Source organism: Notamacropus eugenii, chromosome 3 (assembly GCF_028372415.1).
Source record: "Notamacropus eugenii isolate mMacEug1 chromosome 3, mMacEug1.pri_v2, whole genome shotgun sequence".
NCBI lineage: Eukaryota > Metazoa > Chordata > Mammalia > Diprotodontia > Macropodidae > Notamacropus > Notamacropus eugenii.
The window spans coordinates 225345021-225588813 of NC_092874.1; the positions used below are offsets into that span (position 1 = coordinate 225345021).

The 243793-nt window shown below is 40.9% G+C and overlaps 9 protein-coding genes, 1 long non-coding RNA gene and 2 pseudogenes across 11 annotated transcripts in view; 3 read left to right on the forward strand and 9 right to left on the reverse strand.

The window, feature by feature from the left end:
- LOC140534106 (keratin, type II cytoskeletal 2 epidermal-like) overlaps nucleotides 1–2474 on the reverse strand; it is a 12300-nt gene extending 9826 nt beyond the window's left edge. The window contains exons 1-2 of the mRNA XM_072654749.1: nucleotides 1788–2474; nucleotides 302–516 (exon numbers count right to left, since the gene is read on the reverse strand). Coding sequence (XP_072510850.1) covers nucleotides 302–516; nucleotides 1788–2474 — 902 coding nt within the window. The remainder of the gene's footprint in view (nucleotides 1–301; nucleotides 517–1787) is intronic.
- A 29635-nt stretch (nucleotides 2475–32109) lies between these two features.
- On the reverse strand, nucleotides 32110–40600 carry LOC140534107 (keratin, type II cytoskeletal 1-like). Its single transcript, XM_072654750.1, has 9 exons — nucleotides 39908–40600; nucleotides 37301–37515; nucleotides 36292–36352; nucleotides 35720–35815; nucleotides 35412–35576; nucleotides 35176–35301; nucleotides 34099–34319; nucleotides 33293–33327; nucleotides 32110–33183 (listed from the first exon to the last, which is right to left on the reverse strand). Exons 1-9 carry the CDS (start codon nucleotides 40538–40540, stop codon nucleotides 32804–32806), a joined length of 1932 nt encoding a protein of 643 aa, XP_072510851.1. The 5' UTR covers nucleotides 40541–40600; the 3' UTR covers nucleotides 32110–32803.
- A 4035-nt stretch (nucleotides 40601–44635) lies between these two features.
- On the forward strand, nucleotides 44636–54502 carry LOC140534109 (aldehyde dehydrogenase 1A1-like; annotated as a pseudogene).
- Nucleotides 54503–59331: 4829 nt separating this feature from the next.
- Nucleotides 59332–67769, reverse strand: LOC140534108 (keratin, type II cytoskeletal 1-like). The gene is made up of 9 exons (XM_072654752.1): nucleotides 67110–67769; nucleotides 64517–64731; nucleotides 63509–63569; nucleotides 62937–63032; nucleotides 62629–62793; nucleotides 62393–62518; nucleotides 61316–61536; nucleotides 60510–60544; nucleotides 59332–60400 (listed from the first exon to the last, which is right to left on the reverse strand). The coding sequence occupies exons 1-9, from the start codon at nucleotides 67752–67754 to the stop codon at nucleotides 60015–60017; spliced, it is 1950 nt and encodes a 649-aa protein (XP_072510853.1). The 5' UTR covers nucleotides 67755–67769; the 3' UTR covers nucleotides 59332–60014.
- Nucleotides 67770–71851: 4082 nt separating this feature from the next.
- Nucleotides 71852–81712, forward strand: LOC140534111 (aldehyde dehydrogenase 1A1-like; annotated as a pseudogene).
- A 4833-nt stretch (nucleotides 81713–86545) lies between these two features.
- On the reverse strand, nucleotides 86546–95025 carry LOC140534110 (keratin, type II cytoskeletal 1-like). The gene is made up of 9 exons (XM_072654753.1): nucleotides 94338–95025; nucleotides 91722–91936; nucleotides 90718–90778; nucleotides 90146–90241; nucleotides 89838–90002; nucleotides 89602–89727; nucleotides 88524–88744; nucleotides 87718–87752; nucleotides 86546–87608 (listed from the first exon to the last, which is right to left on the reverse strand). Exons 1-9 carry the CDS (start codon nucleotides 94968–94970, stop codon nucleotides 87229–87231), a joined length of 1932 nt encoding a protein of 643 aa, XP_072510854.1. The 5' UTR covers nucleotides 94971–95025; the 3' UTR covers nucleotides 86546–87228.
- Nucleotides 95026–107964: 12939 nt separating this feature from the next.
- LOC140534112 (keratin, type II cytoskeletal 1b-like) lies at nucleotides 107965–121978 on the reverse strand. Of its 2 annotated transcripts, none has more exons than XM_072654754.1 (9): nucleotides 121379–121978; nucleotides 117684–117898; nucleotides 116199–116259; nucleotides 115272–115367; nucleotides 113780–113944; nucleotides 112909–113034; nucleotides 110830–111050; nucleotides 109987–110021; nucleotides 107965–109732 (listed from the first exon to the last, which is right to left on the reverse strand). In XM_072654754.1, exons 1-9 carry the CDS (start codon nucleotides 121895–121897, stop codon nucleotides 109428–109430), a joined length of 1743 nt encoding a protein of 580 aa, XP_072510855.1. In that variant the 5' UTR covers nucleotides 121898–121978; the 3' UTR covers nucleotides 107965–109427. The 2 variants fall into 2 exon arrangements, with proteins under 2 accessions (XP_072510855.1, XP_072510856.1); XM_072654755.1 differs by lacking the exon at nucleotides 121379–121978 and adding an exon at nucleotides 120274–120347.
- A 17809-nt stretch (nucleotides 121979–139787) lies between these two features.
- LOC140531973 (keratin, type II cytoskeletal 3-like) lies at nucleotides 139788–153517 on the reverse strand. The gene is made up of 9 exons (XM_072650573.1): nucleotides 152933–153517; nucleotides 149546–149766; nucleotides 148114–148174; nucleotides 146216–146311; nucleotides 145623–145787; nucleotides 143623–143748; nucleotides 142471–142691; nucleotides 141644–141678; nucleotides 139788–140485 (listed from the first exon to the last, which is right to left on the reverse strand). The coding sequence occupies exons 1-9, from the start codon at nucleotides 153515–153517 to the stop codon at nucleotides 140184–140186; spliced, it is 1812 nt and encodes a 603-aa protein (XP_072506674.1). The 3' UTR covers nucleotides 139788–140183.
- Nucleotides 153518–169145: 15628 nt separating this feature from the next.
- Nucleotides 169146–176958, reverse strand: LOC140534113 (keratin, type II cytoskeletal 4-like). The gene is made up of 9 exons (XM_072654756.1): nucleotides 176355–176958; nucleotides 175956–176176; nucleotides 174331–174391; nucleotides 173814–173909; nucleotides 173024–173188; nucleotides 171738–171863; nucleotides 170967–171187; nucleotides 170430–170464; nucleotides 169146–169794 (listed from the first exon to the last, which is right to left on the reverse strand). Exons 1-9 carry the CDS (start codon nucleotides 176877–176879, stop codon nucleotides 169529–169531), a joined length of 1716 nt encoding a protein of 571 aa, XP_072510857.1. The 5' UTR covers nucleotides 176880–176958; the 3' UTR covers nucleotides 169146–169528.
- Nucleotides 176959–201647: 24689 nt separating this feature from the next.
- LOC140534114 (keratin, type II cytoskeletal 3-like) lies at nucleotides 201648–216969 on the reverse strand. The gene is made up of 9 exons (XM_072654758.1): nucleotides 211755–216969; nucleotides 210443–210663; nucleotides 209332–209392; nucleotides 207637–207732; nucleotides 206776–206940; nucleotides 206529–206654; nucleotides 204941–205161; nucleotides 203689–203723; nucleotides 201648–202725 (listed from the first exon to the last, which is right to left on the reverse strand). Exons 1-9 carry the CDS (start codon nucleotides 212331–212333, stop codon nucleotides 202355–202357), a joined length of 1875 nt encoding a protein of 624 aa, XP_072510859.1. The 5' UTR covers nucleotides 212334–216969; the 3' UTR covers nucleotides 201648–202354.
- Nucleotides 216970–229649: 12680 nt separating this feature from the next.
- Nucleotides 229650–237272, reverse strand: LOC140534115 (keratin, type II cytoskeletal 2 oral-like). The gene is made up of 9 exons (XM_072654759.1): nucleotides 236586–237272; nucleotides 234927–235147; nucleotides 234533–234593; nucleotides 233974–234069; nucleotides 232873–233037; nucleotides 231961–232086; nucleotides 231475–231695; nucleotides 231149–231183; nucleotides 229650–230188 (listed from the first exon to the last, which is right to left on the reverse strand). Exons 1-9 carry the CDS (start codon nucleotides 237186–237188, stop codon nucleotides 229884–229886), a joined length of 1833 nt encoding a protein of 610 aa, XP_072510860.1. The 5' UTR covers nucleotides 237189–237272; the 3' UTR covers nucleotides 229650–229883.
- LOC140534116 (uncharacterized) lies at nucleotides 230827–232513 on the forward strand. The gene is made up of 2 exons (XR_011977164.1): nucleotides 230827–231327; nucleotides 232045–232513. It is a non-coding gene; the product is annotated as an uncharacterized lncRNA (long non-coding RNA).
- Nucleotides 237273–243793: the final 6521 nt, after the last annotated feature.

Genomic DNA, 243793 nt, shown 5'->3' on the forward strand with positions numbered 1-243793 from the left:
AAGCAGAGTTTTAATTGAAATTGATACCTCAGCTAGTAATGACTTTCCTTAAAAATACAGAAATAAGATTAATAACTATATAAGATAACTACTGGAAATAGCATTATTAATAATAACTAAATACAACTTCCAAAATCTGTTCTTTTTAGAAGTATTAGCAAAGGAATAGTTTGCAGAAATTCATAGATACTCCCCCTCCCTGAAACTCATTTGGGGAAGAATGCTTTCCTGGAGAATTTATTCTGTTTGCTTATTAATATTCATTACCTATTGGTGTTTCCCCACACATGCACACACTTACTTCTTCCTAAAATCCTCAACAAGATCCTGCATGTTGTTCAGTTCTGAATCTTGCTTTGTTTTCTCTGTTACGAGAGTGTCTACGTTCTGCTTCAAGCTGCTGATGTACATCTCAAATAAGGGTTCTAAGTTCGGTGAGCGGGTACTGACATCAATCTGTTGGAGCATCTCCCATTTGGTCGTCAACACCTGGTTCTGCTGCTCCAGGAAACGTACCTGCAATTCCCAAGAATTAACTTCCATCATCCATGCAAGTCATGAGCTCATCTTCCCCTTCACTAGGATTCAGACACCAGGAATTATTGCTCCAGAGAAAGGGATAAGCCCAGTCACAACTAGGAGAGATGCCCATTCTGCCAGCCAAAGAATATACTAGTTTCTTCCTTGGACACTCCACCGCGTTTTCCCCAAAACTCCAACTCTCTTCTTTCCCAGTGCATCACCCTGGCCATCCCCACCCTGAGAGATTCTCCCCTCTATTTCACCAAGCAGCCTCCAACACACCAGAATGGTCCCTCCCTAACCCTAGTAGAATTCCTGGCAAAGCCGAGAAAAACCAAAAGCCAGAATTTACTGGCATTACACCAAAGAGTGCTTAGTACGAGAGCACTGGAGGGCAGGGTTTCTCAAAGATCTTAAGAGCCTTATAAAACTCAACGTCTTAGTTACACCTGCTATGCAATGAGAGGAAACCCTATAAAATTCCAAGGTGACATCAGTAAAAAAAAAAAAAAAAGATGTTATGGGTCACCAGGCATGAAATCTGCTCTTGAAGGCACAGTTTTCTTTTACCAAAAAGCAGTTATTTCAAGCTAAAGTTGTCAGTTTCTTAGAGGGCTTACTCCCCAAAGAGGAGAGATGCACTCACAGAAGAACAGAAGACAGAGGGACCATTGTTTCCATTGAAATGTAGCTCTAGCTTGGCATAAAAGATCCAACAGATAACTTACAACCTCAGAGACGGATGAGGGTTTGGCGGGGTTTTGCTTGTTTTCTAACAAATTTAAACACCAATGTTCATTCACCTAGACTGAAATGTGAAAGCCAGTCATAAAGTCTTTCAAGACCTGGCTTAAATTCCACCATCTGTTAGAATCCTTTCTTGAACCCCCTAATGCTAGTACCTTCCCTCTACTTATCTCTAGTTTATCGTATATACATCTTCTACCTACACAGGGGATTGTACATAGGTTGTCTCCCTTCATTAGACTGTGAGCTCCTTGAGAAAGGGGCTGTCTTCAGTCTTTGTGTCCCACAGGGCTTAGTACAGGGCCGAGCACAAAGTAAGTGCTTATTAAGTGCTTGGCTGGCTGAGTTAGGATTAGCCCACTTCTTTATCTCCCTTTGTATCATGCAGAGTATCCAGTGGCAATTCATTCCATTGGCAACCCGCAGACGAAATTAACCAGCAGTGGTTCCTTCTTGCTAATCACTAACTGGAAGCAGTACATACTGGGCCAAGAGGATCCCAGGGTCTCCAGACTCACCTTGTCGATGAAGGTAGCAAATTTGTTATTGAGTTTCTTGATCTGTTCCCTTTCCTCTGATTTGACATTCTGGAACTCTGGATCAATTTTCACATTAAGAGGCTCCAAGAGGCTTTGATTGACAGTAACTTCATGGATGCCACCGCCAGGGTATCCTCCAGGACCAAAACCACCGGGTCCACCAGGGCCACCAAAACCACCACCTGGCCCAAAGCGTCCTCCTCCTCCAAATCCTCCTCCTCCAAAACCGCCGCCACCGCCAAAGCCGCCTCCGCCAAAACCGCCTCCGCCAAAGCCGCCTCCGCCAAAGCCGCCTCCGCCAAAGCCGCCTCCGCCAAAGCCGCTGCCTCCGCCAAAGCCACCACCTCGGCCATAGGAGCCACTGCCCCTTCCGGCCACACTGATGGAGATGCTCCTGCTCCCTCCGAGGCCGATAAGACTCCGGCTGGTAGCACCTCCACCACCTCCACCATGGCGCATCAAGCAGGAGGAACTGCTGGCAGATCTTCGGCTCCCGCTGACCACTGCAGAGCCTGCACTGAAGCCTCGGCCCCCTGCTCTTGAGGAGGACCCACTGAAACCCCGGCTTCCCCCTTTTGAGGAAGCCACACTGAAACCCCAGCTTCCTCCTCCTCCACCACCACCGCCTCCTCCTCCACGAGACCTACAAGAGAACTGGCGACTCATGATGACCAGCCAAACAAGGAAAGAAAATTCAGATGTGTGAGGAGAGTTAAGACTGAAGACTCAACTCCACTGAAGGCTAATCTTCAGGGTCCCCTTATATATCTGAGGAGGAGGCGTCTGTACTCTTGGGTGTCGCTATGCTTATGCATGGGTTTGGTCTGCCTGGAAGCTATGTGTGGTGAGTGATTACTGGGCTAATAGCCATTAAGAATCAACTAATCAGCTCGATCCCAAAACTTGCTTCGATTGCAAACTTCTGTTTATCTGGGCATCTGTGACACATTTTGATTTTTGTAAAATCATCAGAAAAGGGAAATCATGGACTTCCCCCTACCTGGACTGGGTTTCACATATTGGAGAGAGAATTTTCTGCAGAATCCGGCCCTCAATTCTGGGTCTTTCTCATCACAAACTGGCTATCAGTCAGAATGGGGCAGGCTGGCTGCCTAAGTTTGAATAACAGAAAAAGTGGTGGAAAATTTGGGAGTCTAGGTGGATCCCCCTCCCAAAACCTGGCAACTTCATCTAATCTACTCCCACAGCTTCAACTATCATTTCTAGGTGAATCAGTATCAAATCAACATCTCCAGCCCTAATCCCTCCCCAGCTCCAGCCCCATCCATATCTTTAATTCCCCCTCCCTGGTTAGATATCCTTGGGTGCCGCTTAGATGTCTCAAAAGCTGCAAAACTGAGCTCATTTCTCCAAAATGTGCAGAACTGAATTTATCATCTCCACAGTCTGCTCTTCTTTCTGATTACCTTGATTTTGAGGATATTTATTATTATTGACATCAACTATTTCTCAGCTGTATAGGCTCAAAACATTGAAATCATCTTTGGTTTATCCTTTCCTTCAAGCCTGTCCCCATCCCTTCATATACACACACAGCCAATCAATAGCTAAGTCCCTGTGATTCTATGTGTGAAATATCTTTCATATCCATGCCTTCTTTACCATTCCCATTCCCATCCCCCTACTTCAGGCCTTTATTACTTCTTGCCAGGACTATTACAATAACATCTTAACTGGTCTCTCAATCTCTAGTTCCTCCCAGCTCCAGTCCATAATATGCACCCAAATTAGAGTAATCTTGATTACCTAACTCTAATTATGTCACACCCCTACTCAAAAATACTCAAAGATTTCTCATTGCATCCCAAGCAAAGTCTATAGACAGCTTGGCATCCAAGACCCTCTACAATCTGAGTATGATCTACCTTTCTTTCTCACAACGCTCCTATTTATGCAGTTATGATCCTGCCAGATTGTACTGTTTCCCAAATTTACCCTACTTTTTTTTTTACCTCTTTGACTTTGCTCACACCACTTCTTGTATCTAGAACAGGCCATCCTCTAGCTGCCCCCAATATCTGCATATTGAAATTCTACCTGTCCTTCAATGCCTCCCCTAACTCCCTCTGCCTAAAATAGTCTTTTGAACTTCTATGGAATTTTGATTCTACCACTCTGTGTACTTTTCATATTCTAATTTTATATCTTCGGGTTTTTTATGTCTTAGTTATTTGCATGGATGTATCATTTCTCCCAATTAGATTATAAGCCTCATTATAACAGAGAATATTTCTTATTTATCTTCTTGTTTCCTTCCTGGGATAATTAATGTATTGAACATAGCAGGTACTCAGAAAATGTTGCTTGTATTGAATTATTGAATTAGTCTAAGTTAAACTGTTCTTGTTCTCAGAGACTTCTGACTTTTTCCTTCCTTGGGATGAAAGTTAAGTATTTTGGTTTATAAGTCCTTCCCTGCTAAGTTTCTGCTGCTGGCTACAAGATTCTTGAGGGAATAAGAATCAAAAGAACTGATAGTAGTGTCAAAAAAGAAATAAAGTTCATAAGCACAATGATGACCTATTGGCTCTTGGCACTGAAAGTAGACCCAGCCTGGAAGCTTTTACATTGTCCGCAGGCTGCATGTATTACCCTGGCCCAGGGAATATGCCTAGTACTTGATCCCAAAGTGGAGGAAATATTCTATAGGGCAAATCCCACCTGGTTGACATCTCTTCTTTGCATGTAGTCCTTTGCCAAGAGACCTTGTTTAAGTCACAAGAGTATACTCCCCTTTACCCTCTCTCCCCCCACCCCCAACAAAGGAGGACAAGTTTCTCATCTTCAGTAAAGTTGATAGCTACATAGAATAGACTAGTGGTGCTGTCCACTGAAAACCTAAGATCCTTGACTACCTGTTAAGACATCTTACTTATCACTAATTACCCTGATAATTTGAAAGCAATTCCAGTGTAGATTATCAGGGACCATCTTGAATCCTGGTTCCTCGTTCTCTCCATTAGCCTGAATCCACTTAATCAAAAGACATTAACATGGTAGAGGATGTGACAACTTCATCTCCTTGTGCAGCAACACAACTCTTTCAGGTTCCTGGGCAGGAACTACTTACTCAATGACTCACTCTAGGGAGATTTTTTTAAAAAACATCTTACTCAGCATCTAAACCCAGTCCCTGACCCAGTTCTAAATCATAACTTCATGCTTCCCCTGCTTTTTTTCGTAGAAAGCTGAAAAGTAAATTATTTTGAAAATAAATTTAATCAAAAAACTATACAATTTAATACAGTATCAACACTATTAGAGGAGTTTATCCTCTGAACACAAAGTCCTGAAGATCCCTGAAACTTGTAAGTACTACAGAAGTCTTCAATATATCACATGTTTTTAAGGTAGTAAATGAAGGAATTCATCTTCAAGTCCTCAGAGAGTAACATACATCTCACCAAAGTTGCATTCTCTGGCATCAGAAAGATATGTACACCTTCTATGTGTTAGACACATATATTCAGCAAAGGTCAACAAAGTCATAAAAATGGGTATGTAACAGAAAGGGATTGAACTTTAGAAGAAGGGACTTGCATATAATGCAAATGTTTATGGCACAGGGAGTCAGTCTCCAAGGAGATAAATTAAGGCAATCTTTGGATTAAAACATTCTGTAAGAAACTTTTTGTGGTCCCCCTTAAATTCAGTGCCTTCCCTCTGGTGATTATCTCCATTAATCTTCTATATATCTTGTGCATACATAGTTGTTGGCAGGGTTATCTTTGCCTTCCCCCATTAGAATGTGAGCTCCTTGAGGGGACCATTTTTGCCTTTCTTTATATCTCCAACATTTATCAAAGTGCCTGTCACATAGTGGGTGCTTTATAAGGGCTTTTTGACCTAACTTAAAATGTACTTTAACATTCAGAGGATTTATCACCTTCACCACATCTATGACTTTGGCCGAGTCAGATCCCTTCTCTGAATCTCACATTCCTCACAGATAGAGAAAATCAGAGGGGAGCGTGCCCTGAAGTCCATTGACTGTAGCACATTCATAGGTACCTGTCATAGGCAAGCTTTGGTCACTAGCTGGGGTGAAAAAATGTGATGCAGTGACATTCCTGATCTAACCTTGTTGGGAATCATGATAGTTCATTCAAACAGCTTCAGGCCATAGAAGACAAAGCTGCCTACAGCTCTGACATCTTTATTGTTTGGTTTATTTCATAGGACTTCCTAGACATTAGAGCAAGACTCAATCTTTGAAATAATCTCATAGGATTCAGAGCTAGAAGAAATCTCGGAGGCCAACATTCAAAAATTACACATGAAGACACTGAGGCTCAGAAAGGAAGACAATTTTCCTGGGCTCACACAGAGCTAAGAAACTAAGTGGTAAGAGTGTTAGACCTGGAGTCAGGAAGATCCAAGTTCAAATCCAGTCCCAGACATTTATGGGCTGTGTGATCCTCTGCCTGCCTCAGTTTCCTCATCTGTAAAATGGGTATAATAATAACACCTACTTCACAGAGCTTTTGTGAGGATCAAATGAGCTAAGTAAGGATCTGGCATCTCAAAGTTATACTGCCAAAACTCTGGCAGGATCTACCAGACCTGAAACTCTAGAAATGCTTAGAATCTGGCACAGCAATGGACTGCAAGTCTTTCGTTCACAACTGCCCTGGCTCAGTTTGAAATAACAGCAGTAGCAACTGCTTTGCAAAGAATGATCCTAACTTTGAATCCAACTCTGTTGTCAAGAGAAAAAAGCTTCCTGGATATCTTTCTTAAAGAACTTGGAATCTCAGATCAGCACCCTGACCCAATCTTTCTAAAGTCTAAGAAAACTAGCAGAACACCTGTGAATTAAATGTCTTCTTGGGTCTCAGAGCAAGAAATTTGGTCATATATAGATGATGCAATGGATAAAATGCTGGTTCTGGAGATAGGGAGGCTCATCTTCCTGAGTTCAAATCTGGCCTCAGACACTTAACTAGCTGTGTGACCCTGGACAACTCATTTAACCCTGTTTGCCTCAGTCTTCTCATCTGTAAAATGACCTTTAGAAGGAAATAGCAAACCACTCCAATCTCTGCTAAAAAAAAAATCCCACATAGAGTCACAAAGGGTTGGACATGACTGAAAAATTATTGAACAACAAAAACATTAACAGCTGTCACTTACAGAATGCTTAAAAGTTGGCAAAGCATTTTGCATACTTTTTCTGACAATGATCCCTGTACATTGTTATTGTATCCATCTTAGATATGAGAAAACTAAGACTTGGAGCTGAAGATGTAGGGGACTTGACTCTTGTCACTCAGCTAGCTAGAATCTGAGGCATGTTTGAAATCAGATCCCCCTGACTCTGAATCTTGAACTCTATACTCCATACAACATTCCCTTTCTCATTGATGTGGTTTTTTTAATAATACACTGGGCATTTTGCCCATTGGAATGCCATAAACAGTGGCAGAAAGAATTCAGGATTTGGAGTCATAAATAGGACTTTTTTCATAGTTTTTTCCCTTCATTCTGGTTTTCCATCAGTCAGGTTACATCAGTCAAGACCACTTCTCCAGGTTTCCAGTTCCTTCTATGAAATGAGGACTTTGACTGCTTAAGGTCCTTCCCAGCTCTGAAAATCTATTACTTGGGGCACAATTTTTACTACTCTAAACATTTATAGAGAGCTAGCATTATTACATCTTGGTTTTAATGCCATATATCTCGTAAAAATTGTTACAGGAAAATACACCCATGCTAACCAAGAAGGCTTCATAGTGAATAGTAGATATGACCTGTCTTTGGTTTACACTTATTGAAGGCATGTTTGTCACATTTCTTCTAACAACTTGAAGGTTCTCCATGGACAGGGACCACATGTACCCCAAATATCACACTGAAAGTGCCCAGCAATACTCCCTGGATGACTGATAGATTGACTAACAAAATCTTGGATTCTTCAAAGCCCTATCCTTGGGCCTCCTTCTTTTCAACCAAATGTAAGTAGATCAAATTTGGTTCTGAATGATTCCCATGAAGGCCAGCTCTGGATTTACTGGGAGCAGATTCAGTTTATGGATTATCTAAATTTCCTGTTCTGCTTTTCCTTCCTGCTTCCAGCATTTAACACAGTAGAGGGCATATAGTAGATACTTAACAAATATTTATTAACTGATAGCTGCTCCTTGTTTTGGAATTTTTTTTCATTCATTCCATACACCTCCACAAAATGGGCAGTGAAAAATCAATTCTCGTATGTCATTTTTTGCTGTCAGCCCTCTTAAAAGTTAGGGAAGTTTGTTTTTCCAGGAGATATAAATATCTGTGACTTTTCATAACTCATGATTCCCCTCTTCCTCAATCCCATATATTCCAGAGACAATATTCAATATTGCCTTTAGAGTTCAGCCAGCTTACCCTTGAATTTGCCTGCACTCCTTTCAATTGTATGACTGAAGGATACAAAGTTAAATAGAACTGGTACATATCTAGCTAATTTAGATCATAGAATCCTAGATTTAAAGGCTAAAAGACACCTCAGGGGCCAACTAGCTCAATCCTCTCATTTTACAGATGAGAAAACTGAGGCCTAGGGATGTTAATGGTCTTGTCCAAGATCATACAGCTAGCAACAGAGGCAGGATTCTAATCCAGGACCTGTGGCTCCAGATCCAGGTCTTTTTACGCTCTATCAAATATATCTATTTCTCAGAAAGGCTTCGAACCCAATGCTTGGGGTGACATTTCCCCCACTTGGCCCATTTCCCTCTCAACCCCCTTGCCTAAGCCTCTAAGATATTCTTCCAGAAAGGCCCTAAGTCCTACAACACTTTCCCAGATGGAATGCAGGTAAACAATAGCTTTCCTTGGCCGCACCCTCTCTGGGAGGGGAATTCCATAGTAGTTTCTTTGCTCCATCTCCTCAAATTGCATTTACTGGTGACCTAGATATAAAGTAGATACCTCCTTCACGTGGCATTAGCATGTTTTCACCCTCTTCTTTGAGTACTTTAACACACCTACCTGTGTCTCTGCATCTACTTCAGAGAGAAACCCAGCAGAAAATCAGCACTGCACCTGGGTGATTGTATTTATACATGCTTAGCACAGTGTCTTCCACTCTACCTACTCCCAGGAAATCCAGGGCTGGCCTTTATGGGAATCATTCAGAACCAAGTTACTTCAGACTCAGAAGACTTTTTGGAGTTCATACTGTTGAGTTTCTTATATCTGAATGTTGTGTTTTGTCTACCTAGAACCAAGTGGGACAACAGCCAGGCTTAAAGTCAGGACACCTAGGTTTGCACTCCAGCTCCAGTACTCACTAGTTAGGTAAGAACTGAGGCAAGTCATTTTTCTAAGTCTCCATTTTTTCATCTGCTGATCATGAAGAAAACCTGCTTTACAAGACTGTTGTTGAAATGCTTGGTAAATCTGAAAAGCACTGTAGAAATGCAAGCTATATTGATGATGACCATTATAGTCAAGGTTTGTGTTCTAGATGGATACACTCTTCCTCTCAGCTCCCCCATTCATAGGAAACTTCCCATGGAGGCAGCTTGATCTGAAGCAGAACTCCCTCAGACTTACTTGAGCAAGTGATAATATAGAAAAAACATCAACTAATGTCAACTTAATCTACAAGAGGACAAACTTTTGGATCCTAGCAGAGTTTCATACCTAAGGGGAAATTTAAAAGAATTCCATGAAGGGAGAAAAGAACTTTTAATCACCAGGATGTGATAATTTGCCCTTTAGCCATATGTTTGCCCAAGTTTGAGTCTACTTTCTCCAGGGACCCCTTGTGTCCAAGAAGAGAGCACACTCTAACAACTGTCCTTGTTTTATAAACACCCTTTTTAAAAGTCAATTTACTATGTCTGATAATCAATTGGGAACACACAAGTCGGGGTTTGTGAGCAACATTATTACAAATCCAACCTAGCTCTTCAGGGTAGTAACCTAGACCTAGGATACTGAGGAAGAAAGTAGTTAACTGCTCCCTGGGGACCTGACCCATCATCAAGAGTGGGCATTGGAAGAGTAAGCTCATAGGGGATACTATTTTTTCTATTACAGACACATATAACCTTACCAAAGTGCATCAGCAAAAAACTGATAGGTCAAGTTCCTTTTAATGCTTACATTTGATAGTAATTTTATTGCATGTCAGTTCTCTTGTTTTGAAATTAAATTGCCCTTCATACCCATGACTGTCTTCTAGATGATTATAATCCTCACTGAATACAATCTTTCTCAGTCCCATAAACTCATCATTGTCATACTCTTCATTCTTATCCAGAGTCAAAGCTGAGAAAGGTTTATTATAAAATATACTAACTACCCTCCTGTCTGTTTGGGATAAAATGGTTTGGCTTTTATGTAACCATGTTTGATGGGTTATTTTATAATGTAACCCAAAGGAGCATTAATTTATTTTGTCCAGTCAAGGGGTTCTGAAGGTATGATAAGTTGGGTCTTTGATATAAGTGAGGTAGCATGGTTTTAGTGAATAGAACTTAACTCAGTCAGGAAGACCTGAATAAAAATCCTTTTTCAGATACTTCCTAGCTGTGTGACCCTGGGCAAGTCATTTAAGCTTCAGTTTTCTCATTTGTAAAATGATGGTTGGACTCAATGACCTTAAAGGGTCCCTTCCAGCTCTAAATCTATGATCTGTGATTTATAATTAGATGTCAATTTCCCTAATGTAGTTGTTTGTACTGTCTGCTTAGAACCTTTTGATTTCCCTCTTCCTGTACCATCATCATATAAGTTTCCTCAATATTCATCCTGATTAGGGGATAGCAGGTGGGATCAAATATATCTTTTAAAGGGATCTCTGAACCACATGTTGATGCATAACCAGGTTGTCCATGTCTGAGTCCTTCCAAAGTAGCATGAGTCTTGAGGGTGGACTAGTAGAATTGTGATTAAAAGTCTTACTTGTCTCTTGGTCAGAAAGTTATGCTGCAATATCTGACTCTCTATATATCTGCTTACAATCAACCATAGGTTAAAGGAATAATGATATATTTCCTCATCTCTAAGGTGAAAATTAAATAACAAGTGGAGCAGAGTTGGCATACTTGAAGTAGCCCAACATAATCTGCTTTTGATATTTTTGGTAGTCCAGTGAATATGACCATCATTTTTCAGCATAAATATCAAATCTTTCTGACAGACCCAGCTATCTGGCCAGTGAGGGGTGGCTTTCAATAGTGCATTATATAGCCACTTGTGGAACAGTCATATATCAGTTATGGATCCTGCAGCTAGGTAACAGTGTATACAGTGCTGGGATTGGAGTCAGAAAGACCTGAGTTCAAAACCAGCCTACTTGTGTCACTAGCTAGTTATGTGACCCTGGTTAAGTCATTGAACCACTGGTTGCCTTATTTTCCTCAACTGTAAAATGGGGATAATAATAGCACCTACCTCCCAGAATTGTTTCAAAGATCAAATGAGAGCATATTTATAAAGTGATTTGCAAACCTTTAAGTGATATATAAATGCTAGCTGTTGTTGTTAAAAGCTTGATGATCAATTATTTGAAGGAATAAATGAATACAAATAAATGAATGAAATGTGATTTCAAAACTTGCTGTGCATAGAAAATAGGATTTTAGCCATGGTAGAGACCTCAGATCAATGCATTATTGACTTAATAAATACTGCTATCAATACGTCATCAGCTAAAACTATGGGAAATAGGTCATGACCTGGATAATGGAAATTAACAGTTAATCTAAAAACTTCATTTATATCATCTAATTTTATTCTTTCCCTCTAGTTGTGAGATTAGATAATCTAGGAACTTATGGGCTCCTGGATAACTGAGAGTTGGCTAACATTCCATAATTGGGTGACTTCTGTTTTCCCCACCCCAGACCACGTGCAGAGCTCCTCAGTTCCTCTGATAGTACATGGTGATTTGCACATGCCAGCACAGTAGCACCCAGACGCCTGCCAACACCACCTAGCCTGGGAGCTGGATCTGATCTCTGTGGTAAGCAAGCCTATCCATCATCAGGCACATGGAAGGGAAAAGTAATTCAACCAATAATGAGGCCCTCCCCCAGGAAGGAGCCAGAGGAGTTTCTATCATCTCAAGCACACCCTGGCAATTAACACAGTATGAATGAGAATACTCAAGTACTAAGTGAAGAAACTGATGACTGACTTTCTCACCAATTACTTTCTATTTCCTGGTTTCCATGACATATTCATTACCTTCACTAACTTGGCAGCTGTTCAACCAGCTTCAGGAGGGCCAGGACCAGGAAATAATCCATGATGACAAGAGAAGAAACTGAAGGTGATAATGATGATAATAATAATGGCTTATATATCTATATATTGTAGGTGCTATATATTATAGATACTATAGTATCTATAGTGCTTAAAAACTTACAAAACATTTCCCTCACAATAACCCTTGTTCTCCTCATTTAATAGATGAGGACACTGTGACTTGGCCAGTAAGCTAGGACTCCATTGAGTTCTTTTGATTACAAATCCAAAGTTCTTTCTAATACAAAATATGCTATATATCATGGATGTGAGACATCCAGAATGGATATTGAAGAGAGTTTGACACTTTTAATAAATCTATCTGCCTAACATTTATTTCTTATCTTTATTATTAAATATTAACAAATATTTCTATAGGCAAAGAAGAACAGGAGAGAATTATGTCAAACTCTATAATGTCCCCTCTAAGAATATCTATTCCCCACAATTTACATAGATTATATCCCCCAAAAGGCAACTAGGTTCAAGGTACTTAATGGGTACAAACTCCTAAAATAAAACTCAAAGCATTCATCAGTACCCATGTCTTTAATAGTCAGCCAATAGATGCACTTAGTTCTAAGAAAAGTCATTTACTGTGATAGCAAAAGAACAAAAGTGCCAAAATCTTTCTCTCATGCAACTGGTGCTCACTCTCCAGCAGGGCTTATCACAAGGGAGTGAGGACCCTGGTCACAATTCCAGGGCAAAGAAGTATGCTAGAACTTTCAGCTGCAGGGGACTAGGGGCCCTTTCTGAGTAACAACCAGAGCCTAGACCATGAGAATATCTATTCCTGGATTGGAGGCACCAAAAGCTTGCAGACCATACACACACACACACACACACACACACACACACACACACACACACACACACACACGCACGAGTTAGCAGCATGAAAAATTCGAAAGCTTGGGTAAGTGATCAGAACCCAACTTTACCATAAAGTTCAAAATCAAGAAATAGGCTGAAAAAAATGCGCAAACAACTAAAATATAATTTGACCACAAAAAGTTATGGTGGCAGGAAAGACCAAGACACAAACTCAAAAGAAGACAATAATCTGAAAAAAATTACAAAGGTTCAAAGGGAAAATTGCTAATTAAACCTAAGACCAACAAGAATTTCTGGAAAAGATAAAGAAGAGACAAGAGTGGTAGAAGAATTGGGGAAAGAAATGAAAATAATGCAATAAAAATATGAAAAGAGAATTAACAGCTTGTTGGAAGAGGCAAAAAAAAATACTAAGGAAAAAAACAGAATTGGCCAAATGAACAAGTAGGTACAAAAATTCACTGAAGAGTGCCTAAAAGAAGCAAGAATAAGCTTATTCAATAGAGGAGAAAACGGAGGAGGTGAGGGGGGGAAAGTGAAGCTTAATCTCTTCACATTTGGTTAAAGGAGGAAATAATATGCTCACTCAGTTTGGTATGAAAATCTATATTACACTACAGGAAAGTAGGGGAGAAGGGGACAAGTAGGGGAAGGGCGATAATAGAAGGGAAGGCAAATGGGAGAAGGGAGTAATTAGAAGTAAACACTTATGGAGAGGAACAAGGCCAAAAGACAGAATAGAATAAATGGGGATCAGGATAGGACAGAGGGAAATATAGTTAGTCTTACACAACATGACTATTATGGAAGCCTTTTGTATAACTACACATGTATAGCCTATATTGAATTGCTTGCCTTCTCAGTGAGGATGGGTGGGGAGGGAGGAAGGGAGAGAAGTTTTAGGAATGAATGTTGAGAAACATTTTTACATACCACTGGGAAATAAGAAATACAGATAATGGGGTATAGAAATCTATTTTGCCCTACAAGAAAAGAGAGAAGATGGGGATAAGGGAAGGGAGAGGTGTGACAGCAGGGAAGGCATATTGAGGAAAGGGGTACTTAGAATGCAAGGCATTATGAAGTGGGGGAGAGGAGAGATGGGGAGAAAATTTGGAACCCAAAATTTTGTGGAAATGAATGTTGAAAATTAAAAATAAATAAACATTTTAAAAAATAAAAAAAGATTCACTAAAAAAATAACTCCTTTAAAAGCAGAATTTTCCAAAGGGGCGGGGGGGGAGAGGTACAAAAGTTCACTGAAGAAGATAATTCCTTCAAAATGAGAATTGGGCAAGTGAAACTAATGATTCCATGAGATATCAAGAAACAATAAAAGCAAAGTCAAAAATGAAATATAGAAGAAAATGTGGAATATCTCATTGGAAAAGTACCTGTAAAAATAGATTGAGGAGAGATAATTTAAGAATTTTTGGGCTACCTGAAAGCCTGGATCCAAAAACGAGCCTAGACATCATCTTTCAAGAAATTATCAAAAAAAACTGCCCTAGTAGTTTATAGATCCAGAGAGTAAAATATAAATTGAAATAATCCATGAATTGCCTCCTGAGATATTCCAAAATGAAAACTTCCAAGAATATTATAGCCAATTTCCAGAGCTTCCAGGTCCAAGAGAAAATAATATTGCAAGAAGCCAGAAAGAAGTTATTCAAATATTGTGAAACCACAGTCAGGATCAAACAAGATTTTACAGCTTCCACATTAAAGTAGCAGATGGCTTGGAATATGATATTTTAGAAGGCAAAGAAACCATGATTACAACCTAGAACAACCAGTCCAGCAAAACTGAGTATAATCTTTTGTAGAGGGATGGATATTTGTTGAAATAGAGGATTTTTAAGCATTCTTCATGAAAAAAACTCCAGAACTCAATAGAAAATTTGACATTCAAACACAAGACTCAAAGGAAGCATGAAAAGGTAAACATAAAAGAGTAATTACAAGATACTCAATAAAATTAAACTGTTTACATTCCTATGTGGGAAGGTTATACATGTAGCTCCCAAGAACTTTATCATAATTAAGGCAACTAAAAGGAGTTTACATAGACAAGAGGCATGCACAGAAGTTGATTATGCTGGAATGATCACCAAAAAAATGAAATTATGAGAAAGGGGGATAGCCTGGGAAAAGGTGAAGGGAGATGTAGAATGGGGAAATTTTTCTTACATAAAAGAGATGTACAAGGAAGAGCTTTTAGAGTGGATGGGGTAAATGGAGGAGAGGGAGTGTCAAGCAATACTTGAACCTCACTCCCATTTAAATTGAGTCAAAGAGGGTAGAATATATATGCACACTCAGTTGTGTACAGAAATCTATCTTACTCAATGGGGAAATAATAGAGAAAGAAAATAAGAGAAAGGGCAGGGGATGATAAAAAAAAAGGAGGGTAGAATAAAGGAGGCAGTGATTAAAAGCAAAACAAACTTTTGAGGAGGGAACTTGATAAATAGAAAAACAAAGAAGAAACAGAAGAAAATGGGTTGAAGGGAAATACACAGTTTGTAATCATAGCAGTGAATGTGAATGGGATGAACTCACCCACAAAACAGAAACAACTGCAGAATAGATTAGAAACTAGAATCCAATAATTAGCTGTTTACAAGAAATACACTTGAAACAGAAAGACACATGGAGAGTTAGAATTAGGGGCTATAGCAGAATCTATTATGCTTAAGCTGAAGTAAGAAAGGCAGGAGTAACAATCATGATCTCACATACAACAAAAGTAAAAACTGACCTAATTAAAAGAGATGATCAGGGAAACTGCATTGTGCTAAAAGGTACTATAGACAATGAAGTAATGTCAGAAAATTTTGCAGCAAGTTTCTTTGATAAAGCCATCATTTTTTAAATTTATACTTAGGATAGGACTGAGTCAAATTTATAAAAATAAGATTCTTTGCCCAATTGAAAAATGGTCAAAGGATATGAACACGTAGTTTTCAAAAGAAGAGAACAAAGCTATTTACAGTCATATAAAAATGTTTTAAATCACAATTTATTGCATAAATGCAAATTAGAAACAACTCTGAGATACTATCTTATACCTATGAGAAATTACAAATGCTGGAGGGTGTGAGGGAAAAACAGGCATACTAATGAACTGATGGAGTAGTGAACTGATCCAACCATTCTACAGAACAGTTTGGAACTATGCCCAAAGGGCTATAAAATTGTGCATACCTTTGACCCAGCAATATCACTACTAGGTCTAAATCCCAGAGGAAAAGGACTTACATGTTCAAAAATATTTATGGCAGCTCTTTTTAGGGTGGCAAACAACTGGAAAGCAAGGGGATGCTCATCAATAGGGGAATGACTGAACAAGTTGTGGTTGGTTGTGATTGAGTACTGTTGTGCTGTGAGAAACGACAAGGGGAGTGGTTTCAGAAAAACATGACAGTGAGATCTATATGAACTGATGTAAAGTGAAGTGGAAAGAGCTGGGAGTTCATTGTACAGAGTAACAGTAAAGTTCCAGTGATGACCAACTATGATCATCAATGGTGATCAACTGTGACCATTTATCAATTGAGCAAACAGTCTTATTTTTATAAATTTGACACAGTCCTATCCTGAGTATAAATTTAAGAAATGTTGGCTTTATCAAAGAAATCTACTACAAAATTTTCTGATATTACTTCATTGTCTATAGTACCTTTTAGAGTAATGTAGTCTCCCTGTAGATTCCCTGATCAATACAATGACCCAAGACAATACCAATGATGAAAAATTGCTATCCACCTCCAGAGAGAGAACTCTGAGGGCAAATTGAAGTACTATTTTCTCACTTTATCTTTCTTGATTTTTTAAAAAATATGGCTGATGTGGAAATATTTCTTATTATTTAATATGTATGATTGATAACATATCACTTGCCTTCTCAGTAGATGGGGAAAGGAATGTGAGGGAGGGAGAGAATTTGGAACTCAACCTTGAAAAAGAAACCAATGTTAAAAAAATAAATAGTAAATTTTTAAAGCAAAATCAATTCAGCCTTTATGGTCAGCATCACCAATAGTTGAAAATTGTTATGCACTCCCCTTTCTCTGTTACTACCTTTCCCTAATTACTTTAACGTATTTCTACAATAGTTAGGTGGCACAGTGAAGAGAATGACAAGCCTGAAGACAGATAGGCTTGGATTCAAATCTGGTCTCAGACATTTACTGGCTGTGTGACTTACTCCTGTTTGCCTCAGTTTCCTCATCTATAAAATAAGCTAGAGAAGGAAATGGCAAGCCACTCTAAAATCTTTGTCAAGAAAACCCCAAATGGGGTCACAGGGAGTTGGACATAACTAAAACGATTTAAGTAACACCAACATTTCTACAGCAAACTTTGTGTATGTGTTCAACCCTCTTTTGTTCAGTTCAGATAACATCATGAGATGTTCATTCCTCCCATCCCATCTCTATGTTTATACTCTTCTTCTAGCATACCCCCAATAATGAGAAAGAAGAATGATTCAACAAAGGAGATTGAGAAAGAATGTCTACTCAGATAGGAGCACAGTGAGAGATCAATGTCATGAAAACCAAGAAAGGAGAGATGGTACAGGCAAAGAAAACAGCCGCATATCAAATGCTACAGAAAGGTCAGGAAGGGTGAAGCTAAGAAAAGGCTATTGAATTTGCAAACTAAGAGACTGGCAGTTTTGGACAAACCAATTTAAGTTGTTTGACGGGGTTAGAAGCCAGATTGCCAGGGGCAGTAGAGAAGTGAATGAGAGGAGAGGAAATAAAGGCCCTTTTTATAAGCAACACAGTCACAATTTGCACTGCAGTCTCTGATGATAAATCTATATATTCTTTTCCTTCTTATTCACCAACTATAAGTTCCATGAAGACAGAGATTTTATCTTATCTAAACTTGATGCTTCCTTTAGCACTTAGCTGAGTATTCTATACATAGTAGGAGCTTAATACACATTTGTTGAATGTTGATTGAATATCTGAACCTTCCTACCATTTATTAGCCTATGAAGAAGGTAAGTAAATATGTGATAAGTATGTGTGAGTCCCTGTAACAGGGGTTCCCAAGCTGAGGTATGCATATTACTGGAAATACAAGAAATTTTTCAATGAGTATGGGGAATATTTAGTAAACAAAACACTGTTAAAATATCCCAAACATAATGATGTTTTAGAAAAAGAAAGCTGTAGATTAGAGAAACTTACTTTAGAATACTGAAAAATGTTACATAGTGAATAAAGTTTTCTTTATGAAAAATGAATCAATTTTATTTTTCTGTATATATGCATGGTAAACTCTAGAATTTTTTCATGCTGCATAAAGCTACAGGAAGGTTTACTGAAAGCCAAGGGATACAAGGAGATAATAAAATGTTGAGAACCCCTACCTTAGCTGAAAGCTTTTTGAGAGCTATTTTCTAATTGATAGTGAGCGAGTAATATTACCTTATGGAGATGGGTGATATATAGTTACTCATAGTTAATGAGTTTAGTATATGTAATGAATGTAGAGGAAGATCCCTACCAGTAGAGGGCATGCTCCACTAGGTAGGAAAGATTAAAGTTTATTGACAAACTGGAAAATGGATGGAGTCGCCAGAAAAAGGGTGGGACTACTAGCACCTTGGAGACTGAACCCAAGGTCATAAATTGATGGACACAGTCTCTTTTTTTTCAGAAATGGGTTAACAAACACAGCAGGAAAAACTAAGAAGCATCTCATCCTCCGTAGCATATATAAAAATGCCAGGCATAATACCAGCCCAGGGCATCCACTTGCATTTTCATCCTTACCCTTACCCCAAAGTATCTGGTGCCATCAAACTCTGTCCTCAACATATTGTTCCTATTGCTAGCATCTGCTACAATCCAGTCACTTCAAGACAAATAAGCAACTTGGGACACTTGCTTTGTCCCTACTCTTCATGGTCTCTACATGTTTATTATGCCCCAACTTGTTATAGCCTTCCCTTGAGGAGTTAATGCCCATTCCTTCTAGTTCCATTCCAATTTCTGTTTCTGTCTTTACCAATGAGGCAATTACAGGATTGCAAAAAATATTTTGTAAACTTTAGAGGGCCAGTTGCTTTTCTGTTGTCATTGTGCAGTAGAACATCTGCTCCAGATAAGAATGACATCTATAAGAGATGTCATGACTCAGGAGACAAGACAATGAAAGGGACAGTGCCTCTAGGACTCAAGATTGTGAGATTGGTATTTGCCTCATAACAGGGTCTCTTCTGAATAAGCCTTGTCTTATACTACCATTTAGTAAGTGACCATACTGCAGCAAGAGTTCATCTAAGTCTCCAGGGGCCCAGAATAAAGAACTGCATGTATAAGCAACTAGTGGTGTTAGGCAGGCTGAGCTGTCAGTCATCCATTGAACCGGAATTCTGAGACTATATGTAAAACTCACTTCCCTTGCCAAAGGGTTTGACTTTCTTTCAGCCAGTTCTCCTTCAAAGATGGAGCTCCTTTCTAAAATCTCTGTGCCTGACTCCACAAAAATAACCCAATCATTAGTTTTGTCTTCAGTGAGAGCAATAGAATCCCCAGTTTGGCCAGTTGTCCTCTTTCTCCTTCCAATTCCCAAATCATTTTCTCTTTCTCCTACTTATTCACTGCCCTCCCACTTAAATATTCTGCTCAACCCTCCCCTCCCAGCCAGTTTGTGTAACAAAATACAACTATATTCATAAAACCCCAAGCCTTTTAATAAACTTCTTTCTCAGAGTTTTGTCCTCCCTCATTTTTCATTCTCACCGCTATCATCCAAACAAGAAAAACTGGCACTAATTCAAAGGGCTCTATGAATTTGGTACATTCTCACACACTGAGATAACTCTTAACATGAAATGATTTAGACAAATAATAATTTTTGCTTCTGGGAGCTGACAAAGGAGTAAGCAGGAAATTGCCTGAACTCTGCCATACCCACCTCCAAACAGTCACAAAATAGTGCCCCCAAATGAACTCTGAAACAGAAGAATCAACAAAAAGAAAGAATGAAGCAATTTTCTAGCCCCAGACAATTTGGAAGGTAAGCAGAAATGTCTGTCTCACCCAGGTAAAAGAGGAGTGCAACCCAGAGCAGAGAGCAGGCCAGCAAAGCAGAACAGGTCCTGCCTCAGCAAGCCAGCAGGAAGCCCTGGGCCCTAATATAGTCAATAACTTAGGATTCTCCCCCACCCCGTGCGCAACCCCCCACCATGGCCTCTTTGTAGCAGTAGGCAAGTGACTAGCCCCACTTCCACACAGCCTAACCCAGAATCATTCCTATCACTACCCCCACACCTACCCCATCCCTGCAGGGCCCACTGAGGGGGGAGTGGGGGAGGGCTTCAACATAACACCAGGTGAGCTACCAGACATCTGGAGCATCCTGCAACACCAGCTACCCAACACCCACCTCTACCTCAGAGTAGCACCAAGTGAGGCACCAGACCCTGCAGCCCCAGCACAGCATGATAGACCTCTCCTATAAAGTGGAAGAGGATAGCAGAGTGGATTAAAGACTAGAATCTTGCAACAGTTGTTTAAAAGAAACACACTTGAAGGAGAGAGAGACAGACAGAGAGAGAGAGAGAGAGAGAGAGAGAGAGAGAGAGAATAAAGGAAAGGAGTTGGAACAGAATCTATTATGCTTCAACTGAAGTTCACAAAAGCAGGGGTAGCAATCATGATCTCAGATAAAGCAAAAGTAAAACTAGGTCTACTTAAAACAGATCTAATAAGGAAGGAAACCACATCTTGTTAAAAGGGACCTTAGACTTTGAAGCAATATCAATATTAAACATATATCTACCAAGTAGTATAGCAACCAAAATCTTAAAGGAGAACTTCAGTGAGTTACAGGAGGAAATAGACAGCAAAACTACACTTTCCCCTTTCAGAAGTAGATAAATCTAAACAGAAAATAAACAAGAAAAGTTAAGGAGGTGAATAGAATTTTAGACAGATATCTAGAGTAAATTGAATAGGGATAGAAAAGAAGATACCTTTTTCTCAGTGGTTCTTGGTACCTACAAAAAAATTGACTATATGTATTAGGGCATAAAATCCTCAAAATCAAATGTAGAAAGTGAGAAATATTAAATGCATCTTTTTCAGATCATAGTGCATTGAAAATTATATTCAATAAATGGTAGTGGAAAAATGGATTAAAAATTAATTGGAAATTGCATAATCTAATCCTAAAGAATAAGTGGGTCAAAGAACAAATCATAGAAATAATCAATAATTTTATTAAAGAGAATGACAATGAGACAATATTCCAAAATTTGTGACATGCAGTCAAAGCAGTACTTAAGGGAAAATTTAGTTCTCTAAATTCTTACATCAGTAAAATAGAGAAAGAGCAGATCAATGACTTGGGCAACTGAAAAAACTAGAAAAAAATTAAACATTCTCAATTAAGAACCAAATTGGACATCCTAAAAACCAAAGATGAGTGCAATAAAATTGAAGATCAGGACTGAGCAGGCTTCAGGGACAGAATCCCCAGTGTCAGTGCAGATTCCTCAATCCACAGGTGCCAAAGGTCAGTGAGAGGGTTTTTTCAGCTGGTCGAGAAGGGAGCAAAGTGTCCCCATAGCTCCAGCCTCAGGCAGCAGCAGCAGAGGCCAGCAGTGGGGGTTGGGGGGAGCTCACAAGGCATGCAGCAGCCCACATCCATTGTTGAAGTCCTCATTGTAAAGCTCCTGGGGGAACTGAGCATCTGATCCATACCTCAGTCCTGTGTGGGGGCCCTGCCTCCACCTAAAATCCTGGGGAGATTGAGCAGCTGATCTGAATCTCAGTCTCAAGTACTGGCTTGGCCAAACTGGAGGTGAGGTGGTTGTAGAGAGGAAACTCTACTACTCACAGATTCTGGCACAAAAGTTTCCAGTTGTTCCCAGATTAATGTACAAGCTTGATTGTACCACCTTGGAGGAACTGAGATCATACAGATCCCCACAGTATACCCTACTCTTGACAAAGGACCCAAAAGTCAAGTAATTGGTTAGGAAAATGCCCAGAGAAGGAAAAATAAGACTATAGAAGGTTACTTTCCTGGTGAACAGATATCTTCTTCCATGCTTCCAGATGAGGAAGAACAATGCTTACAATCAGGGAAAGACATAAAAGTCAAGGCTTCTGTATTCCAAACATCCAAAATTAATATTCAGAGGTCTCAGACAAAGGAAGAGCAGAAAAAGGATTTTGAAAATCAAGTAAGACAGGTGGAGGAAAAATTATGAAGAGAGATGAGAGAGATGCAAGAAAATCATGAAAAGCGAGTCAACAACTTGCTAAACAAGACCCCAAAAAATGGTGAATAAAATAACACCTTTAAAAATAGGTTAACTCAATTGGCAAAGAAGGTTCAAAAAGCCAATGAGGAGAAGAATGCTTTAAAAAGCAGAATTAGCCAAATGGAAAAGGAGGTTCAAAAGCTCACTGAAGAAAATAGTTCTTTAAAAATTAGAATGGAACAGATGAAGGCTAATGACTTTATGAGAAACCAAGAAATCACAAAACAAAACCAAAAGAATGAAAAAATGGAAGATCATATAAAATATCTCATTGAAAAAACAACTGACCTGGAAAATAGATCCAGGAGAGACAATTTAAAAATTATGGGACTACCTGAAAGTCATGATCAAAAAAAGAGCCTAGACATCATCTTTCATGAAATTATCAAGGAAAACTGCCCTGATATTCTAGAACCAGAGGGCAAAATAAATATTGAAAGAATCCACAGATCCCCTCCTGAAAGAGAATCAAAAAGAGAAACTCCTAAGAACATTGTAGCCAATTCCAGAGTTACCAGATCAAGAAGAAAATATTTCAAGCAGTTAGAAAGAAACAATTTGAATATTGTGGAAATATAATCAGGATAACACAAGATCTAACAGCTTCTACAAGGAACCAAAAGGTCATGGAATATGATATTCCAGAAGTCAAAGGAGCTAGGATTAAAACCAAGAATCACCTACCTAGCAAAACTGAGTATAATACTTCGGGGGAAAAAATGGTCATTCAATGAAATAGAGGACTTTCAAGCATTCTTGATGAAAAGAATAGAGTTGAAAAGAAAATTTGACTTTCAAACACAAGAATAAAGAGAAGCATGAAAAGGTAAACAGGAAAGAGAAATCATGAAGGTCTCTTGAAACTTTTTTCAGTATCTTGGTAGTTGGTGGGATTATGCACACGCAAACACACATACACATACATATATAGAAAGAGAGACAGACAGAGAGCACAGGGTAAGTTGAATAGGAAGGGATCATAGCTAAAAAAATAAAACTAAGGGGTGAGAGAGGAATATATTGGGAGGAGAAAGGAAGAAGTGGAGTGAGGCAAATTATCTCTCATAAAAGAGACAAGAAAAAGACTTTTCCATGCAGGGGAAAGGGGGGAGGTGAAAGGGAAAACATGAAGCTTACTCTCATCACTTTGGCTCAAGAAAGGAATAAAATGCACACTCATTTTTGTATGAAAATCTACCTTACAATGCAGGAAAGTGGGGGAGAAGGGGATAAAGGGGGGATGATGGAAGGGAGGGCAATGGGAGGAGGGAACAATTAGAAGTCAACAGTCTTGGGGAGGGACAAGGTCAAAAGAGAGAATATAAGAAATGGGAGGCAGGATAGGATAGAGGGAAACATATTCAGTCTTAGACAGCATGACTATTATGGAAGTCATTTGCAAAACTACATATGTATAGCCTATATTGAATTGCTTGCTTTCTCAGTGGCAATGGACGAAGAGGGAGGGAGGAAGAGAAGTTGGAACTCAAAGTTTTAGGAACAAATGTTGAGTATTGTTCTTGCATACAAGTAGGAATTAAGAAATACAGGTAATGGAGTATAGAAATTTATCTTGCCCTACAGGACAAAAGAGAAGATGGGGATAGGGGAAGGGAGGGATGTCAGAAGGGAGGGCAGATTGGTGGTAGGGGTAATTAGAATGCACACCGTTTTGGGGTGAGGAAGGGGAGAGATGGGAAGAAAGTTTGGGACTCAAAATTTTGTGGAAATGAATATTGAAAACTTAAAATAAATTTTAAAAAAATAAATACTAACTAAAAAAGAAAAGAAAACTACTAAATGAATAAATAAAATTAGGAGCTGATTTTATGAAAAACCAGGAAAATAGATTAACCATGGGTAAGTAAGATTTTTTTAAAAGGAAAGAAAATCAATTGATTCGCCACCAATTAAGAGGAAATTAAACAATCATTGGGAAATAGTTTGCTCAATTATATACCAATAAATCTGACAATCTAAGTGAAAATGATAAATATCTACAAAAATATAAGCTACCCACATTAACAGAAGAAGACATAGAATGCTTAAAAAACTGCATCTTAGAAAAAGAAACTGAATAAACCATCAATTAACTCCCCAAGAAAAAAATCCCCAGGAACAGATAGGTTCCCAAATGAATTCTACCAAACATTTAAAGAACAATTAATTCCAATTCTATATAAACTATCTGAGAAAATAGATGAAAAAAGAATCCTACCGAATTCCTTTTATGACATAAATATGGTGCTGATACCTAAAACAGGAAGAGCTAAAACAGAGAAAGAAAACTATAAACCAATTTCCTTAGTGAATATTGATGCAAAAAATTCTAGCAAGAAGATTCCAGCAATATATCACAAGGACCATGACCTTGGTGGTGACCAGGTCATGACCAGGTGAGATTTATATCAAGTATTCACAGCTCATTCGATAGTAGGAAAACTATCAGCATAATTAACTATATCAAAAACAAAAAAAAAAGAACATATGATTGTCTCAATCCAGAACAGTTTTGACAAAATGCAGTACTCATTTCTATTAAAAATACTAGACAGCATAGGAATAAATGGGACTTTCCTTCCAATGATATGTAGTATCTCTCTTAAACCATTACCAAGCATTATCTGTAATGGGAATAACTAGAGCCTTACCAGTAAGATTAGAAGTGAAACAAGATATGCATTGTAACCGCTATTATTCAGTATTGCAGCAATAAGAGCAGAAAATGAAATTGAAGGAATTAGAAGAGGCAATGAGAAAACAAAACTATCACTCTTAGCAGATGGTGTGATAGTATACATAGAGAATCCTAAAGAATCAACTAAAAAAGTAACTGAAATAAGTAACAACTTTAGCAAAGTTTCAGGGTATAAAATAAGCCCACATAAATTATCATATGTTACCAACAAAATCCAGCAGCAAGAGACAGAAAGAGCAATTACATTTAAAATGTCAAATACTTGAGAGTCTACCTGCCCAGACAAATTCAGGAACTACATGACCACAATTACAAAACACTTTTCACACAAATAAACTCAAATCTTAAAAATTGAAAAAATATCAATTGCTCAGGGGTAGGCTGAGACAATATAATAAAAATGACAACTCTACCAAAATTAATTTACTTCTTCAGTTCCATTCCAATCAAACTATCAAAAAAACTATTTTGCATGGCTAAAAAAAATAATAATAAAATTCATCTGGAGGAATAAAAGGTCAAGAATATCATGGGAATTAATGAAAAAAATGCAAAGAAAGCTGGCCTGGCCATACCGCATCTCAAACTGTATTATAAAGTGGTGATCATCAAAACCATCTGGTACTGAATAAGAAATAAAGTGGTAGATGAGTGGAATAGATTAGGTACACAAAAAGCAGTAAAAATTGACTGTGGTAACATAGTATTTGATAAACCCAAAGACACCAGCTACTGGAATAACAGCTGAATATTTGACAAAAAACTATTGGGAAAACTAGAAAACAGTATGGTAGAAACAAAATATAGGCCAACATCTTACACTGCATACCAAGAAAGGTCAAAATGGGTATATTATTTAGAAATGTAGTGTGATATCATAAGCAAATTAAGAGAGTAAGGAATGGTTTATCTGTCAGATCTATGGAGAAAGGAAGAATTTTTGACCAAACAAGAGGAGAAAGCATTATGGGAATTAAAAGGGATAATTTTTATTATATTAAATTTAAAAGGTTTTACACAAACAAAACAAATGCAACCAAGATTTAAAAGAAAATAGAAAGCTGGGAAACAATTTTTACAGCAAGCGTCTCTGATAAAGGCCTCTTTTCTCAAATATATAGAGAACTGAGTCAAATTTATAAGAATACAAGTCATTCCTCAATTGATAAATGGTCAAAGGATATGAACAACAGTTTTCACAAGAAGAAATCAAAACTATCTCTCTAGTCATATGACTATATGTCTAAATCTATGTTTATATGTCTAATATCAAAATGTAGACTATAGTCTAAATCACTATTGATCAGAGAAACACAAATTAAAATGACTCTGAGGTATCACCTCTTATCTATCAAAGTGGCTAATATGACAGAAAAGGAAAATGATAAATGTTGGAAAGGATATGGGAAAAGTAGGACATTAAGGCACAGTTGGTAGAGTTGTGAACTGATCCAATCATTCTGAAGAGCAACTTGCAACCCAAAAGGCAATGAAATTGTACATACCCTTTCATTCAGCAATACCACCTGTAGGTCTGTATCCCAAAGAGATCATAAAAAAGGAAAAAGGACTTATATGTACAAAAATACTTCTAGCAGCTCTTGTGTGATGACAAAGAATTGGAAATTGAGGGATTGTCCATCAGTTGGGGAATGACTGAACAAGTTGTGGTATGTAAATGTAATGGAATACTATTGTGCTATAAGAAATACTGAGCAGGTGGATTTCAGAAAAACCTGGAAAGACTTGCATGAACTGATGCAAAATAAAGTGAGCAGAATCAGAACATTGTTCACAGTAAAAGTAGTATTGTTTCATGATCCATTATGAAAACCTTAGCTCTTCTCAGCAATACAACGATCCAAGACAATTCCAAAGAACTCATGACGGAAAATTCTATCCACTCCCAGAGAAAGAAGTGATGTAGTCTGAATGAAGATCAAAGTATACTATTATCACTTTATTTTTTCATGGTTTTTTTGTTTCAGTTTCTTCTTTCACAACATGACTAATAGGGAAATATGTTCTACATGGTTGCAGACACATATATACATATCAATTTGTTGATCATTTTCTTCTTGTGACCTTCTTGTGTTTGTCCTTCATTTTTGAAGAAGACCATGACATCAAGATGATGACATGACTTGCAGTTGACTTTGATTTGAGTGAGGAAGGGCTGTGCAAGGTCACCAGCCTCATTTTCTCCTCCAGAGCCATCTGAGTCCAGTGGCCTGATAACCATTTTAGAGAGGGAAGAGTAGAGAGAGAAAAAAATTGGAAATCAAAAAAATTAATGTTAAAAATTATCTTTACATGTTATTGGAAAAAATAAAATAGTATTTTTTTGAAATAGCCATTTTAAAATTTGCTGCAGTCTGCTGCTCCAAAGTGTCAACAGCAAGTTGGCTGGCTTCCCTTACATCCAATTCTCCATTACCTCCATTAGGTAAAAGGAAGGGACTATTAAAAACAATTAACAGGTAAGAGCATCTCCACCTACTGGAAAGCACTTCTGGGCTGGTTGTAGGAATTCCTTGGCTCCTTATGGCTCATGAACCTCAATGGATAATGATGGAAAAGTTCAGTACACAAATGACAGCTAGAATGCATCCCTGATTCCAATCTCCACCTATTCACCAGCACATAGTCTTTAGTTCTTCATGCTTTCTTCTGAATATTTTCTTGCTTACCTTATTTCTCTTACCTATAAACTCCTTTCAAGGTCAGAGTCACAAAAACATTTTTAATGCCTTATCCTCAGGTAAAATTTGAAACTTGTCAGAGTTTAAAGAATACAAGAGGAACTTCTGGTTAAGATAACTAAATAAGACAGAGGTATTGTGGGAAGACAAAGCAGGAAACTACCTGGATCTCCCTAATTCCCCCATAAATAACTTGAAATAATGCCTCAAAGTAAATTTTAGAGTGTGAGAAATAGTTTAAAATTGTGGTAAAGCAGTTGTCCAACCTAAGTCAATTTGGGAAGACTTTAGGAAAGATCTGACCTCCCAGGGTGTCTGGGCTGATTGAAGTACAGATACCTCTGAGTCAACAGCTGTGTGAACTGCAGCATTAGCTTTGTGAGCTTTCACCCCACTAATGATGAGGGGAAATGGGAAGGGGCATGCTCTCCTGGTGCAAGATGCAGGGCCCAGACTTGCTGACTGGCTTCAATCCAAGGCTGTGATTTTGGGTGAGGAAAAGTGAGCACACACTGGTGAGTGTGGTCACAAGGGGGCAAGTCACTCCTGGCTATGGTCATTCACAGGAGAGCATGGTTTTGATTCCACAACTGAGGTGCGAGCTGATGCTGCATGAGGGACTACAGAGAGCAAGAGGATTTGTGAAGGCAGTGGTGGTAGGGGCCCTGATTAAGACCTCAGGGACAGAAAGGAGTAACTGAAGTCACTTATAGACCAAGGCATGAGCCTGAGGAGAAGTTACCACACATGGCCTTAGGTTATAGAACCAAGATGCCAAATGCTTCCAGGTAGAGCTCAGAAAAGAACAGCACAAAAAAAAAACCTGAAGCCTTAGACATTATCTGTGATAGACCGGGAGAAGAGGCTGACTCTAACATAAAGCTAACAGCCAAGAAATACCAGCCATTTCAAATGAGTAAAAAACAGAGAAAGAACCTGACCAGAGACAGCTACTATGGGGTTAGAGAAGATCTGGGTTCAAACTCAAAAAAAGACAAAGCAGCTCCTTGTAAAGCTTTAAAGAAAAATGCAAAATAGTCATAAACTCAAAAAGATTCCTTGGAAGAGCTTTAAAAAAACTTTAAAAATCAAATAAGTGAGTTTTAGGGAAATTTGGTAAAAGAATAGAATAAAGAAAGAAAGGTAGGAAAATTATGAAAAGAAAGTCAACAACTAAAAAAAAAGATCAAAAAACCTACCAAAGTAAATATCTCCTTAAAAATTAGAATTAGGGAAAAGGAAGCTAATGATTTCATAAGACATCAAGAAATAATAAAACAAAATCAAAAGAATGAAAAAAGAAGAGAATGTGAAACATCTCATTAGAAAAATCAACTAACCTAAAAAAACAGATCAAGGAGAGGCAATATGAGAATTTCTGGACTATTTGAAGGTTATGATTTTAAAAAGAATCTAAATACTATACTTGAAAACATTATTAAGAAAAATAGCACTGAAGTTCTAAAACTAAAAGGAAAAATAGAAATTTTTTAAAATCCACACATCACCAGCTGAAAGAGATGCTAAAAAAAAAAGTCACAGGAACATCATAGCTAAAATTGTTTTCTTTTGCAAAACAATTGGGGGTAAGTGACTTGCCCAGGGTCACACAGCTAGTGTGGCTGGATTTGAACTCAGGGCCTCCTAACTCTAGGACTGATAATCTATCTACTATAGCACCTAGCTGTCCCTGGAGCTAAGTTTCAAACTCCTAGGTCAAGGAAAAAATATTACAAGCAACTAAGAGGAAAGAATTTAAATATCATGGAGCTACAATCAGGAAAACATAAGATTTAGCAGTTTCTACATTAAAAGAGTGAAGGCATGGAATATAATATTTCAAAAGCAAAAGAAATGGGTTTTTAACCAAGAATTACCCACTCAGCAAAGCTGAGTGTAATGCTGCAAGGAAAAACAATAAATGTTAAATTAATTAAAGACCATTCAGATATTCTTGAGAAAAAGACCAGAACTTTATATAAAATATGATTTTCAAGAATCAGGAGAAACATAAGAAGGTAAACATGAAAGATTAATAATAAGGCATTTAATAAAATTACACTGTTTACTTGTGATAAGGGGAAATGATATTTTAACTCTTGAGAATCTTATCATTACATGCATTTGTGAATATCCAAGAGTCATCGATGATGTGGGACTGAAGCTCAGGAAAAAGATGAGAGAGAGAGAGGAGAGAGGAATGGAGAGATTAGGGTGTCATAGAGATGATAGAAGTCATGGGAGCTGATGAGGTCACCAAGTGAGGAATTGTAAAGAGAAAGAAAAAGAGATGAGGACAGAGCCTGTTAGTACACATATCAATTCTGGTTGAACATGGAAGATGAGCTAGCAAAGGAGACTGAGAAGGAGAAATCAGACAGATAGAAGAGAATCAAAAGAAAACGCCATTTGAGAAAAAAAAAAAACAGAAAAGAGACTTGATCAAAGAGATGTTTAACTGTCTAATCCAACACAAAGACCAAGAAGAATGAGGATTGAAAAAGAATATTCTATTGGACAATTTCAACATAACTTGGAAGAAAACCTTCCTTCATAACTTTTAGTTGAGTGTAAAGTTCCTTACATATCTCTGTGATGTTAGGCAAGTCAGTCAGGCAGCTAACACTTACTTGACTTCTATGTCATGCTAGACATTGTGATAAGTATTAGGGATACAGAGACAAAAGACAGTTTCTGTCCTCAGGAAGCTCACAATTTAATGAGGAGAGGGGGACAACATGCAATAAATTGTGGAAAAAACAGGATAAATAGGAAATAATCGACAGAGGGAAGGCCCTTGAATTAAGATGGATAGAAAGAGGCTTTTTCTAGAAGGTGAGATTTTTAGCTTAAATTTGAAGGAAGCCATGGAGGCCAGGAAGCAGACATGGCAAATGAGAATATTCCAGGCACTGGGGGAAAACCAATAATAATGGCCAGAGTGGACAAATGGAGTGTTGTATATGAGAAGCAGTCAGGAGGCCAGTGTCACTGGATGGAAGAGTATTTGTATGAGGGTATGAGGACACTGGAAAGGTAGAATGTGGATAAGTTCTGAAAGGCTTTGAATGCTAAGCACTTTGTATTTACTCCTAGAAGCAATAAAAAGTCACTGGAGTTTCTTGGCATATGGTCAGATTTGAGTTCTAGAGAGGATCAATTTGACAGCTGAGTGAGAAATGAACTGGAGTGGGGAGACATTTGAGTTATTTGAGGCAGGGACACCAACCAGCAGATGAGTGCAATAATCCAGTTGTGAGATGACAAGGGCCTTCATCAGAATGGTTATAGTGTCAGAGGAGACATGAATGAGAGTTATCATGAAGGTGGTTGGTTGGCTGTTGTCCATCCTTCTTGAAGAGGACCAAAGTGACATCACTATGTTAAAGTCAAGTTACAGTGTGTCCGACTGTGGTTGATCAGAATGATAAAAGCTCAGAATGCTCTACCACAACTTGGGCATGAATAGTCTATGCAAACATTGGGGTGAGTTCTCTAAATTTGCATATCTTGGGTTCCTTTGTCTCTACTTCAATTCTACTTTGTTAATAGAGCAAAGCACCTTCTTTGATGAAGGTGCACCATGCTGGGTGGTCATGTGCCAGTGTCTCCCATATCACACAGTCAATTCCACAGAGAGACCTAGAGAGTACTAGAGTACCAATGAGTACTTCTTCTGGCGAGTATAAAGGTAAAAATGAAAGGACTTGACCACTGATTGGAAGGGGTAGAGGGAGAAAGTGAGGAACTGAAAATATCCCCTAGGTTGTGAGTCTTGATGACTGGAATAATGGAGATACCCTTCACCATAATAGGGAAGTGAAGTAGAGGGGAATGGTTCAGGAGAAAAGATTATGATCAGTTTTGGACATGTTGAGTTAAAGGGCTCTAGAGGTCATTCAAATGAAGATAGATAAAAGGCACTGGAGAATTACTCTTTGTCCATCTACTGTCCTAATCCAATGAATAAAGGTCATGCACTAGACTATGTCTGTGATCTTTTCCAGTTCCAAATAAAAATAAGAGCTCACATTTATGTAGTACTGAAAGGTTTGCAAAAAACTTTACAAATATTATTTCAAGTGATCCTCACAACAGTCCTGGGAGCTAACTGCTATTATTATTATCCCCAATTTACATTGAGAAATTAAAGTAGAGAGGTTACTTGATTTACCCAGGGTCACAGAGCTAGTAAGTATTTGAGGTCAGATTGGAACTATAGCTTTCCTGACTCCAAGTCCAATACTCGACCCACTCTCTCACCCCACAACATTGACCCTCTGAAGCCTTATATATTACAACTTAATTTATACTGCATTCATTTGCCTGTGTTTGTTGCTATTTTATAAACTTTCCTATCATTTTCATATTAGGGTGTCCTAACTTTTAGGTGTTATCATAAGCTCTACTCCTACCGGGGCATTCACAACACAATTTACCAGTGGGTCTTAGGAGGGAGAGAGAGATGAATGTGCTACACAAAACACTCAAGAGACAAACTTGCAGAATTTTTAATGCAATTTATTGCAGACAACACAAGAAAATGGAGCTTAAGACCTAGAGGAAAGTTATCCAACCAGTTCACACTTAGAAAAAAAAAAAAAGAAAGAAAAACCAACACAGAATTTGTTACTACAGTATGGAAACTTACTACTAACAACTGGTAGATTTAAATTACACCCCTTCTACTTGGCTTGGGAAAAAATTTTGAACGGCAGAGTGGGCATTGATGGCGGATGGATTTTTCAGGCTACAACTTTACGATTGACCAAGGAAAGTGTCCTTTCATACCCAAGTTTGCTTCACTATTTGAGACACAGGAAGAGAGCAAGCCATATGATGACTTCAGGGACAAAGAATAGATAACAGAGGGAAAGGTGGAGAAGAGCATGACTTTAAAAGGCCAGGATCATCAGTGACCCTCCCAATGTAAGCACAGAGAGAAGAACTGATGGAAGCCATGAAATTAGGGTGATCATTGGCTGGATAACACAAAAAGCTCTAGGAACCAAGGTAAGAAAAAGAAATTAGAGGATTTTAGGAAAAGAAGATTAACTTCTACAGCCCATCATTTTTTATTTTCCTCAAGCAAACAGAATATTTTACTTCAAGGTTAGGCTGACAATGAACACAAGACAAAGAGATATTTGGTAGATCTAAAAAGGGATGGCTAGCAAGATAGGGAGCTCCAACTTTAGTTGGTGACTGTAGAATGACTGGTAGAAGTAAACTTCACACTAGAGCTGCCGCTGGAGCCCTTCACACTACTAGAGCCACCACCAGAGCTGCTGCCTCCTCCTCCTCCTCCTCCTGCTCCTCCTCCAGAGCTGGAGCCCCAGCCTCCTGAGGAACCATAGCTGCCTCCTCCAGAGCTGGAACCCCGGCCTCCTGAGGAACCATAGCCACCTCCGCCAGAGCCATAGCTGCCTCCTCCACCACGGGAGCCATGTCTCCCTCCTCCAGAGCTGGATCCATAGCCGCCACCTCCACCTCCTCCTCCAGAGCCATAGCTACCACCACCTCCGAACCTTCCTCCTCCTCCACCAGACACAGACACGTGGCTGGTGCTCACAGCTGTGGAAGAAATCTCTGCTGTTACACTGCGAAACACTCATCACTGTACAAAGTCCACCCCATCCAAAGAAATCTTCCCAGAGCCCAAAGAGTGATGCTTGATACTTACACACACTCACACTTGGAACACATTCTCCAGATACCCTAAAAGGAACAAGAAAAGATGGTTCCTATGACTCAGCTCAACCACCTCATGCTCCATCTCATACTTGACACCATTGACCTTTCCTCTATGCTGCTCCCTTCCTCATCACTGAACCCAAATCTGTCCCTCCTGCCCTTTCAAACCATGGATCAATTCCCAGAAATCATTATAACAGCTCCAATTTCCAGTAGCCCTTGGCACCAAAACTCTTCTTTCAACAAGTCTGTGAGATAGTTCAATAATGCTTTAAGACCACTGGATATGTGGCATACTACAAAGATGGGAGCTGAGAGGGATGAGGTGGGAGTCAAAGAACCCCACTTCCAGTACAATTTCTATCATTTACTCCCTTCATGACCTTATCATTCACTTGACCACCCTGAACCTCAATTTCCTTATCTATGAAATGATGGGATTGGATTTAATGACCTCTAAAGTCTCTTTCATCTCAGAACTGATGGTTCAGTAACCTGGGTGCACATATTTGCTCTGCAGCTCACTAACTGTGGGAGCTTGAGAAGACAATTAATGCCCTTGGCCCCAGGGACCTCATCTACAAAACAAGAAGGTTAGTCTCCAGGAACCCTAAGTTCACTTTCCAACCCTGAATTGCTCTAAGGAAGGAGATAGAAGGACCATAGTCCTTCCATAGGGAGTGCTAGGCTAAGAAACGATCCCTCTTCATTCAGTCTCAGGGAGCTGGTCACACCCAGAAGTGCCCCTGCCTTCCCTTGAGTGTGGTCCAACACTCTTCAGTCCTTATCCCTCACCTGCTCTCCTCTCCCTCCAGCAGCTTCCTATAGGTGGCAATCTCAGCATCCAAGGTCAGTTTGACATTATACAGCTCCTGGTAGTCACGCATTAGTCGGGTCATGTCCTCCTTGGCCTTCTGCAGGGCATCCTCCAGGTCTTCTAGTTTCTCCCTGGCATCTTTCAGGGCATTCTCCCCACGTTGTTCTGCATCAGCAATAGCTTGCTGCAGCCGGGAAATCTACAGGAGGACACAGGAAAACATGCATATGCATCAGGTCCTCTGCCTCCCACTCACTAACCTCAACAGCCACTACAACAAGCCCCTCCTTGGAAGCCTGAAGGCAAATTAGTATTTGAACCCCAACAGACTAAATCAGTTCCCTCTCATGATACAATAGCTGTAACAGAAACGAGTCGTAACGATCACTACACTTTATGCAACATTTTAAAGTTGGCAAAGACCTCAGATGATCCCTGCAACACCCTTGCAAGATGGCTGCTATTATTATCCCCATTGCACAAATGAGGAAAAAGAGGCTGAGGAAGAGAAAAGTGACTTGCCCAAGGTCACAGAGCTAGTAATCATTGAAAGTAGAGTTTAAACACAAGTCTAGTCCCTCTATCCATTGACTAGTTGAGTTGAAAATAACAACAATCCAGGCTAAGGTCCTTTCCCCCATCCTCCAGCCTACAGAGAGCACCTAGGATCTTCAAGTATGTAATAGAACCCTTACACTCACCTCATACAACCTCAGAAATACACCTGTAACACCTTCCCACTATATCCCCAACAGGTAGCCCTATGGCCTCTGCTCAAGCACTGCCAGTCACTGACTCACAAGAGAGTCAACTCATCTGTCAACTGTCCATCTTGGGCACTGGCCTTCAAATCCTCATCACAAGATTCTCTCAAGGAAACCCTAGTCACGACTGAAACTAGGGCCCAGGTGGGGATTCTCACAAGTCCAGAATCTCAAAATTGCCAGGGAACTTTCAAGTCATCTACACCACACTGGACTCATTTTCAGAATACAGAAAGCCTCACCCAATAACCCCATGCTAGACCAAAGGAGGAGGGGGAAAGAAACCAGTACCTGCTTCTTCACTGATTCAATTTCAGATTTGAGTCTCTGAATCATTCGATTCATCTCAGAAATCTCGCTTTTTGTGTTTCTCAGTTGATCTCCATGTCTCCCAGCAGTGATCTGGAGTTCTTCATACTGAAGAGGGCAGAGCAAAGAGATGACCCATGAGCGCCTCCTGACACACGGTGCACAAACGTACAAAGTTCAAGCCAGAGACCTGCTAGAGAGACTCTCTACCTACTCACCCTGGTCTGGTACATGGCCTCAGCCTCAGCCTTGCTCTTCTGGGCAACCTGTTCATAGTGTCCCTGGATCTCACTGATGATGCTACTCAGGTCCAGGCTCCTGTTGTTGTCCATGGAGAGGATGACGTTGGTGTCGCTGATGTGAGTCTGCATCTGGGACAGCTCCTACAAGACACAACACTGCTGTGAATTGGGTGCTTTCCAGAGACAAAGGATGAACTGGCACCAGTGTACATGGCATTTTCCCAAACTTTGTGTGATGCAGAGTGAACATGCAGATGCATGTGGATGATCATGAACCAACTTACTGTGTCATACAGGACCTTGAAGAAGTTGATGTCACCCATTACCAAATCCACCTTGTTCTCAAGGTCAACCTTGTTCATGTATGCATTGTCCACATCCTGTAGAGTGAGAGTAACAAGTCAAGGAGTGATTATTTATTCAGAGGAAGATGACTCCTCCCTTCTCCCACATCTGTGGTTGTATTGGAACAGCCTCTGGCCTGAAAGGACTCTGCACTTTTCCAAGATTAAAGGGATGAAGGGGGTGAGGAGCTTGACCCCTGAGCTACCCTTCTCTTTCCTTCAGTAAAACCCTGCCCTCCATTAGGTGTCTTGGGAAGTTCCCTCCCTTGCAAAGGGGATGTTTTCTGGCTCTGTTTACCATACTGCAGACACAAATACTGGGAAGGCAATTTATGATGGGGAGCAGAGAGTTATGTAAGTGGCATACTCCGAGAAGAAATACTAAGATTTCTCTTCAGCTATAACCTGAACTCATAGGTGGATTCTCTTGGCTTCTTTGGGAACTAATACAGTAAACCAGTATGTATTTTTCTGCATAAAAATTTGAGCTGCTTCCTATCCACTTGACTCACTTTCTTGATGGTCACAAATTCATTCTCTGCATCTGTACGTTTGTTGATTTCATCTTCATATCTATTACAGGGAAAAAGAGGAGAAGGGATGGTGAGGTTTGGGGAAAGATGAGCCCTAGAGTTCAACACTCCAGACTGAAGGTAATGTTAGAATACCATTGGCTCCCTCAGTTCTCTGTACATCATATCACACCAGGAATGTCCTCTTATCTATCTCTCAGCTTGTGGCCAACACAGCAGTTTGACTTGGTCTGAGATATACTTCTACAAGAATGTGAGTATTCTTAAAAAGACAGATTTCCTTCTGAAAAGGAAGAGAAGAAGGAGGAAAGCAAGTAAAAAAAAGGAAAGGGAGGAAGGAAGGGAAAAAGGGAGGGAGGGAGGGAAAAAGAGAGAGAGTGAGAAAACTAGAAGGGAAGAAGTAAACAAGCTCTTATTAAGAATCTTCTTTGTTCCAGGAGGGGCAACTAGGTGGCATAGAGGATAGCATGTGATGCCTACAGACAGGAATACCTGTCTTCAAATCTAACCTCAGATGCTTACTAGTACTACACCCTGGGCAACTCATTTAATCCTATTCTCCTCAGTTTCCTCATGATCTGGAGAAGGAAATGGCAAACCACTCCAATATATTTGTCAAGTCAATCTGAAAAAGGGTCACAAATAATAGAGATTACTGAAACAGCTGAATGATACCATCAACATGTCCCAGGTATTTTGCTAAGTGCCTTATAAATATCATTTGATTCTCAAAACAACCATGGGAGGTAGATACTATTAGTGTCCCCATCTTATGGAAAAGATAATTGAGGCTAAATTCTCCCTCTCAGTCCAGTGGACTGTCCAATTGACCACCTGGCTGCTTCTGAGGAGGGCAAAAATATCATTCAGTTGGACTCTTTTCTTCCCTGATGCTCTCTTGAGACTCTGCTGGTTACTCTCTGGGAAGCACTGACAGGGATAATGCTTGGCTTGTTCAGGTCAGAGGGCAGACAGGAAGGAGTCGTACTTTCTCTTGAAGTCTTCCACTGTGTCTTGCATATTTTTCAATTCTGACTCCATCCGTGAACGGTCACTCTTCAGCGTATCCAGCTTCTGCCTAAGATCAGACACATATGCCTCAAAGAGGGGCTCTAGGCTCTGGGTCCGAGTTGAAGTGTCCACCTGCTGCAGCAGCTCCCATTTGGTCTGCAACACCTGGTTCTGCTGCTCCAGGAACCGCACCTGCAAACAACAAATCCCCCAAAGCCTTGAGCCAAGGGATGGGGCCAGGGAACTGCTGGTCCCCAAGTCAAATCACAGAGGAAGACCCAACAACAAGACACGGAACCATAATTCTTCCCTCATTCTCAAACCATGGCAAGCAAAGGAAGAGCAACACGAATTGGTGTAAGAGCCTATATAACTTGCAGCTGAAATCTTCCTTTACAGGTTCACCACTGGAGTGGGAGCTCCTTGAGATCAAAGACTGTCTTCCATTTCGATCTGTATCCCCAGCCTTCTGCACGTAGCAAGTGCCAAATAAATGCTTTATCCTTTCCTTCCTTCCCTCATTCATTCATTCATAATCATAATCAGCCCCAACTCCACAGTTCCATTCAGAGAAGCTACATGTTTCCTCACACTTAATTCCAATTAACTTTAATTAATACTTAATTTAATTAACTTAGGTTACAATTTAAGTTAGAAATCCACAAGAATCACTAGCCCATCCCCCCCAAAAAAACCTAAACAATAAAGAAAGTATGAAATCATTTTGGTTCAACTGGAACAACAGTTTCCATTCCTATGGCACTTTAAAGTGAAGCAAAATCCTAGCAGTTTTTAAAATCAACAACTATTCAACTGTGGATGTCAATAAACCTCTCTGAGTCCGAATTTCCTCATCTATAAAGTGGAAATAGTAATATTGCAGTTCTCTCCTTCCAGGAGTGACTCAAGTGAGATGGTAAAACACTAGGAAAAAATTTTAAAGAAGTTTCCTAATACCAGCTCTCATTGCTATTCCATATTGTGATTTGTGTGTTCATCCTTCAGTGCAGAAGAAGACCATGCCATCTGAGAAATAATGACAGGACTTGCACTTGACTTTGTTTTGAGTGAGGGAGGGCTGTGTAGCTCACCATGCTCACTTCTCATCTAGAGCCATCTGAATCCAATGACCAGATATTCATCAGGATGACTGGAGATGACCCAGGATGAGGCAATTGGGGTTAAATGACTTTGCCAAGGTCACAGAGCTAGTGAGTGTCAAGTGTCTGAGGTGATATAGGTTTTACCTGAAGGAGTATGAAACTAAGTTTCCTTTTCCTGAGGACAACCTCAAGGTTTAATAGTAGAAAACACCAGACCATGTGCTGAAGGAAACTTAGCTAGGACACTTGGAATCAGCAATGGATAATTGGGAACTCACTGTATGGATGATCACGCTAAAAGTCAAGGAAGCTATCTGGCTATTTCAGTGGTTGACAAACTGGAAGAAACCTGTAACTCCACCCTAATGGAGTCCCTCAACTCCTCAGGGGGTAGCTTAGAAAGTTCACAGGTCATTGACAGCATTATTTCCATACAGGCTGTTATTGACAAAAAAGGACTTCAACCTCCTTCTTAGCAAAATTGAGAATAAGAAGAAGAATGAGAATATAATGAAAATTTAAAAATAGAAGACTTTGAGATTTGCAAAACACATCACAAAAGTTATCTCATTTGACCTGTGCAATAACACTGAAAGGCATGTACTGTTATTAGCTCCAAATTACAGATGTGGAAACTTAGGCAGACAGGGTAAGTGGCTTGCCCAAGATCATATAGCTAGGGAGTATTGGAGGCAGGATTTCAACTCAGGTTTTCCTGAATCCAGAACCCAGGATCTGGGCTGGCCTCAAGAGCATTCTACTGGAGGACCTTCTCAAAGTTCTCCTTTGTGTCTTTCAAAAGATTTAACCTGCCCCTTTCCCATTGCTTTGAAGACTTCCATAAGTCTCCACCTCCAACCTCTTTTTGAATAAAATGATAATTATAATAAACTCTCTCAAAGGTTTGCACTGTACTGTCCTCATAACACAGCCCTCCCTATAACCAAAATACTGCAAGTGTTTTTATTTACATTTCACAGATGAAGAATATGAGGCTTGGACAGGTTAACCATGGTCATCCATCTGGTAAGTGCTAGAGCAGGCACCAAAAGCCAGGTCTCACAGACTCACATCCCCTACGCAAACACAGTCCTCTGTCCTCCTAAGAGGAAAGTCACAAAATGGTTTGAGAACTCTATGGAGAACCATTTGGAGTTCAGTCCAAAATGAATGGCCTTCCATTAATAGCAGTGCCTCTTCACCCAAAGCTATTTTGAGGGACCCAAGACTAGAGAGGCTCTCCTCTGCCTCTGTTCATGTAGGCACTAGCATCATTCAGAAGCAACCATCCTCCAAGCAAGATATCTTGGCCCACAGATACCCTTTGGGTCATCCAAGCACGAGATCCTCAAACTGGAGATTGAAATTCCCATTGTTTAACTCCAGTCTCTTACCTCACCACTTTACCTCATCTATTTCAAATAGCCCACATGTACCCACCACCACCAGCAGCAGCAGCAGCAAGAAGCACAAACACTCACTTTGTCAATGAAGGTGGCAAATTTGTTGTTGAGGTCCTTGATCTGTTCCCTCTCTCGAGTCTTCACTTTTTGGATCTCAGGGTCAACCTCCACATTGAGTGGCTGCAGGAGACCTTGGTTGATGGTCACCTCATGGATGCCTCCAGGGGGATAGGCAGGACCAAAGTTTCCTCCTCCAAAACCACCCCCTATATTTCCAAAGCCACCACCTAAGCCACCACCACCAAAGCCACCACCACCAAAGCCACCACCGCCAAAGCCACCACCACCGCCAAAGCCACCACCGCCAAAACTGCGGCCACCATAGCTGCCACCACCAAATCCACCACCACCATAGCCGCCACCACCAAAACCACCTCTTCCATAACTGCCACCAGCAACACTCTGAGAGAGGCTCTTAGAGCCACCTAAGTTAACCAGACTTCGGCTGCCAAAACCACCACCACCACCAGCTCTACAGCTTCCACCTGAAAATCTACCCCCTCCTCCTCCACTCCTGCGAATGGTGGAGCTGCTGCTGGTCACCCTGCGACTGTAGCCCACCCCAGCAGAGCCTGAGCTGAAGCCACCACCACTGCCACCACCACCACCACCACTCCAATAGCCAGATCTCGAACTGAATTGTCTACTCATGTTGACTCAAGAAGGGGACAGACAGCAGAAGACAGGAACAAGGAGTTAAGCACTCCTTCACTTGGAGCAGAGTGACGGGCTCCTTATTTATACATTGCAGGAACTGGGTTTGGTCCCATGGAACCAGTGGAGATTTGGAGCAATCTGAAGGGTTTGGTTTGCCTTGCAGCCATACAAGATTTTTACGAGCCCCAACAATGCAATAAACACTACACACCTACCTCCCAGGATGGGCCCTGGAAATTGCTGCTCCTGCAAAATCTATTCAAGTGGTAATTAGTTTACCAAAGACATCTCTTCTCATCATGCTAGGGAAGCAAGACCCCAAAGCTGCTTCCTGCTACCTCTGCTTGGGCTTTCATCAACTTGCCTTGAAGTCATGCAAATTCCATTTCAGAGCTTTGCCTTTCACTCCATAGGAAGGCTGGCCTCCTACAGCTCCATGCACCTGCCCTTCTACTGCAGAGGGACATTCTCTCACATTGGCCTTCCTCACTCCCAGCTCTCTTCAGGGTCCTAGCTCTCCAGCTCAAGCACCCTTCCTTCACTGCCACAGCTTTTCAAGCCCCAACCCCTTTCAGGAGGATCATTCTACTCAAAACAGGCAAGTGGTCACACTTTGGGAGTGCTTTCTTGACAAAAACCCTGTGACACACTACTCCCATTTCCCATTCAAGGACACTTTCAGGATGGGAGCTCACAAAGGGCCAGTCCTACTTCCCCTGGCCATACTGCCAGCTAAGAAGGGTCAGTGCCAGGAGGCAAACTCAAAGCTCCTCATTCCTCTTCTCCACCATCCCAGGATGCCTCCCAGATTGATCACAAGATATGGCAAACAGCTAGCTGACATAAGGAATGCAATGCTGGACTTGGAATCCAGAAGACCGGACTTCCAATCCAGCCTCATCTCCTTATTAGCTGGGGAAACCTCATCCAACATATTTTGTCCTCACTTTCCTCATCTCTAAAACAAGAATAAGAAGAGGCACCTCCTTCCCCAGCTTAGTGTGAGGACCTCATGAGATAACATCTAGACAGTACTTTGCAAACCTCCAAGCGTGATAGAAACACAAGTTACTTTTATGTGACAGTTTCCTTTATTCTCCCCCACCTTGGGAATAGAATAGCTAGAGCTCCTGTCTCCATGATGGTCGTCTCAGCTTCACACTAATCTCCCTTCTCCAAGGACACTCTTATTCTTGGTCCATCTAGGACATAAATAGGCTCATGACCAGTAGGATTTTGTTTCCTGCTTTTCTTTCTGTGATCTCTCTTCATTTATCCATGTCAGCATGCCTTTGGGCCTAAGCTCCAAGATGGTACAGAATGTCTTGGTGGGCTTTACAGAGGAGAATGTTATCCACAAAAAGACCTTCCCCCACATCCACAAGACTTGAACTTCACATTCCTCCCCTCCCCCCCAAGTTCAAGTACCACTTCCTAGACATAGATCCTGGGTCACTTTCCTTCTCTATGCAATGGCGACAGAAATTCTTTTGCTCCCTACCCCATGAGGCTGGTAAGAGGATCAAATGAATTTGGGCACTTGTCAGCTATTGGTAGCTCTCCAGAGTGCTAGCTAGCACAGCCCATTATCCCCACCCATCCCAGCCCCGGGAGATGCCTGCTTTCTGATGTTGAGAGCTTGTCTATAAGAGTAGGCTACTGCATGGATGCTTGTCTCATTGAAGCCAGAAGACAGAGCAGTCATGAAAATAAGGATCAGTGCACATGCCCCAAGCCTGAGCAGAGTCACTGGGGCAGGCCTAAGAAAAACCAAGCACCTTTTCTCTGGGTACAAGCAAGTCCTGCTTCTGACACATCCTGGCTATCATCAAGGCTCTAAGCAACGCCCTGAGACGAGAATGTGCAGAGAAGGTGCCAACCGGCATTGGCAGATTAAGGTTCTTTACCTGGGAACTCCCTTTACCAATAAAATTGCAAGCCTAAGCCATATTCCCTCTCTCTGTAACAAAATCCTTTTCTGATCGATTTCTCTTGGACTTCATCAGGAAGGAGCTCTGAGTTTCCTACTGGAAACACTTTTACCATGGAAGACATGGAAGGGTACAGACAATTCAATGTGAAAGTAAATTTAAATCCAGAAAAAAGAAGTCATATAAACTTTACGGAAGGGAGAGCTGATTAAGCATTGCCATTTTTTAAAATAAGAAGCACCAGACCATGTTCCTAGTATTTGTAGAAAGCACTAAGCCGTGGTGAAACAATTTTTCCTTTATAAAGTCACGTTTACCAACTTAATGTACATGAGGGAGAAGCTTATGGTTGCTTGGTTTACATTTTTGTAATTATTATTCTTTCTCATATATTTTTTAAAATTGTGGAAATAGTTAACTTAAATTCTTTCCCTCAAGAACTGTCTATTCATATCTTTTTATCATTTTGCCTTGAGAGGTGGATCTTATTCATAGAAATGTAAATCAATTCCTTACATATTTTAAAAATAATACCTTCTTCAATGAAAATTGCTGCAAAGATTTCCACCCCCAGTTATCTTCTTTCTTTCTAATTGTTGCTTTATTTTATTCACTTGTGCAAACTTTTTTTCAATTTTACGTAAACAAAATTGTCTGTTTCATCTTCTAAGACCTGCTCTATCCTTTCTTTGATCAAAACCCTTCCTATATTCATAGATTTTTTTGCTTTGTCCCTTCATTTGTTTGTGATCTGTATCACCTTTTCTATATATAACATGCTTCCATTTAAACCTTAGGTTGGTATGTGGTATGAGGTGTTGATATACAACTAGTTACCTCCAGATCACTTCCAGTTTTCCCAGATTTTGTCATATCATAAGTTTTTACCCCAGTAATTGAGGTCTAATTCTACAAACAGTTAATAAATTTTGCATTTTAACTCAGCAATACCACTATACCCAAAGAGATCAAAGAAAGAAGAAAAGAGGTGTGTGCACAAATATGCATGTGCATATATGTATGAGTATGTATACATACATTTACTGTTCTTGTGTGCTCGTCCTTCATTTTCAAAGAAGATCATGACATCAGAGAAATGATGACATGATTTGCACTGGACTTTGTTTTGAGTGGGAGACAGCTGTGCACCAGCCTCACTTTCTCCTCCTGAGCCATCTGGGTCCAGTGACTAGTTATTCATCAGGGTGACTGGAGATGACCCAGGGTGCAGTGGCGGACTTTGGCCTCTTCAGGTATTCACTTCTAAGTGGTAGGTAGGTAGTGGGAGGTAATGCCCATTGAGTGAATAGGTCTCTTTAAGAAGTAATCAGGGAATGGCCCTTTTAATGAGCAAAAGAAAACAACTAATTGAAACTGGAAGGGAAAGAGAAACAGTTACTATTGATAATCACTCTAAATCAGCCATTAAGTGAAACTTGGGCTTGCAAAATGAAAAGCATTTTCATTAGGCATCTGTTTCTCCTATGGTCACAGTAGGCGATCTGGCTCAAAAGTTCTTGAAATCCTTGACATTTTTAATCCTCAGATCTTATTAGTGATCTTACACTGAGCTATGCAGCTTTCTAGGACTTAGTTTCCTTCTGAATCACATAAAGGGTTTGAAATCTAAGGCCTCTGAAGGACTTGTCACTTTTTGTCCTTGGACACTTGCGGATGCCCCTATGATGCTCATTCGGCTCTCTAAACCTCAGTTTCAGGCAGAGTTCATGGAGGCACTTCTATTGTAAATGCCCTTAAGGTCCTCTTTGCTCTAGGCCTAGGAACCTGTAGGTGATCACATTCAGGTCCCTCAAGCTCCCCTGTCCTCATTTCCCCCTCCCTCCCCACTATAGTCACCACAGGGAGTCTGGCTCTAAAACCATTGAATGCCTTAATATTTCTCATCCTAGGAGCTTGAGAGTGATATACATTTACACGTATTTGCAGATGTCATATTCATGGTATCTCTTTTGTGGTAAAGAATTAGAAATGAGGAAGATGTTCATTAAGATGAATGGCTGAATGTACTATGGTATAAGAATGTAAAAGATGATGTAAAGAAATATTGGGCTCTTACAAACAACAAAGGGGAGTCAGTACAATATTGCAGAGCCTGTCAGCTACTTGACTTCCCTTTGTCTCTAGGTCCAGCCCAGAAATGTCGTCTAAGAAACAGACCTCAGTGAATCCAGCAGACAGGACCATACCTACCCCACTCACCAACTGCAAAATTCAATACACTAAGATATTTATAAACAATGAATGGCATGATTCAGTGAGTGGCAAGAAATTCCCAGTCATTAACCCTGCAACTAAAGAAAAAATTTGCGATGTAGAAGGAGATAAGGCAGATGTGGACAAGGCAATGAAGGCAGCAAGGGAGGCTTTTCACCTCGGGTCCCCATGGAGGACAATGGATGCTTCAGAGAGAGGTCGGCTCCTGAACGAACTGGCTGATTTAACTGAAAGACATCGTCTGCTCTTGGCAACAATAGAATCAGTGAAGCCTGGAAAAGTCTTCCCCACAGCCTATAGGATGGATTTAGTCTCCTCTGTGAATGCTTTCCACTATTATGCAAGCTGGACTGATAAGGTGCAGGCTCATACAATCCCAAATGATGCAAAGTTTTTCTCATATACAAGACATGAACCTATTGGTGTTTGTGGACAAATCATTCCTTGGAATTTCCCTTTCATTACGTTTATGTGGAAAATTGCACCTGCCCTTTGCTGGGGAAACACCGCAATTGTCAAGCCAGGAGAACAGACTCCACTAACTGACTTTATGTAGCATCGCTAACTAAAGAGGCAGGATTTCCACCAGGAGTAGTGAATATTGTGCCTGGTTATGCACACATGGCAGGAGCAGCCATTTCTTCTCACATGGATGTAGATAAAGTAGCCTTCACAGGGTCCACAGAGGTTGGGTTGCTATTTAAGGAGGCTGCTGGGAAGAACAACCTAAAGAGGGTTTCACTGGAGCTGGGAGGAAAGAGGCCTTGCTTTGTATTTGCTGATGCTGACATGGATAATGCTGTGGAATCCGCACACATTGGGCTGTTTTTCCACCAAGGCCAGTGCTGCCCTGCTGCATCGAGGCTTTTTGTGGAAGAGTCCATTTACAATGAGTTTGTTCGGACAGGTGTAGAGCATGCCCAGAAATACACACTGGGGAATCCTCTGATCCCAGGAGTACAGCAAGGCCCTCAGATTGATAAAGAGTAGTACACCAAAATATTTCACCTCATTGAGAGTAGGAAGAAGAAAGGAGCCAAATTGGAATGGGGAGGAGGACCATTGGGAGACAAAGGTTACTTCATTCAGCCCACAGTCTTCTCCAACGCTACTGGTGAGATGCGCATCACGAAAGAGGAGATTTTCAGACCAGTCCAACAAATCATTGTGTGGGATGGCTCAGGTCCCTACATAAATCAATTACTCAGAGGCCTCTCAAAGTGATGACAGAAAAGAGATTTATTCAATTCTCGAGAAGTGGGGCTCACCTGTAGGAGTAGGAAAGTCAAAGACAAAGAAAAGGACAGTGATTTATATAGACCCTAACGCAAGTCCCTCCTCCACCCACTGACCATTATCCTCATTAGCTGAGAATATGGTCTTACATTCTAGACACGAAATCTAACCAATCCCTTTTGAAATGAAGACATCGAGGAATTATGTAAGTTTTGTCCAATCATTGAGACCCTAATACACTACACAGTTTTATATCTTTATATGGAACTATTCTATTCTAAAACTATTGTAACCTTGAGCCTTTAGGCCTTACCTCACCCCTGGGAGAAAAATTACAATCTGAGGAGTCTTCACTATGTCTATCCCACTCAATCCCTCCTCTTATTTTATCAGCCTGAAGACTTCTCACGGATGTTTCAACCAAAGTTCTGTAACATAATCTCACACTGTCTATTAATCTCCTCATCCCAATCAGGATCATTCATGTTTCTTGTCTCCACAGGTGCCCAACCTTCCTTCTTTAATATCATCAGTCGAATGGCTCCTTCAGTCCTTTCTTCTACTCTAGCAAGTTTTAGTAAAGAATTTCTAACTATTTTAGTAATTAGTGAAATCAAACAAGGTAAACAAATAGGAAGTAATACAATGCCACTAATTGCTATAAGGCCAAACCACAGTAACCTCTTCCACCAGCTCCCCTCAAACCAGGACCACCAGGATGTATTGAAAGGGGAGCCCCAAGTTTGTATGGGAACATGAGCAACTTTCCTGATATTCTTGGTGATCTCTTTCACTATCCTTCCATTATCATCAATTTTTAAGCAACATGTAGATAAATTGAGTTTCCCACAAACTCCTCCTTCTTCTGCAAGTAAATAATCTAAGATTAATCTATGTTGCAGTACTACTTCCTTAGTTTGTGTGGCTTGATCAGCCAATAAGTCCAAAGCCTTTGCTGTTTGATTGGTTATCATTTCAGCCACTGCTTGGAGTCTGATTAGTCTGTTTAATAGATATATAGGGGTTCTATAACCCCAGCTCCCATCTTGAGCCCAAGTTGCAGGCCCATACTCTCTGATTATCCTCTCAGGAGGCCAAGTATCGCCCCACCCATTTGCATTTCCAGTCTGAGTGAGGGAGGTGTCGATGTTCCTCTTTCTTTTTGCTAGATTATCATATAGAGGGACCCCTAGATGCTGTTTCCCTGATTCAGGCAAGAAAAAGAATTTAGGTCTCACCAATCCAATGTAACAAACACCTCTCCAGTTTAGCAGAAGGTAAGTATAGGCTGTCTGTCCACATATCCAATAATGCCCTCTCAAAGCAGGATTTTCCTCTAGAAACAGTCTTACTCTATCATCCACAGCCGGAAAGTACTTCACATCATCCGGGCCTAATGGTCCCCCTTTCATCATCTCTGACTTACCCTTCCATAGTTGTTGTTTCCTCTTCCATATACAATGTTGATAATTCTCCCCAGTTCTACTGATTACACTCCAGAAAGTATCAAACATCATCCTATGTGTTCCATTCTCCCACTTCCATACCCATTCTTTATATTCTGTGTTATTCTTAATACTGTTCCTATATATACAACTCCACAAATAGTCATGGTCATGACCCCCTTCACATGGTTTTCTGGGATCAGAGGGGTTGTAAAACTTCTACCCACAACTTTCGTGATATTCCCCTTTTGCTCTGTCTTCGTATGAAGAGGATGGGAAAAATGAATGGGTACAGGGAATCACCCTACCATCTGAACAGGTAATACCGTTCTGATCCCATCTGTTTGCATACTGGGCACAATCAATACCAGCCAGGGTTTCTGGCCTTTGTGTGAATGTCCATTTACAATTACTTTCTCCCAGCCATGTCTCCTGCAATTCAGGTCCTGTTTGGTTTAAACAATGTTCACCAAGACCCTTGGTGTTTCTCTTGGCTTGTCCAGAATCTTGTTCTCTCATGTACTACAAATCTATTACTTAAAATCCAGACTGGACTCAGCGGTACTGCTACCCATGGCCATTGGCTTAACCGCTGAGGTCCCCCCACAAATCCAACAGTCAGATACCTCAAAGGTGTCCGCAATGGTCTGAATTAGGGCCAGGAAACTATTTTCAAGAGGGGGGTTGATAACTGGGGCCTGGTGTCCCAGAAGTGGGAACAGGATCATGCCTAAAAGGGACATTCCCAGGGTATTACATTTTGGTTGCATTGTTCCCACGGTTTGTCAAGTCCACCCAGTCTTAATAGAAGAGTCCTGTTTAGATATTGTGATTAATGGCCTAGGACAATTGCTGAACAGAGAATCCTATTAAGAACAAACAATAATAATCCTAGTACAGTTCCCCAAATAACAAAACTTATAATGAATATATATATATACCTCATTGGCTATCCCTTTCCAAATTCTGTGTGTTCTCACACACGCTTCAAACGGAGCTTTTAAATACTGACAAAGTGTGTCTCCAAGCATGAAGCTTGAGAGTTTAATAACTAATAGCAATAATTATAAATGAAAGTAAACAACTTTAAAATTTTTAAATGCAATAACCTTCCACAACTTTGTCTACTGGCTTCCCAATCATGCTAATCATTTTCTGAATTGGGATGGGGGAATAGATAGTTCAAGGTTCAATCTTGCCCATATTCCTCCCCTCCTCTTATTTATTCCTGTTTCCACACCTAAATCCAATCAATAAATACCTCTTCACATTCTTTCCCTTATGAATCCTTCCCTTCATCTATCTTCCTTTTTTTTTTTTTATGAATATGGGAAGGAAGCAAAGTTGACTGACACATTAGCAAATTACAAGGGGCAGTCCCCTTGTCATAAGTACAGATACAGAGATTTAAATTAATCAATTATCCATTTGGAGGTTCCATCTCATACAGCAGTCTGGGGAAAAATATCATCTTATGCAATTTTCTGATCTGGATGCTCCTTCAAACAGCCTTCAGCACAGCATCACACCATCTTCTTTTCTTTATCTTCTTGTAGAAATCCAGATGTCCACTCTCCTACAGAACTGAACTTAATACCATCTTAGATTACCACTCCTATCATTCTTACAAAAATCAAAATTGAAACTTTGACAAATTGTCATTTAACAAAAAAAGAAAATTCACATTAAAATGCAGCTTCTACATTTCACAGTAAGTCATTATTCATTCCCTCATTAGGAAGATGAGATTTCACTAAGGAGTCAATACCAGGCTCCAGTACTTATATAAATACAATAAATAATCATTTTTTAAAACAGTGCATATCACATCATAAAACAATTCGAACTTCTGATCATGTGATGCTTCTTTTAAAGCATTTACAGTATAGTCCACAAACCATTTTTCATTTAACATTAACCAACTAAGACAAAATAATAACTGTGCATGCTAGTCTCACAAGCCCTTGACCTAATCATCTCCACACTATTACTAAGAATTAGAGGACCCTAACTTATTGTTGTTGGTCTAAAGTCCTAAACCTGTTAGCTCAATTTTAGACTTAACCTCAGATGTTCCCCTACCAACAATCTATTATTCAACAGATCTGGTATTATTACTTACAAAATTTCTGATTTTAGGAATTTGCCACTAAGAGTAGGGACATTGCAGGGAAACAACATCTCCCTTACTTCATGTCAGTTCCAGGCAGGAGTAGATTGTCAACTGGCATTCAGCCAGCTTAAAGTCTACCCGGTATCAGTGAGGAAATTGAGTCAGGAGAATCCTACCTCAGCTCAGGCTGAACAGCCGCTCTCCCGACCTTCCCATGAGATCACCTTTTCGCAGTTCATACCAGCATCTCACAGGCTTATTTGGCATCATGGATCAGTGGCTCAGACCACCTCTCTTGCTATCCACACCTGGAGTTAGACTCAGAAGAACAGTCAGTTAATAGTCCCAGAAAAATCTTAAAATAGCAAGCTCCAATAATCAGTTTCAGACTTGACTAATTTCACATTGGCCAAGGAACATCTTTGAAGCAGGTCTAAGTAGCCTACATGCCTTTCTATACATGTTCTAGTTCCTGATTGAATAACAATCATGTCATTGCTCTAATAGATTTATATCTGTTTCCCAAACTACTTTATCCCTTTCTAACCCTGCTCAATCTAAAAGAATGAGCTACACATGTGAAGTTCAGACACTAACTTGAATTTTTATGTTTATGTAATGAATTCAAATCAAAACAATCATTTAACTTTCAATGCCAAATATTACCAGAGGCTACCTACCTCTAAGAAAATTAGACTGAAATTCTTTTTCCCAAACTGAAGATGTCTCTGATTTAGTCTCAGTAATTAATTCAGTTAATTGTTTTAATACTAATTGCTTTTACATCATTTTGTAACATGTAAAGATCTCATTCCAAGTCGGGACCTTTGTCCATTACCCCAAAAGAGTTTTAGTCTCATTTGTCTAAAGGCCCTGGAAAACTTGACCTTGAAAACTCCTTGGTTTTTTTTTCCACGTGAACCGGCTCTCCTAAGGTCCACTCTTATCACTATGCCCAAATCTATTCTACTTCCCACTCTTAATTCTATCAGTCCAAATCTCCAGTTTACTGGCCACTCCCATCAAGACCATTCCTGGAGCTCCCAGACCACCTGGGCCCCCCTTTTTTGTACCCTGTAAATAAAATACAATTACAATTAACTTTAAATCCCAGTCTTCTTCTATGTAACAATGATACAATATCTACTTATTCCCATTAGATTTAGAAAGAATGTCCCCAGGGATTTTATTTACTTCTTCGATCTTAAATTTGCCCTAAAGAGCCAATCACTGAAGATCATTTCTTGTACGTTTTCAAATTCTCACCAAAGCAAGTTCTATATACAATCTCCTCAGCCGCTGGGGCTGTACTTGTTACTAGCCTGAGGACTGCTTCTTTTCCCACATATACACACAGTGTACCAGCTTTAGGTTTTAGCATTAGAATTACAAATGGCAAACATAATTTTCATAAGTGATAACAAATTGTTTTAGCTATGAACCCGAACAATAAATTTCAGATGACATCAGTTGCATTTTCATATCCTATTAGAGAAACTAAATTCTTCCCACTTTTGTAACTTACAAATACAAATTGGATAGGTAGGCCTTCCAAAAATCCATACAAAAGATTTTACAAAGTATTTCTTAATACAGCAAATATTTCCTCTCTTATGAACAGTTTGCAATTTATCACAATCCCCTTGAAACTAATTGACAGAAATCACAAGAAAAGACCTAAACCCAAAGCCTTTTCACATTTGCCCATAAACTTTCTTTTACAAAAACAACTTTAGAGTAAATGCTTGATTCGTGGCAAAAACAATTTTAGCTAAAATTTCCTTTTCAACAACAGAAATAAACTTTTAACATAATACATGCTCAGATGAAACAGGCTTGAAAATCACACCTATATATATATATACATGTACATTTTTAAAGCATTCTCATTTTCTTAAGAATGCTACAACAAGGAAACTCATAAAAAAATTCATAACATCTCTTCTTAACCAATTCATTAATTAACTTAACAATGCAATTTCTAATACAATATTTAGATGGATTACCTAAAAATTTAAACTTATTTAAGTTTACTTAAAACTTAAAAGAAGCCATTAACCTATTCAGCTCTTTTTTTATAACCAAATGTAAGTTTCAAATTATCAAATTTCTATCACATCTTTTTAAAACCCCAATCCATATGTAATAAATTACAAAATTTAAAATCGTGTAACAGTTACATTAGATTAATGTTGCATCTAACAAATACCTATCCTTTTGTTACTGGATCTAACATTTTTGGCAGAAATGCTCCTGGGTGTCTCTGCCCTCCTCTTATTTGTGCCAGGATTCCCAAGGCCACCCCTTTCTGGCCCTCCCACCCTGCAAAGAAAAAGAAAAAGAAAAACCTAAACTTACTATCTTTTTACTTTAAATACATTGTCTGGCATCAAATATATTGATCTAATTAAAACTAAATCCAAAATTCTCAGCTCTAAGTTGCTTACTTGAGATTTTTTTACTTTCTAATCTTCTGCTTACTTCCACCAAACTTTAATAAATTCTAACCTATCTGAAACATTAAATTAAGAATGACACATTTCACCTATTCACAATTCTAAATATGACCAGAATGAATTCACTTAACTTTCTGTTATTTCCCATTACACTAAAATTTCTTCTTTTGGGTGAAGCAGGAAATGGTTAAATGGTTGCTAGCATGCCTCTTAGGTCTGAGGGAAAAAGATTTTTTTTTTTCCTTTCTCTCCCTCCTTGTCCCTCCTCCCCTCTGAAACTAGTCTGGAGGGGTTGAAGAAAGGGAGCAACAGGAATTTCAAGGACAGTTCAGCTCAGCCTTTCTGCTCCTGCTGGCTGGCTGGCTAAATTTACAACCTTATCAGATAAAAACAGAGACACACAGACTTTCATTCACACAGAAATACCAACACAGCATATACAGACAAAACATTTAACAGAATAGAATAGTACATATAGGTTTAAATTTTTGGCAAACCCAGTCCTTGGAGGAACCATATTTGGGCCAGATTGTGCCTCCTCCTCCAATGTCTTTTCACCCCATATGAAACAACAATACTTAATCATCTTCTTCTACATTCTTTTTTCTGTAATTTTGGTAATTCATGCCAATTTTGTAATCAGTTTCCCAAGGGACTATTTACTGGTATTTCCTCCTGACTCCACTCTGAAGCTCTATTCTTGGACTGCTTTTGTCCCATTTTGGTCGAGGGTTGTCGCCAACACCTCCGAGTCTGAGACTCAACGAATTGTGCTAGCTCCCTTGCTAGCTCTCCTGCTAGCTCTCCTGCTAGCCTCTTAGGAATTATGCTAGCTCCCTTGCTAGCTCTCCTGCTAGCTCTCCTGCTAGCTTCTTAGGAATTATGCTAGCTCCCTTGCTAGCTCTCCTGCTAGCTTCTTTGGTCGAGGGTTGTCGCCAACACCTCCGAGTCTGAGACTCAACGAATTATGCTAGCTCCCTTGCTAGCTCTCCTGCTAGCTCTCCTGCTAGCTTCTTAGGAATTATGCTAGCTCCCTTGCTAGCTCTCCTGCTAGCTCTCCTGCTAGCCTCTTAGGAATTATGCTAGCTCCCTTGCTAGCTCTCCTGCTAGCTCTTCTGCTAGCTTCTTAGGAATTATGCTAGCTCCCTTGCTAGCTCTCCTGCTAGCTTCTTTGGTCGAGGGTTGTCGCCAACACCTCCGAGTCTGAGACTCAACGAATTATGCTAGCTCCCTTGCTAGCTCTCCTGCTAGCTCTCTTGCCAGCTCTCAGGTGAGGGTCGCCCATCACCAGCAGTCACCCAGCAAATGTTTTTGGGGGGGCCCTTCACCCTGGGGTCCCGCAGTCCACTAATTTGGTTGGGAGTCGTCACCTTCTCCCCGAGTCTGTCTAAGACTCAATGAATTGACCCCCAGGCCCTACCCCGTGCTTACCGCTAGGTCGTATATGCGTACAAGTTGCCTGACTGCAAACTTCAACACCAACTGGTTGGCATTTTTACACACTTCACAGCTTCGGAGTCTTTGGAGTCCCTATCTCTATTCTTTTCTGTCTTCACTGAGTTCCTCTGCTTCGGGTCATTACCTTGCAGAGAGGGAGGCCCAGCAGCCCTTTTCAAGGACGATGGGGAAATCTCTCTACGGGCGCCCAGTCTTTGAACTGAGCTGTCAGCCATCTCTCAGAAAGGTCACAGATCCCAGACGAGCGCCCAAACTGTGTGGGATGGCTCAGGTCCCTACATAAATCAGTTACTCAGAGGCCTCTCAAAGTGATGACAGAAAAAAGATTTATTTGATTCTCGAGAAGCGGGGCTCATCTGTAGGAGGAGGAAAGCCGAAGACAAAGAAAAGGACAGTGATTTATATAGACCCTAACGCAAGTCCCTCCTCCCCCCATTGACCATTATCCTCATTAGCTGAGAATATGGTCTTACATTCTAGACACGAAATCTAACCAATCCCTTTTGAAATGAAGACATCGAGGAATTATGTAAGTTTTGTCCAATCATTGAGACCCTAATACACTACACAGTTTTATATCCTTATATGGAACTATTCAATTCTAAAAATATTGTAACCTTGAGCCTTTAGGCCTTACCTCACACCTGGGAGAAAAATTACAATCTGAGGAGTCTTCACTAAGTCTATCCCACTCATCATGAAGCTTAAGACTATTGATGAAGTAGTCAAGAGGGCCAACAACACTCACTATGGCTTAGCAGCAGGGATTTTTAGGAGAGACCTTGATAAAGTCTTGACAGTCTTTTCTGCCCTTCAACCTGGAACAGTCTGGGTGAATTGCTGTGGTATGGTTTCTCCTCAGACCCCTTTTAGTGCATTCAAGATGTCTGGAAATGGGAGAGAATTGGGAGAGTATGGTCCCCATGAATACACTGAAGTCAGGACTGTCACAATCAAGATTTCTGAGAAGAACTCCTAAGAATGCCACAGGAAATGGGGCTCCATATCTTCGATGACTGAGCATCTCTCATCCTAAATCATGAAAGATATTACAGCTGCCATGTTCTCCTGACATTGATAGCATAAAAACTTAGATCTAGAACATGCAGTACACCTTCTTCATTGTCAAGATGTTTACAAGAGAGTCCAGATCTCTCAAGCATTAGAACAATTTTTGTTGGCAAATGATTCTTGCAGAGTTTAAGTCATTAAAGAACAAATATTTGGGGTTTTTACTTTTTCTTTCTATTAATGGTTAATTGAAATTTACTGCACATGTGAACTTACTGACTAGACATGCTCTGTTCACTGACTCAGAGTCTTCTTTGCCTTTGGAAACAGTGTGTCTGATGAAGCAATAACTGCAAAAACAACAACAACAACAACAAAGGGGACAGTTTCACAGAACCGTAGGAAAATACGTGTGAATTGATGGAGAGTGAAATAGGCAAAACAAGGAAAACGCTCTGGTCTTTCCATCAGGGGTCCTTAAAAAGTCCTTTATTCTATTAAAGGTTTATCCTCCCCATGCCCCAAAACTATTATTTTAAATATTCTTAAATATTGTAATAATTAAACAATATATAACAGTAAATTTTATTGTATTATTTGCATTTATTATTATATTATTGTATTAATTATATTAGACCATTACAAATACTATTAAATAAATGAATGTTAAATGGTGTTTCAGGGCAAATGATTCTTGGTTTTAAGTCTTTAGCTTTTGCCTCTTAAAATATCATATATATGAGAAATGCTATGGAGAAAGAAATGACAAACCTTGGCAAAATTTTATTTAGTGATCGTACCAACGATCAACCCTAAGGACTGATGATGAAGAAAACTACCCATGTCCTGACAGACAGGTGTTGGATAAATAAAGAACAGGATGCACATTTATGAAAATGACCAATGTTGTGATCCATTTTGCTTGGCTTTGCATATTTGTTATCATAGTTTGTTTTTCCTTTTTTCAGTTCGAGTGAATGGTGTCATGAGGAAAAGAAAAGATAAATGCTTGCTATTTTTTTAACTTACAAAACATACACATGCATGTATATGCATATGTATATATATATATACATATACATATATTCCCTACAAGTGTGTGTCTCTTCCTTATGATACTATGTGTATTTGCAGGAGAATTGCCTCAATTGAAGCGAGGAATGTTTTATAACTACTGTCATTACCATTTGCTCTTAAGCTTTCTCTATGAGCTAATCATGCCTGTCAATCAACAAGTATTTATTAGGTATTTCCTGTGCACCAAACACTGTCCTGAGTGCTAGACATACAATGAAGGGAAAAAAGCAAAAATTGACCCTGCCCTCAAGAAACTTATGTTCTAATGAGGAATGCACATAAATAGGCATGTGTACAATACATGTGGAGTAGATGGAAAGGTACTAGCAGCTGGGTGCAGGGTGGGGGGAACACACGAAAGCCACAAAATCCTTCCTGAAGGAAGTAATAAATGAGTTGAGTCAAGGGGTAGAGCGCAGAAGGTTATAGAGATGGGAAATAGAAAATCAGGTGAAAGGAATACTGAGTAGGTGATTTGGGTTGGACTACAGAATGAATGGAGGAGGGTAATGTTTAAGAGGTCTAGAAATAAAGGGAGGTTCATGTTGTGGAGAGCTTTAAATGTAAAACAGACATTTATTTCTATTTGATCCTAGGGGTGAGGGGCAGCCAGTGGAGTTATTAAATAAGGAAGCAGCACAGTCAGACCTCAGTAGGTCTGCTTCATAGCACAGGAAAGAAACAATGAGAGCCAATCTAAGATGGTAGTTTTCTAAGTGGATAGAAGGAGAGGTGGAAGAGAGAAAGTATGGAGGGAGAAATGATAAATTTTGACAAATGATTGGATATATACAGGAAGGAGAGAGTCAGGAGTTGAGGATGATTTGGGATATGAATGTGAGAACCAGGAAGGTGCTGATATCCTCAACAGAAACAAAGTAGTTTGGAACAGGAGCATTTGCAAGGGGGAAAAGATAATGAGTTCTGCCTAATACGTGTTAAGTTCAAAATGACAAGGGGACATCAAGTTGGAAACATCCAATAGTCAGTTGATAATGTGGAACTGGAGCTCAGGAAAGAGAGAGAGAGAGACAGAGAAAGACATAGAGATAAAGGGGGAAAGAGACACAAAGAGAGAGAGAAATCCCAGAGGGAAAAAGACACAGAGAATGAGACAAAGGGAGAGAGAGCAACAGAGAGATCACAAAGAGAGAAAAGAGAGAGACAGGGAAGTGAGGGAATCACAGAGAGTATAGAAACCATGGGAGCTGATTAGATCACCAAGAGAAAAAAGGGAAAGACAGAACCTTGTAGGACATATAACAATTCTTGTGGAGCGTGGAAGATGACCTAGCAAAGGAGACTGAGAAGGGGCAGTCAGACAGATAGAAGGAAAACCAAGACAGAATTTCATTTTTTAAAAAAATTGAGAAGAGACTTGATCTATGAGATGTTTGTCAAATGCAGCACAAAGGTCATGAGCATTGAAAAAAGGTCATTCTATTGGGCATTTTCAAGATCACTGGTAACTTGGAAAAGAGTCTTCCTTCCAAATCTTCAGCTGAGTGTAAGGTTTCTTACACATTACTTCTGTGACCTGAAGCCAGTCAGTCAGGCAGCTAAAGTTTCCACGGGTAAGGAGCCTGTGGCCTCAAGCCACACATAACCTTCTTAGTCTTTGGGTGTGGCCTTTTCACTGAGTCCAAGTTTGACAGGGCAAATCCTTTCATAAAGCAGATTTATTCTGTGAACATCAAAGGACTATGCTTGAGGACTGAAAAGGCCACATGTGACCTCAAAGCCACAGGTTCCCTGCCCCTGTGCTAGATAATGTACTAAGTTCAGAAGATACAAAGACAAAAGAAAGAATCTGTCCCCAGAGAGTTCATAACTTAATAGGGGAAACAACATGCAATAAATTGTAGGAAACGCATATACAAAAATATTTATAGCAGCTCTCTTTGTGGTGACCAAGAACTGGAAATCGAGGGGACGTCCATCAACTGGGGAATGCCTGGTTACATTGTGGTATATGAATGTAATGGAGTACACTGGGCTATAAGAAATGACGATCAGGAGGACTTCAGAGACACCTGGATAGACTTATATGAACTGATGCTGAGTGAAATGAGCAGAACCAGGAGAACATTACACATGGTAATAGCCACAGTGCGCAAAGACTGTTTCTAATAGACTTAGGCCTTCACAGCAATGCAAGGACTAAGCATTCCCAAAGGACTCTTGAGGCGAAATGTCATCCACATCCAGAGAAAGAATTACAGATTCTGAATGCAGGTTAAGGCAGACTATGTTCTCTTTTGTTATGATTTGTTTGGGTTTTTCTCATGGTTTCTCCCATGTTTTAATTTTTCTATGCAACATGACTAATGTGAAAATGTGTTTAATAAGAATGTATGTGTAGAATCCATATAAGATGGGGAAAGAATGGGAGAAAAAATTTAAAACTTGTGGAAGTGATTGTTGAAAACTGAAAACAAATGAATCAATTATTAAAAAAATAAATTGTTTGAAAACAGGATAAATAAAACTTAATCAACAGAGGGAAGCTTTTTACATTGAGAGGGATTGGAAAAGACTTACTATACAAAGTAGGATTTTAGCTGGGATTTGAAGAAACCAGGAAGGCCAGGAACCAGACATGACAAGTGAAAATATTCCAGGCACTGGGGGAAACGAGTGATAATGCCCAGAGTGGGCAAATAGAGTGTTGTGTGAGAGGAACCAGGAGGTCACTGTCACTGGATGGAAGAGTCCTTGGTAGGTAGTAAGGTATGAAAAGATTGGAAAGGTAGGAGGGGGCTAAATTCTTAAGGGCTTTTAACAAGAATTTTCTATTTGCTCCTGGAAGCAATGGGAAGCCACTGAAGGTTCCTCTGATATACATGGTCAGAACTGAGTTCTAGGGATCAATTTGACAGCTGAGTGAGAGACAGGTTGGAGTGGGGAGATACTTAAGGCAGGGAAATCAACCAGAAGATGAGTGCAATAATTCAGTTGTGAGGTGATGAGGGCCTTCATCAGGATGGTTATAGTGTCAGAGATGAGAAAGAGGCATATATGAGAACTATTATGAGGTGGAAAATGAAAGGACTTGACCACAGATTGGAAGAGGTGGGGGGAGAAAGGGAGAAATTGAAGAAGACCCGTAGGGTGAGTCTGAGTGAGTGGAATAATGGTGGTACCCTTGACAGAAAAATGGAAGTGAGGGAGAGTGGAATGTTTAGGGGTAAAGGTGATGATCAGTTCTGGACATGCTGAGTTTAAGGGGTCTAAAGGGGATTCAGTTGGAGAGTCACTGTCCTAATCCAATGAATGAAGGACATGTACTAGACTATGTCCAAGATTTCTTCCAGTGATAAATAAAAATAATGGTTCACATTTCTGTAGCACTGAAAGGTTTGCAAAGTCCTTTACAAATTGTCTTTCATTTGATCCTCACAACACCCATAGGAGCTAACAGCTAGTATTATCCCTGCTTTGCAATTGAGAAAACTAAGGAACTGAGGTTAATTGATTTCTCCAGGGTCATACAGCTAGTAAGAGTTTGAAGCTGGATTAGAACTCAGGCTTTCCTGACCCTCTCACCTCACAAACTTTGATGATCTGAAGCCTGTTTTAACTATCTCCACCCACTTCCATTTACCCAATATCTCTTTATGTATGTCTAACTTGATTTATTCGACATTCATTTGCCTATGTTTGTTGCATTTTATAAACTTTCCTATCATTTTCACATACGTATGTCCTCTCATCTAGGCTTTATCTTAAGCCATACTCCTACCAGGGAGTTTACAACACAGTTTACCAGTGGGTCTTAGGAGAGAGGGATGGCTATGATACACAAAACACTCAAGAGACAAACTTGCAGAATTTTCAATGCAATTTATTGCAGACAACACAAGAAAATGGAGTTTGAGATCTCCAGGAAAGTCAACCAACTAGGATATACCTTATAGCAAAAAGAAGAACCAAGACAGGATTTGTTGTTCTAATGTGGAGACACACTCCCAACAAGTGCTAGATTGAAATGATTCTCATTCTACTTGGCTTGGGGAAAAACTTTCGAAACGTAGAGTTTTGAAGATGGTAGATTTTTCAGGTTACAGCCTTATGATTGATCAAAGGAAGTGTTCTTTCATACCCAAGATTGGTTTCACCATTTGAGACACGGGAAGAGGGCAAAGCAGATCATGAAGGCTGGGATAAAAAACAACAAGCAGAGGGAAAGGTGGGAAAGAACATAGCTCTAGAAGGCCAGGATCATCAGTGACCCTCTCTATGCACTCAAAGACAGAGGGACTGATGGAAGCCATGAGAATGAGGTGCCCACTGTTTGGGTAACAAAAAACACTCTAGGAATCAAGATCACAGAAAGGAATTAGAGGGTTTTAGGGGGGAAAAGATGAACTGCTGGAGTTCATCACTTATTTTCCTCAAGTAAAGTGGGAGCCTTTCACTTTATGATTTGGTTGACAATGAACACAAGACAACGAGATATTTGGTAGATCTAAAAAGGGATGGCTAGCAGGGTAGGGAGTTCCAACTTTAGTTGGTGACTGCAGAATGACTGGTAGAAGTAAACTTCACACTAGAGCTGCCGCTGGAGCCCTTCACACTACCAAAGCCACCACCAGAGCTGCTGCCTCCTCCTCCTCCTCCTCCTGCTCCTCCTCCAGAGCTGGAGCCCCAGCCTCCTGAGGAACCATAGCTGCCTCCTCCAGAGCTGGAACCCCGGCCTCCTGAGGAACCATAGCCACCTCCGCCAGAGCCATAGCTGCCTCCTCCACCACGGGAGCCATGTCTCCCTCCTCCAGAGCTGGATCCATAGCCGCCACCTCCACCTCCACCTCCTCCTCCAGAGCCATAGCTACCACCACCTCCGAACCTTCCTCCTCCTCCACCAGACACAGACACGTGGCTGGTGCTCACAGCTGTGGAAGAAATCTCTGCTGTTACACTGCGAAACACTCATCACTGTACAAAGTCCACCCCATCCAAAGAAATCTTCCCAGAGCCCAAAGAGTGATACTTGATACTTACACACACTCACACTTGGAACACATTCTCCAGATACCCTAAAAGGAACAAGAAAAGATGGTTCCTATGACTCAGCTCAACCACCTCATGCTCCATCCCATACTTGACACCATTGACCTTTCCTCTATGCTGCTCCCTTCCTCATCACTGAACCCAAATCTGTCCCTCCTGCCCTTTCAAACCATGGATCAATTCCCAGAAATCATTATAACAGCTCCAATTTCCAGTAGCCCTTGGCACCAAAACTCTTCTTTCAACAAGTCTGTGAGATAGTTCAATAATGCTTTAAGACCACTGGATATGTGGCATACTACAAAGATGGGAGCTGAGAGGGATGAGGTGGGAGTCAAAGAACCCCACTTCCAGTACAATTTCTATCATTTACTCCCTTCATGACCTTATCATTCACTTGACCACCCTGAACCTCAATTTCCTTATCTATGAAATGATGGGATTGGATTTAATGACCTCTAAAGTCTCTTTCATCTCAGAACTGATGGTTCAGTAACCTGGGTGCACATATTTGCTCTGCAGCTCACTAACTGTGGGAGCTTGAGAAGACAATTAATGCCCTTGGCCCCAGGGACCTCATCTACAAAACAAGAAGGTTAGTCTCCAGGAACCCTAAGTTCACTTTCCAACCCTGAATTGCTCTAAGGAAGGAGATAGAAGGACCATAGTCCTTCCATAGGGAGTGCTAGGCTAAGAAACGATCCCTCTTCATTCAGTCTCAGGGAGCTGGTCACACCCAGAAGTGCCCCTGCCTTCCCTTGAGTGTGGTCCAACACTCTTCAGTCCTTATCCCTCACCTGCTCTCCTCTCCCTCCAGCAGCTTCCTATAGGTGGCAATCTCAGCATCCAAGGTCAGTTTGACATTATACAGCTCCTGGTAGTCACGCATTAGTCGGGTCATGTCCTCCTTGGCCTTCTGCAGGGCATCCTCCAGGTCTTCTAGTTTCTCCCTGGCATCTTTCAGGGCATTCTCCCCACGCTGTTCTGCATCAGCAATAGCTTGCTGCAGCCGGGAAATCTACAGGAGGACACAGGAAAACATGCATATGCATCAGGTCCTCTGCCTCCCACTCACTAACCTCAACAGCCACTACAACAAGCCCCTCCTTGGAAGCCTGAAGGCAAATTAGTATTTGAACCTCAACAGACTAAATCAGTTCTCTCTCATGATACAATAGCTATAACAGAAACGAGTCGTAACGATCACTACACTTTATGCAACATTTTAAAGTTGGCAAAGACCTCAGATGATCCCTGCAACACCCTTGCAAGATGGCTGCTATTATTATCCCCATTGCACAAATGAGGAAAAAGAGGCTGAGGAAGAGAAAAGTGACTTGCCCAAGGTCACAGAGCTAGTAATCATTGAAAGTAGAGTTTAAACACAAGTCTAGTCCCTCTATCCATTGACTAGTTGAGTTGAAAATAACAACAATCCAGGCTAAGGTCCTTTCCCCCATCCTCCAGCCTACAGAGAGCACCTAGGATCTTCAAGTATGTAACAGAACCCTTACACTCACCTCATACAACCTCAGAAATACACCTGTAACACCTTCCCACTATATCCCCAACAGGTAGCCCTATGGCCTCTGCTCAAGCACTGCCAGTCACTGACTCACAAGAGAGTCAACTCATCTGTCAACTGTCCATCTTGGGCACTGGCCTTCAAATCCTCATCACAAGATTCTCTCAAGGAAACCCTAGTCACGACTGAAACTAGGGCCCAGGTGGGGATTCTCACAAGTCCAGAATCTCAAAATTGCCAGGGAACTTTCAAGTCATCTACACCACACTGGACTCATTTTCAGAATACAGAAAGCCTCACCCAATAACCCCATGCTAGACCAAAGGAGGAGGGGGAAAGAAACCAGTACCTGCTTCTTCACTGATTCAATTTCAGATTTGAGTCTCTGAATCATTCGATTCATCTCAGAAATCTCGCTTTTTGTGTTTCTCAGTTGATCTCCATGTCTCCCAGCAGTGATCTGGAGTTCTTCATACTGAAGAGGGCAGAGCAAAGAGATGACCCATGAGCGCCTCCTGACACACGGTGCACAAACGTACAAAGTTCAAGCCAGAGACCTGCTAGAGAGACTCTCTACCTACTCACCCTGGTCTGGTACATGGCCTCAGCCTCAGCCTTGCTCTTCTGGGCAACCTGTTCATAGTGTCCCTGGATCTCACTGATGATGCTACTCAGGTCCAGGCTCCTGTTGTTGTCCATGGAGAGGATGACGTTGGTGTCGCTGATGTGAGTCTGCATCTGGGACAGCTCCTACAAGACACAACACTGCTGTGAATTGGGTGCTTTCCAGAGACAAAGGATGAACTGGCACCAGTGTACATGGCATTTTCCCAAACTTTGTGTGATGCAGAGTGAACATGCAGATGCATGTGGATGATCATGAACCAACTTACTGTGTCATACAGGACCTTGAAGAAGTTGATGTCACCCATTACCAAATCCACCTTGTTCTCAAGGTCAACCTTGTTCATGTATGCATTGTCCACATCCTGTAGAGTGAGAGTAACAAGTCAAGGAGTGATTATTTATTCAGAGGAAGATGACTCCTCCCTTCTCCCACATCTGTGGTTGTATTGGAACAGCCTCTGGCCTGAAAGGACTCTGCACTTTTCCAAGATTAAAGGGATGAAGGGGGTGAGGAGCTTGACCCCTGAGCTACCCTTCTCTTTCCTTCAGTAAAACCCTGCCCTCCATTAGGTGTCTTGGGAAGTTCCCTCCCTTGCAAAGGGGATGTTTTCTGGCTCTGTTTACCATACTGCAGACACAAATACTGGGAAGGCAATTTATGATGGGGAGCAGAGAGTTATGTAAGTGGCATACTCCGAGAAGAAATACTAAGATTTCTCTTCAGCTATAACCTGAACTCATAGGTGGATTGTCTTGGTTTCTTTGGGAACTAATACAGTAAACCAGTATGTATTTTTCTGCATAAAAATTTGAGCTGCTTCCTATCCACTTGACTCACTTTCTTGATGGTCACAAATTCATTCTCTGCATCTGTACGTTTGTTGATTTCATCTTCATATCTATTACAGGGAAAAAGAGGAGAAGGGATGGTGAGGTTTGGGGAAAGATGAGCCCTAGAGTTCAACACTCCAGACTGAAGGTAATGTTAGAATGCCATTGGCTCCCTCAGTTCTCTGTACATCATATCACACCAGGAATGTCCTCTTATCTATCTCTCAGCTTGTGGCCAACACAGCAGTTTGACTTGGTCTGAGATATACTTCTACAAGAATGTGAGTATTCTTAAAAAGATAGATTTGCTTCTGAAAAGGAAGAGAAGAAGGAGGAAAGCAAGTAAAAAAAGGAAAGGGAGGAAGGAAGGGAAAAAGGGAGGGAGGGAGGGAAAAAGAGAGAGAGTGAGAAAACTAGAAGGGAAGAAGTAAACAAGGATTTCTTAAGAATCTTCTTTGTTCCAGGAGGGGCAACTAGGTGGCATAGAGGATAGCATGTGATGCCTACAGACAGGAATACCTGTCTTCAAATCTAACCTCAGATGCTTACTAGTACTACACCCTGGGCAACTCATTTAACCCTATTCTCCTCAGTTTCCTCATCATCTGGAGAAGGAAACGGCAAACCACTCCAATATATTTGTCAAGTCAATCCGAAAAAGGGTCACAAATAATAGAGATTACTGAAACACCTGAATGATACCATCAACATGTCCCAGGTATTTTGCTAAGTGCCTTATAAATATCATTTGATTCCCAAAACAACCATGGGAGGTAGATACTATTAGTGTCCCCATCTTATAGATAAGAAAATTGAGGCTAAATTCTCCTTCTCAGTCCAGTGAACTGTCCAATTGACCACCTAGCTGCTTCTGAGGAGGGCAGAAATATCATTCAATTAGACTTCTCTCTTCCCTGATGCTCTCTTGAGACTCTGCTGGTTACTCTCTGGGAAGCACTGACAGGGATAATGCTTGGCTTCTTCAGGTCAGAGGGCAGACAGGAAGGAGTCGTACTTTCTCTTGAAGTCTTCCACCGTGTCTTGCATATTTTTCAATTCTGACTCCATCCGTGAACGGTCACTCTTCAGCGTATCCAGCTTCTGCCTAAGATCAGACACATATGCCTCAAAGAGGGGCTCCAGGCTCTGGGTCCGAGTTGAAGTGTCCACCTGCTGCAGCAGCTCCCATTTGGTCTGCAACACCTGGTTCTGCTGCTCCAGGAACCGCACCTGCAAACAACAAATCCCCCAAAGCCTTGAGCCAAGGGATGGGGCCAGGGAACTGCTGGTCCCCAAGTCAAATCACAGAGGAAGACCCAGCAACAAGACACGGAACCATAATTCTTCCCTCATTCTCAAACCATGGCAAGCAAAGGAAGAGCAACACGAATTGGTGTAAGAGCCTATATAACTTGCAGCTGAAATCTTCCTTTACAGGTTCACCACTGGAGTGGGAGCTCCTTGAGATCAAAGACTGTCTTCCATTTCGATCTGTATCCCCAGCCTTTTGCACGTAGCAAGTGCCAAATAAATGCTTTATCCTTTCCTTCCTTCCCTCATTCATTCATTCATAATCATAATCAGCCCCAACTCCACAGTTCCATTCAGAGAAGCTACATGTTTCCTCACACTTAATTCCAATTAACTTTAATTAATACTTAATTTAATTAACTTAGGTTACAATTTAAGTTAGAAATCCACAAGGATCACTAGCCCATCCCCCCCAAAAAAACCTAAACAATAAGCAAAGTATGAAATCATTTTGGTTCAACTGGAACAACAGTTTCCATTCCTATGGCACTTTAAAGTGAAGCAAAATCCTAGCAGTTTTTAAAATCAACAACTATTCAACTGTGGATGTCAATAAACCTCTCTGAGTCTGAATTTCCTCATCTATAAAGTGGAAATAGTAATATTGCAGTTCTCTCCTTCCAGGAGTGACTCAAGTGAGATGGTAAAACACTAGGAAAAAATTTTAAAGAAGTTTCCTAATACCAGCTCTCATTGCTATTCCATATTGTGATTTCTGTGTTCATCCTTCAGTGCAGAAGAAGACCATGCCATCTGAGAAATAATGACAGGACATGCACTTGACTTTGTTTTGAGTGAGGGAGGGCTGTGTAGCTCACCATGCTCACTTCTCATCTAGAGCCATCTGAATCCAATGACCAGATATTCATCAGGATGACTGGAGATGACCCAGGATGAGGCAATTGGGGTTAAATGACTTTGCCAAGGTCACAGAGTTAGTGAGTGTCAAGTGTCTGAGGTGATATAGGTTTTACCTGAAGGACTATGAAAATAAGTTTCCTTTTCCTGAGGACAACCTCAAGGTTTAATAGTAGAAAACACCAGACCATGCGCTGAAGGAAACTTAGCTAGGACACTTGGAATCAGCCATGGATAATTGGGAACTCACTGTATTGATGATCACGCTAAAAGTCAAGGAAGCTATCTGGCTATTTCAGTGGTTGACAAACTGGAAGAAACCTGTAACTCCACCCTAATGGAGTCCCTCAACTCCTCAGGGGGTAGCTTAGAAAGTTCACAGGTCATTGACAGCATTATTTCCATACAGGCTGTTATTGACAAAAAAGGACTTCAACCTCCTTCTTAGCAAAATTGAGAATAAGAAGAAGAATGAGAATATAATGAAAATTTAAAAATAGAAGACTTTGAGATTTGCAAAACACATTGCAAAAGTTATCTCATTTGACCTGTGCAATAACACTGAAAGGCATGTACTGTTATTAGCTTCAAATTACAGATGTGGAAACTTAGGCAGACAGGGTAAGTGGCTTGCCCAAGATCATATAGCTAGGGAGTATTGGAGGCAGGATTTCAACTCAGGTTTTCCTGAATCCAGGACCCAGGATCTGGGCTGGCCTCAAGAGCATTCTACTGGAGGACCTTCTCAAAGTTCTCCTTTGTGTCTTTCAAAAGATTTAACCTGCCCCTTTCCCATTGCTTTGAAGACTTCCATAAGTCTCCACCTCCAACCTCTTTTTGAATAAAATGATAATTATAATAAACTCTCTCAAAGGTTTGCACTGTACAGCCCTCCCTATAACCAAAATACTGCAAGTGTTTTTATTTGCATTTCACAGATGAAGAATATGAGGCTTGGACAGGTTAACCATGGTCATCCATCTGGTAAGTGCTAGAGCAGGCACCAAAAGCCAGGTCTCACAGACTCACATCCCCTACGCAAACACAGTCCTCTGTCCTCCTAAGAGGAAAGTCACAAAATGGTTTGAGAACTCTATGGAGAACCATTTGGAGTTCAGTCCAAAATGAATGGCCTTCCATTAATAGCAGTGCCTCTTCACCCAAAGCTATTTCGAGGGACCCAAGACTAGAGAGGCTCTCCTCTGCCTCTGTTCATGTAGGCACTAGCATCATTCAGAAGCAACCATCCTCCAAGCAAGATATCTTGGCCCACAGATACCCTTTGGGTCATCCAAGCACGAGATCCTCAAACTGGAGATTGAAATTCCCATTATTTAACTCCAGTCTCTTACCTCACCACTTTACCTCATCTATTTCAAATAGCCCACATGTACCCACCACCACCAGCAGCAGCAGCAGCAAGAAGCACAAACACTCACTTTGTCAATGAAGGTGGCAAATTTGTTGTTGAGGTCCTTGATCTGTTCCCTCTCTCGAGTCTTCACTTTTTGGATCTCAGGGTCAATCTCCACATTGAGTGGCTGCAGGAGACCTTGGTTGATGGTCACCTCATGGATGCCTCCAGGGGGATAGGCAGGACCAAAGTTTCCTCCTCCAAAACCACCCCCTATATTTCCAAAGCCACCACCTAAGCCACCACCACCAAAGCCACCACCGCCAAAGCCACCACCGCCAAAGCCACCACCACCGCCAAAGCCACCACCGCCAAAACTGCGGCCACCATAGCTGCCACCACCAAATCCACCACCACCATAGCCGCCACCACCAAAACCACCTCTTCCATAACTGCCACCAGCAACACTCTGAGAGAGGCTCTTAGAGCCACCTAAGTTAACCAGACTTCGGCTGCCAAAACCACCACCACCACCACCAGCTCTACAGCTTCCACCTGAAAATCTACCCCCTCCTCCTCCACTCCTGCGAATGGTGGAGCTGCTGCTGGTCACCCTGCGACTGTAGCCCACCCCAGCAGAGCCTGAGCTGAAGCCACCACCACCGCCACCACCACCACCACCACCACCACCACTCCAATAGCCAGATCTCGAACTGAATTGTCTACTCATGTTGACTCAAGAAGGGGACAGACAGCAGAAGACAGGAACAAGGACTTAAGCACTCCTTCACTTGGAGCAGAGTGACGGGCTCCTTATTTATACATTGCAGGAACTGGGTTTGGTCCCATGGAACCAGTGGAGATTTGGAGCAATCTGAAGGGTTTGGTTTGCCTTGCAGCCATACAAGATTTTTACGAGCCCCAACAATGCAATAAACACTACACACCTACCTCCCAGGATGGGCCCTGGAAATTGCTGCTCCTGCAAAATCTATTCAAGTGGTAATTAGTTTACCAAAGACATCTCTTCTCATCATGCTAGGGAAGCAAGACCCCAAAGCTGCTTCCTGCTACCTCTGCTTGGGCTTTCATCAACTTGCCTTGAAGTCATGCAAATTCCATTTCAGAGCTTTGCCTTTCACTCCATAGGAAGGCTGGCCTCCTACAGCTCCATGCACCTGCCCTTCTACTGCAGAGGGACATTCTCTCACATTGGCCTTCCTCACTCCCAGCTCTCTTCAGGGTCCTAGCTCTCCAGCTCAAGCACCCTTCCTTCACTGCCACAGCTTTTCAAGCCCCAACCCCTTTCAGGAGGATCATTCTACTCAAAACAGGCAAGTGGTCACACTTTGGGAGTGCTTTCTTGACAAAAACCCCGTGACACACTACTCCCATTTCCCATTCAAGGACACTTTCAGGATGGGAGCTCACAAAGGGCCAGTCCTACTTCCCCTGGCCATACTGCCAGCTAAGAAGGGTCAGTGCCAGGAGGCAAACTCAAAGCTCCTCATTCCTCTTCTCCACCATCCCAGGATGCCTCCCAGATTGATCACAAGATATGGCAAACAGCTAGCTGACATAAGGAATGCAATGCTGGACTTGGAATCCAGAAGACCGGACTTCCAATCCAGCCTCATCTCCTTATTAGCTGGGGAAACCTCATCCAACATATTTTGTCCTCACTTTCCTCATCTCTAAAACAAGAATAAGAAGAGGCACCTCCTTCCCCAGCTTAGTGTGAGGACCTCATGAGATAACATCTAGACAGTACTTTGCAAACCTCCAAGCGTGATAGAAACACAAGTTACTTTTATGTGACAGTTTCCTTTATTCTCCCCCACCTTGGGAATAGAATAGCTAGAGCTCCTGTCTCCATGATGGTCGTCTCAGCTTCACACTAATCTCCCTTCTCCAAGGACACTCTTATTCTTGGTCCATCTAGGACATAAATAGGCTCATGACCAGTAGGATTTTGTTTCCTGCTTTTCTTTCTGTGATCTCTCTTCATTTATCCATGTCAGCATGCCTTTGGGCCTAAGCTCCAAGATGGTACAGAATGTCTTGGTGGGCTTTACAGAGGAGAATGTTATCCACAAAAAGACCTTCCCCCACATCCACAAGACTTGAACTTCACATTCCTCCCCTCCCCCCCAAGTTCAAGTACCACTTGCTAGACATAGATCCTGGGTCACTTTCCTTTCTCTATGCAATGGCGACAGAAATTCTTTTGCTCCCTACCCCATGAGGCTGGTAAGAGGATCAAATGAATTTGGGCACTTGTCAGCTATTGGTAGCTCTCCAGAGTGCTAGCTAGCACAGCCCATTATCCCCACCCATCCCAGCCCCGGGAGATGCCTGCTTTCTGATGTTGAGAGCTTGTCTATAAGAGTAGGCTACTGCATGGATGCTTGTCTCATTGAAGCCAGAAGACAGAGCAGTCATGAAAATAAGGATCAGTGCACATGCCCCAAGCCTGAGCAGAGTCACTGGGGCAAGCCTAAGAAAAACCAAGCACCTTTTCTCTGGGTACAAGCAAGTCCTGCTTCTGACACATCCTGGCTATCATCAAGGCTCTAAACAACGCCCTGAGACGAGAATGTGCAGAGAAGGTGCCAACCGGCATTGGCAGATTAAGGTTCTTTACCTGGGAACTCCCTTTACCAATAAAATTGCAAGCCTAAGCCATATTCCCTCTCTCTGTAACAAAATCCTTTTCTGATCGATTTCTCTTGGACTTCATCAGGAAGGAGCTCTGAGTTTCCTACTGGAAACACTTTTACCATGGAAGACATGGAAGGGTACAGACAATTCAATGTGAAAGTAAATTTAAATCCAGAAAAAAGAAGTCATATAAACTTTATGGAAGGGAGAGCTGATTAAGCATTGCCATTTTTTAAAATAAGAAGCACCAGACCATGTTCCTAGTATTTGTAGAAAGCACTAAGCCGTGGTGAAACAATTTTTCCTTTATAAAGTCACGTTTACCAACTTAATGTACATGAGGGAGAAGCTTATGGTTGCTTGGTTTACATTTTTGTAATTATTATTCTTTCTCATATTTTTTTTAAAATTGTGGAAATAGTTAACTTAAATTCTTTCCCTCAAGAACTGTCTATTCATATCTTTTTATCATTTTGCCTTGAGAGGTGGATCTTATTCATAGAAATGTAAATCAATTCCTTACATGTTTTAAAAATAATACCTTCTTCAATGAAAATTGCTGCAAAGATTTCCACCCCCAGTTATCTTCTTTCTTTCTAATTGTTGCTTTATTTTATTCACTTGTGCAAACTTTTTTTCAATTTTACGTAAACAAAATTGTCTGTTTCATCTTCTAAGACCTGCTCTATCCTTTCTTTGATCAAAACCCTTCCTATATTCATAGATTTTTTTTCTTTGTCCCTTCATTTGTTTGTGATCTGTATCACCTTTTCTATATATAACATGTTTCCATTTAAACCTTAGGTTGGTATGTGGTATGAGGTTTTGATATACAACTAGTTACCTCCAGATCACTTCCAGTTTTCCCAGATTTTGTCATATCATAAGTTTTTACCCCAGTAATTGAGGTCTAATTCTACAAACAGTTAATAAATTTTGCATTTTGACTCATCAATACCATTATAACCCAAAGAGATCAAAGAAAGAAGAAAAGAGGTGCATGTACAAATATGCATGTGCATATATGTATGTGTATGTATACATACATTTACTGTTGTTGTGTGCTCGTCCTTCATTTTCAAAGAAGATCATGTCATCAGAGAAATGATGACATGATTTGCACTGGACTTTGTTTTGAGTGGGAGACGGCTGTGCACCAGCCTCACTTTCTCCTCCTGAGCCATCTGGGTCCAGTGACCAGTTATTCATCAGGGTGACTGGAGATGACCCAGGGTGCAGTGGCAGACTTTGGCCTCTTCAGGTGTTCACTTCTAAGTGGTAGGTAGGTAGTGGGAGGTAATGCCCATTGAGTGTATAGATCTCTTTAAGAAGTAATCAGGGAATGGCCCTTTTAATGAGCAAAAGAAAACAACTAATTGAAACTGGAAGGGAAAGAGAAACAGTTACTATTGATAATCACTCTAAATCAGCCATTAAGTGAAACTTGGGCTTGCAAAATGAAAAGCATTTTCATTAGGCATCTGTTTCTCCTATGGTCACAGTAGGCGATCTGGCTCAAAAGTTCTTGAAATCCTTGACATTTTTAATCCTCAGATCTTATTAGTGATCTTACACTGAGCTATGCAGCTTTCTAGGACTTAGTTTCCTTCTGAATCACATAAAGGGTTTGAAATCTAAGGCCTCTGAAGGACTTGTCACTTTTTGTCCTTGGACACTTGCGGATGCCCCTATGATGCTCATTCGGCTCTCTAAACCTCAGTTTCAGGCAGAGTTCATGGAGGCACTTCTATTGTAAATGCCCTTAAGGTCCTCTTTGCTCTAGGCCTAGGAACCTGTAGGTGATCACATTCAGGTCCCTCAAGCTCCCCTGTCCTCATTTCCCCCTCCCTCCCCACTATAGTCACCACAGGGAGTCTGGCTCTAAAACCATTGAATGCCTTAATATTTCTCATCCTAGGAGCTTGAGAGTGATATACATTTACACGTATTTGCAGATGTCATATTCATGGTATCTCTTTTGTGGTAAAGAATTAGAAATGAGGAAGATGTTCATTAAGATGAATGGCTGAATGTACTATGGTATAAGAATGTAAAAGATGATGTAAAGAAATATTGGGCTCTTACAAACAACAAAGGGGAGTCAGTACAATATTGCAGAGCCTGTCAGCTACTTGACTTCCCTTTGTCTCTAGGTCCAGCCCAGAAATGTCGTCTAAGAAACAGACCTCAGTGAATCCAGCAGACAGGACCATACCTACCCCACTCACCAACTGCAAAATTCAATACACTAAGATATTTATAAACAATGAATGGCATGATTCAGTGAGTGGCAAGAAATTCCCAGTCATTAACCCTGCAACTAAAGAAAAAATTTGCGATGTAGAAGGAGATAAGGCAGATGTGGACAAGGCAATGAAGGCAGCAAGGGAGGCTTTTCACCTCGGGTCCCCATGGAGGACAATGGATGCTTCAGAGAGAGGTCGGCTCCTGAACGAACTGGCTGATTTAACTGAAAGACATCGTCTGCTCTTGGCAACAATAGAATCAGTGAAGCCTGGAAAAGTCTTCCCCACAGCCTATAGGATGGATTTAGTCTCCTCTGTGAATGCTTTCCACTATTATGCAAGCTGGACTGATAAGGTGCAGGCTCATACAATCCCAAATGATGCAAAGTTTTTCTCATATACAAGACATGAACCTATTGGTGTTTGTGGACAAATCATTCCTTGGAATTTCCCTTTCATTACGTTTATGTGGAAAATTGCACCTGCCCTTTGCTGGGGAAACACCGCAATTGTCAAGCCAGGAGAACAGACTCCACTAACTGACTTTATGTAGCATCGCTAACTAAAGAGGCAGGATTTCCACCAGGAGTAGTGAATATTGTGCCTGGTTATGCACACATGGCAGGAGCAGCCATTTCTTCTCACATGGATGTAGATAAAGTAGCCTTCACAGGGTCCACAGAGGTTGGGTTGCTATTTAAGGAGGCTGCTGGGAAGAACAACCTAAAGAGGGTTTCACTGGAGCTGGGAGGAAAGAGGCCTTGCTTTGTATTTGCTGATGCTGACATGGATAATGCTGTGGAATCCGCACACATTGGGCTGTTTTTCCACCAAGGCCAGTGCTGCCCTGCTGCATCGAGGCTTTTTGTGGAAGAGTCCATTTACAATGAGTTTGTTCGGACAGGTGTAGAGCATGCCCAGAAATACACACTGGGGAATCCTCTGATCCCAGGAGTACAGCAAGGCCCTCAGATTGATAAAGAGTAGTACACCAAAATATTTCACCTCATTGAGAGTAGGAAGAAGAAAGGAGCCAAATTGGAATGGGGAGGAGGACCATTGGGAGACAAAGGTTACTTCATTCAGCCCACAGTCTTCTCCAACGCTACTGGTGAGATGCGCATCACGAAAGAGGAGATTTTCAGACCAGTCCAACAAATCATTGTGTGGGATGGCTCAGGTCCCTACATAAATCAATTACTCAGAGGCCTCTCAAAGTGATGACAGAAAAGAGATTTATTCAATTCTCGAGAAGTGGGGCTCACCTGTAGGAGTAGGAAAGTCAAAGACAAAGAAAAGGACAGTGATTTATATAGACCCTAACGCAAGTCCCTCCTCCACCCACTGACCATTATCCTCATTAGCTGAGAATATGGTCTTACATTCTAGACACGAAATCTAACCAATCCCTTTTGAAATGAAGACATCGAGGAATTATGTAAGTTTTGTCCAATCATTGAGACCCTAATACACTACACAGTTTTATATCTTTATATGGAACTATTCTATTCTAAAACTATTGTAACCTTGAGCCTTTAGGCCTTACCTCACCCCTGGGAGAAAAATTACAATCTGAGGAGTCTTCACTATGTCTATCCCACTCAATCCCTCCTCTTATTTTATCAGCCTGAAGACTTCTCACGGATGTTTCAACCAAAGTTCTGTAACATAATCTCACACTGTCTATTAATCTCCTCATCCCAATCAGGATCATTCATGTTTCTTGTCTCCACAGGTGCCCAACCTTCCTTCTTTAATATCATCAGTCGAATGGCTCCTTCAGTCCTTTCTTCTACTCTAGCAAGTTTTAGTAAAGAATTTCTAACTATTTTAGTAATTAGTGAAATCAAACAAGGTAAACAAATAGGAAGTAATACAATGCCACTAATTGCTATAAGGCCAAACCACAGTAACCTCTTCCACCAGCTCCCCTCAAACCAGGACCACCAGGATGTATTGAAAGGGGAGCCCCAAGTTTGTATGGGAACATGAGCAACTTTCCTGATATTCTTGGTGATCTCTTTCACTATCCTTCCATTATCATCAATTTTTAAGCAACATGTAGATAAATTGAGTTTCCCACAAACTCCTCCTTCTTCTGCAAGTAAATAATCTAAGATTAATCTATGTTGCAGTACTACTTCCTTAGTTTGTGTGGCTTGATCAGCCAATAAGTCCAAAGCCTTTGCTGTTTGATTGGTTATCATTTCAGCCACTGCTTGGAGTCTGATTAGTCTGTTTAATAGATATATAGGGGTTCTATAACCCCAGCTCCCATCTTGAGCCCAAGTTGCAGGCCCATACTCTCTGATTATCCTCTCAGGAGGCCAAGTATCGCCCCACCCATTTGCATTTCCAGTCTGAGTGAGGGAGGTGTCGATGTTCCTCTTTCTTTTTGCTAGATTATCATATAGAGGGACCCCTAGATGCTGTTTCCCTGATTCAGGCAAGAAAAAGAATTTAGGTCTCACCAATCCAATGTAACAAACACCTCTCCAGTTTAGCAGAAGGTAAGTATAGGCTGTCTGTCCACATATCCAATAATGCCCTCTCAAAGCAGGATTTTCCTCTAGAAACAGTCTTACTCTATCATCCACAGCCGGAAAGTACTTCACATCATCCGGGCCTAATGGTCCCCCTTTCATCATCTCTGACTTACCCTTCCATAGTTGTTGTTTCCTCTTCCATATACAATGTTGATAATTCTCCCCAGTTCTACTGATTACACTCCAGAAAGTATCAAACATCATCCTATGTGTTCCATTCTCCCACTTCCATACCCATTCTTTATATTCTGTGTTATTCTTAATACTGTTCCTATATATACAACTCCACAAATAGTCATGGTCATGACCCCCTTCACATGGTTTTCTGGGATCAGAGGGGTTGTAAAACTTCTACCCACAACTTTCGTGATATTCCCCTTTTGCTCTGTCTTCGTATGAAGAGGATGGGAAAAATGAATGGGTACAGGGAATCACCCTACCATCTGAACAGGTAATACCGTTCTGATCCCATCTGTTTGCATACTGGGCACAATCAATACCAGCCAGGGTTTCTGGCCTTTGTGTGAATGTCCATTTACAATTACTTTCTCCCAGCCATGTCTCCTGCAATTCAGGTCCTGTTTGGTTTAAACAATGTTCACCAAGACCCTTGGTGTTTCTCTTGGCTTGTCCAGAATCTTGTTCTCTCATGTACTACAAATCTATTACTTAAAATCCAGACTGGACTCAGCGGTACTGCTACCCATGGCCATTGGCTTAACCGCTGAGGTCCCCCCACAAATCCAACAGTCAGATACCTCAAAGGTGTCCGCAATGGTCTGAATTAGGGCCAGGAAACTATTTTCAAGAGGGGGGTTGATAACTGGGGCCTGGTGTCCCAGAAGTGGGAACAGGATCATGCCTAAAAGGGACATTCCCAGGGTATTACATTTTGGTTGCATTGTTCCCACGGTTTGTCAAGTCCACCCAGTCTTAATAGAAGAGTCCTGTTTAGATATTGTGATTAATGGCCTAGGACAATTGCTGAACAGAGAATCCTATTAAGAACAAACAATAATAATCCTAGTACAGTTCCCCAAATAACAAAACTTATAATGAATATATATATATACCTCATTGGCTATCCCTTTCCAAATTCTGTGTGTTCTCACACACGCTTCAAACGGAGCTTTTAAATACTGACAAAGTGTGTCTCCAAGCATGAAGCTTGAGAGTTTAATAACTAATAGCAATAATTATAAATGAAAGTAAACAACTTTAAAATTTTTAAATGCAATAACCTTCCACAACTTTGTCTACTGGCTTCCCAATCATGCTAATCATTTTCTGAATTGGGATGGGGGAATAGATAGTTCAAGGTTCAATCTTGCCCATATTCCTCCCCTCCTCTTATTTATTCCTGTTTCCACACCTAAATCCAATCAATAAATACCTCTTCACATTCTTTCCCTTATGAATCCTTCCCTTCATCTATCTTCCTTTTTTTTTTTTTATGAATATGGGAAGGAAGCAAAGTTGACTGACACATTAGCAAATTACAAGGGGCAGTCCCCTTGTCATAAGTACAGATACAGAGATTTAAATTAATCAATTATCCATTTGGAGGTTCCATCTCATACAGCAGTCTGGGGAAAAATATCATCTTATGCAATTTTCTGATCTGGATGCTCCTTCAAACAGCCTTCAGCACAGCATCACACCATCTTCTTTTCTTTATCTTCTTGTAGAAATCCAGATGTCCACTCTCCTACAGAACTGAACTTAATACCATCTTAGATTACCACTCCTATCATTCTTACAAAAATCAAAATTGAAACTTTGACAAATTGTCATTTAACAAAAAAAGAAAATTCACATTAAAATGCAGCTTCTACATTTCACAGTAAGTCATTATTCATTCCCTCATTAGGAAGATGAGATTTCACTAAGGAGTCAATACCAGGCTCCAGTACTTATATAAATACAATAAATAATCATTTTTTAAAACAGTGCATATCACATCATAAAACAATTCGAACTTCTGATCATGTGATGCTTCTTTTAAAGCATTTACAGTATAGTCCACAAACCATTTTTCATTTAACATTAACCAACTAAGACAAAATAATAACTGTGCATGCTAGTCTCACAAGCCCTTGACCTAATCATCTCCACACTATTACTAAGAATTAGAGGACCCTAACTTATTGTTGTTGGTCTAAAGTCCTAAACCTGTTAGCTCAATTTTAGACTTAACCTCAGATGTTCCCCTACCAACAATCTATTATTCAACAGATCTGGTATTATTACTTACAAAATTTCTGATTTTAGGAATTTGCCACTAAGAGTAGGGACATTGCAGGGAAACAACATCTCCCTTACTTCATGTCAGTTCCAGGCAGGAGTAGATTGTCAACTGGCATTCAGCCAGCTTAAAGTCTACCCGGTATCAGTGAGGAAATTGAGTCAGGAGAATCCTACCTCAGCTCAGGCTGAACAGCCGCTCTCCCGACCTTCCCATGAGATCACCTTTTCGCAGTTCATACCAGCATCTCACAGGCTTATTTGGCATCATGGATCAGTGGCTCAGACCACCTCTCTTGCTATCCACACCTGGAGTTAGACTCAGAAGAACAGTCAGTTAATAGTCCCAGAAAAATCTTAAAATAGCAAGCTCCAATAATCAGTTTCAGACTTGACTAATTTCACATTGGCCAAGGAACATCTTTGAAGCAGGTCTAAGTAGCCTACATGCCTTTCTATACATGTTCTAGTTCCTGATTGAATAACAATCATGTCATTGCTCTAATAGATTTATATCTGTTTCCCAAACTACTTTATCCCTTTCTAACCCTGCTCAATCTAAAAGAATGAGCTACACATGTGAAGTTCAGACACTAACTTGAATTTTTATGTTTATGTAATGAATTCAAATCAAAACAATCATTTAACTTTCAATGCCAAATATTACCAGAGGCTACCTACCTCTAAGAAAATTAGACTGAAATTCTTTTTCCCAAACTGAAGATGTCTCTGATTTAGTCTCAGTAATTAATTCAGTTAATTGTTTTAATACTAATTGCTTTTACATCATTTTGTAACATGTAAAGATCTCATTCCAAGTCGGGACCTTTGTCCATTACCCCAAAAGAGTTTTAGTCTCATTTGTCTAAAGGCCCTGGAAAACTTGACCTTGAAAACTCCTTGGTTTTTTTTTCCACGTGAACCGGCTCTCCTAAGGTCCACTCTTATCACTATGCCCAAATCTATTCTACTTCCCACTCTTAATTCTATCAGTCCAAATCTCCAGTTTACTGGCCACTCCCATCAAGACCATTCCTGGAGCTCCCAGACCACCTGGGCCCCCCTTTTTTGTACCCTGTAAATAAAATACAATTACAATTAACTTTAAATCCCAGTCTTCTTCTATGTAACAATGATACAATATCTACTTATTCCCATTAGATTTAGAAAGAATGTCCCCAGGGATTTTATTTACTTCTTCGATCTTAAATTTGCCCTAAAGAGCCAATCACTGAAGATCATTTCTTGTACGTTTTCAAATTCTCACCAAAGCAAGTTCTATATACAATCTCCTCAGCCGCTGGGGCTGTACTTGTTACTAGCCTGAGGACTGCTTCTTTTCCCACATATACACACAGTGTACCAGCTTTAGGTTTTAGCATTAGAATTACAAATGGCAAACATAATTTTCATAAGTGATAACAAATTGTTTTAGCTATGAACCCGAACAATAAATTTCAGATGACATCAGTTGCATTTTCATATCCTATTAGAGAAACTAAATTCTTCCCACTTTTGTAACTTACAAATACAAATTGGATAGGTAGGCCTTCCAAAAATCCATACAAAAGATTTTACAAAGTATTTCTTAATACAGCAAATATTTCCTCTCTTATGAACAGTTTGCAATTTATCACAATCCCCTTGAAACTAATTGACAGAAATCACAAGAAAAGACCTAAACCCAAAGCCTTTTCACATTTGCCCATAAACTTTCTTTTACAAAAACAACTTTAGAGTAAATGCTTGATTCGTGGCAAAAACAATTTTAGCTAAAATTTCCTTTTCAACAACAGAAATAAACTTTTAACATAATACATGCTCAGATGAAACAGGCTTGAAAATCACACCTATATATATATATACATGTACATTTTTAAAGCATTCTCATTTTCTTAAGAATGCTACAACAAGGAAACTCATAAAAAAATTCATAACATCTCTTCTTAACCAATTCATTAATTAACTTAACAATGCAATTTCTAATACAATATTTAGATGGATTACCTAAAAATTTAAACTTATTTAAGTTTACTTAAAACTTAAAAGAAGCCATTAACCTATTCAGCTCTTTTTTTATAACCAAATGTAAGTTTCAAATTATCAAATTTCTATCACATCTTTTTAAAACCCCAATCCATATGTAATAAATTACAAAATTTAAAATCGTGTAACAGTTACATTAGATTAATGTTGCATCTAACAAATACCTATCCTTTTGTTACTGGATCTAACATTTTTGGCAGAAATGCTCCTGGGTGTCTCTGCCCTCCTCTTATTTGTGCCAGGATTCCCAAGGCCACCCCTTTCTGGCCCTCCCACCCTGCAAAGAAAAAGAAAAAGAAAAACCTAAACTTACTATCTTTTTACTTTAAATACATTGTCTGGCATCAAATATATTGATCTAATTAAAACTAAATCCAAAATTCTCAGCTCTAAGTTGCTTACTTGAGATTTTTTTACTTTCTAATCTTCTGCTTACTTCCACCAAACTTTAATAAATTCTAACCTATCTGAAACATTAAATTAAGAATGACACATTTCACCTATTCACAATTCTAAATATGACCAGAATGAATTCACTTAACTTTCTGTTATTTCCCATTACACTAAAATTTCTTCTTTTGGGTGAAGCAGGAAATGGTTAAATGGTTGCTAGCATGCCTCTTAGGTCTGAGGGAAAAAGATTTTTTTTTTTCCTTTCTCTCCCTCCTTGTCCCTCCTCCCCTCTGAAACTAGTCTGGAGGGGTTGAAGAAAGGGAGCAACAGGAATTTCAAGGACAGTTCAGCTCAGCCTTTCTGCTCCTGCTGGCTGGCTGGCTAAATTTACAACCTTATCAGATAAAAACAGAGACACACAGACTTTCATTCACACAGAAATACCAACACAGCATATACAGACAAAACATTTAACAGAATAGAATAGTACATATAGGTTTAAATTTTTGGCAAACCCAGTCCTTGGAGGAACCATATTTGGGCCAGATTGTGCCTCCTCCTCCAATGTCTTTTCACCCCATATGAAACAACAATACTTAATCATCTTCTTCTACATTCTTTTTTCTGTAATTTTGGTAATTCATGCCAATTTTGTAATCAGTTTCCCAAGGGACTATTTACTGGTATTTCCTCCTGACTCCACTCTGAAGCTCTATTCTTGGACTGCTTTTGTCCCATTTTGGTCGAGGGTTGTCGCCAACACCTCCGAGTCTGAGACTCAACGAATTGTGCTAGCTCCCTTGCTAGCTCTCCTGCTAGCTCTCCTGCTAGCCTCTTAGGAATTATGCTAGCTCCCTTGCTAGCTCTCCTGCTAGCTCTCCTGCTAGCTTCTTAGGAATTATGCTAGCTCCCTTGCTAGCTCTCCTGCTAGCTTCTTTGGTCGAGGGTTGTCGCCAACACCTCCGAGTCTGAGACTCAACGAATTATGCTAGCTCCCTTGCTAGCTCTCCTGCTAGCTCTCCTGCTAGCTTCTTAGGAATTATGCTAGCTCCCTTGCTAGCTCTCCTGCTAGCTCTCCTGCTAGCCTCTTAGGAATTATGCTAGCTCCCTTGCTAGCTCTCCTGCTAGCTCTTCTGCTAGCTTCTTAGGAATTATGCTAGCTCCCTTGCTAGCTCTCCTGCTAGCTTCTTTGGTCGAGGGTTGTCGCCAACACCTCCGAGTCTGAGACTCAACGAATTATGCTAGCTCCCTTGCTAGCTCTCCTGCTAGCTCTCTTGCCAGCTCTCAGGTGAGGGTCGCCCATCACCAGCAGTCACCCAGCAAATGTTTTTGGGGGGGCCCTTCACCCTGGGGTCCCGCAGTCCACTAATTTGGTTGGGAGTCGTCACCTTCTCCCCGAGTCTGTCTAAGACTCAATGAATTGACCCCCAGGCCCTACCCCGTGCTTACCGCTAGGTCGTATATGCGTACAAGTTGCCTGACTGCAAACTTCAACACCAACTGGTTGGCATTTTTACACACTTCACAGCTTCGGAGTCTTTGGAGTCCCTATCTCTATTCTTTTCTGTCTTCACTGAGTTCCTCTGCTTCGGGTCATTACCTTGCAGAGAGGGAGGCCCAGCAGCCCTTTTCAAGGACGATGGGGAAATCTCTCTACGGGCGCCCAGTCTTTGAACTGAGCTGTCAGCCATCTCTCAGAAAGGTCACAGATCCCAGACGAGCGCCCAAACTGTGTGGGATGGCTCAGGTCCCTACATAAATCAGTTACTCAGAGGCCTCTCAAAGTGATGACAGAAAAAAGATTTATTTGATTCTCGAGAAGCGGGGCTCATCTGTAGGAGGAGGAAAGCCGAAGACAAAGAAAAGGACAGTGATTTATATAGACCCTAACGCAAGTCCCTCCTCCCCCCATTGACCATTATCCTCATTAGCTGAGAATATGGTCTTACATTCTAGACACGAAATCTAACCAATCCCTTTTGAAATGAAGACATCGAGGAATTATGTAAGTTTTGTCCAATCATTGAGACCCTAATACACTACACAGTTTTATATCCTTATATGGAACTATTCAATTCTAAAAATATTGTAACCTTGAGCCTTTAGGCCTTACCTCACACCTGGGAGAAAAATTACAATCTGAGGAGTCTTCACTAAGTCTATCCCACTCATCATGAAGCTTAAGACTATTGATGAAGTAGTCAAGAGGGCCAACAACACTCACTATGGCTTAGCAGCAGGGATTTTTAGGAGAGACCTTGATAAAGTCTTGACAGTCTTTTCTGCCCTTCAACCTGGAACAGTCTGGGTGAATTGCTGTGGTATGGTTTCTCCTCAGACCCCTTTTAGTGCATTCAAGATGTCTGGAAATGGGAGAGAATTGGGAGAGTATGGTCCCCATGAATACACTGAAGTCAGGACTGTCACAATCAAGATTTCTGAGAAGAACTCCTAAGAATGCCACAGGAAATGGGGCTCCATATCTTCGATGACTGAGCATCTCTCATCCTAAATCATGAAAGATATTACAGCTGCCATGTTCTCCTGACATTGATAGCATAAAAACTTAGATCTAGAACATGCAGTACACCTTCTTCATTGTCAAGATGTTTACAAGAGAGTCCAGATCTCTCAAGCATTAGAACAATTTTTGTTGGCAAATGATTCTTGCAGAGTTTAAGTCATTAAAGAACAAATATTTGGGGTTTTTACTTTTTCTTTCTATTAATGGTTAATTGAAATTTACTGCACATGTGAACTTACTGACTAGACATGCTCTGTTCACTGACTCAGAGTCTTCTTTGCCTTTGGAAACAGTGTGTCTGATGAAGCAATAACTGCAAAAACAACAACAACAACAACAAAGGGGACAGTTTCACAGAACCGTAGGAAAATACGTGTGAATTGATGGAGAGTGAAATAGGCAAAACAAGGAAAACGCTCTGGTCTTTCCATCAGGGGTCCTTAAAAAGTCCTTTATTCTATTAAAGGTTTATCCTCCCCATGCCCCAAAACTATTATTTTAAATATTCTTAAATATTGTAATAATTAAACAATATATAACAGTAAATTTTATTGTATTATTTGCATTTATTATTATATTATTGTATTAATTATATTAGACCATTACAAATACTATTAAATAAATGAATGTTAAATGGTGTTTCAGGGCAAATGATTCTTGGTTTTAAGTCTTTAGCTTTTGCCTCTTAAAATATCATATATATGAGAAATGCTATGGAGAAAGAAATGACAAACCTTGGCAAAATTTTATTTAGTGATCGTACCAACGATCAACCCTAAGGACTGATGATGAAGAAAACTACCCATGTCCTGACAGACAGGTGTTGGATAAATAAAGAACAGGATGCACATTTATGAAAATGACCAATGTTGTGATCCATTTTGCTTGGCTTTGCATATTTGTTATCATAGTTTGTTTTTCCTTTTTTCAGTTCGAGTGAATGGTGTCATGAGGAAAAGAAAAGATAAATGCTTGCTATTTTTTTAACTTACAAAACATACACATGCATGTATATGCATATGTATATATATATATACATATACATATATTCCCTACAAGTGTGTGTCTCTTCCTTATGATACTATGTGTATTTGCAGGAGAATTGCCTCAATTGAAGCGAGGAATGTTTTATAACTACTGTCATTACCATTTGCTCTTAAGCTTTCTCTATGAGCTAATCATGCCTGTCAATCAACAAGTATTTATTAGGTATTTCCTGTGCACCAAACACTGTCCTGAGTGCTAGACATACAATGAAGGGAAAAAAGCAAAAATTGACCCTGCCCTCAAGAAACTTATGTTCTAATGAGGAATGCACATAAATAGGCATGTGTACAATACATGTGGAGTAGATGGAAAGGTACTAGCAGCTGGGTGCAGGGTGGGGGGAACACACGAAAGCCACAAAATCCTTCCTGAAGGAAGTAATAAATGAGTTGAGTCAAGGGGTAGAGCGCAGAAGGTTATAGAGATGGGAAATAGAAAATCAGGTGAAAGGAATACTGAGTAGGTGATTTGGGTTGGACTACAGAATGAATGGAGGAGGGTAATGTTTAAGAGGTCTAGAAATAAAGGGAGGTTCATGTTGTGGAGAGCTTTAAATGTAAAACAGACATTTATTTCTATTTGATCCTAGGGGTGAGGGGCAGCCAGTGGAGTTATTAAATAAGGAAGCAGCACAGTCAGACCTCAGTAGGTCTGCTTCATAGCACAGGAAAGAAACAATGAGAGCCAATCTAGGATGGTAGTTTTCTAAGTGGATAGAAGGAGAGGTGGAAGAGAGAAAGTATGGAGGGAGAAATGATAAATTTTGACAAATGATTGGATATATACAGGAAGGAGAGAGTCAGGAGTTGAGGATGATTTGGGATATGAATGTGAGAACCAGGAAGGTGCTGATATCCTCAACAGAAACAAAGTAGTTTGGAACAGGAGCATTTGCAAGGGGGAAAAGATAATGAGTTCTGCCTAATACGTGTTAAGTTCAAAATGACAAGGGGACATCAAGTTGGAAACATCCAATAGTCAGTTGATAATGTGGAACTGGAGCTCAGGAAAGAGAGAGAGAGAGACAGAGAAAGACATAGAGATAAAGGGGGAAAGAGACACAAAGAGAGAGAGAAATCCCAGAGGGAAAAAGACACAGAGAATGAGACAAAGGGAGAGAGAGCAACAGAGAGATCACAAAGAGAGAAAAGAGAGAGACAGGGAAGTGAGGGAATCACAGAGAGTATAGAAACCATGGGAGCTGATTAGATCACCAAGAGAAAAAAGGGAAAGACAGAACCTTGTAGGACATATAACAATTCTTGTGGAGCGTGGAAGATGACCTAGCAAAGGAGACTGAGAAGGGGCAGTCAGACAGATAGAAGGAAAACCAAGACAGAATTTCATTTTTAAAAAAAAATTGAGAAGAGACTTGATCTATGAGATGTTTGACAAATGCAGCACAAAGGTCATGAGCATTGAAAAAAGGTCATTCTATTGGGCATTTTCAAGATCACTGGTAACTTGGAAGAGAGTCTTCCTTCCAAATCTTCAGCTGAGTGTAAGGTTTCTTACACATTACTTCTGTGACCTGAAGCCAGTCAGTCAGGCAGCTAAAGTTTCCACAGGTAAGGAGCCTGTGGCCTCAAGCCACACATAACCTTCTTAGTCTTTGGGTGTGGCCTTTTCACTGAGTCCAAGTTTGACAGGGCAAATCCTTTCATAAAGCAGATTTATTCTGTGAACATCAAAGGACTATGCTTGAGGACTGAAAAGGCCACATGTGACCTCAAAGCCACAGGTTCCCTGCCCCTGTGCTAGATAATGTACTAAGTTCAGAAGATACAAAGACAAAAGAAAGAATCTGTCCCCAGAGAGTTCATAACTTAATAGGGGAAACAACATGCAATAAATTGTAGGAAACGCATATACAAAAATATTTATAGCAGCTCTCTTTGTGGTGACCAAGAACTGGAAATCGAGGGGACGTCCATCAACTGGGGAATGCCTGGTTACATTGTGGTATATGAATGTAATGGAGTACACTGGGCTATAAGAATGATGATCAGGAGGACTTCAGAGACACCTGGATAGACTTATATGAACTGATGCTGAGTGAAATGAGCAGAACCAGGAGAACATTAAACATGGTAATAGCCACAGTGCGCAAAGACTGTTTCTAATAGACTTAGGCCTTCACAGCAATGCAAGGACTAAGCATTCCCAAAGGACTCAAGGCGAAATGTCATCCACATCCAGAGAAAGAATTACAGATTCTGAATGCAGGTTAAGGCAGACTATGTTCTCTTTTGTTATGATTTGTTTGGGTTTTTCTCATGGTTTCTCCCATGTTTTAATTTTTCTATGCAACATGACTAATGTGAAAATGTGTTTAATAAGAATGTATGTGTAGAATCCATATAAGATGGGGAAAGAATGGGAGAAAAAATTTAAAACTTGTGGAAGTGATTGTTGAAAACTGAAAACAAATGAATCAATTATTAAAAAAATAAATTGTTTGAAAACAGGATAAATAAAACTTAATCAACAGAGGGAAGCTTTTTACATTGAGAGGGATTGGAAAAGACTTACTATACAAAGTAGGATTTTAGCTGGGATTTGAAGAAACCAGGAAGGCCAGGAACCAGACATGACAAGTGAAAATATTCCAGGCACTGGGGGAAACGAGTGATAATGCCCAGAGTGGGCAAATAGAGTGTTGTGTGAGAGGAACCAGGAGGTCACTGTCACTGGATGGAAGAGTCCTTGGTAGGTAATAAGGTATGAAAAGATTGGAAAGGTAGGAGGGGGCTAAGTTCTTAAGGGCTTTTAACAAGCACTTTCTATTTCCTACTGGAAGCAATGGGAAGCCACTGAAGTTTCTTCTGATATACATGGTCAGAACAGAGTTCTAGGGATCAATTTGACAGCTGAGTGAGAGACAGGTTGGAGTGGGGAGATACTTAAGGCAGGGAAATCAACCAGAAGATGAGTGCAATAATTCAGTTGTGAGGTGATGAGGGCCTTCATCAGGATGGTTATAGTGTCAGAGATGAGAAAGAGGCATATATGAGAACTATTATGAGGTAGAAAATGAAAGGACTTGACCACAGATTGGAAGAGGTGGGGGGAGAAAGGGAGAAATTGAAGAAGACCCGTAGGGTGAGTCTGAGTGAGTGGAATAATGGTGGTACCCTTGACAGAAAAATGGAAGTGAGGGAGAGTGGAATGTTTAGGGGTAAAGGTGATGATCAGTTCTGGACATGCTGAGTTTAAGGGGTCTAAAGGGGATTCAGTTGGAGAGTCACTGTCCTAATCCAATGAATGAAGGACATGTACTAGACTATGTCCAAGATTTCTTCCAGTGATAAATAAAAATAATGGTTCACATTTCTGTAGCACTGAAAGGTTTGCAAAGTCCTTTACAAATTGTCTTTCATTTGATCCTCACAACACCCATAGGAGCTAACAGCTAGTATTATCCCTGCTTTGCAATTGAGAAAACTAAGGAACTGAGGTTAATTGATTTCTCCAGGGTCATACAGCTAGTAAGAGTTTGAAGCTGGATTAGAACTCAGGCTTTCCTGACCCTCTCACCTCACAAACTTTGATGATCTGAAGCCTGTTTTAACTATCCCCACCCACTTCCATTTACCCAGTATCTCTTTATGTATGTCTAACTTGATTTATTCGACATTCATTTGCCTATGTTTGTTGCATTTTATAAACTTTCCTATCATTTTCACATACGTATGTCCTCTCATCTAGGCTTTATCTTAAGCCATACTCCTACCAGGGAGTTTACAATACAGTTTACCAGTGGGTCTTAGGAGAGAGGGATGGCTATGATACACAAAACACTCAAGAGACAAACTTGCAGAATTTTCAATGCAATTTATTGCAGACAACACAAGAAAATGGAGTTTGAGATCTCCAGGAAAGTCAACCAACTAGGATATACCTTATAGCAAAAAGAAGAACCAAGACAGGATTTGTTGTTCTAATGTGGAGACACACTCCCAACAAGTGCTAGATTGAAATGATTCTCATTCTACTTGGCTTGGGGAAAAACTTTCGAAACGTAGAGTTTTGAAGACGGCAGATTTTTCAGGTTACAGCCTTATGATTGATCAAAGGAAGTGTTCTTTCATACCCAAGATTGGTTTCACCATTTGAGACACGGGAAGAGGGCAAAGCAGATCATGAAGGCTGGGATAAAAAACAACAAGCAGAGGGAAAGGTGGGAAAGAACATAGCTCTAGAAGGCCAGGATCATCAGTGACCCTCTCTATGCACTCAAAGACAGAGGGACTGATGGAAGCCATGGGAATGAGGTGCCCACTGTTTGGGTAACAAAAATCACTCTAGGAATCAAGATCACAGAAAGGAATTAGAGGGTTTTAGGGGGGAAAAGATGAACTGCTAGAGTTCATCACTTATTTTCCTCAAGTAAAGTGGGAGCCTTTCACTTTATGATTTGGTTGACAATGAACACAAGACAAAGAGATATTTGGTAGATCTAAAAAGGGATGGCTAGCAGGGTAGGGAGTTCCAACTTTAGTTGGTGACTGTAGAATAACTGGTAGAGGTAAACTTCACACTAGAGCTGCCGCTGGAGCCCTTCACACTACCAGAGCCACCACCAGAGCTGCTGCCTCCTCCTCCTCCTCCTCCTGCGCCTCCTCCAGAGCTGGAGCCCCAGCCTCCTGAGGAACCATAGCTGCCTCCTCCAGAGCTGGAACCCCGGCCTCCTGAGGAACCATAGCCACCTCCGCCAGAGCCATAGCTGCCTCCTCCACCACGGGAGCCATGTCTCCCTCCTCCAGAGCTGGATCCATAGCCGCCACCTCCACCTCCTCCTCCAGAGCCATAGCTACCACCACCTCCGAACCTTCCTCCTCCTCCACCAGACACAGACACGTGGCTGGTGCTCACAGCTGTGGAAGAAATCTCTGCTGTTACACTGCGAAACACTCATCACTGTACAAAGTCCACCCCATCCAAAGAAATCTTCCCAGAGCCCAAAGAGTGATGCTTGATACTTACACACACTCACACTTGGAACACATTCTCCAGATACCCTAAAAGGAACAAGAAAAGATGGTTCCTATGACTCAGCTCAACCACCTCATGCTCCATCCCATACTTGACACCATTGACCTTTCCTCTATGCTGCTCCCTTCCTCATCACTGAACCCAAATCTGTCCCTCCTGCCCTTTCAAACCATGGATCAATTCCCGGAAATCATTATAACACCTCCAATTTCCAGTAGCCTTTAGCACTAAAACTCTTCTTTCAACAAGTCTGTGAGATAGTTCAATAATGCTTTAAGACCACTGGATATGTGGCATACTACAAAGATGGGAGCTGAGAGGGATGAGGTGGGAGTCAAAGAACCCCACTTCCAATACAATTTCTACCATTTACACCCTTCATGACCTTATCATTCACTTGACCACCCTGAACCTCAGTTTCCTTATCTATGAAATGATGGGATTGGATTCAATGACCTCTAAGGTCTCTTTCATCTCAGAACTGATGGTTCTATAACCTGGGTGCACATACTTGCTCTGCAGCTCACTAACTGTGGGAGCTTGAGAAGATAATTAATGCCCTTGGCCCCAGGGACCTCATCTACAAAACAAGAAGGTTAGACTCCAGGAACCCTAAGTTCACTTTCCAACCCTGAATTGCTCTAAGGAAGGAGATAGAAGGACCATAGTCCTTCCATAGGGAGTGCTAGGCTAAGAAATGATCCCTCTTCATTCAGTCTCAGGGAGCTGGTCACACCCAGAAGTGCCCCTGCTTTCCCTTGAGTGTGGTCCAACACTCTTCAGTCCTTATCCCTCACCTGCTCTCCTCTCCCTCCAGCAGCTTCCTATAGGTGGCAATCTCAGCATCCAAGGTCAGTTTGACATTATACAGCTCCTGGTAGTCACGCATTAGTCGGGTCATGTCCTCCTTGGCCTTCTGCAGGGCATCCTCCAGGTCTGCTAGTTTCTCCCTGGCATCTTTCAGGGCATTCTCCCCACGCTGTTCTGCATCAGCAATAGCTTGCTGCAGCCGGGAAATCTACAGGAGGACACAGGAAAACATGCATATGCATCAGGTCCTCTGCCTCCCACTCACTAACCTCAACAGCCACTACAACAAGCCCCTCCTTGGAAGCCTGAAGGTAAATTAGTATTTGAACCCCAACCAACTAAATCGGTTCCCTCTCATGATACAGTAGCTATAACAGAAACGAGTCGTAACGATCACTACACTTTATGCAACATTTTAAAGTTGGCAAAGACCCTCAGATGATCCCTGCAACACCCTTGCAAGATGGCTGCTATTATTATCCCCATTGCACAAATGAGGAAAAAGAGGCTGAGGAAGAGAAAAGTGATTTGCCCAAGGTCACAGAGCTAGTAATCATTGAAAGTAGAGTTTAAACACAAGTCTAGTCCCTCTATCCATTGACTAGTCGAGTTGAAAATAACAACAATCCAGGCTAAGGTCCTTTCCCCCATCCTCCAGCCTCCAGAGAGCACCTAGGATCTTCAAGTATGTAATAGAACCCTTACACTCACCTCATACAACCTCAGAAATACACCTGTAACACCTTCCCACTATATCCCCAACAGGTAGCCCTATGGCCTCTGCTCAAGCACTGCCAGTCACTGACTCACAAGAGAGTCAACTCATCTGTCAACTGTCCATCTTGGGCACTGGCCTTCAAATCCTCATCACAAGATTCTCTCAAGGAAACCCTAGTCACGACTGAAACTAGGGCCCAGGTGGGGATTCTCACAAGTCCAGAATCTCAAAATTGCCAGGGAACTTTCAAGTCATCTACACCACACTGGACTCATTTTCAGAATACAGAAAGCCTCACCCAATAACCCCATGCTAGACCAAAGGAGGAGGGGGAAAGAAACCAGTACCTGCTTCTTCACTGATTCAATTTCAGATTTGAGTCTCTGAATCATTCGATTCATCTCAGAAATCTCGCTTTTTGTGTTTCTCAGTTGATCTCCATGTCTCCCAGCAGTGATCTGGAGTTCTTCATACTGAAGAGGGCAGAGCAAAGAGATGACCCATGAGCGCCTCCTGACACACGGTGCACAAACGTACAAAGTTCAAGCAAGAGACCTGCTAGAGAGACTCTCTACCTACTCACCCTGGTCTGGTACATGGCCTCAGCCTCAGCCTTGCTCTTCTGGGCAACCTGTTCATAGTGTCCCTGGATCTCACTGATGATGCTACTCAGGTCCAGGCTCCTGTTGTTGTCCATGGAGAGGATGACGTTGGTGTCGCTGATGTGAGTCTGCATCTGGGACAGCTCCTACAAGACACAACACTGCTGTGAATTGGGTGCTTTCCAGAGACAAAGGATGAACTGGCACCAGTGTACATGGCATTTTCCCAAACTTTGTGTGATGCAGAGTGAACATGCAGATGCATGTGGATGATCATGAGCCAACTTACTGTGTCATACAGGACCTTGAAGAAGTTGATGTCACCCATTACCAAATCCACCTTGTTCTCAAGGTCAACCTTGTTCATGTATGCATTGTCCACATCCTGTAGAGTGAGAGTAACAAGTCAAGGAGTGATTATTTATTCAGAGGAAGATGATTCCTCCCTTCTCCCACATCTGTGGTTGTATTGGAACAGCCTCTGGCCTGAAAGGACTCTGCACTTTTCCAAGATTAAAGGGATGAAGGGGGTGAGGAGCTTGACCCCTGAGCTACCCTTCTCTTTTCTTCAGTAAAACCCTGCCCTCCATTAGGTGTCTTGGGAAGTTCCCTCCCTTGCAAAGGGGATGTTTTCTGGCTCTGTTTACCATACTGCAGACACAAATACTGGGAAGGCAATTTATGATGGGGAGCAGAGAGTTACGTAAGTAGCATACTCCGAAAAGAAATACTAACATTTCTCTTCAGCTATAACCTGAACTCATAGGTGGATTCTCTTGGTTTCTTTGGGAACTAATACAGTATACCAGTATGTATTTTTCTGCATAAAAATTTGAGCTGCTTCCTATCCACTTGACTCACTTTCTTGATGGTCACAAATTCGTTCTCTGCATCTGTACGTTTGTTGATTTCATCTTCATATCTATTGGAGGGAAAAAGGGGAGAATGGATGGTGAGGTTTGGGGAAAGATGAGCCCTAGAGTTCAACACTCCAGACTGAAGGTAATGTTAGAATACCATTGGCTCCCTCAGTTCTCTGTACATCATATCACACCAGGAATGTCCTCTTATCTATCTCTCGCCTTGTGGTCAAAACAGCAGTTCAACTTTGTTTAAGATATACTTCTACAAGAATGTGAGTATTCTTAAAAAGATAGATTTGCTTCTGAAAAGGAAGAGAAGAAGGAGGAAAGCAAGTAAAAAGAAAGGAAAGGGAGGAAAGAAGGGAAAGAGGGAGGTAAGGAGGGAAAAAGAGAGAGAGTGAGAAAACTAGGAAGGAAGAAGTAAACACGGATTTATTAAGAATCTTCTTTGATCCAGGAGGGGCAACTAGATGGCATAGAGGATAGCATGTGATGCCTGCGGACAGGAATACCTGTCTTCAAATCTAACCTCAGATACTTACTAGTACTACACCCTGGGCAATTCATTTAACCCTATTCTCCTCAGTTTCCTCATAATCTGGAGAAGGAAATGGCAAACCACTCCAATATCTTTGCCAAGTCAGTCCGAAAAAGGGTCACAAAAAATAGGCATTACTGAAACAGCTGAATGATACCATCAACATGTCCCAGGTATTTTGCTAAGTGCCTTATAAATATCATTTGATTCTCAAAACAACCGTGGGAGGTAGGTATTATTAGTGTCCCCATCTTATAGATAAGAAAATTGAGGCTAAATTCTCCCTCTCAGTCCAGTGGACTGTCCAATTGACCACCTGGCTGCTTCTGAGGAGGGCAGAAATATCATTCAATTAGACTTCTCTCTTCCCTGATGCTCTTTTGAGACCCTGCTGGTTACTCTCTGGGAAGCACTGACAGGGCTTGGCTTGTTCAGGTCAGAGGGCAGACAGGAAGGAGTCGTACTTTCTCTTGAAGTCTTCCACTGTGTCTTGCATATTTTTCAATTCTGACTCCATCCGTGAACGGTCACTCTTCAGTATATCCAGCTTCTGCCTAAGATCAGACACATATGCCTCAAAGAGGGGCTCCAGGCTCTGGGTCCGAGTTGAAGTGTCCACCTGCTGCAGCAGCTCCCATTTGGTCTGCAACACCTGGTTCTGCTGCTCCAAGAACCGCACCTGCAAACAACAAGTCCCCCAAAGCCTTGAGCCAAAGGATGAGGCAGGGGAACTGCTGGTTCCCCAGTTAAATCACAGAGGAAGACCCAACAACAAGACACGGAATCATTGTTCTTCCCTCATTCTCAAACCATGGCAAGCAAAGGAAGAGCAACACGAATTGGATTTAAGAGCCCATCTGACTTGCTGCTGAAATCTTCCTTTACAGGTTCCCCCATTGGAGTGGGAGCTCCTTGAGAGCAAGGTCTGTCTTCCATTTCTATCTGTATCCCCAGCCTTTTGCACGTAGCAAGTGCCAAATAAATGCTTTATCCTTTCCTTCCTTCCCTCATTCACTCATTCATAATCACAATCAGCCCCAGCTCCACAGTTCCATTCAGAGAAGCTACATGTTTCCTCACACTTAATTCCAATTAACTTTAATTAATACTTATTTTAATTAACTTAGGTTACAAATTAAGTTAGAAATCCACAAGAATCACTAGCCCATCCCCCCAAAAAAATCCTAAACAATAAAGAAAGTATGAAATCATTTTGGTTCAACTGGAACAACAGTTTCCATTCCTATGGCACTTTAAAGTGAAGCAAAATCCTAGCAGTTTTTAAAATCACCAGATAGACTTTCAATTCAACTGTGGATGTCAATAAACCTCTCTGAGTCTGAATTTCCTCATCTATATAGTGGAAATAGTAATATCTGCAGTTCTCTCCTTCCAGGAGTGACTCAAGTGAGATGGTTAAACACTAGACAAAAATTTTAAAGAAGTTTCCTAATACCAGCTCTCATTGCTATTCCATATTGTGATTTCTGTGTTCATCCTTCAGTGCAGAAGAAGACCATGCCATCTGAGAAATAATGACAGGACTTGCACTTGACTTTGTTTTGAGTGAGGGAGGGCTATGTAGGTCACCATGCTCACTTCTCATCTAGAGCCATCTGAATCCAATGACCAGATATTCATCAGGATGACTGGAGATGACCCAGGATGAGGCAATTGGGGTAAAGTGACTTGCCCAAGGTTACACAGCTAGTGAGTGTCAAGTGTCTGAGGTGAGATAGGTTTTACCTGAAGGACTATGAAAATAAGTTTCCGTTTCCTGAGGACATCCTCAAGGTTTAATAGAAGAAAACACCAGACCATGTGCTGAAAGAAACTTAGCTAGGACACTTGGAATCAGCCATGGATAATTGGGAACTCACTGTATTGATGATCACGCTAAAAGTCAAGGAAGCTATCTGGCTATTTCAATGGTTGACAAACTGGAAGAAACCTGTAACTCCACCCTAATGGAGTCCCTCACCTCCTCAGGGGGTAGCTTAGAAAGTTCACAGGTCACTGACAGCATTATTGCCATACAGGCTGTTATTGACAAAAAAGAACTTCAACCTCCTTCTTAGCAAAATTGAGAATAAGAAGAAGAATGAGTATATAACGAAAATTTAAAAATAGAAGATTTTGAGATTTGCAAAGCACATTGCAAAAGTTATCTCATTTGACCTGTGCAATAACACTGAAAGGCATGTACTGTTATTAGCTCCAAATTACAGATGTGGAAACTTAGGCAGACAGGGTAAGTGGCTTGCCCAAGATCATATAGCTAGGGAGTATTGGAGGCAGGATTTCAACTCAGGTTTTCCTGAATCCAGAACCCAGGATCTGGGCTGGCCTCAAGAGCATTCTACTGGAGGACCTTCTCAAAGTTCTCCTTTGTGTCTTTCAAAAGATTTAACCTGCCCCTTTCCCATTGCTTTGAAGACTTCCATAAGTCTCCACCTCCAACCTCTTTTTGAATAAAATGATAATTATAATAAACTCTCTCAAAGGTTTGCACTGTACTGTCCTCATAACACAGCCCTCCCTATAACCAAAATACTGCAAGTGTTTTTATTTGCATTTCACAGATGAAGAATATGAGGCTTGGACAGGTTAACCATGGTCATCCATCTGGTAAGTGCTAGAGCAGGCACCAAAAGCCAGGTCTCACAGACTCACATCCCCTACGCAAACACAGTCCTCTGTCCTCCTAAGAGGAAAGTCACAAAATGGTTTGAGAACTCCATGGAGAACCATTTGGAGTTCAGTCCAAAATGAATGGTCTTCCATTAATAGCAGTGCCTCTTCACCCAAAGCTATTTTGAGGGACCCAAGACTAGAGAGGATCTCCTCTGCCTCTGTTCATGTAGGCACTAGCATCATTCAGAAGCAACCATACTCCAAGCAAGATATCTTGGCCCACAGATACCCTTTGGGTCATCCAAGCATGAGATCCTCAAACTGGAGATTGAAATTCCCATTATTTAACTCCAGTCTCTTACCTCACCACTTTACCTCATCTATTTCAAATAGCCCACATGTACCCACCGCCAGCAGCAGTAGCAGCAAGAAGCACAAACACTCACTTTGTCAATGAAGGTGGCAAATTTGTTGTTGAGGTCCTTGATTTGTTCCCTCTCTCGAGTCTTCACTTTTTGGATCTCAGGGTCAATCTCCACATTGAGTGGTTGCAGGAGACCTTGGTTGATGGTCACTTCCTGGATGCCTCCAGGGGGACAGGCAGGACCAAAGTTTCCTCCTCCAAAACCACCCCCTATATTTCCAAAGCCACCACCTAAGCCACCACCACCAAAGCCACCACCACCAAAGCCACCACCGCCAAAGCCACCACCACCGCCAAAGCCACCACCGCCAAAACTGCGGCCACCATAGCTGCCACCACCAAATCCACCACCACCATAGCCGCCACCACCAAAACCACCTCTTCCATAACTGCCACCAGCAACACTCTGACAGAGGCTCTTAGAGCCACCTAAGTTAACCAGACTTCGGCTGCCAAAACCACCACCACCACCAGCTCTACAGCTTCCACCTGAAAATCTACCCCCTCCTCCTCCACTCCTGCGAATGGTGGAGCTGCTGCTGGTCACCCTGCGACTGTAGCCCACCCCAGCAGAGCCTGAGCTGAAGCCACCACCACTGCCACCACCACCACCACCACTCCAATAGCCAGATCTCGAACTGAATTGTCTACTCATGTTGACTCAAGAAGGGGACAGACAGCAGAAGACAGGAACAAGGAGTTAAGCACTCCTTCACTTGGAGCAGAGTGGCGGGCTCCTTATTTATACATTGCAGGAACTGGGTTTGGTCTCATGGAACCAGTGGAGATTTGGAGCAATCTGAAGGGTTTGGTTTGCCTTGCAGCCATGCAAGATCTTTACGAGCCCCAACAATGCAATAAACACTACACACCTACCTCCCAGGATGGGCCCTGGAAATTGCTGCTCCTGCAAAATCCATTCAAGTGGTAATTAGTTTACCAAAGACATCTCTTCTCATCATGCTAGGGAAGCATGACCCCAAAGCTGCTTCCTGCTACCTCTGCTTGGGCTTTCATCAACTTGCCTTGAAGTCATGCAAATTCCATTTCAGAGCTTTGCCTTTCACTCCATAGGAAAGCTGGCCTCCTCCAGCTCCATGCACCTGCCCTTCTACTGCAGAAGGACATTCTCTCACTTTGGCCTTCCTCACTCCCAGCTCTCTTCAGGGTCCTAGCTCTCCAGCTCAAGCACCCTTCCTTCACTGTCACAGCTTTTCAAGCCCCAACCCCTTTCAGGAGGATCATTCTACTCAAAACAGGGAAGTGATCACACTTTGGGAGTGCTTTCTTGACAAAAACCCTGTGACATACTACTCCCATTTCCCATTCAAGGACACTTTCAGGATGGGAGCTCACAAAGGGCCAGTCCTACTTCCCCTGGCCATACTGCCAGCTAAGAAGGGTCAGTGCCAGGAGGCAAACTCAAAGCTCCTCATTCCTCTTCTTCACCATCCCAGGATGCTTCCCAGATTGATCACAAGATATGGCAAACAGCTAGCTGACATAAGGAATGCAATGCTGGACTTGGAATCCAGAAGACCTGACTTCCAATCCAGCCTCATCTCCTTGTTAGCTGGGGGAAACCTCATCCAACATATTTTGTCCTCACTTTCCTCATCTCTAAAACAAGAATAAGAAGAGGCACCTCCTTCCCCAGCTTAGTGTGAGGACCTCATGAGATAACATCTAGACAGTGCTTTGCAAACCTCCAAGCATGATAGAAACACAAGTTTCTTTTATGTGACAGTTTCCTTTCATTCTCCCCCACCTTGGGAATAGAATAGCTAGAGCTCCTGTCTCCATGATGGTCATCTCAGCTTCACACTAAACTCCCTTCTCCAAGGACACTCTTATTCTTGGTCCATCTAGGACATAAATAGGCTCATGACCAGTAGGACTTTGTTTCCTGCTTTTCTTTCTGTGATCTCTCTTCATTTATCCATGTCAGCATGCCTTTGGGCCCAAGCTCCAAGATGGTAGATAATGTCTTGGTGGGCTTTACAGAGGAGAATGTTATCCACAAAAAGACCTTCCCCCACATCCACAAGACTTGAACTTCACATTCCTCCCCTCCCCCCCAAGTTCAAGTACCACTTGCTAGACATAGATCCTGAGTCACTTTCCTTCTCTATGCAATGGCGACAGAAATTCTTTTGCTCCCTACCCCATGAGGCTGGTAAGAGGATCAAATGAATTTGGGCACTTGTCAGCTATTGGTAGCTCTCCAGAGTGCTAGCTAGCACAGCCCATTATCCCCACCCATCCCAGCCCCGGGAGATGCCTGCTTTCTGATGTTGAGAGCTTGTCTATAAGAGTAGGCTACTGCATGGATGCTTGTCTCGTTGAAGCCAGAAGACAGAGCAGTCATGAAAATAAGGATCAGTGCACATGCCCCAAGCCTGAACAGAGTCACTGGGGCCAGACTAAGAAAAACCAAGCACCTTTTCTCTGGGTACAAGCAAGTCCTGCTTCTGACACATCCTGGCTATCATCAAGGCTCTAAACAACGCCCTGAGACGAGAATGTGCAGTGAAGGTGCCAACCTGCATTCGCAGAATAAGGTTCTTTACCTAGGAATTCCCTTTACCAATGAAATTGCAAGCCTAAACCATATATCCCTTCTCTCCCTAACAAAATCCTTTTCTGATAGATTTCCTTTGGACTTCATCAGGAAGGAGCTCTGAGTTTCCTACTGGAAACATTTTTCCCATAGAAGAGATGGAAAGTTACTGATAATTAATTGAGACAGTAAATTGCAAAGATCTAACTCCAGAAAAATATGTCCTATAAACATTATGGGAAGGAGAGCAGCCTAAGCATTGCAATTTTGTAAATAAGAGGTGCCAAATCACATCCCTTTCTGAGCCCCCTTTTTCTACATGTCCCCGCAGAAGGACCGAATCATGGTAGGTTAGACCCCTATCCAAGACACTGGCCCAAGCAACACAGAGCACATATAAAAAGAATCTAAACTAGGTTTTAAGTTCTATTGATTAGTAAGAAGAGAGGAAAGCATGGTAGACTTTCCCGAGCAAAGTTTAGGAGAAGGGAATCTCCAGCTTGAAAAATGATCTGTCCAGCACTTTGAAAGGCAGAGCTCACGTTTCATTTGAACTGTTGGGAAACCAGGTGGTCTTAGCTGGAGTGGCACATTCAAGCCAATCTCTCTGGGGGTAAAGAGGAAGATAGCCTTTAAATTTGGCCCAAAGCTTAATAGGAGACACTTTGTAGTCCAATTTGACCAGCTCAAATTTGATTCTCTAGTGCCCCAGGAAGACTTGGGTTCAAGTCTTGAATCTGAAATAATGACATGTCACCCTGGTCAAGTCACTTCTCTTCTCAGTACTCTGGGCAATTCTCTAAGAGTGTAAGTCACAAAGATGGTGCCATTTTGCATTGTTAGTTTCCTCCTCTCTGATTCCCTATACCAATGAAATTCCAGATCCAGTCTCTATCCCAATAGTGTCCAGTGAAACAAATTCTGTTCCTTCATTGTATTACTTATTAGTGTACATGTTGTCCTCCCATCCCTCCCGAAACCCTGCCATGGAAAGTAAGCCACCTGAGGGCAAGACATATTTCATTTTTGTCTGTGTCCCTAGTGCCTAGCACATAGTAGACAATTAGGAAGTGCTTCCTAAATGATATATCAGGGAATAATTGGAATCAAAACAACCTTCGAGAAAGATAACCTTTGTTTTCTGTGTTCTGGCTTGAATGACAGCAGCAGAGAGCCTGGTAAGATGGCTTTTTGCTTTGGCTTGTTTACACACCTATCAAACATGTCATGGCCACTGATGGATTGAGCTCCCACTTTGTGCAAGACTGATCCCAAGAATGAAGGTAAGGAAGAAGAAACAACACAGAGAATAAAAAATGCACGTAAGGAAGAGAAGGCAAACAAAAAAGGTGGAACTGATCTATCTACCCAACCAACTGCACATGGGATGCATTGGATCATGCTGTCTTGGAGTTAAAAGGGACCTTAGAGATCACAAGAGCATTGTGGTGCAATGGAGAGACTGAACCTAAAGTCACAAAACCATGGCACAATGGGAAAGCGTCTTTTTTATCTTCATGGTAGTCACATAAGCACCTTGCATCTCAATTGCTTTATCTGTAAAATGGGGTGGAAGGTAGACTAGACAGCTTCTGAGATGCCTTCCACTGGACCAGCTTAATAGGCAATAGAGGCACTGAGATCTGAAAAGATCAGAAGCCTGTGCAGCTTCCTATTATCTGACTTCTTAGAAAGCTGGTGCTCTCACCAGGCTGGTATCCAACCGTGACAGGACATATAAGGCAACCAAGACTAAATTCAAATGACTTCAAGTTACCTTGTGAAAGTTACCTGCTGTGTCTCAAAGCAGTCAATTGATTATCAGGGAAGTGAATTTTCTGGAATAATAAGAGATATGGAAGCTAATGGAGGCCACCCTAAGGAGTAAAAATAAGTCCCATTTCTTTGGCATTTTTAATGAGGTATTAAGACAAGTATTACTGTTCCCACTTTATAGAAAAGGAAACTGAGCTTCAGAAAGCAAAAGTGACTCTTTTACATTCCCATGGTCTTTGAAGTTAAAAGACTTAAACCTCAGTTTTCTGATTCAGTTCAAGATTCTTTCTGCTACACCCAGATATAAAGTTGTCACTCCTCTCCTTCCCCACCTCTAGCCACCAAGCTCTATCCTTCCCCTCCTTCCAAAAGCTATTCAAAACTTCCCTTCCCTAGAAAGGTCTCCCCCATCTAGTCTGAGCTGATATTCAGGGTTCTAGCCAGCTGCTCTGGGTTCTGCCCTTGTTTTTGTGTTTTGGTATCATGGCTACACAATCGCATCTGTATCATCCACTCTCTTGGTTATTATGAGTAATTTCAGAGTTTGCCCCTATCTTGTAACACTAGAGACCTGGGAGGATACCCTGCATGTTGCAATCTTTCTTGCTTCACTCTTTCTGTCACAGAACCAAATATCTTTTAGTTCAGCATATTCCCTAATGATATATATCACTGGAGACAATCAGGTCCTTCTAGCACTTTTGAAGGATTACATGTGTTTCACCCTCTGTGAATAAAATCTGAAGAAAAAGAATTGGTTCCCATCAATTCCAGTCCTTTGCTCTGAGCTCTCCCATCCCCATAGGCAACTACTGAAAAGACTGACAAATCTTAAGGCCCATCATGTTGACATCTGGGCATGTCATGGCCACTGATTGATTGAGCTCTCACTTTGTGCAAGGCTGACCCCAGGCATGAAGGTAGGGAGGAAAAAACAACATAGAGAATAGAAAATGCAGATATGGAAGAGGAGGCAGTCAAGAAAGGTGGAAGTGATCTATCTATCCAATCAACCCTGCATGGATGCATTGAATCATTATAGTTCAATGGAAAGACTGCACCTAAAGCCAGAAAACCATGGTACATGGGGGAAAGCATCTTATTATCTTCTGGTGAGTCTCTTAAGCACCCTGCACTTCAATTGCTTCATCTGTAAAATGGGGTGGGAGGTAGACTAGACAGCCTCTGAGGCGCCTTCCACTTCTCTATGATCCTCTGAAGCCAGGTTCATGTCTGGGCTCTGACACTAACTGGGTATCTAAATCTATGAAACTCTCTAAGCCTCAATTTTCTCATCTATCAAATAGGGATGAATATAATTTAATAGTGAAAGCAAAAGATTAGACTAGATTAACCTTCAGGGGCTCTAAATTTGTGATCCTGTGGACTTCCTTGCAGTCATTACCTGGAAAGCCCATCATGAGACAATACTTTGTATTTGTAGAATACTGTCTTAAGTGTTAAGTTGTTATTACTGAGTCCAATTCCCTCACTTTACAGATGAGAAAACTGCCCTAAAACAACATGTCTGAGGTCAGAGTTGGTGGCAGGATAATGGATCAGAATATTAATTTCTGATGGATTGTGTTTCCTATGACATACCATGACTATAGATTTTAGAGAAAATTAAATAAACATATGAATACCACCCAACCAACAAAATTCATTGAGCATCTACCATGTGCCCATTTTGCCAACTATTAGTAGGACACAGACAAACATGTCCTGGAAGAGTGGGCCAAAAGTCTAAATAGGGGTGGATGCTCCTACGCACCCAACACATTCACCCACTTATGAGCATAACTCCATGTGTTATTCATGAGTTAAAGAGAGACCAAATGATGGACTATGATATTTTCCTACACTCCTATCCCTGCTCTCACAATTTACACAAGATGAAATGTGGAATGTAAATTTCATGACTTTATGTTCTCTGGTACATTGATTGCACTTGGTAGATGTTTAATAAATGCTTTTTGACATAGATTGACATCTTATTCCCAACCAGAATTCCATGTTTTCAATGCCTCTTGCATCTATTCCCTAATCTCAGACTCATGAAATCACCACTGTAGTTCATCACCTCTCAGTTGGTCTCCTGCAATACTCTCCTAATTAATTTCTCTTTCCTAGACTCTCCTACCTCCAACTCAACCTCCAGTTGCCAAAATAAGCTCCCTAATGCATTGGCATGACCATGTCATTATGCTACTCAAAAGTCTTCAGTGATTCCATATCGCATCTAGATCAAATGACAACTGCCCTATTTGGCATTGAAAGTCTTTTGCATCATCTCCCACCAATTTGCCTTTTCACAAGTTGTCTCCTATGTCTGGAATGTGCTCCCTGTTTACCTCCACCTCTTAGAATCCTCAGCTTCCTTCAATGCTCAGCTCAAATGACAGACACTCTCTGCTGGAGTCCCTTCTGATGCTCCCCTACCCCTTTCTCAAATTATTTTAGCTTTACTTGTCTGTTTATACATGGTATCTCCCTCTAGCATACAAGCTCTGCAAGGGCAAAGACTTTCTTTTTTGTCTTTGTAACCCCAACACCTAGAACAGCACCATCTAGTCCTACCCCACCCTTGCCTCCATTTTACAGATGAAAAAGCTGAGATCTAAGGAGATTAAAAGCCTTACCCAAAGTCATCAGAAGCAAGATTTAAATCCCGGTCCAAAGACTCCAGAATCAATGCTCTTTCTCCTGTGCAATAACTTTTTTGTCATTCCCAGCGACAGCAGCAGTCATTTGATAAATGTTGATTGAATTGAATTAGATAGAAATGAATTAAACTAAAAATCTTCACTACTTAAGGGATCATTTATATCATCAGTGTCAAAGCTCCCTCTATGCACTAATGCAAACCTCTCCACACTTGAATGAAACATGAGAAGAACCATGGACTTCTAAACCCCTTCTGACTCTGAAGTCTGCGACCAGTCTAGTCTTCCTTATACAGAGCTGTCGTCTCCTTCCATAGAACTTCCACCTGCTGGTCCTGGTTGATCCCTCTAGATTTAAAAGCCACAATGGAGTCAATTATCTTGTGAGGTAGAAGTATCTGTCTATTGGTGGTCACCCTTCTGGAGAAGACAGACCTATAGGGCCCTGAAGAGAAAACCTCTCCTGGATGGTAAAGCATATCAGGACTTACGCTCCACTGACATAGAACCCAGGGTCAGTCACATTGTGATGAGACATCAGAAGAAGACAATGGAGAAAAGCAAAAATAATAATGAGAGCCAGTATTTACACAGACCTTTGAAGTTTATAAAGTGCTTTATGTACAATATCTAATTTAATTCTAACAACTCTGACAGACAGGTACCACAGGTAGAATTCTATACATATGCTAATCACGTATAAGTAAAAAAGAGGTTGAATGAGTGTGTACAGCAAAGGAAAAAAGAATGAGAAAATAACCTGATATTCTGTGTAAGGTTTTGCTATTTAATAATTTAGAGACCTTGGACAAGTCCTTAATCTCTTTAGGCTTCAATTTTCTTATCTATAAAATGAGAGACTTGGACTAGATAATCTCCAAGATTTTTTCTACCACTGAATTAATGGTCTTATGTTTCCCTGTGCACTCAATGGTTTTTTTTATCATGATGTTTTCTTTTTCTCCAGTTGCATCTAAACACAATTTTTAACATTTGGGTTTTTTTTAATTTTTGAGTTCTAAATTCTCTCCCTGCCCTCCTCTCTCCTTGGGAAGGCAAGCAATTTGATGTAGGTTATATATGTCATTCAACGATTGTTAGGTTCCAATGGGAGAACTGTTCTACAATCTAACCTGCACAAGGCTGTGAGGACAATCTCCCACATGACCTTCTGCTGTTCAAAATGAAGTCCAGGATTCCTGCATCATCTCCATAAATCTTATTCCATAATCCTCTCCTCTAAGAAACTTTCCTAAAGTGGCCCCATTCTTTTCTATGTTCTCTTCCTCTCAATCCTGCCCCATACGGATTCTCCCACTCCCACTCCCATTTCCAGAACCCAACAATAATTTTGAAAGTTCTATCTATGACTTAGGTAGCTACCTCTTCAGCCTGACTAGACTTTCATGGCTCCCTGAATAATATAACCCTTTCATTCACCACGTTCCCTTACTCCTCATTTCTCCTGAACAAAAAAACCCTCCATGCAGACTAGACAGTCTCATCTACTACCTACATCTCCTCTCTTTGCCCTTATCCATAATTCCCTCCCTCCTTTCCTTGGTTTTGAATATGCATTGCCTCCTACCTGGGGATGATTCTTCCTGCTTCCCTTGACCAATCTATATTCCTCATTTCCTATGGAGGAGATTTCCTTGGCTTATGGCTGCCCAACTAGTGATTTAGTTCTGTTTTTTATCTTACATCCTTTCTTTATGCAAATGGTTCTAAATGTGTTTGTACTTTGGGATATATCATGTTATTTCTCTCTGTGCATGCTTAATTCATGTTCCCTGACTAGATCATAAACAGCTTGAAGGCAGGGTCTAGAAGTTCTACTTCATACAGTTCCATGGTTTGGAAAGTACTTTATAGTCTGACTCCTTTACTGATGCATGAATCCTCTTTTCCAGCATCTTCAAGAAACTGTCATCTAGTTTGTGCTCCAGCACCACTGGTGATAGGATACACCACCTTATGAGACAATCCACTCCACTGTAGTTCTCAATACCAGAAGGAGCAACCAGGACCAGGAACTGGAAGGTCTAGGGAGGGAAATGACAGCTCAGTATAAGAAAGATTTTTTACCCACTAGATTGATTGTAGACTTATGGATACAAAGAATTTCAGGGTTAGAAGGGGTTTTAGACATCATCTAGTCAAATCCCATCATTTTACTGTACTATATCAAACTCTGTGAACTGGCAAGTCTATGATACTCTGAGCAATTCTGACGGTTAGAAGGTTCTTACTTGTAATAAATCAACATCTGTCTTCCTGTAATTTCCATCGATTGAGCCTTGTCCACATCTCTGAAGTAAGGCAGTATATCTAAATAAAAACATATAAATCATATTTATTTTGTCACTATCATCACCACTATTGCCACCACCACCACCAAGAGCGCCTAACACAGGGCATGCAGTGAGTACTCAATCAATGCTGGCTAACAAATTGATGAAACTGCTGAGATTGGAGAAACTCCCACCTCCCATCCCCAGGGTTTGTCATTCAGCACAGGAGCATTGTTGAATGGGATTCAATAAATCGAAACTTTAGGAGTGGGCATAAGTGGGTGTGGTGATGGTTTGAAGGATATTTTGAGGGAAGAGGCTGAGGAAAGAGATGGGGTGAGAAACATGCACTGGCAGGTCACCTCAACCCAATGGGGCCCAGCCTCAGGGTTGGGAGAAGGTAGCAAACAAGGAACAGAGTGAAATGAAGTTTGGGTGGAGTAGAGGGGAGTCAAACACAATGGCAGGGAGGGTCAGACTGGTGAAGAATGTTGAAAGCTGACAGCTAGAGGAGAAGGAGGAGCTAGGGTTTCCTCTGTAAGAGAAGGGATTATCAGAACAGAGGCTCAGAACTGAGAGAAGCACTCATCAGGAGTGCAGGAAGAAAAGAAGCTCTAAGAGACTAATGAGGAAGATGGAATAGGAGAGAGACAGAACCAGACAGACAGAGAGACACAGAGAAAGAGAAAGAGAATTAAGAATGAAATGTAGAAATGTTGAGCATCTCTTGCCTTAAAAAAAAGTTTACATTGATTTAGGGATTGAGAGAGAACTTGTACTGAGACAAAATATTCACCAATGTGAGATGTCTCAAATTTTGGTGGAGAAATGTGTTTTGCAGAACAGCAGAAGAGAAGTCTTGGAAGTCTTGTGGACCTTCGGCTTAATGCTAACAAAATTTAGATCAAGTCTAGGTTAGAGCTAACAAAGTTAGAATTATCATCAAGTTGGGATTACAGTCTGAATTACTTATCACTGTTAGGATTATTATGGCTATTAGTTAACATTTATGATTGATTGGGGTTAAGGTCCAATTCAACTCAATCAACACTTGCAAGGCACTGCACTAAATGCTGAAGATGCAAAGACAAAACTGAAAAACAGCTCCTGTCCTCAAGGGACTTACATTCTGTGAAGAGATATCTATTTGTAAACAGATACAAATAGGTGAGAGATAATTTGATAAAGAAGAGAACACTAACAAGTAGGGAGATCAGGAAAGGTTTCAAGTAGAAGGTGGCACTGAACCTTGAAGGAAGCTAAAGATTCTAAGAGGCAGAGGTGAAACAATCCAATCTAGGCACAGAGGTAAGAGCTAAGATGCCAACTATGGGAAACAGAAAGCAAGATTATAGATTTAGGGAAGGACCTTAGAGGTCATTAAGTCCCCCATTTTACAGATCAGGAAACTGAGGCTGAAATAGAAGTCAAATGACTTGCTCAGGGTCACACAGATAGTGTCTAAAGCAATATTTGAACTCAGGTCTTCCTGACTCCGAGATAACTGATCTATCCACTGGACCATGCATATGCCTACAGATTGTTAGGGTTACCATCTGAGTCTGGCTTGTTTCCACTTAGGGCTTAACTTAGAGTTCTTTTCTGGGCTGAGGTTAGGATTAAAGTTAAAAACCAGTTGCCACTTATTATTCTGATGCATCTAGTGCTTGATGCTGTCATGAGAGACAGGGAAGGGTGAAGAAACTTCTAAAGAGCAGACTCCCCAATTGAAGGGAAATGTGAGCAATCCCTCGATTATCCATAGATGTTATGGAAGATCTGGAAAGAACTGATTAAGAAGGTAAAATGAATTGGGATGGTTTGACCTTAAACTTTGAAAGCAATGAAATAACTTTTCTATCCATAAGTCTCCACTTAATGGACCATCATTACCCAACTGTTCTCCATCCCCATTTTGAAGTGAATATAAATTAGAAGGAGACCAGATGCAGGGCTGTTGTAAATTGGGACCAAAGAATGAAGGATTGTGGAATGGAAGCCTTGGAGAACTGGGCAGGATCAAACTTGCTTCAGATGCTTTAAGGGAAAGAGGTGCGTGAAGTTTGGGTAATGAATTTGATGGCTTCTTTTTAGCAATCTCTTTCTAGGCTTAAGATCAGGTCAGCAAAACTTGTTTCATTCTGATAGTCCACAGTCCAGCTACCTGAGAACTTAGCCCTGCCACTGACATGAACTTTTCTCCTCAGACCAAGAAGTTGGTCATAGCAGAAAAGCAGTCAGTCTACCAAATCATGGGAGCTGCACTTTCCTTAGCACATCTCTTGGGGACTTGAAGACCATATCCAAGACCAAATGATTACATGTGTTTATGGCATGATGAATTTTTAGAGGTTCTTCTTTCTACTTAGAAATATCCCAGACAAGGAAGTGAACATCTTGTCTAAGGTTGGATGAAACTGGATGCATAACAAATTGACAAAGACTCCTCCCTCTAGAAATCACCTCCAAAGATAGAAATCTCTTTCAGTTGGGGAGCTAATGGAATTAAAAGCAGATTCCCAGAGTGCCCCTCCCCAAGAACAGCTTGACAGGGAGGCGTAGTTGGCAAACTGTGCCCTGGGACTCATGCTGCCTTAGGCACTTCTACCTCCCATATGAATTACGGTCTTGGCCTCCTGGTGCTCTCTCTTGCAGCAATTGTATTGGTTTGTAAGAGATGGAAGATTTCAGGGGGGATTTCCCATCCTAGCCAATTGCTGCAAATTTACCCTGGAGTTTGAAGCTAGAGCCAAAAAGTGCAGAGAGGAATGGATTAAGTAGAGATTAAAAATATTTTTGTTTGTGATATAATGGAAAACATTGAGTATCTCTAGAAGAGTCATTTGATATCCCTCAGTCCATTTCCTTGCTGTAAAATGAATATAATATCCAATGGAGAGAGGCAATGTGGTAGAGTGGGGAAAGTAATGAATTTGAAATCAGCAGTCCCAAGTCCAAATTCCACTTATAATAATCATCACTTGTAGTAACTAATCATTTAATCACTTAGACTCTCAGTACCTTGGTTTCCCCTTCTGTAAAATGAGTCAGTCAGATTGGATACAGTCTCTAAGATCACTTTGAGTTCTCTGTCTATAATTCCACAACCTACTGAACTCACTTCATGAAGGTGTATGGAGGATCAAGTAAGATACTAACTTTGAAATACGAGAAGTGCTAAACTGAGGCAAACTATTTTAATCCCTATTTTGGAGGTATTTGGTTGTTCTTATCTGGATCTTAGTTCTATATCTTGATTGAACTTAGTACAAAGAAAATTCCAGTCTTAACTCTTGTTTTCTACTTGACTTTGAATAAATTCTCTGTTTCCTGATTTTCCCCAATAGAACATAAGATTTCTTTCTCCTCTAGCCCAACCTCACTTGTACTGCAGTTCATTTTCTTCATCCTGCCCATCAGTCCCATTTTCAGTTCCTACTCCCACAGGTTTGCTGCTGAGTCAGATGATACTAAATGGAATTTCTCAGGGAGGCTGGGTAGTTGAAAGTATAGTGAGGTGTGTCTGGGAACAAAATATCTTATCAATATCAATTTTGTTTCTGTTTGGGGTGGATTCGGTACCCAAATCCAATCTACATTTCCCCCCCGGGGAAAAAAAGTAGGTTGCATCTTTCATATGACTGCAAAGAAATACAGTGTGAGCCAACATAATAGCCAAAGTATATAGTATCAAAGGGGTTCTCCCCACCCCCAGCCTCTGCATTCTCGTTTCAATAGCTACTTCTTTAGGAACATGGGTTTAAAAGTCCTTCAGTCGAGGAGTGTGCTGGAGCCAGCTTGAGCCAGCTCTAGGTGATTGTTAAATTTTCAGTGAGAGCACTGAAGTATTTACCAGAACCCACTGTCCCCACCCATACCAGCCTCCTCACTCTTCAACTCACTGACTCTTCAACTCAGACACCATTCTTAACCACCCCCCCAAAAAAACAGTTCCCCATTCATCACCTACATCTCATCCTCAACTACCACTGAACCTTTCTATTAGCCATTCTCTCACGCAGTATGCCTTTTTACCTCTCTCTAGCCATTTCTGTCCTTCCTCTCTCTCCATACTCCATCCTTCAGTCCAGTTCTATCCAGTTCTGTCTTTATATGTGTGTGCATGCCCTAAAACATTCCCCATCTCTGATATCAGGCTAGGAGTTCATCAAAAGTGAGGACTAATTGTCTCCTCCCACCTTTAAATTATAATAGCCAGAGCAGCAGGGCTATGTACACCAAGCGGAAGTATTTCATAAGTGTTATTGTCTCTTCAACAGTAGGTGAAACAACACCTGCAAGTGTTTCAGACCGAAAAGGGCTACTCAGGGAAGAAAAGCCCAGTCAAAAAGATTGACATACAGAACAGTTTATTGGATAAGCACCCAAAATGTCAGCCCTTTGAAGACCAAGCCTTAACAACAAAATGGAGCCAATGACAACACACTACTAGCCATTCTTTTCCCAGGGCAGTCAATGTACCTAGATGCCACGTTATCCCCATCAGTAGCAATGAAGGGAGTTCAAAACTGGAAGTGGGGTACAGAAAGAAGGAAGTGGTATTACATTGCACTAAGTAAGAAAATGAAGGTAAGTTCAAGTCTTGGGAACTAAACCAAATTCCCTGTTTCAAAGCTAGTATGTCCATACCCTCAATCCCGCACAATCCCTTAAGACTGCTTCAAGAATCTCATCAAAGACTCCCAGTGTAGGCACACAAATATCTCTTATCTGGAGAACTCAGAGGCAGGCAGAAGAGGCAAAGGAAAGACAGCTGGAAGATTAGACATGATTTCAAAATACCAGATGCACTGACAGAACTTCTAGTAAGATATCTGGAGATTATGGATGTCTATGGGGATATGACTAGAGAGTACGCAGAAACAGGACACAATCTGTTGATCTTTTTCTTCCCACATCTACCCCTCCTATCAAAAGTCTTCCTTACGGAAGCAAGGTCCTTTACCAATGACTTCTGAGACCCTCCCCCATGGGAATATTATTGCCTACCCCAAGGCAGGCCTCAGGATCAGGATGGCCACTTAGATCATTTTCAACTTCTGGTACGAGCAGGAGATTCTACAATCCCCAGGAGGAATGGGGAGTTAATTAATTACAGTCCAAACACTGTATGTAGCAAACCCTCTGGAAATGACAGATACTTTCTTCCCAGACATTGCCTACCTTACAAATAACTCCCCAGAAGCAAATGTTCATGTCTGTGCACTGACCCACGTTGTTATACAAGCTATGGGCCAAGGAAAAGAAAGGGCCACTAGGCATCCCAACCTCCGGAACTGAGACTTGGTACAATTACAGTCAACTCTCAATTAGCTGCATTGGGGAATTCCATGAAACCTCCTTTTCTCCATCACAAAACTAGGCTCTTGATCTCAATATGGATTGAGATCCCAAATGGAAGGATAGTGAGGTCAGGCATGTATGTGTATCTTTCTTCCTGACTGACTGAGCTAGTTATAAATGAATTTTGGATTATCTCTTGCTTGGGGTCAACCGTATATGTCCCTTTAACTTCTTCTCTCCTCCACCCAAGCCCGCCTCCGTCCAGCAGCTCAATTCTAGGCACCTATGATACCCCACACAAATTGACACGTGTCCATGTGTGTTTGTAACGTGCATGTATGTATGTATATGTAATGTGTCCATAATGTGGCTCCGATATATTTACAAAATTGTTGAGGCTAATCAGAAAGAAGCTAATGAAAAGGGCTAGGAAAAGATTTGAGGGGCGTTTGAGATCAGAAACCGGCAGCTGCAATTCATGACAATCCCTGGTGGCCGGAGCCTTCGTCCCGCTACTCGATGATATGTCTGCTGGAAGAGTTGGTGGAGGTCCGGATGATCTGCAACCTGGAGGAACCCCGCCCACTTTTCCTGTTTCTGCTGCTTTCTCCATAACCTCCATAAGCGCTGCTCCCCCCGTAAACTCCGCCACCACCCCCTCTGGAGCCGCCGCCGCCGCTCCTGCTGCCCCCGTAGCTCCCTCCAGAGCCTTGGGCAGAGCTGCTTCCATAGCCGCCGCTGCCCCCGCCTAAGGTCCCGCCGAAGCTCCCGCCGCCGCCGCCGCCGCCTCCAACCGTGACGCTACTGCTCTGCACGGCTGCAAAGAAAAGGCCAGACCAAAGGGCTTGTGACGCTTCATCGACAGGGACTCCGCTACGGGCGCTGGTGGCCCTCCTCCCACACTCATCAGTCACCAGGAGCATCCTTCAGGGAGGAACACCTCTGTGCAATGCTCAAGTCCTCCCCGCTCGCCGCCACCACCCCGCCCCACACACAGACACACAGACACACAACACACACAACACACACACACACACACACACACACACACACACACACACTGCTACTTACAGATGCTAACAGGGTTCTGAAATTCTCCTGACATCCTGTAAAACAAAAAAAAAAAAAGCCGTCAACAGGACCCACAAAACCTAAAACAAATGTAGCTCACAAATACATGGTGCTTTCAGTTTTATAAAGCACCTGACATACCATCTGATCCCCATGACACCTTGTTAGGTGTCATAACTATCCCTGTTTTGCAGAAGGGGAAACTGAAGTTCAGAATGATTAGGCAACTTGCCCAGGGTCACACAGCTGGTAAATGTCTAAAGCAGCACCAAAGCCCAAGTTTTCCCGGCCCCATGACACAGCTTCTCAAGAAAGAAATAAGGCAAGGAATCAAAGAAACCAGTTGGGTGATGTAAGGGAACTTAGACACCAGTTAGTCCAAACCTCTAATTTTATAAGTGGGAAAAGTGAGGCCCAGGAAGAGGCAACAGCTTGTTCACAGTTAGTGGAAGTGAGAATAGAACCTGTGTCTCCTTACCCAGTCCAGTACCCTTTCCACTGTAAGACATAACCTAAGTTAAACATTAATTGTTCAATGTACAAACCGAGCCCCCCTCTATCCAGGTAAATTTAGGTTCGGGCTACTGTTTTACATTATCCTTAGAGACTAAGACCAAACTGTATTCATCCTAAAGCAGAAGAGGCAGACTTAGACCCAAGGAAGAATTTCCTATCAGAGAACACTGGAGAGTTTGAGAGAGGCTGGCACTGCCTTCTTTCAGGATCATAAGAAAGAGCCTCATCTATCTGAGAAAGCTTGGAGGCAGGGGAGTAGAGAACATGATCTACCAAGAGCACCCAGCTCCCTGAGACAAGTCCCTGGCTGACTCCATCCATGCCCACCTGATCTCCTCTCCCTCCAGTAGCTTCCTATAGGTGGCAATCTCAACATCCAAGGACAGCTTGGTGCTCAGCAACTCCTGGTAATCACGCAGAAGGCGGGCCATCTCTTCCTTGCTCTGATGGAGGGCTTCTTCCACCTCCTGCAGCTTCTGCTGGGCATCTTGGAGGGCTTCATCCCCTTTCTCCTCAGCATCCGAAATGAGTGACTGCACTTGGCCAATCTGTGCCAGCGAAAAAGCCTTGTATCATTCACAGAATCCTAGATTCTTGACACTAAAGGAACTTTGGAGGTCACCAATCCAATCTACTCATTCTATAGAGCAAGAAACTGAGGCCAAATGACATAAACTGACTCACTCAAGATTGTGCAGTGTCTGGGGTCTTCACCAGACTCCAGACTGCTGGAGAAAAGACTTAGAGACTGGATTTAGATTCAGTAAATCTGAGGGGATTTAGATTCAATAAATCTGAGGGCAAGGATAATTTATACAGGTTCCCTTCTCCTAGCTAGTCATTATATTTTTGCACCTACTTCCCTCCCCTGCAGCTCAGCAGATAAAGGGGATGCTTTTGGTACCCAAATGCTTTATCTCCTTACTCCTTCCATATGTGTAAAATGTCTAGTTTGAAGTTCCACCTTTATATGCTCCTAAAAGATGAAACTGTCTGTTCCCATCCCAGAGAGCAAAGTTGAAGGGAGGAGAAAGTGAGTAAAAAGACATAGGTAACACCAAAAGATATAAAGCTCTCTGCTAGAATATTGTAAATCATCTCACAGTAAAGAGGCAAGAAAAAGCTTTTACAATGGAAGGGAAGAAGGGGAATGTGAGAGGGAATAAGTGAACCTTCCTTTCACTGGATTTGGGCTTCATGAGGGAATAACATACACACTCAATTGGGTATGGAAGTTTATCTTACCCTACAGAAACACAGGAAGGAAGGGGACGGGGTCGGGGGAGGGATAATAGAAGGAATGGCAGATTGGGGGAAGGAGTAATTGGAAGAAAACACTTTGGTAGAGGGACAGGTCAAAGGAGAGAATTTAATAAATGGAGGGCAGGAAAGGATAGAAGGAAATATAGTTAGTCTTTTACAACATAACTGTTATAGAGATATTTTGCATGACCACATATGTATAACCTTCATCTAATTACTTGCCTTCTCAAGGAGGATAGGTGAGGTGAGGGGAAGGGAGAGAATGTAGAACTCAAAGTTTTAAAAATGAATGTTACAAGTTGATTTTACATCCAGCTAGGAAATAAGATATACAAGCAATGGGGCATAGAAATCTATCTTACCCTATAGGAAAATAGAAGGGAAGGGGATAAGAGGGGGGAGCAATAGAAGGGAGGACAGATTGAAGGAAAGGGAGATCAGCATACACTATGTCCTGGCATGGGAGTAAGTGGAGAGATGGGAAGAAATTTTGAAATTCAAAATTTTGTGGAAGTGAATGTTGAAAACTGAAAATTAATAAATTTATATAAAAATAAAAGATATAAAGCTCTCTGCTGCCTTTCTAAACCCTTCTCAACTCAGTCAGTAACCCCAGAAGATGACTTTATCTCTTATTTAAAGGTATGTGAACTCCCATTTCATATAAACCTTATATGTTTATACATGAAGGCAAAACCACAACCCCGAATCCACTAGAAATAGGTATATTTTGATGTTCACTCATTGGGATCCTCTGTATACCATCTCCTTCATAGTAAAAACCAAGAATTAATTTCTTCATGTAGTGCCTTTGTGTGTTTAGGCACTCTCCCTTCTGCTTTTCAAGGTCACCACAGCTAATTCCTTTGCTGGTATCACATAGTATATCGCCCTCATCGCTAAAATAGTGCTACCCATCAATCTGAAATAGACTATTGGAAGGAGGAGAGCCATTGAGTCCTATCCTGAAGAGAAAGACTTTTAACTCATCTTGATTCTTGTTTGGGGCCAGGCCCATTGCCCTGGGGTAGACACTCTAGGAAAAGGATAGCAGGAAAATAGGAATATTTCGTTGAAATCTGTTTGGAAGACAAAAGGCAGGAATAGGCCATTTTGTAAACTAAAGCTGGAAATTCATCCTACCTGTTTCTTCACATTTCCAATCTCTGACTGGAGCCTCTGGATAGTCCGATTGAGTTCTGAAATCTCCATCTTAGTGTTCTTCAGGTCATCATCATGTCTGCCAGCTGTAATTTGGAGCTCCTGGTACTATGGGCCAGAGACCACATCACATTCAATGATGGCTCACCTTGTGTACCTTAAGCCTGAGCCTGGAAATCAGAGTCAATCTTCCTAAGGAACAACCACCCAAATGCCCTATCCAAGGTTGCTTTCAACCTAGAGTTGTCCCCCACTCTCCATAGCCCATCAGAATAATCTTACATCCCATGACTCCCGGGTTCAGACTCTGCTGTAGTCAGGCAAACTTGCTTCCTCTCCCCTACCTTCACCAAACCTCTCCCACCTCTGAGTCTTGACACCAGCCATTCCTGTAGTGTGAACCTCCCCTCACATTTTTACTCATGCTCACTACTCACTCCTCCAAGAAACCTTCTCTGACTAACTTAGATGATCCTGGTCAAGCCACTATTCCCCCGTTCTCAGCATTTATGGAACCAATGTACTTAATTTGCATTTTCTTCTTTTTCTGGATCTCTTTGGCTCTTTCTCTGTCCTAGATATATGTCCATCTTCCCCTTTAGACTAGTAGTTTCCCAGGGGTAGTATATAGATTTCTTCTTTCCTCTGAATCTTCTCCAGTGTTTATAGCAGGGGTCTGAAGGTGGAGGACTCTGTATTTGGATTTCTATTATTTTAACCTATTTGACTTCTCTGCTCTTTAGTTCTATTGACCACACCTTAAGCATATATATATGAAGCACTTGAAAGAGCCTGTTCCACTTTGACCCTTGAACAAAGGTACAGATAGACCTTGGGCTGTGAGGCTACTCACCTTGTCCTGGTACCTGGCCTCAGTCTCAGCCTTGCTCCTCCGGAAAATTAGTTCATATTGCTCTTGGACCTCTTGGATGATGCTATCTAAATCCAAACTACGGTTGTTATCCATGGAGAGGATGACATTGGTGTCACTGGTGGTAGTCTGCATCTGGGACAACTCCTAGAAGAGAGAGAGAGACAGACCTGCTCACTGGGTGCTCAGCTTTTGCATCCATCTTCCCTCCATTCCCTCTCCATACTTCTCCAGGAAACTTTCCATAGCTAGATCCCAATCTCCCCAATTCTGCTAACAGCACTACCCTCTAACACCATCCCAACAAGTACATGAAATCTTCTGTAGTATTTCATTTTGCTACCTATCTGTGGTTCTATTTTCTCTGTCTATACCCTAAGTGTGTGTCCCACCCCCCCAAACAGACGGGAAGCTACCAGAGAGCAGGAATCATATAGCCCCTTCTCTTTAATTACCCCCTACCTCAACAACAGAGACAAAGATTTGAATATAGGGACACGTAAAAGTTGGAAGGTATCTCCCCATCACCAACCAAATAAAGAACAAACTCTTGATCTTGGCTTTCAGGGCCCCACGCAATGTCTCCAATCTACTTTTCCAGTTTTATGGTACCTCCCTTCGCCATATTCTGTGTTCTAATCAAACTGTACTGCTCTCCATCTCTTGTTCTCATTTAGCCTTCTTATGTTTCTGTACTTCTGGTCCCACCATTCCCCATCTTTAATCTGTTCAAATTCATCCTTTTCTTCAAGACTTAGGCCAGGGGTTACCTCCTCAATGAAGCTTTCCCTGAACTCTTCCTCAGAGGGAAGAAAGATCTCTCCCTGTTCTCAGAGTTTCTCAGAGTCCTTTGTCTGGAGCCCTCCTTTACTTGCCTCACTCTCTCATGCATCATCGTTAAGTGTGTGCATGTTTTTCTCCCCTATGAACTCTTTGATAAAAGAGAACCATCATATCTCTCTTTGTATAAGATACCTGATCTCTGTGTTTACACTAGTAGGTGTTTAATAAGTATTTCTTGATTTTTATACTTGGTTATAAGGGGTGATTCTCTGATAGGAGAAGGAAGAGTTATACTGAGAAATATTATGTGATATTTGAACTATATGTATGTGCATATATTATATATATATGCTTATATATACACGTATACAGATTTGTTTGTTGAATTGAATTTAAGCTGAAAAAAATCAGTGACTAGCAAACAGGACCGCTCCTAGTTCATCCAAGATTTAAAGCTTTGTTTGGGTCCTTAAAGACTTCTAGAGAAAAGTAAAACTCCCACTCCAATCCCAATATCCATCTTACTAGAAAGTTTTTCCTGAGTTTTTTCTACTATAGAACAAATCCAGTGACACGCCCAAAGAGCAGATGAGGACCTGAGGACTAAGACTCCTTTCTTTCTCAGAATTATGTCACATTCATAATTTTAGATAAAGAGAAGAAGCTGACTTATTATGGATAGAGACCTTACCGCTTCATACAGGAACTTCACAAAGTCAGTTTCTTTAATCAACCTGTCCACGTTAGACTGCAGGTCAACTCTGTTCATATAGGCAGCATCTACATCCTGAAAAAAAAGTAGAGATATTTTGACCTCATAGCCATTTCTCAAATATTGTTGGGTAAACTGTGGATTATTCAGGTCCCTTGTCTTCCTAACTTTCTACCTGCTAGACTTTTACCTGAGAGTAAAGATAAGAACTTCAAGAAGGGAATGGAATCTCAAATCTGTCCGGGTGACTATTTACAAATAGCTCTGACCCAAGGTCTAGCCTTGGGAAGGAAAAAGGCAAAGCACTTACTTGGCTCAACTGCAATGCTAAATTCAGCCTAAATCTCTGTTAGCTGGGCAGTCTCCACTCTTCTTGAATCATGAATAATCAAAAGGATAATTAGTGATTTTAATATAACTCTCTGGAGAAAAGAATTAAGAGATTAAAAACAGTCTCTCTTTTGTATGTCCCACTTTCAGAGTGAACCAAGATTCAACTTTTCTCTTCTAAGGAGTCGACATTATTTGAATGGCAGTGATACTTCAAAGGTCAATTTGTTCATTCCCCCGCCTCCAGGCATCTGGCAGCACTCAGGACCACCGAAATCAGAATCTAAGAGTATCCCAGAACTTCTCTCGGTTACTTATAACGTAGAGTAAGAATGTTTAATTTAGAGTCAGAAGACCTGGCTTCTAAACTACCTGTGGCCTTGAGAAAATCACTACAGTTCTCTGGGCTTCAATTCCCTCATGTACTGGGGGCAGGAATGGGTTCATACCAGATGATGTCAAAGGTCCCTTTTAGCTCAAAAACCTATGACATCATTACTCATACCACAACTCTCACTCTTGGCCCACACTCCAGTCTCTCTCCAAATGGCATCTTAGCCCTCTCTCACCACTCACCTTCTTCAGAATGACAAAATCGTTCTCAGCGTTGGTCCTCTTACTGATTTCTTCCTCATACCTGCAGAGAGAGAGGAGTGAGAAAAATGTAAATGGGCAAACCTTGGATCCTGAGGCGTCCCCTTCAAGGTCAAATAGTCAGATGCATCTTACCCAGACTGAGGCTGCTAGGTGGTATTCTGGGCTAAGCCTAATCCAGCCTCAGTCACTTACTAGCTTAATGACCCCAGGCAAGTCACTCTCATCCTAGAAATCATATTCAAATCAATACTACAATTGAATGTGGAAATTAGGGTTCCACTCACTATCCCTGTGACTCTCTATACCACAGTCCCCATCCCTTGTCATCCCTCATCAATATGATGTCTCCCTGTATTAGAATGTAAGGTCCTTGAGAGCAAGGATTGTATCACTTTTATATTTGTATCCCCAGAGCACAGTATATTGTATACAGTAGGCACTTATTAAATGCTTCTTTTATTCATTCATCCATTTAAGTCTAGTATTCTTTCCACTATGTCATGCTGTTAATCTTTTAAAACTGTCCATCATAGTTGTAGAAAGTGTTGAGTTACTATTATTAATATATAATTGGGTAATTATGAAACGCTCCACTATGCTCTTATTACTACTATGATGTATTTATAGATGCATATCTGATTCCAGGACATTTATTATGATGAGTTTCCTAAGCACACACCATGGAAGGTAGTTGAGATTAACACTGGATCATTATGTCATTTATGGGTATTATTGTACTGTCATGACCATAGCTCTTAAAAGGCTAATAATAATAGCTAACATTTCTAGAGTGTTTTACAATTTGCATAGCTCTTTATCTCATTTGACCTTCACAACAACCCTGAGAGGTAGGTGCCCTTATTATTCTCATTTTACAGATGAGGAAACTGAGACTGAGAGAGGTTAAACTTGCCCCCATGGTCACAACAGCTATTAAGATGCTGAGGTAGGATTTGAATTCAGGTCTTTCTGCCTCCCAAGTCCAATGAGGAAACTCTCTCCACCAATGCACATCAAAAACCCTTCTACCCCCAAGTAAATGGTCTCTGTGTTGTTCTGCCTGAAAAATTCATCTCATTGCAATCAACTTGGCAAAGGGTCTCTCTGATTGGTCCCCTAATAAGACACACAGTTATTCTAATTTGGTAAAAGCTGACAATTTGCAATCTACTTGCATTGATAAAGTGTGGTAACCTCCATGATATGATGGGGTTTCATGGAGGCATAGTAGCATAGATATAGTACTTTGGGTTATGAAGCTTTTTTAATGTGCAATCTCACAATGGTCCTGGAGATAAGTAAGATAGGAAGGATTATGCTCATTCTACAGGTGAGAACTAAGCCTCGGAGAGGAGAGATGACCTACAGAAGGTCACACAGCTAGTATTTCCCCAAATCTAAATTTCCCTCCCCACTATGGCAGGTTTTCCTGACATGTCTCATTCTCCACCTCTCACCACTCACTTGGTCTTGTAGTCTTCTACTAAGTCTTGCATGGTTCTTATCTCTGAGTCTTGACGCATCCGCTCAGCACTCAGGCCATCCAGCTCCCTCCTCAGCTCAGCAATGTAGGACTCCAAGATAGGCTCCAGGTTGTTGCTCTGGGTGGAGGTTTTCACCTGCTGCAGCAGGTCCCATTTTGTCTGCAGTACTTGGTTCTGCTGCTCCAAGAACCGTACCTGAATGCCAAAAGAGCTACTGTAGCCTGGAGTCCTAGACTTTGTCATCAGTCCTACAGCTGAGCCCTTGAAATGCATTCTGGGAGTTGCTTGAGATCAGAGACTGTCTCACTTTTCTATCTGTACCCCTGGGGTTTAGCACATTATTTGATCTATGGTAAACATTCAATAAATGCTTTTTTATTAATTCATTCATTGATTTCCTCTCCTGTAAAAAGAGTATAACTTACTCGACTTGACAGGATTATTGTGAGGAAAGCATTTGAGAAACAGAAATGTGAGGCATTATTCTTGCTACTGGATATGGGAACTGTACATATTATCTGTTCTCACTGACTACCCACCAAGCCCTCGTCTTTCCCCTCGGTTCTGAATTTGGGGCTGTCTCCAGCCCTTGCTAATTCACCTTTAGTCAGACACAGCAGCAAGTGATCACTCCCCTGTCTGAGCAGCGTCCAGAATTTGCCCACCTCTCCACATTTTCCTGGGTTCTTCCCAATCCCCATTTCCCTCCCTTCCAGAATCAGGCCACCTCCTTCCAAAGGAATGGGGCTAGTTGGCAAACCCTTTGTTATTGAATGTGGCAATGGTAGACACCCATCTCAAGCAAAATTCTACAACATTTCTAGGCTCAGAAAGCCTCTGGAAACCCTAGATCTCAAGTCCCTTATGTTTGAAGGGCTAGATCTTTACCGATTATGGCTTAGAGACAGAAAAAAATTCCCAGAGAGAAAAATCTCCCATGATTCCCTTGCTTGTTTATTTCATTGGGAAAAGGGATTAAGCAAGAGGCTTCCAAGGGTGGTGTCCTTATGACTTGTTTTTATGACTTGTTTTTGTGGGAGAGTGTTCACAAAGATATTCTGTGAGAAATTGCAGTTCTCTGCAGCCTATTTTTATCCTGCACTTACTCACAGGAAGATCGTCAAAGTTGATAAGGGAACTTCAGGAACACCTAGTCTAATCCTCCATCTTTCTACAGAGAAGGAAAATGAGGCTACAAAGAGTGAGGATGTCAAACATCACACAACTTGTAAACAGCAGAGATTCTAATAGAGATACATTTAATAGAGGTCTAAGTCCAACCCTCTTACGAGTGAGTGGAGAGATTAGATCTAATCAACAAAAGAGCTGCTGTGCTTCTACAAAGCTGTGGGAAACACGGGATGAGGGATAAGAACAGAGGGATATAAAGAACAGACTAAAATCCTGCCTCCCAGAACCTTCCAGTCTAGTTCAACTTAGGATGTTATCCCCCCACTACTTAGCACACTTTTGAACACAATACTCAATGAACGTTTTGCATAATGGTAAGAAATAATAAGGAATTTTAAAAAATATATTTTGGCCAACATCAAATAGTTGAGGCATGGATTACAAGCATGTTCACAAAGCAAGGCTAACTGGTCTTCTGTCTACAGCTTAATCACCTATGAAAGAAGAAAATGTGGTAACAGAGGATGAGGAGAAAGGGGAGGAGAAGGAGGAAGAAGGGGGAGAAAGGGGAGAAGGAGGAGGAGAAAATGAAGATAAAAAAGGAGGAGAAAGAGGAGAAGAAGGAAGGAGGAGAAAGGGGAGAAGAGGAGGAAGAGGAGGAGGAAGGAGGAGAAATGGGGGAGAGGAGGAGAAGGAGAAAAGGGAGGAAAAGGGAGAAAGGGAGGAGAAGGAGGAAGAAGGGGGAAAAGGGGAGGAGGAGGAGGAGGAGAAAATGAAGATTAAAAAGGAGAAGAAAGAGGAGAAGAAGGAAGAAGGAGAAAGGGGAGAAGAGGAGGAAGAGGAGGAGGAAGGAGGAGAAATGGGGGAGAGGAGAAGGAGAAAGGGGAGGAAAAGGGAGAAAGGGAGGAGAAGGAGGAAAAAGGGGGGAAAAGGGGAGAAGGAGGAGGAGAAGAAGAAAATGAAGATGAAAAAGGAGAAGGAGGAGAAGGGGAAGGAGAAGAAGGAAAAAGAAAGAGGAGAAGAAGAAAATGAAGACAGAAAAGGAGGAGGAGAAAGAGGAGGAGAAGGAGGGAGGAGTAATGGGGAAAGGAGGAAGAGGAGAAAGGAAGAACAAAGGGGGGGAGGAGAAACCAGTAAAAATCAGAAGTAACCAAGAAGGCAACTTCCAACAGACTTCTTCTTTTCATATACTCTTATGTCCTCCCCCAACCCCTTCTGTCCTGTTTCCCGTGTCTGCTCTTCTCTCTTCCAGCCCCTCTTTTAGGATCCTGCACCTAAAATACAGATAGACATGTCCATATTTCCAGGTTCAGGTAATAACTGGATTTGGTTCTCAGTTTGGTTTCTAGCATTCTCATGCTTGTATGGACTTGGAGAAAGTGGCTGAACTTCTCTGAGAAGTGACTGAACCTCTCTAGATTTCTGCTTCATCATTGTACCATAGCCAGGAGGATGAAAAGAGACATCTTCACATTCTGGGAATCCTCCCAAGAGTGGTGCAACAGCCCTGATGTCGAGTCCCAGTTCAGAGTGGAAGGAGAGAAAAAGGAAAGTGGTTGCTAGGTTGCCAAAGCACTTAACAATTTCTCTTCTAGAACCAGGCGCAAAATGGGATTAGAACTGGTAGTCCTAGGAGGAAGGGGAGGGTGCAGAAAAAAAGAATTTTTCTATTTCCTTGTGATTCCACATTGTTGGCCCTCAAAGATCTGAAGGTGGAGACACAAGAAGATTCATAAACTATATGGTAACTGTTACACGCAGCCAGAGGCACTTGCTGGGTCAACTATCTGCTCCATCAGGTCTTCCCAATATTGCAGGAAAGGGGATGTGGGTGGGAATCCAGGTCTTTTTTTTTTTCTGACAAATCATCATAATCTCAAAAGTAGAGGTCTTTAAACTTGGTTGTGTTCTGGACCCTTTCTCAGGATAGTGTTTTGAAGAGGAGGAAAGTGTGGTGGGAAAGTGAGATGACCCCTAAAGTCCCCTTGGATTATGCCCTTTCCTTCCCCAATGGAGGGGGGATGAGCAAAGCTAAAGCTTCTCCAAGAGGAGTGACTGAGGCTTTATAGCATTGAACTGCTTCCCTTCGGGCCACAAAATCTGTTGTAGTGGATTAAGCATTAGACTTGGAGTCTGAAAGATCTGGGTTCAAATAGTGCCTCAGACACTTAACAACTCTTTGACACTGAGCAAACCATTCAACCTCTCCTGGCCTCAGTTTTCCTAATCTATGAAATGAGTGGACTATGACTTCAAAAGTCCTTTCTGGCTCTGAATCTAGGATCCATTGCCAGACTGGAGTTAGATAGTCAGTCAGCCAACACGCATTTATTAAGCGCCTATTATATGCCTTGCACTAGGGATACAAAGGCAAAAGACAATCCCTGCCCTTGAGGAACTCACTATCTAATAGGTGAAGACAGCAAGCTCACCTTGTTCACTTTGTGGGGTGACCTGTGCTGTTGTTTCCCCAATCAGCCAAGCAGGTCCCAGGAATTGGCGCCTCCCTCTATCAGTCCCTGAACTTAGGAGTAAGTCACTCACCTTGTCAATGAAAGAAGCAAATTTGTTGTTGAGAACTTTGATCTGCTCACGCTCCTGACTTTTCACTTTCTGAAACTCAGGGTCCACCTCCACTCCAAGAGGCTGAAGGAGGCTCTGATTAATGGTCACCTCACGAATGCCCCCTGGGGGACAGGCAGGACCAAAACCCCGAAGGCCAAAGCCACCACCCCCAAAACTCCTGCTCCCAAAGCCGTGCCCACCACCACCACCTCCAAAACCTCTGCCTCCTCTGCTCTGCCAAAAACTACTGGCTCCATCCCCCACCACGCTACTGATGCTTCTGCTCCCCCCCAGATTATAGAGGCTTTGACTGCTGTAGCTGCCCCTAAACCGACTATAACCCCCAAAGCCACTACCACCACCTCCGCATGTCCCACCTATGCGGCACACAGTCCCACCAGTCTGGCTCCTGCCACTAATGGCCCCAGAGGATCTAGCACTGTACACATGTCTGCTCCCCAGTCCAAAAGCAGACCTAGAACTGAACTGTTGGCTCATTGTTTCTCAAGCATCCAGAGAGACAGGTAGAAGGAGAAGAGGCCCTGTCAGGAAGGAAGAGGAGGAGATCAGAGCAGGAAGGAGACAGAACTCCTTTGACAAGAAAACTGGCACTGTCCCTTATATATGCAATTGGGCTGGTTCATTCTCCAACCCTTGGGAGGGGAATAATATTTAGTTTACCTGCCAGAAATGAGTCTGGTTCAAAACTAATACCTAGGAGTTGCAAAAACTCCATTGCAGACAAACTTCCCTAACTTGCTCATTTATCTTTCATCTCTCCCTACTTGTTTAGAGGTTCAACTGAAATGATCACCCAGGATCTGGTTGCTGAAAACTCTTCTATCATTTCCCTTAAACATTGTCATTTTTTCCAAACAACTCCCCAAGAGAGGTGTTTGTTTGGAGATGTGCCCTGAAATCTGGGGCAAGTTGTGGGGGTGCCAAGTCATCCTCCAACACTAGTTGAAATGGCTAGAGCTGGGGCTGGTGGCCAGCTTCTGGAACAAGAATCCTCCTGGAGATGTTTGGTAGGTCCCCTCTGCTCTCCTTCCCACCCCGCTCCTATACTATGTATTATTATTACTGCCAAATCCTTAGATTTTTATCCCACAATTTCTTTGACCTTCAATCACCTCATCCCCAAAACAGGGATTAAAACACCATGTCCATTCCCACAGTTATCACAAGGATAAAGTTATCTAATATACATGAATATACTCTGTAACCAGACCCAAGTCTACATGGATCTTGCTTTGTGACCTTTAGGAAAGCTTTTGATTCTCTAAGCTTCTTGTCCCAGCCACCAACCAAATGTGCTTTCCAAGCAGACTGGCAGAATTTAGGCACAGACCAACATCTCACACCATATACCAAGATAAAGTCAAAATGTGTATATGATTAACACATAAAATATGATAACTGAAGCAAGTTAGGGAAGCATGGAAAAGAACACCTGTCAGATCTACAGATAAAGGAAGAGTTATAATCAAATAGAAGGTGGAGAAGATCATAGGACGTAAAATGGATAATTTTGATTACACAAAATTAAAAAAGTTTTGCACAGACAAAACCAATGTGGCCACAATTGGAAGGAAAACAGGAAACTTGGGGTCAGGAGACTTTTAGATCAAATTTCTCTGATAAAGGTCTCATATCTCAAATATGTAGATAATTGAGCCAAATATATAAAAGTAAGAATCATTTCTCAGTTAATAAGTGGTCAAAGAAATGAACGGGTTGTTTTCACAGAAGAAATCAAAAACATAAATAGTCATATTAAAAATGCACTAAATCACTAACTGATTAGAGAAATGCAAATTAAAACAATTCTGAGGTACCATTTCATATCTATCAGATTGGATAATATGATAAAAAAGGAAAATTAAATGCTGGAGGGCATGTGAGAAAATAGGGACACTAATACACTATTGGTGAAATAGTGAACTGGTACAACCATTATGGAGAACAATTTGGAATTATGCCCAAAGGGCTATAAAGACATGCATATCCTTTGATTCAGCAATACCACTACTTACTCTGTATCCCAAAGAGATGGAAGGAAAAGAAAAATGACTCATATGTGCAAAAATATTTATAGCCCCTCATTTTGTATTAGCAAAGAATTGGAAATTGAATGGATGCCCATCAACTTTGAAATGGCTAAATAAGCTGTGATATATGATTGTGGTGGAGTACTATTGTGCTATAAGAAATGATAAAGAGGATGATTTCAGAAAAAAACTGGGAGGACTTAAATGAAGTGATGCAAAGTGAAGTAAAAAGAACCAGAATAATGCCCACAGTAACAATAATATTGTAATGATAATCAACTGTAAAAAGATTCCTCAATACAATGATCCAAGATAATTGCAAAGGACTCGATGAAAAAAGCTGTCCACATTCTGAAAGAGAACTGGTAAATTCTGAGTGCAGAGTGAAACATTTTTTCACTTTCTTTATTTTTATTGCTTTTTTTGCAACATGTCTAATATAGAAATATGTTTTCATGACTTCACATGTTTAAAAAAATCCTCAAAAAAATTAACGAAATGGGTTTTCTAGATTTAATACAAGATTCTAGGATTTGTTGAGCAAAGTTGTGGCCAAAAAACCACATCCAACAAGAGGTGCAGAAAGAGGGAAAAGAACAGACAACAGAAAAGAAGAAATCTTGATGACTAGACACAAGTGGAAAATGGAAGTCATCCTAAGAAAAAGAGAGGTCTGGGCTGATGGGCAATACTATGTTTCCATTTTCCTTCTTAACTCTTTACCTGCTAACTTTCCTCTGTAGTTATTCCTTCAAGGAAAGTGTATCCTTGGGATTCCAGGTGTATAAATCTATTCTTGAGTACTGGACCAGGAAAGATAAGGAAAAATTCAGAGGGAGGAAAAAGGGCATGCCCTACCTACCCAGGTGACCACCCTGGGAGTAGTTAGACAGAACCCTCTCCAGGGATAGGGACAGATAGAGAGACAGAGTTGGGAATGGGGGATAGTCTAGGAAGGCTTCCTGAAAAGGAGAAATTTGGAGCAGTCTATAATTAAAACATGTGCAAAGAGAAGAGAGGTGGGCATTCCCAAGAATGAAAGTATCCCAAGCAAGAAGACGCATGAGGTTTCAGATGCCTTTCTGGTCTCCTGTCCTCATCTTCCAGATGCTTTTTCCTCAGGTCTTGAAAAGGGGCCATGTCTCTTGAGCTCGAGTTTTAAGCTTCCATGGATCACATTAGTCTGGTGTTTGCCCCAGAGGCAGAGGACCACAAGATTGCTCAAGGAAGGGCAAACTAGCTTGAGACAGAAACAGAATAGATCAATGTCCCTATACTGGATCAGAGTGGGACTAGGCCTGCGAGGAGTCTATATACTTTTAGACTGGTGGAGATAGGCAGATCTAGTATTAAAAAAATCATGGATGTTTGAATTTTTAAGTTCAAAACTACCTTAGAGATTATCTGCTCCATCCCCTCTTTCTACAAATGAGAGAACTGAGGCTTGAAGGAAGGGAAATGACTTGCCCAAGGTCACCTAGTTCTAAGTTAGTAGCAGAACCAGAATTAGAATTCAGGCATCCTGACCCTAGATTATTATTCTTTCCTTTCTTTCTTCCTGCTCTCAAAAGTTCAAATTTTATCCATACAACTTACTGTAATCTCCCAATATGAATCATGTGGCCATGGAGACCATGTATAGTTAACTACATAGACTTTCAAACATCTGTATTTTCAACCTGGAGTATATTTTCTCAAGAGTAGAGGCTGTAACTTTTGCTGTCCAATATTGTTTCGGACAATAATTTTGTCCAATATTCCTTCTTCACTGAGCTAATAAATCCCATGAATCTGGGAAACAGTGTCACGATGCCCAATAAACTTTCAGCTATTGACCAATCCATAGTAAATCTTATTTTCAATTTCTTGTAGATATTATCTGCTCTACTAAAATAATTCTAAGTAAGGAGATCTCCACATCATTTGCTCTAACATCCCTCACAATAATATTCCATTTGCATCCCTACAGAAATCGGAAGAGAAGACCCATGAAACAAACACACCCAACTGTCCCTCCTCATCTCTCAGAGAGCTTAGTGAGAGGAGAGTTCTGCTTAGTCTGGTGCTTGGCGTCAGTCTCAGGATTAAAGATGACATTGTCTGAAGTTCAAATTCAGCTTCAGACAGTTACTAGTTGTGTGAGCCACGGCGAGTCACTTAACTTTTATTTGCCTTGGTTTCCTCATCCGTAAAATGAGAATGATAATAGCACCTCCCTCCAAATGGCAACAACCTCAGGATTTTGTGAGGATTAAATGAGATTATATTTGTAAATCTCTTAGCACAGTGTCTGACATATAATAAGAGCTACATATATGTTAACTATTATTATAAATATTATGGAATTTCACTATTTTATATCAATGGTGGAGCATCCATAGGACATTATATGTCAGACCATATGGTTTCAGGGGTGGGGAATCTGTGGCCTCAAGGACACACATGGCCTTCTAGGTCCTTGGGTGTGGCTTTTTAACTGAATTCAAGTTTTACACAACAAATCCTTTTATTACGGGAATTTGTTCCATGAAGCTTGGATTCAGTGAAAGGGCCTCACTTGAAGACCTAGAGAGCCACATGGAACCTGAAGGCTGTGGATTCCCCACCCCTGAAAAAATAAAGCAGGCCTTAAGAGAAGCTTTGGAGATCACACTCATCCAGCAGTGGGGCTCTGGCCCCAAGTACAAGCAATTTGATGAATTGTGATAAAAGAGCAACAGTTACAAACAATGAACCATCTGTTTGGTCTTCACCTGCCCCCTACTTAGTGAGGGGCCCTGTCACCTTAAGATTCCATACAGCACGCTCTCTGCCCATGTCTCCTAGAGTATGGAGGGCTGGAGAAGGAGGAGGGAAGAGGAAGAAATACTAATTTGTGCTGTCATTTACTCATAGAAATTGGAAGAAAGTTGCCAGCATAGCTGTGATTCTACCAATTGGATCTATGGAAAAGGGCACGTAGCCACTCTCCATCCACACAAGGAAATAAACTAGAGTGGTATGCATGTGGGATTTAGATTGGCTCAAAGGAAGAACTTTGTCACAGGCCAATACTGAGATCCCAAAAGAGATTTCTATGTGTTTGTAATAGGAGAGGAGGCAGGAGCTTGTTGCCAAGAAGTAGAAGGGTTAGGGTCCAGGGCTATCCATCTAGGCTGACAATGGAGGAACAGGGATGCAAGACATAAGAATACAGTAACTCAAATTTACACAGGACTTTGCAGTTTTCAAAACACTTCCTCCCCAACAATTTCTCAAGGTTGGCACAGTAGGTATCCTGGCATCACAGAGTTAGTGAGTGCCAAAGGTGGGATGATCTCCCAAGATTCCTTCAGGTCAAAGATGGAAGCAGTTTTGATGACACTGCTTATATAGCTGATCATTGAATCCCACCTGACCAGCTCCTTTATGGACAGAAACACTGGAACATCCCTCTCCCCCACCTCATCTCCACCTCTCACCATGGAAAAGAGAAAAGATAAGTCAGTTAAGGGCTCAAACTCACCCAACCTGTCTCCCAAGTCCTAAAACTGAGATTGCCAAGTGGGTGAGGCCCTAGGCAGCTATCAGTCACCCAGATCACACTTTCAGGTGGCAGGAGGTGGCAGGGTTCAAGATAAGCTGATGATGTGATTAACTAGCATTCCCCCAACACATTTTCCAAGCACACTTCTGCCAGCTGGCTTCCTGAATCAATCTGGGTTGATTGATTGGTCCCTGAACAGGACCAGTTCCATCCAATAACAGTTTACTGAGTACTTGCTATCATTATACTAGGTTCTGAGCATCCAAAGACAGACAAGAAAAGCAGTCCCTGACCTCAAAAAGCTTACATACTACACAGGGATACAAAATGCAAACAGATACTTAAGTACAAAGTTACCTGAGAAGAGAGAAAGATAGCCTTGGGAATTAAAGATTCTCTTAGGAGGTATCACCTAAGCTGTCTTGAAGGAAACCAAGGGATTCTGAGTGATGGAGGAGAGGAGGGAGTGCATTGCTGGCATGGAAGCCATATTGGCATGGAGCTCTAATGGAAACAGCAAGAACATGAGAAGGGGATTGAAAAGAGTGGGCCCCAATGGTGGCAGAGAAAGGAAAACATTCATCAGTTCTACCTTCACAAGAGAGAGGTGCAAATCTATCAAAGGAGGCCTTGGAATTAATAAGGGTATAGTACTTGAGGGAGTGGGGGAAGCATCATCATGGCAGGCAACCAACCTTGGAGACAGATGCTGAGAAGGGACTGGATCAAGAAGTGATAAGGGAAGGGAGGGTGAGGACAGCCCCCCAGAAACAAATCCCCAGACACCTTATCCAGGGTTTCTAGTTTCCTACACAGGTTGCCCCTTCAACACTAGAAGCAGACTCTGAGATCCAGCTCTCAAGTGAGAGAACTAAAGTTTAGAAAAATGAAGTGATGTCCCAAAGTCACACTAATAATCAACAGAGCCTATGGCGAGATCAAGGGTCATCAGTAAGAGGCAGCGAATGGAAGAAAAATAAGAAAAGTGAAAGAAGGGGGAGGTATGATGACAGATAGCTCAGTTTTCAGTGGCATGATATTCTAATTTTGATGTGATAAGAAAAATTGTTTGTGATAGCTCCTTCTTTCCCCTCCCTCTTTGGGGTGGAGAAGGGAAGAAATGTGATTAAGGGAAATGATTAGGTTAAGGTGGGAGAAGTACCAAAAACCTGACCAACCAACAAATTGAATCCTGATTGTCTTGAGAGATCCACAAGTGTACAATGGACCAAGGAGCTCCTTCCAAAGCCCTCAACTGGACAAATCTCAAATCTATGTGGGGACATCCTACAACAGAAGATGCCTTTCTCTTTGGGGGACCAGGAGGGCATATAGATAACTATGGTTAGACCAAGTTAGGCCATGAAAATTATAGATAACTAAAATCAATCAATCAATCAATATTTATTAAGCCTCTACTATGTTCAAGGAACTGTATTAAGTATTAGGGATATTAAAATAGGCAAAAGATAGTCTCTGCCCTCAAGAAGTTTACAATCTAATGGAAGAGACAACATACAAATACATACAATGAGAGTTATATACAAGATAAATAGGAAATAATTAAGAGAGGGAAGGCATTGAATTAAGAGGGGTTGGGAAAGGCTTCCAGAAAAAGATGACATTTTAGTTGGGACATAAAGAGAGCCAGAGAGGGAAGTAGTTGAAGTGGAGGAGGGAGAGCATTCCAGGCATTGTTCAAGGGAACCACGAGAGAAAATCCTTGTAGCTGAGAGATGTAATATCTTGTTCATGGGACAGCCAAGAAGTCAATGTCACTGGATCAAAGAGTACATGGTAGAGAGTTAGGGGAGCCAGGTTAAGAAGGGCTTTGAATGTCAAATAGAGGATTTTGTATTTGTTCCTAGAGGAAATAGGGAGCCACTTAGATGTGATATACCATCCAACTGTGGTGGTCCAGACATGGAATTCTATGGATTCCATCTTCATTAAATGATGTGATTAACTAGTATCCCCCCTACACATTTTCCAGGCACACCACTGTCAGCAAGCTTCCTGAATCAACGTTTAGAAGTATTTCAGAATTTGGGTATTCTTTCTTCCTTGTAAAATAATAGAATATCCCTCTTATAAGAGCCTAGATTTAGAACTAGAAAAGACTATAGTGGTCACCTATTCTAACCTCCTCATTTGAGGGATGAGAAATTGAGACCAATAGGTAAGGTGACTTATCCAAGCTCACACAGGTGAATGGTCCAAGTGGGATTCAAACCCAGACCTGAGGATGCCAAATCTTCCACTGCATCACACTTCCCCACCCGTCAAGTAGGGTTGATAACAGGGGGCAAGGAGTGAAAAGGGAAATGGAATCAAAACTTGGCATTCAGCAGAGGCAAAAGAAAAATAGGGGAAAAAAAGGCAATCAGGACCCAAATCCAAGGGATCTCTGAATCCAGAGAACCAGACAGTCAAGGAATCTAAGAAGGGCCAGGAAACTGGTGCCTAAGGGTGATGATGATGCAGTAATCAGGAGAGCTTAAAAACTAATGAAAGACAAAAGCTCGGGAGCCAAAGGAAGCACTGGTGCTCCCAGGAAATAGAATGAGATCAGTGAAAGGTAATGCCCAGAGCTGGATTGTCTGGGGACTGGGGAAAACAAGGGAGAGAAAGAGAATTGAGAGAAAAGGGAAATAGTGAGGTGGGGGTAGGGAGAAGCAGAATCCAGGGAGAAACGAGAGAGACAGAGAGAGAGAAGGGGGGGGGGGTGGAAAGGCAAGTCTCAAGAAAGGGAGGGAGAAAGGGAAAATTGGAAGCAAAAAAAGAAAGGAAAATCAAAGATTTAAGTTGATGCTCCTATAAAACAGATCAAAGCACTTTAATTACACTTTCCTTGAGGGAATAGAGTTGTAAGTAAGGAGAGTAAGCAAAGTGAAAACCATCTGTGAAAAATGTTCAGTTTGTTAAGCCAATATGGCAACCAAACTGTGCCTATCCTTTGATTCAGCAATAGCACTACTAGGTCTGTATCCCAAAGAGATTATCAAAAGGGGAAAAGGATCCACATATACCAAAATATTTATAGCAGCTCTTTTGTGGTGGCAAAGAACTGGAAAATGAGGGGATGTCCATCAATTGGGGAATGGCTGAAGAAATTGTGGTATATGAACATAATGGAATACTATTTTGCAATAAGAAATGATGAGCAGGCACATTTTAGAAAAACCTGGAAAAACTTACACGAACTGATGCTGAGTGAAGCGAGTAGAACCAGGAGAACATTGTACAGAGTAACAGAAACATTGTTTCTAATAGACTTCGCTCTTCTCAGCAATACAATGTTCCAAGACAATTCCAAAGGACTCACGAAGGAAAATGGTCTCCACATCTAGAGAAAGAACTATGGAATCTGAATGCAGATTGATACATACTATTTCCTCTTTTTTTGTTGTTTTTTGTTTTTTCTTTCTTGTGGTTTTCCCCTTTTGTTCTGATTCTTCTTTCACAATATGACTAATGTGGAAATATATTTAACATGATTGTACATGTATAACCTCAATCAGATTGTTTGCTGTCTTGGGGAGGGGGAAAGAAGAGGAGGAGGAAGGAGGAAAATTTGGAACTCAATGAATGTTGAAAACTATATTTACATGTCATTGGAAAAAATTAAAATACTATTAAGGAAAAAATGTCCAGGAAATAGAATCAAATAATCTGAGGATTAGCCATCCAGTATAACTCATGCCTAATAAACAGATCAGCTCTGTAGTCTACCTAAAATTGGTCTTCCAGCCTTACACCTAAAGATTTCCAAGAAGGAACCCACTACCTCTGGAGGCAGTCCGTTTCACTTGGGAATATCTCTGATTATTCAGAAGCTTTCCCTACCTGGAACCTAAATTTGCTTTTTCAGCTTTCACCTGCTTCGTTCTCCTTCTAGTCACAGAACTACTTTTACTTCTAATCTTCTTGCATATAACAGCCTTTCACATATATGAAACTAACTGTCATGTCTTCACTAAGTCTTTTGCTCTCCACTCTAAATATTCCTCGTACTTTCATTTGGTCTTCATATGACATAAACATGTAGAAAGTTCACCTTTGGGATTGTTGTGCCCGATTCAGAAAAAAGAGGAAAAGCCTTACCCAACTCATGAAAACTACTAAAATGTTTGACAAAGGGCGGTGTCTTCCTCCTTTTGTTGAAGGAAGGTTATACTTTCAGGGATTCAACTCCACAGTGATGGTCAGGAGACTCCCAATCTATCAACTTCCCCTACCCCTAGCACTTCCCACCAGAGTGGTACCCCAGTCCATCTTCTACTCTGCAGTATCCTCAGGAGCTTATGGGACAAACTTATGGGACAAAGCCACAGATTTGCATGCCCAAGCCTGATCTTCTTGCAGAACACACACAAACTATGGCATGTCTGGGCAAGTATGCCCAGCAGGACCCACCACCCTGTTCTCAACAATCCATAGGTGCCCAGCACCCCAAATATTGTCCCCAGCCAACAATAGCAGAGGTAGGCAGTTAGCACTTTGGGGTGGGTAACCCATGATGTTCAGTATTGAGAGAAAGGGGAGGATCCAGAGGAAATATAGACATAGTTTTATCCTGAAGAGTTTACAGTCTAATGGAAGCAAAGGGGTACCCTCTGTCATCTCGGATAAATGACTTTTGCATAACCAAGGGATGGGGCAGGAATAATCATAACATTCTGTCCAAACTTTCAGGCTTCAAGGAGCCCTTACCCTTTCTCCCTACTCCCTACCCTGCTTAACACCTGATGCTAACACATTCATTCTAACCATCCTCTTCACACCATTGTCACTCTTTCAGCCAAGATCTAGAAACCTGTTAGTTAAGATGGAGGGTTAAACTCTTTCTCCCTCCTTATTCAATAAAGCTTTCACTCTGCTTGGAGATCATTAGTAAAGCCCTAGGGAGACCTGAAATGGTGGCCAAGATCCAAGAGTGACTTCATTTATCTCAGTCAGATCAAGTGTCTTTTCTGCAAATATGCCTCAAGTCATTTCTATTCATACAGCAAAATTTAACCCCAGTTCACTGTCACCACTTTGGAAGCCAGTTCAACTGGGAAGGCACGAGACCAAAAGAATATCCAGCAATTGGCTATTTACAGTCAGATTCCCAATAAAGTATTAACCCCCACAGCAAGAGTGTCAACTTTCCTAGAGCTGGAGACACTTCCAAAATCAGGACATGGGAAGCAGAAAATTTAGGAAGGAGGAACCCCAGTATCTGATCTCATTTTCTAAGTTTCTAACTTTTTCTAAGTTATGAGAGAACCTTCCCAAAATAGACTGGGAACATCCGCCTAGGACTATATCACCAGAAAGAGAATTTCCAGGGATTCTGCAGAAGGCAGTGAGTGTCCTCACTCCCATACTACTAGGCAAAAGCTCTTAGAGAGGCAGTGTTGAATATGGAGTCAGGAAAAGTTGGGTTCAAATACCACCTTAGACACTTAGTAGCTCTGTATGATCTTGAGCAAGTCACTCAACCACTCTGTGCCTCAATTTCCTTATCTGTGAGATGAGGGACTGGACTCTAGGGCCTCTAAGGTCCCTTCCCACTCTAGATCAGTGATGCTATGATCTTCTCTGTGAGACCACCCCATACCAGTTGAATATCTCCCCAGACCCAAATCAAATGAAATAATAAATATGAGAATCCTTTGATAAGTAAAATACACTAGGTAAAAATAAAGAATTATTAGTCATACTAACAATAAAGAGAGTCATCCAGTAGGTGATTTAACCTGGGAGTCAGGAACACCTGCGTTCAAGTCCTTTTTGTAATATGTCTTGGCTGTATGGCCCTGGTCAAGTCATTTAACTTCCAAGTTTCCTAGGTAACTCTCTAAGACTATAGGTGCCAACTGCATTGGTAGAAAGAATTTCTTCAAAAGAGTTCCCTACTGATGAAGACACACATGGTTAGCATGATGATGATGAAGATGATGGTGATGATGATGATAAATTACTTCAATTCCTCATTATGCTGTGTAGATAACCTTGGGTTCTCAAAAGGTCAAGATCTGACAAAGGCCTACAAATACCCTAACCTCCCAGATCTTCAATTGGCTCCGCTCCTATGACCTACTACTTCACTCCACCTCAGCCGCACACAGAAATTGTCCCACCCTTGACTAACCTACAAGTGCTCCATTTCCATGATCAAGAGTTCTGAAATTCCTTTATCAGATCACAGTGTCCTATCATTCCATCTATCTGTATGCCTCACTCCTCCCAAATTTATTCTTCATCCTCACCTGCAAAGTCTCCATCCCTCATTATTTTACCATTGTCTTCCACCATCCTCCAAACTTTCTTATTTCTACTGAGGACACTGCCATTATCCTAGTCAATCTGTGCTGTAACCTTCAAGTCATCCTTGACTCTTGCCTTATCCTCACATCCAATATCCAATCAGGTGCAAAATGTTGATTCTACTATCATAACATCTAGCAATTCTTCCCCTTCTCTCTACTCATAGACACCACTTATTACCTCATTACCTCTCACCTGGATTATGGGAACCACTTTCTATTTATCTCCCTACTTCCAGCCTCTCCCAATATATTTTCTACAATGCTGCCAAAATAGTACAGATCTGACTATTGTTCCCCCCCTCAAAAACTTTCCCTAGCTCCCCATTTCCTATAGAATAAAATACAAATTCGTCAGCCTGTCATTTAGACAATCTAAGTGCCTAACCCTTTTCCAGTCTTGCTTCCTATTACTTCCTTTACTAGACTCTACACTGAAGCCAAACGGGACTGCTAACTGGATGGAAATAAGTAAACAATCATTTATTTGTCACCTACTATGTGTCAGACACTGTGCTAAGCACCTTACAAATACTGTTATATCTGTTCCTCACAGCAACCCTGGGAGAAAGGTGCTATTATTTTACATTTTATAGTTGAGGTGATTGGGGCAAACTGAGGCCTGCCTGGAGCCATATAGCTAGTAAGTGACTGAGGCTGGATTTGAACTGATGACTTTCTGACTCCAAGCCCAGAGCTATCTCCACTACTCCAGCTAACATCCCATGTCCCTATATTCAAACAAGCCTGCCCCATACTTGGAGATGGCTCAGGAGGAAAAAGTGAGGCTGGTGACCTTGCACAGCCCTCCCTCACTCAAAACAAAGTCAGGTGCAAGTCGTCATTATTTCTCTGATGTCATGGTCTTCTTCAGAAATGAAAGATGAACACAATAACAACCCATACTTGGCATACACTCCCTTCTCTTCTGTTTCTCTGAATCCTCCAAGTGTCAACTCACATACTAGTTACCCTTGAAGCCTTCCCTGATCTCTTTCCCCTCCGCAGTAGTAAGGGCCTTCTTCCTCAAATTGCCTATTTGTGCACAAGTTATATCATGAGTAGAATGCAAGGGTAAGGACTGTTTTGTCTTTACATTCCTTACACAGGGACTAACCCATAGTAGGTACTTACTAAATTCTTATTGAATTAGATTGAATTGAATCTCAGTTATAAGGTACATCAGAGGTCATCTGCTCTAGTCTCTACCTAAGGAGGAATCCTTTTATTATATCCATGACAAGTGATCATGCAGCTAATCTCTGCATGAATGCTCAGAGTGATGGGGAAGTCACTACTTAGGCACTTAGGTAAGGCATCACCCTCATCGTCATCACCACAATATTTATATAAATGCTTTACATGTTGTCTCATTTAACCATCACAACAACCCTATTACTAGTATTTTTATTGTTATACCCATTTCAAAGATGAGAAAATTGAGCCTGAGAGAGGTTGAATATCAAAATATTTAAAGGAAAAAATTATTATTTTCTGATAAACTTCTAAATGAACCCCAAAGTTGTAATACTGGCTTTAAAAACATTGAATCTGAAACCATATTCTCTTCAGAATACAGCCCATAGTGGCCCCTACCAGCCAACCATTGTCAATATCCAGACAGAAATTTGAGCATTTTTTAGAGTAAACTTTGAGCCACTTATGTCTTTTGTAGAATTATTATTTACTATTGGGGCAGCGTAGGTAAGAAAAAGTTTAATTTTCTGGTTCATAGGACTTTTGCAGACAATGTTGACATTGTTTTCAAAATGGTTGATGTAGAAAGGAATGGAACAGTTCTTGATTTGCTGGTTCAAGGACATAGCCATGAGATGTTAGAAGTCATTTTTCTTTGTCTACATATGAAGGAGGAAGAGGGAAGGAGGGCAAAATGCATTTTCTCTTTTTTATAGAAATAATAATAGCTGATACTTACATAGCATTTTGTACATTATCTCATTTATACAGCACTTTACAGACATCCCATTTTACCCTCATAACAATCTCGGAAGGTAGCATTTTTAATTTGGACCTGTGGTTTCATTGTATGGTAAATGACTCTACCAAGACCCATTGCAACTGAGATGTTGGGGGCTTAAGTATTACACAACCCGAACTGGAATTGAACTCAGGTCTATTTGAGTCCAAGCCCTGTCCTCTATCCAATATGCCACATTGTCACTCATTTTGCACATAATAGGTACCTAATAAATGTTTGCTGATTTGAATTTCTTAAGGAATGGGTCTAGCATCCAAGTTTACTGACAGGAGGGCTAAAATTAAGTTCTGAATGTGAACATAAGCATACACACACACACACACACACACACACACACACACACACACACACATACACACACATACATCTTCCAGATAAGCTAAGTAGCTGGGGACAGAGAAAAATGAGGCTGAAAGCAGGAAACTAAGGCTAACTTTGTAAAACTTTACAAAAATGCCAATGTTTCACCATCCACCAGCTTCAACCCCATGTGTCATATCTTGTATTAACACAAATCAGAAACACTGACAGATTCCATTTCAAGAGGATGTACTGTTCTCCCTCTCCCTGGAATGTCCAATTGAATGTGTGTTGAGAGGATGGAGTTGGGGATGGAGAGGCCAATTTGCAAAACTTTTAGTGACTCTGTCCAACCACTCCTGGTTCTGATCCTGTTTTTGGGTCTGGGTCTCTGTCCCGAGTATGTATCCTGTCTCCTTTGTGAAATCAGGAGTTCAGTACAGATGGGATGTTCAGTTCCTCACCCTGAATCTTCCCCCACACACACTGTTCAGAGCAGGCTCTAAGAAGAAAATGGATGGTGCATAGCAGAACCTAGACTGAAACTTAGATCCTCTGGACAACCATACTTTCATAGGTCAGGTAAGTTTCCAGAATGCCAGTATCCTGACTAGAGTTTGAAAGAGAAGCAGCGAGATGTGATGATGAAGACTTGAGAATTGCTAAGAGATGGTTCCATAGTTCTTGCTTACTAGACTATAAGTATCATGAGAGCAGGGGTTGTTGGGTTGCTTTTTGTTTTTTTCTAAACTTCACATCACCCTCAGCACCTAACACAGTATTTTGAACATAGTAGGTGCTTAATAAATGTTTGTTTAGGGAACTTCATAGGGTTAGAACTGGAAGAACCTTAAAGACCATCTAGTCCAGCTCCTTCATTTTACAGATAAGGAAATTAAGACCCAAAAGGTTTAAATGACCTGTCCAGAGCCACACAGAAAGAAATTGAATTGAAATGAATTTATAACATCTAAAATAAGGGCTATTCACTGCACTATTTGAAATAAAAATTCTCTGTATGAGTTGAAGGAAGTTTCAAATGAAGAGATTTAATCAGTCCTACACCACTCCCTTTTCATTTCCTCCATTTGGCAGCAAATGCCAAACGTGGGGCCATATGGTAACTCAAAGTCTACATTAGATAAGAAGAAAAGAGAAAACTCATGCACAGACTTATACGTATAGAAGTATTAGAGAATATTTTCAACAGTCAGCTGGAGATAGAAGGAGGGATACTGCAGTCATCTGGATCTGCATCCACATTAGGGTTGTGGTATAGTAGCTTCCTAGGTTTCCTTTTTGTCTCATTTTCTGCCATTGGAAGTGTTCCCTTCTTTTGAGGGGTCCCATAAGGGTGATTGGTGGGAACTAGGTGTTGTATCTTACTTGCAACCCTCTATCTGTGCCTTTAAATCTTTGATGGAAGTAATTGACTGAGGGATATAAGAATATGATATGAGTTTGCCCAAGGTTAGTTGACAAAAGAAGTATGGAATGCCTTCTCAGTGACCCCAGTGCTATCTGGACTCAGATGGACACTTATCTGTGAAGTTATACTTAGAGAAACAGGAGGAGAATTCAACAGATTTTAGAGAAAGAAAGCCATGAATGAATACCTTACCAGTGCCAAAAAGAATGACTTCAGCTTGTTTTCAAAACATGAGGATCAAAAGTGCTGATAATTTTCCCCCTTGGGATTTGTCTTGTAAATACTTATTCAGATGGGGGTGGGTGGAGCCAGGGAAAAGAAAATGGAAAGCCTCAATATGCAAATATATCTAAGGGGGGATATAGGTCTCAATTCTTATATAGTCATGTATTTATCTATTTTCTAAGAAACAGTATCTAAGTATCAGTCTTCTCACATTCCCCAAAGAAAGAATAGTTCTTTCAGTAACAAAATTCAAACATCTCCTTAATACACAGAACAAGAAAGGTCATCAGAAACCACAAAGCAGACACCGTGAAATTGAAATGAATCACAGTAGTCACCATTTATAGTACCATCCTCTGAGAGGTCACTGGAGAGGATGGAGATTAGTCTTCAGAAACTGTTGCCTTCCCCCCAGTAAAGGGCGAAGGCTTCTACCAAAGCCAGACAAATTATCAAATGTCTTCTGCATCATAAGAACTGTAGGAGGTCATGCCACCCAAACAGGAGATGATGCCATTTCACTGATATCCAAACCCTACTTTCTCTTTTGGCCCACCGCTTGATTTTCTTCAGCCCTTCTTTGCTAGATTGGACTCCATAAGCTTTGTTGGAATCCACCCAGTGAAAAAGTATTCTTACATTTTGGAACTCAGCCTGGTCAGGTCAGGAGCATTCCAAAGTCAACAAAAAGATCTCTTCCTGATCCCTTGTCCCCTCAATGGTCCTCCCTGTGACTAAGGTGCCCTACAGGTATTGGGGCCTACCCCACCTGCCTTGACCTTCAGCAACTCCCTGTGGGTGGTGACCTCAATACTCAAGGCCACCTTGAAGCTCAGAAGGTCCTTGTCTTTATTTTACCTCTCTGGGTCTCAGCTTTCTCACCTGAAAAAAAAAGGAAAGGACTGAACCAGATGATGTCCAAAAGTTCTGTCCACCTCTAAAATTCTATCATTCCATGGAGATGCCAGGAAGCTTTTTCTAAATGATTCTTCCACATACTCTTGTGTAAGGTTGCTCCCTTCCTTCCACACTTCCTCATTTTCCTCCTCATCCTCCCTCCTCCCCCCCAAAAAATGTCCAGAGTCTTATCCACTTGTGTTCTGTGTCTGGTCTGGAGCCTGGGTCCTATCTTCCCATTAGACTGGGAACTCCCTGAGGGCAGAGACCAAGTCTTCCTCCTCTTCTCTGTGTATCCCACACCTACCGTGACCCTCACCTTTGCCCAGGGCAGGGCACTGAACATGGGAAAGAAATACTCAGTGTGGGTGGTATGTGCCAACTACAATAACAACCCCAGCTTCTGTATCCTTTCAATGTGTTTGAAGCTCTTTCCACACAATACCTTGTGAGGGAAGTTAGGCAGGTTTGTGGTCTAGGTTCAGAGAAGGGAGAAGGGGCAAGAATAAGCATTTATTAAGCACCTGCTACATGCCAGTCACCATGCTAAGGACTCTACAAATATCTCATTTCATCTTCAAATCAACTTTAAAAGGCAGATGCTATTATTATTGTCATTTTACAATTTAGGAAACTGAGGCAAATATAGGTGAAATGACTAGGCCAGGGTCACATGGTTAGAAAGTGTTTCAGGCTGGATTTGAACTCATGTTTTCTTGATGCCAAGCTTGGCTCTCTGTGCACTATGGCACCTTCTAGCTGCCAAAAAAGGAAGGTGACCTACTAAGGGTCACACAACTACTAAGTATCAGAGCCAGAATTCAAACCCATGTCTCTTGATGCCAGGTCCAATACTCTCTAACTTATCTTTCATACTTGAAGAGGACCATTGACATGATGTTTTTCACCACTGGTCCCACTATAGTGGTCAGCACGCTCAGATACAACTTCCTTTCCAGGAGAAAGAGATACTATGATAGAGCAAGAAGACCCAAGGAGATAATTCATAGAATTTATTACTGGAAAGAATTTTTAGAGATCATTGAATTTAGTCTCTTTCCCCATTTTGCAGATAAGGAAGTTTAAATGATTTGCCTTTAATCACACAGGTAGTAAGAAGCAGATACAACACTGGAATTCAGGACTTTGGGCTCGAAATCTCTTCATTGTTAAGTTGTGGAGTACTTTGAAGCCATTTGTGAAGGTGAGGGAGTGGTGAGCCAGAGCCTAAGCTCTAGTACATTACAATGTTGGGGGCAAAGTTGTGTTTGTCCTTTGTTTTTGAAAAGGACCATGATATCAGAGAAATGATGACATGACTTGCAGTTGACTTTGATTTGAGTGAGGGAGGGCTGTACAAGGTCCTTAGTCTCACTTTCTCCTCCAAGGTCATCTGGATCCAGTGACCAGATATTCATCAGGATGACTGGAGATGGTCCAGGATGCAATGGGAGACCTTGGCCCTTTTAGGCTAAGGTTTTTTCAGGTATTCACTGTGGTGGATCAGTCCAATATGAACTCAGAAGGCTCTACAACAAGTCAGACACAATGACCTTGAAAAGTCCCTGTGACGCTACAACCTCCCCTGGCAAAACTACAAAAGAGGAGAAGGAAGCCGGAAGGACATCATGAAAACTAGAACTGAAATGTCTTAAACAATGCAGTTTATTGAAGAGGAATGACAGGGTGTTTCCCCCAGATCAGTATCATTCAAATAGAAAATCAAAGCATCTGGAGAAAGTAGTCTAGGCTGAGACTCTCCCATAGGACACAGGGCTTTCGGAGGCAGGCCCTGGACATTGGCCAAAGGCTTCATATGCTAGGCATAGACCCAACTGATACTTTCCAACACATCGCAAACCCTCTAACTTCCATGGCTATGGTCTCAACAGCTGAAAGATGCCAGAGCAGGGTGCAGAAGCAAGAAGAGGACTGGAAGCTATGTAGGAGTGAGGATAGCATAATGCAAAGTTTGATTAGCCTGGGCTAGAAAAGGGCACAGATGAACAGAATTGGGCTTTTGGTGGTTTACTCATGTGTAACTTAATATTTGTTGTTGGACCTCTGACTCCGGGTAGAGCTCTGTGAGGCTTGGATAGAGCTGCTACCACCCCCACTGAGAGCCCCAGAGCCTCCAGACTGGCCAGAGTATCCACCTCCAACGCTACAACTCCCACCAGAGCTCAAGCCCCCACTGGAACTGCCATAATGGCCCCCACTGCCTATCCGCTTGTTGCCCATCCCCCCACTGCCATAACTGCCCCCACTGGCGCCACTTCGACCACGTCCACCAGCTCCTCCTCCCATAGAAATACCGCTACTGCTGCTGCTGCTGTGGACCATTTCTGGAGAAAAAAATATACACATATATGAGATCAGGAACCTGGCATGACTTTCCACTAAACTCCTCTATCACATCTATACACACACACACACACACACACACACACACACACACACACACACACACACACCAGAGTTATAACTAGAAGTGTTGGTGCCCAGGGCAACCCAGTCCTTAAATCAATTTTAGAATTCATGGTGTAAAAATAATCCAAGGAACTTCAGATAAATTCAATTGAGCGGAAGAGGAATTAGTCATGATACTGTCTTCTACCTGCTGAAGGCATTCATGTATTAAATTTCTGCACTCCCAAAATTTAGGTGCCTTAGGCCAAAGCCCTGATTATCTTGTCCTAGCTATGGATCTCCCCTAAAACAATCCTTCTTGTTTCAAATTCACTGTGTGACCTTGGGAGAGAAATTATATTTCCTTAAGCCTAATCTACAAAATGAGGGATTGAACTAGAGAGTTTCAAGCTCTAATGCTATAGGGGTCCATCAATACCCACATTTCATCTTGTAGGAACTGCACCAATAGATGCCCTGTCAACTTCTATGACAAACAGTTAAGTGTCATGCTAAAGAAGATACCGAAATTTCTAATTAGACATGGGTTGGAGGAGGGGGCTTCCAAATCAGAAATGAAGATTGTATCGTGGAAAGTACACTAGCCTTGGAGACAACAAACCTGAGTTCAAATCCTGCCTTTGCTACTAATTAGGTCAAATGACCTTGAGCAAATAATTGGCATCTCTGGATCTCAGTTTTCTTGTCTGTAAAATGAAGCAGTTGGAATAAATGATCTATAATATCCTGCAGTTCTGCAACCATATGTTTTAGAAAGAATAAATACAGATTCCAGGAAAAGCATTGGAGGGCACTTGTATCCATTGTCTATATAGTGACTGCTGAGCCCTGATCTCTCAGGGAAAAGACTGGGAAGTCATATCAAACCCAGGGAAAGGGAGGAGACCAACCACTCCTGTTGTCATAGCTTATGGATCACTACTGATCCCAAATCTGGCTTGGCTCTCTATAACCCTGACTGTAGCCACTTTGGTCTCTCACTCCTCTCATCCTTCTCAAGTTGTAGTTTAAGAATCAATATCCTAAAATTTTACTTCTCTCACAGCTCCCCAAAGTAACAAACCAGTGCTTACCGATGCTCACAGTGTTTTGGCACTCTCCAGACATCCTGTTAAAGAAAAATCTCCAGCTGCACATTACTGATTCCAAGCTTAGATTTTTCCTTATCCCTCCCTTGGGTTACAATACAATCATCTTTGGTTCGATGAAGACCTTTCCCTATATGTCATCTTCCTTCTGGCTGAATTAGCTAGGGCCTTCCTACAATTCTCCTCTTTCTTAGGAAGAAGGAATTCTACATAGACTAGGAGGACTTTTCTGTATCTCCTTTTCCATAAACATTTTCAGAGCAGGACATTCTACAGCTTCCCTTGGGAATATTGTCTGGTGCTTCTGAGTCCTTAAAAATAGAATGTTCTTCCTGGTCTTCTAGCCTTACTCTTCCCCCTGGAGTTTTGAAGTGTTTAGCCTGAAGAGTAGGGAACAAGAAAATTGCTTTCTGATATCAGAAGGCCTGTGACATGGAAAAGGGATTAAATTTATACTACTTTACTACCCAGAAGAATAAAGATCAGAGAAGGGAAATTACACATAGAGGCTGACATTAAATTAATGACAATTTGAATTGTAAAAAATATGGAAATGGCTGATTCAAGGCACAGTGAGTTCCCCATCTCTAGAGGTCAATAAGAGGAAGTAAGATGGCTTCTTCTCAGAGATGTTGTTTAAGGAGCTCATGACTTGGGTAGGAGGTTGGTCTAGATGATAACCTAAATGCATACCAAGATTCTCTGTCTCCTCTACCCCCAACTCCTTCAAGCTTAAGGACTTAAAAAAAAATCTCCTTCTAGTCCATATCTCTTTGGACCAAACCAGACTCCACTTCTAACTGTGGCCCCACCTGCACTCCTCTCCCTCCAGCAGCTTCCTGTAGGTGGCAATCTCCATGTCCAGGGCTAGTTTGACTGACATGAGCTCCTGATAATCACGAAGTAATCGGGCCAGGTCATCCTTGGCCTGCTGCAGTGCAGCCTTGAGTTCCACCACCTTGGCATTGGCATCCTTGAGAGCCGTCTCCCCACGCTGCTCAGCATCGGCAATGGCTGCTTGAAGGTTGGTATTCTGAGGGGGAAAGGATGGGAATGGCAATGAGGGAGTAAGAAGAGAAGGAGAATAGTGACATTAGCAGCATTTCATTCTTCGGATGTGTACTTCTCATGTCTGGAAAAGTATGACTGGAGAGTGATCAGTTTATGTTTATATGTGACTTTATCATTTACAGAGCACAGTCCTCATAACAGCTCTGTGAAATAAATACGTCTCATTCTTCCTACTTTCCATCTATATTTTATTCCATATATATTCCATATATATTTCCATATAACTAATCAACAATCAGGTCTGTTGATCCTAGGGTACAATATTCTTTCTACCATTGAAAAGCTATCCCTGCCAAGAAGCTTGCCTGAATTAAAGGGAAAAAATGGCTACATCTTCTCAGTCTCCACCCACCTACCTAATCTGGACATGGGGCTTCCATGGCCATCCCCCCCACACCTGTACTTACATCTTGGCTTTGCTGTCTAAATATTTGTGTTATCTTTTATATTTTAGTGATGTTTCCTACATTAGCCTTCTTCGGGCTTCCATAGAGCAAGACCTGAGAGTGGTCACTATCCTGATGAAGCTCCCAGGACAGGATCGCACACAATTGGATAGGTGGAGGGTCACTGATCAATAATCAACCAACAAACATTTATTGAATATTTATGAACCAAGAGCTTCCCACACAGATAACTAGGCCTTTTACTTTCACTTTCAATAACCATGTTTTGTGACTTAAGCTTAAGCCATAATAATAACTTATGATAATAGCTGACACATAAAATTTGCAAAGCTTTTTATATACATTATCTCATTTGGACCTTCCCATTTTACAGATGAGGAAACCAAGACTCAGAGAGGAGAAATAATTTGCTCAGAGTCACAGTGTCAGAGATCAGACTTGAATCCAGGTCTTCCTGACTCCAAGTCTCTCCCTCCATGTACCCACCTGCTTCTTGACATTCTCAATTTCAGCTCGAAGCCTCTGGATCATCCTGTTGAGCTCAGAGATCTCATTCTTGATGTTTTTCAGGTCATCCCCATGCCTGCCAGCTGTGTTTTCCAGCTCTCCCAGCTAATAGTCAAAAAACAAACTCGTAGTCAGAGCACCAGAAGGAACCTTAGATAGTTTGATCAAAGAGGGAAGATGACTTCCCCAAAGTTACATAGCAGACTGAACCCCATGCACCCTTGCTTTCACAACAGTTTATACCATGTCATCACCACTCTTTGATGGACAGCACCACAATCTGGTGGTTCTAGAACCCAGAACCTGACTCAATTTCAAGTTGATGCAACCACCCAAGATGGGGAATTTCTTACTGTTCTGGTGTAACCAACTGAGGAGAATCTGCATGGAGCTCTTTGGGTGAACAAAGAAAGTATAGGTTCACCCCATTTCCTCTAACTGCATAGTAGAGAGGGCATTTTGAATTCTGCATCAAGAGCAGATACTAAAGGAAGTGAGCTTGGAATTCAATAAAGACTTAGGCTGGACCACTTTTTTGTGAAGAACCTCTTTGGCAGCCAGGTAAAATCTATTGCCCCCCACTTTCTCAGAATAATTCTTTTAAGTGTGTAAACACAGAGCATTAAGAAAATCAATTATAATGAAATAGTTTTTAAACACATTTAGAGAAAGAGAAAGAAGGGAGAGAAGAAGAAGAGTGAGAGATGAGTATGCAACTAAAAAAACTAGAAAAAGAACACATTTTAAATCTCCAATTAAACACCAGATTAGAAATGCTGAGAACCAAAGGAGAGATCAATAAAATTGAAATAAAAAACTATTGAACAAATAAATAAAACTAAGAGCTGGTTTTATGAAAAAAACAATAAAGTAGATAAACTTTTAGTTAATTTGATTAAAAAAGAAGAAAACCAAATTATCAGTATCAAAAATGAAAAAGGCGCATTCACCACCAATGAAGGAGAAATTAAAACAATAATTAGGAATCATTTTGCCCAACTGAATGACAATAAGTTTGACAGTCTTAGTGAAATGAGTGAATATTTACAAAAATATAAATTGCCCAGATTAACAGAAGAGAAAATAAAATACTTAAATAGCTCCATTTCAGAAAAAGAAATTGAACAAGCCATCAATGAACTCCCAAGGAAAAAATCTCCAAGGCCAGATGGATTTACTAATTCTATCAAAGCAAATTCTATCAAACATTTAAAGAAAAATTAATTTCAGTACTATGTAGACCATTTGGGGAAAATAAGTGAAAAAGTCCTAACAAATTCTTTTTATGATAAAAATATGGTACTGATACCCAAACCAGGAAGAGTTAGAACAAAGAAAGAAAATTATAGATCAATTTCCCTAATGAATATAGAGGCAAAACTTTTAAATGAAATATTTGCAAAAAATTATAGCAACTTATTATGAGACTAATACACTATGACCAGGTACAATTCATACCAGCCAAGCAGGAGGGGGGGGGGGGGCGGGGAGAGAGAGAAAGATTCATGGACTCCAGGTTAGGATCCCCTGGGTTAGAAAGGTTTCTGTTTTGTATTTAGCAATGATCAGGAAAAGAATTCCATGATAGCTACAGTAGACAACTGAGAGGAATGGTAGAATCTTTCCCTCTAAGGGATTATGAAAAATACCTCTAACTCTCATTAATAAAACTTCAGATTTGCAAATCACTTTCCTTGCCCTATAAAGAAGGTCACACAAGTATTACTCTCCCCATTTTGAAGATGAAGAATCAGCCTCAGAGAGATGGGGCTACCCAGAGTAACGCAACTAGAAAGTGGCCAGTCTGGAGTTCAAACCCAGGTTTTCTGACTTTCAGTTAGAAATAACATATGGGGCTCTACTATATGGTAAGTCTGGATTGTCAGAAGCAGGAGCCTGCTCTCAACAATTCCTTACCCCAGCTCTAGGGTCCTAGGACACAAGAAGTTTCCCCAGACTAATGAACCAGCATCACTTACTTTACTCTGGTACAGGGCCACGGTCTCAGCCTTGCTTCTCTGGGCAATCTCCTCATATTGTGCTTGGACTTCATTGATGATGCTATCCAGGTCTAGGAATCGGTTGTTGTCCATGGACAGGATCACAGAGGTGTCACTGATATCTGACTGCATCTGGGACAACTCCTGCAAACCCACATGGATACATTCACTCCCAGATAGGGTCTATGGGCACTGAAAACCATCAGAGGTGGTGGAAAAGGAGAAGAAGGAGGAAGAGGAAGAGGAGAAGGAAAGTCAGAACCAGGAAATAGAAAGAAGACTCAGGGATGACTGGAAAACATCTGAGTCTAACCAGGGTAGCACTGACTATAGGATGTGGAGTAGATAACGGATTCCAGCAACAGGGACTGCAGCTATATAACAAGACTTTCCTGAAGGTCCCACAAAGAGAGGTTAGAAAAGCTCACTAAGGTTGGTCATTGTTGGCTCAGGAGAACAGATTTGAGCAGGATTCTTGAGATGGAGTCTTTCTAATAGAAGTTTCTAAGCCCTTGTTTAAGAAGCCAGAAGGCAAGTAAGTAACAAGGATAGGAAGTTAGAAGAGAACTTACTGCATCGTACAAGGTCTTTAGGAAGCTGATCTCATCCGTCACGTTGTTCACTTTGGCCTCCAGTTCTACTTTGTTCATGTAAGCAGCATCTACATCCTGTCAAAGAATTCAGTTGGTCTGAATTGTGCTCTGGGTGACTCATCACATAGGGAATGAGAGATCCAGAGAGAAAAGGATTGCAGATCCACTGCCAGAAGGATCCTTGGAGTTCAAATCCAGCCTCAAACACTTACTAGCTTTTTGATTCAGGGCAAGTCACTTAACTTGATTTGCCAAGTTCCCTCATCTGTAAAATAATCTGGAAAAGGAAATGGCAAACTACTCCAAACTCCTATGTCAAGGAAACCCCAAATGGGTTCATGAAGAGTCAGACATAACTAATTGACTAAACAATACAACACTTTAAGCTTCTCAAAGCCCTTTCCATACATCTCATCTGATCTTTACAACAACCCTCAGTCTACAGATGAAGAAACTGAGGTTCAGAGATTACACGATTTGCCCAGGGTTGCACAGCTGTCCTTTATATTAAAATTAGCTCCTCCTGACTCCATATCTAGGACTCTCTGACCACATCATACTGCTTCTCCAAGGAATGGTACTGACCTTTAAAGCAAGTGAGTAATTTGAATTTAAGAACTCATGTCCAGGGAAGTTTTAAGATGAGCTAAAAGCAATTTTAACTCTCCAAAGAAGGATGTACTTCAGACTCTTACAGTTCTTTAAATTGAAAGACCAAGAACCTATTAATAAATAAACCAAGAATATTGACTACTAATACTAATACTGCTACTAAGTGCTCCAATTTCTCCAGCATCCAAGATTTACAAAGAACTTTTTCCTTACAACAATCCAGAAAGAAAGGCAGTGCACTTGTATGTGATATTAATACTTTCCTGTCCATTCTATGCCTGTTTCTTTTATTTTGTCATCCAGCTCAATTCAGTTTAATTCCATCTTTCTAGCTATCCTTGACTTAACCTGTCTGTGTACACTCCACATGAGTAAGCTGAGTTTCAGATTACATGCTCATAGTTATACAACTAGCAAATAGCAGACTTTCTCTATTTGTACATTTTGTTAGCATAACTTAAAATGCAATCATATTTGAAAATTCAATAAGGCCATCTTGGAGGGATGACCCATAGGGGAAGCTTGGTATTTCATTCATTTTTCCTGAGGGATGGAGAGAGAAAAGTAATAGCTTTCCCCTAAATACTGGACACTCTGTCTTATGATAGGGCCTCTTCAGGAGGACTTCTACCTGCCCAGGAGGCAAATATCACCCTGAATCCTGATTCCTCCTGGTTTCCCCAGCTCTCCAGATTCAAAGTGAGAGATGAGTTGATGATAAGGTATAAAGCAGAGCTTCTTAACCTGGAGTCCACAAACCTTTTGTAATATTTGGATAATTATTTTGTAATAGAATTTGTTTCCCTTGTATTCCTATGTTTTTTTTGAAAAAGTGCATGCCTGTAAAAGAATTATTCTGAGGAGTTCATAGAATTCACCTCACTGCCAAGGGGCCTATCACACACACACACACACACACACACACACACACGCAAAAGTTAAGAACCCCTGGTATAGAGGAAATAACCCCAGGGTGACACCTCGAAGACTTGGTTTCTAGTGTCCATAATTACCAACTATGTAACCTTGGGCAAATCATTTCATCTCTAACCATCAGTTACTTCATCGATAGGTTGAGGGAACTGGACTAGCTAGATGAACCCTGCATTCCCTTCCAGCTATAACATTGTAGGAGTCTGATATTTACTAATGCTTCTTCCTGTCTTTCCAGTTGCAAAGTTGGCAACTGGACCTCCCTCCACCTCCCAGCCACACACACCACTGTGAGGTCCCCAGGGAAAGCGAGTGGGAGTGTGGACCCTCACCTTCTTAAGAATCACAAAGTCATTCTCAGCAGCAGTGCGTTTGTTGATCTCCTCTTCATACCTGTGGGGGAAAAAAAGACATTTCATGTCAGAATCTTCCTCATAATGATCAGGAAAACCAGACTGGCCAGTAGCACCCAGTCTCTACTGCAAAGACATGGAGTTTTTCTTTGGGGGAAAAGAAAAACATTCAAATGATGAATTAACTATTGCACACTCTCCTAAAGTCTTCTTCTCCAAAGAAATCTCTCCTGGATCGATCAGGGAAGAAACCTACCTCTCTTGAAGTTAAGATCACTTCCCCATCCTGTACTTCCCTTCATTTTCCCCTCCCAAATTGGGTTTACCCTAATTTGCTTACCCCAGACTCAGTCGTATGTGATGTTAATCTTTTCCTGTCCATTCTATGCCTGTTGTTTTTACTCTGTCATCCAGCTCAATTCAGTTCAGTTCCATCTTTCTGTCTTTGACTTATCTATGTCTATGGTTCTATCTTAGACTATGAGTCCTTGAGGACAGGGACTACATAAGTGTAGTGTCTCTGTCTGTCAACATTATGACAGAAAAATGTTTTGAAAGATTACAGCCTCCTACCAGCTTCAGTGTGAATTACACTGACCAGGGATGTGCTCCCTAGCCACCTATGTGTCCAAGGCCAGAAAGAACCAAGGGAGCATTAAACCAATACAGGTGTCCACTGTTCTGATCATAGACTGCTCAAGAGCTGTAGGGATGGGAGATGAGGGTAAATAAAGAATTTAAGAAAAGAAGTCTTGGGGGAGCAAAACATAGGCAAAGTCTAGGAAAGCTTCCTGGATTAGGAGTTATTTAAAAGATGAGGATAGGAATTATTCAAATGATGAGAAAGAAATTGCTTCCAGGCAGAGGGTGGAGGTGGAGAGAGGAATAGAAGGGAGGCTGATTGGAGAAAACATCAGATGGAAAGTCAGAAGGGACCATTTAGGAACCTAGTCATCTCAATCTAGAGGAGAGAAAGTAGACCCTAAGAGGATGATATCACAGAGCCAGGAATTAGCAAAACAGGGCCTAGCACCCAGGTCTCCCCTGAGTTTCAGTCCAGAACTCCTCCTGCTTTACCATACTATCTTCACTTGAAATTCAGGGGTATGGGGAAACCATTGTGGGGAGGCAGGATGATCACGCTGGGATCCTTCCAGAGAGGTCAAGACACAAAGTGGAGTGCCTAAGCAGACTCAGGCCAAAGCCAGGACTTGAACTCAGATCGCCTGACCTTCAGTCTAGTATCTTTTCCTTCACACAAAGGGCAAATCACTAACTTCTCTGGGTCTCAGTTCCCTCATCTGTAAAATGAAAGGGTTGGATGACATGCCCTCTGATGTCTTTTCCAGATCCAAATCTATGATCCTCCCACCCAGACGCCGGCTAAGCTACAGCTAGAGATGAAACTCACTTCTTCTTGAAGTCCTCAACCAGGTCTTCCATACTGCACAACTCCCCACTCAGCTTGTTTTTTTCATTAACCAGACCATCCAGGTAGGACCTGAGGCTGCTGATGTAGTTCTCATAGAAGGGGTCGAGGTTCTGGGTGTTGGAGTCAGAAGGGGAGCCATGGTCCTGCAGTAGCTGCCACTTGGTCTCCAGCACTTGGTTCTGTTGTTCTAGGAACCGGACCTGTGGACCAAAAAGGAGAGACTATCAGTACCCTCCTGAACTCTTCCAGTGCACTGTTGGCCAAGATCCATCCCCCAGAAAACTCTTTGATTGGTTACTGTAGTCCAAGGAGTCAGAAGACCTAGGTTCCAGTCCTGGCTTGACCAGTTACTATCCATCTAACTTCAGTCATTTAACTACACTGAGTCTCAGTCTCATCAGCAAAATAGGGATAATGACACTTGAACTAATGAACACACCAACTACTGCAGAATCCAATGAGGAAATGAATATAAAAGCACTTAGGAACCATAAAAGTCAACTCAGTGTCTGTTCTTATTACCATGAGAGGTATATATATTATATCATATATCATATTATGTTACATTGTATTATATAGTATTATATCATCATATCATATTATATCATCTCATACTATATTGTATCCAACCTATTATATTATATCATCATATCATATTGTATTATATCATATCATATTATACTATATCATATTACATTATATTAAATTATATTAATTATATTATGTTATATTATACTATATTATATTATAATATACAATATTATGCTGTGCTATGTTGCATTATGCTATACTATGCTATATTATACTATACTATATTATAACATTGTACTAGTGTATTATATATGAAACATATGTATGATATATGAAACATAGCATATTAAGGAAATGGTAAACTACTCCAGCATCTTTGCCAATAAAATCCCAACAAACCCTTATCAGTCTCTTCTACGAAATGTGGATAATGCCTGCTCTTAAAAGCCCCTCCTTCTCCCCATCCCAGGTTCAGATAAATATATGTGAATACATTGAAGAAACATTTGTGGTGTGCTTACTATTGCAAGGTATTCTGCTAAGCAGAATAAGATGCTTCATGTCTTATAGAAGATAAAACACAGTACCTACTAAATATGATTGGAGGGATGCTGAGAAGATCCAACAGCCTCACATCACTTTCCCATTCATATGTAAGGTTCCACCATTAGACAGTGACACCTTTGCCGTAAAGTAACCCTCTCCCTTCAACTGTCTTTTACAACACTAATATCAGGTTGTCTTCCTGGGAAGAGGGGAGTGGGAGGAAACAAGCATTTATTAAGCCCCTACTATGTGCCAAGTACAATGCTAAGCACTTTATAAATATTATCTCATTTGATCCTCACAACAACCCTGGGAGGCAAGTGTGCTATTATTATCCCAATTTTACAGTTCAGGAAACTGAGGCAGACAGAGACTTGCCCAGGGTCACACAGCCAGTAAATATTGTAAGCTGGATTTGAACTTAGGTCTTCCTGGTTTCAGGTCCATCGCTCTATCTATTATCCAGCCTAGCTGTCCATGAATGAGTTTTGTCAGGCAGCTTGAGAAGGGGATAGGAAAGAAAGGCAGGAAAATTTGAATATTAGAGCCAGAAAGCAGTTTAGAGTCCAGCCAACCACCTCATTTTATAGAGGTGGAAACTGACTATCTGGAAATTTGCCCAAGAACCCAGATTTTATTAGTAGCAAATCCAGAATTCTTTCTACTCCTCCTTGAAGTAGAAATTGCCAAATGTGTATGAGGTTAGAGGTTTGGTTTGGGTGTTTTATGGGAAGGAAGAAAAGGAGTAGAAAAAGAGAACAAATTTCTACTTCACAGTTATTCCTGAGGCCAACTCGACTAAAACTGCATGTTCCCGCTAAAGGTTTTTGGATGCCTCTTTTTACTTTATCATCATAATATTAATGGCTCACATTCCTATACATTTTGAAGTTCTATCTCATTATATCCTCATTAAAAAAACTTATAAAGTAGGTAGTACAATATTATTCATGCCCATTTTACATATGACAAACTGAGACTCAGAGATAAAGTATCTTGCAAAAGGTCACAAGGCTAGTCATCTGAGAGCGAGGTTTCAAATAGTGTAATGCTTCCCATCTGTACACATTTAACCTAATAAGACCCTACTTCCTCAGACTGAGGAATAAATGTGTGGACGAAACAGCTTACATTAATTATCAAAATTGTTATCTATTTGATTATTTATCTCAAAACTACAGAAAGAACCACATTTTTATCAGAGTTCCCAAATCATTTCTCTTTGACCTTGGAGATCTTTTTTTCCTCCTCAGATGTGCCAGAATTTGGGTCATTATCAACCCTTCATAACAAATAATGGTATTGACCTGCAAGGACTTGTCTTAGAAAGAGTTCTAGTGGGGGGAAAATTTTGCTTTTTGAGTCAAAAAAAAACCTGGATTTCAGTTCTAGCCCTTACACTTCTTAGCCCTGACACCCTGAATAAGTCACTTAATCTCTGAGCCTCAGTCTTCTCATCTGTAAAAATTAAGTAATATTTTTACGAGGTTTGTGAAGAAAGTGCTTTATAGACAGTAAAACCTTCTAGAAATAAGGGCTATTACTATCTATCCATTTTGCCATTATGGTCCCAGCTCTAACTCTTTTTCTTCCCATAACCCAGGGATAGAGAGCATCACCTCTCTGGCTGAGGCAAGGTTAGTTTTGACAGAGTTGTCCTCACTCTTTCTAAGTTGACTAGCTCATGTTTACCCAAGTATAGCTAGGAAAACTAAAGAAGTTTAGTCTCAAAGACCTTCTTCTCCCCAGCAAACCCTGCTAAGCTGAGCCAATGCTGTGGACAAAGGATGTGAGCAGAGTGGCCATGTTAACATGGAAAACAAAATTTGTCATTGATGAGAACTGATTGATCACTGTGAAATTTCTGGAAGTTGCCACTAAGCTAAGCTAGTTTGCTATCTCAAGATAGCCATAGAATGGTAGATTTAGTACAATTGGATAGGACCTTAGCAATTTTCTAGGTAAATTGCCTCACTTTGCACATGAAATAATCAAGGCACAGCAAAAGTCATAGATCCTTAGATCTAGATCCTTTAGATCCAAATAGATCCAGATCTTTTAGATCAGAAAGGGACCTTCGAGGTCCTCAGGTTCAACAGTTTAATTTTACAGATGAGGAATTGTCAGAAGTGACTGACCTGACCACTACATAGATGGTAGATAACAGAGTCAACGTTTAAACCTGCATCCTGAATCCAAGTCAAGCACACTTTACGTCATAGTACAAAATCTGAGAAGATGCTAGGGTACCAAGTTTCCTCATTGCCTCATTACTTCAAGTTAACTCACCTTGTCAATAAAGGCAGCAAATTTGTTATTGAGGGTCTTGATCTGCTCCTTCTCTTGAGTCTTCACCTGCCCAAACTGGGGGTCAATCTCCACATTGAGGGGCTTTAGGAGACTCTGGTTGACAGTCACTTCATGGATTCCGCCAGGGAAACCACCAGGACCACTGAAGCCACCAAAGCCACCAGGGCCACCAAAGCCACCAATTCCTCCTCCAAAGCCACCAGCTCCTCCCCCAAAGCCACCAGCTCCCCCTCTAGAACCACCAGCTCCAAATCCACTCCCCCCAAAGCCACAACTTCGGCCACCACCAAATCCCCCTGCCTGGTAGCTACCCCCAGCTACACTGTAGGAGATCTTCTTGTTTCCCCCAAGGGAGTAGAGGCTCCTACTGCCAAAACCCAACATGGCACAGGCTGAGGAGCCACCACTGCCACCACGTCCTCCATATCGAGAAGCAGATGTCGACTTGCCAGAGCTGATGCGACTCTTGCTGGAAACCACAGCAGACTGGCCACTGAATCCCTGGCGTTGCCCTCCGTTGGACGTCCTACAAGATTGTTGGCTATAACTGACTTGGCGGCTCATGGTTATAGACTCCAAAAGAAAGATGAACTCAGAGTACTGCGAGGAGGAAGGCTGGAGGATACTCAGAAACCTTCTGAAGCTCAAAGCCCAGGATGGCTCCTTATATGAGGCCAGGGAGTTTGGCTAGCTACTTCTGAGCCAGCGACCTAATTGAAGGAATTAACGGGCTGGGTTTGCCTGGCAGCAACAGAGGGAATCCAAAACTAGCAACACGCCTTGATAATCACTCAAAATTCCCAAATTGCTTTGTGTTACTGGGGTTACTCAATGAAAATAAGCTTGTGTTGGAAAAGGGGCCTTCCTGCAGGGGCTGACACAGCCCCAAATCCCCAGAGTGCCTCACAGTCAGGTTTTGGGGATTTCTAGGTCAGCATTTCTCTGGTCCTCCTAATCCTTCATGGTGACCCTACTTTCCCTTCTCATTCATCACTACACATCCACGTAACGCATTCACTTTGGGAGACCATATATGTAGGACCACGGAACTAGGGGTCAGATAACCTGCATCCTAACTCCACACTCTGCAAATCACCTCTGCTTTCTGAGCCTCAGTTTCTTTATTTGAAAAAAAGACTAGTTTCAGCAATTTACCTTAATTGTTTTCAAAGTACTAAAGGGGTAAGTGGAGGGTGGGAAAGCAGGGGGAAGGGGGAGGTTTTGTGGAGCTACGTCCGAGATATCAAAAAGGATTGATTTTTTTAAAGGGAATTAAATGGACATTGAAGAACGGGATATGATAGATGCTCCCTCTGAGATCCCCATGATATTATCTGCATCTGAACAGAGCAAGTAGGAAGTCCAGTCTCCCAGGAAACTTCCTTTTTGTGGACAGTCCAGTCATTCTCAGAACTTATTTTCTTCCCAATTGAGTTTTTTCCTTGGTGCCTCCAAGGAATTGTTTCTTCTTCCCTTTGCTTTGCATGCATCCCCACCTGCACCTCCATCCCACATCTAAAGATGATTTTCTATTTAGCCCTAAGGACATACCCACATGAAGACACTACCCCCTAAACCCTAAAAAGCCTTTTTACTTCCTTCCAGGATTCATATTCTACCAGGAGACCCCACTTTTTAAAAAATATGACCATAATTATTAAATGCCTGTACCTCATGTCTCACTGCCCTCGTCCCTTCATTCAGCAGGTTCTTCTGGTAAGTCCAGACTAACAAATGCCCCACTACATGTAATACTGGGTTTTCACCTCGTGTGATCCATTTTGATGACACTGTCTCCATAAAGGAAGGAATAAACATTTATATAGTTTCTACAAAGTCCCAGGTACTATGACCATGAGTGTCTCAAACTGAGGGACACCTGGTCCCCTCTCTTTCTTCTCCCGCCACCCCCACCATACTGCCTAGCAGGCTTCTTCACTCCCTTCTTAAACTGATGGTTTACCCCACCCCCTATGAACTTTGGCCTCCCTACTTAAGAATATCCTCCCTTTATCTCTCTGGGCCCACCACTGCCATGGTGGGGGTGACATGGGAGATGGCAAAGGACTGCTTAGCATGGCATGCGCACATCAGAGAAGGTGCTGTGCTCTATGAACAAAACAGAATTGAGACAGCTCAAAGGAAATGTAGGATGCACAAATTTGGAGTAACCATCCCAAATGTTCACATGGACTATTTGTGCCCAACCGGGTAGTAGAGCATTCTGAGTTTGTGTTGATCTGATCAGTCACAGCTGCACACATTAAAACTTGACTCTAGCATAGTGATGTCATTTTGGTCCTCTTTGAGAATGAAGGACAACAACCATCCAACCAACTAGCCGCTACCTGGGCTGCTGAAATCAAATAAAAAATTTCATTCTTTCAGAAGTCTTTCCCCATTTAACCTCGCCGGCCCTGATCATACTTTTCCTCTGTCTGCTCTCAGTTTGTGCGCTCAGCAATAATTCCTACACTGATGACATTTCACAATTTACAATTTTTTTTCACAACAATCCTGAGACAGGCATTTCAGGCATTATTGTCCCCATTTTACATATGAGAAAACTGAGACTTGAGATTAATTGGCTTTTCTAATCCCATAGCTAGTACAAGTGTCTGAGAAGGATATCAGATCAAAATCCTCTGACTCTAAGTCCAGTGTTCATTCCATAATTTGAACTGCCTTGTGGAGAACTAGAAGGCTGCAGTTGTTAATAAGTTTGATTATAAAGAAATATAGTCCTGTCGCTATCAAATACTCAAACTAACTCAAGTAGTACAGAACAGATTTTTAAAGTGCTGCCAACTTCCTTTCCCTCTGCCATGCCCTCCCACCTTCACCCCCAATATACTCAGGCAGTCCTTCAAATAAAGAGGATCCCCAAAATGGCATCCTGCCACTAAGACTGCTTCCACACAGCCCATCAAAAATGACCAGTCCTGGCTCCCATTTCCTCAACACTTCTGTTCAATAGCAATGAACTAATCTGAGAAACTGATCCTTGCTAAGTGTTAATATCTTATATCATTTGGGTGGGTTTTGTTTGGGTGATTTTGTATTTGGAGGGAGGTTGGGACATACTGGTGGTGATAAGGAATTACTAGGAAGCAACTTCCTTTTCCCATGCATATGGATACCTTCTCAGAGTGGCAATCTCCCATTTCACCCCCTTTCAGCAGTTATGTGAATCAAAACTATTTTCATATCATTATGAAATTACTTTATTATTATTATGACTTTACTAGTGTAAATACCAATAGATACACTCACATAAACAGAAGTTCTTTGGTGGGGATTGGCAAGCGATCCTCAGTAAAGGGTCCAGAATGTTTGAAAACCCCTGGTTAGAGAATTCCCTAAAGCACTGGAAGATTCATGATTTCCTTTGGGTTGTGAAACTAGTGTTTGTCAAAGGCAGAGTTTGAGTTCAAGTTTTTCTGACTCTGAGACATGCTCACTATCTACTCTCTCATCATCATCATCATCTTCTTCTTCTTCTTCTATTCAGTAGTGTCTGCCTCTTCATGACCCCATTTAGGGTTTTCTTGGCAAAGATACTGGAGTGGTTCACCATTTCCTTCTCTAGCTCATTTTACAGATGATGAATTTGAGTCAAACTGGCTTAACTGACTTGCCCAGAGTCACTCATCTATTAAGTGTCTGAGATCAGATTTGAACTCAGGAAGAGGAGTCTTCCTGACTCCAGGCCCAACACTCTAGCCCCTGCACCACCTAACTGCCCCAATTCTCTCATGCTACTCCTTGTAAAGAATCTATTCACATATTAGCAGGGATCTTCAGTGCCTTAAGCCGAAGACTGAGCATTGTATAATGGAAAGAGCCCTTGAACTGAATGTCAAGAGACCTGGATTCTTCCAGACCTATCTAGAGCATGCATCATGGGTCTGGTGTGCTGGCAAAAATGGATCATGCTCTATGCAGGTGTATGATAGCACTATATGGTTGCAAATCTGTTTAGTTCCTCTCAACTACCCTGTGAAGTAATGAGAAATGGAACAAAGATTTATTAAGCACCTATGTGCTAGGTGTTGTGCTAAGTACTTTACAAATATTATCTCATTTGATCTTTGTAACAGCCCTGAGACATGGATATGCTATTATCCTCACTTTACAGGAGACTGAGGCAGACAAAGGTTAAGTGACTTGCCCAGGGTCACATGGCTGGTAAGTGTCTAAGGCTGGATTTGAACTCAGGTGTTCCTGACTCCATGCCCAGTGCTCTATCCATTGAGCCACCAGTTGTCTCCATGAGGTAGGTAATGATTCTATGCCCTTAAGCAAGTCATTTCTTTTCTCTAAGCCTCAGTTTCCTCCTCTGTAAAATGAAAGAGCTGTACTAAATGACTCATCATGAAGATCCCTTATGGCTCTCAGATGACAATGAAGAGTCCATTTCAAATCACAGCTGTGAATCTGGGAACTGACACTAAGTGGCTCTGTGACTTTGGACAAGACTCCCTCTCTGGACCTCAGAATTTGTCTTATAAAATAAAGGGGCTAGATAAGATCATCTTCAAAATTCTTCCATTGCTCTAATGACTTAAATTCTAGCAGAGAACCAAATTCAACTGGAGAAATCTGTTTCTCTTGGAAAAATTAAGAATGTGATTGGTTAGAAGCAACTTCTCAATCACCTTGGCAAACCAGAGGAGTATTCCTGGGGGACAGAGGGTGTCAAAGGAAGACAGAGACAGAGTGAGACAGAGAGAGACAGAGACAGGAAGAGAAAGATTGCTTTTTGATGTCTTTTAAAAATCATACCACATTGACCACTGGTCATTCTGACTTTAAGCAAGACCCATCTTTTCACTTCAATATGCAGATTCTGTAGGGTCTCAAGAAGGACTATTCACAGCATGACAGTTATCCAGTGAAATATAGAAACCAACTAATATAATTTTGGCACAATTGATTTATGGCAGATGAATCATAGAGGAGGACACTTCTGTCCATTCCACGAGGATCATCAGGGACCTCGCCCAGCTTGAGTTGGCCAAGAAGGAAGTCTTTATTTTAATCACTAAAAATTAATTTCAAAGAGTTTGGGGTGAAAGTTTGGGACTATAATGAGCGTCCTTCCCAAATCCCTGCTTCTTGCCAAGACTGGCAGCTAATCTCCTCCAGGGGCAGAGAATAAAAACTCTACACTTCCCCCTTTCCCAGTCATTTCTACAAACCATCAAAGACGTAAATGTGAGAAGACAAAGGCAGTGCTGCTGACCTGCTATGCTAATGATCTGGAATAGTTAGAATGGCATCCTGGATTGGACTACTCCAGATGGCAATTGACTGGAGATCTTATGGGATAACCTCCATCTTCTACCCATTTCTAGAGGAAGATGAAGTATTCAATGAAACTTTCATTGAGTCCCAGCTATGTGCAGACTACTGCACTAGGCAACTGGGAGATACAAGATGAATGAATAAGACTTGGCCCTTCTCCAGGTGGAATTTTCTGTCTATGCAGCCATGATCATTTGGCAAAATGGAAATGTGTCCATTGCGACTTGGAGTCACTCTCACTAAAGGCATGAGAGAATAGAATGCTGTCCTTGGCACCAAGGAGAACCAAAGAAGGAAAGGGATATGGTCTCTGCTCCCCAAGAGCTACCATCCTGAGGACACAGATGTCAACTGGGACATAAAGAACCCAAGACAACTGGTATCAGCTAAACAGAGGAAGAGAAAAAGGATGGGGCAATAGAAACAGATTGGAGAGAATGAGAACCAAAAGAGATAGCATTAGTCTAGGAAATTCTTCTGGATGAAAAAAAGTATGGGACAGTGATGGAAAGTCAGGGAAGGGCAAGTGAAGTGTCCAATTCCATAGTCCATAGCAGGAAAAGACAGTGGTCTTTCTGAAGAATCCTGTCCTCCAGCTCCAGGGTAAGGTCAGAGAACCAGACTAGACCTGACAAGGCACCAGGGAGCTAGAGGAAACAAATCAGATCCTGATGTAATAGGATGAGATCTTGAACAGGGATCTTCCCTCTAAAATGAGGATGCTTTGACTGAGTGATATAACCCCACCAAAGCAATCCAGGCACTCAAATGCCCCAGTAATATCCCTGTACTAAAAGTAAAAAGAAAAATCTTAGGTTTATTCTTATCTCCGTACTTACTGGTACCTTGGGCAAGTCACCTAACTCTTCTGGCTCTCAATTTCTCCACCCATAGAAGGAGAACATAATGCCTGTCCTGTGTAACTAAACAGGATTGTTTTGAAACTCAGATGAGAGCATTAAATCTAACAAATATTTATTAGAAGAGTACTTTAAGTGCTGTCAAATGGAGAACGGGAAGGAGTATAACTTGGTATGTTTGAAAACTCTTCGAATAATAAAACTGATTTTAAAGAAGGATTTTAAATGTTCCTATAATATACCAAAATCAAAGGTTCCATAAATGAAACTCATTGTTGGAATTATAGAACCATATGTCCACCCAGTAGAGCAAACGCCAAAGGCTGTTCCATGTGCAGAAAGTGGGAAGGGTTTGTACTGTCATCCATTCTCTCTTCTCAGTTGCAACTCTGACTATAACCCTCTTGTGACTAAAGATATGTGTTTGTAGGACAAGTGGTCGGGGTTAGAGATACAGACTGTAGCCACGGAACAAAGTGAGCTAACCAGCTCACATGGACTTCTGCCCCATGACTTTGCTTCGGTCTCATTCTCATCTAAGCAATTCCCCAACATGAACCAGTCTAGCCCGGCCCCTCACTCTTTCCTATACTGACCTTACTCATTTCTATGCCCCCGATTTTGCTTATGTCATTTCCTTCAGCACCTAAAAGTTCTCTTCTCCCTAGATGAGGAGTTCTTAATCTTTTGGGGGTTCTGAACCCTTTGGTCAATCTGGCAAAGTCTATGAACCCCTTATCAAAATCATGTTTTTAAAATGCACAAAATAAAATACATAGAGTTACAAAGGAAACTAATTATTTTGAAATAGTTATCAAAAAGAAATTTTTAAGTTTACGGATCCCAGGTTAAGAATCCCTGCTTCAGGTGGGAGAGCAGCTGTTCAGCATGGGCTGAGGTGGGGTTCTCCTGACTCAATTTCCCCACTGACACCTGGCAGACTTTAAGCCTGACTGAATGCAAGTGGATAATCTAATCCTGCCTGGAATTGACATGAAGTTGGGGAGATATTGTGTCCCTGCAATGTCCTTACTATTGGTGGCAATTTCCTATAGTCAAAAGGTTTGCAAGCTTAATACCAGATCTATTCAATTATAGATTATGGGTAGGGGAACATCCGAGGTTGTCAAAAATTAAGCTATTAGGCATAGGACTTTAGACCAACAGCATTAAGTTAGGGTCCTTTAATTCTTAGTAATACTGTGGAGACAATTAGGTCAAGAGCTTGTGAAGTTAGCAACATAAATATTATCTGTGTCTCAGTTGGTTAATGTTTAAAAAAAAAATTCTTTTGTGGTAGATACTGCAAATGCTTTAAAAAGATGTATCACCTGACCAAAAGTTTGAATTGCTTTATCTGTTATAAACTGTGTTAAAAATAAATTTAAAAAAAGAATCCCTGCTTCAAAATCATAGATTTTTAGAACTTAAAGGGACCTCAAGAAATCACTTGGTTTATGGCATCATTTTCCCCATTTTATAGATGAAACAATTAGGCTTTTGAGAAGTTAAGGATTTTGTTCTGAATCACATAGCTACTGATAAGTGGCATAAGTATTTCCTTATGCGAGGAAATAGTACAAGCTGTACAATGTATCGCTACGGACTGTAAAAAAGAAACTACTGAAAATGCAGCGGTCTTTAGGGTTGTTCCTGCTTGTTGTGTCGATCGGTGAGGAGGCTGTTACAGTAGTCTAGGAGAAGATGAGAATCTGAACTAGGGTTGTTGCAAACGAAGGAAAGAAATATTTGTTAAGTGTGAGTGATGCTGTTCCTATTTGACAGCTGAGAAAACTGAGGCAGACAGGGATTAAGTGACTTGCTCAGGTTCCAGGCATTGTGACAAAAGTACAAATGTAAAGGAGTTCCCTTAAGAAATTTACCTTCTAATGAGGGAGTCAACACAGACAGGACACTGGTAGCCAGGCAAAGATATTTCAGTTTGGAAAGTGTCTGAACTAGATTTGAACTCAGGTCTTCCTGACTCCTGAACTGGCACTCTATCCGCTAAGCCACCTAGCTGCACTTAATCCCATTTCCTCAACTAGATTTTAAGCCTCCTTTCAGGGAAGAGACTATGTCTTATTCACCCCAGTAAGGAGCCTTGCCTAGAACCTAATTAAGAGATTTTGTGCCTGGATCAATGACACGGCAGGGTCCGTGGTTGGCCCCAACCTAGTTACGGCTCCTGCCTTATGTATAAAAAAATACTCGGTGAATTCCTCCTGAAATAAATTGAGTTGAACAGAGCACACCAGCCCCAGTCACACACATATACATGCAAAAATGAAAGAAAATCTTGCTTTTCTATAAGGATTCAGCTTTCCTTCTTATCTTGGCTACATGTATTTTATTTAGGATTGACATTTTTCAAAGATCATTCATGCATCCTCCTTCATCCCCAGCAGAACTCCCTGACCCTTTTCTCTACCTCCTCCAAACCATCCTTCATACCTTTAACAGCTTCATCTTTCTTATGCTTAGAATTGGCCATCTTCTCTCTACTCTAAACTTGCAGTTTAGTCAATCTGGCAAAGTCTATGAACCCCCTATCAGAATTATGTTTTTAAAATGCGCAAAATAAAATACATAGGGTTGCAAAGAAAACTAATAATTTTGAAATGGTTATCAAAAAAATTTTTTTAGTTTATGGATCCCAGGTTAAGAATCCCTGCTACCTTCCAGGTGAAGTTCAAACTACTTATCCTGGCATTCAAAGCCTTCTCAAATCTGCCATCACTCTATCTTTCCTTCCAGTCTTATCTTATCCTGTTGTTGTTCAGTCACTCAGCCATGCCTGACTCTTCATGACCCCATATGGGGTTTTCTTGGTGAAGATACTGGAGAGGTTTGCCATTTCCTTCTCCAGTGGATTAAGGCAAACAGAACTTAAGTGACTTATCCAAGGTCACACAGCTAGTAAGTGTCTGAGGCCAGATTTGAACCCAGGTCTGCCTGACTCCAGGCTGACCTAGCTGCCTCAATCTTATATTAACCCCCTCCATATAGTCTACACAGAAACCAGAGTATGGTTATGTACATAACTACTCTCCTGTACATAACCCTTTGCTTTGTTCCCTATGTCTGGAATGTCTCTCCTAACTTAAACTGAGTTCTTAACAATCCTTTAGAATCAAACTTGAATCAGCTCTTCCATAAAGCCCTTACCTGTGTGCCTGATCTAGAATGATCTCCCCAACTTTGCAACTCCAGCATATCCCAAAAGTGTTAGTGTGGTTGTAAGCTGCAACAAGACTTTTGGGACACTCCATTCAATGATAAAGAATGGCTGTTACCATTCCCTTGGTTACAATTCTTCTTTACAACATGACTAATGTAAAAATAAGGGTTTTTTTGAAGTATATGTAGAGCCTATATCAGATTGTCTTGGGGAGGGGGGAGAGGAAGGAGAGGAAGAAAATTTAAAACTCAAAGTCTTGTGGAACTAAATGTTGTAAACTAAAAATGAATAAATAAATAAACATGAAAGGCTCTTACTCAACTTAAAGTTTTTCCCTAGGGATGCTGCAAGGTGGAAATAATAATTACAGTTCCCATGACTGGGACCTTGTTTAAAGACATCACACCTTGAAGGGCACCTATAGCACTCCTTATCCTTCAGCAGTGTATAAACAAATGAGCAGAACACCCACTTGGCAGGAATAATTAATTAAGAGAATAACACTCAGGAGCCTCCACTTCCATATCTGTGCACCAAGTCAGTTCCACTCCACTTCTAACTCCTCTTGGTATTAGATAGAATAATTTTTACTATAAAATTTTTCTGTACAATAGAATAATATACATAATAGATGGAATATAACGCAATATATAGTATATGATAATAATATATAAAATAAAAAGGAAAAGCTATATTGCTATAGAAAAATTGCTACTGTTTGTGTTCACTAATTCAGTATTCAACTGAGGAGGGTCTTCCCTGTGCAGATGCAGACTCCAACCTTCTCCTCACCAAACTAGATGACATCAGGAGCTGATGTGATTTTTTTTAATCTTCACCTGGAGGCCAACGCTCTGGTGATGAGCCTTAGCTCTTCCTCAGAACACAGGTGATTCAGCTTATCCCTGGGACCATACACAAAACTTTTCCAATTTTCACTCTGTTGGAAGAACCCTTAAGAATCCAGTCAGTCACCTACGCAGCACAGCAGGTAGCCAAACAGAACATTAGTGGATGATTATTCAGGGACAGACTCTGCAAAGGGCTTCAGAAATGCAAAATTAATAATAGCCTGGCATTTTTAAGTTTACTTGAAATCTGGTCTCTTTAGCCAGAGATGAGAACTTTAGAAGTTTCAGGTGGAAAGAGTGATTGAAAGAGGTATTTTGAGAAGAGGAGCCATAGGTACAGGGAGAGGGGTGTGTCAGGCACAGGGAGAGGTGTGTGTCAGGCTTGGAATGTCTGAGGCAAGAAGGATAGAGCAGAGCCTGTCCCTCATATCTATCTTTGTATCTCCAGAACCCAGCACAGGGTCTCACAGACAGCAGGCTGCTTCATAAATGCTTGTTGAGTAAGTGATCAAAGGAATGAATGAGTCATCGCAATTTTACACACCAAAGGAATGTGAAGAGCGCACCTGGCACTCACTCCTTCCACAAATTCTCAAACCCTGTTCTATGTGCCCAGCACTGTGCTGATAATAGTAATAGCTGGTATCTATTGAAGACCTTACCTTTCTTTCCTTTCATATTCCCAACAACCCCAACAGGAATAAGTGCCATACTCTCTTAACACATGAGCAAAGTGAGACTCAGAGAGACTGTGACTTTTCTAAGATCATACAGCTAATAAGCAGAGAAGCCAAGATTTGAACCTAGGTTCTCTTGACTCCTAATCCAGTGTCATTTCTAGTCTCCTAGTCCAAGTAGACACATAAGTTCCACAGAAGACATGTAAGACCTCAGACTTGCCCTCCAGGAGGTTACAACAGATTTATAGATTAACAGCCTTCCCCTATCTCTTCTACAGAGGAGGAAACTGAGACCTCTTTGAGGTGATGAGAGAGAGAGAGACATGAAGAGTTAAGCAGCAGTGAGATATGGAGCAATTTGGGCCAGAGCAATAGGGAAGACCTGGTCTTCCAAGAGGCATGGATTGAACTTGACTTTGAAGGAAGGGAAAGCTCTAGGTGAGCTGAGATTCAAAGCCGAAGGGCAGTTCTCTCCCTCTCCATTTACAATATTATTGCTGTTCAGCCATTCATTCAGTCTTGTCTTTCTCTTCATGACCCCATAGTCCATACTGTCCAAGGAGTGTTATTAGCAAAGACACTGGAGTGGTTTACCATTTCCTTCTCCAGTAGATTAAAGCAAACAGAGTTTAAGTGACTTGCCCAGGGTCGCACAGGTAGCAAGTATCGGAGATCAGATTTGAACTCAGGTCTTCCTGACTCCAAGTTCAATGCTCTATCCACTGAACCACCTAGCTGTCTGCATTTACAATGTTATCAGTACAAAACTGAGGTATTTTCTTCAGGGCTCCCCTTAGCATCAGACGAGAATAAAGTCAAAAGTTGATTGTCATCCAGCTTAAAAATTGCTTCCCCTAATGGTTCAACAAGTTGTGATATATGGATGTAATGGAATACTATTGTGCTATAAGAAATGATGAGCAAGCAGACTTCAGAAAAACCTAGAAAGACTTATATGAACTGATGCTGAGTGAAATGAGCAGAACACTGTATATAGTAGCAACCAGATTGTGCAATAACTGATTTTGATAGACTTAGCTCTTCTCAGCAATGCAAAGATCTAAGATAATTCCAAAAGACTCATGATGGAAAATGCCATCCCCATCCAGAAAAAACACTTTGGTCTGAATGCGGATGGAAGCACACTATTTACTCTCTTTTACTTCTGTCATTTTCTCTTGTTTCTTCTTTCTTGTGGTTCCTCCTATTGGTTCTAATTCTTCTTTACATCATGACTAATGTGAAAATATGTTTAATATGAATGCATAAGTAGAGCTCATATCAGATTGCACGCCATCTTGGGGAGGGGGGGAAGAAGAGGGAGGGGAAGAAAATTTGAAACAGATTCTTATGGAAGTAAATGTTGAAAACTAAAAATAAATTAATTTTTAAAAAACTGTTTCCCCTTACATTATTACCTTTGATCTTCATATCAACTATGGTTGTAGAGGCATTATCTCCCACTTTTATATAGTAATAGCTACATTTATTTGGTACTTTAAGATTTGAAAAACTCTTAACAAATATTATCTCATTCTGTCCTCACAACAGCCCTGGAAGGCACTTGCTGTTATTATACCTAATACTCAGATGAAGAATCTGAAGTAGACAGAGGATAAGTGACTTGCCCAGAATAATGAGTGATTACTTTCCTAGTTTAGAGCAGCTAGGTGTAAAAGTGGATAGTGGGCCAGGCCTGGAGTCAGAAAGACCCAAGTTCAAATCCAGCCTCAGACACTTACTAGCTGTGTAACCCTGAGCAACTCACTTAACCCTGTTTGCCTCAGTTTCCTCATCTGTAAAATGAACTGGAAAAAGACGTGGCAAGTCACTTCAGTATCTTTGCCAAGAAATCCCAAACGCGGTCACAAACAGTCAGATATGATTGAAAAATGACTCATCAACAATAACAAATTTCTGAGCTTGCTCGGTAGGCAAGTACCTGAGGTCTTCCTGACTGTAGGTCCATTGGTCTATGCACTGCACCAACTACAGGAAGCCGCGGGCCCAACCAAGTTAAGCAATTTGCATAAGATCACACGGCTAGTGAAGCATAACAGCCAAGGCTGACACAGGGGCCTCCTAACTCCAAATTCCGGGCTCCTCCCACCATACTCCAACAGCTAAATAAAGGCCAATGCAAAACTGTGCCATTGCTTGTGTCGGACATAATGACTCATTTCTGTACAAGAGTTAACAAGAACACTCGTAGCCAACAAGCCATCGTAAGCTGGATTTATATCAGGGATGCAAGAAGAGTTTATCATTGGGAAAAGTTAACATAATTAATCATTTTCAAAACAAAAACACTGAAAAACCACATGGCCACATCAAAAGATACGGAAAAAAACCTTTGGCAAAGTACAATACTCTTTCATGCTTTAAAAAAAACCACAAAGCCTAGGCATGATTTAAAAAATTAAGCTATATAGCCAACACCAAAAGCTAGCATTATGTGCAAGCTAAGTAGTTCCATGCAGAAAGTGCCAGGCCTGGAGTCAGGAAGACTTGAGTCCAAATCTCGCTTCTAACACTCACAAGCTGTGTCACCTGGGAAAGTCTCTGAAACTTTTTTATCTTCCATTTCCTCATCTCTAAAAATAGGGATTATTGAGAAGGTCAAATAAAACAATCCGTGTAAAGCACTTTGCAAACCTTAAAGCTTTATATAAAATGTGATTGCTACTGATTGTTGATATTGATTTCGAATATTAATTATTATTACTATTACGCAGTGAAAAAGATTGGAAACTTTTCCATTGAATACAAGAGTAAGCACCAAAGCCTTCTTCCCCTACTATTGTTTGACATAGTTATAAAAATGCTATCATTAAGAAGGAAAAGACAGTAACAATAATAAAGAAATTTAAAGCCTAAGGAGAGTCAAAGAGGACATTCTACCCCTGACTAAAGGAAAACAAGGAAATACAAAGTACATACAGAGTTCCCATCATCCATCAAAAATCAAAATAATTCACTCTGACCCATAGATTATCACTAGCGTTCAGAAAAAAAAAACCTTAGAGATACGAGAAAAATCTTATGGATATAGGTATATTAAATATAGATGATGCTGACATAAATATATGCGTATAGACTCAGATATGAATATAATGAGGTAGATAAGATAAGAAAATAAGGTAAGGTAAGATAAGGTAAGAACTGTAAATATGGAGTGATTCTATGGTACAGTGGATAAAGCCGAAAGTCAAGAAGACCTGAGTTCAAACCAAACACTTACTAGCCATATGACCGTGTGCAAGTTATTGCTGTCTACCTCAGCTTTCTCGACTGTAAAAATAACACCTACCTCACAGGATTCTTATGTGGATCAAATGAGATAATAACCGTAAAGTGCTTTCTTAACACAGTGCTCAGCACATAGTGATCAATATATATGTTAGCTATTAGTATGATACAAATAAAAATTTGGGGTGGGGGAATCTTATAGAAGCCCACTTCCAATACCAGGGGAATTGACAGAGGTCACACAAGTAAAGCGGCCTCAACCCCGCTGACTCTCACCAAGCTTTCCTGAAGCACCCATTTTGCTCATTGAGCCCATAAGATTCCCAGTCCCTGAGATAGGATCACATTTTTATTCCATTACCTGCTTCAGCGTATCTAACTCCAGCCAACAACAAAGAGGGGGAGAATATGTTTCTGTCAAGTGGGGATGATGACCACTCTCCCCCTAAGAGTCTCCTGCTCCCTTCAGATCCCAATACTATCCAACTTACATAGCCTTGCTGTCTATGACCACACGACTGTGTCAGCCAGGGGAAGGATAGGTGGAGAGTTTTATTATTAAATTTTATTTTTAATTTATGGAATAAAACAAGCATTTTCATAGTAGTACCATAAAAGATGATTGCCCATGAAACTGCAAATCTGCTATGCACAACTTGTTATTCCTTTCAAATAGACAACAAAATTCTCATGTAAATTTTTTTCTTCCCTCCCCTTTGCCACCCTAGAGATGACTACCATTAGACACAGATATATAGATATAGATATGAATATGGATATATATTTTACATATATATGTATATATAGATACATTTGCATATATACATGTATACATGTATATAAATATATATGTAAAATTATTCTACACATATTTCCCTTTATCAGTTCTTTTTCTGGATGAAAATAGTGTCTTTTTTCTTAAGTCCTTTATAGTTCATTTTGGTATTTATAATAATCGTATGTGTTTTTAAGTAGAATATGCATTTTTAAATCTTAGCTCTCGACCAGTTGTTAGACAGTATAACCAAGCTCCCCATAGCCCAACAATCTGGGATATCAAAAGGGTTGGAGGAAATAGATCTTGGAGAGAGACAGAGCAAGGAATGAGAAAAGTCACGGAGTCACTCAGCTGGAAAGGATCTCAGAGGTGAATTTTTCGTACCCTTACCTGAATCACAAATCCTAACTACAAGAGCCTGGAACAGATATGGTCTAATGACCCACCCCATGCAGGACTCCCCTCTATAGTCCACTAGATTAACAACTGGCCTCTACCTAGATACCTCCAATACAGGGAATAAATTTACAGTGACATAAATTCTCTTCTTCAGAGATCCAGGATTCTTTTTATGACTTTAGAGAATAACTTTGTCTCCTAAAATCCAGACTATGGCTCTGTGGTTGTACATACAAAATCCTGGAAAGTTTCCATGTCAGAAGACTCTTTTTAATAAAAATTACAATTTACCTATAAACCTTAGTGATCAAAGGCAAAATTCTGTCTCTAATACAAATTACATTACTATATCCAAGTCACTTAACATCTCATTGCCCTAGGAACCTCTCTAAAATATAACTTGTGAGCTATTTTATACCCCCCCAAAAAAACTTGAGATCATCAGTGGAATGTATGGGGTGATGTGGGGTGAACAATAAAAATGGGAGAAAGGGAGGGAGGTAATGAAAGATGTGAGCAAGAAAGAATTGACTGCTTGTGAGCCTAGGGTAGAGAAGGATCAGTCCTCCAGATTTGTGTTAAAGATATCAATTTATCACACTTATTCATTTGGGAAACCCTGTAAAAGACTAATGAATCAATGTAGGGTTGCGATAAGCCTGACACTACAAGTTCACTATCCTGACTCATCATGCCACACTGAGAAGGAAGGATGCTGGTCACAGCCCATTCAGCAAAGTCATGAGGTTTCATTTAATCCAATATAGGCTCGGGTGCCTTCAGCCTCTTCCAACCCCTGTGCATATTGATCTAGTTTCAATATATCACTCTCCTGCTCAGAAAACTACTGAGGATCCCCATTTTCTACAAAATACACAAAACCAAGATGCAGTATATCATGCAGCAGTTTATTGAAGAACAGAAAGATAGGAAAGAGGGAGGGCAAAGGCTCATATTCAGACACAGGACTGTGCTGGGATTGAAAGTGGAGACAGAATCCTAATGGAAGAACCCAACTCATATCACAGAGTTCTCAGATTTGGAGAGGAAACCAGAGGTCATCTAGTTCAATCAATACATGAAATAAAGATCTCTTTGGCAACATCCCTGACAAGTGAACATGCAAATCAAGCTCTCCCCACGTGCCTCAGCCCTCCCCCAAGATGCTGAGATGCATGATGGTTACAAGTCCAAAGAAGACATCTCTCAGACTCTGCTTTTCATCCAGAGGGTAAGGAGGGGAGCAAGGTGCCAAGACAACAACTAAGCCTTAATATTTCATGATGGAACGTTGGCCGCTGGTGGTGGTCTGGACAATCCTGGCTGAACGTGAGCTGCTACTATCTCCAGAAGTCTGACCAATGGTGACTCTCCTGTTTCCAGACTGGGAGCTCTGGCCAGTGATCACAGTCTGGTCTCCACGATTGCTGGAGCCAGAGCCTGAGATACTGCTCCCTCCAGTGACCTGTCCACTTCTGCTGCCTCCTCTGGAATGGCCTCCAGAACTAGTGTTGATACCGATGTTGTTGACCACAGCTGCAGAGAGAACAGATCAGTGGTCACCTATGCCCTGAGCTGACAGGTGGCTAGAGATATAGCCCCATAGTTACCAATGCTAGAGTGCTCAATGGGACAGAGGTGTAGGAAGCAGGAAACAGACCTTTGAAGTCTGAGAAAAGATGCAGGAACCCCAAAACACACATATCTCTTGGACAAAAGCAGAAATCAACTTAGCCAGACATGAATCTAGACATCAGGGTTGGGGGAGGGGAGGGGATGAGAGGAACAACAGTTACAGGGAACTAATTATCAAAAAGTCTTTAAAATGGGAAGTGAGAAACGCACTTTCAAATGTCTCCACACCAAGGATGGAGAATGGCAGGTGAATCTTGAAAGTATAATCTTTCTTGGATTCAGGAAGATCCTGGCTTTGCACCAAATGACACCTTGCCCTGGATGACTTGGGAAGTCAACCAGAAGGCTGTTGAACACCTCAAAGCTCCAAACCTCTCACCCACCCACGCCCCAACTTGGAACTTAGCTGGCTAAAAAAAAAAATTAAGGCATTGAGGGAAGGAAATGGTGATGAACTAACTGAATATGGCAAAGTTATGTGGTCTCAAGGACAATGTTATTTCAGTCAAATAAAAGGAAGGGTGTAAGATACTTACAAATACACACAGTGTTTTGGCACTCCCCAGACATTCTGTTTAGAAAAGGAATGCATATATCAGGAGAACAGAAAACTTAGCTGGGAAAGAATTATATACTGGCCAGACTTGGCTTCTAAAACTTACCAAAGAGAGGCAAAGTGATTTATTAATATATATTTTTATATATAATAATGACACATCATAATATATTATTATATACTATAGATGATATATTCTATATAATGATCCATATTTATGTAAAGAGCCACAGAAATGAAGATAGAAGAACTGGAACCAAATCCCAGTTTCTAGATTTACTAGCTTCATTCACTTAGGCAACTTCTCTGAGACAGTTTTCCCTTGGGTACAATGAGGGCTATAAAACTCATATTTCTACTTCTTAGGGTTGCTGGGAGGAAACACTTTGTAACATACTATATAAACATGAACTATTATTATTGTGATGACAATCCAGGAAGTAGATAAGAGAGATGTCTGATTGATTTCTAGAGCTGAGTTTCAACCCAGCATCCTTTGCTGATATCTCTTTCTTACCTGCATTCCTCGCTTTCCAGGAGTTTCTTGTAGGTGGCAATCTCAATATCCAGGCCCAGTTTGATGTTCATCAGCTCCTGGTACTCCTGGAGCATGCGAGCCAGGTCCTCCTTAGCTTGCTGCAAAGCTTCCCTGAGCTCAGCCAACTTAGCCTGGGCATCCTTGAGGGCAAGTTCCCCACGTTGTTCAGCATCTGCGATGGCCATCTGCAGGTTGGCATTCTTTGGAGAAGGAAAAGGGACTGTGAGGTTCTTACAACAGCCCACTTCTTCCCTTGTCTCTGTCCTCTGGAAGAACCTATCCCCTATGTAGCTGGACAAGACAATCTCCTTCTACCATCATGGGACCAGCCTGGATGGTCTATTTCAGCTATTGACAACTGACCAGACTATATATTTCAGGGACCACATGAAAAGCTATCCTTGTACATCTTTTCAGGGAAAAGAAAAGGTATCCATGGGCCCAGTCCCTAGAAACTCTATCCTATCTTAATAAAGCCATAAGAACATTGTCCCACAGTGAACGCAGGAGAGAAGGGAACAGTAATGACAGAGGACTCGAGCTCCCCTTCAACCCTACACCATACTCTGTTGCTCATTGTCTACCACACGGAATCTCCCCAAGTGCAAGATTCCTCCTTCTGAGAGCTCTGTCCAAGAGCCTGGGAAATCTGTCCAACTTATTGAGTCCAGGCTGTAGCCCCATGATTGTCAGAGAGGAAACCCAATTGAAGCATCTGAATCTCAGACCTGAAAGGAGCTGCTCTCCCACCTGCTTCTTAATGCTTTCTATCTGAGCCTGCAGCCTCTGGATCATCCTGCTGAGCTCAGCAATCTCACTTTTGGTATTCCTCAGGTCATCCCCATGCCTGCCAGCTGTGATCTCCAGCTCCCCAATCTGAAGGGGGAAGAGAGAGAAAAGAAGAGTTAGCTTCAGGTAGTCATAGACAAGAGGAAAGAGAAGCAGAGAAGGAATTGATCAGATTAGGTACAGGGATGTCCACACTGGAAATTTAAAGTAGGAAGGTCACAAATACAGCCACATACTTGCCCCCTTAAGCTCTAAAGTAATGAATCTTGGGAGCCCCAACAGGAGGCATTACCCTTCTCTTGGCAGAGAGAAGAGAGCTTGCCTTCCAATTTCCCAATGAAATTCGCCAGTGGTGGGGAGTTAGGGTTAGATAGTTGGGAACTATTCTGTTCCCTCCAAGTTGATGTTATGAGATCATAAGCTCCTTGAAGAAGGATTCTGTCAATTTTCAGCTTTGTATACAAAGGACATAGTAAGAGCTATATACTTTAAAAAAAAAGGCCCAGGATCCAAACAAGAGAGAGAATGTTTCTGTTGTACTTGGCACTATGTCCAGTCTTGGGTGTTCTATTTAGGAAGGATGTTGACAAGTGGGAGTTCACCCAGAGCAGAGTGAAGAAGAGAAGTATTGATCTCATGCCAAACTCAAAGCTGTGGAAGGAACTGGGAGGACAGGAGAGGTTATCCTTGAAAAGAGATTTAAAGAGGGCATGCCAGCTGTCCCCAAGGATTTTCAAGACTGTTGTGTGAAAGCAGCTTCTTCCACTTGACCCAGTAGAGCAGAACTAGGAGCAGTAGGAAGTTTGGTACAGTAGAAATGGGATGGGATTTGGATTCAGAGGACCTATGTTCAAACCCAACTCTGTTACTTGAGAGCCCGTGTGACTTTAATTTCTCTGGACCTCAGTTTACTCATCTCTAAAAATGGAAGAGTTGGACTCCAGGATCTTCAAGGAGGCTATATGTTACAAAAAGCAAATTTTGGTTCCATATAAGCTGGATACTGTCTTGTTAGGATTTTTGTAGGGTGCATTCTTTTTTAGCATTCTTAAAGGTCAACCCTTAAAGGTCCAGCCTGTCCAACAGTGAGACTGCATGCTGCACTGAAATGTTGAAGATGAGTTATCTGTGTTCTCTGAAAAGAGGAGCAGGAGGAGCAGTCCTCTAAGTGATGGCTGAAGAGGAAATAGGCCCTATAAAAGAGGAGAATTGATGGGGCTCAAACAAGTTTGGGGGGCTTTGCTCACCTTGGACTGGTAGAGGGCCTCAGCATCAGCCTTACTTTTTTGGGCCATCTCCTCAAACACAGCTTTGGCCTCAGCAATGATGCTCTCTGGATTCAGGTTTCGGTTATTATCCATGGAGACAATCACAGAGGTGTCACTTGCTTCTGATAGCACCTTGGCATACTCCTATGCACACAGAGAAAACAGTTGCCTTATCACCCCCAGTTCTCCAGGACAATCTGAACCACTTCCCTAAACCAAGCAGCCAGCAGGGTTACTGACAATCTAAGAACTCAGAGGATTTGATCTGTGCTCAGCCTGGCCTCTGAGTACCTAAAGATGCTTTGACCTGGAATTCTACCTGGGGAGCAAACCCTAAGGGATTGGATTATTGGTGCTGTGGCTGGAGGAGGGGAGAGCTCAGAAGATGGAGAGAGGAGAGACAAAGAATGGGCTAAGGGGGTAATTTTATCTTACCTTTTTAAAGCCCATTAGGGCTTACTCAACACCTTCTCCATAACAATGGGAGGAGAGAAGTTGCCCATAGCTGTGCAATTAGTGTCTAATAAAACTTGAACCCAAGTCTACTGGGCTCCATTATACCTCATTACAAAGGGAAGAAGTTGGGGAAATATGGACAGAGCTTTAACAATTCTTTTCATCCGGGTATCTTCATAAGGGGCTTGTGAGTCCTGGCTCTAGTTGAGAATGAGGGTGGTTGATTATCTAATTTATAGGAGAAAGCATTCCTCCACTACTGTCCCACCCACCCACCCAATAGCAGAGAGGGAAAAAAGGCACAGAGCCTTACAGCTTCATAGACAGCCTTCAGGAAGTTGATCTCATCTGACAGGCTCTCTGCTTTGGCCTCCAGGTCCACTTTTGTCATGTAGGAAGAATCCACATCCTAGGGGAAAGTATTGTAAAACCAAAATATTTAGATATCATATATGTTATTTGACTAGATCTCATACCAAGTCCATGCAGTTGGATTAGTGCATCTACTTTTACCCTGGTTTTGCTGATGAGGAAAGTGAGTCTCCGAGGATATTAAATGATATATTTAAGCTTGCATTAAGTAGTCAAGCTGGGGCTCTAAGGGACATTAGGGATCATAAATTATAGAGCTGGATGGGACTGAAGACACCATCCTGTTCAGCCCTTCATTTTATAGTTGAAGAAACTAAGGTCCAGAGAAATGGAGCTACTCACTTGCCCAAAGTCACACAAATGGTATCTGAGGTATCTTTCCTCAGTCCACCACCACCACCCACCCACCCCAACCCCACAACAAACCCAGACATGCCCAGCTTCATTGCCCAGATTACCTTTTTCAGCACCACAAAATCATTCTCAGCTGTGGTTCGCTTATTAATCTCATCTTCATATCTGCAGGAGACAAGGAAGAGAGTGAAGAAATGAAAGGAGTGAAGAGGAAAGGATCAAGGAAGAGAGGAGAAGAGAGAAAAGAGGAGAGGACAAAGGAGAGGAAAAGACAGAGAGGAGAAAGATCAGGAAAAGAGAAGACAGAACAGGAAAGGTCAAAAGAGGAGACAATGCAAGAGGATATGACAGGACAAGAGAGAAGGAGTTTCAAGGGAGAGGAGAGAAGAGAAGATGCCTAGCTCAGTGAAGCTTTAAATGAGTTATAAGTACACTAGCCTAAGAAGTGGACATTCTAGCATTTGCAAAAATGTGCCAGAGCTAAGTTTTCAGGTCTCTCTTTCAATTCTCTGACATATCAAAAATTATATGGGATTATTATCTGGGTAATTCAGACAGATTCTTTGAATCATCAGGCCCTTAAAAGTTCATTGAATGCAGACCTCTAATGCCTCTTACATCTTTTTTTCCAAACACTTAGGCATAGGCTTGCCCATTCCCTCACACCAGGATTTCCCTTTACACGTTAACCTGTGTCTCTGTCCAGGCTGGCTCTTCTCTCTCTTTTCTTAAGTGCTCCCAACTGCTTCTCCCTCTTGCTTACAAGCTCTGGGAGTGAAAACTTATTTTAATATTCTCCTGAGTCAAACAGAATTAAGAAAGAACTGTGTCCACATCGCTCCTCCCCTACCAACTCCCATTGTACCTGTCTCACCTTCTCCTCATTCCCACTGTCCTCCACCCCAAACACTTCCAGATTAAACCTCTGGTACCAACTCAACTTGCCAAGCTTACACCATTTTACTTACCCAGCTTAATCTATTTTAGAACTTTGCCCAGGTGCCCCAAGGCCAGCCACTATCACTTGCTTGTCTGGGTGTCAGCTATGGATATGTGCTTTTCTCCTCTGTCAGACTGAGAATTCTCTGACTGGAGGATTTCTGTCACATTCCTCTAATTCCATTTCTTCTTGATGTAGCAGCCTCCTTATTTTTATGGATAAGGGACTATTTGGGGGTTTGCTTGAGATTTTTTTGTTGGGGAGGATGAACCAGAGGCCTGTGGTTTCAGATGCAGATCTGTCACTTTTCTTTAACTTACATTCTTAGAGAGTTATCTGGAGGCACTTAATAGTTAATAACCTACACTCATATGTGTCAGAGGTATGGCTTAAGCCCAGGTCTTCTTGACATCAAATATGCCCTTCTATCCATTCACTGTACATTATTGACTCCCAAGGATACCAACGTACATTGTCAGAAGTTCAAAATTATGGCATCCTAGAATTGGAAGGGGCTTCAAAAGTCACTGAGAACAACCACTACCTGAAACAGCATCCCCCACAAATGGTTACCCATACTACTTCTTGAAAATATGCCACTTCATCAGGGGGTAAGGCTTTGAAATTAAAACCTCCTTTTCTTATAACCTGCATCCTACGGGGATCTTGGAAATAAGAATAGAATATGTCCCCCATTTTAGGGTCTCATCTACTATTTGATGTGAGCCATGACCATCTCGTTAATTATAGGGTTAGGTGACTGTTCCTTTGACTGCCTTCATTACTCACTTTTTCTTGTATTCCTCCACCAGGCTCTGCACCATACTCAACTCTCCCTCTAGGTTGCTCCTCTCCCTGAGCAGCCCCTCCAGGTGGGACTGGAGGCAGTTGATGTAGGATTCAAAAAATGGCTGCAAGCTATTGGAACTGGAGCTGGAGCTCTCTGTCTGCTGCTGCAGGAGGCACCACTTGGTCTCTAGAACCTTGTTCTGTTGCTCCAAGAACCGAACCTATAATCCAGTAAGAAAAAAGGAGGTTGGGTAACCTTACCTCAAGTTGCTTCCTCCCAGGGGTTACCAAACCTAAGATATTCATTTTCAAGACAGTCTTGAGCCCAAGTCCAAGAGAAATCTCAGCAGGTTCCATCATCCTCTACCTCCAAACCAATACATAGCTACAAACACTCACCTTGTCAATGAAAGTGGCAAATTTGTTATTGAGGGTTTTAATCTGCTCCTTTTCTTGAGTCTTCACCACCCCAATCTGGGGGTCAAGCTTCACATTGAGGGGCTGTAGGAGACTCTGGTTGATGGTTACTTCTTGAATGCCAAGGGAAAAACCACCCGAACAAACAAGACCACTGGCTCCACCTCTGATACCGCTGAATCCTCCTCCAAAGCCACCAGCTTTACCTCCAAAGCCATAGCACCCTCCTCCAAAACCACTGCCCATTCCTTTTCCACTCTGGCCACCACAGAAGCTGGGCCCGGCCACACTGCAGGAGATCTTCTTGCTTCCTCCCAGGTTGTACATGCTTCTGCTGCCAAAGCCCCCACCTATCATGGCACAGGTAGTGGCCATGCTCATCCCTCCTGATCGGGAGGCTGATTTAGATCTCCTAGAGCTGGTCTGGCTCTGGCCAGAGAAGGTGGCAGAGCATCCACTGAAACCCTTATTTCTCTGGGATGATCGGGTAGACTGATGACTCAGCATTTCCTTAGGACGGAGGAAGACAACAGAGTTGAGAAGGCAAAGGAAGAGTGAGAACCTCTAAGACAGTGGACTGGAAAGGCCCTTTTTATAGGACCCAGAAGAGTCAGGGAATTAATCTGGAGTCTTCCTGGGCTTTGTTCTCCCGACAAAATAGGTCAATGGTTCAAATGTGAAGCGCACCACTGCCCTAATCGCCAACTCCCCAACCAAGTACCTTTCCCCCCCAATTAGTTCTGGTTTGTCTCCACCAAACTTGAAATTTGTAGAATCATTTTAATGGGTAAACTTATTCCTTGCCAGGACCTGGCCCAACCCTAAAGCCTCAAGGCACCAACTCCTTAGGAGGCATATTCAATTAGGTGACTTGTGCCTTACTCCCTTCCTCAGGAACTGGTCCATCTATTCCCATCACTCAGTCCTTGACCTGATAGGGCAGGTTCACAAGAGAACTTGAGGTGCTCTGGGAGGATAAAAAAAGTGGAACCTTCCTTAAGGCTACTCCCCCAGGAAACACCATAATGTTCACATTGCTAGAGCACTTTCCTATTAGCAATACTGTGAGGTATATGATTCAAGTTCTGTGATCACTGCGGTTACAGATGAGAAAACAGCAGCCCAGGGAGGTTAAGAACTTGAGCATGGGCACCCAGCTGGTAAGGAGCAGAGTCAGGACTTGAACCCAGGTCTTCTGGTGCCAAATCTAATAATTCTCACTACGCAACAGGGCAAGTAACTTAGCCAAAATCATATAGTTAACAAATGTCAGACTGAGGATGCAAATCCATATCTTCTGACTCCAAGTGTAGCTGTTATTCCACTCAGCTACATAGTTTCCATGCCATTGCCCTGAAGAAAGAACTAGATAATATGTTCAACTAACCCTCTTTTCCCTTTTCCAAGTGAGGTCAAGAATAGCTATGGAATGATAGATTGTAGTGCTCCAGGCCCTCCCAAGGTGGTCCTTTCAATGGATTCACCATTGGAGTCTGTTCCTTGAGGAAGGAAGGAAGAAAAGAAGGAAGGAAGGAAGGAAGGAAGGAAGGAAGGAAGGAAGGAAGGAAGGAAGGAAGGAAGGAAGGAAGGAAGGAAGGAAGGAAGGAAGGAAGATTGCATTAACTGATTTCTAACGTCCCATTCAATTCTCAGTCTGTTAGTTCAGTCTGATTATTTCTGGGTCTGTTCTTGTTTCTGTCTCAGTCTCTCTGTCATCTGTATGTTTTCTGTCTTCTCCAGTGGGGGCGGGGGGGGTGCTTCTTTTGCTCAGTCCCTATCTGCTCAAGGATAAGATAGGGCTCTCTCCACACTTGAAGGTCAGGAAGGGCTGGAGACAACTGACTAATTGAAATTGCCAAAAACCTCCTAGTTCAGAGTTTCTGTCATGTCCAATGTACCATCTCAGATGGATGAGCAACGCAATCAGCTCTTACTTGTTCATGTTAATTGCAGGGAGCACCTGCATGAGTGATACCAAACAACCAGCCATCCAGAAACCATTTAGATCTGGCTGTGGGCTCTCAGACCCTCACATGGGCATGCCCAAATCCCCTGATGACTTGACTCTTCTGTCCACAGCCTGAAATTCATCAGGGCCATACAAAGGAGGCCATAGCAGATAATAGAGAGCTGATCTCATTATAAATAGAATTTACATTAAAGGTAAGAGAGGGTTTTAGGACTTATGATGTAATTTCCTTCTTTGAAAGTTTGGAGAAAGAGGAGAAATGTCAGGGAATGGTTAGAGTATATCAGCCAAAAAGCATTTCAGTATTTACTATGTGCTGGGCACTATGGTAAGCACTGAGGATACAATGAAAAGTAAACAAGATCCTTAAGTACTGTGCCATTCTCACAGGGGAGAAAATACATAAATAACTAGATACATTAAAAATATACTCTGTGGATAGAAGAGAATGCCAGAAGGAGGGCACTAGCAGCTGGGATGGCGCAGGAAAGGTTTCAGCATTTGAACCAAATCTTAAAGGAAGCCAGAGAAACTGAGGCAGAGGTGAGAAAGGCAAAAACATTCAGTCATGGAGGATAGCCAATGCACAAAATACAGTGTTGGTTTCAAGGAACTCCAAGGACAATAGCATTGGCCAGAAGCCAATAACTGGATCTTAAAATGTGAAAAGGCAAGAAAAGGATTAGAAGTCTGGAAAGGGAGGTAAGGCCAAGTTATGAAGAGTTGTTATGTCAAACAGAAAAGATTATATTTTATTCTAAAGGTAATAATGAGTGACTGAAATTCATTAGGTGAAGAGGTGGCTTGATAGACCCTATATACTAGGAAAAAATCACCTTGGCAGCACCTTGGAGGATGGATTATTGTGGGGAGAGATTTGAGGCATGGAGATTATTTTAATCAACCCAGTATGAGGTAACAAAGGCCTGAAATAAGGTTTGGGCTGTGTGAGTAGAGAGGAGCACATATAAGAGATTTTGCAGTGCATTGGATGTGCAGGATAAATGAGACTGAGGAGTCAAGAAGGACACCAAGGTTGGGAGCCTGGATTACTGGGAGGAAGGTAGTGCTGTGAACAGGGAAATTTGGGAAAGATAGTAAATTCTGTTTTGTACATATTGGGTTTGAGATGGCTATAGGACATTCATTTAAAATGATGATAAGTCAGATGAAAGTGAGAAACAAACCACCTCAGCTCAAACAAAGAGTAAACAAAAATGACCAGAAAATGACCATCTCAATACACAGCGTAGGGCTGTCCTCTCACCTCACCTGGGGTACGATTGATCAATCAATCAAAAATATATATCAAGCATCTACCATGTGCCAGGCTGAGTGCTGGAGATACAAAAAGGTATAAAAGACATTCCCTGCCTTCAAGGAGCTTATAATCTAATAGGGGAGACAAATATATATACGAAGCAAGTTATATACATGTTAAATAGGAAATAGCAGAAAGCTTTGGAATTAGGAGGGGTTAAGGAAGGTTTCCTGTGAATAAGTGTTACAAGAAAAATAGATAGAAATCCTATCCCTGCTCTCAAGGAGTTCATATTATAAGGGGATAGGGGGAGGGAGGGAGCAGTGCAGCACACATATAAATGCAATGAGGGAGGAAGTTGGTGCTGGCAAGCTTGCTCAGCTTACACAGTCTCTCTGCATGCAGGACGCTGGAGAGATGGCTTTCAGGAGAAGTAGGATGATGTAAAAGAAAAGTGATGTGGAAAGATCATAGAACATGAGAAGAGTTGGTTCTGGTTGGCAAACCCTGTGAAAGAGGCATTAGAAAAGCTCCAACTACTTCCTCTTTCATTTGCATCTGGGAGAGCTCAGTGACTGGTCTCCTCCCAGAGAGAGGTGAGAAGTCAGGTTATAAAAGGAAGAGCCTTAGGGACTTGCCCCACTCAGAGGCTACATGGCAGCAAGAAACAGGTCTCAGTCCTTGGCCTCTTCATTTAGCATTTCTCATTCTAGGTGAAAGGAGTGGTGCCTCTGACCTTGGCAGGAAGAACCAGCCACAGGAATCTAGGAGTCGGAATTCAGGTTGGAATTTGCATCAAGCCTAGCATCACCAGTGCCCTGACAAGCACTGGCTTTTGGGAGTCATCTTCAGGACCCCTAGCCCAGCAGTCATGCCACATTTGGATATAAAATTGGTGGAACAGGAACTCTGTAGGATCTTAAACTGTTATGGTCTCTCCCCCAAGAGACCAAAGGGCTGTAAAGGAGAGTATGACCCAGAGGTACTGTGGGGGGAGGGGACTTGCTTAAACATTTCTCCTTGGGATATCTTTGAAATAAATATTCCTTTGTCAAAGCTAACTGATGTTAAATAAAACTGGAGTTTTAGTAAAAGTTCCCTTTAACATCAAGGTAGAGGCAAAGGGAATGGGGTAGGCACACCCAGTAGGGGCTCAGGTTGATGATAGAGGAGAAATGTTTCACAGACCCTCAGGGTACCTTAGAACCCTGCGAGACTGATGGAGTAACTTGGCTCTGGGAGAAAGAGTCAAAACAAAACAAAACATCATGTAAATAACTAGGCACATATGCATAGTTATTTAAAAATTTATAATAATTTATTATAAATAACTGTGCACATATGGGCTTATTACCATTGCTTTTTCTCCTCCTCTTCAAGGGAAATAAGCCTCAAGCATCCCTGGCACATCTTCTAGGTATGCCTAGACTGCCCAGGTATGGCCAGAATGCAAACCTAGAGGGAAATCAGGAACAACCAAATATCTGGGTAATGTCACTTGTGCTAGAGGAAGAACAAAACCGAATGCCACTGTGGTAGGACGTTAGCTTGGCAAAGGATTCTAGAGGCAGGGAGATTTTTATAGGATTTGGTTGGGAAGGACAAGAATATTTTAGGTGGAAAGCAAAGACCTATCTGTGTAAAGACTGAAGTGAGGAAATAACTTTTTTTGTTTCATGGACCCCTTTGGTAGTCTGTGAACCCCCCTCCCCATACCCTTTATTAGAATAATGTTTTTAAATGTATAAAGTAAAATGCACAGGATTATGAAGGAAACCAATTATCTCAAAATGCAGTTATCAAAATACTTTAAAAGCAAGTTCAGACTCCCAGGTTAATAATCCCCCACTTCTAGGAAGGAACCTTTTTGCAGCAAAAATTCCAACCTAACTCTGAACCTTAATCTTCAGAGGCTACAGAAACCGATTTACAGGTGCCTGTTCTACAAGGGGAAAGAGGTATATACTGGTTCCAGACATTATGGGAATGCCAGACTAGCCCACTGTGATACACTGGGAAGGAATGATGCAGGTTATAGCAACCTGAAACCCTGGAACACATTGTGAAGCTCTGTTTGATTCACTTACTCTCAAAGACATACCAAAAAGCCTCTAATCTCTCTACTCCCATCCCATTATATACATCTGAGAACATAATATTACACAGACACTAACTTCAACATGTCATGCTCCTGCTTGGAGAACTCCAGTACTTCCATACTGTATTAAAATCAAACTTTACTAAATTCCTCAATTTGACTTTCAAAGACCTTTCCCCTCCTTCCCCACATTCCTCACCATCTCACCAACTCCCATTCTAATCCATTCATCCTCTGGACTCAGAGAACTCTCAAATCAACTCAAGTTCACATGGGGTAGTAATGAGCAGAATGACTTGACCCTGAGTCAGGAAGACTTAGGCTGAAATTCTTTCTCTAACACATAGCAGCTACTTGACCATGGGCAAGTCATCAAACCTCTCAGTGACACTACAAATCTGTAAGAGTAAGTTGCACACGTAAAAGAGTTTCCACACAAATAAAACCAATGCAGCCAAGATTAGAAGGAAAGAAGAAAGCTGGGGGTGAAGAGGAATTGACAGCAAATGTCTCTTATCTGATAAAGACCTCATTTCTCACATATATAGAGGACTGAGTCAAATTTATAATAATGCAAGTCATTCCTCAATTGCTAAATGATCAAAGGATATGAACTGGCAGTTTTCACAAGAAGAAATCAAAGATATCTATAGTCATATGAAAAATACTGTAACTCACTACTGATTAGAGAAATGAAAATTTTTTTATTTTTTATTTTTTATTTTTATTTTTTAATGTTTAACAATCACTGCCATACAATTGCGATTTTATCCCCCCCCACCTACCCCCCACTACCCCCCTCCCTCCCCACGACTGCATACAATTCTGTATAGATTCTACATATACTTTCCTATTGAGTATATTTTCACTATAGTCATGCTATGTAGTCAGACTAAGATAAATGAAAGAAATTGTATAACAAATCAGAACATGATACACAAACACATACACATACACAAACATGATCTGCTACATTATGTGAGTGACTTCCATATTTCTCTCTCTGAGTGTGGAAGGCATTTTGCCTTGAGATCCACCATTGGGATTTTTTTTTTTCTAAGAAGTTCTTGTGTTATTACAAAAATCTACGTCTACCAGAAAAAATTCTCACACACTGTGGTCGTTGCTGTGCATAAAGTTCTCCTGGTTCTGCTCCTTTCACTCAGCATCAGGTCATATAAGTCCTTCCAGGCCTCTCTGAAGTCTTCTTGTTCATCATTTCTTATGGCACAATAGTACTCCATTACATTCATATACCATAATTTATTCAGCCATTCCCCAATTGATGGACATCCCCTTGACTTCCAGTTTTTGGCAACTACGTAGAGTGCTGCTATAAATATTTTTGTACATGTGGGACCCTTTCCCATTTTTATGATCTCTTGGGGATATAGTCCTAGTAGTGATATTGCTGGATCAAAGGGTATGCACATTTTTGTAGCCCTTTGGGCATAGTTCCAAATTGCTCTCCAGAATGGTTGGATGCGCTCGCAGCTCCACCAACAATGAATTAGTGTTCCAACTCTCCCACATCCTCTCCAGCATTTATCATTTTCTTGTTCTGTCATGTTTGCCAATCTTATAGGTGTGATGTGGTACCTCAGAGTTGTTTTGATTTGCATCTCTCTAACCAATAGTGATTTAGAGCATTTTTTCATATGATTATAGATAGCTTTAATTTCTTCCTCTGAAAATTGCCTGTTCATATCCTTTGACCATTTATCAATTGGGGAATGACTTGTATGATTATACATTTGGGTCAGTTCTCTATATATTCTAGAAATGAGGCCTTTATCCCCGAGCTTAGCTGTAAAAATTCTTTCCCAATTTACTACATCCCTCCGGATTTTGGTTGCATTGGGTTTGGTTGTGCAAAAACTTCTCAGTTTAATGTAATCAAAGTTATCCATTTTGCATTTCATAATGTTTTCTATCTCTCCTTTAGTAAAGAATTCTTCCCTTCTCCATAGATCTGATAAATACACTATTCCTTGCTTCTCCAGTTTATTCATGGTATCAATCTTTATACCTAAATCATGTACCCATTTGGACTTTATTCTTGTGTACGGTGTCAGGTATGGGTCTATGCCTAATTTCCGCCACACTGTTATCCAGTTTTCCCAGCAATTTTTGTCAAACAATGAGTTCTTATCCCAGAAGCTGGGGTCCTTGGGTTTATCAAACAGAAGGTTGCTATATTCCTTGCCTACTGCATCTTGAGTGCCAAGTCTATTCCACTTGTCTACCTCTCTGTTTCTTAGCCAATACCAAGTGGTTTTGATAATTGCTGCTTTATAGTACAGTTTGAGGTCTGGTAGCGCTAGGCCACCTTCCCAAGCATTTCTTTTCATTAGTCCCTTTGATATTCTGGACCTTTTGTTTTTCCAAATGAATTTTGATATTATTTTATCCAGCTCTAGAAAGTAATTGTCTGATAGTTTAATTGGTATGGCACTAAATAAGTATATTAATTTGGGTAGAATTGTCATTTTTATTATATTAGCACGGCCTACCCATGAGCAACTAATGTTTTTCCACTTACTTAAATCTGACTTTATTTGTGCAAAAAGTGTCTTGTAATTGTGTTCATATAATCCCTGGGTTTGTTTTGGCAGGTAGACTCCTAAGTATTTTATACTGTCTACCCTAGCTTTAAATGGGATTTCTCTTTCTATAGAGAAATGAAAATTAAAACAATTCTGAGGTACCACCTCACACCTATCAGATTGGCTAATATGGCAACAAAGGAAAATGATAAATGGTGGAGGGGATGTGGGAAAATTGGGACACCAATGCACTATTGGTGGAATTGTGAACTGATCCAACCATTCTGTAGAGCAATTTGGAACTATGCCCAAAGGGCTATAAAACTGTATATCCTTTGATCTAGCAATAATACCACTACTAGATCTGTATTCAAAAGAGATCTTTTAAAAGAAGGGAATGATCTACTTGTACAAAATGTTTATAGCAACTCTTTTTGTGATGACAAAAAATTGGAAATTGAAGGTTGGTCCATCAATTAGGGAATGACTGGACAAGTTGTTGTATATGACTGTGATGGAATACTATTGTACCATAAGAAATGATGAGCAGGATGATTTCAGAAAAACCTGGAAAGACTTAGATGAACTGACACAAAGTGGAATGAGCAGAACCAGGAGAACACTGTACACAACAACAGCAATATTGTATCATGACCAAGTGTGAATGACTTCACTATTCTCAGCAATACAATGATCTAAAACAATTCTGAAGACTCATGATGAAAAATACTATCCATATCCAGAGAAAGAACTGATGAAACCTGAATGCAAATCAAAGTATTAGTGTTTCTCACTTTGTTTTTCTCATGGTGTTTCAGTTGTATTTTGTTTTGGTCTGTGTTCTTTCATAACATGACTAATGTGGAAATGTTTTGCATGATTTTACGTGTATAATCTATATCAAATTATTTGTCTTCTCAGGGGAGAGGAGAGAGGAAGAGGATTTGGAGCTCAAATTTTTTTTAAATTTTAAAAAACATGTTAAAAATTGGTTTTATGTGTAATTGGGAAAAACAAAATAGTATTCTTTTAAAAAAGTCATAATCACCCAAACAATTTGGTACTGGCAAATAAATAAAGTGGAACATCAGTGGAAGAGATAAGGTGCAGAATATACAGACGTAAATGACCATAGTAATCTAGTGTTGGATAAACCCAAAGATCCAAGCTTTGGGGGCAAGAACTTGCTATTTGATAAAATCTTCTGGAAAACTGGAAAGCAATTTGGCAGAAAGCAGGCATAGAACAATATCTCATATCATATACCAAGAGAGAGCCAAAATAGGTATATAAATTAGACATAAAGAATGATATCTTAAGTAAATTAAAGGAGCACGGGAAAATGTACCTATCAGATCTATGGAAAACAGTCCAAGCAAAAGATGGTGAACATTTGATCAGCAGTAATGTAAACATGGGGACAGATATTTGTAAAGATAGATAAAATTGTAGAAATATATTGTAGAGGTAGATATATTGTAGATATTTGAGATGTATCATGAATATGTGATGGATTGTTCTAGGAGCTTTTGCCTCGAGACTGCCCTGCATAGGTGAAAAGACCTCTAAAGATAATGTTCAATTCTTCAGTAACTAAATTCCATTAAATGGGAACCATAATGAAACCACTCTCTAACAAATACTATTCTCCCCTAATTAGGCTCATACTTAGGGTCCAACATATATTTCTTTTTACTTGTATTGTTCTGACTCTAGGCTGACCCTGAATATAGGCTACATCCTAAAATGAAATCTCTTTGAAAGGAGAGATAGATAGACAGATAGATGATAGACAGACAAATAGACAGACAAACAGATGATAGATAGACAGACAGACAGACAGACAGACAGATAGATAGATAGATGATAGATAGATAGATAGATAGATAGATAGATAGATAGATAGATAGATAGATAGATGAGATGGATGACAGAATATATATATTCACATATGCATACCTAGATACGTAGATATGTCATTTTTAAATGATATTAAGATACCATCTAAAAAGTTACTATTAAATGAATGAGTGAAATTTATTATGCCCTTATTATTTATCCAAGCACTGTGACAAAAATACAAAAGTAGAACTAGTTCCTGTCCTTATGTCCTGTCCTTCTAATGAAGGAGTCAACATAGATTGGACATTGGTAGCCAGGTAAAGATATTTTAGTTTGGAAAGTTAGAAGGAATTTTCTAAACTTTACAGTTACAAGTGGAACCATAAGAGAGAAGATGGACACATCCTTTCCAAGACCAGTAACAGAGTTGGTTTGATTATGGCTCAAGGCCTGGAAAGAGGGAGGAGGTAGTTGTGAGACAGAGAGTAAAGGCAGATAGTAAGAATCTGGCCAGGCAGTGAAATGAAGTATGGCTACAGAAGAGAACTAGAGGAACTGAGGCTTGTAGCAATCGGGAAAGAGGGGTCCCAAAGACAGGAACTCCAGGCACCAAAGTGTTAAATCTTCAAAGCCTAGTTTCTAGTGGCTAGTAAAGAGATGACTAAGAGTCATGAACCCTCTTGAAGAATTTTGTTTGCTTTTAAATATTCCCTGGGTTTGAATCCTGGCTGAGACACTTACTATTTAACTATAGGCTAGTCACTTTGTTCCACTAAGGCCCAGTTTCCTCAACTGTAAAATGAGAATAATACTATTTATGCTATGTACTTCATGAGGTTGTAATGTGAAATGAACTTTATAAACCTTACAGAACATCGATGTCATGATGAGCTCTCTATATAATGCTCAACATCCCTTCTCTCCTCACCCAACCCCCAAAGTTACCACACATGTGGGAGTGCATAGAGGAAAGACTTCTTTATTTCCAGAAGGGTGAAAATGAGGTCATGTATACATTCTGTCAGCAGTCTGTGATGGGGCATATGGTGCAGAGTTGGAGCCAGGGTATGAGGAGGCAAGTATGATTAGAATATATGGGAAAGGGTCCAAGTCTTCATCATAAGAGCTGAGTCATCTCTTTAACTACTTTTATGTTGTATGGGTGAGCAGATGGTAATGTCTGCTCCAGGGAAGAACAATTACTAACTCTGTAAATCAAGGGTTCTCACTAAACTTCTTACACTGTTTAGTTTAAGCTCCTGTGCCTAGATGGTGGACTGTTGGCCAAAATGCTGACTCAGCTTGGGCCCTTGCTCCAATATACAAGATGTATAAAAGGTAAACCAATTTGTCAGCATCCAAACATGGAATATTTTTACTGGTGAATAATATTCGCTCCAATAATGCAAGAAATCTTTAAAATATTCAATTTAGGTGCAGCTAGGTGGCGTAGTGGATAGTGTGCCAGTTCAGGAGTCAGGAAGACCTGAGTTCAAATCTAGTTCAGACACTTTCCAAACTGAAATATCTTTGCCTGGCTACCAGTGTCCTGTCTGTGTTGACTCCCTCATTAGAAGGTTAATTTCTTAAGGGAACTCCTTTACATTTGTAATTTTGTCACAACGCTTAGAACCTAAGCAAGTCACTTAATCCCTGTCTGCCTCAGTTTTCTCAATTGTAAAATAGTAAAAACACCACTCGCACTTAACAAATATTTCTTTCCTTCCTTTGCAACAACCCTAGTTCAGATTCTCATCTTCTCCTAGACCGTTGTAACAGCCTCCTCACCGATCGACACAACAAACAGGAACAACCCTAAAGACCGCTGCATTTTCAGTAGTTTCTTTTTTACAATCCGTAGCGATACATTGTACAGTTCCTACTATTTCTTCGCATAAGGAAATACTCATGCAAGTATTGTATACTTGCTGTTATGCTACTTATATCATTAAATTCAGATTACTTAAGGATAACCCTTTTATAATTTCTGGTAACAATGGCCTGATCCTGAATCGGCATCATAAATCCCTTCATCCCCACACACAAATCCATAACATTCAGTCATTTTTTAATACTTCCGCCCTTGCAGATGTTACCCATGAAGAACTTTTTTATTCCATTTTTGGAGGGCAGCCATTTCCGAGACTCCATCTGGAGGTGAGTCACTTTCAGTTACATTGGACAGATCCAGTGCTAGTTATCTGATATCGTCCTTTACTGCTACTTAAAGGAATGATAAGTGCATGTTTCAAAAACACTTCTGTAAGCTTACAACTTGTTTATCACGTGCTTTAAAAAGTACATCTATCAATTTTTTCCCTCTTTTTTGGCAAAGTATTACTTTTTTCTCTACAGTTGCCTTGGGGTGATAAGCCTTGCGTTTTTTCAATAGTGTGAGAGATTTTGCTAGGATGTTTTCCAAATCTGTTATGTTCTATTTGATAGTTCTGAAATCTATCATTGAAAGACTTATTGGGTAGTAGTGAATTGCTTTAAACATGCCTTTCCCATTTAGCTTTGATTTCAGGATGATAGTAATTCTCTGAAAGTATTCAGCCATAACCATTTGCTATGGTATTTGTAAGTATCCTTTTCATCCACTGGTTCAGTGTGATCTCTGAATTTAAGCCTACTTTAAGCCCATTCTCCAACTGATAAGTGATCAATGGATATAAACAGGCAATTTTCAGAAGAAGAAATCAAAGCTTTCTATAGTGGTATAAAAATGCTCTAAATCACTATTGATTAAAGAAATGCAAATTAAAACACCTCTGAGGTACCACCTCACACTTATCAGAAATGACAAAGGTTAGAGGGAATGAAGGAAAAATAGGCACACTCATGAACTGTTGGTCGAGTTGCGAAGTGTTCTCCATTCTGGAAAACAATTTGGAACTAGACCAAAGAGCTATAAAACTGTACATACTCTTTGACCCAGAAATATCAGTACTAGGTTTGTACCCCAAAATCATCAAATAAAAAGGACCTACATGTGCAAAAATATTTATAGTAGTTCTTTTTGTGGTGACAAAGTATTAGAAACTAAGGGAATACTCATCGATAGCGGAATGGTTGAACAAGTTACAGCATATGACTGTGATGGAGTACTATTATACCGTAAGAAGTAACCAGAGGGACAGTTAAGTGGTGCAGTGAATAGAGCACCCATCCTGGAGTCAGGAGGACCTGGGTTCAAATCCAACCTCAGATGCTTGACACTTACTAGCTGTGTAATCTTAGGCAAGTCACTTGACTTCAATTTGTCTTGTCTTCCCCTCTCCAAAAAAGAAAAAAAGAAATGATAAGCAGAATGGTTCCAGAAAAAGATAGCAAGACCTATATGAACTGATGCAAAGTGAAGTGAGAAGAACCAGGAGGTCATTATGCACATTAACAGCAAAGTTGTAATGATGACAAACTGTAAAAGACTTCAGATATTCTGATCAATGCAATGATCCAACTGAAAAATTCCATCCACCACCAGTGAGATGACTGATGAACTGAGTGCAAATTGAAGACTAATTTTCTCATTTTATTTTTCTTGCTTTTTTGAAGTATGGCTAATATGGAAATATGTTTTGCATGATTTCACATGTATAACTGATATTCTGTTGCTTGCCTTCTCAACAGATGGGGAAAATGCTACAAGGGAGAAAAAGCATTGGAACTCAAAATTTAAAAAGAAAAGACTGTTAAAAATAAATAGTTTTCAAATGAATTGTATACTTGATAGAAACAGCACTAACAAAACAATAAAATCTGAATGCTGTGAGATTACAATGACCAAAATTGACTCCAAATAACAGATATAAGAAGGTACCTTTGCCCCTTCTTTGCAAAGACAGCAGACTATGAATATGGAAACCTGTACATAATGTCAGACTTCTTTCGATATATTGGCTAGTTTTGATAAACTGTTTTTGTTTTCTCTTTTTTAGTGCTTTATCATAAGGAACAATTCTTAGAAAGGGGCAGGAAAAAGACATACACTGAGAATTGCAGATGATATAAAAATAAAAGACATTAAGAATTTTATACTCAAAATGAGATTTTTTTATATCATTGGAGAAAGATTCTACATGATGAAGGTATTTAATATGTTCCTTAATGAAAGCCTATGCTTTTTGGCATCGCCCTACATCAAGTGATTAATAAGATATTTTGGTTTCCCTCCCATTTAACTTGGAAGTTATTTAAGAGATAGCAATGAACCAAAAGTTTAACAAAGCCTGAATGAGTTTAAGCTCTCTCCCTAAAAAAAGTCATATTTTATAACAACTGTCCTTGCCATATTCTGTTGGTAACATATTTTAAATAGAAAAAAAGTTTTTTTTTCCATGTGGACATCTTAATACTCTTAATTCTTAGCATTAACACAATTCTCTTAACATTCTCACTTTATTTAGGTCTATACCTTTATTTAAGTATATTAATAAGCCAGGTATATGGTGCACTGGATAGTACTCCAGGCCTGGATTCAGGAAGACTCAAGTCAAAGTCAAATCCAGCTTCAGATACTTACCAGCTGTGTGACCCTAGACAAGTCACTTAACCTCTGTTTGCCTCAGCTTCCTCATGTATAAAATAGAGATAATAATGACACCTACCTCTCAGGGTTGTTGTGAGCATCTAATGAGATAATATTTATAAGGTATTTAGCACTCTGCCTGGCATATAATAAATGCTGCATAAATGTCAGGTATCATTATTATTACTATTAACACTCTCCCTCTATTTAGGTGTATAATTTATATTTGCAATATAAGAATAAATCAACTAGGCACCTAAGTGGTACACCCTTTTTTTCTCCTCAACAGATGTATGACTTGCTTTTACATGGTCACAAATTTTTTTTTAAGTAATGTAAGCTGTGAATGCTTTGTAGACAGTACATAAGCATATAATTGTCCTACACACAGAGAAGTCATTGGTGTCTTCATCTTTGGTAATACGTACATATGTATGTGTGTGTGTGCATGCATGTGTGTGTAATAGATATGTGATGCTTTCTATTAGGATTACATCTGAGAGGAAACTAACAAGTGCCTTACCAGTGATTTGTGCCCCCATTGTGAAGTATAATAATAATAGATATTATCAACTTTCAGATTTTGCAGAGAATCTTAAATTTTAATTATCTTCCTTAACCTAACTGTTCTTCTGTTCACTGAGACACTGGGATGCAGCAGAAAAAGCACTGGGTCTGGTGTTCCTCATATATAGAATGAGAAGGTAGGAGGAGGTAGTCTCCTTGAAGGTCCCATCTAGCTTTAAACCTGTGATCATTTTATTAATGGTATTCAAACTTTCTCTTTTTTATTTAATCTAACTTTCATTTCCTTTGCACTGGATTTCTTGAAACCAGAAATTTTCCAAATCCACTTCCTCCTCCTCCTTTGAAGTTCCACTCTCCTGTTTTCTTCTTAAGTCTTTGTTGTAAAGTCTTGATCAAAGTTGAATTATGTAGTCTACTCTTTAACACTGCTTCAATGTTCTACATGTCAAACATTGGGCACATGGTGAGGGTGAGGTGCTAAGTAGTCAACCAAAAGGTTCTGCTGCAACCCTCAAAATGCTAGGAGAAAGTAAGGAAAATCTTTAACATTTTGGTTCAACCCCTTGTGACAAATTTATGGGACAGCATGGCCAAGACTCATAGAGAATGGGCAGAGAAGGATCTACATCCCTGGAGGAAATGCATAAATAATGAGATACTAAGTTTTGAGGGTGTTTTTTTTTAACTTTTGCTTTGGTTTTGTATTGTTTTCGAAAAGGAAAAAGAAAGTCAGATTGTTCAATCCCTAGACAGTTAAGTTCAAATTCAGTTCCTGGTAAACACTCATAAATAAATTATAAGGTCATAGATCACAGAGTCAGAGTTAACAGGAACCTCAAAAGACATCTATTCCAAACCCTTCATTTTGCCGATGAGGAAACTGAGACCCAGAGAATTGAAGTGATTTTTTCCCCAAGGTCATACAACTTGTTAGTGACAGGGCCAAAATGCAACCCCAGGTGCTCTGAATACAAATCAAGTACTCCTTCCAATGTACTATAGGTTTAGTTTACGAGCAACTACAAGAGAACATGGTGAAAATAATAATGCAATTATATGGTGCTTTAAAGTCTTATGCACAGATTTTTTAATGACATGACTGCAAGATAGGTTTATATATATAATGTATAATATTCTATGAGATAACAAAATTGAGACTTAAGAAGGTTGTTAAGTGTTACGTATCTACTGTAGACTAAAGCCAGGACTTGAACCCAGGAATTTGGATTCTAACTCTAAAAGTTTATTGTTTCCTCTAGCATTCATTCATTAACAGTAAGAAAGGTCAAGCTATTGATTGGGAATAGCAAGCTATACATAATAGATTTGCAGTCTCATGTGCAATCATCATTTTTTGTGATACTATGTTAAGAAAGTTTTATTGTTTTGTTCCATAAATTTTATTGTTTTATTGCATAAATTGAAAATAAAATAGATTCAAATATTTTAAAGTGAACCAAAGCATCATTTTATAATCACTATAACCAAGATTTGATAACATGCATTTGCCAGCAATAAATAAATAAGAACTTTCAAAAAAAATAAAGTCAAACGAAGATCTTTTTTTCTTTGGCCAGGGCTCCTTGACTGGCCACATGGTCAGTGCTGGCTACTAGCCATATGCTGCTCTGACATATTCTTTATACCTAGATTTCATTATGACAAGATCTCTTGCATTCTTGTCCTTGTGGATAAGATGGAGAAATATAACTGCAGTTAGGCAGATTTAGAACTGGGTGAAGAGTAGTGATTGCTGAATCAATGTCAACCTGGCAAGGGAGGGCTGCAGTACAGAAATGTCAAACATGTGGCCAGCAAGTCATATTGTAGCCCATAACACTCCCATGTCCAGTCTGAACCAGATTAAAATATAACTGGGAAACATTTAACAAAATAATTTAAAATGCAGTACAATATAAATACTGTCTTCTTAATGTTGGGTTTAGTGGCCTCCATTTCTATTGGAATTTGGCACTGTTATTCTAATGGAATGTCCCTTGAGCTGTTCTGTTCAATATTTTTATAAATTATCTAGGCATCATTAATATATTTATGAAGTTTATGAATGATTTAAATATGGATGAAATAGACAGTATGTTAGGCAGTGGATTCAGTATCTAAAAAGATGAACAAAAATGATGGGACAGAGCTAAGAAGGTGAAATTCAATATAGATAAATGGGATTGTATGTATACATATGTGTACATATACACACACATATATAATATGTATATCTAGGGATTCAAAAACTGATGTGTATAAGTGCTTGTTGTAAGAGACCATGGGGAAAAAATATCTAGAGACAGTTTAGTGACCTTCAAGCTGAATGTGTCAATGGTAGGAAGTAATGGCTTAAAAAGCTTGTTCAAATTTAGGATGCATTAAAAAAATTAGTATTAGTATTCAGAATGAAGGAGGTGATAGATTGGCCTTATAGTCCAGGTTCAATACTGGAAAAAATTATGCACCCATAAAACTCTTAACATAAACAGAGGTTTATTTAGCCATAGGTTCTTCATTGACACGTTTGGGTGCAGTTTCCTTCCCTCTGTATTGGATGGAATGATCAGTCAGGTAGAAGCTGCTGACACTCCAGTCAGAGATGCTTCTGGCACCTCCTGATTGACTTTTTGTACTTTGACCAGCAGGAAGCAATGTCAACAGCCCAAGCTGTTAGTTCCCTGAACCAATTCATTCTCAAAGATGGTTTCAATACCAGTTAAGGTAAAACTAGCCTAGCACATATGGTAGCTATGATTCCTATCATACTCCACACCTTGGAGGCAAGGCCTTAAAGGTTTTCTATAGGAACTTCTGCCATTTAAATTACTTTGGAACTCTTACTGGATAACCCTCCTCTCAGAAATATGAGAAACCTGGCATAGACAATTGTAGAGAGACATGATAAAATTAAAACATTCAGCAAAAATACCCTAAGAGTAACCAAGAGATGTATCCAGCATGTAGCCCCAGCCAACAGGGGAAGTGTTCAAGCAAAAAAGGAAAAGCAAGCCCATGATCCAGAACCTTTAAGATGAGGGAAGAGATTTCTTCAATTATCCACATTTTCAAATGACGTAGAACCCCAGACAAGCAATGAAGATGAGGTAAGGGGGAGCAAGAAAGAGTAGAAGTGTTTCTCAACGCTTAAGTAAGTCCATGATTAGCTCAGGAAAAATGAAGCATAGTCCAGGCAGTGCCCTTCAGGGTCCTGGGCAATTCCCTATGAGCTCTTACGGCTTCAGGTTAATTTGTCTGGGACAGAGAGAGGTTTGCAGCTGCCTCCCTATAGCTACTTCCCCAATGAAACTATCTTGTATTTATTTTATATGCATTGTGTACCGTTACATCTATGTATCCACTGTTTTGACCAGTAGAACAGAAAGGCAAGAAAGTTCACATTTTTGTCTTTATCCCCACCACTTAAGAAGATATTTGGTACACAATCGGTGCTTAATAAATGCTTGTTGAATTGGATTCTTTCTGATCCTCTGCAGATTCCAGAGTTGCAGTCCAGGTTTAAAACCAGATTTGGGGTTATGAAGTAAAGGGAGGAAGAAAAGGGGGACAAGAGGGATCAAGTGCCTCCAACCTGACTCTCCTATCTTCTACACCCTCTCTCCCATGTGATTTCTCTGTACCAAATTCAACAGCCTCTTCTGCTGTCCTTTCCTGAGCCTGCCTTTCTCTGGGGCTTTCTGCAAAAATGAAGGAGTAGAAGGGAGCCAAGATGGTGAAGTAGAAGGATGGATCTACTGTAGCTCTCCCCCTATAGCCCATAAAATACCTGTAAAAAATTACTCTAAACAAATTCTAGAGCAGCAGAAGTCACAAAACAAAAGAGATTTCCAGCCCCAGACAGCCTGGAAGGCTGACAAGAAAGGTCTATTGCACCAGGCTCAGAGCAGAGCACAGCCCAGCCTTGACCCCACTGCATGGCAGGGATTAGAAAGGAGCAGGCTTCAGGGCACGGAATCATGAGCAGCAGCTGTGGTTCCCAGATTTCTCAACCAGCAAATGCCAAAGACAGCTTCAAAAGTCAGTAAGAAAATTCTTTCACCTTGATGAGAAGGGAGCAGGGTCCAATCCTAGCCACTGCAGCACAGCATCCATTTTTGGAGCCCTTGGCCTAAAGACCCTGGGGGAATCAAGTGGCTGATCTAGATCACAGCCCTGAGTGGTGGTCCTGGGGTGAGGAAGAAAGCTGGTGTGGTGGAGCTGGTGGAGGCTCTAGAGAGGGAATTCTCCTCACAGATCCTGGACAGAAAAGCTTGTGGTTGCTTCCAGACCAAAAAGTGAGCCAGGAGAGGAGTAAACACCTCTCCCTTAATTGTGCCACCTTGGAGGAACTGAGAACATGCAAGTTCTTAGAGTATACCCTCCACTTAACAAAGGACTCAAAAGTCAAGTAAAAGGCTGGGAAAATGCCCAAAAAGGGGGGGGGGGGAATTAGGCTATAGAAGGTTACTTTCTTGGTGAATAAGTATTTTCTTCCATCCTTTTGGATGAGGGAGAACAAAGCATACCATCAGAGGAAGACATGAAAGTCAAGGTTTCTGCATCCAAAACCTTCAAAATAAAAATGCAATGGTCTCAGGCTATGGAAGAGCTCAAAAAAGGATTTGGAAAATCAAGTAAGAGGGGTGGAGGAAAAACACAGAAGAGAAATGAGAGAGATGCAAGGAAATCATGAAAAGTGAGTCAACAGCTTGCTAAACGAGACCCCCAAAAAAATGATGAAGAGAATCACACCTTTAAAAATAGACGAACCCAAATGGCAAAAGAGGTCCAAAAAGCCCACAAGGAGAAGAATGCTTTAAAAAGCAGAATTAGTCAAATGGAAAAGGGGGTTCAAAAGCTCACTGAAGAAAATAGTTATTTAAAAATTAGAATGGAACAGATGGAAGCTAATGACTTTATGAGAAATCAGTAAATTACAAAACAAAACCAAAAGAATGAAAAAATAGAAGACAATGTGAAATATCTCATTGGAAAAACAAATGACCTGGAAAATAGATCCAAGAGAGACAATTTAAAAATTATGGGACTACCTGAAAGCCATGATATAAAAAAAAAACTAGGCATCATCTTTCATGAAATTATCAAGGAAAATTGCAGATATTCTAGAACCAGAGTGTAAAAGAAATATTGAAAGAATCCACCAATCACCTCCTGAAAGAGATCTGAAAAGAAAAATTCCTAGGAATATTGTAACCAAATTCCAGAGTTCCTAGGTCAAGGAGAAAATATTGCAAGCAGCCAGAAAGAAACAATTTGAGTATTGTGGAAATACAATCAGGATAACACAAGATCTAGCAGCTTCTACATTAAGGGATCAAAGGGCTTAGAATATGATTTTCCAGAAGTCAAAAGAACTAGAATTAAAACCAAGAATCACCTACCCAGCAACACTGAGTATAATACTTGAGGGGAAAAAATGGACATTCAATGAAATAGAGAACTTTCAAACTTGCTTGATGAAAAAACCAGAGCTGAATAGAAAATTTGACTTTCAAACACAAGAATCGAGAGAAGCATGAAAAGGTAAGCAGGAAAGAGAAATCATAAGGGACTTAGTAAAGTTGAGCTGTTTACATTCCTACATGGAAAGATAATATTAGTAACTCTTGAAACTTTTCTCAGCATTTGGGTAGTTGGAGGGGATAGATGGATAGATAGATAGATAGATAGATAGATAGATAGATAGATAGATAGATAGATAGATAGATAGACAGACAGACAGACAGATAGATAGATAGAGGGCACAGGGTGAATTGAATAGGAAGGGATGATATCTAAAAAAATAAAATTAAGGGATGAGAGAGGAATGTATTTGGAGGAGAAAGGGAGAGATGGAATGGGGTAAATTATCTCTCATCAAAGAGACAAGAAAAAACTTTTTCAATGAAGGGAAAAGGGGGAGATGAGAGGGAAAAAGTGAAGCTTACTCTCATCACATTTGGCTTAAGGAGAGAATAACATGCACACTCAATCTGGTATAAAATTTTATTTTACACTACAGGAAAGTAGGGGAGAAGGGGATAAGTGAGGTGTGGAGGAGGAATGATAGAAGGGAGGGCAAATGGGAGGAGGGAGTAATTGGGAGTAAACACTTTTGAGGAGGGACAAAGACAAAAGAGAGAACAGAATAAATGGGGGGCAGGATAGGATGGAGGGAAATATAGTTAGTCTTTCACAACATGAAGTCTTTTGCATAGCTGTATAGCCTGCATTGAATTGCTTGCCTTCTCAGTGGGGATGGATGGGGAGGGAGGAAGGAAGAGAAGCTGGAGCTCAAAGTTTTAGGAATGAATACTGAGAACTGTTTTTACATGCAACTAGCAAATAAGAAATACAGGTAGTGAGGTATAGAAATATATCTTGCCCTACAAAAAAAGAGAGAAGATGGGGATAATAAAAGGGAGATGTGTGATAGAAAGGAGGACAGATTAGGAGAAGAGGCAATCAGAATGCACAGTGTCTTGAGATGGGGGAAGGGAGAGATAGGGAGAAAATTTGGAACTCAAAAATCTTGCGGAAATGAATGTTGAAAACTAAAAATAAATAAATAAACAAACAAAGAAATAAGTTCCTGAGATGACTTGGGAACCTGCATAAAAAGTTAAAAGAAAGAAAGAAGGAAAGGAAGGAAGGAGGAGTGTTTGTATAGAGAGGATTTTCTGCTTTCTTCTCTCTCACTAGAGAGAGCAAAAAAGTGACAAAACAAACCATATCATGCTGTTCTCTGTCCTTGCCACTTAGCAAGGAGAAGGTTGCTAGCCAACAGGGCCATGGTCAACAAACAGGTACAACCTATGTGTCTCCAGCCCCCTCATCTCTCCACAACCTTCTGTGTCTCCAACTCCCATGTGCCTCTGGAGGATCACCCACAGGTTTCTTAAAGGGAAGGAGGTATATGTCTCTATATAACACACATACACACACACATACACACACACACAAGCACGCACACACACACATTTCCAGGCCCCTTTAGCAAGCCCCTCCCCCAACATGATTCCTACCTAGTTATGTGGGCCCCACCCCGGAAATTCTCCATTATAAATGGGCTCTTTCTCAGGTAATACATATTACATATACATATACATACAGTATACATATATATGTACACATATATATAAAATACATAAAGACTGAGACTTTTCAAAAACCAAAATCACAACACCAGAAGCAATTAGGCCTTGCCAATTTGTCAATAGACAAATAATATCATATAATAATATGTATATATAAAATTATATAGGAATCTGGGCTAAGTAGATAGATAATCCTGACTTTTCCTCCTGCTTAGCTCCACTTAATGGCTGTTTTTTGGACCCTCCTGGTTTAGAGTGAATGTCAATGGTAACTGTTTCACTTTGGAACAGCAACCTGAGAGTCTTTCCCTCCCACTATGATTTTTTTCTTTTTCTAATTAAAGTGACCATCCCTTGACTACTTCTTAAAGAAGCCTATTCACTGAATGTGCATTACTTCACTCAAAGTGAGTACCTGAAAATACCTTAGCCTAAAAGGGCCAGGGTCTCCCATTGAATCCCTGGCCATCTCCAGTCATCCTGATGAATATCTGGTCACTGGACCCAGATAGCTCAGGAGGAGAAAGTGAGGCTGGTGACCTTGCATAGCCCTCCTTCATTCAAATCAAAGTCAACTGCAAGTCATGTCATCATCTCCCTGATGTCATGGTCCTCATCAGGAAACAAAGGACAAACACAACCTGTAATTTTTGTCCCATCTCAGATTCATGGGTAAATAAGCCAGAAAGACTCCTAGGGAAATGGGAGATTGGGTAATTGTACATAAAGTCATTTTCTGTAACAGAAGGCTATAATTTCAGGGAACTCTGCCTGGATTGTATTAGTTAAGTAGAGTAGTTTTATAACTAGAGATCTATGAGCATGCCCTAATCAAGGCAGTTTCTAGCTATTGTACCCTAGTGGAATGAAGGCTCCATCAAGGCAGAAATGTCCCTTCCTAAAGGGCAGGAAACAAACTCAAGCAACACTCTCCAGGGATACATTAACCTAAGGGAGGAGAAGTCAATTGAAAGTAGTGCAATAATATCATACCACATTATTGAAGACATGAAATTATCCCTCCACATGTGTGGTATGGATGCCTGGCTTAGAGTCAGGAAGACCTGGGTTCAAATCCTACCTCAGATACTCACTAATTGCTTGACCCTAGGTGAATCATTTCACCTCTTTGGACCTCAGTTTTCTCATCTGTAAATTAAGAGGGTTTGGACTCAATGACCTTTAATGTCACTTTCAATGAAAAAAATGCTCTAAATCACTATTGATTAGAGAAATACAAATTAAAACAACTGAGATACCACCTCACATTTATCAGGCTGGCTAATGATAATGTTGGAGAAGGAAAAGGAAAATGGGAAAGAATATGATAAATGCTGGAGAAGATGTGGGAAAATTGAAATACTAATTCATTGTTGGTGGATTTGTAAACTGATCCAACTGTTCTGGAGAGCAATTTGGAACTATGCCCAACAACTAGGTCTATATCCCAAAGAGATCATTAAAAAGGGAAAAGAACCCATATGTACAAAAATATTTATAGCAACTCTTTTTGTGGTGGCAAAGAATTGGAAATGGAGGGGATGATCATCAATTGGGGGAATGGCTGAGCAAATTGTCCTATATGAATGTAATGGAATACTATTGTACCATAAGAAATGACAAGCAGGCAGATTTCAGAAAAACCTGGAAAGGCTTACATGAACTGATGCTGAGTGAAGTCAGAAAAATCAGGAGAACATTGTACACAGTAACAGCAACATTGTAGGGTGATTAACTATGATAGGCTTAGCTCTTCTCAGCAATACAGTGATCCAAGACAACTCCAAAGAACTCAACGATGGAAAATGTTATCCACATTCAAAGAAAGAGCTGATTAAGACTGAATGCAGATGGAAGCATGCTATTTTCTCTTTTTTTTTTTTGTTTTTTGTTTTTACTTTCTCATGGTTTTTCCCTTTTGTTCTGATTCCTCTTTCACAATATGACTGATGTGGAAATATGTTTAACGTGATTGTACTTGCATAATCCGTATCAGTCTTGGAGTGTGAAGAGAGGAGGGAGGAAGGGAGAAAAATTTGGAACTCAAAATTTTACAAAATGAATGCTGAAGACTATGTTTACATGTAATTGGGGAAAAAATATATTAAGAAAAAAATTTAGTCCCTTTCAACTAAAAATTAATGACTTTATGTAACCCCCATATGTGTGTCCCTCACGCACCCTCATTACATGATCACTCAGTATGCTTACTCTCTCCACAGAGGGTATGCATATTTGGTTATAGGAAGAATGTTCTATGTAGTTATGATGTTATTTCATTGAATTACTTTCTTTGAACTGACTGTGTCCTTTCATTGACTACAGAAAAGGCAAATCCATTGAAGAAGGCTCATGATATGATTTTTGAGTAGGATGCACAGAGAACCTTGGACCAAGATAATTATTCTAGTGACCCCATGGTGAAGAGGTTTGCCACAGGTGTTTATATATATATATATATATATATATATATATATACATATATATATATATATATATATATATATATATATATATGTATATATATATATATATACATATATATATATATATATATATGTCCCACCCACAGTCTTCCCACACTGTTTCCCAGAAGTTCCAAAGCTATATACCTAAGCTTAGTTCCTCTTAACCTAGGGCGATACCAGAGGCAATCTCCTCTACAGCCCTCCTGAGAGAAACATACTTGAGATCCTCAAAAGGAGTGAATTCTTTATGGCAAGGTCAGGCTCTAATGGTAAAATGAGAAGTAGCAGATCTTTCCATGATCTACTAGCCTAAGAATTTCTGTCTCCTCCTCCATAAACAATGGGTTCAACTTACAAAGAAGCAGATTTGGGCTTGATGCCAAGGAAAAAGTCTCTAACTATTGTTAGAAAACCCTATTGGGTTTTCTCAAAAAAAAGTAATGAGAAGCCACCTCGACAAGTTTCCCCGCAGTGGACATCTTCATATAGTTATCCCTTCCACATTGCACTTTTCCTCATTGTCATTTCGATATTTCGCAGATTATTATAAGAAATTAAATGGAAATTTGGGGGAAGTTTTGTGGAAGCTGCAGATGGCATTTGAAGAGCAAAAGATGCAGAAAAATACTTAACACAAATTTTACAATAAGGTACTATAAACATCTCACAAAAGAAAAAGAAAAAATTCAGTCCTCTTCTCTGGTGCAAAAAAAGGGCCAAAAATTTTTATGTGGATTTTCCAGATCACAGGAGCTAACCTAACCCTTAACCCCATGCTCCTAACCCCCATGATGTGAGAGGGATAACTGTAGAGACAGGATGACTTCTTATCAGGTAGGTATGTTACATCTTGAGGTACATATTAGACTAGATGGCTATGAAGGTCCCTGCCAACTCTGTGATTCTGTGAAAATGTCCAAGACAGACAACAACCAGGCTATGAAACTGTGCTGTTTATTGAAGTAAGAAAGTGCAAAATGCTCTTTGCCAAGCAAAGGAGAAGCCCAGGGCATTGTGGACACAAGGAGAAAGCCAAGAAGACAGGTTGAGGAGAAGTGGCAGTGCCCATGACATCCACAGCAATTGGTAGTCAAAAGATCTTATCCACTCAGCACTCCAACCCAACACCCAGAGTGACTGTGGCATTATGTTTCTAGAAACCAGGGAAAGTCACTTTCCACCACAGAAGGTTCTAAAAAGTTCCTGACTTGGACCATTGACTCCAAGATATAGAGAAAACCCAGAGGGAAGCAGGGTAGACTGTGAAGGCCCAGTATCAGTGCTGGGCCATAGCACTGGCACAGGCTAGAGGTAAAAGACTGACATTGCCAAGGTTCCTTCAGAGATATCTCCATTCTTAATTTTTGATTGGCCACAGTGATCCAGCTTTCAAGACCAATTGACAAGTCTAGCTAAAACTGGTTATATATAAGAGGGAGAAAACAAGCTGAAAGTTCATTGCTACCTAAGAGACTTGGGGAGGGGGGGAAGAATTCATTCCCTAGGGTGTTTGATGGGAAGGCCAAGGACATTTTGTTGATGAAGAGTAGAGAATTAAAGATGATGTCGGGCAGAAAAGGAAGGAAATAAAGGTAGATGATTGGATCAAGCCAGGTGAGGTGCAGGATTGTTGTTCATTGTGAAATTACTTGCGGCGCTGGCTGGAGCTGGTCTGAGACACATGAACGCTGGAACTGCCTCTGCTTCCAGAACTGTATCCTCCACTTCCAGAGGTCTGGAGACTGCTTCCAGAGCTGTATCCTCCACTTCCAGAAGTCTGGAGACTTCTTCCAGAGCTGTATCCTCCACTTCCAGAGGTCTGAAGGCCACCTAAATTGCTACCAGAACTGCCTCGGCTCCCAGAAACACCTCCTCGGCTCCCAGAAACACTGCCTCCACTACTGAGATAGCCACTGCTGCTGGTACCACCAAAACTTCCACTTCCTCCTCCAAAGCTGCCACGGCTTCCACCAAGACTGCCACTGGTGTTACTGCTAGTAACGTTGCTCACCACGGCTGGAGGAAAAAAATGTACACCCAGCTCAACCAAGGGATCAGGAAGCTAGAAATCTGGATATAAATCCTAACTCTATCCTTATTGTCAATGTTATATGGGTAGAATATGAATTCTGCTTTTCTTCTCTTCTTTTCTCTCTCCCAAAGGAGTTATAAGGATAAAAGGAGATGGCAGATGGGAAAGGATTGTAAAAGGTCAATTGACAGAAATACCTTAGGAAGCCACCTCTGAAGTTCTTCAGAAGCCTGGATGACTCCCTTATGAGAAAGACTATAAAAAAGCTATTCCCCCAGACACATAGGATCATAGCTGTAAAGTTGAAAGGGACCTCAGGAGCCAATGAGTCCAATTTTCCCAATTACAGATGGAGGTTAAGTGATTTGACCAAGATCGCAGTAAGTATCAGAAGGGAGATTTGACCCCAGGTCCTCTCATTCAGAATAGTGTCCTTCCCACTGTACCATATGATCTGTGAAGTTCTTTCCTATTCTTGGAGAGTCTCTGATCATATGGTTGGTTGTTGCCCTTCATTCTCAAAGAGGACCAAAATGACCTCACCACGCTAGTCAAGGTTCAATGTGTCTGACTGTGACTGGTCAGACCAATATGAGCTCAGATTCATTTCTGACAGGCTTTCCTAATGTTGCTGGAGCATCCAACTTGTCTCCTGCTCAACATTTGACAAAAGGCATTAATTCCTAGGATGCCAAAACATTGAGAATTCTAGAAACTAGCCTCTAGTGAGAGGTGGTCCTTAGGACAAAACTGCTTCCAAAATGGTACAGGAATTCCCAACAGTCTTATGGGTTGGACCCTAAACCAAGAGACTGAAGTAGACACAATCTTAGTGACTCAAGAAAAATAGGGAAGGCTGATAAGGTAACCTGAATTAGTAGGAATTGTTTTTCTCTTTTATCTTCCTCTCACCATCAGAGTAAAGCCTCTTTAAAAGAAATACTTACAGATGCTCACAGCACTCTGGCACTCTCCTGACATTCTAAAAAGGAAATGAAAGAAGGAAAGAAAAAGTTATTCCCACAATTCCCCTAAAACCCAATAGGCAAAGGGGAGCAAAGAATCAAAAGCAGACACCCAATATTTTCTCCTCCAACAACTCCATATGATAGGTACTATTATCCCTGTTTTATAGATGGGAAGACAGAGACTCTGAAGGTTAAGTAACTTGCTCAGGATCTCACAGGTGGCAACTGTCTAGGGCAGGATAACAACCCTGTGAGGTAAGTCATGCAAGGTTCCAAGTCACAATTCCAACCCAGGTCTCTGCTGACTCCAAGATCTTTGCTCTTGCTACTTATCAGAGGCAACTGGAAAAGAATACTGAACTTGGAGTCAGAAGACCTAAATTTCACTTCTGCTTCAGACACTTACTGGCTGTGTGGCCTTGAATAAGTCATTTCACCTCTGTTTGTCTCAGTTTCCTCATCTGCAAAATGAGTCTAATAATAACATCTACCTCCCAGGGTTGTTGTGAAGATCAAATGAGATAACACATGTATAGTGCTTTATAAACCTTAAAGCACATTGTGAATGGTATGTGTTATAATTACTATACCATGATACCTTTATATGTAATATATTATAGCATAATATAATATACAATGTAATAGAATAGAAGTGATGTAATGTAATGCACTAGAATAATGTAATATGATATGACATGATATAATGTGATATGATATGATACGATACAATACTATATGAAATAATAAATACATATGGGGCAGCTAGGTGATACAGTGAATAGAGTACCAAACCTGAAGTTAGGAAGGTCTGAATTTAAATCTGGCCTCAGATACTCACTAGCTGTGTGACCCTGGGCAAGTCACTTAACCCTGTTTGCCTCAGTTTACTCATCTGTAAAATGAGCTGGAGAAGGACATGGCAAAGCCCTCCAATATATTTGCTAAGAAAACCCCAAACAACAAAATATAAAACATATCCATATGTATATTTGTGTGTGCATATGTGTGTGTGCATGAAACACATTTATGTAGTACTTACTACATGCCAGGCACTGTGCTAAGCCCTTTACGGTTATTCTCTATATTGCACTAGAAAAATGCTTTCATATTTTTTGTTTATGCTCTGTCTCCCTCACTGAAATGGAAATTCCAGCAAAGCCCAGTTGCGAATGTTAATAGAAACGATTATGAAGTCCAAGCCAGCCAAGGTTTTGTCCCTCCAGTTGCACACCTGCACTCCTCGCCCTCCAACAGCTTCCTGTAGGTGGCAATCTCAACATCCAGGGCCAACTTCACATTCATCAGTTCCTGGTAGTCCCGCAGCAGGCGGGCCAAGTCATCCTTGGCCTTTTGCAGGGCAGACTGCAATCCCTGAAGTTTGGCCTGGGCATCCTTGAGGGCCAGCTCCCCACGCTGCTCAGCTTCAGCTATGGCTGCCTGCAATTTGGCATTCTGAAGGAAGGAGAACAGTGGAGGAAGGGTTAGCAGAGTGAATAGAATGAATCTCAGTCTCTCCTAGAGGGATATTTATTGCCCTTCCAATGTCCTTATCTCCCCTAAGGAAGAATCCTCAAGGGCACACACTGTGGAGACAGACAGCAGCCAGTTCTACAAATGGGTCATCATGATTCATGTGCACTAAAGGTAGGGAAGCCAAGTTTCTTCCACAAGCTGGAGAAATCTAGGCTAGTAACTCCTTGGCTTTATTTGATAATCTGTTCAAAAAAAAGCACCTTATACTCATCATGTCCTTCTTGTGAAGTGGCATCCTTCATGAGAACTAAACAAAAAGCTATAGACTTGTACAATGCCCAAAAGAAGGTCTTCTGAAGAACTGACCATAATATTTTATAGGCTCTGGAAACTTTTAACCTCCTAGATGTTCCCTCTGGTGAGATGTTTTCTTGGCTATTTGCCACAAGGGGGTCATTTTCCCATCCCAGGGATTTTCCAGGATTCTTTGGACCATTCCAGTGTATCCTGGTGTCTGTAGCAGACATTGACTTTACCCTTTCATTACATCAGAAGGAACATCTGGAAGGTCAAAAGCTGACAGAGATGCCCATTAATTTGGAAATGACTGAACAAGTTGTGGTATATGAATGTAATAGGATACTATTGTGCTGTAAGAAACGATGAGGGGGAAGTGTCAGAAAAACCTTGAAAGACTTACATGAACTGAATTCAATGAAGTGAGCAGAACCAGCAACACTGTGCAATGATCAACTGTGATAGACTTAATCTCTTCTCAGCAATACAATGATCCAATTCAAAAAGACAGATGACAGAAAATACTATCCACACCCAGAGAAAGAACTATGAAATCTAAATGCAGATCCAAGAATTCTATTTTTACGTTTTTTGTTTTTGTTTTTCTTGGTTTTTACCTTTGTTCTGTTTCTTTTTCCACAATATGACTAACATGGAAATATGTTTACCATGACTGCACAAGTATAACCTATAGCAGATTGCTTGCCATATTGGGCAGGAAGAAAGAGGAGAAAGGAAGGGATACAAATTTGGAACTCAATATCTTATTTTTTAAAAAAATGAATGTTGAAAACTATCTTTACTTGTAATTGGGGAAAAAAACACTATTTACAAAAAAATTCCAGAACCTATAAAATCCCATGATATGTTATAAGGAGAAAAGATTAAAAATGAGGTAGAAGTAGCCAGTTGCTTCTCCCTCTCCCTCAAAAAGCCCAAATATTCCCTCTACTAATCTGAACCCAACACGTATCCCATTATTGCCCCACTGTCTTCAGAACATTGGAGAAGTCTCAAACCCAGCCCCTGCTTGCAGAGCTATATCTCACCTGTTTCTTGACATTCTCAATCTCAGTCCGCAATCTCTGGATCATCCTGTTGAGTTCCATGACCATACTCTTGGTGGTTTTCAGGTCGTCACCATACCTGCCAGCTGTGGTCTGCAGCTCTCCCAGCTGGCATGTAAATGAATATAAATTGTATTAAGGCTAAGGTACTCTCAGCTTAATGCTGGACATACTTCTCCATGAGGGGAAGAAGGGGAGAAATGGAGAGATGGACTACAGGAAAACTTACCTTGATGTGGTATGCAGCCTCAGCCTCTGCCTTGCTCCTCTGGGCGATCTCCTCGTATTGAGCTTTGACCTCAGCAATGATGCTGTCCAGGTCGAGACAGCGATTGTTATCCATTGAGAGTATCACAGAGGTGTCACTGACATGGCTTTGCATCTGAGACAACTCCTGTAGAACAGAAATGGTCACTCACCCACCCCCAGGCCACAGGGGTTGGGGAAATGGAAAGATCCAGTGTTGAAACAAGAAGAGATACCACAAAGACCATGCCAAGAAGGAGGAAGACAGAAATAAGGCCTAAATTTGGGGTTGGGTCTCAGTTTGAAGGAAACCGGGCTGCAAACTTTAAAGAAATCTGGAAAACTGTCAAGATGTCAAATTATTTCACATAAAGAAATCACTTATTCAATCTCATGAAAAGACAGGGAAGGCCTGACAGAAATCTGACTTGTGGGTCAATGGAACTCAGGCAGCAGGACCAATAGAAATGGAATCTTTTTTTCCCTCATCCCCAGGGTTTTCTGTGTGTGGATAGGGAATGGGAGGCTGAGGACTCAGGTGGTGTAGGCCAGGGAAGGAGTTGAAGAACAGATGCAACAGGGGCTAGAGTGAGAATGAGGAGGAAGGAAAAAAGCATTTGAGGAAACCACTAAGAGCCAATCAAATTTGGATGATAAGAAAGCAGCTAAGCAGTCTTTCTCTAAAGCTACTACTATTTAAACATCATTGGCAATGTGTGAAGGTCACATGCCCAGGAAGGTCAGATCATCATTGCCCTCTCCATGGTGCTGACAAGAAACTGAATTTAGGTGCCTGAGGGAAGATGTACAGAACTCTTGAGGTAGATTGAAGAAGGGAATTTACCATCTCATAGAGAACTCTCAGGAAGTTGAGCTCATCTGTCAAGCTGTCTGTACGGGCCTGCAACTCAACCTTGTTCATATAACCAGCATCAACATCCTGGGGGAAAGAACAGGAACACAGAGATTTACCCCCTCAGACTCAGTACTCCCTCTCCCAGTGTGTACTTTCTTCTTAATGAATGACCTTTTCCAAAGTAAACATCATTTAGGGCTGTCCAACTCTGGCTGTTATTCTGATTTGAAGCATAATTCCATTAAATTATTCCATTCATAATTTTAAAAAACCTTTCTTTAGAATTTAGGTCATATTGATAGCATGGACTTGAACCTACATCTTTCTGACTCCGAATGTGGTCTTCTAACCACTATGCTACATTACCTCTTTCCAGTACCCACCTCAATTTCTTCATCTGCAAAATGAGAATCGTAACACTTGTATAACACACCTCACAGGATTGTTGAAAGGAAAGCGTTTTAAAAGCCTTAGAAGCACTAAGCAGGGTTTCTTAACCTCTTTTGTGGGCTGAACCCCTTTTGGAAGTCTGAGGAAGTCTGTGGTCACTTTTTAGGATCTTTAAATACACTTAATACATTATGAATGAGTTCAAATTCAACCTCAGAAACTTGCTAGCCATGTGATCCTGAGCAAGTCACTTCAGTCTGCCTCAGTTTCCTCAACTATAAAAGAGAAATAATAATAGCACCCACCTCACAGGGTTGTTGCATGAATCAAATGGGCTAATATTTGTAAAATGCTTAGCACAATGCCTGGCACATAGTAGGTGCTTAATAAATATTTGTTCCTTTCCCTTATGCATATGTGCCTCATGTTTTCAATCCTTTCAATGCATTGTGCATGCATGCATAATTTTGTAAATGCATTTCAAACACATATGATTAAAAAAGAAACCAATTATATTAAGATAAAGATGTAATTTTTCTCATCTGAGTTCATAGACACCTAGGAATCTATGTGCAAAATCCTTGTCAGAGTAATGCTTTTAAAATGCATAAAACACAAAGGTTTACAAAGGAAACAGATTATATTGAAATACAGTTGTCAGAACATTTTTAGTGTTTAAGGACCCTTGGTTTACAGAGAAATTAGTTACTGTTATTACCAAACTCCTCAAGATTTCTAACATGTGCAAATCTACATTATTACTATTATAATTGGTGACTTTTAATAACAATGTCCAATGTTTATTTTTGTGGTTGTTCAACTGTTTCAGTCATGTCCAATTCTTTGTGAGCTCATTTGAGACTTTCTTGGCAAAGATACTGGAGTGGTTTGCCATTTCCTTCTCCAGCTCATTTTACTGATGAGGAAACTGAGGCAAACTGGTGACTTGCACATGGTCACACTATTACGTGTCTAAGATCAAATATCAACTCCAGAAGATAAGTCTTTCTGACTTCAGGTCTGGCATTCTATGCACTGTGCTATATTAGCATTGTATATATTCATTATTAATTAATGTATTGATTGTTGATAAATAGCATATTGATATTGTTGTTAAAAATAGCAACAACCCTATTTGTCAAAATGTCTTTTTCCCCTTATAAAGAACCTTTCCCCTTCAGGATCCATTTATGTAAAAGAAGATGGACAAACCCTAAGACGTTGCTAACTGATCTGCTATAGGGTGACAACAAAGAAGAGAATATTGGTTATAACCAGTCCTGTCTCTCTCACCTTTTTGATCCCAACAAACTCATTCTCTGCAGTTGTGCGCTTATTGATCTCATCTTCATATCTGTAGAATAAAAAGACACACAATTGGACAGTGACATCTCAGGGGTAAAAAGAAAAAGGTAGAAGAAACTCCAGAGGTAGCACAATCTCTCTCTCTCTCTCTCTCTCTCTCTCTCTCTCTCTCTCTCTCTCTCTCTCTCTCTCTCTCTCTCTCAACAAAAGGAGATTCTTCCCTTCTTGAACCTCATCCTTCTGCTCCTCATAAATCTAAGCTCGAGGAAGGATAACTTCCTAGAACATAGGACTGAAAACTCATAGGGACTTTACAAATATTCTAATTCATTTTACAATGAGGAAACTGAGGCCCAGGGAGGACAAGTGATTTGCCCAAATCACAAGGGTAGTGAGTAGTAGAGTTGGAATTCAAATTCAGTTCTCCTGACTCCAAATTCCATAATCTGTACAATGTTGTCTCTTAAAAACATAGGGAATTGGGGATATTACTACAGAAAGAAGAAAAGGTTATGTCTTTTGAGAGCTATCATCCCTTAGGAATAACCTCATCAAAATAAACCCAACCATCCTTAAGAAGCCAGGTGGCTAGACTATTCCAAAAGCTCCAAAAACAATTGACCTCCCTTTTTTCTCTCCCCAACCCAGAAGAGTCCCAGGAGTAGAGTTTATTAGAAATCTCCCTTTACTTTGTGGGATCATTCTACCCTGGATGTTAGGAACCTTAGAGACCATCTAATCCAATCCATACCTGAGCAAGAATCCTCTTTACAAGATCTCCAACAAGTATTACTCAGTATCTTCTTGCAGCCCCCTAGTAATGGGAAATGCTGCCTCCCAGGACAGCACATTCCATTTGAGGCAGCTCTAATAGGGAGCTTTTTATTTCATCAAGCCTAAGTTTTCATCTCTGCAATTTCTACTTCTTATTCCTAGTTCTATATTCTAGAGCCAAGCTTTTTGGTGTTTAATTGGGGTCAAATCCCCGGTTGGCCATATTTTAATATATCAATCAATCTAAATATATTAACCAAAAATTCAGTTAAGAGGAATGAAAAACCTCGCTGCCAATCTTCCAAGACAGGTTTGGAGCACTCACTTCTTTTTGAAGTCTTCCAACAGTTCTTGCATGTTCCTCAGCTCTCCATCCAGTTTCCCACGCTCCCCCTGGAGTACATCCAAAGTCCTACGAAGGTTGCTGATGTAGCTCTCAAAGAGGGGCTCGAGGTTGTTGGTGCCTGTGACAGAGTTGACACCCTGCTGCTGGAGCAAGTTCCATTTGGTCTCCAGAACCTTGTTCTGCTGCTCCAAGAACCGCACCTGCATCAGGAGAGACAAGATGTCATATCGGATGGACAGGAATTGGCCCAGATATCTCTGTTTAAGGCTAGTCATGACTCTAGCACCAACCCAGGCCTTCCATCTGGATCATCCTCTTTCTCCTCTACAATTAAAGAAAAATCCAAAGTTCTCACTGAGGAGAAGGCATCACAGAATGGAAGGTCTTTGGATTCTGAAAATTTTCATCACTGTCAATTCCACTAAGGAGTAAAAGCAAGAAAGGTAACAAAATGATTCAGTCATGCTTATGCATTTCCACAACTACAAGCTTAGTCACCATTATCCAGTTTCTGGATTATTCAGGGCTAATTTTAAGTCCAGAACTGACTTCTCCATGACATCCGTCATATTCATCCATGTCTATTCATTTCTGTGCCTTTAAAGAGTGTTTCTCAAACTGTTCAGCAAGGAAACATGAAACACCCAAAGTTTGCTAGAATTTTTTAATGAGTCTTATGATGTTTCTTAATTGTGCATTAAATGTAACAATTTTAGAGGATGTAATTACAAGAGTTCTGCCAATGTTGGTGGTGTTTTTTTAAACTGAAGAGTTCTACTACCATGAAAAAGTCTGAGAACCACTACTTTAAAAAAATGTAAGCTCATTTTGACTTTAGCCAACTCATAACATAAGGAAGATAAGCCTATAGGCAAAGAAAGATATGAAAATGCACTGCAAGAACGAACAAATGCGGGTGAGATTTTGATTATCTGTAGGTATATTGTTCACCATAAATGTTGGAAATGTAACTGTAAGATTGGATTTCTCAACTCTTTTCTTTCCCCATACCTCAATGCCTTTTTTACTTCCTATCTCCTTTATCCCCACCTTATGTCATAGAGTAAGACCACAACAATAATCCTTCCCTCAGATTATATGTGAGGAAAAAAAGAAAAGCATTAGAGGAGGTAAGCTATTTATTCCAAGTCACACAATGTATCATGACAGAATTAAGAAAAGAATTCAAGGCCTTTGTCTTCGTGACACGGCCACCATTCTTGGGATATCCTCCCATAAGTCATCATCACAAACAACAGCACTTCTTTGGGCACAATGGAGGCCCCCTCACCTTGTCAATGAAGGAGGCAAACTTGTTGTTGAGGGTCTTGATCTGCTCCCGCTCCTGGGTCTTCACAGCCCCAATCTGGGGGTCGATCTCCATATTGAGGGGCTGCAGGAGACTCTGGTTGACAGTCACTTCCTGGATCCCACCAGGAAAACCACCAGGTCCAAAACCCCCAGCTCCTCCAAAGCCACCAAAACCCCCAGCTCCTCCAAAGCCACCCAAGCCACCAAAGCCACCAGCCCCTCCAAAGCCACCAGCCCCTCCAAAGCCACCTCCTACTCCCCTGCCTCCTCCAAAACCACCTCCAAAGCCACCTCCACAGATGCTGCGTCCACTACCATAGCCAAAGGACCCACCCCTGGAACCACCAGCCACACTGTAGGAGATGCTCTTGTTGCCACCCAGGTTGTAGAGACTTTGGCTGCCGAAGCCACCTGCCCCACTACGGAACCCACAGGATCCTCCACCAGAGCGCCCTGTGCGGGCCACACAGCTCATGCGGCTGCTGCCAGAGACTACCACAGAGCGGCCAGAGAATCCCTGGCTCCCACTGCCCGAGGACTTGCAAACTTGTCTGTTCATGGCGAATGGATAAAGAACTTCTCAAGGAAGGGTAGAGAAGAGTATAAGGTTGAGGGATAGAAATGCCAGTGGGGCCTGGCATTTATATACCGATAAGAAGCGAGGCTTGGTGGTAGGAGAGGCAGGTAATTAGCTAAGAGTCATAAAGGGTTTGGTTTGCCTCCAAGTTAATAAGTTAGTTCTAGGTTCCCAAACACGCCTCGGAGATAATCCCCTGGCCCCAAATAGCTTTGCTTTCATAGCTTAATCACCCCAAACTTGCCCCAGTTGACAAAAGAGGTGAGTCTTTCCTCTACCAATTGAATTGATTTCCTCATGGGCCTTAGGCATGTAAGCTATAAGTGCTAGTGCAGTGGGGAGAAAGGAACTGGGGTTCAATGGTAACATAGTATAATGGAAAGAATACTAAGTTTGGAGTCAGGAAATGTGGGCTCAATTCCAAGTTCTGCTACTTACCTTGGACAAATCATTTAACCTCAGTTAAATGGGCCTCAGTTTCCTCATTTATAAAGTGGTACGGTTCTACTTAGCGACTTCTAAGAAGACTTCCAGCTCAAAATCTATGGTCCTTTATAAGGACTGAAAGATAATGCAAGCCATGACACAGAGGCATGGGGTAAGATGACTTCTTTCAAGTATACAACAATGCCCTCTGATCCCCAGGTCAAGGGGCTGAGTCAAAAGCCAGCAAGGGAACAGAGAGTACAGAATTTCCCCACCACACATACACCTGAGCAATCCATGGTCTTCTAGTAGAGTTCTGCTCTCCTCCCTCAAAATTGAGATTTCTAAGACTGGAAGACACCTGTCCATCGAAGCCTAGAATGACTTAATCCTGACACCTCACAGAGACATAAGTCTGAGTAAATGTGAAATGGGGTTTGGCAGAGCATATTCTGGAAGATTGGGGCAAAAAGCCAAATGAGGAACTAAAAGTGAGTAGAAAATATGAGGGAAAGGGTTATTGTTAGAACATAAGATATAGGGGGTGGGGAGCTGATAGAAAGGAGGACAAACTAAGGGGCAGTGGTCAGAAGCAAAACACTTCTCCACTTATCTCTCTTAGAACTAGAAGGAATCTAACCATAAAATAAACAATAAAAAAGTTAAGGAGAAGAACAAAATCTTTTAAATGTTAATATGATAGACCTATGAAGAAAATTGAATGGAAATAGAAAAACCTTTTCTCAACTGTACATGGCACCTCCACAAAAATTGGCCAGATATTAGGATATAAAAACCTCACAACCAAATGCAGAAAAGCAGAAATATTAAATGCATCCTTTTCAGACCATAACACATAAAACTACATTCAATAAAGGGTTTGTGGAAACATACATTAAAATTACTTAGAAGCTAAATAATCCCTAAATAATGAATGGATCAAAGAACAAATCACAGAAGCAATAAATAATGTCATTAAAGAGAATAAAAATAATGAGACAACATACAGAAAAATGGGATACAGTCAAAACAGTACTTAAGGGAAAATTTATGTCTCTAATTATATGCCAATAAATCTAACAAACTAAGTGAAATGGATGAATATTTACAAAAATATAAATTGTTCAGATTGACAGAAGAGGAAATAGACTGCTTAAAGAGAAAAAGAAATTGAACAAGTCATAAATGAACTTCCTAAGAAAAAATTCCCAGAACCAAATGGCCTCACAAGTGAATTTTACCAAACACAAAAAATACTTAACTCCAATACTATATAAACAATTTGAAAAAATAGGCAAAGGTATCCTACCAAATTCGTTTAATAACACAAATATGATTCTGATACCTAAATCAGAAAGACCAAAAATACAGAAAGAAAAACGTTGATGAATTTCCTTAATGAATATTAATGCAAGCAACTTAAATAAAATAGTAGCAAGGAGATAACAGCAATATATCACAAAGATTATACATTATGACCAGGTGGGGTTTATACCAGAAATTCAGGACTGGTTCAATAGTAGGAAAACTATCAGCATAATTGACCATATCAATAACAAAGACAGCAAAAGTCATATGATTATCTCAATAGATGCAGGAAAAGCTTTTGACAAAATGAAGTCATTCCTATTAAAAATTCTTATTCCTATTAAAAACACTAGAAAGCAAAGGAATGAATAGCTCTTTCCTTAAAATAAGAATTATCTATCTAAAACTATGAACAAGCATTATCTGTATTGGAGATAAGCTAGAAAATCAATACCAATAAGATCAGGGATGAAATAAGGATGCCCATTATCATCAAATTTATTGAATATTGTACTAGAAATGCCAGCTATTGCAGTGAGAGAAGAAAAAGAAATTGAAGGAATTAAAATAGGAAATGAGAAAACAAAACCAACACTCCTTGCAAGTGATGATACCTAGGGAATCAACTAAAAACTTAGTTGAAACAATTAACAACTTCAGCAAAGTTGCAGGATATAAAATAAACCCACAGAAATCGTCAGTATTTCTATATACTACCAATCATACCCAACGGGAAGAGATAGAAAGAAGACTCCATTTAATTTCTGGACCCTCCTGGCTTCAGAGTGATTATCAATTGTAACTGTTGCTCTTTCCCTCCTAGCTTGACTTACTTATTTTTTTTTTCTTTTGCTCATTAAAAGGGCCATTCCCTGATTACTTCTTAGAAAGACTTATTCACTGAATGACCTTACCTCACTCTAAGTGAGTTCCTGAAAAGGCAAGGCCTCCCATTGCATCCTGGGCCTTCTCCAGTCATCCTGATGAACATCTGGTCATTAGATCCAGATGTCTCAGGAGAGAAAAGTGAGGCTAGTGATCTTGCACAGCCCTCCCTCACTCAAAGCAAAGTTAAGTGCAAGTCATGTCATCATTTCTCTGATGTCTTGTCTTCTTCAAAAACGAAGGACAAACATAGACTCAGAGAGAAAATATAAACTACTTGGGAGTCTGCCTGCTAAGACAAACTCAGCAATTATATGAACACAATTGCAAAACAACTTTCACACAAATAAAGTCATATCTAAACAATTGGGAAAATATCAATTGTTCAAGGGTAGGCTGAAATAATATAGCAAAAATGACAATTCTGCCTAAGTTAGTTTACTTAATCAGTGCCATACCCTTTAAGCTTAAATTTTATAGAGTTAGGAAAAATAATAACAAAATTTGTCTGGAGGAACCAGAGATCAAAAATATCAAGGGAATCAATGAAACAATTGTAAAGGAAGGTTAACAGCACCAGATCTCTACCACAAGGCAGTAATCATCAAAATAATCTGGCACTGGCTAGGAACTAGAATGGTGGATCAGTGGAATAGACACATAGCATAAATAATTATAGTAGTCTAGTGTTTGATAAACCTGATTATCCAAGCTTTTTGGTCAGGAACTCACTATTTGACAAAAATTGCTGGGAAAACTGGAAAGCCATTTGGCAAAATGAAGTATAAACCAACATTGCACACTGTATACCAAGATAAAGTCATAATGGGTACATTATTTATACATAAAATGTGATGTCATAAGTAAATTAGAGGAGCATGGAAAAATATATCTTTTAGATCTATGGATAAGGAAAGAGTTCATGACCAAACAAGAGATAGAGAGCATTACGGGTTATAAAATAGATAATTTTGGTTACATCCAATTAAAATATTTTGCACACACTATGGAACCAAAACTAAAAGAAAGGCAAAAAATGCAGGGGAGAAGAGGTAAATTCTCCCATAAAGACCTCATTTTGCAGATATGTAGAGAACTGAGTCAAATTTGTAAGAATATAAGTCATTTCCCAATTGATTAATGGTTAAAGGATACAAACAGGCATTTTCAGAAGAAGAAATCAAAGCTATCCATAGTCGTATGAAAAAATGCTTTAAATCACTGTTGATTGGAGAAATGTAAATTAAAATAACTCTGTGGTACTCTCTCACCTATCAGATAGCCTGATATGACAGAAAAGTAAATAACAAGTTTTGAAGGGGATGTGGAAAAATTGGAACACTTAATGCACTGTTCATGGAGTTGTAAACTGATCTAACCATTCCAGGGAGCAATTTAGAATCATACCCAAAGGGCTATAAAATTGTGCATACCCTTTGCACAGTACCAGTAATCTATATCCCAAAGGGAGGGGGAAAAAGAGGGGGAGGAAAGGTCTTACATATATAAAAATATTTATAGCAGCTCTTTTTTGTGGTGGTACAGAACTGGACATTGTGGAGATGTTCATCAATTGGGGAATGGCTAAACAAGCTGCAGTATATGATTTTGATGGAATACTACTGTGCCATAAGAAAAGATGAGCAAGATGCTTTCAGAAAAACCTGAAAAGATTTTCATGAATGCAAAGTGAAGCAAGCAGAGCCAGGAGAACATTGTACAAAGTACCAGGAATATTGTATGATCAAGTGTGAATGACTTAGCTATCCTGAGAAATAAAACAAAAGATGATTCCAAAGGATTCATAGTAAAAAACCAAAATTCTATTCAACTCCAGAGAAACAACTGATGGAATCCAACTGCAAATCAAAGCATACCTTTTTTTAAACTTTATTTTTTTCTTTTTTTTTTTAATTTTTGATCTCTGTTTTCTTTTGCCACATGACTAATATGGAAATGTTTTGCATGACTTCACATGTATAATCTATATCAAAGGAAGAAGAAAAGAACAGAGGGAGAGAATTTGGAACTCAAAATTTGTTTCATGAATATTTTAAAATTTTACATATAATTGAGAAAAAGAAAAGACAAAAGAAAGAAAGAAATGGTACTGATACTCATTCCTATAGTAGCCATCACCTCCAGATTCCAAACTCTCAGGGACATCTTTTAGATTTTTGTGAGGCCATTTATTCTTTAGTTTTTCTTTTTATCTCCTCTCTCCTTTCATCCTTTCCCTTTCCATAGAGAGAAGAACAAAAGTGAACAAGCTTTGATTACATACAGAAAGGTTTAAGTTCAGGCACAAAGGAAGGACTTAAGGAAGGGAGCTAAAATAGAGCTTCCAGACTTAATCCTAGTCAGAATAGATAGCCAACCCTCTCCCTTGAGTGATTTTAGGATTGTTTGGGGGTAGGGGGGGAGACGGAGAGGATTAAACTCAAAGAATCCTGAAAAGTCCTGCCAGGCTCCCTGGAACCCCAGTGTTGACATTCATTGTGTAACTCTAAATAAGTCATTTGATCTCACTAAGCCTCAATTTCCTCATTTGAACACAACAGTGATAATAACAGCCCTTACAACAAAAGTTGTTGTAAGTAAAGTGTTTTGTAACCTTCAAAGTGCTATAGAAATATGAATTGTTATTGGAGTTCTAATAACAGCTGTAATGCAACAAGTTGTTAAAATAAAATATTAAAAATGTTTCTTTAAAAGATCTAAATCTGAAAAGGACCAAATTCCTTAATTAGCAGATGAAGAAACTAAGGTGCAGGGAAGGAAAGCATTATACTTTCCTAGCTAGATGTTTCAGTGAATAGAGCAGTGGACTTGAAGTCATAAAGTCCTGAATTCAAATCCTACCTAAGACACTTACTAGGTGTACAACCCTGGGTAAGTCACTTAGTCTCTGTCTGCCTCAGTTTCCTCATCTGTAAAATGGGGGAAATAATAGCACCTACCTCCCAGGGTTGTCGCAGGCATCAAATGAGATAATATGTGTTAAGTGATTTGCAAACTTAAGGCACTATTTAAATGCTAACTATCATTATTATACATAAAGTAGTTAATTGTCAGAGCCATGATTTCCACCCAAGTTCTCTGATTTGTGAGGTGTGAGGGAAATATTTTTAATAAACATCCAGGACTCTTTGTTCTACACCATAATGTTCTAGTTATGGGAAGTATCAACTCTAGGGAAATTTAGGGGAGATAGGAGAGTCAAAGAGGAAAAGCTGAATTTTTCTATTCAAGACCATTTCAGATTGATATTAAAATCACTCTGAGCTCCCTGAGCACATTCCAAAGGGGAATAAAGGGAGGTGCCTCAGAGAAATGTTGTGGGTGGGGGTAGAGACACAAGGAATACCAAGTGGGATGAGGGTGGATTCAAGAAAGAAGGTGTATTATGGGAGCCAGGAGACCCAGGTTCTCACTCCACCTCCACCATCATTCAGCATGACAGTAAGATCTCCCCACCTTGTAGGACTGCCTAAAGGCTTAAAAGAGACAAAAAAGTACTTTGAAACCATAAAGCATGTTTTCTGATCTGTATCTATGATTTCAGCAGTAAGACAAAAATCGCAAAATGGAAATTTTCCCATCAATGGAGAGCACCACTGTTCTTGCAAATTGAAGTCAGAGAATAACCTGTTCTTCGAACTTCTCCCCCACTCCTCTGAACTTCAAGCTTCATGAAGGCAGAGGTCTATCTTATCTAAACTTTGCACCTTTTAAGCAATTAGTACAGAGGTCTACACATAGTAGCTGCTTCTAAAAAGCTTGTTGTGCTTCATTGTTATGAAGCACCCACTTGTTAGTAAAGTTATTTCTCCTCACATTTCAAGAAGTATACCCCTCTGTGATACCCTACAATATTGTGTATTATAGTTATCCATACTTATCTATTATATTTATAATGTAAATATTATGTCATATGTTGTATCATGTCATGTTATATTATAATGTATTATATTACTGTATTATGTAATGTTATATCTATCACATTATGTTACATAATGTGTTATACCAGCTTGGATTATATTATATTATACTATATTATATCATATCATATCATATCATGTTATGTTATATTGTGCTGTGCTGTCTTATGCTCTGCTATACTATGTTGTGTTGTGTTGTCATATTGTGTTATATTGTGCTGCGTTGTGTTGGATTGTGTTGTATTTTCTTATATTACATCATATATCATAGCATATCACATCATATCATATCAATATTCTATTTTATCATATCCCTACTAGATTATAAATTCCATGAGGGTAGAAATTATATCTAACTAAACTGTGTATCTCTCCCAGTGCCTAGCAAAGTGCTTGCATAGAGAAAGTATTTAAGGAATGTGTATTTAATGAACATACAAGTATGTCAGTAATCAAGATTTGTTATTGGGCAGTTAGGTGGGTACAGTGGATAGAGTCCTGGACCTGGAGTCTGGAAGACTCCTCTTCCTGAGTTCAAACTGGTCTCAGACACTTACTAGCTGTGTGACCCTACACAAGTCACTTAACCCTGTTTGCCTCAGTTCTTGTATTTATTAACAAAAAGAGTAAAGAGTAGATAAAATGGTTTATATCATTTTCTTTCTCAGCCAACAATCCTACAGCTTTAGGTTGTCAGTTCAAATCAAGGTACTCCTATCTACCTGGTGCTAGTCTTCAATAATTGTAAGATCAATTCTTTTAAGGGATGATAAACCCCTCTTGAAAGTAAATCCTCAAACCCAAACCCATAAAATGATCGCAGGCATCATCGCCTTTTGGACCCATTCCTAGATACTGAGGGCTTCTCCAGACATCTCTTTATGTATCTGTCTTAGGCTATTTTATTAATCTGTAAAATGAGCAGGAGAAGGAAATGGCAAGCCACTCTAGTGTCTTTGACAAAAAAATCCCAAATCAGGTCACAGAGAAGAATTGGACACAAATGAAAACAATTAAACAACAACAAACTTTGTTTCTCTCCCAGTGCCTAGCAAAGTGCTTGTGTACAGTAGGTATTTAAGGAATGTGTATCTAATGAATGTACAAGTATGTCATTAATCAAGACAGACACGTTCCATCAGGGAATCAGATAATTGTGAAATGGTTCCATTGGCTTCCACAACACTCCCTCACCCCCACTCCATGCTGTCAATCCCTCCCATTGAGCCAGTTCTTCATGTTCCCTGCTCTCTTTAGAGAAGTAAAATTGATCAATTTCTGGGCAGATAGCCTTGGAGAGGAGAGGGAGAGAGCTGAGCCAGTCTCCTTTGACACATCAGATGCTGTTACAAAACAAACAAAGATGGACAACACCATCCCCAACTCTTGCCACCTCCCAGTGACCCAGCTAAGCTCTTGGACAGAGAGCTGCCCAGCAACAACAACCCAAATGTCATTATTTGCATCCTATTGCTACTGTTCATCCCTCGGCACAGTGGTATAGCCAGAGGGAAGTGAGAAGGTGAGAGTGATGCATGGGCAGATCACAAAACTTGCCAAAGCACCTCCTTATTTAACTGGCTTGTGTTGTTTTTTCACCATTCAGTTACTAGTACTGAAAAACCTAGGCTTGCCATCCTTTGCCATATTTCCTTCATTACTTCTAAGCTCTTGGAGCACTTTTGAAGATTTCTGTTTTAATCCTGGCTCCACCCCATGACACCATATGAGGAGGCTGTTGTCAAGACCTTAACCTCAAATTCTCAACGTCAATAAAATAGAGACAATCATTACTCAGCAGAGCTACCCTTCCGAGAAAATCTCCTTCATGACTTCCCTAAGGTAAAGAGTTGGGATCTTCGAACCTAGGAATGGAAGAAAGTTTGAAGATTCTCTAACCCAAGTTCCTTATTTTACAGACGAGGACAAAGCAGTGAATTGACTTGACCCAATTCATGACGGTAGTGATAGTGGGAGCCAGCATCTGATTGCAGGCCTTCAGCCACAGAGTTCCACCCAGTTTCCAATAGAGTTTTCACTGAAAAGGAAAGTCTCTCAAACTTTCTTCTCTTATGAAGTTGGTGATAAAGCTAATTAGAGTTACTTTAAAAGAGGAAATATCAGTATCAATATGAAATTGAAAAGCTTGGCTATGGGCAAACCATAATGGGAATATTTAAAAGTTTGCTGTGTTGCAAACTGCAAAGTGCTTTAGAAATATCACTCATTTTACCTTCATAGTAACCCTGAGACGCGGGTGTTAATATTATCTCCATTTTACAGATGAAAGAAACTGGAACAGGAGGGAATAGTGAAGGTGTGAATCATAAAGCATTTATCACTAGAGCTGAAAGATTAGCCTGCTGAAGACAGATACAAAAGAGAGGTCTAGATCAGCACTCTGCATCTAGGAATGGATCTGAAAGGCTATGATTTCTGTGGTCAGTTTATAGGTTTGGGTTTGAGAGGGGATGATCAATCAATAAAGAATTGATCTTACAATTATTGAAGACTAGCACCGAGTAAATAAGGGTGCCTTGGTTTGAACTGCCAACCTAAAGCTGTAGGATTGTTAGTTGAGAAAGAAAGTGAATTAAGCCATTTTATCTACTCTTTACTCTTTTTATTAATAAATATTTATTAAACAGTCAGAATTAAATTATATGCAGTAAAGTAGATCTTCCTAAAAAGCAAAATTCTAATGAAATCAACATGTGGGTACATTTCAGCACCTTTCCCAACCCCAACATAATCTAGCCCTGGTATTCACTCCAGACCTGAGCAGAACACTTCTGCCCTCTAAGAACCTACTATTTGATTAAAAAAAAACTACTAGGAAAACTGGGAAGTGCTCTGGCAGAAACTAAGCATAGACCAACATCTCACTCTGTATACCAAGATAAAGTCAAAATGGAGAAATGATTTAGATATAAAGAGTGAGAGCATAAGCAAATAAGAGGAGCATGGAAAAAAATACGTATCAGATCGATGAATGAGGGAAGTTTATGATCAATAAGAAATAGAGAGGATCATGGATAACTCTGATTACATGAAATTTAATATTTTTTTGCACAAACAAGGCCAATGTAGAAAAAATTAGCAGGAAAACAGAAAAGTGGGAGGGGGGATTTTACAGTGTTTCTCTGATAAATGCCTCATTTCTCAAATATATTAATAAGTGAGTCAAATTTATAGAAATAGGACCTATTCCCCAGTTGATAAATGGTCAAAAGATATGAACAAGTAGTTTTCAGAAGAAGAAATCAAACTATCAACAGTCATATGAAAAAATGCTCGAAATCACTAATAATTAGAGAAAAGCAAATTAAGACAACTCTGAGGTGCCACCTCACACCCATCTGATTGACTAAGAGGACAAAAAGGAAAATGACAAATGCTGGAGGGGATATGGGAAAATAGGGATTCTAATGCACTGTAGGTGGAATTGGGAACTGGTCCAACCATTCTTCGGAATAATTTGGAACTATGCCCAAAGAGCTATAAGACAGTACACCCTAGAGAAATCATAAAGGACTTTCTAAAGTTGAACTGTTCACATTCCTACATAGATAATATTTGCAACTCTTGAGACTTTTCTCAGTATTTGGGTAGTTGGAGGGATTATACACACACACACACACACACACACACACACACGCACACACACACACACATAGACAGAGTACACAGGTTGAGTTGAATAAGGGATGATATCTAAAAAAATAAAATTAAGGAGTGAGAGAGGAATATATTGGAAGGAGAAAGGGAGAAATAGAATGGGGCAAATTATCACTCATAAAAGAGGCATGAAAATGCTTTTTCAATAGAGGAGAAAAGGGAGGAGATGAGAGGGAAAAAGTGAAGCTTACTCTCTTCACATTTGGCTTAAGGAGGGAAGAACATGCTCACTCAACTTGGTATGAAAATCTATTTTACACTGCAGGAAAGTAGGGGAGAAGGGGACAAGTGGGGTGATGGAGATGATAGAAGGGAGGGCAAATGGGAGAAGGGAGTAATTAGAAGCAAACATTTTTGGGGAGGGACAAGGCCAAATGAGAGAACAGAAAAATGGGGGGCAGGATAGGATGGAGGGAAATATAGTTAGTCTTACACAACACGACTATTATGGAAGTCTTTTGCAAAACTACACATATATAGCCTACATTGAATTGCCTGCCTTCTCAGTAGGTATGGGAGTGGGAGGAAGGGAGAGAAGCTGGAATTCAAAGTATTAGAAACAAATGCTGAGAATTGTTTTTGCATACAACTGGGAAATAAGAAATACAGGTAATGAGGTATAGAAAGCTATCTTGCCCTACAAAAAAAGAGAGGAGTTGGGGATAAGGGAAAGATGGGTTGTAATAGAAGAGAGGGCATATTGAGGGAAGAGGTCATCAGAATGCAAGGCATAATGGGGTGGAGGGAGGGGAGAGATGGGGAGAAAATTTGGAACTCAAAATTTTGTAGAAATAAATGTTGAAAACTAAAAATAAATAAATAAGCATTAAAAAAAAAAAAAGACTGTACATCCTTTGGCCCAGCAACACCAGTACTAAGTCTATGCCCCAGGATAAAGATTCCTATGTGCAAAAATATTTATAGTAACTCTTTTTCGTGGTGGCAAAAAAAATTGAAAATAGAGAGATTGCCCAGCAATTAAGAAATAACTGAACAAGTTGCAATACATGATTGTTATGGAATGCTATTGTGCTACAAAAAAAGTCAAAAAGGATAGTTTGAGAAAAACTGGGGAAACATTTAAACTGATGCAAAGTGAACTGAGAAGAACCAGGAGAACATTGTACACAGTAACAGAAATATTGTAACAATAATCAAACGTGAAAGATTTAACTACTCTGATCAATGCAGTGGTCCATGACAATTCCAAAGGATTCATTATGAAAAATGCCATCTACCTCTAGAAGGAGAATTGATGAGAATTGCTATCCACCTCCAGAAAGAAAATCTGCTGGGTGCAGATTAAAGAATATTTTTCACCTTTTTTAACGTATCTTACTTTATTTTGGCAACATGGCTAACATAGAAATGTGTTTTGTATGACTTCACATGTATAATGGACATCATACTGCTTGCCTTCTAAGTGGAGAGAGAAGAGAGGGGTTGGAGCAGGAGAGAGGATTTTTGGGTTGCAAAATTTTTAAATGGATGTTAAAATAAATATAATTTTTTAAAAGATTTCTGCCCATAGTGGGGTTTATTCATGGTTCTGGATCTTCAGGCTAGTCTGGCAACAAAAGCCCTCCCTGCTTCTCACAGTTGTTACCTTTCTTTACTCTGAGCATGGCAGAGAAGTTTGGTACATTGGCAATGGTCATTCAAACCTATGGAAATAGATAGCCCTAGTCTACCCTTCAAGCACACTTTACCAATCTGCCATGCCCTCTGGCTTGGCCTTCTCCCTCTAACTGCCAAAGTAGAAAAAATCAACAACTGTGTGACTGTACCTCCATGCTAACTGCAGGAAATTTGAAGGACTTCCCAATCAGAAGAGGGTTGTTTTCTACTCTGACAGATAAGAATAAAAGCTTCCCCTTCTCAACTAGCTAGCTGCTCTGATGAATGTGAAATTGGAATAAAACAGCATTTCCAAGGCTACCTGTCACATCATAGAATATTAAGCCTGGTAGAGAGTTTAGAGGTCATCTCATCTAGTCTCTCATTTTAAAGTTGAGGAAATAGGCCTAGAGTAGAGATGGAAGTAGGCTGTATCATTGCCAATGCTTATTAAACAGGACCTTAACACAAAAGAAGTCTGAGATATAGTCCCTGACCTTGCAAGACTTACCGTCAAGTTGAAGAGACCCGAGAGATAACAACAGCAACTATCATTATGGTAACAATTACTATGCCTCTTCATCTCCACCTCCTGGCTTCCTTTGAGAGTCAGTTCAAATAACACCTCCAAGAGGCCTTTCCCAGTCCCCACCCTCCACTGCTGGTTCCTTCCCTCTGAAATTCACTTGTACATACATAACCAAAGGCAGCCAGGTAGCACAGTGGACAGAGTTCCTAGCCTGGAGTCGGAAGGACGTGAATTCAAATACCACCTCAGACACTTAGTAGCTATGTGACCCTGGGCAAGTCACTTAACCCTATTTCTCAGTTCCTCATCTGTATTAATGAGTCAGAGAAGGAAATGGCGAACTTCTACCAGTATCTTTGCCAAGAAAACTCCAAATAAAATCATGGAGTTGGACATGACTGAAACAACTGAACAACGTATTTATATATATATATATATATATATAAAACCATGTTTTCAGCTGTCTCTCCTGTTAGAATGTGAACTCCTTGAGGAGAGGGACTGTTTTTGCCTTTCTTTGTATCCTTAGTTCTTGGCACAGTGCCTGGCATGTAATAAATATTTGTTGATCATAATGGAGGTGAGGATGGCAATGATGATGATAGTGGCAGTGGTGGTGGTGGTGAAGTGAGTCGAGCGGTTGTAGTGGTGGTCAAGTGGTATTGATGATGATGGTGGTGGTAGTTAGATGATAATAGTAAGATGGCCTTGGTAGTCAGATCATGGTAGGAGTGGTGGCTGAGTGAAGGTGGTGATGGTGATTATGAAAGTAGTGATGATAATGATGGTGGTGGTGGTGTTGATGGTGATGATGATGGTGATGGTGCTGTTGGTGATGATAACGATAGCAATGCTGTTGTGGTGGTGGTGGTAGAGATGATGATAATGGCAGTATGATGGGGATGGTAGTACTGGTCAAGTAGTGGTGGTCAGATGGTGGTGGTAGTGATAGTGATGATGATGATGACGATGGTGGTGGTGGTGATGTTGAGGATGAAGAAGAAATAATAGGATCAGTACCTGTGTGTGGAACATTGTACAGTCATTTTCCCATCAGGTGTACCCCATTTGGGCCTTTATTGCAAAGACACTGGAATGCTTTTCCATTTCTTTCTCTAGTTCATTTTACAGATGAGGAAACTGAAGTAAACAGGGTAAAATGACTTGCCCAGGGTAACACAGCAAATAAGGGTCTGAGGCCAGACTTGAACTTAAGAAAATGAGCCTTCTTAACTCCAGGCCTGGCACTCTATCTACTATACCATGTAGGCACTTAATAAATATTCATTGATTGATTGAAACCAGCTCAGAAATTCTATCCTCAGATAAATATAAATATATGGAGAATTAGGGGGAGATCCATATATCTATCACCCCTCCCTGCCTCTGCCACAGATACAGGGAATCCAAACACATTTGGGCTAGAATTCTTTAATGTATACATAAGATGAAAAAAAATGCCCCAAAACAGGGCTGTCTCAAGCAGTATCTCAGGGTATAAGATTCCTTTTTCTTCCCTAAGACAGTAAGGTTGAGATAAAGGACCACTGTATTTAGAGTCAGAAGATCTCACTATGCTCTCTATTCCCAATTCCACTATACCCTAGTTGTGAGAACTTGGGTCTTAATTTCCTAATCTACAAAATCAGAGTAATAATATTATGTGAGGTTCAAATGAGACAATGCATAGAAATATACTTTTCAACCAAAAATGCCAGCTACATTTGTCATTCAGGAAAATGTAGATAAAATATTAGGCAAATGCTCACTTGTTATCTGAATATTTCTAGAGCAGGTTTGTTTTTTCAAAATAGGGCTCATGGCATAACCCTAATGAGATCTGTGATCAACCAATTAGAAGGTAAAAAGATGGATCACATTCCACCCTCTCTTCCTATTCAATCATGAGACTTTTTTCCAACCCAATCACACCTACCCTAATCCTCCCACACTCTTCTTGGGCCTGTCTCTTCCTTCTTTGGGATCTTCTGGTCTCTTCTATTCTGAGACAGTTTAAGGACCCTCAAGGTATTTATAGACTAACTATCCCATACCCCATGCACCCCCAGCAGCTGCTACACAAGTGCCATTAGGAAAATTCCACTTCCCTTAGTACACCCACCCATTGTCCCCATCCCCCAGTGGCCACTCAGGCATCACATAAAGGAAAAGCTCTGTGTTCCAGGGTAGGGAGAGGTGAATAAAAATCCTACTTCCTCCCCTCTCCCTTTTTTTTATTTTGGGTGGGATAGAGTGAGTAGCAAAGTAGCAAGTATGGTTGGATACTGATGTATACACTGTGCCCCAAAACTCATCTGTCTTCTAAATTTCTCTATTTCTGTTGAGGACATCATCATCTTCCAGTCACCCATGATCACCACCTTGTGTCATCTTCAGGTCCTCACTCCACATTTCTGATCAGTTGCCTAGTCTTGTCTTTTATACTTCAGTAACCTCTGTGGCAGATCTGTCCACTTTACTCACACAACCACCACTGTTGTTCAGGACATTACCACCTCTCTTCTCTCCTAATTGATGTTGTTTAGCCAGTTAGTCATGTCTGACCCCCATTTGGGTTTTCCTTGGCAAAGATATTGGAATGGTTTGCCATGTCCTTCTCCAGCTCATTTTACAGATGAGGAAACTGAAACAAACAGGGCTAAGTGACTTGCCCATGTCACACAGCTGGTAAATGTCTGAGACCAGATTTGAATTCAGGCCCTCCTGACTCCAGGATAGGCACTCTATCCACTTGCCACCTATCTGCCCTCCTCAAACACTCAACCTGGCTTAATTTTTCTATTTTGTTCTATGTGTGTCTTCAGTGTGAAAGACAGGAGGGCAGGGACTGAATCCATAGTATTCCATTTCTACAACATCTAACAGAGCACCATGTTTAATGATTTACTTAATGAGAGCTATTTGATGCCATCAAAGCAGGTGATGAGGAGAAGCAGATCTGTGAAGTACTTCATGGTACTACTGGAAGGGGATGTGACTCACTTACACTGCACAGCCCAAGTAAAAACCTTTAAATAACTTCTCTCTTCAATCCCAGGAAAGAAGATGGCTTTGTCTTCGGGGACTAATGTGGCCACTCAAACACTGTTCCAACATGAACCCTTCTAGAAAAACATAATCTTCTAGTCATGATGTTTGGGGACATTAGGATGCTGAATTCCTGCATCAAGCTATCCACTCTGGTGGGTCCCAGAACAAAAAGATCCCTTATTGCCTAAGAGCAGTTCCCATCCTTCCTTGCCTTTCCTCTCCCCTTGTCTTCAGCTGTCCTAGAACCAAATCCCAAACTACTTCATAGCCAGCATGACTCAGATAAAATGGGAGTCACCAACTGTATTCCTTCTAGTGAGATGGAAGATCAACAGGCCTTAATATTTGTATTAATAGATTTATAATATCTTATATATTATATTTTATTTATAAATGTAAATAACATGATAATAAAATATATATAATTAAATAATGATTAAAACTATAATAATTAATCATCTTTCCTGCCACTTCCTGTTAAGGTCCTCTAGGCTTTACCTGTATCTAACCCCTGCAGATACCACCCTTACCTCCTCCTCCACTCGCTGTTCTAATTTACCAGCTGACCTGCAGACAGCCTAATGGGCCTTGACATCTAATCATCCACTGTAATCTTAGGCCTTATAGATCTTTCTGTCTTCTCTGCAGCTGAGTTGTTGGTGGTACAGCAGATAGAGCATAAACCTGGAGTCAGGAAGGCCTGAGTTCAAATTCAGTCCCAGACACTTACTAGCTGTGTGATACTGGGCAAGTCACAACTTCTGTCTTCACTGGGAGTTAGGAGTCATGACTCTTGTCATCAGGTAATTGTGTGACCTTAGAAAAGTCATTTTGCCTTTCCAGGCCTCAGTTTTGTGGTCTGTAAAATGAGGGGGCTTGGACTTGATGAATTCCTTCCAGCTCTAATATTCTATGATAATTGAAGTGCTCATGGTTTCCCTGAATGAATAGGAAAGAATGTATTAAGTTTTAATTTATTTAACTTTATTAAACATTCCTGTCACACCTGTCTGACATCAGACCCACTAGAATCTATTATGCTCTATGCCCACTGGTGCTTTTTCTCTCCTAGAGTTCCCTCAGTGAGGGAGACTGGAGTGGTAGATAGTTAGCCCTTCAGTTATGGGTTCATGTATGTATGTTCGTCCTTCGTGGCCAAAGAAGACCATGACATCAGAGAAATAATGACAAGACTTGCATTTGACTTTGTTTTTTTGAGTGAGGGAGGGCTGCACAGGTCACCAGCCTCACTTCTCCTCCAGAGCCATCTGAATGCAGTGACCAGATATTCATCAGGATGACTGGAGATGACCCAGGATGAGGTAATTAAGTGACTTGCCCAAGGTCATACAGCTAGTGAGTGTCAAGTATCAGGGCAACTAGGTGGTGCAATGGATAGAGCACCAGGGCAGGAGTCAGGAGGACCTGAGTTCAAATCTATGGGTTCATAAGATTAAGGTAACCATGGAGATCAGCAAGTTCAACAACTTCATTTTACAAATTAGGAAACTGAGATCCAGAGACTTGCTTGCTCAAGGTCACATTAATGTTAATAGTAGACCCTTGATTCAAATGAAGTTCTCTGAGCCACACCATGCTGCCCCTCAGTCATCCCAGAGTATCAGAGTCAGCCTTGGGGGCATCGGAAATACATGTTGTCCCTAAAGAGTTTCTAGGTCAAAGAGAGCAAGGATCCTACAGTGGTTCTGGAGGAATAACATTGCCAGTGTTGTAAGGAAAGTGATTTACAGATAGAATACATACAAGAAAGGGAGGAAAAGGAGTGGCCCTAGATGGGAAATGTTGGAAGGACCTATGGAAGGAGAAGAGACCTTAATAAGAAGAAAACTCAGAAACCTGACGTGAAACACAATGCAGTTTATTGGAGACAGAATAGATGGGCCAAAAGGGGTTTGCATTTTATATACATCAGAGCAACAGCGGCCTCTCCACTTCGAGGTGAGGTGAGAGGACACCCCAGGAGGGCAGATAGATCACCAAGATGAGCCACAACCCAGGCACGGAGAGGGATTGGAGGGAGTAGCTGGAGACTGGACGCCGAGGTCGGAGGGGCGGGCGAGGAGCTGGCCAGGGTGCTTATCTGGAGGAGCGCTGAGGACTTGACTGAGAGTACTTGACCGTGCTGCTGCTGCTGCTGCTGCCCCCGCGGATACTGCCGGAGCTGATCCCACCCCCGCTGACTCTAGAGCGCCCTCCAGAGCCAAAGCTGCTGCTGCTGCTGCTGCCGAAGCCGCTGCCACTGCCTCCACCAAAACCGCTGCCGCCGCCGAAACTGCTGCCGCTGCCGCCACCGAAGCCACTGCCTGCCCCGCGGCCACCGCCGAAGCCGCCGCCGTATCCACCGCCGGACATCGAGGTAGAGGTATTGCTGCTGACCACAGCTGCAAGGGAAGAGAGCGAGACACCCGACACGTCAGTCATTGCAACCAGGGCTCACCCAGGGATTCCAGCCAAACCAGGGGAGATAATCATTATCATCCTCTTTACCATTCATACTGCTACTAACCTATTTAGTTTTATTTTTAGCTAGTGGTACTGTGATATAGGGGAGAGAATCAGGAGACCTGGATTCAAATCCCGGTTATCTCATTGCTATGTGTCCTTAAACAAGTAATTTAACTTCCCTTGGCCTCAGTTTCCTCATATGCAAAATGATAACGTTGGACTGCCCTTTCTAAGGTCCCCTACAGGATTAAATCTTCTAATCCTGCTTAATGATATAATGGCCTTTTACAGCTAATAATCGATGCCCTCATACAGGATAATAACTTTATAATTAATTCCCTTCCATGTTGTTAAACTATTATGAATTATCAAATAACTAAATTATAGTCAGCTAGCTCTCTAGCTTTTCAGTACCTGACTTGACCCACCAGAGACCTCTAATCCCAAACTGGAGTCCCTCTCCCTCCAGTTCAGCCTGCCCCAGAAGCAAACCATAGACTATCCCCCTAGCCAGGGGTCATAGGCTCATCTCTCTAGATCTGGAAAGGACCTTGGAGACCATCTAATTCAACTCTCTCGTTGTGCAGATGAGGAAACTGAGGCCAAAGAAGATCAAATTACTTGTTCAAGGTCATACAAGTAATAAAAATAGCTAACATTTAGGTAGTGCTTTAAAATTTGTCAATTGTTTTTAATATATTTTCTCATTTGATAGGTAGAAACATAAATTCATCTAATACTGCCTGGAAACCCTTCTCCCAAATTTAAAAAAATCAATATGCTATCCCCAGAATGATATGACATAGAGGAATGCCTAGGAATTAATTTTGGGTTTCCATTGTTCCCCTTCATTAACAGATACTCAGGAATTAAATGTTTTAATTTTGGTTACTTACAGATGCTCACAGGGTTCTGGAACTCTCCAGACATCCTATTAGGAGAAGCAGGAGAAAAGTGATTCAGTTATATAGCAAATATCTTTCAATTTCATGGCCCAAGGAGAAAATATCACACCATTATTGGGAGCCCAAGCTGAATTCAAGAACCTGCCAAATCAATCCTTGAGGACTGATGGGTGAGACTAGGCAATGGCTAACCTGAAGAGGGAGGGGGAGCTAACAAAAGGCAGAGCTTCTTGGTACTGTTTATTTAAGAACAGGACCTCCTTGTTTCAGCAGCTACTCCCCAACATCAGTTTAATTTAGGTTCAGAGATTACCCACCTGCACTCCTCGCCCTCCAACAGCTTCCTGTAGGTGGCAATCTCAACATCCAGGGCCAACTTCACATTCATCAGTTCCTGGTAGTCCCGCAGCAGGCGGGCCAAGTCATCCTTGGCCTTTTGCAGGGCAGACTGCAATCCCTGAAGTTTGGCCTGAGCATCCTTGAGGGCCAGCTCCCCACGCTGCTCAGCTTCAGCTATGGCTGCCTGCAGTTTGGCATTCTGGAGGACAGAGGAGACAGCAGAAAAGATCACCGGAGTGGGAAACGTGTCCCAGCCCAATGTACTTGAGGGAACCCTTCACGTTTGCCTGAATGCCCCTATTGGGAAGTGATAGATGCAGAAAGATAGAAGGAGAAGGAGGGGTGGGGGAGGGAAGGAGGGAGGAAGAAATTTGGCTGAGATGACCTGTGGAGGTTTCTTTCAGTCTAGGATCATGGAATCCAACTCCTAGGCAGCCACCATCTAACTAGGCTCTTCCACCTACCTGTTTCTTGACATTCTCAATCTCAGCTCGAAGCCTTTGGATCATCCTGTTGAGTTCCATGATCTCACTCTTGGTGCTTTTCAGGTCATCGCCATGCCTGCCAGCCTTGTTTTGCAACTCTCCAAGCTACAGACAAGAAGAGCAAATATGTTTTAGGAAGGGACATGTCTTTGTCCAGGATCAAACTTTGGCCAGCAGTGAAGTTTTTGAGCCAGGGATGCCCATTTTGACCATCTTCTTCGCACGTACCACCAGGGTATTCCGAGCTTTGTGGACTAAGACAAGCAGAACTGCTGAGGGTGTTCAACTCTCCTCTCTCAAAGAGATAGCCTTGTCATCTTTCCTTCCCCCACTGCTGCTCCCTTCACCTTGGCTTCATGTCCTCAAGATCCTCACTATCATGGTTCTCAACCTTTTTTGTCCCTTGTACTCCTTTGGCAGATTGATGGGACCCCTTCTCAGAATAATAAATATTGCCCACATTTATAATTGAAGGAAATGTTAAATTTTGGTTCAAAATAAGTGAAAGTAAAGATTTATCTTTCTCATCCAAGTTCACAGACTCCCCAAAATCTATCATAACTTTCGGTTAAGAAGTTGTGCTCTATACTCATTCTAAGCTGCTAGATAAAGAAAACTTTTCACTCTGATCAAGCTTCATGGAATTCTAGGAATCTAGGGTCATTTATGTGTAGCATAGCCAGGAAAAGATGGACCCTTCCCTCTAAAAGGTAAATATTTGCCACTGGACAAGGGGAATGGTGGGGGTATTCCAGGGATTGATGAGGAATACTATGAAAACATTAGAAAGTAAGGAAGAAGGGGAGCTTTTCCCCAAAAGGATAAGTTATCCACAGAGACCTAGGTTAGAATACTTATGGTTCCTACCTAAGACAGATTCCTGACACCTACCTTAGTCTGGTACAGTTCATTGGCCTCTGCCTTGCTCCTCTCAACCATCTCTTCATACTGTGCTTGGACCTCAGCAATGATGCTATTCAGGTCCAGGGAACGGTTGTTGTCCATGGAGAGGATGACAGAAGTGTCACTCACATGGGTTTGCATCTGGCTCAGTTCCTGTAGGACAGAAATGGTCCTGCTTAATCACTGAGCTTCTGGACCTGGTATGGGAGGGAAGGTCTCTGCTCCAAGAACTCTACCTTATACCTGAGTCTTCCTCCATCCTGTGGAAGCTCACAGGGACCAGGAGGGATCCAATGAAATTTGCCATCTAATTTCTACATTTCTGCTAACCCTACACTACCTGATTTCTCTGAAGCCCAGTCACAGAGAGGACAAAGATCCCTGAGCCTCTTTACCTAACTCCTCAGCCTGGAATACCTTCCCACTCCTCTGTTTATTCTAGTGCTATCCATTCTTCAAGGCTTTCTGAGACCATTCCAATCCAAGCTGATCCCTTTCATTTCCAAACTCCTATACAAAATCAATTCCAATTCAATTCCACAAACAGGCATGTGCTAGGAACATACAAAATTAACTTAAAATCCAATCTCTGCCTTTATGGATCCTACAGTCCAATAAGTTCGACTTATCCCTTAATTTATACATTATTGATTGGTTTTTATTTTATATTGATCCATCTTATTTCTCAAAAACAAAAAGGAAGCTTATTAAAAGAAGGAACTATTTCATTTTTGTCTCTGTCTCTCTATGACTGGACCTAACACATAGTGGGTGTTTCATAAATGCTTGCTACATGAATTGTAAACTCGTTGTGGGGTGAACTGTGACCAATAATTCCAGTGTACCCCCAGAGCCAAACGCATAAATGTTCATTACAAACTGGGCATTTAATTGGGAGTGAGAAATTAGCAGTTGGGGATTTGAGTTCCTCAGTTCCTGCTATTTCCTATCTCAGACTTAAGACCAGGATCCAGTGATAAAGAAGTGGGAGCAAGGACAGCAGAAGAGTCACCTTCAGAGCCTCCATCACAGATCTGAAGAGACCCCTCTAGATTTCAGGCTGCTTCAGAAAGCAAGAAGTATCCTTACCGCTTCATAGAGAACCCTAAGGAAGTTGATTTCATCAGTCAGGCCATCCACCCGGCTCTGCAGCTCAACCTTGTTCATGTAGGCAGCATCCACATCCTGGAGGAAAGAGAAGAAAACACAATAGGGACCCATCTGTAATAGTGCTTAGCCAATGAGCTGCAAATGCAGCAGGAAAGATGAACGTTAGTCCTATGGCAGGATTGAATTTAGGAGAATCTATTTCTTTTAGTAAGTTTTCAATGATGCCTTGATCAGAGGCAGGAGGATGATGGAGTTGACCCCTTAGGACTTCCTACAGGTCAAGGAGTTCATGACATCCTTGATTTTGAAGAAGGGAAGAAACCAGGTTTTCTAGTTAATTCTCCAGCTACCTAGTTAAGTATGTGGGAAAGGAAGTGAGAGAGCTGCCTTCCCAGCTCCCCAGCACCACACTACACACACATACACACACAAAGTCTATGACTCAGGACTCAGGAATCTTATACCTTTCTCATTTACCTTTTTTAAAATTTGTTACTCTCCTTTAAAAAAATTATTGTATAGCATATTTCTCATTCACCTTCTTAAGCGTCACAAATTCATTCTCAGCAGCTGTGCGTTTATTGATTTCATCTTCATATCTGTAGGGATGAAAGAGAAACTGGACAGTGTTTGGCATAATAATAGCACATTTACATAGTACCTTAAGGTTCCAAAAGCAATTTTTTTTCACAATATCCCTGAGATAGGTCCTGCAAGTATTACTATACACATTTTACAGATGGGGAAATAGAGACTCAGAAAACTTAAGTCCTCTCAAGGAAGCAGGGAAAGAGAATGGGGGCACTGTGGTATAGTAGAAAGAGCACTAGATTTGGATTCAGAAGACCCGAGTTCGAATTCTAACTTTGCTCCTTACAATACCTGGCTGCTAAATTCCCCAGAAGGGGAAGTTCTCAGTGTGGGGCACTCACTTTCTCTTGAAGTCTTCCACCAGCTCTTGCATGCTTCTCAGCTCTCCATCCAATTTCCCTCGCTCTCCCTGGAGTCCATCCAAAGTCCTACGAAGGTTGCTGATGTAACTCTCAAAGAGGGGCTCAAGATTGTTGGTTCCTGTGACAGAGTTGACACCCTGCTGCTGGAGCAGGTTCCATTTGGTTTCCAGAACCTTGTTCTGCTGCTCCAGGAACCGCACCTGCACAGTATGAGGGGAAACAACATCAAGCTACCAGGCTGCAATGGGAGAGAAAGAAGGAAACATCCCCAGCAGAAAGTCTTGGGAGTCTTTAGCCTGGGCAATGTCAGGAGTCCAAGGTTTTTGTCTATGCTGGACAGGCAGAGAAAATTCTGAGAATTTTTTTTAAGTTGGAAGTCCTAGTAGAGATTGTTTAGTTCAATTCCCTTGTCTTAGAGTCAAGGGAACTGAGGGGAAGTAGAGGAAAATTACAAGTTAATATGTGAAAGTCAGAATTGGAACCTGTCTTATGGCAAGCCCAGGATTCTTCCTGCAACAACAATCACCCAATGAGGAGAAACACAAAATGAATGAAAATCAGTTCTGCTCAGAGGCAGGAGGATGGATGAATTGACTCCTTACCACCCTTGGGAACTCTGTGACTCATTTGCAAAACTTTAACAGACTGCATTAAAATGCACACACTTTATTCTCAGGCTTCTTTCAAAACTGCTGAGGGTGTGTCTGCAGGGCTAGTGGTAATAATACTGACTGACATGTTACATTGGGGAAGGCAAACCCTACTTCTACTCAGACCCTGGGAGCGGCCAAATCACATTGACCTCAAAAGTCCTTGAAATCCCTGTTCTCCTTCTGAATAACCCAGGAAGAGGTAGAATGATAAGTGAATCACTGGTTCTCTTTCCTCTTTGTCCTTTTTCCCCGAATGAACCTGTGCCCTTAGTATGTAGCCCCCACTTTGAAAATCGACCTGGAAGTTTAATTAAGTTTAACTCATGTACAAATTAGAAAGAAATGTAGCATTCCATGGAATAGAAAATGCATTTCAAGAAAATGTTAATGGGAATGCATTATAGGAGGCTCTATCTTAATTAAAATATTTTTTCTCAACTTAATCAACTCTAAAATATATGCATCACTAACAGATATATACATCATTAACAGGGAAGAAAATATTAAGTTTAAGATCCAATATTAAGTTTAAGATCCACTGCGCGTATGAGAGAATTTTGATTCAGATCAAAATTCACCAGATCTAATTTCACCCATCTAAATTCTGCTCCTCATCAGACTGTGAATCTAGCCCTGCCCTCAATTCAGCAAGATCATTAGTCATAAACAAGGAAAGAACATTATATTTGGAGACAGGAGATCTTGGGTTCAAATCCTGAGTACCTGTGTGATCCTATTCAAGTCATTTCCCCTCTATAGATTCCAGTTTTCTCATCTGTAAAATAAAAAACCTGTACATGACCTCTAAGGCCCCTCCAGTTCTGAATCCTATAATTATGATTTTAACCACTACTCTCCTAATTGTTCTCTCATTCCCCTTGCTCATGCTGCCCTCTCTAGAAATGTACCAGAACAGGTTCCCTAAATTTCAGGCACAAGTCCCTCACATTAAGGAGTAGAGAAAAGGAATGTGTCAGAGGGTCACCTTGTCAATGAAGGTAGCAAATTTGTTGTTGAGGGTCTTGATCTGCTCCCGCTCCTGAGTCCTCACAGCCCCAATCTGGGGGTCGATCTCCACATTGAGGGGCTGCAGGAGACTCTGGTTGACAGTCACTTCCTGGATCCCACCAGGGAAACCACCAGGTCCAAAGCCACCAGGTCCAAAACCCCCAGCTCCTCCAAAGCCACCCAGGCCACCAAAACCACCAGCCCCTCCAAAGCCACCAGCCCCTCCAAAGCCACCTCCAAAGCCACCAGCTCCTCCAAAGCCACCAGCCCCTCCAAAGCCACCTCCAAAGCCACCAGCCCCTCCAAAGCCACCTCCACAGATGCTGCGTCCACTACCATAGCCAAAGGACCCACCCCTGGAACCACCAGCCACACTGTAGGAGATGCTCTTGTTGCCACCCAGGTTGTAGAGACTTTGGCTGCCGAAGCCACCTGCCCCACTACGGAACCCACAGGATCCTCCACCAGAGCGCCCTGTGCGGGCCACACAGCTCATGCGGCTACTGCCAGAGACCACAGCGGAGCGGCCAGAGAAACCCTGGCTCCCACCGCCTGAGGTCTTGCAGACTTGTCTGTTCATGGTGAATGAATTGTAGGGCAAGGAAAGCAGTGAGGCAGGAGGAGCAGTAATACTGAGAGGCAGACAGAAGAGAGTGAGAAACCAAAGAAACTGAAGACCTCTGCAGCACCAATCCCTTTATATATGTTTGGGGAGGTTGTTGGGCTCAAATGAGGGAGAGATAATTAATCCCAAATATTCATGGGCTGGGTTTGCCTGGGAGGCAATAAGTTTGTTCCAAGCTCCCAAACACACCTTGAAAATAATCTGAAATGGTAAAAGAGCTAAGGTGACAAGGCTGCCAGGAGCTGGTGGAGGAGAGGGTGACTCCCAGGTTTACCCCACGCTTGGGCAAGGCCATCTTTCAGTCTTTGTCTCTTCAGGGTCCAGAATGCTTGCTCCTCTGCACTAGGCTATGTCAAGAAATCATCCCCACTGATGTCAGCTGCCCTAGGTCCCTGACAGGGCTGGCCAGAGAGAACCTTTGGCAGGACAGTGGGGCTTATCCGAGCTTGGAGTTCGGTCCCCTCAAAGGTCTCCCTGGCCATCCAGCACAGCCCTGTGTGCAAAGCTCTGTTTGGGTTTCCTGGGGGGGAGAGAGGGAAAGATGGGAGAGACCCTGAAGGAGGAGAGGGTACGAGTAGGTCCCATACCACCAGATCTAGAGCTGGGAGAAATGGTAGAGCCTCTAGCCCAATTCCCTCAATAATTTTACACACGTTCAGATGATTTACCCAAAGTCACACAGACATTAAATAGCAAAACTGGAATTTGAACCAAAATCCTCTTACACCAAACCCAGGAGAACTCTCCTTCATAATCTGACTCCAATTGGTTTTTCCCAATTCATTTCCTATTGATTTCCCCTCAAACCCACTATGTTTCAGTCACTACCCTTGCTGTTCTCCATCCTCAACATCCTATCTCTTGCCTTGATTCTTTATGCCTAGAAACCTCTCCCTCTCCTCTTCCATCTCATGGAATCCCCGAATTCCTTTCAAAGCTCAGCTCAGGACTCACTCCCTACAAGAAGACTTTCTGATTCCCCAGTTGTTCGTGCAAGAATCCCCTTCCTTAATTTTCTATATTCTTTTTTGCATTTTGTAGCAACTTAATATATGTTTATTGAATTGAATTATAAATATTTTAGATTTATCTTTGTACAATAGAATGTAAAATCCTTAAATATCTTAAGTATTTTTTTACTTTGTTTCTCAAGCACCAAACACAGTCCCAGGCACATGGGGAATGTTTCATAAATACTTCTAAAGTTGAATCCCATTTGACTGAATTTCACTACAACCCAGTTCAATTGTCCCATTGAACTGAGCCTTGAAAGGAGCTAGAGATTCCACAAGGCAGAAGGTGATGGGGGAGAGCATTCTAGGTATAGAGAAAAGAAGATAGAGATGGAATGTTGAGGGTGCATAACAAAAGAAAGCCAGTTTGACAGTGACCTAAATAGTATGTTTACAAGGAAGCAATGTGAAATCAAAGTGAATTTTTAAAACTTTTTTTCATCCAGATATTTTGGGTGTAGTATAGACATAACCAAAAGTACCAGCACTGAGAAATAGGGAGCCAGAGAAGGATATAAATTTCTAATGCCCAGAGAGACAGAAATGGGCCAACTAAATTCCCTTGCTGGAAACAGATGAGTTCTCACTCTCCCCTGATAACCGTTTAAAGTGTCTTGATGAGCACAGATAGAGTAGTTCTTCTTTGGTTTTGATCTCTGGATCTCCATTCCTCTTGATAAAACGTGATCTTTGAAGGTCTGTGTTTAAGGGATTGGGAGGAAATGAGCACTTAGTAAGTGCCTACTATGTACTAAGTATTTTATAAATATTATTTCATTTGGTAACATTTTTGAGGTAAGAGTCTGAGGAACGAACCCAACTAAAAGTCTGCTCCTGCCCACCCTAGCTCCATTCCCCCATGGAAGCAGATGGAAGCTTCTGTGAGACAGAAGCCAGGAGTCTTCTGAGACCCTCTACCCTGAGAAAGTTAAATGTTTTCCTTGTTGACAGTTTACATTGGATCAGAGATTTGTCTAGTAGACAATGTTACCTGCCAGGTAGGGCCTCACTTCAACCATTCCAGACCAATGAACATCAATTCTTTTGTGAAAGTTCTCTGGAGCTTGAATTATATCATATTTTGTAGCTACCATTCTGTGACTGACAGTTCTTCCTTATGTCTAACCTCAATCACTACTGCTTGCTGACAAACTAATGTCCTCTCTGCTCTTGGTGGAGTTAGAGAATAAAGCAAATTACCTTTCTCCAGATCAGGGGTTCTTACCCTAATTTGTGTGGCACAGACTCCTTTGGGCAGGTTTTTCTCAGGATCATATTTTTAAATAATTGGAGGAAATGCTAAATTTCAGTTAGAGGCAAATGAAATTAAAGGACTTTGTTCTTATCCAAGTTCTCAGACCTCTCTGAAATCTATGATCCCCAGGTTAAGATTCCAGCTCCCAATAAGAAACCTTCAAAGACTGAAAGTAAATGGAGGATGAAATGTTTCAAAAGACATTGACCTGGGTATCAGGGGACCTGAGTTCTCACTAATTTACTATGTGACCTCAAGTAAGCCACTTTATCTCTGTGGGACTCATTTTCCTCATTTGTAAAGTGAGGGATTGGATTACAGGTCCCTTCTACCTCTGGCATCCTGGGAGCCTACAGTCTTGTCTCATTGGTAAGCATCTTGGGCCATTTGCTGACACTCAAGAGATGCCAATTTAGTTATTACCTCATTATGCAGGAGGTGATTAGCCCTACAGAGGGTTATCCAAGTCTTTTGTGTCTCTTCCCTTTCCCTTTCTTCCTCCTGGTCCCTGCCTTGCCCTGTGTGTTCAGCCCCTGCTTGGCAGGCAAAATGAGCTAGGTAGAGAGAACTCCCATCCAGGCTGGGATGTCTGGGAGGTGGGGGGACCAGCCAGAATTAGTTCTGTTGGTTACTGTTGTCATAGCTTTCAAGTCTCCAGAACTCCTCAAATCCCAGATCTCTGGACTTGCCAACATCACTGAACATGTCTGATTCAGAAAGAGAGATTCTGCCTGTCTGGTGGTTTTCAGAGGCTTAGGGACTGGTTTGGTTCCTCCAACAAGGTTGCTCTGTGCCTCAGAAGATTGCCAAACTGACTTTATATCTTCAGGATGGGTCTTCTTAAATTCCCTCTGCAGTAAGCTCTCTTCTCAAGCTTTAGTCAGGCATTGCCAATGGGATAGTTGGCATAATCCTGGCAGCGAGTTAACTTTGAATGCTGATGTGGATTCAGTGGAGAGCACAGTAGTATAATAAGCCTGGTGCCAAGAGTTTTTCAAATATGGGAAAGGATTTCTTCTGAAGTCTCCATGCAGGATCTGACCTTGGCAAAACTGTTCCATAGTGACACATAGTAGACACTATATAAATGGTAGCTATTACTACTATTACTACCACTACCACCACCACCACTACTATTACTACTATTACTACTACTACTACTACTACTACTACTACTACTACTACTACTACTACTACTACTACTACCAAGGGAAGGGTAGTCCCCTTCCAGATTTTCAGTGACTTACAGAACTGCTTGCCACCTTCTTAGGAAGAAAACTAGTCTTGGAGAAGTAGGTCTGAAAAAAAATCTCCAGTCATCATCCACAAAGAACTTGTCAAGACTCAGTCACCACTATCACTGCCTTTGATTGGGACTTCTCTGCCCATAAGGAGCATACATTCTACTGGGACTGTTTCTCCTACATCATCCTGCCTTTACTTTCCATTTTATAGTTGGGACAGCTGAGGACCAGAGAGGTAACTGACTCCAAGGTCAAGCAGCCTGATAGAATTCTGAATTTGGAGTTAGAGAACTTGGGTTCGAAATCTGGCTCTGTTGCTTTCTAATTATGTAACTGTAGGCAAGTCACTTAAACTGTCAGAGTCTCAATTTCCAATCTGGAAAATGAAGGACTTGAAATACAGCTTTCAGTTCTCTTCCAACTCCAAATTCTATGTACAAGAACAAGGGGACCTTTGCTCCTGGTTTTTGTGCTCAACGTGCATCGTATTTCTCAATAAAGGCTGAAGAAAATGCCTGTTGAAAGGTTCGAAGGTGGCTTGCATATGAGGAATGGAAAGTAGATTACTTTGGCTAGAGTATATCTTTCTACACTGAAGCCCACCTCTGGGCAGAGGTGATGGACTAAGGCATACATTTTTGGACATGGCCAATGTGGGAATTTATTCTGCTTGATTATGTATGTTTGTCTCAGGGTGTTTTCCCTTAGTGGGAAGGAGTGAAAGGGAGAGAAAATAGAAGCTTATTCATTGAAAAAAATTAATTTTTAAAATATACGATTCAAAGCAATAAAGTAAGAAGTTAGAGGTAAAATAGGAGTGAGACAGAAAGCAGGTCTTGTAAGTTAGGCATATGGGGAACGATTGACAAATCACAATTGCATTGCTGGAATATTACTGGGCAATAAGAAATGAAGAATGTAAGAAGTTAATGAAACTTGAGAAAACTTCTATCAACTGATGCAGACTGAAGTAAGCAGAACCAGGAGAAGAGTTTGCTTGATTACTACAATAACACAAAAGAAAACAACCTTGACAGACTTCAAAATTCTGATCAGGGGAATGGCCAGTCCTGATGGTGGACAATAGATAGATGAAGAAAGCATTTATTAAGCACCTACTATGTGCTGGAGACACAAATGGGAGCAAGCAAAGCAGTACCATCTCTCAAAGGGCTTATATCCTAATGGGGGAGGAAGATGTTTAAAAGGGAACTAGAAGCTGGGATGGGGTAAGCACAACACTGTGTGGTACAACATGGAGGTCTGATTCTGAACAAGATCAAGGGAAAGTTTACCTATCAGAACTCAGCATCCCAGGGGAAGAGTCCAAGGTTCCAGTGAGAAGCGGATGAAGGTAATGACTGCAGTGCAGGCAGCATGGGGTAGGAAGTGGATGACAGCGAAATATATTCCTACCTCTGAGAAGTCAGGCATTAGACTATAGATGTGGATCACTGATTTAGAGCTGGAGAGAGGGGGGGGCTCGTCCTTAGAGGTCATCAAATCCAACCACCTCATTTTTACAGATAAGGAAACTGAAGTCCAGAGAGATGAATTGATTGGCAAATATGGCAGTCAGAATTTGAATCCGGGTCCTCTGGCTCCAAATCTATTGATTTTTCCATGGTCATGTGTTATTTGTTTTGCTTAAAAGTACATCTTCAGTACAAAAAAGAGCTCCATGAGAGATATGTACTCCAAGTAAAAGTAATGTAAAAAAAATCACCTGTAAATCTCTATTGATTGGGTTGGTTTTTTTTTTTTAAAGATCGATAGCATTTCTAATTGGGACCTCCCAGAAACTATTAGAAGAAAAAAAAATTTGGGTGTGTCCATCATGTAAAATATCTGCATCATTTAATTCTACTCTGTATCATTTAATTCCACCTAGACTGTGGATTTGGGTAGGTCCTAAGTCCCTTTCATCTAGAAAAAGGAATGAATCATTGCATTGCAATTTATCAGAGACTCCTAGGGATGCTGATACATGAAAGGAGGTTATTCAGCCCATCTCCCTGCCTCGGGGATTATAACCTCACCTGGACTTTCTGACTCTCCAGGATCTCCTCAGAAGAAGATTCATCAAATTATTGGGCTCACCCAGGACACTCTGACATCCCTGTACCTGACTGGAGAAAATTGCTTCTTGAGCCTAACTTTAATCCCTTCCACTGCAGTTGAAATCTGTCTCCTGTTCTGCATAGCTAACATTAATAATAATAGCTAAGATTTATATAGCACTGAAAATATGCCAGGTATTATGCTAAGCACTTTACAATTATCATCTCATTTAATCTTCACAACAACCCTGAGAGGCAGGTACTATTATAATACCTATTTTACAGATGAAAAAATTGAGGCAAACACAAAGATTAAGTAATTTGCCCAGGATCACACAGCTAGTAAGAATCTGAACCTGGATTTGCATTTGGGTCTTTGTGATCAGGATTAGAAGGGGTTTTAGTCTCTGTGGAGAATTTATCACTCAGCGAATTCTCTACCCGGCATCCTTTCTTTGCTTGTGAAGGGCTCTTTGTTCTTGATTAACTCTTACACCTCAGGAGCACAAGTGCAGACAAGTCTGAGCGATGTCTCCTACTGTCATTGTATCTGGGATTTTTGAATGATCCACATAGGTCAGATGTTCAACAAATACTGACCAAATGGCTTCCCACAGCCTTGACCTTGCTGTGAATTACTATACAGTCTCTTCATATTCTGAACTGTCTTTCCTTTTTTCCATTTTTTAAAGTTTCTAAAGTTCAACATCGGATATATTTTCCACAAACATAGAAGAAAAATAGAATTGTTCATTCTACTGCAAGTCTATTAAGAATCTCTTGCTTTTCTTTTTTACATAAATATTCAGCACAAAACTTTCAAACCTATCTTGCTTGACTGACTCTTTCTAGCTTTCCTTCTGTCATCCTCTATGCATTGTTTTTAAGCAAATGCTTCAATGGACCTCATTTTAAATTCCTATTTTCTTTTCTCTTTTTTTGGCCACCCAAACCCTAGCCCCTGTTATTCCTTCTCGTCCCCTGACCT

Excerpts from the sequence above, each read along its gene's own strand:
- LOC140534107 (XM_072654750.1), bottom strand. The coding sequence starts at position 40,540 with ATGAGTAGACAATTCAGTTCGAGATCTGGCTATTGGAGTGGTGGTGGT. Across the intron at positions 33,328-34,098 it reads CTGGAGGGAGAGGAGAGCAG|GGTATCTGGAGAATGTGTTC; the intron begins GTGAGGGATAAG and ends TGTTCCTTTTAG. Across the intron at positions 33,184-33,292 it reads TGTTCCAAGTGTGAGTGTGT|CTGTGAGCACCAGCCACGTG; the intron begins GTAAGTATCAAG and ends TTTCTTCCACAG.
- LOC140534108 (XM_072654752.1), bottom strand. The coding sequence starts at position 67,754 with ATGAGTAGACAATTCAGTTCGAGATCTGGCTATTGGAGTGGTGGTGGT. Across the intron at positions 64,732-67,109 it reads TTGCCACCTTCATTGACAAA|GTGCGGTTCCTGGAGCAGCA; the intron begins GTGAGTGTTTGT and ends TGTTGTTTGCAG. Across the intron at positions 63,033-63,508 it reads AATTTGTGACCATCAAGAAA|GATGTGGACAATGCATACAT; the intron begins GTGAGTCAAGTG and ends CTCACTCTACAG.
- LOC140534110 (XM_072654753.1), bottom strand. The coding sequence starts at position 94,970 with ATGAGTAGACAATTCAGTTCGAGATCTGGCTATTGGAGTGGTGGTGGT. Across the intron at positions 90,003-90,145 it reads TCAAGGTCCTGTATGACACA|GAGCTGTCCCAGATGCAGAC; the intron begins GTAAGTTGGCTC and ends TGTGTCTTGTAG. Across the intron at positions 87,753-88,523 it reads CTGGAGGGAGAGGAGAGCAG|GGTATCTGGAGAATGTGTTC; the intron begins GTGAGGGATAAG and ends TGTTCCTTTTAG.
- LOC140534112 (XM_072654754.1), bottom strand. The coding sequence starts at position 121,897 with ATGAGCCAACAGTTCAGTTCTAGGTCTGCTTTTGGACTGGGGAGCAGA. Across the intron at positions 113,945-115,271 it reads TGAAGTTCCTGTATGAAGCG|GAGTTGTCCCAGATGCAGAC; the intron begins GTAAGGTCTCTA and ends TCTCTCTTCTAG. Across the intron at positions 111,051-112,908 it reads TTGGAAATGTGAAGAAACAG|ATTGGCCAAGTGCAGTCACT; the intron begins GTAGGATGAATT and ends TCGCTGGCACAG.
- LOC140531973 (XM_072650573.1), bottom strand. The coding sequence starts at position 153,517 with ATGAGCCGCCAAGTCAGTTATAGCCAACAATCTTGTAGGACGTCCAAC. Across the intron at positions 148,175-149,545 it reads GTTGAGGACTTCAAGAAGAA|GTATGAAGAGGAGATCAACA; the intron begins GTGAGTTTCATC and ends TTTCCCCCACAG. Across the intron at positions 141,679-142,470 it reads CTGGAGGGAGAGGAGTGCAG|GATGTCTGGAGAGTGCCAAA; the intron begins GTGGGGCCACAG and ends TTTCTTTAACAG.
- LOC140534113 (XM_072654756.1), bottom strand. The coding sequence starts at position 176,879 with ATGCTGAGTCATCAGTCTACCCGATCATCCCAGAGAAATAAGGGTTTC. Across the intron at positions 171,864-173,023 it reads AGGCCCTCTACCAGTCCAAG|ATTGGGGAGCTGGAGATCAC; the intron begins GTGAGCAAAGCC and ends TTCCCCCTTCAG. Across the intron at positions 169,795-170,429 it reads CCAAAACACTGTGTGTATTT|CTGTGGTCAACAACATCGGT; the intron begins GTAAGTATCTTA and ends TTCTCTCTGCAG.
- LOC140534114 (XM_072654758.1), bottom strand. The coding sequence starts at position 212,333 with ATGAACAGACAAGTTTGCAAGTCCTCGGGCAGTGGGAGCCAGGGATTC. Across the intron at positions 209,393-210,442 it reads TTGGAAGACTTCAAAAAGAA|ATATGAAGATGAGATCAATA; the intron begins GTGAGTGCTCCA and ends TTTATTCTACAG. Across the intron at positions 205,162-206,528 it reads TTGAGAATGTCAAGAAACAG|AATGCCAAATTGCAGGCAGC; the intron begins GTGAGATATAGC and ends TCCTTCCTTCAG.
- LOC140534115 (XM_072654759.1), bottom strand. The coding sequence starts at position 237,188 with ATGAACAGACAAGTCTGCAAGACCTCAGGCGGTGGGAGCCAGGGTTTC. Across the intron at positions 231,184-231,474 it reads TTGGAGGGCGAGGAGTGCAG|GATGTCTGGAGAGTTCCAGA; the intron begins GTGGGTAATCTC and ends TTCTCCTAATAG. Across the intron at positions 230,189-231,148 it reads CCAGAACCCTGTGAGCATCT|CTGTGGTCAGCAGCAATACC; the intron begins GTAAGTAACCAA and ends CTTCCCTTGCAG.